At 39.0% G+C, this 269071-nt stretch overlaps 4 protein-coding genes and 1 long non-coding RNA gene across 7 annotated transcripts; 1 reads left to right on the top strand and 4 right to left on the bottom strand.

Annotated features, from left to right (window-relative positions):
- Positions 1-30519: 30519 nt before the first annotated feature.
- LOC125377441 lies at positions 30520-44169 on the bottom strand. 2 transcript variants are annotated; one of them, XM_048390896.1, is made up of 7 exons: positions 44031-44169; positions 36149-37200; positions 35915-35970; positions 35096-35200; positions 34779-34839; positions 34551-34619; positions 30520-32129 (listed from the first exon to the last, which is right to left on the bottom strand). In XM_048390896.1, the coding sequence occupies exons 2-7, from the start codon at positions 37182-37184 to the stop codon at positions 31462-31464; spliced, it is 1995 nt and encodes a 664-aa protein (XP_048246853.1). In that variant the 5' UTR covers positions 37185-37200; positions 44031-44169; the 3' UTR covers positions 30520-31461. The 2 variants fall into 2 exon arrangements, with proteins under 2 accessions (XP_048246853.1, XP_048246852.1); XM_048390895.1 differs by lacking the exon at positions 44031-44169 and having other exon boundaries at positions 36149-39373.
- A 1412-nt stretch (positions 44170-45581) lies between these two features.
- LOC125377445 lies at positions 45582-68364 on the bottom strand. Of its 2 annotated transcripts, none has more exons than XM_048390905.1 (5): positions 68329-68364; positions 48105-48215; positions 46365-47546; positions 46117-46200; positions 45582-45634 (listed from the first exon to the last, which is right to left on the bottom strand). In XM_048390905.1, exons 2-3 carry the CDS (start codon positions 48142-48144, stop codon positions 46456-46458), a joined length of 1131 nt encoding a protein of 376 aa, XP_048246862.1. In that variant the 5' UTR covers positions 48145-48215; positions 68329-68364; the 3' UTR covers positions 45582-45634; positions 46117-46200; positions 46365-46455. The 2 variants fall into 2 exon arrangements, with proteins under 2 accessions (XP_048246862.1, XP_048246861.1); XM_048390904.1 differs by lacking the exon at positions 68329-68364 and adding an exon at positions 56829-56979.
- Positions 68365-86300: 17936 nt separating this feature from the next.
- On the bottom strand, positions 86301-203976 carry LOC125377440. Its single transcript, XM_048390893.1, has 15 exons — positions 203866-203976; positions 202923-202999; positions 105837-105955; positions 103999-105256; positions 103828-103911; positions 102834-103360; positions 102460-102483; positions 101724-101919; positions 95856-95895; positions 92200-93251; positions 91994-92049; positions 91169-91273; positions 90798-90858; positions 90569-90637; positions 86301-87572 (listed from the first exon to the last, which is right to left on the bottom strand). The coding sequence occupies exons 4-15, from the start codon at positions 104147-104149 to the stop codon at positions 86917-86919; spliced, it is 3021 nt and encodes a 1006-aa protein (XP_048246850.1). The 5' UTR covers positions 104150-105256; positions 105837-105955; positions 202923-202999; positions 203866-203976; the 3' UTR covers positions 86301-86916.
- Positions 203977-242199: 38223 nt separating this feature from the next.
- Positions 242200-257071, bottom strand: LOC125377446. Its single transcript, XR_007219643.1, has 3 exons — positions 256993-257071; positions 243177-243231; positions 242200-242989 (listed from the first exon to the last, which is right to left on the bottom strand). It is a non-coding gene; the product is annotated as an uncharacterized LOC125377446 (long non-coding RNA).
- A 3875-nt stretch (positions 257072-260946) lies between these two features.
- LOC124118087 (5'-nucleotidase domain-containing protein 2-like) lies at positions 260947-266470 on the top strand. Its single transcript, XM_048391094.1, has 3 exons — positions 260947-261057; positions 265791-265855; positions 266248-266470. Exons 1-3 carry the CDS (start codon positions 260947-260949, stop codon positions 266453-266455), a joined length of 384 nt encoding a protein of 127 aa, XP_048247051.1. The 3' UTR covers positions 266456-266470.
- The last annotated feature ends 2601 nt before the right edge of the window (positions 266471-269071 follow it).

The following is a 269071-nucleotide window of genomic DNA, read 5'->3' as shown; positions in this document are numbered from 1 at the left end:
AACACACCTGTGCTGGACATACACGCCTGGCGGGGGCACGGGTGGCCCAGTCGCCTGAGGCGCGGCGATTCGCTGTGCAGAGTTGCATTACTTAGGCACGCGAGAAACCTATGATTGTGGGTTCGAATGCCGGTTCGCCATAATTATGTTTCTAGGCTTGTCAACACCATACCCGTTCTCGTTGGTTTCACCGAAGTGGTAAATATCTGAGACCTGCATCACTTCGGGCTTTCCTCCCTCATTACGCTGTTACGTCGCAATATAACTGGAATACTGTTAAATGCGGCGTTAAACCCAACTCATTCACTACACGCTTGGCAATATGTTCAGCACCAGTTACAATGTGTCACCATTAAAAAATAGTAATTTTAAAAATTATTCTCTGCATGAATTCTCCTTGAAACACATTTGTTTTTACATAAAAAGTAAGACTTATATGTTGAAAGCCAGAGAAAAGTATATCGAATATTTCTAGATACACGTTTTCTAACTATTCAAAGGTAATAGTTGTTTGAGCATCCTCTCCCATTGAATTGTTTCTTATGCTTTTCGCATCATATGATATGACAGAATACCGACCAGAAACCTACAATATTCGTTTTAGTGGGTACGGATTTACGGATTGTATGTTAGTTGTTTGACACAATGCGTTAAATATAGAATTTAAAAAAAAAGATAAAGCGTCTGTCAGGGTATATAAAAACAAAGGACGGCAGGTGTTTAAGTTTCTTCGAAGTGTGTTTATGGCGCATTTGCCTGGTTAGGTCCCACGTTTTCATGAAGATAAATCGACTGATCTAACGCCTGTGATCTGACTATAACCATCCGAGGCCTAAAAAACATAGTAGGAGATATTAAATATATAACGTCAACGCCAGATAATAACAAGCCTCTGTTATCCGACGAAAATGTTTCCAGTTAAAATGTTACATGAATTGATTACTGAAAATGAGTTCGCGAAAACGGTCGTCATGTCCCACACTACTGATAGCACACACCACATACACAACATACATATGTGTGTTGCCTGAAGCCGCACAGTAGTATACCTGTTATGCGACGGTGGCATGTAAAGAGAGTCCAAAAAGAAAATGTTGTTGTTGGGAAATGCGTCCACAGCAATGAATAGACACACGATCAAGGTTAAAGCAAATAGTAGGCGTTCTCGAATCGGAACTGTAAGGGTTTGCAGTCCCCGTTGAAGGAGCATTGTGTTGGTCTTTACATGGCCTATAATGTTTGAATGCGTGTTCCACTGTTTATTAGGATTCTACCAACGCCTCATTTTAATCATTGCCAAAAGTCTTTAGTTAGTTATTCTGACACTATACATTCTTCACAATACCTGTCACATAAAAGCGGTAACTTTCGAGAATAAAGCCTTTTCATGACATTGTTGTCTCTGTGTTAATGTACTGGGAGTCTTGCTATACATGAAGTTATGCTACAGTCCAGCTTGTTTTACATGATTGCGTTAACATTCCGTATTTTCTGTGAGCTTGTAATATTCGAGAACTGATCAACTGTGATAATGTTCACCTGTTTGACGGTTCATTTACTGTTTTTTAATATATATCTGTGCATCATTAACGCTTTCTGTTTGCAGTTTCCTTTCAGACAGGATAGACATATAGCAATGAAGATGTATTCTGATCTCAAAATGTAAGCACTGGAAACAACAACAACTGCACATGTCCATGCAAATCGACATGTGGACACTACACAAGTTGTTATAACTTTACTTCGTATCAAGAGAACCAATGATGAACGCCGTCGTTTCAGTTTGGCATGGTGAAGGTATGCAGTGTAAACAGGTTGTTGACGACACTGTACGCGTCATGTGACCTGGATATATTAGGCGAACCAGTTGAGGTGTATTTGTTTAAGATCTCTATATAGCTACCTTATTATTCAAATATTGGCCATGATCTACGCTTTGTTAGATCAGATTGCTGTGTATGTCTGACTGTATGGGTCGATGGGGTATGTTGGATGTAGTTGTAAAGGTGCCTGTTCGCCGAGAAAAAAAGTCCGGGTTCATTTCCCCCTATTGGTTACATGGTGTCCGGAAGCCATGACATTATTTTGATTATAATAAAATCAGCGTCAAACTATAATCACTCACTCACTCTGTTTGATTTCTATGTATGAGATTGTTTCTTGAGCTCAAATATTATTGATGTTAATTGTTATATCTGACTGTATTCTCAAAGTATCTGCTGTCTGACTGTATATAATATGGTGGTTATGCAAAACTAGTAGTTGTACACCACTGCCTAGAAGTTCATTCCCCTTACACGCATGGGCAACGCGTTACGCAACCCGTGTGCACCCCATTGTGCACCCCGTTCGTCACTCGCGTGCAACGCGTGACACACTCATTACGGGGGAAACAAACTTTTGACCAAAGGAGGACCCATGTTAAGCCGAACTTGGAGTTAGTAACATGGAGAGAAATGTTTGATATCCTGACAGTAAATGGCAAAACACATGTTTTTTTATATGTACTTGCTGATATCTCACAGATAGAGGGTTCAACTAATTACCGTTCCACAGGAAGAGACCTGGATGTTTTTACGGGCTTGTTGAATAAATTCCCAGCGCTACTGTCAATATATCTTCTACCTGATTTTTGATACATCATTTTGGCATTTACAAGATATATTTTTATTGTACATTGATAGTTTACTAGTCATATATTTTAGAGTATTTGTCAATTGTGTTGAAGTGACAGGCAATAAATGTAATATAATTGTAATTATGATAGACTTGACTTGGAAGAGATCATTGAGATATACAGGTGAAATACCGATTTTCATGTTGTAAACAGTAATCAATCTGAAGCGGTGTCGTCGTCTTTTTAACAATTGAAAATTTGTTTCGTCATAAATTAACATGACTGGTACCACGAACCGCCCCTCAAATAGTTCTCAATGCGTCAAAAATGTAAATTCTCGAGAAACAATGATTGTTCGTGTGTACAGTTGTCCCAAATATGACATAAGTAGTCGAGGTTAGGTAGGATAAAAAATTGTTACATAATTTCACGCGTATTTCTTGTTATTCTGTATTTAAAACTCCTTAAGCAGTTGATCATTGGACTAACTTTTCTAATGATTTCGTTGATATGTATTTTCAATGAATAATCAGATTAAAGTGTAATTCCTAAATGTTAATAACTTTGTTCTTCCTCAATAAGAGTACTCTCCATATATAAATTTGGTCTAAAACCAGAATCGCCTTTGCGACTGAATGTTATAGTTTTGGTCTTATCGGGATTGAATCATACTTGCCATTTTCGGGCCCAGTTTGAGATTTTTCCAAAAACATTATTGATACAATTTGCTTCAGAGATTTGATCATCAATGAGGACATATATGGACGTATAGACTGCGAAGAGGCGTATATTACTCTCGATACCTTCAACAATGTTGTTTATATAAACAATAAACAGCAGTGGTCAAAGGAGTGATCCTTGGGGGACCCCAGCTTGGACAAATTTTGATTCTCAGGTATAACCATGAATGGCTACTTTTTGGACTCTATTTGCTAAGTAACTTTCAAACCATTTCAAAAGATCAACTTGGATGCCGTAAGCATTCAGTTTATGAATGATTCCTTTATGCCATACTCTATCAAAGGCTTTGCTGACATTGCAAAAACAGCTCTGATTTCTCTACTTTCGTCTAATGCCCTAGAAACAAAATTGTATAAGTAAGTGAGTTGATAAGATGTGGACTCACCTCGCATGAATCCCGACTGTAAATTAGTCAACAATTCGTTTTCCCTGAAAAAAGTTAAACACATACTTGAATGTACACTTTTCAAAATTTTTGTCTGAGCAATTTGTGAGTGATACAGGTCTATAGTTTGAGCATTCATCTACATCGCCTTTCTGTGATTTGGTGTTACTGATGCTTGTTGCGAAACTAACGGGAAGGTTTTGTTTTTAAGCGACAAGTTAAATAATTTGTATGCGTTTCTGAAATATAGCTACTTAAAATTCAAGTCAAATTTCAAAAGGGCCAAAGTCACTTTGTTAGATTTTGGCCCTTTTAGCTCTCATATCCGTATGTGTTCGAGACTGGTTGTCTGAGAGAGATTTTAAAAGTTTGGAACCTCATCATCATATTTCAACTATTTCCACAAAGTTGGCATTAGTTTAAATCATTTAAAAGTACTTTAATAGCATGTGTTTGTACTTTTAGTAGTAGTTTATCAATCTCACATGGTAAATCTCATGCAAATGCCTGAGAGTAAATAAGGGTCAATATTCAGACACTGGCCCTCTCCACCCTCACACAAATTAAAAACATAAGATTATTTCCTTATTTGAATGTTTTTTTATAACAACATTTATATCTCTGCTGTCAGAATGCGTTAATGTCTAGAAATTTATCGGTGAAAAGAAAGTTCATTAACATGCATAATATTATGTGTTTTCATCACTTTTCTTAAAACAGACTCCACATGACATTGGCCCTTATGGCTCTAAGCTCTTCATTTTCAATTCATGGGCTCTTTTGTCTATTTTGACTGATGATATTACTTTATTCCTTCATAGCCTAAGTTTAACCCAATCTGACGGTCGATTTCTATTTTTAGTAATTTTGTGAATACGATTACGTTTCCCAATAAGAGAGCGTATCGCTTTGTTTATCCATAGAGGACCCTTTGTTCTTATTGTGACAGTCTTAGTTGGAATGTATTTATCAAATATGTCTTTAAGTCTACAAGTCAGATCTTCCGTGATAATGTTAATATTATCAGATGAGAAGTTCTAAATTTCCCATTATTTTAGCGTATAGATTATTTTTAACATAAGCCGCAACCCCACCACGACGCTTCTTTCTGTCTTTAGACCGCCTCCGTCTAATGGTAGAGCGTCCGCCCGGAGAGCGGAAGGTCCAGGGTTTCGATCCCCAGCCGCGTCATACCAAAAGACGTTAAAAGGTGGTACTTGTTGTTACCCTGTCTGGCGCTCGGCATTAAGGGGCTAGTCTGGGACTGGTCGGCTCGTAGTCAGTATTCTGTGTCTGAGTGGGGTATTCATGTTAAACTGCGGCATGGTATCTAAATGTTATAGCACTATAAATCGGCATCAGTCAGGACTAGTACAATCAGCCACACACACACATAAACATGCATGCACGTCGCTATATACGTGCAATAATTTTGGACGCGATGTTAAACCCCATTTCACCTCACCTCACCTCTTTCTGTCATTTCTAAATAAGGATTGAAAACCAGGGATCTGTAAATCATTGTTTCGAATATCTTCACTTAACCATGTTTCAGTGAAACATATTACATCGTATGACCCAAATTCTGCACTTAAAATATTTAAGTCGCAGATTATACAAACATCCAAATCTAGAAATGTGTACAACAATCAAAAACTTATATGAGTATTTAATATGAAGTTTAACAGTAAATGTACCCACTGTTTGTCTATATTGTGATATGTCAACCGACATCGAACGTTAGTATGATAAACAAAGACATAGTGGGTCTCAAATGAAATTAACAATCATACAGACACACACAAGCTACATATATGGTTCGGTACAAGATACATAATTTTGATATTCATATTATTATTATAATCTTTCAATTTGTACATAACTTATGTCAAATCATAAATATTCAAAGGGACTGCTCCCTACACCCATCAATATCTTAATGAATGAACATAAGTTTATTGTATGGATTATATAAAGATCTCACTAAGTATATGTTTTACATTTTGCGTGCATGAAAGATAGGATTAAGGGAGAAGGGAAATAGTTTCCAATAACTAGTGGAGGAAATTGGAAATGGCTGAACCTGTAGATAGCATCAAATCCATGGTAGATGTGACAGATCTCACAGGGTAACATTCAACAGGCTCATTACCTTAACAGTTTAAAGAGAAGAAATTTGAAGTGAACAATTTTTTAAAATGAGAGAAAAAAATAATAGTCAATGGCCGTTGGGGGTCACTAGGTGCCGTGAGTCGATTTGCTCGCTAACGCAACTTGAGCGTGACAAGAGACATGGCTATCGTCTCTAAAGACAGCGTAAATAAACTTTTAAGTAAACATTATTTGTTTTACGCATTTTTGAACACTCCCAGGTAAAACATAACATTTTCAGAACATTTTTAAAAGGTTTCATTGTAGTTTTTCAAAAACATTTTCGTCAAAACATTGTATTATCGTTTCAAAAATGTTTTACAATTATTCAAAATGTTATTAAAATGTTTTCAAAATGTAATTCAAGGACATCATGCTATAACATAGGCGAAACCATTTCATAACATGTTATTACAATGTTTTCAACACATTGCAGAAATGTTTTGCCAGAAAATGTTTGATGAAATGTTATCATCATGTCTTAAATACATTTATCATCCAAAACTGGCTCCCACAGGAGATATCGCTTGGATGAGATCAAGCGATATCTACACTGTAGATACTGTAGATATCGCTGCAATGATATTACATCACAATGCTTTGCAGACCATTGTGACGTCACTGGTTACCATGACGTCACAATCAAATGACATCACTAATGGCTCTGCTACTGAAGCTGTTTGCAGTACTTTTTACACTGAAGACACTGCTAATTACTGTCTATAAATTGAAAAAGTTGAAAGAATGATGTTAGATGATAAATAAAATCTCACCCTCGTGTCTTTTGATATCAAATATATCAACACTCGTTCATAAAAGTGGCAAAAATCCTCGGCAAGCCTCTGAATTTTTCCACTTTTATCAACTCGTGTTGACAAAATTGATATCAAAAGACACTCGGGTGAGATTCTCTCTATGTAAATCATCCGAATAAGGTGTAAATGTTTTATTATTATTCAAAATGTTATTGAAATGTTTGTAAAATGTTTTTCAAGAACATCATTCCATAACATAGGCGAAACTATTTCATAACATATTATTACAATGTTTTCAACACGTTGCAGAAATCTTATGCCAGAAACTATTTCATGAAATGTGATTGAAATGTATTTACAATGTTATTCAAGAACATCATACTGTAACATAGGCGATACTGTTTCATAACATGTTATTGCAATGTTTTCAACAGATTGCAGAAATGATATGCCAGAATATATTTTCATGAAATGTTATCGCCATGTATTAAAGTGAGTACCGATTACGACCCCAAAAGCCTATAGTTGAACACAAGTTCCCCAGCTAGCACACTCCGTTTTCATAATGATGTGGATTGGTAAGGCAGTAATAGAACATGTTCACAACAGTTACAGTTTAATCTGTAGACTAAATGTCTAAAGAAAATATAGCAGATATGAGTAAGACTAAACTTCACATGATTTATTTGTAGCTGATCACAGATAGTGTCACAGGCAATTAAATTCAGTCGCGCATATTTTGCGTGAGCGTGAGAAAGACCATTGAGAAGTGAATTAATATAGATCTATGGTAAAAGAAATGGTCTTTCACATTCAATTATTTTTCATGACTAGTTATTAAAATGACTTAAAACGGTTTTAAAAATTTATCACAAACGCCCCAAACCTCAAACGCCACGTGCACCCCCGCCCAAACCCAACCAACCCTTTCACCTGCACCACGAACACCTCCCCCCCCCCCCCCCCCCCCACCATCCCAACAACAAAACAAAAAAAACCCCGCAAAATGAACACCTCCCCACAATCCACTCAATCACCCCTAAACTTCATAACTACATACGCCCTCTTCGTCTTTTCAACTGTCCCAGCCAAAATCCTCTCCACAGCATACACAGAATGTCTTCTTGAAAACAAAACAAAAACATAACCATAAAACACCAAACTCAAACCTCAACCTCAAAATGTTACTAGCATATATACTAAAGCAAAACACACTCAGCGCCAACATTAAGTCCTTTCACACAGTGGCTTCCAAACTAAATCTAATTATTCTCTCCTTTGAAAACTTCAATAACACATTAAAAGAAATCTCAAAATAGAAACCACAACAACCTACGCCTTAACAAAACTTAATCCCCAAACTCGAAGCTCTCTAGATAATTGAAGGACTACACATATAACAGTGGAATGCCAATAGACTGGCCGACCACAGCCACGAATTAAAAGTTATGTCTCGAAAAAACCTAGGTCCTCATATCATAGGCGTTAAGGTAACCCACTTCTCCCCAAAATCTAAATTCACCCTTCCTAATTATAACTCGGTAAGACTCGACAGAGTTAAATCTCGCCCAGGTAGGGCAGGCGGTGGCCTAATGCTATATATGAGGGAGGACATAAACCATAAAGAAATACCAATTAAAACCCCAAATATAGAAGCTAATTGTATACAAATAACCCATCACAACCAAAAAATAAACATTGTGAACATGTACAACTGGACAGTGAAACAAATTAAACCTGAAGTCTTAGAAACCCTAAATCAGCTAAGCCACAAATCCGCCATCTTTTTAGGGGACTTCAACGCCCACCACCCCTTCTGGGGAGTTAAAGATAAAACAGAGCAAAACGGCAAACTCATCGTCCAATGGATAGAACACAAAAACAACTAATACTACTAAATAACAACCAACCAACTAGATATGATAAATTTAATCAAAATATGTAACGTATAGACCTAACAATCTGAACCCCTGATCTCACCCAAAGCACTTTGTGGGAAGTGCATGAGGAGCAACTCGGCAGCGACTACTTTCCAATCCACATTACTATAGGAAACATAAATATCCAAATCCCAAATGAACCCCAAGAACCAACCTTCAATTACAACAAGTCAGACTGGGACAAATTCAAAGCACTATGCAAACAGATCAACCCAGCGGATTTCGAGAATAAAGACCCCGAACAATACTGCCAAAACTTAACAGAATGCATTATCAACATAGCAAAAACAGCTACGCCAAAATCTTCTGGAATAACAACTACAACTATACAATCTCATCTACCAAAACGGCCAGGTTCCTACTTCATAGAAAGAGGCATTGGTCATCCCAATACCAAAGCCGAACAAACCAGCAAACGAAGCAAACTCCTACAGACTAATCTCTCTAACCTCAAACTTATGTAAAATCATGGAGGCAATGGTCAAAAATAGATTCCAACACTATCTAGACCAAAATAATATAATAAATCAAGATCAAAGTGGATTCACCCCAGGCCGATCAACCTTAGACAACCTCGCCCTATTAGAACAAGACATCAAAACGGGTCAACTAAACCGTCAATACACAGTAGGCATATAGGCATATATGCACTCAGCATGGCACGCCGCGCATATCGCTACAGGAACTAACAGGCAAAATACCCCTGGATCTACGCCGAGAACATCTAACAATAAATTACTGGGCCTCAACCCAACAAAACCAACAAATATAACAGCATAAAAACTTAAAACTAGCATAAGCCGCAGACTCCAAGCTCTAGCTTGCGAAAACCCTCAATTAACACCAATATCTCAACGCATAATAAATTACCTAAATACACACAACCTTAATAATTTACAGTTAAACAAGAGCCCCAAATAACATCTTCACACCCAAACTCCAAACCCCCAAAATCTACATATCTCTCTCAACCAGTCTAAATAAAGAAACCAATCCAAATACCGCTAAATCCATCACACTAGCATACATTCACGAAAAATGGACAAATTCGTGTCACATGTAAACAGAAGGGTCCTTTGACCCGGGCTCAAATCGCACAGGATTCGGCATCCATATCAACAAACCCCCAAAAGAAACACCATCATATAGGCTCCAAGATAATCAATCAATTTTCACAGCCGAATTAATGGAGATAGTAACAGCCCTGCAAAGCGATCAAATAAATATACACCAAAAAACCCTAATTCTTTCACTCAGTAAGTGGGCTGCAGGCCATAAAAAAACAAAAACACACAAAAACGCCCAAAACTAATACAACAGATAATTAAAAGCACCAACAATCTACGTAAATTAGGTAAAGACATAGAACTAGTTTGGATCCCTTCCCACGTTGGAGTGTTTGGCAACGAACTCGCAGACAAAGCAGCCAAATTAGCACTAAAATTAGAAGAAGTAAGCATCAACCTACCAATATCAAAAAACGAAATTTAAAGTATCACAAAGATGAAAATCTTCCAAAAGTGGACAAATAACTATCAGAAATCTGAATGCAAACTAAAACACCTAAACCGAATAACTAAACTACAAACAGGCCACACTAAGTTTAACTCCCACCTACACCAAATGAAAAAAACGCCAACCGGTAAATGCCCCCGCTGCAATTTAAAAGAAACGCCTGAACACGTACTACTATAGTACAACACTCCAACGGGACTAAACCCCCTAAATGACTTACAAACCTCTAAAGCACTAGGCGTATATCTAAAACAGGCCTACTTGGCCGAATTTAAAAATAAAAGTACAACAAACAAGCTGCCAATAAACCCTAAAATTCTAAACCTGTAAAAACACACACACAAACTCAAACACAAACAACGTAGGTTGTGTAACTTTTTCGTCATACCATTCGATCAAACATCAAATGACCCGGCGGGCCCGTGCGCGAAATACGCATATGTCGGAAAGCGCACGTTAAATTCCTAATTTTAGTGAGTACATGTAAGTAGGTAAGTGAAATCTGATTTCTTAGGGGGTAAGTTCATTTTCAAAAGCAGTATCCGCTTATCTTAGCAGTATCCAAATGGCATTGTGTAAATAAAACATTTGTTACATTTGACGACTTTCTAAATGGCATTGTGTATTCATAGCTTTCGGCCATGGGAGCCGTGCCAATTTACACTTGTCAGAGGGGTTCACAAAGTACATGATTTGTAAAGCGCGAATCACTTGCAAGCGATGTACAGCGATTCGCCTTACAACAGTGCGCTAACTTTCAGCCGCTTGCAAGTAAACAATCACTGGCTTATGTCGCTTCGTTCTCAAATCAAAATGGCGTCTGACTTTGACAGGGTAACATGAAATTCTTGAGTGGATCAACGAGGAAATGAGCAAAGGTAGCTAACACCCCATCATGCTCAGTCTGCTCCCCGTTTTGAAAGTAGTCATAAATTTCATCAGCTCGGCATCGAGCCTCTTTTATTACGTTCTTCTACGTTGAGACAACGAAGCGGTAACTGGAAGTGCGTATGCGCTCCGAACTGTTGCAGCGATTAATTTGCTTTCTCTAAGCGATTCGTGGCTTGCAACGCGCCCCTAGACTACCAGTTGTCGGATTTTCATATTTGTGTAAGCCTCGGTGGCTGAGGGGTTAGACATTAACATTCCTGAAAGCCTAACAACTGCACCAGACACCAACCTATACAATTATTTTACATAATGATCGAAGGGTAAACTTCAATGTGCATATGTGGAAAATATATTCCCTTATGTACTTGAACAACCATCAAATTCACATCGGCAATAAATGACTTTTACCTGTGTTGAATGCAGAGTGTAACGTGTATGTATAGCCTATTCCAGAGATCAGCTTGTGGCAGATCATATTGTTTAGAAATACAGAGGGACACTGTTATACTTAAGCTGGCGAATACAACCGGGTGTTTCTCACGGCCTCGTAATGTTAATATCATGGTTTGCTTGGTACCAAGTTCTTTTCAAACATGATCAGTCGTTGCAATCCATTGTTAGTAATAGGCGCATTATTAAATGTGGCATTGAAATGAAGTGCACAATGCATAAAGGCTCTGGTGTAAACAACTATGAAAAAACATGTAGCTGTGCATGGACTTGCGCACCACTTGATATTTGAATACTGTACAGAACATTTGTATGTCGTACCAACTGTACCTGTCATCCACACGCACAATTAAAGATTGATGTGACGGGACTAAAGAAAGAATGTGATCATACGACGAATGGTTTCTCGTAATTAAATTCATATCATCAATGAAGTCCTTCAAACATTCACAAAGGACGTTTGCAAGCGAACACTTTAGTATTCATAGCACTTGTCAGCCTGTATGTGTATGGGCAGGTCCATAGGTGACGTCATTTAAATTTTATGTTTACGAAACATTATTTTTTCATTTTTTCTCCCTTAGTATGTACCCATGAAAACAAAAATGTTGGATTTTGGAAATACCTTTGACCGAGCCTGTCTACAGAATGGAGCGTCTCTGGACAAATAGGTTTCCAGTATTAAAATACTGTTATAAACCTATATAATATATTTCTATTTTGGATTGGGGCGGTCGGGTAGCCTAGTGGTTAAAGTGTTCGCTCGGCACGCCAAAGACCCGGGTTCGAATCCTGACATGGGTACAATGTGTGAAGCCCATTTCTGGTGTCCCCCGCCATGGTATTGCTGGAATATGGCCTCAAGCGGCCTAAAACCAAACTCACTCACTCACTCATCGTTGGATTAACAATATAATGCTTATTGAATATATTGTTGTTGTCGCTTCAGCCAGGGGCAAAAGAAGACAACAGCATTCGAGGAGTTACACACGGAAATGTTGGGTGTGTTGAGGAACACACAAAATACACCAGGGGCTGTGAATGATGCAAACGTAAGTGCATGCGCAAAAACTGTTGTTAAATACCATGAGCTACTAGATCATGTATATTTTGATGATTGTGTGGCTTTAAATGAATGCTAAGAATTGGATTTGTATCTGCACTCAGCTGACCGTTACGTGGGTTGGGGTGTTCCTGCTGCACCACTTTTTGAATTCAATGTGATGCATGATACTGTTATACTATTATAGTTACCACAAGAATTTATGTGTCTCTGAATGATTATTAAAATATGTTTCCACCAAAACCCTACAAATATATTATTGTTAGATTACTGATAAAACGTTATCTTAAATGGAATATTGTCTCTTCAGTTGGATGTATCTATACTATATATTTTAAAATCTGCTTTAGATTAATTCAGAATTTGTTTTATGTTTCAGAAAAGTGGATCAAGGCAAAACCAAAAGAAGAAGATTCTGACAATCAATAATTTCGAAAGGTGTAAAAGTTTCCTAAAAATATTTAAATCTCCACAGAACTGAGTCTTGAAGTTCATTGTTGACTGAATGTTGAAGAAACGGCATGGATTACCATGTCGTCATTGGTATTTTCTTTTCTGCAGTACGTGCCTGAAGGGTGTACAGTCCCTGACTATTTGTCCTAATCATTTGTATCTTGTTAACAGTGAGTGGGTGTTGTACGTTTTGAACATTGGCAACACTATCAAAAACTGAGCTTTTCCAACACCCTGGTTCGTTTTCAAAACATTTTGGAAACGTTATAACCAAATGTTCACAGAAAACGTTCCATAAACGTTTCCGGAACCGTTCAAATTCACGTGAATAAAACGTTTCCAAAAGCATTTCTGGAATATTTTACAGAAACATTTTAGAAACGTTATTATCAAATGTTCACAGAAAATGTTTCTAAAACGTTTCTTGAACCATATAATCACATGAAGAAAACATTTTTTAAACATTTCCGGAACGTTTCGTTAAATGTTTTAGGGATGTTTTTATACATGCTGGGCTGATTGGTCACCCGTGATCAATAAAGATTTCGACCAAGGGCGCATGTTAATTAATTTCTTCAGCCAAAACAAAAAGACAAAAAGAACGGTGGAAGCTCATCAGATGTCGTCATTTGGAAATATCCCTGATGGTTATATAGTTTAATGATATAAAAGAAGTATCCCTGCACTGAAAACATTTTCGGATTTCGGCTTGCGTTGATAATACGATTGCTACTCCCTTGTTGTCATCCACGTTTTCTGGTATACTCTACACTTGTGTATTTGTCGTCATTCACTTGATGCTCAGTTAATGAATTAAATACAGGTATAGTTAGTGGTAAAGGTTCCCATTTGGCATTTCTCGTGTCTTGTGTAATTTTTCAATCTAAATCCAGGTTTGAAGTGAAGTGAAAAGTGTGTTATGAAATATGCCCGTGGCAACCCATCAAGAGATGAATGATCAGGTGATTTACTTTTTTTGGTATGAACAGAAAATACGTTGATTGATTAATCATTGTTATTATGCACAGTGGATAAGTAAGTGTTTACATGTGTAGGTTTACTAAAGCAAAGGGAATACACTCATATCATGGCGTGAAGTGCCGATGTAAAACTAACATACTTTGTTCAAAGGGTTAACAGATAATACGTTGATTGATTGCTCATTGTTATCTATCTTAATTGACTTTTTTTAAGAAAAAAGAAAAATATAAACACGATAAAATAAGCAACCATATGTGACGCCCTTATACTATCAATAAAAGTGACAAATGCGCTTATGAATGGCGCAGCACAGGTCGCGAACTAGTCTAGATTTCTGCTATATCATCCGGGTACTCACGTTGAAAAAACAATAAAAAAAGTCAGCAACAAGTCCCGGCGAACTGCTTTAGATCAGTGCCCCTTTGAAACGAATATGTCAGCAATCCACAAACATTCACTTCATTAATGGCGAGCATTTACCAACCCGCGACAATCGTGTTTACTCGGGGGTTCTCCTAGCAATAAGGGCCGGTCGGGTAGCCTAGGGGTTACAGCGTTCGCTCGTCACGCCGAAGACCCGGGTTCGATTCCCGACATGGGTACAATGCGTGAAGCCCATTTCTGGTGTCCCCCGCCGTGATATTGCTGGAATATTGCTAAAAGCGGCGTAAAACCATTCTCACTCACTCCTAGCAATAAACTCGCATCTAAATTCACTACTGTTCTACTGTCGGCTAGCCACAATGGCTAGACAGGACCCTCGTTTAATGGTTCATGCCATAAAAGTCTAGCAACTGAACACTAATTAAGACGGGCCGACCTTGTGTTCAGGTCTGGTGAACACAGGTCAATGGCCGCTCATACTCAAGATTAACATCTCACTGTTTTGGTTTTTCTCACTATTCATTTGATATATTTGTCAAATTCAACTGAAACCCGGTCTGTGTTACACGCATGGTAGACGCTTGTGCAACGAGTGACCCACGCGTGCTCAACGGGTTGCATACGCGCTGCACACTCGTTGCACACGCGTGTTCAACGGGTGCCTAACCCGTGTTCAACCCGTTGAGCACCCGTGTCACATGCGTGTTACACGCATCCTTTACGCGTGTTAGGGGAATGAACTTCTAGGCAGTAGTGTACCTGACGCACTTAGTTGCCAGAATGTGCACATGTAGAAGAACACATGGACATACAGATCAAACCGAGACAGGCCGAGAGTGGTAAACCAGCATCAAGCTGAACATTCAATGCGGCAAGTTTCGGAGTAAACCAGTTATTGACACTGAGAATACAATTTATGTCATGTTGTTTGCTGGGTCTTAATACGTGTTATTTGGACTATTTGTTTATCTGATTGTTTGTTGTGTTCTAAAGTGCGCTACAGCACAGTATAGTAGCTATGGTGTGTCAGCTTGATGTTGGAAGAAAGCCCGAATTGATACAGCGCCCTGTTCCACAAAGCGATCTTAGCGCTACGACTACCGTAAGCCTATGCTATAGTATGGGAGTTACGACCATCTTAGCGCTAAGACGTATTTGTGGAACCGGGCCCTGGTCTTGTTTCCCGTTTTGTTGAAACTCACGACAGAGGTAGATAACAACATCCACAGACTTTTGGCAAATGTTTTGTTTTATATAAACAATATGTATCTAGGGTAAATGCCATCGATGCACGACGTTATCAAGCATCACTGGTCTGTGGGGTGAGGAGAAATGGGATTTGACGTTCAAGATTACTGCACATGAATAGCAACGTGCATGCACTGTGTGTTTCTACTTGTACTAATTCGGACATGTGTCAGCCAGTCGACTGAGATACCATGCATGCAGCACATTTACATGGATATCCCACTGAAACACAGTGTACGGACTCACGGTTCCTTGAGAGATTCCTTTATGCCGAGCGCCAGGCAGGGCAAAAACAAGTACTATCTTTTAACGACTTTTCGTATGCCGCAGCCAGTGGCGGACGCACTATCCACTTGACCACAGAGGAGGTAAACATTGGTCAGTCTTTACTGGTGGCGTGTTGTGTACAGAGTTAGAAGACTAATACATTTGTAAAGCTGTGCAGTACATATCTCCATAGTTAGTAAGCATTTTCAGTTATCAATGTGAACACAGTAACTTGTGTTGTGCATTATACACAAACATGCAGTTTATTAGCATATGTGGCCACAAGAACAACAGTACTTCAACAATAATAGGGACCATTGTTGCAGCGCAACTGTGACATTGAAAACGTGTTGTTTGACAACAGATTAACAATATAGCATTTCATCATATTTTCATTTGAACGCACTTAGCCCTCATGTGACATACATGGAATAACAATACTGCTTAAACAACATATCCACATTAGCAGTTTGGAGTAGAACATTAAACTTTTGACTGGATCGTTCATTGGAAATGTGTTTCAGTCATATTTTCATTTCTTAGACCATTATATGACATTTTAATAATACTTGATATTCATCTTCATTACAGTGTTTACTGTGTAAGGGGATTGTATTTTAAAATCAGGTTTCTTGGAACGTTTTGCTGCTCGAATGTTGAGATCATGTACATAACATCAAACATCAGTTAACATTCGGCATAGGTGTACGTAAGATAAGAAGTAGGTGCACTAAAACATTTGAATTCAAAATAATAATGTTCATGTCATGTCTTTTGTATTTCATTGAATGTTTTTTTTTGAATAAAGTCTTTACATCTATGTTTAATTTTTTGCAAAATATGTTTCTATGTTATCTTACATATCCAAAATCCTATTGAAGTAATACGTTGCTTACACAAACGACGGCCAGTTTACGTCCCCCGAAACGTTTATTATTTTAAATTCAACGTTAGCATGAAACCATTGCTCCTTTGTCTTTGACTATGCGTTAATGAACTGAATTGTTAGTTATACACCACATTGCATTGGTGGAACTTCTTTTGTTCCATTTTGTTTACTTTGTTGACAGAACAATTTTATCAAAAACGTGTGTCACCTGCGGAATTTGAACCCACCATGTCTGTCCCGAAGCTTAACGAATGTTGTCTTCTGCACAAGCGACAATGGGAATTAAGTGTGACCTATTTACTAACACCCAGAGTAATAGTTACTCCGTTTATGAACGGGAATATTTGGTAACGTTTCGTTAGAATTACTCAATTCGGGGCTATGACTGCTCATAACAGATCCATCAACAACTGGGAAATACTATTTACGTGTTTGACAAATGTGCTCGAGTTGGTCCAACATGAAGTGCATACTTGCCCCGATAACCTGAGTTGGCAAAGAGAGAACAGTCTCATGGTATATATTTCACGTGTATCAAACAAGGGCAACTCACAGAGTCTTCTCACAGTCAAGCATAGACGCGCTTCGGCAGCATCTCGTAACCAGGTCCTCGTACTCTCACCATCTGTAATGACACTATCTGCATTCCGGAGCTGGTATGCGATTTTTATTTTACGTACGCTTCAGCCTTTCATTCTAATAAAATAACGTCACCTGATGAGCACGGCCGTCAGACTGAAAGTTCGTGTCTGGGAAATATTTCCTTTGTAGCCTTGAATATTCACAATTATCAGCGATAATTGATTTTACTTGTTGCACGTTTTATCTAATCTCGATACCCCTGACGTTTCACAACCTATACAATACTGTACTACATCTTATGGATGACGCAATGACAATCACTGAATGCCCCAGTTCTACAAGTTTAGATACAGGGTCTACATATGAAATACACGAGGATCCCTTACACTGTTAGATCATACTGGAAGCTTTCTGTCATAGATCAGACATTTGTCATGTATTTGTTGGTAAGTAGTATATTCACACAAGTCTATGTTTGTTCATAATCATCTTCGTTGCCACCTCTCCAAGGCCACATCACGATAGCGCCTTGGCAAGCATTGCTGTTTTCTCCTCTGGCATGGTTATTTTGCTGCCCACTACAAGTGTCATGGTGACAACGAGAAGAGAAGGGTTATACATCCCGAACATCGGCCACAGTTGGTGACTAGCGTCTACATTGTTTAACGTCGACATCACTTTATTCTCCTTCACATCAATGAAGACAATCTTCTTCCTCGCGTCACCATAGTCAACATCGTAATGTAGTGTGTTGATGACCCTGTTGTGTTGGAGAGAGTGTTACTCACATGCAGCACATGCTTCCCCTCCTTACATGTCTTCTTGCATATCCCAGTGGCCGACCTCCAAACTGAAGGAGTTAGGATACAAATCTAAACAATGATGCCCGTCCCGCTGCTTCTTCCTACATAATCCAATCTCAAGGATCAGTTTGTTCCTTGTGAGTGATTTGTCCAGACTGACCATAGATTCCATCTCCCAGTACTGGGGACAGCCAGCCCGGGGGAGCGGAGCAGTGCTACATGTGCCCCAGTAGTTTTTCAGTTTCCCCTCCCCTGCAGGTCTCCTGTCCGACTTCCTGTTGACCAGGTCTCCTTCTGTGTTGATGTGGACTTTGTCGAGATTGACTCTCATACTTTAAATGAATCCCTTCAAAATATCAATGAGACAAATAATGGCATTTAATTGTACAGTGATAATCTTTTCATCCCCATTTGTAATTATGTGAGTGCAGAGGGCGAACACAGGGACTCTGATGTGTCAGCAATATTATATTTGAAAAGTCAATTCTGTGAAGCACATATCAAAATAACAAAGTAAAATCTGTTGCACTTATTCATCCCAGGTATTGTCGCCAGTGGATGATTGGGTGTAAAGCGTCATTGCCTGACCAGACACATACTGAGAATCACGTGAACACATATAATGTGCACAACATTACTTTGACATCTGGATTGATGCCTCATTCATTATGAATGTCACAGAATTATCTAATTTAGTATATTGTTTTCTGTTGAAACCATGTCCGATGATTAGTAGATAGAGCGTCGTCCCGGAGAATGAAAGTTGTGTGGTTCTACCCTGGTCTTGTTGCACCAGAAGACGTTAAAAGATAGTACTTATTATTACACTGCCTGACGTTCTGCATGAAAGAGGACAAATCACATTCTGGCCTCGGTGTCAGCATAATCAAGTAGCACTGTACAGTCCGGACAAGTACAACCAGCCATACTCACGCGCATGCACGAGTCTGCATGAGAGAAATAATATTCAACGTCGGGCGGCTATTTATAAAGCCATTTATAACATAATTCTCAGAACTAACTTTATCAGTTATTGCCGTCGTCTGAACGGCACGTACCTCGTGATCACGTGCACCTCTACCAACACGTCTTTAATATCCAATTTAGTCATTTCATTTTTGATTATATGAAATATATTTTTTAAAGATTTGTCATCTTCCATCGGACACAAACTACGATTCGCAATTCCTTCGTGATGCACGTGAATCCTCTCGCTCTTCGAAAGCATGGGTTATACAATGAATATTCCTGGACAAGCATACGATTCATTTTAGATCAACTAGAGCATTCTGTCACACACTTATGTAATTCTTGCCTACAATGATTGGTCTGTTTTTTCCCAAACATATCCCCGCTAAAGAAAACGTAATGTTTATGTACTCTGTTGTTTCATTGAAAAATTATCATACCCGCTTTCACTTTATATAAATAGTTATATGATTCAAACTTGTATTTTGTAGAATCGATTTCAAAGGCCAATATTTGTTTGTTATTGTACACATAATAGTTTCATCAAATCATTTGTGGCCACAGGCAAGTACAGCTTTGAGGTCCATTCACTAGATTATCTACAGACAAAATTGAACTCTTTGTGCATGGCTGATGCATTAATGAGATAAGACAACTTCCCGGTTCCATCCTTGCTGAAATAGACTGGAATTTCCGGAGTTACATTTTGCCTGGATCAACGAGTCTTTGCATAGTCCAGTCAAAATCGCGCAACGAACTAGACATCTGGTTCGTAAACAAAGTGGGTTTCAATGTGCAGATTTCGGTCGACTGCAGGATTTGCAAAGCATGTGTTCTGTCAACTGGGCCTTCGACAGCAATTTTGCAAATCTGTTTTTGACAAAGGTGTTATCGTGATTTGATGCTCGTCGCGGGGTAAAACCCGTTTTATTTCATCAAAGATCTTGACTATCAATCAGATCGTCTTGACTGGGCCCCGCCATTTTGTTTCAAGCAAATGCAAGTGATATTAGAGATGGAATCTGGTTCATCAATAGGAGGAACAAAACTCGTTATAGCCACTGACAGCGCTACGATCTAGCTCACAAGTTCCAGCCTAGTTCGGCAAGGGTGGAAACTGGACATTTATATATAGATAGTTAACGGGAAGATGAAGATGCAGAAAGGTTTTATGTTTTATTTTGTACATTAACCTCATTCTCAGCAATATCATAGCTGTATTATGGCGGCAGTTCATAATCGTTTCTAAATCAGACAAACCAGTGATTGATGTAATGAGCAACGTTCAAAGCTGCGAGAGTACCACATTTCAGGCAACCAACATCCAGATCCATTCAGTCAACTTGTAGGATAAGCATAGGAATTTCTTCTAACCCAGAAGAAACGAATACCAACGTGGATGATCATATATTCTTGGTAGTTGGCCGGTTATGGAAGGTTGAGACTCAGCTCCATATAATTCACTCTGCCACCAATATGAATATAAATTTATATACTGGTATATTTACAGTAATGTCCGCTAAGTTCAACAGTCACTGACAGTACACCTGTGAAAACATATGCATACATGTGAAACTGATTAACTAGGCATTCTTAAAAAACGCATTCAAACAGGACTTTTCAAATTCAAGGATGTTTCTTCCCATTATTTGTGTGGTGCACGGGAATGCATGATTACTGCAACTCGAATCTTGTGCAGTTTCGTTGTGTTTATATATGTATGGGAAATTTCTGATATGTGGTTTACCTATTCAACTTCCTTTCCGTGGTACAGAGTGTTTTGTTTTGTTTTGTTGCTTTTGAAGGTGTTTGAAATGTTGACCATCATCTTTCTAAGTGCTTGTAAATATTGTAAAAGCACCTCGTGTTTTCCTATTCATATTGACAAATCTTCTGACACAGGCATATTAGTGCCTGGCATTGATATTGCTTGAAGGGGCCGTTACATCAAATTTTATCTCACGCAATCACTTATGGAAGGTTGGATGTATATTTGATTGTATGCTATGTTTTGCATATGGGCCCCATGCCAATTAATTGATAGCAATGTTTATAGTTTTATGGTTGACGTATCTAAGACAGTGATATGGAGGGGTAAAATAATCGTCCAGCAACACTCACATAAAGTGGACAAACATATACCAGTTAAGTATCAATATTGCTTGATTCTCCAGGTAATGAACCATGGGCCAGATAAAACTAGTGGTTGAACATATGAGCAGTGATTCATTGTATACGAATACACAAAACTACCCAGTGCCTGACCTGTATTAGCTGACGCTAAAGACGAACAAGGACTTCTTTACTCTTGTTTCCCGCAATTGTAGAGGGTGGCTAAAATTATGTAAACTGCTTTTGCCTGTATGTTGTAACCTTTAAGTTACATCAGATCTACATTAAATGTTCCTAAGTTCAGCGTATGAACTGTTAATCAGTGACCAAACCTGCCGCATCAAATATGTACATCAGATTCCATCAAGTCTTTGATAGGCATTTGGAAGTGATGCACAATATTTCGGAGTATATGCTTACTCCTTCATCATTTCACCCGATGAAGGAGTACACATATACTCCGAAACGTTGTGTTCCTAATAATAAAGAAGCTGACATTCTCTTCCTTATCAGTGTTCATGTATTGCCAATTATGTTACACCCGCAACATTAGTTTTGGAAACAAAAAAGAGACATGGTTGGTACATGTTGACCACATCGATGAAACTCACTAACATGTAGATGCAGCAGCCATGTTAAGCCGTGAAATACATTTTAGATATGTGATTAGGGAGGTCAAGGAATAAGGGTAATAAGAATTTACCAAGCAAGAAATGCATGGGTTATTTTGAGGCTCTCGTATCCGGTCCATGTCTTCCTTCTTGTCAATGTGCTGAAATTACATTATTATAATATTCCAATATATTTGTTTATGTGTGCGCATAATATACTACACTAATGAACGGATACAATGCCTAAAGATTAGTCATGTACTGTATTCAGAGACAGACTCACTCACTCACACACTTGAGTGTCAGTTGGTCAGTTACAAACTGAATCTTTAAAACGAAGGGACAATGAGTCAGCATGTTAACAATTGAGCATCTCCAATGAAATGTTTTGCGCATATTTCTACGGAGGGGACTGGACCTTTCAGGATAAACTGCTGCTGACAGACAGAACACTTCGGGAAGTGTCCATTCTGAAAGACAGAAACATTGAGCATAGACTGTAAGTCTGACAGATTTGCGAGCAGGAAAGTGCCACTGAGTGGTCCAAGCGGACGCCAGACAGTCTAAACTGTTACATAAACACGCCACATGTCAATTACAACAAGATACGCATCCTTAGTTTAGAAATCACTGACTGACACTGAATTGGTATTTCATCACGCCACGTCGTCCTAATTAAAGATAACACCTGCAAAGTAACTTTGATCTTCGAAAATCTCCTCAACAGATTGTCTCAAAACTTCCGAGACACAGTCACATCTTTTGTTTGCCACTCGCACTAATGTATCAATCTATCAAAGCTCTCTACAGCAGTTTACATGAATATATTTAAACATTTACAATATCTAAAAATTTGTCAGTATTGTATCGAACAAAACTATGGATTGTGTAACCCTATCACATCAATGACACACCACACCCTCACTAAACCAGTGACAGTTTGGCTACTGTGACGTCATCATGGCTTGACGTGCTTTCCTCGACGTACTCGAACCTTTGTGAAAATCTAAGTAATACGATAAAAACCGAAGGGATTAAAAGACCACTATGACACATATGTATGCATACTACTTTGCAATTATACTTATTTTATGTGCAAATGAACTTTGCAGATGTTGCAAATGTGAAATGATGATGTAAAATCGTAAACTTTACTGGCCAATCTCTTATTTCACAACGTAATGGGAGATATGTCACGAAGCGCATCCTTAAGGTAAATACCCCATCTCAACTAAACGTGAGTGAGTGATGAAGTGTTCGTCTCTCCTGACTTGGACAACGACCATAAAAGACAATTGACAACAAACGCGAGTCAGTCGGACTCTGAGTATTGTGACAGCCACTGCGACACGTCAGTTTCAGTCATGGGTCACCTGGACAATGGCGATGACAAAGCCTACATCAATGAGGACCTCACAACAATGCACAACTAACCATCTTGTAGTTCAGGCATGTATTATTACTTGTCTTGTCTGAATTAATCATTTCCCGAATTATTCGGGTCCCGAAAATACATTATAGAGTTTGTTGATCTATTCTGATAGCCACAATGTACCTACATTGTAACATCCAAAAGTCTACAGACTTTCAACACATACAATATTGTTTTCATTCAATTATGTTTTGTTCAGAAATAAGAGCATGCTGCGATTCCCTTTTGTGAAACGTAGTTGTCTGTGTTATGACCCCGGAATTGACACAGGCTTCGAAGAAAAGGATTAGACGGGAGGGTTCTTTGCGTTTTTCAGTTAAGTTCACTCATGTATTTTTACAAACCATGATCGTAAACAATACTCCGAGTAATAAGAATATGGTCATAATCACTTAGACGTTATCGTGTGTTATCTGTGGTTTGTGGAGCACCTTGGACACCGGTCCGCTTCAGTTTTCACGTCGTAGCGGCTTTCCTGATGGTGTCTTATGTGCTCATCAAGGAATTCTGTATGTGCAGTGGAGTTAGCTGGTTTGGGTATAGAGATGAACATAGACGTTGCCTGGCTGCCGTGTTATTAATTATTGTATGCAACGGCTGCCTATTGACCTTTTTTGACACTTTCATCATATTGGATAAAAACGAGGTTTAGCGTGAGTAGCTCCACTCGGAGTGACTAAGTTGTTCGGGAACTTAGTAATGCGTTTCACTGATTGAAACTTCATCCATAGCATTGAATCCTGTATATTGAATACAACTGTCCAATGAAAATGTTCTTGTAATACACTAAAATCAAATGGTTTCGACATATGTGTTTCCGATTCGTATTATAGACTCGTTTAAGAATTCTAGAACAAATAAACTGAAAAAATATAGATATAGATAGAGACAAAATTGGCATGACAACTATTGTGCCATGTCTATCATTTCCTACTTGAGTTATTTGGTATGTGGTTATCTGCGATTTTATTCAATGTGTGTACTTATAATGTTTGTTTTGAATGAACAACGACTGCTGAGGATGTCTTCTAATATCCCTTATTGATGTAAGTTGACAACTACACAATGTGGGTGCTAGCTCTGGGAAGGTAGTATGCTGCAACTTAACAACATGCAGAATAGATATTTCAAAAGTGCATTTGTTATCTATTGCATTTTACATTACCTCAGGAAGTTAAAAACATTCTCTCACATGGACCTAAATGTTAATTAGGTGGTCTGCTGCGATTTGATTACATTTATGTAAGTTATAATATCTCCTGTGTCTTAATGATATAATGATGAATTGACAGTAATCCATGTTAGAGATTGTCTGATAAATACACAACAAGAAAACTAAAGTTACCGGTCAACCCATAATAATATTTTACTACTTTACAAGATATGGGAATACATGTTATGCACGTACAAATACATTCTAAGTTCACAAGCAATGAAGACATGTCCTGGGATTGTAATCTTACATTTTTTTGGAAAAAAACAAATCATATTTGTTAATACCACATGATTAAATCATTAACTAATGTGTCCACACATCCACAGTAGATAGTCATTTACCACGATTTATCTTACAAGATCCTTACATTGAAGTACTAGTACATTTACTTAAAGTTTATAAGAAAATCGCTTATCACAACATGCTCATTCAGGTACATGATCCTGGAGAGTGAACCGTTTGATAGCTCATAGTCACAATGACTGCATGCAGTTTACATGTACCTTATCACCCAGTAGATGTTGGGATTTGGCTCAGTTGTATAAGGATGTTTTTCATACACTTCCTGTAAGTGCGATTTTGTTGCTACTTTCATGAGCTTTCCGCCTTTAGTTTAACTTGGATGACCTCTCAAGTCACCCTGGTTGATTCCATCTTATTATCCTTGACCAGACAGGAATGCTCTTGTTTTTTGTGTTATTTTTAGGCGAATTGATTTTCTTTGTCACATTCACACAGAAAACTTCATCGTACACCTTTAACAGCAGAACAGACACCCATCACTCATGACTCCATGTACCGCCTATGTGATTATTAACAAACAAATATCTTAAGGCAATACGAAATAAGCGCAATATCGTAACACAAGTCAGGCCCATTCTATTATCAACTAATATGGAAATCAGCATCACGGTAGTGGACGCGGTTTAAATACTTGCTGTTTATGAAAACGCAAAAAAACCCGATTGCTTGGCGAACCAATCAGAAGATATGATGCAATTTATTCATTTTGCTATAAACTTTGTATAAACATTCAGATAAATCACTTCTGTGCAAACAAACGTCAGTTTGTAGTATATTACATACCATATGGTTTTCCTGATGTGCATCATGTATGACCGCATGGAGTGCAAGACTTGCTGTACCAGAGAGAGTTGAATAAACTTAGTTTGTCAAAACTGACTGGGAACGATTTGAATAATATTTTTCTTGTACAGATTATATATCTGAAAAATGAACCTAGAGTATCAAAACAGATCAAACAACTGATTTTGTTTGAATATCTGTGGACTTATATTAATTAAATTCTGCCTTGGTACTCTTGTGAATATGACACGATGAATGTCTGCATAAGATCTTTAAGAGGGGAAATTATAGTTTTTGACGAAATAACACATATATACTGAACCGCAAAAGAATCGTCACACCAAGTAATATTGCATGCACAGTTGTCATTTAAATATCTAAGTGTTTTTTGTCAAAGTTTCTAAAATTTAACAATACCTTGTCCGGATAATGAAATTTGATGATAAAAAAACAAAGCAGATGACAATAAACCGATCGCCCAAACGCATCACGGCAACGGCCATGGGAACCCGATGCACCTGAGTTCCGTGCAAATTGAAATACACATGCGTTCCCCCATTTCTTGCCCCCCAAAAAACAGTCAGATCGGATAACAGTCATCGTTATTAGATTGCTACCACATGCTAAGAATCTTGGTGAAGAAATCATCGACACCAAGCCCTTGGACGATTGCAAGCTGGACAAACCCCCGACAAGTAGCAAGAGCATTTCAAGTCCACGTAAGGACCATATACATGGTCCAGCAACGGAACCAGACCACCAACGCTACAGATGATCATCCGACGTCAGGATCGTCAGATTGTGCGACAGCATCTTCAAGATCGCTTTGTTACTGCTGCGGAAACTGCTCGACAGACCATGGGGACACACAAGCGACACATTAGTGCGAACACCGTGCGTCGACGATTGACGAGCAGACACCTCCACTGTCTGGCGACGTTATTCGGTTGCTTGTGTTGTTGGGAGAGACTCGTGTGGTGGTACGAGCATCATGGTGTGGGGTGGATTAGCTCTTGCACAGAGGGTCGGCCCTGTGGTCCTACAGAACGTCGGTCCAGGGAGAGGAAATGGTGTCACAGCAGCTCGGTACATTGATCAAGTCTTGAGACCACACGCCATACCTCATTTGGCATGTCGCCGCAACCACGAATTTTAAGCATGATAACGCACGTGCCCACACTGCGAGAGCAACAAGAGACTTCCTCCAGCAGTATGGCATTAGAACCATGCAGTGGCCTGACCGATTTAAATCTCATTGAGCACCTGTGGGACGAAATTCAAAGACGGCTGAATGACGACCGACCAAGGTCAACAATTGCAGCGGGACTGTGTCAGGCGTTCCTCAGAGTGCGGTCTCAAGTGCCTATGGCCTTCATCAACCGCCTCATCCATTACATGTATCGACACTGCACGGCAGTCATCAATGCACATGGCGGTAGATACTGACTTCTGATGCCATTTCCTCAGAGACTAGTGTTTCACTTTAAGAACATTTGACACTTTAATTTCAAACTTGATGATCAGGAGTAGGAAGAGAGTTGGTATTTTTGTATGTCAGATTTGGTTATATGAAGTAGCCGTTGACATGAGGGTTACCTTGGAGCTCTTGGAGCCTTCCTCAAAGCGGGGTAGGAAGAGGATTGGTATTTTTGTATGTCAGATTTTGTTATATGAAGTGGTCATTGACATGAGGGTTACCTCGGAACTAATGGGGCCTTCCTTAAAGCAGAGGGATGTAAACCAGTGGTATGCACTGAACATACAACCTAGCATGGGAGAGGAAAACTAGTGGTTGATACTGAACATACTGCCCAGCATGTGTGGGAGGTAAACCAGTAGTTAGTACTGGACATACAACCCAGCATGTGGGAGGTAAAGCAGTGATTGATACAGAACATACAACCCAAAATATGGGAGGTAAAGCAGTGATTGATACTGGACATACAACCAAGCATGTGGTAAGTAGACTGGTGGTTGATACTGAACAGACAACCCAACATGTGGGAGGGAACCAGTGGTTGATACTGAACATACAACCTAGCATGTGTGAGGTAAACCAGTGATTGATACTGAACATACAACCCAGTATGTTGCAGGTAAACCAGTGGCTGATACTGAACATATAACCTAGTTTGTGGCAGGTAAACCAGTGGTTGATACTGAACATATAACCTTGTATGTGTTTCAGTGGTTGATACTGAACATATAACCTAGCATGTGTGAGGTAAACCAGTGGTTGATAATGAACATACAACCCAGCATGTGGTAAGTGAACCAGTGATTGATACTGAACATATAACCTAGTATGTGTTCCAGTGGTTGATACTGAACATATAACCAAGTATGTGTGAGGTAAACCAGTGGTTGATACTGAACATATAACCTAGCATGTGTGAGGTAAACCAGTGGTTGATACTGAACATACAATCCAGCATGAGTTATTCGTTGGATATAGATAATGAACATGCTATGCGACCTGGATCAGGCAAATCAGCGAAACTAACTGTCTGCATGTTATGAGAGACTGTTGATGCATGTTGTTTGTATATCTCCATGTACTCCTGTTGGTTAAGTGAGAATATATGTTGTTATTTGGGAATATTCGTTCTAAGGTTTATGAAATCAATTGGTAGTCTGCCTCTGGATTGTTTGTATGATACAAACATATGTGGTACTGCCCAACTCTCTGGTGTGCCCTAACATGGCTACCTGAACTGCTTGTCATATCCGACTGTTTTTTGTGTGTCTGAATATGTGTTATTTGATCTGTTTGTACATCCGACGTTTGGTGTGTCATAATATGGTGATTTGGACTGTTTGTTATGTCCGACTGTTGATCTTTTAGTTAACCTTATGGATTATCTGTAATTATATGTTAGGACAAGAGTCTCGTCATGGGCCTCTCACAGATATTGAAATGTAGGTGCAGGTTTGAAGATATCATGCACGTTAACCCATCATGTTGAAAGATCATTACTAAGTGAGTTTGGTTAAGGGTCACTTCAGCATTTCAGTTATATCACAGTGTGTCAGATTCGTGTTGACTGCAATCAAGTGATGCGGGTCTTAGATGTTTACCACTCTGTTGAAACCCACGAGCAGAGATAAAATGATTAATAAATATTTCAAACAACATTCAGGGCCATCAACATTTTGGGAAATCATTTTAATCATATGACAAAATATATATTTAGACAACATGACAGCAATAATACAAGTGCATGTGAGATAACGGTACATGTGATTTTGATGCTTCATCAACATCAGGTCCCATATCTTCCACAACATAAAACTGCAAAAGCTGCTCAGGGTACAAGAAGTTAAGCCATCTTTTCAGCTTATTTTACCGTATGTCATATTTTAAGAAGTGTGTAACTACGACATAACTACAAGTAGACATTCTTCAAGCCAGTCACTTCTAACATAACACAATGCATGAAACAAAATGCAAAATAATAATACATAACGTGAAAATTCATATGTACTTCACCCAGCAAAAGATCACTGTGATCATATCCTCATCAATCACATTAACTCACACAATCAAATCAAGAGTTCATTCAGACAATAGGGTTCTCTCAGATTTTTTATTTTGTTTGATTTCTGCCTCTCCATTCTGTGTTTTTCACAGTGGATAAGGTGACTTGTCTATATATTTTCAAATAATGATTACACTTGTGTGGCTGTTTATACTAGTCTATACTGATATTATGTCGATTTTATCGTGTAAGCCTACTGAGTTACAATGCCGCAGTTTAACATGGACACCCCACGCAGTCACAGTATAGACTCCGAGCCGACCATTCCTTATTTTGTCCATTCTGGCCTGAACATCCTAGTGCTGAAGGTTTTGACTCGTGTGACGATAGGTAAATTGAGTTATTGAAAAAAAACATGGTAAGATTGGGGCGAGATCAAGATTGTTGCATATACATGTGTGTCTGTCTGCTTGTTATTTGTGTGGATGCGCTGATTTTACAGTACTTGCCCACTTTATGTTGATAACTAGGCAGGGTAACAAAAAATACCATCATTCTACGCCTCTTGATATGACGTGGTCAGGGGCTCGAACCAATGACCTCCCTCTCTTGCTACTAGACCCCTGAGGCGGCACTAGTCTGTCTTATCAGGTGGCTTTTTGTGTGCAACGTTTGGAGACTAAGCAGTTTGTAAATCCACACAGCCCATCTCATCACAGTTAGTAAACATATTCACTTGTCAGTAACTGATAGCATCACATTAATCTTTGTTGTATATTATATATATCTTATTAGTATCTGAGGCCAATAGGAGAAAAGTACAACATATATACATTAACAGTGGACATACATGTAGTTGACAGTGAACCTTGACAATGAAAATGAAGACGGGTTTACAAAACAGTATTTCATGCGAAATATGTGGTACAACAGAACCGCTAACATTAACAATACGTTTTGAAAGGGAAGGTGGCCATGGTCGCAGTTTGTGGAACCACCACGGCAACATTGGTCCGTGTATTACTAGTCATGTCAAGGGGTGGCATGGGAAACTAAGTCCCATCCCATCTGAAAACTAAATTGTGATGCAGAGGAGGTGAACAGGTGCGCAAGGAGAAATATGCAGAATTGGACAATGCCCTGGCCGTATACAAGAGACAAATTGATAATGAACAGAAATGTGCTATCGGGTATGCTGTTGCTCTATATCAGACCCGATAGGTTCGAAATAGTGAAAACTGTGTATAAAAAGTTTATGTATTTACTGGACAATTAAAACTGACACAATCATTTCGAATTGCTTTTGCATTGAAAACTAGCATACAGACTAGAGTCGGCAACTCTTTAATATCGAAGCAACATGTGGAAAAACCTTTCCCCCGGCACCTTAATGAAAGGATGCCGGACGAGCAGGACGACCCTGAAACAATATATCCACATCAGTATGGCGGGCGAACAGGACCACCCTGAAACAATATATCCACATCAATACGGCGGGCGAGCAGGACGATCCTGAAACAATATATCCACATCAGTATGGAGTAGAACATGCACATTTCATGAGATGGTTCTGTTTTGAGGTATATATTCTTTTCTTGGAAACAATATATCCACATCAGTATGGCGAGCGGGCAGGATGATCCTGAAACAAAATATCCACATCAGTATTGAGTAGAACATGCACCTTTCATGAGATGGTTCTGTATTGAGGTATATATTCTTTTCTTGGATATTTAGGGCATATTGACAATACGTGACATCCATGTTCATTATGGTGTTTACAATATACATGTAAACAGGCTGTATTATTAATCTTTTAGAAATGTACATAATCAAGAAGACAACATTCGGTGCATTCGACTTATATGTTTATAGTAAATTAAAACATGTTGTATACATATATGAATCCACTATCTGCCTCTCAAAACTGTTAATGGATGTGCATTGTACGAACGCTTCAGCGATTTCATTCTTGTGCAGTAACACTGGATGTGTGCTGCCTTCAAATTGACAGTCGGTAACTGGAAAAATAACATCGGTTTCATCGTGAATGTTCACAATTCTCAATGGCAATGCCAGTATTCCACATGATCACTACATGGATACACGAGCATCTCTTATACCTCATACTGCTCATACTGAAAGACTTCCGTCACATATAAGTCATTTGATTGCCACGTAGTTGTTTCTGAGTAGAAACTATCTACAAGTCTTTGTTTGGTTATTGTCCCTATCATGACCACCTCTCTCACGCCACGACATCTCGACAGTGCCTTGAGAATCGTTGTCACCATCACGACAGCGCCTTGACAATCATTGTCACCATCACAACAGCGCCCTGACAATCATTTTCACCATCACGACAGCGCCTTGACAATCATTGCCACATTCACAACAGCGCCTTGGCAATCATTGTCACCATCACGACAGCGCCTTGACAATCATTGCCACCCTCCCAACAGCGCCTTGACAATCATTGCTTTCTTTTCTTCTGTCATGTTGATGTCGCTGACCACTACAAGTGTCATGCTGACAGTGAGGAGACGTGGGTTATACACCCCGAACATCGGCCACAGTGGCTGACTAGAGTCTACATTGTCTAACGTCGAGATCACTTTATTCTCCTTCACATCAATGAAGACAATCTTCTTCCTGGTGTCATCATAGACAACACCGTAATGTAGTGTGTGTGAGGCCCCTGCTGTGTTGGGGAGAGGGTCAGGCAGACACAGCACATTCTCCTGCTCCTGCCCTGTCTGCCTGCATACCCCGCCGTGTGTAGTACAGCGGGCGACTGTCATGCACCAGGAGCTGGGTTGGGCAGCTATACAATGATGCACGTCCCTCTGCTCCTCCCAGCACACACCAGACTCTAGGATGAGGTTGTTCCCTGTGAGTGGTTTGTTCAGACTGACCCTGTTCGTCACCTCCCAGTACTGGGGAGAGCCAGCCCGAGGGAGGGGGGCAGTGCTACATGTGCCCCTGTACTTCTTCAGTCTCCCCTCCCCTGCAGGTCTGGTGTCCGACTTCCTGTTGACCAGGTCTCCTTCTGTGTTGATGTGGACGTAGTCGAGATTAACTCTGTCTTTGTCATACTTCAGATGTATACCTACAACATATGAATGTAGTTTACATGTACATAAACAAACAGTGACTCATAGTAAGAATAGCTTTATCAATTAAGCCTGAAAATAATTGGGAGTGAGCAAGACACAGCATGATATGTGGCTTCTACGATTGTTTTCAGTTGAATGCAACTATTAAATAAACAGATTACGTTAAGATGAGATGTTACACAAACGTCCATGTATAATGACACCAACACATGCCATGCAAATATCACATATCACTTTAACCCATGGTGTTCATACTCCAAGGGTAAACTATGCAGGACTGGATTTTACGTGTATTCTGCGCGGTGCACATCACCTGGGGGGCTTCGGAGGCAGAATACTAGTACATCCCCTTCACAAACCTTTATGTCGAAACAGGCGACAATATAGACTGAGTGAGTGAGTTTTTAATGCCGCCTTTAGAATATTCCAGCATTATGTCGGCGAGGAACACCGGAAATGCGCTTCATGTATTGTAACCATGTGGGGAATCGAAGCTGGGACTTTGACGTGCGACTAGAAAATGTTGGGTTCAATGATTGATCTGGCTGATTGTGTGTCATCGTACCCCGACAGCGTTGATCGTTGCTGAGACCATCAAATACTGATGTATTCTGCCCAGACTCGATTACCACCGTGAATCGGGTAAAATATTGCTGCATGAAACCTAAATCAACATTCACTCACTCACACAGGCGACACCTCTCAACTTCTCTGGCTGACTGACATAAAATGACAGACATCTGTCAACCAACAATAATAGATTATAAAAGCTAGGTAGTTGGATAAGGGAACGTTGTGTTTCAAACCCATATAACTCCTTGTGTTACTCGTAGTAAATAGGAACTCATCAACGTATATCTCTGCAGCCGTTGAAATATGCTGCTCGTCTCGCATCAAAACACCGGCTGTATCCTCGTGAGCAGATGGCCACGGAGTACGCTGATCACCGTGTCGGATTAACGAGACTGATTAATATTGATTTCAGCAATTCGTTGAAAATTAGGTGTGTCGGAGTCGGAGTGCGAGACTTTCGGATTAACAGGTCCAAAAAGCACTGATTTAATCGGTTCCCATCATTAGTGTCGGATAAAGCTGATTGTCGGATTAACAGGTGTCGGATTAACGAGTCTTGACTGTATTATTTGCCACAGTTTTGACAGTAAACAAAATCCGCTAAGTTAAGCGGCCAATGCCAACGCATTCGAATCTGATAACCGCACGAGCAACTATGCACAGTAAAACAGACTGAGTTACATACAGGCCTTGTGCAAGTCGAAGATGTTATTCCTTTGTTGATTCGTTTTATGTTGTCCAAGTGAAACAAAGCAAATATGCCATTAGTCCTGGAACTCACATTGCGTAAATATTTTCTTGTATTTATGTGCCGCGCGCTCATTAACAATCTATAATGATACGTTGTCAACCAATACACTTTATCAATATAATTTCCATGTCGCAGGTTCTTTGTTTTTGATCTACTTACCCTCACCTTTCCACATCCTGTAATTCTTTACATGACCCCAGACACAGGTCTATTTATATACAGGCATGTAAAGTGTTCAGAGGGTCTTTTAACATCAATGTTTCACACGTTTCATTCTTGGAAAATTAAGCCTCACCCGCAACAGTAAAGACTGTTCCTGACGTTAAAATCACCTTGTTATATTCTCACCTGATAACAATACCATTGACGTTTTAAGGGAACAACCGATCCAGTGTTGAATTTGGGAATTTCTGCCAATCCCCTCACCTTCCAAAACTAAAAACGTATTGCTGACGCAGTTGAAATCACTTTGTATTCTTTAAACGATACCTTTGACATTTTTAGAACATTTCTATGTCATCTTTTCTGTGTTTTGCTGCTGGTTTCAAGTGTCAAATGCATCAACCTTTCATTATACTTTGCAGATTTTAACTTACAAGTAAGGAATCGTGCTTGTTGTTATTGCAGAAAGGTTTGCTTATTTATGCGTATTCTCTTGGTGGCAAAAGGGGACAGGTCTAAATGAAAGTAGGTAAAAACTTGAAACAAATTTTGTATACAGTCTCAAACAGTCTCACACAGTATGATTAAATATGTAATGATACAAGTGTTCACAAGATTGGTCAAGTTTCAAATCTGTCGTTATCCAAATTAGACTGCAACGAGCGTCATGCTGGCTCCTGGTTTCCAATCTGGTGCAACCTGCATGTTAATATATCGTGCCAAACAGCCATTAATATTGCATCTATATCACATCTTGCTGTAAGTAATGACTATGGATCATTTTGACACAATGATACACACTCTCTTATGGCCAACACCCGGTCTTCATTGCTTAAGACAAGTATGGACTACACTAATATTCTGTTTTCTACTCAATCAAATGTGTCATTCGTTATATTGTAAAAGGGTAAATGATAAATGTACTCACATTTCAGCAGCATGGATGTGTCTACAGCTCCTTGATTCAGCAGATGAACACTGTATTCACTGGCTAAATCTGCAACATCAATGTACAGTTTCTTGCTTGACATGTCAGTTATGTAAGGATATCATTCGTACATGTTTACCATATTAATACAATTGTTATGCTAACTCGTCAGATTAATTTTGGATGCATGATTATTGGAGGTCAAGGAAGAAGGGAAATGTTAATTACCACGCAAGAAATCCATGGTTTGGGTTGCTCTCTTCTCGACGTTTTCCTTCTCGTCAATGCGCTGAAAATATAACAAATATTAGATTGTCATGGTCTGCCTTCAATAATGTGTGCGTTCAATAATTCGCTAATGAACGTTTACTATCTATGTCAAGAATAAGCCATTTATATAGAGACCACTCACTAACACTGCATTAACTAAGCATCTCCTCTAAAATGTTTTAAGTAATGTAATTACATTTTGTGATTTCATCTTTATAACACAATTCTGAATATAAGGGTAGAAAGTATCAATACGTGTGGGTTAATAAACAAACCGATTTCAAGCTTTTGATTTCAGCATTCAGCTGGTCTGTAAGCAGGTTAAGATTTTCAATATGTTTCTCATCTGCATCAATTTTCGTCTTCAGTTCTGTAATGTCCTGCAATAAAAATCTTCAACATGATGTAACCTGACAGTAGAGTTTACTTCTAGTGAATGTCTGAAGTGTAAATGATTATGTCGGTCGGAAAATATCGTGCACTGAAGTGGCCAATCTGTACCCGAAGTTTAAGTTAGAGTTACCTCCCTTATTTGTTGTTAACATGAGGAGAGGTTGGTGGTCAAGAAGTTCTGTGACTTGCTCTTAAAGGCTGCCTGTACCGTAATACGAGCAATACTATGGTGATACGTGGTCTTGAACGACCTGACTGGTGTCTTATCTACTTGCATAGTGCGGATGGGATACCTATCTGAAAACATCAAAAGCTCTGCAGCATCCAACAACACTAGTGATTGAAGTACGGAGCCCATGAGTCCATCAAAATATGTAATAGGGCCTGTTACTCATTATTACTGCCACTTTATTGACCCATTCTATTTCCTGCATTTTGTGCTTGTTGAACCCGAGCTACAATTTATTAATTACTCATTTATCTTGTGTAGTAATTTACTGATTTCACAAATTAGTTTTGTTTGAACTGATTTCTTGGTTAATCACCTCATACCAAGGTTATATAATAAACACAAAAAGTTAATGAACTGATGCTATCTCTCAAATTGATAAAACCAAATCATGACTGATCATATAAATTTCCAGTCTGTTGGTCAATTTGCAGACACGAATTCATTATGTATTACCACTTACTATACTCACCATTTTGTGTTTCATTTCCAAGTCTGCAATAAAGTCGTATGTCTGCGTATCCTTGTCTGGCAGAAAAACGGATAGGACATGATCAAAGATTTACATGACTGGTATTACAACTGGAAAATTGTCAAACCGGGTCTCACATTTTAGAACCATTTTGAAAGAGGTTGAAAAAGAATGCAGTATAAAACATCACATACCATGATCGAATGACCAACACATATTTTCACATATGAATACCTTTAACAGATTCTCCACCCATTTCACACGTCAAAATGGTACCAAATTCTGATATTCTTGATTTCAGCTTTGACAGGCTGCTGGTGTTGTAGACAGCTGTAGGTATGTCATGTGTTTGTGGCATAACAGTGTCCAGGCATACCTGAGTCATCTTCCCTACACAACTCTCCAGATCCATGAGGGCTGACTTTGAGGCATAGAGGAGGGCTTTGGCGATGTAGTCTAAAACCCCAGTGCATGTCTTCCAATCTTCTTGACATGTGTTTAGACGAGCATGTAGAGTTGCCTGGGTCTCCTTTGTATGACTTTCAAGATCGACCAGAAGTTCCTTCTCTCTTTGATCAAGTTGTGATCTCAGAGTCTGGAATGTGTGGCCAATACTTTCTTTCAAAGTGTTGTATGTTCTGTCGGTTGCTTCGCTTCCTTGCCTGATGCTCTGCATGTGTGATTGCTGGCGAGCCTGTAATTTTGACAGCTCATTCTTATGATGGTCTAACTGTTTTGTTATAGTATCAGCAACCACATCAATCTTCTTAACTTCGTGGTCAGAATGGTCTTCAATCCAACATCTCGCACAGATTAACTTCCTGCAGCTTTTATCAAACAGATAAAGGGAGTCATGTTTATGGATACTGCAACATGTTGGAATATTCGAGGATGTCGGTTCCATGTCAGTGAGGTTTTGAAGTACATGTGTCCTGGTAAGTTTGAAGTTGCTGTGCATGTTCTGGCAGTATTCACAGAGGAACTCGTCACACTCCTGACACCAACACACAGCCTGGTTCCCGTTATCTTCATGTGTACAGATGAGGTCTGTGGATCGATGTTTGACTGTCAGGTGGTATATTTCCTTCTGTCTCACTGCATCCTTCTGGAGACTTGTGTCTGTGAGGTTGACCTTCCTATGACATGTAGAGCATGATATCACACCGCCAGCTGCAGATGTCACACACGTCTCACACACAGCGTGTAGACAGGGCAGTAAGTAGGGCAGTGGACCTTTCAGGGTAAACTGCAGCTGACAGACTGAACACATCGGAAATATTTCTATTCTGAAAGGCACAAAACGTATATCAGCGGCTAAGATCTGTTTAATGTTGTGACACGTACCAATCCACACCAACATTCAAATTAAGTGTACACTGCGTTACAATATTACAGAGTTATCCGTGGATGTTTTGCATGAAAATAATTTAAACATGCCCAACATCTAAAATGTTTGTAAACTCAAAGTTGTCACTAACAAATATATGGAAGGTGCTGCTGCCTAGTGGCTAAAGTGATAGCTTGCCACGCCAAAGAGCCATGTTCGATTCATTACATGGATATAATTTGTTGTGCCCGTTCACTGTGTCTTGCCATTTTATTTTTTTTAAAAATAATTTACGCTTTATATCTACGATCAACTGTTTAAAACTAACTAATTGCAGCACACAATGTCGTTTATTGCAGACATCCAGTAATCGTCTCACAACATTAAAACACATCCACACGATACATTCAGATACACCATACATTTACTCAATAGAGGCAGGTCCAATTCCTTCACTCTGCATTAAGGATCACAAACACAAATATCATAGTAACAAAAATCGTGCTTTTTTTCCATATAATCAATATGGGTGCAGTGTTAAAATGAACATGGCTCAACCCATCCCGCTTCTATGGTTATCCTACACGGCGGAGGTTTATCTGTACATAACATATCAGTGGCTAATGTGGATTATGGTTTGTATGAATAACGACTGGACTGGTAGAAAAGTAGGAGTGTGTGACGGTCAGCGATTATATAATGTTGACACTGGCGTTGAATTCTTGTTAGTCAGACAGTACACACTTACAAACCTGGAAACAAAGGTGAATTTTTCACTTATCACAAATGCCCCGAGTTCTGTTTGCGTACTCACGCATACAATTGCGTTAACACGAAACACGGGACACTATTTGGCCAGATTTTTTTTATATCATTTGATTTAATCTGCAATAAAGTGAGAACATTATCAAGATCTGGATCAAATCAGTTTTATTATGATTATTTTCTCAAGGTTCACTAATATTACAAATAATACTGATGTGATTTACTTCCTCAACACTTAAACATATCCATCAAAAAGGAATTATTCGAGTTCCTGTACTCGGCAAACTTCAAGAAGTAAGTATTTGTTGATTAGTCTTAGATATGCGGGCGGTTACAAACAAGTTAATGCCAGCATATATATTTGTTGATAATTAGAAATAATATTGTTAACAAAACTGCCGAAAGGTACAGAGTCTAAAATATTGACAGAAAATGGTTTCACCTTACCATTACACAAATCTTTTAAATATAGACATTTGTGTCGTGGTTATGTTTAACGCTCTGCGTTAATAATCCCGAAAGAGAAATAATTCATTTTATTACAACACTATGAGCATTTTAGGTCACCAGCCCTTTCAGGTCGTGACATATCCTTTAACATTGGCCAAGGTGGAATTCTGCAAACACAACACTACCACAGTAGTGAAATATATATATTTGATTTGACATGATCGTATCAAAGTGAGTGAGTGAGTTGGGGTTAACGCCGCATTAAACAGTATTCCAGTTATATCACGGCGTGTCAGCTTAAGCGAACTGGGATTCGAACCCACAAGCATAGGTTTCTGGCGTCCCCAAGGGACGGAACTCTTCACAGCAAATCGCGGCGCTTTAGACGACTAGGTCACCCGTGCCCCTACTCTCCTCTCCCCCTCATCTCAAAAACCATATAATAGAGTAAGTAAGTGAGTCAATGGGTGAGTGAGTATATTGTGTGCAAACGATATCCTAGTTATGCATAACACGATAAAGGACAACCAGTTTTCGTTATATTCAGGTGATTTCTGGTCATTGTCAAATATGACCCTAACTATAACAGTGAGGACATTTCGATCTCACACAAGTATCATCAGGCAACAAACAGTAAGTGGTTGTTTTTTTCACAGCACAACAGAGTTCGAAACAATAATCAACAGATTGAAATAAAATAGTCAAAGTTCCACGTGTATCCGCTGTTGCGAATCTTTGGAATGGTGATAGCATGGGTAAAGTTACAAACATTCTACATTCCAAAGAGTGAAATTTCAAAAGAACTGCAACATGGTCGCCGAGTGTGGGACACGACAAATCATCTCGGAATACGTATGTATGTATGTATGTATGTATGTATGTATGTATGTATGTATGTATGTATGTATGTATGTATGTATGTATGTATGTATGTATGTATGTATGTATGTATGTATGTTATGCTTGCTTTGTACAATGTGTGACAATGTTAAGAGTTTCTTCTTCTTCTTCTCGGGCCGATGGGGTAGTATAGTGGTTAAATCGTTTGCTCTTCACGTCAAAGGCCCGGTTAAGGGTTATGTATATAATGTACTATTTGCATTGGAGACAACCCCCTGTTAATCCGGATTTCACGAATAAATCGCACGTTTTTAATTAAAAAATCAGCAGGTCACTGCGAATGAAACACGAGGTACATAGTATAGATGTGGTGATTAGGGACTTATATCCTTCAAGCTGAGACGTTGTCTGTGTGTGATTAAAGTTCTGGATAAATACTCCTCACACATTAAGGTTTACAGACAAATGAAAGAGTGTTATGAATGACCTGATTTATCCAATTTCTGATATTGTGTCACTTATTATTAATCTCACTTTATTGAATTGTACTAACTCCACTGCAATGGCCCACGGCTGTTCTGTTTGTTTACTTAAATGTAGTAAAGCTTACCAGTAAACGTTGTCCCCTGTAAGTGAAATATTCACTTGTGTACCGTTATCAGAAATATGATTCGCAGAATCGTCTTTGGGACAAGTCTATTTATGACTGAACAACAAAATTTCGACGTTCTGGACCGCACCAATGTAACTGTATTAAAGAATAGTCCGTCGTCCAATGACCATATGCTGAAAAAATGACTTTCTTACAGGGTAACGGGAAGCAGGGGAGGCTCATCATTTTGAATCTCCATTGATGGAAGTTGAGAAAAACACCACTAATGATCGTTGTGATGAGATTACACAATGCAATGCGAAAGTGAAAACAACCGTCAGCGATATGAATGTTTGAATCCAGTACCTCGCAGCATGATGTCGCACGGCATATAGCACGTTGGAGTTAGAAAATAAAAGAGACTGTCAGGGCTGTGGACTCCCACAGGTGACAATTCTTCGCCAAAATGTATGTCTGGGATGAAATCATAGAATCGCGTTTGTGATGCCTTCCAAATCTCCGAGCAACGCTGTAGGAATTCCGATCTGTGAACACATTTGCTACTGGCTGTGAGAACTTGCCTATGTGACTTGACTCATTTGCATATGACTGGAGCGCTCATCACATGGACTGTTAGTAGTTAGTTTACCGTCAGACATTTAGGAGAAAAACATACGGTGTTTTCAGTGTAGAAATAGGTTACGCTAGCTTGAATTTAAAACCGAACGTGCCTTACGAGGTTTCAAATGTTAAATTTGGCGTGGTTACATATAGAGGTAACCCAGCTCTACTTTGAAAACACAGTATGTTTATCTCCATTCTACCATGACTAAATACAACGCGAACTCATTGATGTTAAAATACATTGAATGGACAGGTATGGGCTGAGTCCAGTGTTTTGAGTGGGTTGTCAGTCAGAATTTACAGAATTCCCGACAACAGTCTTAAATCACCGACAGGCACTGAAAGCATGTAGTACGGCACTTTGTGAGCTAAAATGAGGAGGACAACCAATACAAAAAATATTCAAGCCTTGCAATGATTTTGTTCTACACCACATGCCATTATTATGACGTCATATCGCTCATTGTGACGCACAATATATGACGTCACAATCGTATATAGAAAAGCGCCAAATAGCAAGATATCTGTTGACCTCGAAATTTGAAATACATTCTCTTTGCATTTTTCTATCGTTTATTCTGAACGAAAGGTATTGTCACATAACGTTTGAATATTGTATCAACCGCAACTTTGCGTTTTGTAGCCTATAATTTTAGATATCATTTTGGAATATGCGTACAGACAATGACTGTGAAAGAAGTACTGATTATATAATATGGGCTTTCGTGGTGATGCGGCAGTCAAATCGTCTGTTTCAGTCAGAGGAGGTTTTCGTAATTCAATAGCTCTGATAAACAATCAAAATCGGGTATTTTCAAAATGCATGGCAAATGTTCTTTCCATGTGGTAGAAATCCATCGTAGCAGCTTATAATGTGTTTTCGTAATTACTGACACAAAATGAAAATGTTTGATCATAACTTGAATAAATGAAAATAAGTTTAGCAGTTAAAATAATACTCGCATGACAAAGAATGACGGTTGCATAACAAAATGAGTGCACATGATATTCTGGTAGGCATTGGTTCCAGCAGCAACATAGGGGATTACAGCACCACACCAAGACCAAGAAGACACAATTTAGTGTGAACAGTAGGTGTTGGTCGCATACATAATCCGACCTAATCCCACATGTGATCTATCGCGTTCAGATCTGGGGGAAATCAGAGCAATTCCTTGACAATACTGACTGTTGAAAGGAATTGCTGTTTGATCTTTGCAGAGTTGGGTCGGACGTTATGCTGCTGGAAAAACAACTGACGCTGAAAACGTCTCAGCAAAGGCTGCAGAGCAGACAGCAGGACATTGTCCATAAAGGATTGAGCCGTGAAACTATCGTTAATGCCAATAAGGTCACTCCTAAAGACTTAGGACAAGATGGTGACGAGACATGGTTACACGACGTCGCACTGGTCGGGGTCTGTTATGAGCGCTAGCTACCTATTTGTTAAAAACGTATCGGTTAATGGTTGTTTGGTTAGAGTGGAACTTGTTTACGACAGCCTATAACAATTCAAGAGCTGGATGCCTCTCTGCTAACCACAAGCGTGTAATGTTGAAGAGATGTGATACTCATAGATAGCAACAATATCCTTTTTTATAATTCTAAGAATGTTTTCCTCAGAACAGAGTCTATTGTACGATTCCGACTAAAGAATAAGTTTATAGTTATGAATCACTATCAAATAGTGATGGTACGTACCAAGGTGAGCGTAACTTTCCTAATGGTAGCACGTCTAATGCAACGACAAGTCAATAGTTCAAACACGTATGACACATGTCAAAATAGGGACCTGCATCCAACCAACAGCTCCTTGGTCACTGATAACAAATTGGAAATGTCCTGGTGATGCCAGTTTGTTAGAAACAAAGAGGCGTTACTGTGTCTAGGGGAACACCGGAAGGTTTCACCACAACATTTATTGACATTCAACCGCCATGCAAATGTCAGGAAAATGGTATTTTTCAGGTAAAGTTGTTGAAAATAAAACCATGTTAGCCACGAAATATTTTCAGATGTTACAGTATGACGCGTAACTCGGTTTACATGAATTGCTTGTAAAGCGTACGTTCTGCAATTCACACACATGCCAGATATACTAAAAAACAGAAATCAGGTACTCTTTAAGTGTAATTTTAATTATCATTTTTGAAATTGGTAATGTTTTACAAGGTATGCGCCCGTTAGTATATTTACCCGGCAGACTGTAAGATAGTTTCGAATATTATTTGGGAGAAATAGGTTAGCGAAGATATTATGGTGATTCCATTTCAAATTAGAGCTTAGTAGTATGATACTGTGAGTGTCTTCATCTCCTTCATTTCATTTGACACGGTTCGGTGTCTATTAACACGTTTAAACACACCCTTCTTCTCACAGCAATAAAATCTTCCAAACTGCAAACTTTAATAGAAACTGATACACTTGCTACTGTAGACATAATATACAGTCTCATATATGCCAATCTCCTTCCATCAGAATCCAATACATTCGCTCAAATATTAAACTGAAATATTAAATCTTTATTTCATTGAAAATAACCTGAGGTGAAGGCTTGTCTAGGTTTTGCTGCTCGACTAAATACAGATTGATAATACACTTGGTGAAATCATCTGACCAACAACTGTTCCTGCTGTTATTATTACGTCCCAAAGTGTTGTAACAACAAATTCAAAATGAGTTATTAAATATCCTTGCGCCACTAATCTAGATTCCCGCAGGACTAATAGAATCACATGTCTGATTTATCATGTGTTTTGTTATATGAGGTAAGAGAATGGCTAACTTACACATCAACTGTTTAGAGTGAAGTCAGCTTGTCCAATATTTATAAGGTATTGTTAATGTTAATCCTTTTTAAAATATTTTTGCCGCTGAGAATGTAACCGTTTCTACGCAAATTTACCGCGGAATTATAAAGTACTATCTGAACCTAGACACCGAGATGTACCAGTATGCATCGAAACTCGACTTTAACAGTTCATTGTCTCTATTGTGAAAGTGCATCCGAGAACCCACACTTTTCGTCTCGTGGCATCGGTTTTCTCACTAGGGAAGAAAGTGGAGCTTCAACTCTTTGTAAGGTGAACTTCTACATCCCAACGCTACTCATTTCTTTCGTCGTGACGCAAGAACGTTCAGTTCATCCAGGACACCGTTTTCTGACAAAATGGCTGGTCTTAGTCATCTGTGTAAAATTAAGAACTCCGGGATCCAGAGTCCACATACGACATAAAAAGTTTAACTTGCTTTTACAAATTGTATATAATGACTTTTATCGTATCCAGGCATTGTCAGGTTCTATGTTTCACTGGGTTTGGTATCAAGTGATTAACCAACGAGTTGTATTATATTGATACAGTAGGTATACATGTATTAGCATCAATTAAGGAGTCAACAAGGAAAAACACAGAGACATATAAATACATCAGGTGCTAAAGTGTTTCAAAACCTTAGACTGAAACCTTATACAATGTTTTACATATGTCAAATGTGTTTTATATTTTCCAGATTTTTACCTTGTCTATCATGCGAAAGCTGCAGAAGTAATTCTTTGATTTCGCTCTCCAGTTTCTTCTTTTGCTGTTCATGCAGATAATTCAGTTGTGATACTTCCTCTTTGTAGTGTTGATTAACGCTGTTGATTTTACAGTCGTGATCGGTCTCCGCTGTATGTAATTGTTGTCGCAATTCATCAAGCGCCTTGAAAAATAAAATAAACATGTATGAAGGAAAACTAATATTTGATTCGAAAGCCTTGGGCGATGAGGAACAAACTATAATTTCAATTTAATGATTTATCATATCATGGGTATGTTTCACGGCTGAATAAAGCTAACAGACAGAAAACTATACACATAAAAAGACCGGTAGGCAGTACTTGCAGTATTTACAAATTAAACATAAATATCGAAACAGACGTAACAGTCAGGGAGTAACAGGAACTGTGATTATGAAAATAAATGTCTCAGATATTGGAAATCAGCGTCTAACTGGGGATAAGGTCTTTTAGAACTATACAAGTAATTTACCATTGGAGATATTTTGGAAATTAGCGAGATCGCTAATCATAATTTTCAATACCTGTGCCTGAAGCTTACTTACTAATTGTTGGATTTGGTCAAAATAAATAAATTTGGGATATTTGACACTCTTTTCTAAAGTGTCTCGTAGTTTCACACACTAAAGAAGCTTTCATTTGCCAAAAGAAAGGTTGCTTACTCTCACGGGCGGACCACTGGCGTCCTGCGAAGAATTACAAAGTTATTTTGTACTTTAAAAATATATTTAAAAAAATTATGAACATTGCATATATGGTAGTTAAATCATTGTCAGTCGGAATCGTATTACATACATCACGATCCGAATCACTGATATTACTACTGAATAAATACCATGTTTAAGCCTGATTAAGTATATTTACCATATCAACTCACACTCTCGTAATAACCCCATTTATCCACACCCTTGTTTTCCCTTATTTTCCCTATTTCTACCCCTGGTAATTTTAAGTCTACACCTAACCCTCCCTGCCCGCCTGAAGATTAGGTAATTCATCTGGTTTATTTGACCTATGAAATGAAATGTATACTTACATCTTGTTTGGATGTCTCTGACTCAGTGTCTCTCGGCAGATATGTCAGGAAGGACTTTATAATGGCTGTACACTTGTCTCTATTCATGTGCAGGTCGGCAGGGAAGCAGGTGCATTCTGCTGCATTCTCACGTTGGTCGATCCTTGCCAGAAAACTTTGTTTCTTCTGACATAAAAAGTTGTCTACAGCGGCGTGTACAACATTGAAATCAAATTTCGTATCCTCCTTCACATGTCTTACGATCAATCTCGCCAACTGAGTGTTGTATTGAATGCTCTTCTGGTTGACCCCATCCCTAGCTGTGAAAGTCAGCACCAAGACAGGCCGTGTAGGGGAGAACACACATATATCACACAGGAGAGACGCGAGGGCCAGCCCCTCCCAAGATGGGTCTACTACCTTCAGTAAGCTGCCTGCTGAGATGATGACTGTACGACCTCTGTCTGGTAGCTCCCTCAGCCTGTGTACAATGTGGGCATATTTTGTGGTGAGAATGCCTTCAATAACGGCCGGGAAGATGCCAAAGACTGAAACAACCACCACAAAATTAGTATGATATAAGTTTTGAAATCAACTGAGCCACCCATGCTCATCTTGTGCTAATGGTCATCATCAGCTCGGAAGCTAGGAAAGTTTGTATACATAAAGTCAAACAAATGTCGGGGTACAAATTTATATAAAAGTTTCTAAAAATGCATATATATGTGTGACATCTGAAAGAGATGATCCTTATGATAAACATTGAATTGTTTTCCCTTATTTAACTTGGAGAAAACTAAAGAGATAGACGTGGCTTACGTGCGTTTAAACAATTGGAATGTCCAGGCATAAAACTATATGTATTTAGTTGTACATGGTATATAATACATATATAACATATCACAAGGCACAACAAGAAACAGTTCATATGACAAAATCATACGGGCAGCATTTGATCGGGCGCAGTACATGTCAGGTACACTTATTGCATGTTCTGATATCAATCAGGAAGTCTCTATCTTACACGTACATGATTGTCCCGATTCATCTGATAGAATTCTCACTATTTTCCTTTGGTCTGTTATAGAGACACTTCTTAAAGGGAGCATATCACCTGAAACAGGTAAAGCAAACGGTTTACTTTCAAACTGTGCAGAGATAAACATGATGTATCTATCACAGAACAGACAAAAAGCCTAACCAGAAATCAATACTGGATCATCCGAGTCAGAAAGGTCATCACAGGTCAGTAATGGAACTTCTCCTTCCGAGCTGTACCTGCTGGGCACACTGGAGTCATCACTCTCGTCACTGTCACTCGTCTTGCTGGGAAACTCCAACTGCTCTGCCATGTTGAACGTCCCTTAAATTATTTATTTCCGGCTTTAAAACGCCCTAACCAGGTCGCTTTGTCCATCCGATGTATAGCCTTGTCCTTCACTTCATATGCCCTTGGTCCGTCCTTGTCATTGAAGATAATCACATCATAATATCGCACAGCTATCTCTAGAACACGCCTCTCATTTCCAGGTAGTGGATATAACCGCACTTCAATCAAATCGTCAGGGACACAACGGAATGTGTCCTTCTGTAAGGCTATTGTGTCACTTTGAAGTTTAGCTTTAATGGCTCTGATGAACTCAGATTCTTCAAATGTCATGCAAAACCCATCAATGTTAAGAAGTTTGGTTCTGTAACTCTCAATTTCCAGAGTGTCCTCACTTATCCCAACATAGTATGACCCACCTCCCTCAACCTTGGACATAGAGGTCAGATTATCCTTAAGTTTGAGATCATGCCATATATAATCTACGAAATCCGACAGACTTCTAGAAATTTGCTTTGTTACTTGATTCTTCAGTTTGCTAATATGGAAACGCTTGATCTCAATATTTCTGCTTTCATGGAGATCCTGAATATTCTCAAATAAACCTTTTATCTTGGGTTTCTTGGTATGTGTGTTATTCTGTCTATCGATCATGCACAGAGCCAAACTGGCGGAAGTTACTGATACGTTTTCAATATCGTTCCTCACTTTCGTGTTAAAATCCACAGTAGCTATCCGATTCGTTTCCTTCACGCTCACTAAAACGTAGTCCGCATGACCTTGAAACTCATGTATATCAGAGAGCCAATGTCGCCTGTATGTGTCTACATATAACTCTCCGTCATCAATGAGATCAGACAGACTCCTGGTGATGAACTCATCAAACTGTTCCAGACACCTGTCCTCAGGTATTTGACCCTCTACGTGAATCAGAACATGACCCCCTCCGCTGTTCCTCAAAGCTGAGACTACCTTCCCTAGTCTGTCAAGAGTTTTCTTTTTCTTTTCTAAAAGTTGTCCAGATTTCTTTCCAGCACAAATGATACCCCGTTCGGTGTGAAGAAGGATGCATTTAGCACTGTTGTATTGAGACATGTATGATTGTCCTACCGCCTCACATTTTGTGCAACCATCTGTAAATATACATGTGACAGTAAAATATTTGAGAAACACTTACTAAAAAGTGTAATGCATTGCAGTATACCAAATAACAGTACATGTATAGGTTGCCTTTCTAAACTGTCGCTTCTGGGAATCAGGGTCAGAACGGTAAAATCTGTTGATCCTGCACTGCACTCCTATGGCGTGGAAGGTTTCTCATACTGTTAGTCAGAAATTTGGTCCAAATTTGATAATTTACAGGTAACCATAGCTTAGTTGGAAAATTGCAGTGGCATTCAACTGCAGAGACTCACTACTTATTACACCCGATACATTACATATAGTACCCCAACACGTAACTTGATCTTTTCCTTTTTGTTAAAGCTTGACAGACATGTAAAAACAAACATCTGACCTGAAACAATTATTTCCAATCCATCAACGTGTATGACAAATTCGCATTATATGAGACCAAATAGTATGTGTCCAATAATTTTGAATCATCAGAACCTACTGTTGTAACAATTATTAAAATATTCTTAACATTTATAAACTGCAGGCAATCTTACAATAGCAATTAATATTGTTACCTATATACTTCTTAGCGGTTTCTGAACCCAGTGATGACATGTCATCAGCATCCTAGCATTAACAAAGCTGAATGCGCCTTCTTTGCAAGCCCCCGTCAATCACTCTGTAACCTGAAAACGTGTAATATTTGAATTAGATTACAAAGAAGAAATATTCAGATGGATGGACCGATGGAAGTATCTTATTTTTAAAGACTAAAGTAGACGTGAACTGTGATGTGAGGCGGTGTGTGTGTGTGTGTGTGTGTGTGTGTGTGTGTGTGTGTGTGTGTGTGTGTGTGTGTGTGTGTGTGTGTGTGGTTTGGGCAGAGGGTGTGTGTGTATTTGGAGAACCCTGGCAAAGTCAACCCGTTACCACTCCTACCCACAGTCCAGGAAGAAAAGGAGACTCCCCAACGCGGTATTCACCTGTATACTGTCCTGACAGGCATAATGATAGCATTTATACAGCTTCCACATTTTGAGAAAATTGTTTTATAACTGCGAAAAACACTTGAAAATTAGTCCAATATTATCTATTATACAGCGACGTGCATGCACGCGAATTTGTGTGTGGTTGCTTGTACTAGTCCAGCCTAATGCTGATTTTATAGTGATAGCCTACTGAGATACCAGTTTAAAATGAACACCTCTCTCAGACTTAGTGTACTCCGTACTCTGTGTGAATTCTGCATCCGTCGCGTTATCACATAAATATCATCTGGAAATATTCATGATAAATAAGTCGGAAGTATTGCCTGAGAACCTAAACCATGATAGAAGAAAACATGTTATACTTCCAACATATAACTCTTATAATTTCCCAGTACAGAATGAATGTGTCTTATACCAGGGGACCGCATAAACTGATCGACTATTCCATAATGTACAACCACAATACTAACCTGATGGCAAATTTCCTCTCTGATATCTTGGACATAAAAGTGTTGTTTAAAACATTTGGCTGTGACATAGAACACAATGAAACACAGGGCTCAACTGTACTGGAACGACTTTCCTCAGACACTAATACATATGCACTGTATCTGTCGTACAACCTCTATTTTCAGCCGATATTGCTGAAGCGCTTACAAGGTCTCTACCAAGTTACACCAAACGATTCATGTCCCACATATAAATAAATTCAAGGCAAGGAGCCAGATAGTTAACTCGAACAGAGTCAACGCAACACATGAGTAGTATACGATTTCACTTTTTCAGGCTTGAATTTCACAATGTACGTTTTTGTTATTACATAACTGTACACAAGTAAGTCATTGCATGCCAATGTCAAATTTTGTCGGTTTCAATTTCTCAATTAACTATTGAAAGAAACTCAATTTGAAATTCACATTCCCGTACATGCAATGACTCAGAAAATATTTCTGTCAACACAATGGCATTGCCACAACAGGTTTTGTAGGGTAAATATTGAAAACTAGGGATTGGCTGAATAAGGTCGCTGGAGGGTTATGATCTCAAAGGGCGAGGAAAGCGATAAAAGTAGGTGAGAGAATGTTTGTTCACCATGATGACAGTAAAGACAAGGAAAGCTAAACTATTGTTTAAAAAGTTGATTCCCATGAACAATAAACATCAACCCCATGATAAAGTTAAACAATAAGAGCGAAAGCTCACGGTGAAGCAATATGTAGTAATGCAAACACTCTGTCCAAACATGTACCTGTAACTCGCGATAACGCATTTCATGCTAGTGTTTCGAACATTATTTGGTAGTAAACTATGTTTGGTGACCAACACACTATCACTGGAAAACAACATCTAATACACACTAATTACTGCTAACATACAGCTACTATACTGCTGAGTGCGGCGTTAGTTTTGTCATATGTAACAGTTGGTTTAACCTTTTGATATGTAAAGAAAGCAGTATAAGTTAATATTTTTAGACATTTTGTTATAGCACTGCAATCAACATAAGTAAATAAGAGTGATATATCAAATAGGCACTGCAGTGCCAAATGAAAAACACTGATGTTTATATAGCATTACAATTCCATACATCACAAAAAATCATCACATCTAAAAATGTTCAATAATTTAACCCCCAATCTGCCAGTCTTATTAATATATATCTTTGTCAAATAGTGCCACTTTCATATCCTACATAGCCTGGCAAATCTGGACAAGACAGGTCTTCAGTTGTAATGGTCCTCTGTGAATTTACGTTCAGGTACGTATTATGTATTTCTCCAATAACCAATATAACGTGTCTATCAGAGTAAAGTATAAATCAGCATTTACCACTAACTATGAAATGGACGCCCAAATCAGCTTAGCCAATGGATTTGATACATGTATTACTCACTGTGTGGGGTATAATGCATACACATTCCTTGTTATAGGCATTAACATACCGGAAACAAAATCCAGGAGCATCATATCACAATAATCTGCTCATAAATCTGAAAGAGTAAAGATCCAAAACGTCTGGTAGTAATATTGATCACATATTATCAATGAGCTTGCTTGAGTTTTTTATTATCTTATTCAAACTAAGACTTCTTTATCTTTGCAGCCTGCACCTGTGTTAATGCTATAATTGCATCGCATACATCGTGTAGTTTATATGCCTCTCATAACGTAATTCATGCACGTTTTATTACCCTCTACATTTTACGATTTTGTTTTATCTCAAGAAGCTTACTGGTCTGAGATTAAACAATGTTGTCACATACTTTTGGGAAAGATTTAAACATCAAACCATAGAGTTTCATATCTTACAACAGTTGACAAAGAATACACTTTAATGAGCAGGATTAAAAGTTGGAGATTCAACAATAGACAATATTTTCATTTTACAAGGTTAAATAACGCAATACTAGTATCTCTCTAAAAAGGGAAGTAAAATGTATTCATGTTTTGTCGGTACCTTTAAGGCCTTTGACTCTGCTTAACTTTGGCACTCACTTTCTTAACATTGGTGGGGATCAAAGATGGAAAATCAGTTAGAGCTTCAATACGCACTTATGGTAAAAACCTTTCAAGTATGTTTGGCTGCCCGTTAGGAGTGCGTCAGGGTTGTGTATTAGGCTCATTCTTTTTGTTGATGGACTTGAAATTAGCCCCAACATCTAATAATGACATACAGCTAATTCCAGAGCTGATAGAATTATTCATTCTATTATTTCGGAGTGAGTGAGTATGGTTTAACGCCGCTTTTAGCAATATTCCAGCAATATCTTGGCGGGCTATTATTTCGGAGGATGCTCTCCTTTTTTCTCTGACATAGACATATTGGATTTTTTATTTAAGTAAAACTAAAGTTGTGTTTTTAAAACCATGGGGAATTTATCACAATTAGAGCAAGATCCTTATATAGAGATAGAGTCATCTTATACCTACCTTGGAATATTGTTTACCAGCATTTTGAGTTAGGATAAATATCCTGAATCTACAACTGTTGAAGCTTTTAAAGTGTCAATGTAAATCATGCAAAGTGTGGTGAAATATGAAAAATGTGCCGGTAAGTGCCAAGTAAAACTTTAAATAATATATACAAAGATAATACCAGCTGTATTTTATGGATCAGAAATGTGGGTTTATGGGAATACGTTTGCATAGAAAGTTCATGTTTATGCACGTAAACACATATTTGGGGATCGATCCTCAAACCGAAATAGTATTGCACTTGGAAAATGTGGCAGATACCCATTTTATATCCATGATACATAGTGCACACAAAAGGGCGAGCGTATCCTGTCCCGCCGGTGGCACCCGTCACAAATACATGCAAAGGCAAGTTAACTGTTCAACTGAACAAACACGTGAACGTTTGGTACAATCTTGCCCTCAATGCTGAATGTGTGGGGATCAAGAAAAATTCAAATGTTTCACATTATTATGTGTGGCTGTGTGCAGGGTCCGTTATCAAATACCTTGTAGTTGTATTAAAACTTTTGAGAAAATGCGCACATAGTCTTGTTTTGAAAACATATATGATATATAACCTTATTGTAATGAAAATGATGTTTTATTCCTTGGCTCTATATCAAACTGTTCAGGGGTACCATGTCATTAGAGGGTGCATTGCATTGGCCTGCTGTTTCATGGATGGAGTTCAAATAGGAATTCACCTTGCAATATGTAATGCTTGCTAAGTGAAATCTTAACTGCATACGTGTTGTACAAACATTTCAGGCTGCCTTTGTGGAATTGAAAAATATAATCGACGTTAATCCAAAGTTGTACCAACGTTGACCCAACGCAAGGCTATCGGTATTTAATCAATGTTTGCTCAACGTCTGACATCTAGCTGGGCTAGGTGTCCTACAACCTTGTTAACGCTTTACCGAGACCTTGAATGTTGTAACCCTGATCAAACAGATTTCTAGCACGAGCCGTATGACGTTAGAAAAAGCATGTACCGAAAAATTGAAAAGACACCTGGAGGTTGGAGCTGCTGTGATATTTCTCGAAATGTACACTCTTGGAAGTCATCGCTCTTGTAGAAAGAAATGTGTCATTCTGAATCTTATGCATTGATTTAAATATGGAATATATTCAACACCAAAACATTTTAGTGTATTTTTCAAACAAATAAAAGTTTGGTTTTCAATATCGTAGTACATGTATGGAATCAAATCACAAAAAAGCAAATGCTACAAAAAAAGCATGCATTCCATGCAAAAGTTGACTTTTATGCAAGACCCATGCATTTCACTACCCAAGAATGGGTATAAAAACATGTGCGTTAACAGGATTCCACATGCACTGTTTAGCATCGTGCTGACAACAACAACTCAGAAAAACAACAAAATTACGCAATTATTCAACATTACGAAATGCCACGCCTGTCCGAAAATGAGCGTCTGCGAGCCATTGGTATGCTTGAGGCAGGATCGAGTCAACGTGATGTTGCAAGACCATTTAACGTCCACAGAAACACCATTTGGTGCTTATGGCAACGTTGGCAACAGACGAATGCAGTCAGAGACCAACCACAGGGCGGCAGGCCACGCGTAACCAATAATCGACAAGACAACTGGATTCGAACAACACACCTATGAAATCGATTCCAGCCAACAACAGTGACTGCAAGAAGCATCCCTGGCCTTCGACGAATATCTGACGAATATGTGGGATGAGATGGATCGGCGCCTTCGACGTCAACCACGTGTTCCACAGACACTCCAGGAACTTCGAAACATACACCAGCAGATATGGACAGATATTTCACAGGACTTTGTGCGGCGCCTGGTCCATTCCATGAGACGAAGATGTGTTGCTTGCGTCCAGAGGTGGACACACACGCTATTGATTTGTAAATTGACATTTTGGCATGTTCATGTTTTTTTATGAAATCACGCATTTTCAGAAGTCAGTATAACAAATTAAACCTTTCAAACACTTAGAGGAGTCTTTTATCTGTGGCAAACCGAAATTGTTTCAGATTTGGTAAAAAACATAACTTTGCATTAAATCTTATTCAATGTCACAGGAACTTTTGTTGTTCAGTATAGATGAGGTTTCACCGGTCACTTGTATTTCTTCTTCAGATGGATGAATCAGTGAAAGGGAATTGGATCTTTAAGAATTCTTGAACGATATCACATCTTCAGAATATCTGAAGCTGACGGTAAACTTCTTGGTTTTTGCAGAAATTGCGATTCAAAAGCATAAACTTAAAGATGAAAAAAGGAACGCACAGTAAATATGATGATGTCAGCTTCTTGCCTAAATGTAATGTTCCCTTGTTTCACATACATGTTATCAATAAGGAAGTTCAGCATTTCACAAACTGTTTTCACAGTGAACTACTGATGAAATTTAAAGTCATATTTAACAGAATGTCTCAAACGTTTTAAGATAGAGAAGTAAGTACATCCACATTTTCCCTAATTGTTTTATGTGTGGGATAGTGGTGTACAAAGTTGAATAAAAAGTGTTTTGAAACAATATCACTTTGTTCTGAGGCTTCAGCATTTCGAGCAAATCCTATGACTTAAAATACACAAACTTGATTTTATTCCAGTTGTCTCAAAGAAGCAACGGCAACAGACACAACTTGTACAATATAGACGTCCGACCACACACACCACACGCTAGTTGTAGGTGGTCCTCAGTATCCAGGTAACTACCATCCTCTGTTTAGAGTTGCTGTGCATTGCAGTGAATGTTGTGGGAACTAGCCATCCGACAACAGACCATAACAAACTTAAAATATAATGAGTTATCCATCTTCAAAAACATGGTAACTCAAAACACAAATAAATATTGTTGAAACGCCCCGAAGTTTTGCAAAACGCAAATTAATCCAAGGGCTGGTATGAAAAAGAAGAAGTTTTGTGTCCTATATCGAGTTAAATATTTTTAATATTAACATGTACATGTGAAGCTTATATTTATGTATTTTATTAATCGCAAGTCAGATGACATACGATGGCATGTATGTCAAATGCAGGTGTGATTTATTAAGAAATAAAAAAGGGTACATTTGTGACAGAAATAACATGCACATGCGTTAAACTTTACATAGCTGCTTGTAGCATTAAAAGGTTTTAAGTTTCGTAACATATATGTTTTGCAGTATTTATGAAAATACAGGCTTCATTTTTTTACCGAGAAATGAGCACCTAAAGTAGGCAAAAACCCGTAACTTCTTTTCATCACGGTTGTGCAAAAGAGAAATCGTATAAACGAGTTGAAACGCGTTATATTAGTATTGTGTCATAAACGCATTACCTGAAATTAAAATTAATGCACTCAGTTCCAGTCCTTAACCACACATATGAATACATTGTACATGCGTTGTGATTGTCTGCAGATAAGCTAACCTGGACTGAATGTGACAGCATCGACAGCCGTCATCAGGGTACGATGACACGCTATAACACAAGTGTCTGACCAGCCGACACCCATTGAGTGAGCTCTTACTACAAACGAGAATTACTTTATACCTTTTCTGACCGGATTCACCATATATTAAAGCGGATATCTCTACACAAATGGATTTAAAAAAGTAAAGGAAATAATTATATTGTTTTTTAAAAGAATAACTATCTTCAATATATTTTTATTTCACTGTGATATTGTGTGATAATAACCTAGTTTCTCTCATTGTGAGGTCACCCTGCCACTGCGCTATCAGCTAAATTTGAACCACATAAACGCTCAGGGACTGTTTGCATAAGTGGCAGCTCAGTTTTATGGGACATGACGAATGAGAGTAACGCTAACCTTAGGCTTAAAAGGTGAAGAAATTGAGGACTGTAGATAACCTTTGTGAACGACTCCTGTGTTGTATTTTCTGCGCACCTTTTGGATTTGTTTCATGATTCAGTGTTTATTTTAACCTTATATTTTGTGAAACTTATCATCTAGCTCCAACAAATAACAAGCGTTCAACGAAACATACGAAGCAGAAACATCGACTCAGTTCAAGTAACTATAACATGTCAGCGTCAGGGAACAAACAGCCTCGATCATTCGATAAAACAGACGCACTGACGCAAAAGGCTAAACAGCAGTTAAAATTATATGACGGCCCAAAAGTCCACCTACATGACAGTGCATCCACTGTATTAGCCAGACATGCATACTGCTATGTATGTAGTACTGACTACCTTTTGTTAGAAACGGCGGTAACAGGTAACATCTATACACACAACAGTGAGTGAGTGTGAGTGAGTGTGAGTGAGTTGGTTTTAACGCCGCTTTTAACAGTATTACAGTTATATCGCGGCGTGTCAACTTAATGTGTGAGGAAAGCCCGAAATGATGCAGGTCTCAGACGTTTACCACTTCGGCGAAACCCACGAGCACGGGTAAGGTGCCGTATGGTGCGGCACCTTAGACGACTTGGCCACCCGTGCCCCCATGCACACAACAGCATTGACAACAGGCAACATAATCACACAATGTTAAACTATGCAACTGATACAAAAGGGTGTACATGTTGTTGGGGTTTACATTTACAATACCGTTACATCTGATCACAACATCTAATCACAATGCAATTTCACATCATACATGAACAACACGGGATGTACGTACACACAGAACCATGTGCGTAAGCCTATAGGGGAACTCACTTTCACTAATGTAATGGAGCTTAGCACATGCTCAAAAATGCCTCCGAGTGAAGTATCTCACTTAACAGATAAAATGGAGAATTGTTGGTAGGGTAGATGGGGAAACGTTAATATCCCAAGCTGCCCGAATCATTGGCGAATCAAAAAGTCTAATTTATTTTACTGTGGGAGAAGTACTGTCAAACGGATGGGGTTGCGATGAGACCTGGGCATGGCAGGCCCAGACGAGCGACACCTAGATAAGATCGTCTGATTAATTAAAAGCACTTCGCAATAGATTCGTATCTGTTCCACTTTGTTCAAGATCTACCGTTCAACATCGGCTCTATGGAGGCCGCATGAACACAAGGCCTGTGACATTGTTGGCTGAGTAAATAAGAAAACCTACAACTTCATGGATTCATGGATATCAACTTCTTGCGTATTGAATTTAGGGACGTTTCGATGCAGATTCTTACACTGTAGATTCATTCCACTTCACCTTGATAACGATGTTAGGAGCTAAATCGAAACGTTGCTGAATGCAATAAACAAGAATTGCTATCGATAAGGATGTACGTTTTCTAAAAATACAGGGACAGATATTCTTGAAATCACGTTTACAACATGTTGACTACCTAAGACTTACACAAATACACCTTAACCAAAATAGAATAGTATTAAGTGATGAACGATTTGGAAATCTACTCACCATTGCAACATGAAGCCGACAGTGGGTGTACATGTTTTATGTTATCATGTCGCCACGGCGGTGTCTCTATAAACTATTTCAAGAACACTAGCGGGAAAACATGTCACAACTGGTGAACAAATGTTGGATCAAAACAACCACAGACCAGGTAACATAATCTATTTGCCGACGTGCAATATGTGGGCTGATACTGGACACTTTGCAACTACTGTTGGTGTGTCTGTACAAGCATTAACTCTACATGTACCTGTACTGCTATTCGTCGATATGTATGTTCCTTCCGGGTCATTTAATAATAGTTTCTTCGTTATTAATAATATTATTAACATGTTTTATGTTAATTTTGAGAGTTAATCATAAAGTCTTCTTTAAGGAATGATTTAATATTTTCCCCATGTGTTTTCGGGAGGTTAATTACAATTGAAAAGAGGGAATAATGCATTTGAAACAAATAAGAAACCACACTTTTTATGCAAATTGTGTAAATAGGAGAGAATTGTATGCTCATTTTCGCTAATACCTGTTCTCATCACTGATTTTCAGTAATTCATCCATACAATTTTCACCACTATTTGCCATTTATGCCAAATGGAATAATGTTTAAGTGCCAAGTGCCAAGTTTATTTGTATTGCAAACCTCATTGCCAGAAATACTGCATATACAAAACATTTAGTTGGTCTGATTGTTGTTTAACGCCGCACTCAGCAATATCCCAGCTATATGGCGGCGGTCTGTCAAAAGTCGAGTCTGGGCCAGACAGTCAAGTGATTGACATCAAGCGCATCGATCCAAGCAATTGGGATACGATGACATGTATCAACCAAGTCAGCGAGCAGAGACCATTCACAAAACATTTACAGTGCGCTGATATACATAACGATACAACAAAAACACAAGTCCATGGCCAATTTCCATGTAATTACACTTCCCAATAACTATATTGGTAACTTCCATTTTAGGTATAAGGACACACTTTTGAAGTGACAAGAATTTGATAATGACACAAGCCACAACAAATATCTCTACTAAGGTAGTTTTAATAATAAAGTGTTATTCTGTTTCTCTGCTTGATTTATAATGCAGACATACAGGGAGGAAATGGAACACTTCTTCAAAACAATTTGTGTGCATAACAACATTTTCGGGATCAACTTGAATCTTAAATCTTTGACGTTGCATTTTCAACTTACAAACAAAATATACAATATAGTCGCAATAAATCCATACAATTAAATAATTCAGTTAAATATTGTTCAACTTCTATGACAAACTGTGGTATCTTCTTTCAGGATTTCATAATTACCAGTCAGCTCTCGACACACAGAGTCAAAGAATTGTTAAGCGATGTTAGTTCTGACTTCATAAGTATTAGCACTTGAGACATGCTTTCGCCATTTTGATAAAGTTCATAATTATTCAAATTTAGCACTGTCTGTTTACTTGACCTGCCTCTACTTCCCACATAGCCCCTGCTCCGCCCTGATTCTCGGGCCGGGTTCAACTCAGTGCCTCAACTCAATGTCTCCACTCACTTCCTGAGACCGTGGAGTGAACACCAACTTCCTTCGACTGACAGTGCTGTATTCCGTTGACCGAGTGACAACAGTGATCACTTCCGACGTCAAAGGCATTAGTCCCAAAGAACAGGAACAGACTAACAATAAGATAATCATATTCAGCAGATAGTCGAGACTGTTTATTCTTTATTATGTTTTCTTTATTGTTGATTATGTTTTCTATCAAGTGATGATATGAATTGCATCTTCAGTTGAGCGTCTACTACATTAGAGGTAGATGTCGAGTGCTCATTTCAGCAAGTGGCTAACGTTATCACGTTACATTAAGCATCTCATCGTTTTTGTCTGACAAGGTTACAAACGTTTATCAAACAAATCGAATACAAAAGAAATAATGTTTCAGTGTTGGGTGTTTGTGACGTGAAAATATGATAACGTACGAGGGCTTGTAAGAAAGTTCTAAGTCTGACAATCTTTCAACTGTGGGCCATAACAAAGTGAACCAGTCAATGTAGTACATTGTTTGGGTGGTTCGTTGCAAGTGTATTTGGTCTGTTGAGGCCGTTTGTTTATTAGTGACAGCAAGTTGAACGTGATAGGGGTCCAAATGGACACAGACAAGGGAAACAACAAGTATCGAGCTGTCATCCAAATTTTGACTTCAGAGAAAAGTACTCAACACGAAATTCATTACCGCATGTCACAGGTGTACTCGCCTAAGCTGATCCACTGTCAAACGCTGGGCAATGGGTCTTGACATCGAATCAATGAAGATTCAATCAAGGAGAGTGAAAAACGTATACTGCCAGAAAGACATATTACCATTGCTGATAATGAGGAAGACACAGGTCTACGCCATGGATCCATTGAAACTTATTGAATAAGACACCTGCTGACTTCGTGCCAACATTTCTAAATTCTGATCCTTAGGGAATAGAAACTGACATTGCCAGAGAAAAGTTTAAGCTAATTGAGGAGTATTTCGTCCCATTCTAAATGAGATAAGTAACGGGTGATGAAACATGGGTCTACCACTATATGATCCCGAGTCAAAACGTAAATCCATGGAATGGCACCGTTCTACTTCTCCGGCACCAAAGAAATTTAAGTCTTTAAGATCAGTTAATGGAGACATGGCCACTGTAGTCTGTGATGAAAGAGTTTTTGTTGTTGATTACTTAGACGATTACCGGTGCTACTAAATTGATTTGTTTCATCACCTGAGAGATTCTATCCAAGATATGCGGCGAGCTAAGGCTCTTGTGCGTCAATGTGGGCTCAAAGAGTATCCTCACCCTCCATACCAGCAAGACCTGGCACCAAGTGATTTCAAAAGGTTGCCTAAACTGACACCTTCGTGGAAAGCGTTGTGATGACAACGATGACCTCAAAGCTCCCACGAATGGGTATTTCTTCCTAACTGGAATTGAAAAGCTTCACTATCGATATGAAAATGGTATTGAAGTGCCGGTAGGTTATGTTGAAAAATAAAAGTGAGAACACTTATACACTTGTTAGTTTTGATTGTTTGGCTTGGAGCTTCATGACCAACCCTCGTATCAAATACATTCGGATATATTGATTGCAAATATGTACCTTTCTCTCAACATTACCCATTGCAGCATGTTAAACATTTGTAGTTTAGAATATACAAAATATGTAGATTATAAACAGATAAGAAGGGTCTATGTACAGTATACAACATATGTTTATAAATTTCAAGATGTACTCTATCTTTAAAATCGTAATAAAAAATCTACCAGAAAACTCTCGACATTTAACCCAACGTCGGTATCCAGCTTTCCGGACAGCGCTGTAGGGGACATGGTTTAAACGCTATACAGTTTATTACGTGCGGGATTATTAGTAAGTTGACAACTGATTTTATGTGATATCTTGAACGAGGGTAAGGCTGTTTTTCAAGATCGAGATAAGGCTAAGAAGGTGACAAACAAATGTTAAATTCAACAGTTGCTAAGTTTTGTCAGCTCTGGGTGGGTCTTGGTGGCTTGACTTAATCGTATAAAAAAACTATGATATTGATTTACACAATCTTCTGTCAGTAGTTATAACGTTTATACCGGCATGTGCGTTTCTGACGTCAAGTAGACATATCATATGAACACCGAACAGCTATACAAAGTACAAAATACACAGCCGGACGATCATAAATGTTTAAAAGCTACCATTAGAGTTACCTTCAATTTGAAACCAAAACCTAGAAGCATCTAGGGGGATGGACTGCAATATAATAATATTATTCTTGTCAATAACGGATTTGTACTAAATAAAGTTAGAATGAACGCTGGTTTGAGTCCTTACTTCGTCCTTGGTATGATTCTTGTTTTGCTGGCGTCGTACCGTGCTTGTGGATTTCACCGATGTGCTAAACATCTACTTTTATATGTATTTTATATTTCCATTAATATTTAGCTATTGAACTGTAATATACTGAAATATTGTTCTGAGTGGCACCAAACTCAACTCACTTGCTCACTGCCTGTTATTTCTTGTCTGGACGATATTTAGATCACAGGAACATGACGTTGTGCATGGTCTGACATGCACAGTGTCATGTCCCTGTGATCTAAATAATAATATAAAGTCAAACTAAAACCTTCACATTTTTAGAAGTAATATCATATATGATATACAACAGACAAATGTATCAGAGAAGGTAATTTTTAATCAATAATGTCCAAAGGAGGATTTTAATTAAGGGTGGTAACCATAATTTGTTCCAAGCACCTACAGTATTCGGTAATAACATCAACAGTGTAAATCATAAGTCCTAAGCACGAGAATCTGATGGCACACAAGTTCAGTAGCGTGTATGGCCACCATGTGCATTGACAACTGCCACACAACGCCTCCGCATGGACCTTGTGATGCTTGTGAACACGTGACTGGGAAGACGACGCCATTGTTGCTGCAAAATGGTGCCAAGATCCTGAAAACATTGTGGTTGGTTCTGGAGTGTGCACAGAGCATCCCAGACGTGTTCGATGGGATTAAAGTCAGGAGACCTTGACGGCCAGTCCATGACGTTGACTCCCGCATTCTGAAGGAAATTCCTTGTCAAAATTGTTGTGTGGGGTCTGGCATTGTCGTGTTGGAAGATCAAACCGGGTCCATGTGCTGTCATAAAAGGCAGAAGTTCTGGTGCCAGTACCTGGTCGCGGTAGGCAGCAGCGTTGAGGTTGCCACGGATGACAAGAAGCCTGGAATTTGCATTGCCACAGAAAGCACCCCACACCATGACACTTCCGCCTCGAAATCTGTCAACTTCCTGTACACAACACTGGGCGTAACGTTCATGACGACGCCTCCACACCCTCGCCCTACCATCAGCAAATCAAAGATTAAATCGGGATTCATCACTGAAGTCGACTTGATTCCAATTCCTCTGAGTGCTTCGTGCACTTAATTTTATCTGAAATTTCAAATTGGTATTGACCAAGTTTGTTATCACCTGTTTGTTTACCCGAATTCGCTGATGGGAAACGATGAAATATTTTCTTAGTGCATTATACTCGAAAGATTTTGGTGTTTTAAAAAAAAAAATGAATCCCCTAGAGGGGCCCTGTACACTATTCTCAAGACAATATGACACTGTCTTGCTGACTGCGATGATGACTTAATGATCTGGAGATATCTTCTGATTATGTCCCGGTGAACTAAACCAAACCAGGAATGGCTGAACAAGGTTGGATCGTAAAGGCGGAATGGCCTGAAAGAACATGTGTGAAGTTGCCCATCAACTACTGTCCAAGGCCGCCAACACTGATGCCGAAATTATATGCTGACTTCTGATTGGCTCAAAATATAGGGCCCCTACACCAAAGACATGAGTACACAATCGGGGGAGAAAATACACATGTGTTGCTGATATGGACCAGAAGTAGTCCAGTGTCTGGATGCATTTTGATTGAGCACCACATATGTTGTCCTACGTGCACCATACATTTCATGCTTCATTTTGCAATCTGAAAACGTTATCAGGTATCAATAGTAGTCAGTCTGCTGTATAATTTGGGAGAACAAACAGTAATGAATGTGATACATGACCTGTCAGAACAGGCAGGATTTAAGATAATATATGTACAAGTGCATAGTGTATTCAACCAAAACGTGACAACCCTACACATACTATCTGTTCTCGCAAATGCAACAGTAATAAGACTTAGTATAAAAATTTGAATTGTGAAAACGCCAGCTTATTCAGGGTCAAGAGATAAAACAACGATGGGTTATTAATCTTATGGAATTATCGGGTCTGGTACTCGCATCTGGACTGGTTTTTGGAACAGAGGTCCCCGTGTCCAGTTTCTTCTACCCTTCAGAGAGATACTAAAACCGCCATGAAGCCTTCATTTAGATTGGCCGGTGACCTTAGCGTTCACCTCTCTTGACTACAGAGGGTTTGTCAGATTTTGATGAATAGAGGTAATGAAGCAACACGGAAAGTCTGATTTTAATGAGAATAAATAATAATAATACCATGTACATTTGTCTAGCTCTAATTCAACACAGTGAATGCTTATAGCACGTGTAGTAATAACACCAATCAATGGATGTGTACATATTCAAATCACATTTCGTTATCTCCCTGGGGAGTACACAAACCGATAGACACTAGATTCTTCTGCTCTCACGCACCTAGTTCAAATCCTCTCATTTTAAGGAGCAGCAATGACAACAACTATTCACTTACCGTGAAACTTCGTTGATAAACGTTTGCTTTCTAGCATTGTTTAATGTTGTAACTTAACGAAGTATAGAGTCTGACCCAATTTCCGGCGTGTCCAAAGGTGGGCAACTCTTCATAACGAATTGTGGCGCCTTCGCCGACAAGCCAACCCGTGCCCCAGTGGTAGTTTGAATGATTAAAAAACATTAAGAATATGAAGAGTCTTCAGTCAGTGAGACCATCTGAATTGTTCCACCTTAACTGTGATTCTTATCTTACTGCTTTTCCCGATGCGATGGAAAATGTAAACTCACTCACTCACTCTTCTTTCGCTATCTGATTCAACATCTACAGGATGCAGCTTTGCTAACGTTAGTAATTCTACATAATATATATAAAATGGATAACGTGAAACTGTTGCTATTTGTATTTACTTCTGACTGTATATGGATGTTAGAATGCCAGAATGTGAATAACCAGCAAGTCATGTTTCGAACCTAGTGGTGCTTAAATTGAGTTTTAAAATATCCAAGTGATATAGCGCCGTAGGAAGCCAAAGGATTTAATGTGTTATCTTGTGAGGAATCGAATCCGGGTCTTCATTATGGCCAATGATCGACGTCAACACCAGGCAACTCGAGCGCCCTCATGGACATATTTGAGCAGGATGAAAATGCAGCTGTGGTATAAGTACCTTTGTATCATCATCATAGAGACAATATTTGAGACGGCGAAGCCATGATATTTTAATTTCCTTTTAACTGATTTACTCATTAAAGATAGATAAATTATCCAACTTATTTTGAATGTGAAGCATGCATCACTTTATCTGACCCTTGTCTTCAAATTTCACAAGTAAAAATGTCCAGTTAGAAATGAAATACAATGAAACAAGGAGTGATGGTAATTCAGTATATCTTTAATGTGTACAACACTTTTTATCATCACGATGTGTTCTTTGTATTTGGTCCTTTGATCTGTATCATATACTCTTGGGTGTATTTTGGAACACTTTATTTCGGTGTACATAATTGAACTGTCTGCAGTCTGAAGGCACACGCCGGTTAACACACAATAACTACAAACAGAAGATTATGGAAATCAATATCATGGTTTTATTTAAGGTAAAGACACCCTGACCCACCCGGGGCTGACCCACCCGGAGCTGCAATGTCGTGTTCCGAGGTACAAACATTTATCAACTGTTTAATCAACAGTCTTTTTGCCCTCTTCACCGTCTTCCGAATATTAACAGCACTACCCACGTTTGTCAGATGTCAACTGTACAATCAATCCCTCACGTGATAACCAACATAGTGCTGAATGTATGTCCCATACAGTGCGTGCTGTCACAGAACCCTGAAGTGGCCAGTGTTGTCGGGGAGTTATGGAGTTATTTTATTTCTTAAAGCAACAATTCAACTTTTTACTAAGCAGCATATGTTCATCAGTGTACACAAACATAACGTCACATTGTAAACAGTTTACATGATCTGCACGGTTTTGTGCTAATTTTCATATCCTAATGAGGTTTTATTTGATGCACCAGAAAGATTTGCGTAACGTAGTAGAGAGTAGTGGCAAGTTTCCATATAGGTTGCCAACGAAACAGGTGAACGTGTATCGTTGCTAATCGCTAAACTTATACTACTTGTAGCCCACTCACACAAAATTGCATGACAAAGGAACACTTATCATTTATTGATCATAAATGAATGATTCCCTCATTTCATTCGAAATCAACTTCCCGAAAATGCACGTGCAAATCTTTTGTATATTTTAATATTTTCCTCCAGGAAAACTGTCAACATTTATAAACATCACTGTTCCTTTTATAACTAGCTATGGCCCGCATATGGGCTTCCTCACATAACTGTCCCCAACACAAAGTTAAGTTTTCGCTAGTGTCTGAAGTCTGATGATTGGCGTTAACAGGTTAAAGATAGGAAATTATATATAAACTAATGTCCATGTCCATAAAGACAATTGCAGACTGAACCAGCTAAACACTTATAAAGGTTGTCCAATGTCAAACCCTAAAATGCTGTCATTATGCCTTTTAAATAGTTAAAGTAGCCCTTTCCGACTAGCATACGTTTCTGTTTAATCGACCAAAGTCATGCACACAAATAAACAAACATTAAAGTGTGTATGCATTTGTCATTGATAAGCATTTATGGAAAGCTGCATATGTTTGATATACATTATCAGCATGAAGTCTGCAAGGATTCAAGAAACATTCAACCTTAAACCATGCATGTATTCAATTCAAACCAACTAGCTTTACCGAATGGTTCTGTCTACAACCCAAAACGTTCAGTTTTATGAAATTATGTAGGAACGAATTCTGATTCGTACTACCATCATCTTTACTCTGCCTAAATTTCAGCGTCACAGACGCAAAGTAATTTTTAATTCATTGTTGTACTAATGTACATGAATAAATATATGAATGAATAACGGCGATATATATATATATCGCCGTTATTCATTTAATGCCGCTGAAACGAACTATTTCGCATTCACGTGATCTTGACTCCGAAACTGAAATAGATTACACAGTTGCCGCGTGGAATCTATCCGGCATGAGAGCTTAACAGGAGAGCTGTTTAGTAGTTAAGTTTGTAGAATTCGCTCGAATGATTTATCAGTACAGATTGGGGCACGGGTGGCCCTGTCATCTAAGGCGCCGCGATTCGCTGTGCAGAGTTGCGTCCCTTGGGTACGCCAGAAACCTATGATTGTGGGTTCGAATCCCGGTTCGCCCCGATTATGTTTCTAGGTTTGTCAACACCATACCCGTGCTCGTGGGTTTCACCGAAGTGGTGAACGTCTGAGACCTGCATCACTTCGGGCTTTCCTCCCACATTGAGCTGATTCGCCGTGATATAACTGGAATAATGTTAAAAGCGGCGTTAAACCCAACTCACTCACTCACTCACTCACTGTGAAAACAGTTTGTGAAATGCTGAACTTCCTTATTGATAACATGTTTGTGAAACTCACTCAGTGCAGATTATAACCTGGTGTTTGACTAGATTGAGAGTGGCACAGTGGTGTATTTAGGTGTTGCCTGTCTACCTGGATAACACCTGTCAAGTGTTTTACACATGGGCTATTTGTTTTAAGAAGGGAACATTGGGATATACAGGTATTGCATATATTTCGTAGATAGGGGTTGTCTGTTGTCACAGGAATGTGTTATGGTTCTTTATGTATGCAGTTGTGTAAACAGTGGTTGCCTTTTTTAGTATAATTGTGTTTCCTTTTGTCAGTACACTATTGCTTGTGGTTGCATGTCTTCAGTGGTGTACATAGGTGCATGGAGGTGTTATATGCATTTAAAATAGCGGGGTAAAAGTAACTGTGCTTAATACTGAATTCAATAAAAGTATCATTAATTCAAAATGAATTCAGAAATTAAATAATATATCTTTCAATCCATGAAGTCATCTCAACGACTTTATGGCACTGATTCACAATTTGCACGTGCGTGTTAATGCACGTCGTACAATTTGGATGTTTGAGATATTGTTGGGAGCATTATATTCACACACATGAATTGTTTTTCATTTGAACAGCACAACATGATTGTTTTACTATCAGGCTCTCATATAAAGCACTCTTTTTGTTTTTAACTGTAAAAATCGCTTACGCATGTCTACTGTTTGCTGAAAATCAACGTCTCAGCACCGTAGGTATGCTTCAAACAGGAATGGCCGCCCCGAGGTTCCCAAACACTTTAATGTCCATCGAAGCACAATATTATCTCTTGGGAGGGGTTATCAAAGCAGGTCAACACGCATCATTTGCCAGGGGCTTGACGTTCATGTGTGACGTCTCGCCAACATTACCGGTGTACATGTAACCGAGATTTTGGCGAGGTACCGATCACCTTAATTCACTAGGGACAGCTGATCCGTAATTCCGAGTTTTAAGTAAGTTTATATATATATTACCCATTCACATTTTTAGAGAGAAAAGGTACGAAATTTTAACCATGCAGATAAAATTCACTGAAGATAGCCGCCTTTTCTTCAGAAGACGTCATGAGATAAATTGATGACATCACATACTATTTTCTCAACATTATAGCACTGTGAGGAATGATGGCTTCAATGGACCACTCGATAATCAGAATCTCTAAAATACACACGTGCAGATACCGGACAATCGTTACACGCGATCATTTTGTCCTTTGGGTAATAATGTGTAATGGTGTTCCATGCCATTTACTGTCTTCAGTGTAGTGTTATACTACTAGCATGCGACGAATATAATGAAGTTCACTTACACACCATCAGAGGAAAATTAAGTGTAAAGGACGTAATTATAACAAATATGTTAGGTTCTTTACAGTGCCAAGGTAATCATAATTACATATTCCACACGGGTGGTCAGGCTCGCTGACTTGGTTGGTGCATGTCATCGATCCCATTTTCGTGGATCGATGCTCTTGATATCGATCACTGGATTGTCTGGTCCAGACTCGATTATTTACAGACTGTCGTCATACAGTTGGAATATTGCTGAGTGCGGCGTAAGACAACAAACCAACCAAACAACCTTTTGATCTACCTCTTAAAAACTGCACTGATCATCACCCCATCGGAGAAAACCATTAATGGTCGAATGACGTTAAACGTTTCTTTCTTACGACCTCAGGGTACAATATTATTCGAATGATTTTCAACAATGCCGTCCGGATGACGTGAGAAATACACCGGTGCACAGTGCACATACGTTTTTTGTATGAACTTGGTAATTTCTAACCCTTTGACTTCTACATGTAAATGCGGTTATTTCAGAAATAACAATATCGTCATTGTCAAAGTTGTTTTATCTTATGTTGTGGCACGGTGCGGTGCGGTGCGGTGCGGTGCGGTAATATTAATGCGGGAAGTAATGAACGCCATGTACCCAGTTACGAAACACGTCTATCAGGCAGATATAAAATTCACATGTTCAAAGACGTTTGAGGATAATAATAGTGAAATACGAAACCCATATAGCCATGTCTTACTGAAAAGTATCAGTGGCTAAGTTGGATCTTAATTAACTTGGAACTTAATAGAAACTTTCCTGGGTCTTATCTCACTATGCATTATATTATTAATAAATGTCGACATAAACACATCCTCACTGTATACAATTAGAATATTGAGCAGTTTAGCACAAATACTTAAAGTATCGTAAACTGCAATTAAAATCACCTCAAAATTTCAATTTGATTATAAAACAAAAATAGTTATATTGCATTGTTGAAAGTCAAACAAATATTTGTATGCGTACCGCAACTTGAGGCAAATCCGCACACTTCGATAAACACTTCATATTTGCTGGAGCTCAAAATGACGAATCTAAAAACATATAAAGATAAGAAAACGCTGAGTCACGGGAGAGGTCGACAGGTTGTGTGGATATTGTAACACAGCAGACGCTTACTCATGGTCGAGGGCCCCGGAATTACCCTCATTCGTCATATCCCACAAGACTCAACCCCCACTTGTGCGTGTCTGTTGTTCAAAACATGCTATTTAAAGCGCCTTGTCAGCGTGACCTTATCCTCACATACTCAGCTCTTATCGCCCAATATCTCTATGAACTGAAAACATATGTATACTCATCCTTTTAAATATTTAATAAATTATTGGCTTTACTGTGAAGTTAATTGAATGGGATAATCCACCTTTCTTCATAATTATTGGACCGCCTCCATGGTCTAGTGGTAGAGCGTCCGCCCGGAGAAGGTCCGGGGTTCGATGCCCGGCCGCGTCAAACCAAAAGACGTTAAAAGATTGTACTTTTTGTAACCCTGTCTGGCGCTTGGCATTAAGGGGCTAAAACAAGGACTTGTCAGCTCGGAGTCAGTATACTTTGTCTGAGTGGGTTATTCATGTTAAACTGCGGCATGGCATCTCAGCGAGCTAGCACTACAAATCGGCATCAGTCCGGACTAGTACAAGCAGCCACACACAACACACACACGTGCATGCACGTCGCTTTATAAGAATGATATCATTTGAAATTAATAATCATTATTTTACATCTGTGGCCAAAACTACCCAAAAGGGGTGTTCAATCCACGGTTTGGCAGTCTGTTTCGGACATACCACAATCCAACTTACTTCACTCAACGCCTTGCCCGGTTTGCTGACATGTACATGTCGAGTCTGACAAACCTGCTCCACTACTCAGTGGACCACTCCTTCTACCCACACCGAGTGTTGCTGCCACACGAACCAGGCCCCTTCTCCAAATACTGAGTGGAAACAGTACACTGAAATAAGCATGTACAATCATGGATCGGACACATTGGTAATTCAGCATTAAAGTCCTCTTGGAAGTAATGACCAAGTAAAAGAGCACATTGACCTTATTAGTGACGTGGAAGCATTGATGGTCTACTCCGTTAATACCTGACCCTGATACTGACATTGAAGCATTGATGGTCTACTGCATTAGTCATTGAAACATTTCACTAGACGCACCTGGGGACAATACGTACATTAAAGCATTTATAGGCTACTTAACTAGTACTTGGACCTAACATTGACATTGAAGTATTCAATGGACTATTACCTGGACCTGGGTCTGACATTGAAGTATTGATGGTCAATTGCACTGGTACCTGGCCCTAGTACTGACATTGAAGCATTGATGGTATACTCCATTAGTACATGGCCCTAATACTGACATTGAAGCACTGATGGTATACTCCGTTAGTACCTGGCCCTAATACTGACATTGAAGCATTGATGGTGTACTGCGTTAGTATCACAATATTTGAACGAATCCTCTGAAAGGCTGCCCTTTTTTCTCCGCAAAAGATGCAATACTTTTGCCAAGATATGTACTTCTATGACAATATGTGTAATATATTTTACCTATCCTAATCAGCGGTGGATCATAAGTGTTGACCAGTTAACCATCAGTTGTATGAATCTCATTATTACATGGCAAATGTGATATCTTGCACCCTGTTCATTATGGTAGCTTGTAGAACATTTAGGTAAAAAAGGACTCGTGGTTGTTTATCGTACAATAAAACACTGCCAATCATGGTTTATGAGATATCAACATTATGTACGGCCTGTTTAAGAATGATGATAAAATGTACGAGCTTTAAAAAATATTTACCTGTATTCAAATAATTATGACTCCCGTAATAGAAGGTTCATTTTATGGGTATTTCCAACATATTCTCACTAACCTCACGTCGATTATCTGTACCTTTTCTCAAAATAACAATTACTATATCTCTCCCGTTTTGCGATATGATCGTTGGGTCATCGCGTTAATCTGTGTTGCCAAGCTACATCTTTGGGAAACAACTTACTAGACACTCCCCTCTCAAACATAGCGTTGTCAGATATACGATGTCTTCAAGTTGTGAGCGCATGCTCGAAACTCGAGATATGAGATCATGATAGAACAATGTTTTATCGTGATATAAGCAAGGCTTCATTCTTCACTATTCTTTGCAGTTATCGCGTAGCTATCTTATATTTGCCAATAAATCTCTGACAGGGCATATTCATATTGACCCTCATAGCAAACATTATCAACCTTCATGAACAAATTGATTTCCTAAAGTTCATGGTTTCCGCTTATGCATAAATGTCTATTACTGACTGTGGCTAGAAGACTGTTGCCGGCACATTGTGCCAGTGATGTTTGGGAGACGTCACACAGCATTGTTTACCAAGGCACAGGTTGCTCTCCGCCCTATCCTTACCTTTAAGGTGGCATGGGTGGCCCAGTCATATTATTATAAGGCGCCGCGATTCGCTGTGCAGAGCTGCATCCCTTAGGCACACCAGAAACCTATGATTATGGGTTCGAATCCTGGTTTCCCCGATTATGTTTCTGGGTTTGTCAGCACCATACCCATGCTCGTGGGTTTCACCGAAGTGGTAAACGTCTGAGACCTGTATCACCTCGGGCTTTCCTCCCACATTAATCTGACACACTGCGATAGTGCTGTTGAAAGCGGCAGTAAATCCAACTCACCCACTCACTTACCTTTTGGTAATATGTGTTGAAAATAGAAGATTAAGTAAAAATAACAATATTGTATGTATGTTAATATCAAATTCTGATTTTGACTACATTTGATATCAGAATCTGTCTTACAAATGGTATCTTCTATGTATTCTCCTTGGGAGAAGTTGGCACTATGTTTGTATCCTTGATGTATATCATATGGGGCTCTATGACTTGAAAGTATAATACTCCACATACTGTTACTTAAGGGGAATGTTAGTTGCAAGATAATGTTCTGATGACAGAATTAGTGTTATTTAGTGTTGTTTGTTAAACAATAACAGTCATGATCTTCGTCGTTTTTAACGAAGATGTTAGTCATTAAATCAATCTGATGTGTTAGATAATACATGTGATACTAAAACAGATACGTTTCGAACACTGTGTGTGGTAGCACGTGTTGATAATACACTGGATGTGCTCATCAGCAAAGGATGCAGAGTGCATCACAGTATCATGATTCAGAGTCAGTATCCTCGGCATCAGTTAATACAAAGTTGAGTTGAGGTATTATGAGTTGTTTTCTTTTAAGAGCAGACATCCCCATTGTTCTACTGTTAAAATGATGACCAGTCCACGTGTAGGTATTGAGACTGTTATATAGATCCCTAACCTACTCAACATTCATGTATATATGCATTAGCCCTTCGAGTAAACCACTGCCATTTCACACGTGGAGCACCTTAATCACATCAATAACATTTTGAATCTTGTATATTTTTTTTTTCTTCAGAAATGCATTTTATTTTATGAGATCATCAGAAATCAAATGCAATAATATGACTCAACACAACTTTATATTTGTGAGATTACTTGGTTTACGGATGACAAAACAATTAAAAAAACATTAATTGAAAATCGAAAGTTTTACCACTTTACACTATTTGCCTACTTTGATGCTTCCTTTGCTCATTCCTGCCCCTGTTAAAATCGGGTAATAAGCAATATATTGCCTGTACCTCACGCTTATCCTAACAAACAGCTAAAATGGTGATGAGTCTCGTTGACTTAGTGCCTGACTGGTTTGGATCCTTGAACATACTTTGGTCTCTGGTTTGCATGGCCGAAACTAGATAATAATAACCCACAACTTAAGGCCTGTTTATTTCTTGCTGTGGAGGTAAACAAGATTTACTCACTCACATTCAGTACTGGAAGTAGTTGGCAAATAAATCAGTAAGGAAAACGACCTGAGAAGATCTCGTTTAGAAATGGTCTTCAGGAACTTAGCGACTTAGAGATTCAGGTGGTCATGCTCACTGACTTGGTTGATGCATGTCATCATATCCCAATTGCGTAGATCAATGCTCATGACGTCAGTACCTCGATTGTCTGGTCCATACCTGATTATTTACAGCTGGGATATTGCTGAGTGCGGCGTGAAACAAACAAACAAACAGAAATAAAAATAGCTGTTATTTCAGATTATTATTTATTTCTTTGTGAAGCCCAGCCATTAAAAATACCATTTTGCTCTAACAAACTATGAATTGTATTAAGTCTGTGATATGTTTTAGAAATTTGTTATTTATGTGTGATTGTTTGAAGACTGTCGAGCTGATTTTTAAATTGGTTTGGATAAGTTAAGTTGTAGTTTAGCCTTCTTTTTAAGTAACGTTTTTGTTGCCATTTGATATTATGTCAGCAAAATATTATTTATGCATATGCTGGTACTTCATGCATTGCAGTTTGTTTTATTGTAGGATGATTGTTGTGGTTAATCTAGATCTATTGTTGACTCCAAGGTCCAGAGTGATCCTATGGCAATACATATAGAAGGAAACAAGACATATAGATCATCTGAACTAATGACAAACTACAAGATCCAGAGTGCTCCTATGTCAATCCACATAGAAGGAAACAAGACATATAGATCACGGATGACAAACTCCAAGGTACAGAATGGTCTTACATTCCCCCATACAGATGGAAACATTAAGATACTGATCATCTAAACTAATGATGAAATCGAAGCAAAAATAAGCCACTGACATCTTCCATGTTTATATATGTCAGTATGAGTTTAAAAGGGAGGAAAGCCTAAAGTCTTATCACGTTTATCACAAGAGTATGCATGGGTCAAACAAACGTATGATCACACGCTAACCTGGGATTCGAATATAAAGTCTTATCCCGAAAAATCAATTCTACGAGTGACTTGCAGTACCCGTGACGACCGGGTCACTGTCACCTCTACCTAACATACAACCCAGCATGTGAGAGGTAAACCAGTGGTTGATACTGAAAATACAACCAAACATGTTGGAGGTAAATCAGTGGTTGATACTGAACATACAACCCAGCATGTGGGATGTAAACCAGTGGTAGGCACTGAACATACAACCCAGCATATGGGAGGTAAACCAGTGGTTGATACAGAACATACAGCCCATCATGTGGGATGTAAATCAGTGGTTGATACTGAACATACAACCCAGCATGGGTTATTCGTTGGATATAGACAATGAACATATCATGCGACCTGGATCAGGCAAATCAGCAAAACTGTCTGTCTGCATCTGTGCGAGACTGTTGATGCATGTTGTTTGTATATCTCCATGTACTCCTGTTGGTTATGTGGGAATATTTATTCGTTCTAAGGTTTATGAAATCCAGGTGTGTCCCAGGTGTGTACCTGAACTGTGTGTCATATCCGACTGTTTTTGGGTGTCTGAATATGCGTTATTTGGTCAGTTTGTACATCCGACGTTTGTTGTGTCATAATATAGTGATTTGGATGCCCGATTGTTGATGTTTTAGTTAACCATATGGGCTATCTGTAAGTATATGTTAGGACAAGAGCAACCACGTCTCTCGTCATGGGCCCGTCACAGATATTGAAATGTAGGTGCATGTTTGAAGATAGTGTACACGTTAACCCATCATGTTGATAGATCATTACTAAGTGAGTGGGGTTAAGGGTCACTTGAGTAATTCAGTTATATCATGGTGTGTCAGCTTCATGTTGATTACAATCAAGTGATGCTGGTCTCAGATGTTTACCACTTTGTTGAAACCCACGAGCAGAGGTAGAATGAATAAATATTTCAAACAACATTCAGGGCCATCAACATTTTGGGAAATCATTTTAATCATATGATAAAATATATATTTAGACTATATGACATCAATAATACAAGTGTATGTGAGATAACGGTACATGTGATTGTGATGCTTCATCAACATCAAGTCCTATATCTCCCACAACATAAAACTGCAAACGATGGTCAGTGTGCAAGAAGTCTTTTCAGCTGATTTTACTGTACGTCATATTTGTAAAAGTGTGTAACTACCATATTACTACACATAGACATTCGTCAAGCCAGTCACTATAGTCTTCTAACATAACATTCTGCATGAAACAAAATGCAAAATAATAATACATGACGTGAAAACTATGGAATACTGTAAGGGACATTCTCGCGATCTCGCATTCTCGCGATCTCGACCTTTGGAAACGAGGTAAATATGCCAAAAACACGAGAATGCGAGATCGCGAGAACGCGAGATTTTGGCCAAATCTCGCGTTCTCGCGATCTCGCATTCTCGTGTTTTTGGTACATAGCACTTTATGTCAAAAGTCGACAACGCGAGAATGCGACATTTGGACATGATGCAAAATCTCGCAATCTCGCAATCTCGACTTGTCAAATTAGGCCACAAAATAACGAAATCGCGAGAACGCGAGAATGCGACATTTCATTTTCTCGCGATCTCGCGTTCTCGTGTTCTCGCGTTTTAGACGCTGTCCGTGCGCATGCGTAATATCATAAGGTCAAGCGCATGCGCACGTTAGTAGTCCTTTGGTCATGCTTCTTTCATGCTCTTCATTCTCCAAGTAGCATTTAGCAAATTTATCACTTGAGCTTGAAAATGCTATGTAATTTACATACACAAAGTCTGAGTCATCTCCCGTTGTTACAGCTTCCTATGTACTTTATAATAAAACCCTCAACATGCTCAATATAATTTAACAAAAGAAATTGTGTACATGAATGTCCAATGATAGTGAAAACATTAATGTGTCCGAAAGCTGGAAACAAAACTATCACCGTCAGTGAGTGAGTGAGTAATATTGCTTAAAGCCGCATCAGCAGTATTTCAGCTATTCGCGGCTACACTGTCAGTTACAGATATAATCACAAGCCAGTGAGTTTCTCAATGAGGCAAATTTATACACGGCTAGAATATTCATTAAAATAAAATTCTCACAGACCAATTTGTAGCATTCGGATAAAATGATATTGTCCGATGTTGTTGTTGGTTATTTTATACGATACCATATTCGCTACTTTAATTAATAGATTTTCATCCGCTCCCGCCTGACAACAAAACATCCTGTCTTACATTATTCTAATGCCCTTAAATTCCTAGAAATAGAAGTATCGTTAATATGAGTGTTCCTACTTTCTTAATCTGATAAAATACTCCGTACACGTAGCCCTACTGAACACACATGATGCATGCGAATCGCATCCGTCGACAGCAATTGTACACAAATGCCTAAAGGAGGTCTATAAGAACAAAATAAAACGTAAAAAATAAAATGCCTCCTGTCTCCCATGATTTTAAAAAATCAATCAAACTGTAACTATAAATTTATTGCGGCCTTAACATCCAAATGACAGGCATGCTTATACTGGAAAAGTACCCCCAATATCCATCCTGGGGGACCGGCATGGCTCTGAATAAGTGAGTGAGTTTGGCTTAACACTGCTTTGCACAGTATTTATATTTCAGTTATATCCCGGCTTGTCGGTTTAAAGGGGCACTAATCTTCTTCTCGGCTGTCTAACACTGCCAGCTGGGGCTCACAATCTGCCGATTTGCTCGCTGACGCAACTGAGCGTGACAAGAGACTGGACTACCGTGTTCAAGAACACTGATTGGTTACCTGTAATCTCTGAATCAAAGGGCGCATGTTAATTAATTTCTTCAGCCTAAACAAACGGACAAAAAGAACGATGGAAGCTCATCGGATGTCGTTATTTGGAAATACCCCAGATGGTTATAAGCTGAGGGCCAAAAGAAACGTTACCAACATTAACTGATTTGCCACTTTGAAACAAAGATGCCAACCTGTTCAAAAACAGTAAAGAACACATTTCACGAATACAGCCTTCATGTTCTCTGTCGTTCTTTGCACGTGCTTTACGGATTTAGGGAAATATTGGTGTTTTTACATTCTTTCCCAAATTATCGTGCAATTTCCGGGTATAAATAACGCACGGATCTGTTCCCTATCAATGGTTGCGATGATTAACACCAACGAACATGCCAAGACTGGCCGCTGTCCAGAGGGAGAGAGCCATAGGTATGCTGCAGATGGGAGCGACACAGAGAGCGGTTGCCATTAACATGAACTGCTCCAAGATGACCATTACCAGACTGGTCGCACGTCTCCGACAGACTGGCAGAACCGCAGACAGACCACGGAGTGGCAGACCAAAGGTCACGACCCCGCAGGATGACCGCTTTTTACGGGCACTTCATCTGAGGAACAGATTTCTCACTGTGACGTCATCAGCGAACCAACAGCTAAGGACATCCGGTCAGCAGACAAACAGTGACCAGACGACTACGACATTATGGTCTCCGGGCTTATCGCCCTTTCATGACCTTGACCCGTCAACATCGACGTGCCAGATTGACGTGGTGCAGGCAAACTCAGCGATGGCAACAAAGGGAATGGCGGCGAGTGCTGTTTAGTGACGAGAGCAGGTTCCAACTCTTCAAACCTGATGGGCGGACGCGAGATTATCGACGACGTGGTGAACGTAGGGCTCCTTGTTGTGTCCAGGAGGTGGAACCTTACGGGGGCGGAAGTGTGATGGTCTGGGGCGGCATTTGCGGGGACGAGAAGACGGAACTTGTCATCATCGAAGGCAATCTGACAGCACAACGTTAAATTGACAATATCTTACGGCCAGTGGTTCTTCCTTTCATCCAGCGTCAACAACTGACGGTGTTCAAACAGGATAACGCCACACCCCATTAAGCCCGTATTACTAGAGACTTCCTCAACGCCAACAGCGTGACTGCCCTGCCGTGGCCAGCTCGATCACCAGATCTGTCACCCACAGAACATCTCTGGGACCAGCTGGGCTGTCGTCTTCGGAAACGTCAACATCCTCCCTTCACAAGACAAGCGTTGATCGTTGCCCTCCGTGAGGAATGGAATCGGATACCTGCAGTCCATGTGAGGACGTCTGTCTACTCAGTTCGACGCCGCATTCGAAGAGGCATTGCCGCTCATGGAGGTCATATCCCGTATTGAACGGTCTGGGCCGTCGTCACCTTAAAGTTGTAACCAATGTTGTTGATCGAATACTGGACGAATGACCCCTTGTCAAGAAATGTCCCTGTTGGAGGTCAAGGACTTTGTTGTTGAATTAGTAAATTCGCATTTTACTGTTCTGAATTATGAATTTCTACAATACAATTGTTATTGCTGCTTCAATTTGTGTTGGTCATATTTTATCCTAGAAATATCGTTGATAACGTTTCTTTTGGCCGTCAGTTTATTTTTATAGTTAAAACAAATGGTATCCTAGCAGTGAAAGCATTTTCGGATTTTGGATTGCGCGGATAATACGATTGCTATCACTTGTCATCCACGTTTTCTGGCATGACCCTACACCTGTGTCTTTGTTGCCATTCACTAGAAGCTCAGTTAATGAACCTATTACAGGTATAGTTAGTGGTAGCACTACTCAGATTACCTGACAACGGTTCCATTTGGCATGTCTTGTGGCTGGGGTAATTATTTCATCTGAATCCAGGTTTTAAGTGAGGTGAAATGTATGTTATGTAATATTCACGTCGCAGCCCAGCAAGAGGAGTGATCAGTTCATTTACTTTTTTGTAAACGGATCATTCCTCGCCATCAAAAGTTCCACAGAAAATACGTTCATTGATTAATCACTGTTATCCTGCACAGTGGATTTGTAAGTGTTTACATGTGTAGGTTTACTTAAGCAGACGGAATACACTCATATCATGGCGTGAAGTGCCGATGTAAAAACAACATACTTGGTTCAAAGGATTAGCCGATAATACGTTTATTGATTGTTCATTGCTTTCTAACTCCATGGATATTTTTAAAGCACCATGGACATCATGAACATAATTGTCACACGTGCTATCTTAGCTGACCTTTGTGAAACATCAGAAACAAACTTAGTGATCAGTTGAGAAACGAACACGGGTTATAATATCCAGAAAGGCTATATGTATATATTTTAAAATATTTGAATGTAACGGAGCCATGTGACGTTGAATAAGTTTATTTGTACAGTTGCAGACGTATGGGATATTGTTCCTGTATGTGAATATTCACGGATACATTCCTCGAACAAGGAAGCTGCCCAAATGTATACATAAAACTTCGGTGGGTCGTAATTATTATATTTGCATTTTGTTTTCATTCATTTGCTGTTGCATTGGATAGAATCATTTTTGTTCCTCTTGTACCTGTAGGCGTGTATATGTTACACTCAATGTGTAAAATGTGATTCACTCAGGCAATTTATAAAATGTCTAAATATTTCAGTAATATACAAATTGACTGAATCCAAGTCCAGATTGATTAACAATTTTTAAGAGGTTCAAAAGGGCTTAAAAATAGACTATTTATCCTAGTATTAGAGTGAGTGAGTGTGTTTGATTCTACCCCGCTTTTAGCACTATTCCAGCAATAACCACAAGGCTACCACGACCGCCCCGCTAGTATTAGAAGCCAAAACTATAGAAACGTACTTTGGTTTCGTTTTCTTTTAATCCTATCATTTTCAGTCACTGGGTGATGAAATTAAAAGATAAAAATGTTTGGAATTCGTAATAACAATAACCGATTTTCAGTCAATTTGTAAAATAACTGAATATTTAGGCGTTGCAAAAATTGCCTTCGTGAAACTTTATACATTTTGGCTAAACAATATACCCACAATGAAATACTATCAATAAAAGCGATACATGCGCTTACGAATGGCGCAGCACAGGTCGCGAACTAGTCTTGATATCTGCTATATCATCCGGATACTTACGGGGGAAAAACAATAACAAAGGCAACAACCAGTCTCGGACCAGTGATCTTGCTGAAGATCAGTGCCCCTTTAAAATGGGGGGAAACCTACCATTGTAGGTTTCTGGCACATCCAAGGGACGCAACTCTACACAACGAATTGCGACAACTCGGACGACTGAGACACAAGATGACTGTATAGGCAATCAGCACAAAAACACGAGAACGCGAGATCGCGACACTTGACCAATGTCGCAATCTCGCGTTCTCGTGTTCTCGTGTTTTTGAAAATAGTTACATATAACTGTATAGGCAATCAGCACAAAAACACGAGAACGCGAGATCGCGACACTTGACCAATGTCGCAATCTCGCGTTCTCGTGTTCTCGTGTTTTTGAAAATAGTTACATATAACTGTATAGGCAATTAGTACAAAAACACGAGAACGCGAGAACGCGACACTTGACCAATGTCGCAATCTCGCGTTCTCGCGTTCTCGTGTTTTTGAAAATAGTTACATATAACTGTATAGGCAATTAGTACAAAAACACGAGAACGCGAGAACGCGACACTTGACCAATGTCGCAATCTCGCGTTCTCGCGTTCTCGTGTTTTTGAAAATAGTTACATATAACTGTATAGGCAATTAGTACAAAAACACGAGAACACGAGAACGCGAGAACGCGAGAACGCGAGAACGCGACACTTGACCAATGTCGCAATCTCGCGTTCTCGCGTTCTAGTGTTTTTGAAAATAGTTACATATAACTGTATAGGCAATTAGTACAAAAACACGAGAACGCGAGAACGCGAGAACGCGAGAACGCGAGAACGCGACACTTGACCAATGTCGCAATCTCGCGTTCTCGCGTTCTCGTGTTTTTGAAAATAGTTACATATAACTGTATAGGCAATTAGTACAAAAACACGAGAACGCGAGAACGCGAGAACGCGACACTTGACCAATGTCGCAATCTCGCGTTCTCGCGTTCTCGTGTTTTCGAAAATAGTTACATATAACTGTATAGGCAATTAGTACAAAAACACGAGATCGCGAGAACGCGAGATTGCGACATTGGTCAAGTGTCGCGATCTCGCGTTCTCGCGTTCTCGTGTTTTTGAAAATAGTTACATATAACTGTATAGGCAATTAGCACAAAAACACGAGATCGCGAGAACGCGAGATTGCGATACTTGTCAAGTGTCGCGATCTCGCGTTCTCGTGTTTTTGTTCTAATTGCCTATACAGTTATATGTAACTATTTTGTAACTTAAAGGTAATTCGTCACGGTAAACTCGCGTGCAACGGCGTGAACTGAGATGCGCACGAACCATTGTATCAAACATCTTTAAGACACTGCTTATTACTGTCTACAAACTGAAAAAGTTGGAAGAATGATGTTGGATGATGAATATAATCTCACGCTCTTGTCTTTTGAAATCAAAACGACGAGATGAACCACAACGTTCATAGAAATTTCTGCTTTGCAAATTAATGCAGTTTATTTCAAAATGGCTGCTCAAAATCACGTGACTCTTGACAATGTCAGAATGCAAATTTTCCAAGTCTTTTGAATATACAGTAATATATATGTAGACTGTTAACATAATAAAATCAAGAACACGCTCCGTTTCTTGCCTGTGAACTGACTGAATTTGACAAATATTGTCTGACAACTAACAGTCAAATAACCAACATGGATACCTAATGGTACTTTTCAGAAAGATTTTGTTTGTTTGTTTGTTTGTTGTTAACGCCGCACTCAGCAATATTCCAGCTATATGTGACGGCGGTCTGACATCAAATATATCAACCCTCGTTAGGGTGGCCCAGTCGTCTAAGGCGCCGCGATTCTCTGCAGAGTTGCGTCAGTTGGGCACGCCCGAAACCTATGATTGTGGGTTCGAATCCCGGTTCGCCCTGATTATGTTTCTTGTTTCACCATACCCGTTCTCGTGGGCTTCATCGAAGAGGAAAACGTCTGATACCTGCATCACTTCGGGCTTTCCTCTCATATTAAGCTGACACGCTGTGATATAACTGGAATACTGTTAAAAGCGGTGTTAAACCCAACTCTCTCACATACTCTATAGATGACTACGCGTTTAATCGCTAAGATCATTGTAGAACGAAGCGGGGTGTATTATACCATTAATCATGACCTCAATTCTGATTATTCGAATGTGATCTTGTAACATTATAACGCAGTGAGTTTGACGAAATTAATTGTGAGAGGGAAGTGACCGTCAGGTTGCTCTCCATAGATGTTGAGGCATTTCATTCGTTTAGACGGCTGCATGAAGACGATAAACATCCAAATGTCACCCACATGGTACGGGTAATTTACATGTTTGTTGTGTCTCGAAATATGAATTGTAAATAGTGTATCGTGCCAAATATATGGTGAGTTACTGAATAAATACAGCAGTTTCAAGAAAGTGGTAATTGTATTTATAATGTTAAGTGTATTTTACAACATGGACCAGGTTTATATTGTATCTTATGAGTGATGTCCGGATCGAGTTATCGCCCTTGATGAATTTTTTGTTTATTATAGGGTTAAGATAATGATTTTGTATATCATTGATTATTAAGTTCATGTTCATGTACAGAATATAGACGTATGTTTATATGAAATGAATGAAGGTGTGAATATGTATGTGTATGAAACCTATGCACTATTGGTTTTGTAATGTTATTGTTTTGTACATTATTGGATGTCATTATCTACTCTGGCAATAAACACTCACACCCGTAGCCTGTTTGAAATTGTAATTTCCATCACAATTCCCGGTTACAATATGAGAATCGGTTTTGTGAGAAAAGGTACGTGTAATCGACCTGAGGATTGTGTGAGCATATGCGGGAAATACCCACCTTAAATAGGGGTAAATATTTTTAAACCTCGTACATTTTATCAACATCCTTAAAGAGGCTGTACATAATGTTGATATCTTATATAATCATTAAACGACCCGTGGTTGTTGTTTATTGTACAATAAAAAACTCGCCCCTCATGGTTTATCTCCCTGCAGTGTTGTATTGTACCCCCACTCGTCGTTTATTTCTTTAACAGTGGCCCGCTCATTTATGATAACAGGCGGGCGGTTTAATGATAATTTTATCCATTTTAACTATAAAATAATGTAAAGAGGGATGTTTTGTAGTCAGGTTGGAGCGGATGAAAATATGATATTTAATTTTGTATTTCAAATTGGTCTATGAGAATTTTGCCTTTCATGAATATGCCAGTCGTGTATAAAATTGCCTCATGGAGAACCTCACTGGCCTGTGATTATTTCTGTAACTGTAGTACTGATGATGCGCCTTTCAGCAATATTACTCACTCACTCACTGACGGTGATAGTTTTGTTTCCAGCTTTCGGACACATTAATGTTTTCACTATCATTGGACATTCATGTACACAATTTCTTTTGTTAAATTATATTGAGCATGTTGAGGGTTTTATTATAAAGTACATAGGAAACTGTAACAACGGGAGATGACTCAGACTTTGTGTATGTAAATTACATAGCATTTTCAAGCTCAAGTGATAAGTTTGCTAAATGCTACTTGGAGAACGAAGAGCATGAAAGAAGCATGACCAAAGGACTACTAACGTGCGCATGCGCTTGACCTTATGATATTACGCATGCGCACGGACAGCGTCTAAAACGCGAGAACACGAGAACGCGAGATCGCGAGAAAATGAAATGTCGCATTCTCGCGTTCTCGCGATTTCGTGTTTTTGTGGCCTAATTTGACAAGTCGAGATTGCGAGATTGCGAGATTTTGGATCATGTCCAAATGTCGCATTCTCGCGTTGTCGACTTTTGACAAAAAGTGCTATGTACCAAAAACACGAGAATGCGAGATCGCGAGAATGCGAGATTTTGGCCAAATCTCGCGTTCTCGCGATCTCGCATTCTCGTGTTTTGGGCATATTTACCTCGTTTCCAAAGGTCGAGATCGCGAGAATGCGAGATCGCGAGAATGTCCCTTACAGTATTCCATAGAAAACGCATGTGTACTTCACCAAACAAAAGATTACTGTGATCATATCCTCATCCATCACATGTTGATGGCAAGAAGCATTCAACTTACACAATCGAGTCAAATGTTCATTCGGGCAATAGGCTTCACTCAGATTTTAGATTGAGTTTGATTTCTAATTAACATTATGCCTCTCCATTCTGTGTTTTTCACAGGAGTAAAGGGGACTTGATTATTTATTACCAAATAAGGATTACACATGTGTGGCTGTTTGTACCAGTCCATACTTATATCATGTCAGTTTTATAGTGTTAGCCTACTGAGATACCATGCCGCAGTTTAACATGGACACCCCACCCAGACACAGTATAGACCCCGAGCCGACCAGTCCTTGGTTTGTCCATTCTGGCCTGTACATCCTAGCGCTAAAAGTTTTGACTCATGTAACGATAGGTTAATTGAGTGATTGAAACACAACATGGTAAGGTGAGAATGAGATCATGATTGTTGCATGCACGTGTCTGGCTGCTTGTATGTGTGCGGATTCGCTGTTTTTGTAGTGCTAGCACACTTAATGTCGCGCTCCAGGAAGGGTAACTAGAATACCATCATGTAATGTCTTTTGGTGTGACGTGGTCAGGGGATCGAAACACTGCCCCCCTCTCTATCCACCACAACATGGACGCGGCTTTTTGTGTGCAAAGTTAGGAGACTTAGCAGTTATATCATATAAAGATATACACTGATCAGTAACTGATAGGATCAAAGTAATTTTTGTTGTGTATGCACATAAGGAAGAGAATATATGGATATCAACTTCTTTTTATGAGGAACACAACTATATATATATATATATAGAGAGAGAGAGAGAGAGAAAGAGAGAGAGAGAGAGAGAGAGAGAGAGAGAGAGAGAGAGAGAGAGAGAGAGAGAGAGAGAGAGAGAGAATAATGTTTATTATAGTGTGACATGTTATATACACTTCATACTAAAACACGTACACGAACAATAAAATATAACATCCGACCAGGTATGGCCTACGAGACACTTAGACATAAAAGCAAATTATAACGTCATGATCTGGATAAGGTAAAATAAGACATAAACTACCACAATGTTTAAAATGAAGGTTTGGTTATGAACACGCACGCTCGCACGCACACGCACACGCCAAATTACTTATAAAGTCACGCACGCAACCATACACAAACACGTAGATACCCACCCACCCCACACCATACCAGCACACACGCACACACACACGCACAAGTACACGCACACACAAACACACGCACGCACACACACATACCATACGTACATTATACCACACACACGCCCACACACACCATACGTACATTATACCCGTCTTAAGCAATCTATAGGTCCTCGGCTTATTACCATTAGGGTTATTAGCATCATTCCACAACTCTGAAAACCAAGCAGTTTCATCCACTTGAATTTTTTTTTGCATAATTAGAGTGAACTGACCACGTGTCATCGAATGGACGTCGATCAAGTCGACGACGTTTAAGTTTCTAGCTAGCTTGTAAACCTCCTTTTCCAATGAGCGCCCTCTTTTACTTGACCAAGCATGAATGACACGGGGCAATCGTGTAATTTCCATACTGTTAAGGTGGAAGAATAAACGAAATACTTCTATTCGTTGCTTAGTGACACATGATTTCCAACCCATGTCTCCCCTGGCGGCGACATTTGACGCATTACGTCTAAGGACGAGAAAAAAATTACATGCTTTGTTTTGCTTTAACTTTTAATGTTCATACAACCCCCAGATGGAAGCACCATATTGCATAAAAGGCTGAACCAAGGATTCATACAATTTAGTGTAAATTGCATAAGTAAAACCACCAGCATCAAAATATTTTGTACATAAAACACCAAAAGCTCGGCTTGCCGATTTAGCCAGTTCATTAATTGTGAACTTAAAGTCCATGTGTTCGTTGAGCCACAAACCAATATATTTATAATTGTTACTACACTTCAAAAGAGTTTCTCCAATTGAAAAGTTGGTTGTGGAGCAATTTGTATTGGTGGGCCTAAACTGAACAATCTTAGTTTTTGTAGGATTAACTGTAAGTCTCCACTTTTGACGCCATTCATTAACCACGTTTAACAAATTTTGCAGTTTGTCCTCCGTGGGCGCCAATAATAAAATAGCATCATCATATAACATAATACCAATATTTAAATCATTTACGTTAACACCACAGTTCATGCTTTTTATATTGTCCGCCAGGTCGTTAATGTAAATAGAGAACAATAATGGAGAGACAAGGCACCCTTGCTTTAGTCCCTGTGGGGCCTTAAACCAGGGTGAAAACAAACCATTTACTCTCACATCGCACTTCACATTGCTGTATAAACTTGTAACAGCTTCAAACATTTTTCCATTTATGCCATTTTTTAATATTTTAAACCATGAACAATCTATGTTTAACAGCAAAATGTTGATAATTTTGATTGTTTTCTATTTTTGATTATTGTACAAATGCTGTAGAGGTGATCCAAACAGCGCTTTTTTCTGAAGCCGTTTCCCTTCTCAGCTAAAATATTATTTCCACATTAATAAGGAGTAGATCATACCTTTCATGAGATGATTCATTACCAAAGTATTGATATATATGTTCAATTCAGAGCATATTGATAATACGTGAATTACATAAACAGGCTGTGTATCAATCTCAGGGGAATTTTAGAAAGTCTTGCTGCTCAAGTGTAGCGATCACGTACATTACATCTTTAAGAGATCAACATTCGATGTAGCTGTATTGATTTAATTCATACAATATATATCACGGGTGCAAAAATACATTGAATCATTGAATAATAATGTAAACATTTTGAATGTTCCAAATACATGTCTTTGTCACCTTTGAAATCTTGTAAGATACATTGTCGCTTGTACTAAACAAGCAAAAAGTGTCAACATTATTATTCAAAGCGCGACCATGCCAAATAATATTAATAAATGCGTACAAGGGATATCAAATTTGGATCCCCCGATCGTCTTTTATTTATAGGGGGCACGGGTGGCCCAGTCGTCTAAGGCGCCGCGATTCGCTGTGCAGAGTTGCGTCCCTTGGGTGCGCCCGAAACCTATGATTGTGGGTTCGAATCCCGGTTCGCCCCGATTATGTTTCTAGGTTTGTCAGCACCATACCCGTGCTCGTGGGTTTAACCGAAGTGGTAAACATCTGAGACCTGCATCACTTCGGGCTTTCCTCCCACATTAAGCTGACACGACGCGATATAACTGGGATTTTGTTAAAAGCGGCGTTAAACTCAACTCACTCACTCACTTTTATTTATAGTAAGTCACAATATATTGTTTTCATCTTTGTTGTCACTATCTGCCTCTCAAAATTGTTGATCTCGTGCATTTTACGAACGCTTCAGTTATTTCATTCTTGTGTGGTAACATTGGATGTGTGTCGCCTTCAGATTGACTGTCGGTAACTGGAAAATAATATCTGTTTCATCTTAACTATTCATAATTCTCAATGACAGTTGTTTTTAACTGTGAATAGAATACATGACCACTACATGGATACACGAGGATATATTGTACCGTCAGCTCATACTGAAATCCTTCCGTCATATATAACTTATTTGTTTGTCATATAGTTGTTTCTGAGTAGTAAATATCTGTGTCTTTGTTTGTTCAATATCCCCATCATGGCCACCTCACTCACGCCACGACATCACGACAACGGCTTAACAACCATTGTCACCATCACGACAACGCCTTGACAATCACTGTCACCATCACGACAGCGCCTTGACAATCACTGTCACCATCACGACAACGCCTTGACAATCATTGCTTTCTTCTCCTCTGTCATGTTGATGTCGCTGCCCACTACAAGTGTCATGCTGACACTGAGGAGATGTGGGTTATGCACCCCGAACATCGGCCACAGTGGCTGACTGGAGTCTACATTGTCTAACGTCGACATCACTTTGTTCTCCTTTACATCAATGAAGACGATCTTGTTCCTGGCGTCATCAAAGACAACACCGTAATGTAGTGTGTGTGATGCCCCTGCTGTGTTGGGGAGAGTGTCAGGCAGACACAGCACACGCTTCCCCTCCTTCCATGTCTTCCTGCATATCCCGCCGTGTATAGTACAGTGGGTGACGGCCATGCTGCAGGAGCTGGGTTGTGTATCTATACAATGATGCACGTCCCTCTGCTCCTCCCTGCACATACCCACCTCCAGGATGAGGTTCCTCCCTGTGAGTGGTTCGTCCAGACTGACCCTGTTCACCACCTCCCAGTACTGGGGACAGCCAGCCCGGGGGAGGGGGGCAGTGCTACATGTGCCATCATACTTCTTCAGTCTCCTCTCCCCTGCAGGTCTGGTGCCCGACTTCCTGTTGACTAGGTCTCCTTCTGTGTTGATGTGTACACTGACAAGATTGACTCTGCCTTTGTCATACTTCAGATGTATACCTACAACATATGAATGTAGTTTACATGTACATAAACAAACAGTGATGATTAAGGTGCATCGTGATATTTAGATGGTTTCGTGATTTATAAATAACTACAATCTACTCAACTACAATTAATGTAACATAAAAACAGTCACATCACAGAAGTGAAGAATGATTTACATATATAACATATAAAAATATCAACATTAGAAAATGATACTACACCATCAGATATATTTGCGGATGCTATTTGGATTTACTCACGTTTAAACGGAGCGTGATAATAAAACTGAAGGCGATGACAGGGAGTTACTGCTCCCTCGCGTCGTCTTATAACAGAAACACGGTATAGCGAGCAACATGTACATTGCTTGGCAAACAAATAGCACTATGTCACGTGACCAGGTGGCCTCATCCGGCAGCTGTGTGAAGTGTTCTAGGCGCATGCTTTGAAGATCATTCAAACATTTTCCGGAATTGTCATTGTTGTGATAATGTTCTTCTGTTTTTTACATGATAATATACTGATATGGGCATACAGCACCTGACTTATTTGGTATTATACCAGCTTGGAGATTGTTGATAAAATTGATTACGCGTCTTGTTGTGACAAGAGACTTATTGCTGCACGTGCGAAATAGATTACGACTGGAAAACCATGGTGAAACTGCTCTTGCTGAGGCGCGTACGATTTGAATGTTCTCGTTTTTTAAAACAGCAGCCGATCACTTGGCGCCATCGTTAACATTTTAGAGCAGGATTATTCTGACTTCAAAGTTAAATGTACTGCCGATCTGTTACACAGCGACTAGTGGGAACGTAAACAATGGAAACATAAAATACTGTACAGTTCCCGTTATCGCAATCGTTTTCATCGTATCTGTCACGTGATCACGCGCACGTCATTAGGTATACCAAAACATTGATTTATCTTTTTGATTCATAATAAATAAAAATATAATGACAACTTAATAACTACGAAAACCTCTGAGAGACAGATGCATGGGGGTATCTTCTGGATGTGCTGGCCACAAGAACTAGGATACATACAGGTTGAATGATAATAGTGTTCCATAAGGGGTTGGGGATGATTGAGTAACTGCATACTGATGATTTGCTGTAACTCATAGTTAAGATTAGCTTAATCACGGAAGCCTGAAATAATTGAGAGTGAGCAAGACACAGCATGACATGTGGCTTCTACGAGTGTTTTCAGTTGAATGCAACTATTAGATAAACAGATTACGTTTAGATGAGATGTAACACAAACGTCCATGTATAATGACACCAACACTTGCCATGAAAACTTCGCATATCACTTTATCCCATAGTGCTCCAAGGGTATACTATGCAGCACTGGATTTTACGTGTATTCTGCACGATGCACATCACCTGGGGGACTTCGGAGGCAGAATACATCCCCTTCACATACATGTTTGTTGTAACAGGGGACAATATAGATTGAGTGAGTGAGTTAAATGCCGCCTTAAGCAATATTCCAGCAATATCTCGGCGGGGAACACCAGAATGCGCTTCATGTATTGTACCCATGTGGGGAATCGAAGCTGGGACTTTGACGCGCGACTAGAAAGTGTTGGGTTCAATGAGTGACCTGGCTGATTGTGTGTCATCGTACCCCGACAGCGTTGATCGTTGCTGAGACCTTCAAATACCGATGTATCCTGCCCAGACTCGATTACCACCGTGAATCGGGTAAAGTATTGCTGCATGAAACATAAATTAACATTCACTCACTCACACAGGCGACACCTCTCAACTTCTCCGCCTGATGGACATAAAATGACAGACATCTGTCAACAACAAGAACGGATTATTAGTGCTTTAAAGTTGGATAAGGGAAGGTTGTGTTTCAAACCCATATAATTCCCTGTCTTACTCGTAGTAAATAGGAACTCATAAACGTTCTGGCGTGACCTGTAATGGGATGTCCTCAGTGGTAGCGAGAACTTGTATCCGATTTTAATGAGATTGAGGTAGTCGAAGCATATGATCAATCCTGTTTGTTTTTGTTTTTTAAATAATTATTTATTGGGTAGCCAGTATATCTCTGCAGCCGTTGAAATATGCAGCTAATCCTCGACTCGTCTCGCATCAAAACACCGGCTATATACTCGTGAGCAGATGGCCACGGAGTACGCTGATCACCTTTGGATTAACGAGACTGATTAATAAGTCATTTCAGCAATTCATTGCAAATTAGGTGTGTTGGAGTCGTAGTGCGAGACTTTCGGATTAACAGGTCCAAAAAGCACTGATTAAATCGGTTCCCATCGATCATTAGTGTTGGATAAAGCCGATTGTCGGATTAACAGGTGTTGGATTAACGAGTTTTGACTCTAAATTTGCCACAGGTTTGACAGACAAAATCCGCTAAGCTAATCGGTCAATGACACTGCATACGATCCTGTTAAACGCACGAGCAACTATGCACAGTAAAAAAGACTGAGTCGCAAACAGGCCTTGCGCAAGTAAAGGATGTTATTCCTTTGTTGATTCGTTTTATGTTGTCCAAGTGAAACAAAGTAAATATGCATTTAATCTCAGAACTCACATTGCGTAAACATTTTCTTGTATTTATGTGTCTGTGAGCTCATAAACAATCTAACATCATACGTTGTCAACCAATACACTTTATCAATATAATTTCCATGTCGCAGGTTCTTTGTTATTGATTTACTGACCCTCACCTTTCCAATTCCTGTAATTCTTTACATGTCCCCAGACACAGGGCTATTTATATACAGGCATGTAAAGTTTTCAGATGGTCTTTTAACATCAATGTTTCAGACGTTTCGTTATCGGAAATTTCAGCCTCACCCCAACAGTAAAGACCTGTTGCTGACGTTGTTAAGGGAACAAGCGATCCAGTGTTGAATTTAGGGATTTCATTGCTCAAGACGAGTATGGACTACACAAATATTCTGTTTTTACTTAGTTAAATGTGTACATCATTCGTTATATCGTAAAAGGGTAAATGAAAAATGTACTCACATTTCAGCAGCATGGATGTGTCTACAGCTCCTGGATTCAGCAGATGAATACTGTATTCACTGGCTAAATCTGCAACATCAATGTACAGTTTCTTGCTTGATATGTCAGTTATGTAAGGATATCGTTCGTACATGTTTACCATATTAATACAATTGTAATGTAAACTCGTCAGATTAATTTTAGATGCATGATTATTGGAGGTCAAGGAAGAAGGGAAATGCTAATTTACCACGCAAGAAATCCATGATTTGGGGGGCTCTCTTCTCGACGTTTTCCTTCTCGTCAATGCGCTGAAAATATAACAAATATTTGCTTGTCATGGTCTGCCTTCCATAATGTGTGCGTTCAATAACTCGCTAATGAACGTTTACTATCAATGTCAAGAATAAGCCATTTATATAGAGACCACTCACTAACTCACTCCTCACTCACTCACTCACTCACTCACTCACTCACTCAAAACGAAGGAAAGGAGGTCATTGCATTAACTAAGCATCTCTTGTAAAATGTTTTAAGTAATGTGATAACATTTTGTGATTTCATCTTTATAACACAATTCTGAATATAAGGGTATCAATACGTGTGGGTTAATACACAAACCGATTTCAAGCTTTTGATTTCAGCATTCAGCTGGTCTGTAAGCAGTTTAAGGCTTTCAATATGTTTCTCATCTGCATCAATTTTCGTCTTCAGTTCTGTAATGTCCTGCAACAAAAATCTTCAACATGATGTAACCTGACAGTTTATAAGAGTTTATTTCTAGTGAATGTCTGAAGCAGTAAATGATTATGTCGTTCGGAAAATATCGAGCACTGAAGTGGCAAATCTGCACCCTAAGTTTGAGTTAGAGTTACCTCCCTTGTTTGTTGTTGACATGAGGAGAGGTTGGCGGTCAAGAAGTTCTGTGACTTGCTCCAAAAGGCTGGCTGCCCCGTAATACGAGCAATACTATGGTGATACGTGGTCTTGAGCGACCTGAGTTGTGTCTTATCTACTTGCATAGTGCGGATGGGATACCTATCTGAAAACGTCAAAAGCTCTGCAGCTTCCAACAACACTATTGATTGAAGTACGGAGCCCATGAGTCCATCGAAATATGTAATAGGGCCTGTTACTCATTATTACTGCCACTGTATTCACCCATTCTATTACCTGCATTTCGTGCTTGCTAAACTAGAGCTACAATGTATTAATTACTCATTTATCTTGTGTAGTAATTTACTGATTTCACAAATTAGTTTTGTATGATCTGATTTCTTGGTTAATCACCTTATACCATGATAATATAGTAAAAACAAAATAGTTAATAAACTGATGCTATCTCTCAAACTGATAAAACCAAATCATGACTGATCATATTAATTCCAGTCTGTTGGTCAATTTGCAGACACAAATTCATTATGTTTCACCACTGACTATACTCACCATTTTGTGTTTCATTTCCAAGTCTGCAATAAAGTCGTATGTCTGAGTATCCTTGTCTGAAAGAAAAACGGATATGACATGATCAAAGGTTTACATGACTAGTCTAACAAGTGGAAAATTGACAAACAATTTGAAAGAGATTGTAAAATAATTAAACATCACATTCCATGATCGAATGACCAACAGATATTTTCACATATGAATACCTTTAACAGATTCTCCATCCATTTCACACGTCAAAATTGCACCAAATTCTGCTATTCTTGATTTCAGATTTGACAGGCTGCTGGTGTTGTAGACAGCTGTAGGTACGTCATGTGTTTGTGGCATAACAGTGTCCAGGCATATCTGAGTCATCTTCCCTACACAACTCCCAAGATCCAGGATGTCAAAGTTTGAGGCATAGAGGAGGGATTTGGCGATATAGTCTAAAACCCCAGTGCATGTCTTCCAACCTTCTTCACATGTGTTTAGACGAGCATGTAGAGTTGCCTTGGTCTCCTTTGTCTGACTTTCAAGGGCTATCAGAAGTGACTTCTCTCTTTGATCAAGTTGTGATCTCAGAGTCTGGAATGTGTGGCAAATACTTTCTTTCAAAGTGTAGTATGTTCTGTCGGTTGCTTCGCTTCCTTGCCTGATGCTCTGCATGTGTGATTGCTGGCGAGCCTGTAACTTTGACAGCTCATTCTTATGATGGTCCAACTGTTTTGTTATAGTATCAGCAACCACATCAATCTTCTCAACTTCGTGGTCAGCATGGTCTTCAAACCAACATCTCGCACAGATGAACTTCTTGCAGCTTTTATCAAACAGATAAAGGGAGTCATGTTTATGGATACCGCAAAATGTTGGAATGTTCGAGGCTGTCGGTTCCATGTCAGTGAAGTTTTGAACTACATGGTTCTTGGTAAGTTTGAAGTTGCTGTGCATGTTCTGGCAGTATTCACAGAGGAACTCTTCACATTCCTGACACCAACACGCAGCCTGGTTCCCGTTATCTTCATGTGTACAGAGGAGTTCTGTGGGGCGATGTTTGACTGTCAGGTGGAATATTTCCTTCTGTCTGACTGCATCCTTTTGGAGACGAGTGTCTGTGAGGTTGACCTTCCTATGACATGTAGAGCATGATATCACATCACCCGCTGCAGATGTCACACATGTCTCACACACAGCGTGTAGACAGGGCAGTAAGTAGGGCACTGGACCTTTCAGGGTAAAGTGCTGCTGACAGACTGAACGTCTCGGAAATATCTCTATTCTGAAAGGCAGAAAACGTATATCAGCGGCTAAGATCTGTTCAATGTTGTGACACGTACCAATCCACACCAACATTCAAATGAAGTGTTTTGGTTGTTTTGCATGAAAATAATTTAAACATGCCCAACATCTAAAATGTTTGTAAACTCAAAGTTGTCACTAACAGTTCCATCAAACAAATATGTGGAAGGTCCTGCTGCCTAGTGGCTAAAGTGATAGCTTGCCACGCCAAAGAGCAATGTTCGATTCATTACATGGATATCATTTGTTGTGCCCGTTCACTGTGTCTTTCTATTTTTAATTTTTTAAAAATAATTTATGCTTTATATCTATGAGCAACTGTTTAAAACTAACTAATTGCAGCACACAATGTCGTTTATTGCAGACATCCAGTAATCATCTCACAACAGTGAAACACATCCACACGATACATTCAGATACACCATACATTTACTCAAGAGAGGCAGGTCCAATTCCTTCACAAACACAAATATCATAGTAACAAAAATCGTGCTTTTATTTTTCCATATAATCAATATCGGTGCAGTTTTAAAATGAACATGGCTCCACACATCACGCTTCTAAGGTTAGCCTACACGGCGGAGGTTTATCTCTACATAACATATCAGTGGCTTATGTGGATTATGGTTTGTATGAATAACGACTGGAGTGGTAGAAAAGTAGGATTGTGTGACGATCAGCAATTATATAATGTTGACACTGGCGTTGAATGCTTGTTAGTCAGACAGCACACACTTACAAACCTGGAAACAAAGGTGAATTTTTCACTTATCACAAAATCCTCGAGTTCTGTTTACGTTCTCAAGCATACAATTGCGTTACCACGAAACACGGGACACTATTTTGACCAAAAAAAATTATATGATTTGATTTAATCCGCAATAAAGTGAGAACATTATCAAGAACAGGATCAAATCAGTTTTATTATGATTATTTTTTCAAGGTTCACTAATATTACAGATAATACTGATAATATTTACTTCCTCAACACTTAAACATATCCATCAAAAAGGAATTATTCGAGTTCCTGTACTGGGCAAACTTCAAGAAGGAAGTATTTGTTGATTAGTCTTAGATATGAGGGCGGTTACAAACAAGATGACAATTATGGTTAATGCCAGCATATATATTTTTTGATAATTTGAAATAATATTGTTAACAAAACTGCCGAAAGGTACAGAGTATAAAATATTGACAGAAAAAGGTTTCACCTTACCATTACAAAATCTTATAAATATAGACATTTGTGTCGGGTTATGTTTAAGCTCTGCGTTAATAATCCCGAAAGAGAAGTAATTCATTTTATTACACCACTATTAGCATTATAGGTCACTAGCCCTTCAGGTCGTGACATATCCTTTAACATTGGCCAAGGTGGAATTCTGCAAACACAACACTACCACTGTAGTGAAATATATATATTTGGCTAGACATGATCATATCAAAGTGAGTGAGTGAGTGAGTTGGGGTTAACGCCGCTTTAAACAGTATTCCAGTTATATTACGGCGTGTCAGCTTAAGCGAACCGGGATTCGAACCCACAAGCATAGTTTTCTGGCGTGCCCAAGGGACGGAACTCTTCACAGCAAATCGCGGTGCTTTAGACGACTGGGTCACTTATTATTAATCTCACTTTATTGAATTGTACTAACTCCACTGCAACGGCCCGCGGCTGTTCTGTTTGTTTCCTTAAATGTAGTAAAGCTTACCAGTAAACGTTGTCCCCTGTAAGTGAAAGATTCACTTGTGTACCGTTATGAGAAATATGATTCGCAGAATCGCCTTTGAGACAAGTCTATTTATGACTGAACAACAAAATTTCGACGTTCTGGACCGCACCAATGTAACCGTATTAAAGAATAGTCCGTCGTCAAATGACCATATGCTGAAAAAATGACTTTCTTACAGGGTAACGGGAAGCAGGGGAGGCTCATCATTTAGAAGATGACCGTACTGTGTTTTCATTGTTGAGCTCGGTTAACTGTAGATTGACTTGTGCTAAAATGAGTTTATCTCCATTCTATTGTGGCAACATTAAATATGTTGCATTGCGTGTAGCACGACTCAAGTGCATTGTTTTGAATGGTTTGTCGATCTGAATAGGGAAAATAACGAAAACAAACTCAAAACAAAAAAAAGGTAAACTAGATTTATAACGAACACGCTCATCACGAACTGACGGATATAGCAAAATGTGTTTTGATCCCGACAGTGTGCTGTATATTTGCTGCATGTGTGCTGAATATATGCTTATAACGAATTACGGTTAGAACGAACTAAAAGTGTTGGTACCTTTGAGTTCGTTATAACCGTATTTCTTGTATGCTACTGCGTCTGAACGAGGTTTAGTTCTTCAATGGACGTCACACCATCTGTTTTGTTATGAAATGGTTATTGTGGTGTAAACCAACTGATCAAACAGAATCGCGAATTTCCAAATTCATATCAGAAGGCAGTCTGTGTCAAATAGATAATTCCAGTGAGACAATGAGGTGTAAATGTACATTTATTAGGCCTTGCTCCTTAATTAGGTAAATATATATGAATGTGAATAACAAATAGGAAGATTGATAATGTGCCTTACTTGCTCGATGTTCTGGTACCGGAGTTCAAGTCTTGCAGATCTGTGAATGGGATAACATAACACCATCACTTTTAACAAATAACATGAGTATTTAACCGTAAAGTCGTATTATTGTACACTACATGAATGCGTTAAAACAAACGCACTTACTCAAAGATTCAGACACATCCACGAAGGACATAAAGCCATTTTACTCCATTTGAAAGGTTTAATATCAGCTAGTGAATACCTAACGCTCCTTGTTTAAAAATAGCAATTGCATTGATATATTGATATTAATATGTCATCTCAAAAACTCCTTGGACACTGCTGGTGAACCGAGACGTATGAGGTATAATTTCAACGGTGTTCGAAGATATCACACGTTTGTCAAGCTGTTTTATTTGTTAAACAGCCTTCTTTATTCGACTGAGAATCTCTAATGAAATTGTGAGACAAGTCTACGTATCAACGTCTGAAAACCAAAGGGAGCTTCAATAAACGAGGGCTGGTCAATGCTCTAAGCCTAACAAATCCTGCTGGGGTATCATGCAGGAGGCAGATGTACTGTAAGTCCCCATGGTTACCCAGCGAGGTGGCCCAGTTTTGCTTGCTGGTGGCCTATAGCCCGTGTTTAAAAACTGTATACATGATATTATTAAGCACAAAATATTTCATAAATTGTTTTTAGATATTACTTTTCATCAAAGACTGAATTGTAAACAGATTAACTTGGTCTCGTCTCTATATGGGTGAAATAATGCCGATGCGACGTTAAATTTTAACTCACTAACTCTTACCCAAACAAACAAAACAAACAATATGTGAAAGTGTTTTTTTAAGTTTATTTGTCAGTATAATCTCGCTGCTTTTCAATACCTTTCTTATCTCGATAGTGAAGCTTTTCATTTCCAGTCAGGAAGGAGTTTTCTGAAGCCACCCTTAAAAACCCATTCACGACAGCTTTGAAGTCATCTTTGTCGTCATGGCTCTTTCCACGAAAGCGTTCCTTTAGTTTAGGAAACAGGTGGAAATACCTTAGTTGGAGGGTCAGGAAGCTCTTCGAACACACATTATCGCAAAGCAGCCTATGCAAGCTGAGATGTGTGAGAAGAGGCACTGTCATGAAGTAGTAGAACTCAAGCAGACACCATTCATTGCCGCTTTTCTGTGATATAATCTCACAGGCGATGACAAATCAACAAAGTAGGCACCGTTTATCGTCTTTTGCTTTTCTAAGTCACCAACAAGGCTCACATGCGTTACAACCCAGAATACAGTGGCCATAACTTACTTCTCTTATCTTGAAGACCTGTAAGTCTTTGATGACGGATAAGTTGAATGGTGCCATTATATGGATTGCCGTCTTGACTCGGGATCAGAGTGGTAGAACCAAGTTTCATCACCTGTTACTTATCTCTGTTTAAACTTGACGAAATCCTCCTCAATTAGCTCCAAATGTTCTCTTCAATGTGTCTTCCTCAAGTTCAGAAATGGTAACACATCTATCTCTTTTTCTCTATATCCCTGATTGAATCTCCATTGATGGAAGTTGAGAAAAACACCACTAATGATCGTTGTGATGAGATTACACAATGCAATGCGAAAGTGAAAACAACCGTGAGCGATTTGAATGTTTGAATCCAGTACCTCGCAGCATGATGTCGCACGGCATATAGCACGTTGGAGTTAGAAAATAAAAGTACGTCAGAGACTGTCAGGGTTGTGGCCTCCCACGGCGTATGTCTGGGATGAAATCATGGAATCGCGTTTGTGATGCCTTCCAAATCTCCGAGCAACGTTGTAGGAATTCCGATCTGTGAACACATTCGCTACTGGCTGTGAGAACTTGCCTATGTGACTTGACTCATTTGCATATGACTGGAGCGCTCATCACATGGACTGTTAGTAGGTACTTTACCGTCAGACATTTAGGAGAAAAACATACGGTGTTTTCAGAATAGAAATAGGTTACGCTAGCTTGAATGTAAAACCGAACGTGCCTTACGAGGTTTCAAATGTTACATTTGGCGTGGTTACATCTAGAGGTAACCCAGCTCTACTTTGAGAACACAGTATGTTTATCTCCATTCTACCATGACTAAATACAACGCGAACTCTTTGGTGTTAAAATACATTGAATGGACAGGTATGGGCTGAGTCCAGTGTTTTGAGTGGGTTATCAATCAGAATTTACAGAATTCCCGACAACAGTCTTAAATCCCCGACAGGCACTGAAAGCATGTAGTACGGCACTTTGTGAGCTAAAATGAGGAGGACACACATACAAAAAATATTCAAGCCTTGCAATGATTTTGTTCTACACCACATGCCATTATTATGACGTCATATCGCTCATTGTGACACACAATATATGACGTCACAATCGTATATAGAAAAGCGCCAAATAGCAAGATTTCTGTTTACCTCGAAATTTGAAATACATTCTCTTTGCATTTTTCTATCGTTTTTTCTGAACGAAAGGTATTGTCACATATCGTTTGAATATTGTATCAACCGCAACTTTGCGTTTTGTAGCCTATAATTTTAGATATGATTTTGGAATATGCGTACAGACAATGACTGTGAAAGTACTGATTTTATAATATAAGCTTTTGTGGTGATGCGGCAGTCAAATCGTCTGTTTCAGTCAGAGGAGGTTTTCGTAATTCAATACCTCTGATAAACAATCAAAATCGGGTATTTTCAAAATTCATGGCAAATGTTCTTTCCATGTGGTAGAAATCCATCGTAGCAGCTTATGATGTGTTTTCGTAATTACTGACATAAAATGAAAATGATTGATCATAACTTTAATAACCTGAAAATGAGTTTCGCAGTAAAAATAATACTCGCATGACAAAGAATGACGGTTGCATAACAAAATGAGTGCACAGGATATTCTGGTAGGCATTGGTTCCAGCAGCAACATAGGGGATTACAGCATCACACCAAGATCAAGAAGACACTATTCAGAGTGAGCAGTGGGTGGTGGTCGCATTCATAATCCGTAATGCTGCTGGAAAAACAACTGGCGCCGAAAACGTCTCAGCAAAGGCTGCAGGGCAGACAGCAGGACATTGTCCTGTGAAACTACCGTTAATGCCAATAAGGTCACTCCTAAAGACTTAGTGTGCGTTAGCTCTCCTCACAAGATGGTGATGAGGCATGGTTACGCGACGTCGCACTGGTCGGGGTCTGTTATGAACGCTAGCTACCCATTTGTTAATAACGTATCGGTTAATGGTTGTTTGGTTAGAGTGGAACTTGTTTACGACAGCCTATAACAATTCAAGAGCTGGATGTCTCTCTGCTAACCTCAAGCGTGTAATGTTGAAGAAATGTGATACTCATAGAAAAGCAACAATATCCTTTTTTATAATTATAAGATTTTTTTTCTCAGAACAGAGTCTACTGTACGATTCCGACTAAAGAATAAGTTTATAGTTATGAATCACTATCAAATAGTGACGGTACGTACCAAGGTGAGCGTAACTTTCCCAATGGTAGCACGTCTAATGCAACGACAAGTCAATAGTTCAAACACGTATGACACATGTCAAAATAGGGACCTGCATCCAACCAACAGCTCCTTGGTCACTGATAAAAAATTGGGAATGTCCTGGTGATGCCAGTTTGTTAGAAACAAAGAGGCGTTACTGTGTTTCGGGGAACACCGGAAGGTTTCACCACAACATTTATTGACATTCAACCGCCATGCAAATGTCAGGAAAATGGTATTTTTCAGGTAAAGTTGTTGAAAATAAAACCATGTTAGCTACGAAATATTTTCAGATGTTACAGTATGACGCGTAACTCGGTTTACATGAATTGCTTGTAGAACGTACGTTCTGCAATTCACACACATGCCAGATATACTAGAAAACAGAAATCAGGTCCTCTTTAAGTGTAATTTTAATTATCATTTTTGAAATTGGTAATGTTTTACAAGGTATGCGCCCGTTAGTATATTTAGCCGGCAGAGTGTAAGATAGTTTCGAGTATTATTTGGGAGAAATAGGTTAGCGAAGATATTATGCTGATTCCATTTCAAATTAGAGCATAGTAGTATGATACTGTGGTGCTGACACACAATGACAGAGTGTCTTTCATCTCCTTCATTTCATTAGACACGGTTCAGTGTCTATTAACACGTTTAAACACACCCTTCTTCTCACAGCAATAAAATCATCCAAACTGCAAACTTTAATAGAAACTGATACACTTGCTACTGTAGACATAATATACAGCCACATATATGCCAATCCTTCCATCAGAATCCAATACATTCACTCAAATATTAAACTGAAATATTAAATCTTTATTTCATTGAAAATTACCTGAGGTGAAGGCTTGTCTAGGTTTTGCTGCTCGACTATATACAGATTGATAACACACTTGGTGAAATCATCTGACCAACACATGTTCCTGCTGTTATTATTACGTCCCAAAGTGTTGTAACAACAAATTCAAAATGAGTTATTAAATATCCTTGCGCCACTAATCTAGATTCCCGCAGGTCTAATAGAATCACATGTCTGGTTTATCATGTGTTTTGTTATATGAGGTAAGAGAATGGATAACTTACACATCAACTGTTTAGAGTGAAGTCAGCTTGTCCAATATTTATAAGGTATTGTTAATGTTAATCCTTTTTAAAATAGTTTTGCCGCTGTGAATGTAACCGTTTCTACGCAAATTTACCGCGGAATTATAAAGTACTATGTGAACCTAGACACCGAGATGTACCAGTATGCATCGAAACTCGACTTCAACAGTTCATTGTCTCCATTGTAAAAGTGCATCCGAGAACCCACACTTTTGGTCTCGTGGCATCGGTTTTCTCATGAGGGAAGAAAGTGGAGCTTGAACTCTTTGTAAGGTGAACTTCTACATCCAAACTCTACTCATTTCTTTCGTCGTGACGCGAGAACGTTCAGTTCATCCAGGACACCGTTTTCTGACAAAATGGCTGGTCATAGTCATCTGTGTAAAATTATGAACTCCAGAATAAGTCCACATACGACATAAAACTTTTGACTTGCTTTTACAAATTGTATATAATGACTTTTATCATTTAACTAAAGCATTTATCCATGACATAAGCTTATGACATAAAAACATGTATGTCATACCCCAATGACAAAAGTATGCAAATTATATATGCAAATTAGCTAACCGGAAGAGAGACCGGTTTGATTTGAAACTATATATTATAAGTGAAGTTACACCAGAGATATAATCAGATTACACAGAATCGTTGTTGTTACCGTTATTAAAGTTTCAATTATTCTGCCAAAGTCTGTTCAAGTATTTTGTTTAAAATAATCCGAGGAACTTTTTTTCTCAGCGAATTGTTTATTTTGGTTTACATGGCTATGGAAAGCATGTATCACTACGCACGAGTGAGAATACGCACGTAAGATTTCGACAAGTTGCTGATGTTAATGTTTAATGCAATTATTCCTTAATTTGGAAGCAAAAATGTGAAAATGATAAATAGAATTCACCACTCGTGTTTTTTAATATGGGAAATATCAACCTCGTCCCGTTAATCGGTATTTGCCTCGCCAAAGGCTCGGCAAATACCGATTAACTAAGACTCGGTTGATATTTCCCATATTAAAAAACACTCGTGATGAATCCTTTATTTATCGTATCCAGGCATTGTCACATTCTATGTTTCACTGGGTTTGGTATCAAGTGATTAACCAACGAGTTGTATTATATTGATACAGTAGGTATACATGTATTAGCATCAATTAAGGAGTCAACAAGGAAAAACACAGAGACATATAAATACATTAATCAGGTGCTAAAGGGTTTCAAAACCTTAGACTGAAAACCTTATATAATGTTTTACATATGTCAAATGTTTTTTTTATTTACCAGCTGTTTTGCCTTGTCTATCATGCGGAAGCTGCAGAAGTAATTCTTTGATTTCGCTCTCCAGTTTCTCCTTTTGCTGTTCATGCAGATAATTCAGTTGTGATACTTCCTCTTTGTAGTGTTGATTAACGCTGTTGATTTTACGGTCGTGATCGGTCTCCCTTGTATGTAATTGTTGTCGCAATTCATCAAGTGCCTTGAAAAATAAAATAAACATATATGTAGGAAAACTAATATTTGATTAGGAAGCGTGGGGCGATGAGGAACAAACTATAATTTCAATTTAATGATTTATCATATCATGGGTATGTTTCATGGCTGAATAAAGCTAACAGACAGAAAACTGTACACATAAAAAGACCGGTAGGCAGTACTTGCAGTATTTACAAATTAAACATAAATATCGAAACAGAAGTAACAGTCAGGGAGTTACAGGAACTGTGATTATGAAAATAGATGTCTCAGATATCGAAAATCAACGTCTAACTGGGGATAAAGTCTTTTAGAACTATACAAGTAATTTACCATTGGAAATATTATCGAAGGATATTAGAGAGCATGCTAATCATTATTTTCAATACCTGCGCCTGGAGCTTAATTCCTAATTGTTGGATTTCGTAAAAATAAATAAATGTGAGATATCTGACACTCTTTCCTAACATTATGACTTTAAACAAATGTCTCGTAGTACCACACACTGAAGAAGCTTTCATTTGCCAAAGGAAAGGACGCTTACTCTCACGGGCGGACCTCGGGCATTCTGCGAAGAATTACAAAGTTATTTTGTACTTTAAAAATATATTTTTAAAAATTATGAACTTTGCATATATGGTAGTTAAATCATTGTCAGTCGGAATCGTATTACCTATATCACTGTCCGAATCACTGATATTACTTGTGAATAAATACAATGTTTAAGCCTGATTAAGTATATTTACCATATCAACTCACACTCTCGTAATAACTCTATTTATCCACAGCCTTGTTTTCCCTTATTTTCCCTATTTCTACCCCTGGTAATTTTAAGTCTACGTCTAACCCTCCCTGCCTGCCTGAAGATTAGGTTATTCAACTGGTTTATTTGACCTATGAAATGGAATGTATACTTACATCTTCTTTGGATGTCTCTGACTCAGTGTCCCCCGGCAGATATTTCAGGAAGGACTTTATAATGGCTGTACACTTGTCTCTATTCATGTGCAGGTCGGCAGGGAAGCAGATGCATTCTGCGGCATTCTCACGTTGGTCGATCCTTGCCAGAAAACTTTGCTTCTCCTGACATACAAAGTTGTCTACAGCAGCGTTTACAACATTGAAATCAAATTTCGTATCCTCCTTCACATGTCTTACGATCAATCTCGCCAACTGGGTGTTGTATTGAATGCTCTTCTGGTTGACCCCATCCATGGCTGTGAAAGTCAGCACCAAGACAGGCCGTGTAGGGGAGAACACACACACATCACACAGGAGAGACGCGGGGACCCGCCCCTCCCAGGATCGGTCCACTATCTTTAGTAAGCTGCTCGCTGAGATTGTGACTGTACGATCTCTGTCTGGTAGCTCCCTCAGCCTCTGTACAATGTGGGCATATTTTGTGGTGAGAAAGCCTTCAATAACGTCCGGGAAGATGCCAAAGACTGAAACAGCCATCACAAAATTAGTATGATATAAGTTTTGAAATCAACTGAGTCACACATGCTCATCTTGCACTAATGGTCATCAGCAGCTCGGAAGCTACGAAAGTTTGTATACATAAAGTCCAACAAATGTCGGGGTACAAATTTATATAAACGTTTCTTAAAATGCATATATATGTGTGACATCTGAATGTAAACATTGAAGTGTCATGCCTTTTATAACTTGGAGATAACAAAAGAGATGGACGTGGCTTATGTACGTTCAAACAATTGGAATGTCCAGGCATAAAACTATATGTATATAGTTGTACAGTGTATATAATACATATATGACATATCATAAGGCACAAGAAGAAACAGTGCATATGACAAAATCATACGGGCAGCATTTAATCGGGCGCAGCACATGTCAGATACAATTATTGCATGTTCTGATATCAATCAGGAAGTCTCTATCTTACACGTACATGGTTGTCCCGATTCATCTGATAGAATCCTCGCTATTTTCATTTGGTCTGTTATGGAGACACTTCTTAAAGGAAGCATATCACCTGAAACAGGTAAAGCAAACGATTAACTTTCACATTATACAGCAATGAACACGATGTATCTATAATTGAACAGACAAAAAGCCTCACCAGAAGTCAATACTGGATCATCCGAGTCAGAAAGGTCATCAAAGGTCAGTAATGGAACTTCTCCCTCCGAGCTGTACCTGCTGGACACACTGGAGTCATCACTCTCGTCACTGTCACTCATGTTGCTGGGAAACTCCAAGTGCTCTGCCATGTTGAAAGTCCCTTATATAATTTATTTGTGGTTTTAGTCGCTCAAGCCAGGTCGCTTTGTCCATCCGATGTATAGTGTTGTCCTTGACTTCATAAGCCCTTGGTCCGTCCTTGTCACTGAAGACAATGCCATCATAATAGCGCACAGCTACCTCTAGAACACGTCTCTCATTTCCTGGTAGTGGATGTAACCGCACTTCAATCAAATCGTCAGGGACACTACAGAATGTGCTCCGCTCTAAGGCTATTGTGTCACTTTGAAGTTTAGCTTTAATGGCTCTGATGATCTCAGATTCTTCAAATGTCATGCAAAACCCATCAATGTTAAGAAGTTTGGTTCTGTAACTCTCAATGTCCAGAATATCCTCACTTATCCCAAGATAGTATGACCCACCTCCCTCAACCTTGGACATAGAGGTCAGATTGTCTTTAAGTTTGAGATCATGCCATATATAATCTACGAAATGTGACAGACTTCTCGAAATTTGCTTTGTTATTTGATTCTTCAATTTGCCAATATGGAAACGTTTGATCTCAATATTCCTGCTTTCATGGAGTTCTTGAATATTCTCACATATACCTTTTGTCTTGGGTTTCTTGGTATCTGTGTTATTCTGTCTACTGATCATGCACACAGCCAAACTGGCAGAAGTTACTGATACGTTTTCAATATCGTTCCTCACTTTCGTGTTAAAATCCACAGTAGCTGTCCCATTCGTTTCCTTCACACTCACTAAGACGTAGTCCGTATGACCTTGAAACTCATATATATCAGAGAGCCAATGTCGCTTGTATGTGTCTACATATAACTCTCCGTCATCAATGAGATCCGACAGACTCCTGGTGATGAACTCATCAAAAGGCTCGAGACACCTGTCCTCGGGTATTTGACCTTCTACGTGGATCAGAACTTGACCCCCTCCGCTGTTCCTCCAAGCTGAGACTACCTTCCCTATTCTGTCAAGAGTTTTCCTTTTCTTTTCTAAAAGTTGTCCAGATTTCTTTCCAGCACAAATGATACACCGAGTTGTGTGAAGAAGGATGCAATTAGTACTGTTGTATTGAGACTTGTATGATTTTCCTATCGCCTCACATTTTGTGCACCCATCTGTAAATATACATGTGACAATAAAATATTTGAGAAACACTTACTAAAAAACATGCATTGCAGTATACCAAATAACAGTACATGTATAGGTTACCTTTCTAAACTGTCGCTTCTGGAAATCTGGGTGAGATCGGTAAAATCTGTTGATCCTGCACTGCAACTTTGCTGGTGACAAAGTGACGTACTCCTATGGCTTGGAAGGTTTCTCATACTGTTAGTGAGAAATTTGTTTGGTCCAAACGTGATAATTTACAGGTCACCATAGCTTAGTTGGAAAATTGCAGTGGCATTCAACTGCAGAGACTCACTACTTATTACACCTCAGACATTACATATGGTACCCCAACACTTATCTTGATCTTTTCCTTTTTGTTGAAGCTTGACTGACAAGTAAAAACATCTGACCTGAAACCATTATTTCGAATCCGTCAACGTGAATGACAAATTCGCATTATATGAGACAAAATAGTATGTGTCCAATAATTTTGAATCATCAGAACCTACTGTTGTTACAATTATTAAAATATTCTTAAGATATTTAAACTGCAGGCAATATAACAATAGCAATTAATATGGTTACCTATATACTTCTTAGCAGTTTCTGAACCCAGTGATGACATGTCATCAGCATCATAGCATTAACAAAGCTGGATGCGCCTTCTCTGCAAGCCCCAGTCTATCGCTCTACAACCTGAAAACCTGTAATGTTTGAATTAGATTACAAAGAAGAAATATACTGATTGATGAATGGATGGATTGATGTCTAATTTTTACAGACTAAAGTAGACGTGAACTGTGATGTGAGGCGGAGTGTGTGTGTATGTGTGTGTATGTGTGGCTGGCTGGGCAGAGAGTGTGTGTGTATTTGTGGCGAGCCCTGGCAAAGCCAACCCGTTGCCACTACTACCCACAGTCCAGGCAGAAAAGGAGACTCCCCAACACGGTATTCACCTGTATACTGTCCTGATCTGATGCCATGTCATACCAAACAGAGGGCACCAGAGAATAATGGGAAGTCGAATGTATGATATGGATGCAACCAAGACATGATATATCTCCTTTATACCCCTGGAGAAAACTTCTGACATGACAGTGTAAGATCACGTTTTAAAAGAAATCCATTAGAATCATTTTCCAATGATTTACGATTGACCCTAAAAAGTTAACGCAGTGCCGGGCATAATGCTATGTCAAATGTCAAGGTCAGTTTGAAGGTAAGAGACTCATGAAATGACTAGTAAATATTATCTTTCAGAAATGATTGAAAATGTGATAAGCAGCTTTAATGTTTGTAACACCACTTAAGTTTGCCAAAAGTGATGTTCTCGCATGTGATTGGATGACTTTGACGGTCAAGATCACTCAGTGTTAGATGGACTTATAAAATGCTTGTGTTCAAGAAAGGTCCAGGTCAACAGTTTTTGCAATCGGTATCTTCCAAATGTCAAGGTCGCGTTGAAGGTCATTCATTAAAAAAAGGACGTGTGAACAGTTTCATTCAGTAAGTATTGTTAGTATAGTATGGAGACTTCATAATATTCTCGCATGAGATGGGATGACTGTGAAGGTCAAGGTCACTCTGTAGAATGTAGATCTCCCGAAAAGCGTGAATAAAGTACACATTTCTGAAATTTGACTACACTTTATACACATATATCTGAACAGTTCATGGCTGATATTAAATTAAAGGTCAATGCCATTGAACCGGAAGAACTTACAAATGCTTTATTAATGTAGCTACAGGTATAGGACTTCAGGTTTCAAAATTGTCCAGCATTGGACCTGTGTGAGATCCCTCGTCCACAAAACTGCTTCTTTTCTTTAAACCAACTTTTGATACGAATTGTTGCTCGGGAAAGGTTGATTTATTGGTAAAAGTACACGAAAGGGAATTAGTTAAACATCATATCTTAACGGTTGATCATCGCAGAGGACTTACTGTACACATCATTAGGAATTTGAATTAATTATTTACGTTTGAATCAGCATACTAACGCAATTTTAAGGTAAAAGTAGACAGGCATAATGATATACTTTCTTACAGTAATATAGCGTCAAATGAGAAACATTGATACAGCTTCCAAATTTTCAGACAATTGTTTTATAAACTGTGAAAAACACTTGATAAATTAGTCCAATATTATCTATCATATAGCGACGTGCATGCACGCGAAGTTGTGTGTGGCTACTTGTACTAGTCCGGACTAATGCCGATTTTATAGTGACAGCCCACTGAGATACCAGTTCAAAATGAATACCCAACTCAGACACAGTATACTCCGTACTCTGTATGCATTCTGCATCCATCGTGTTATCACATGAATATCATCTGGAAATATACATGATAAATTAGTCGGAAGTATTGCCTGAGAACCTAATCCTGGACAGAAGAAAATATTTTATGCTGCCAACATGTAATTCTTATAATTTCCCTGTACGGAATGAATATGTTTTATACCAGGGGACGGGATAAACTGATGGATTATTTCATTACTAACAACCACAATACTAATCTGATGGCTAATCTCCCCTCTGATATCTTGGACATAAAAGTGTTGTTTAAAACATTTGGCTGTGACATAGAACACAATGCATATGTAACACAGGGCTCAACTGTACTGGAGCAACTTGTCTCAGAAACTAATGCATATGCACTGAATCTGTCGTCCAACCTCTATTTTCAGCCGATATATTGCTGAAGCGTTTACGAGGTCTCTACCAAGTTACACCAAACGATTCATGTCCCGCATATAAATAAATTCAAGGCAAGGAGCCAGATAGTTAACGCGAACAGTGTCAACGCAACAAATGCGTAGTACACGATTTCACCTTTTCATGCTTGAATTGCACAATATACGTTTTTGTATATTACATAACTGTACACAAGTAAGTCATTGCATGCCAATGTAAAATATTTTCGGTTTCAATTTCTTGAAGAACTATTGAAAGAAACCCGATTTGAAATTCACGTGTGGATGACAACACACTGCCGTACATGCAATGACTCAGATAATATTTCTCTTAACACAATGACATTGCCACACCAGGTTTTGTAGGGTAAATATTGAAAACTAGGGATTGGCCGATTCGACTGAAAACGACTCAAAACTCCTTATCTATCATCCATGATCCTCAAAAACACAAGGAAATACAATTTTAAATGTATGTTTGATACTTCGGAATAAGATTATGGTGTCAGCAAATGACCACAACAAGGCTAATGATAATATCCACCATCAGTTTTTAAAACATCAGGCCACGCGTAACCAATAATCAATAAGATAACTGGATTCGAACAACACACCTACGAATTCGATTCCAGCCAGCAACAGTGACTGCAAGAAGCGTCCCTGGCCTTCGACGAATATCTTCACAAACTGTACGTCGCCGCCTCAGATGTGCAGGGATTGTCGCCAGAAGACCCGCCAGACGTCCCATTTTGACAGGAAACCACCGTCAAGCACGTCTACAGTGGCGCTGACAGCGTCTACGCTGGACGGCCATGCAGTGGGGACAAGTTCTTTTCACTGACGGGTTTCGTTTTCACCTCAGCCACAGCGATGGACGGATTCGAGTCTACCGACGTCGAGGTGAACGTTACGTCAATCAATGTGTCATGGAAGAGGATCGGTTCGGGGGCGGCAGCGTTATGGTATGGGGTGGGATAACAGCAAGATAGAGGACACGTTTGATAGTGGTAGAGGGAAATCTCAATGGACAGCGCTACCGCGACGAGATCATCGGCCCGGTTGTTCTACTGTTTCTGCGTAGTCATGGCCATGGCATTACCTTTCAACATGACAACGCCCGGCCTCATATTGCTCGACTTGATCAGGATTCTCTCCAACAAAACAACGTGAATGACATCCCCTGGCCGTCTCGCTTCCCTGATCTCTCACCAATCGAGCACATGTGGGATGAGATGGATCGGCGCATTCGACGTCATTCACTCCAGGAACTTCGAAACATGCTCCAGCAGAAATGGACAGATATTCCACAGGAACTTGTGCGACGCCTGGTCCATTCCATGAGACGAAGATGTGTTGCTTGCATCGTAACCAGCTGGGACACACACGCTATTGATTTGTAAATTGACATTTTGGCATGTTCATGTATTTTTTATGAAATAGCGCATTTTCTGAAGTCAGTATGGCAAATCAAACCATTTGAACACTTACATGAGTCTTTTACCTGTTGCAAACCGAAATTGTTTTAGTTAGATTTGGTAAAAAAACATAACTTTGCATTAAATCGTATTCAATGTCACAGGAACTTTTGTTGTTCAGTATAGTTAATAACAAGTTGGTAAATATAGAAGTATTGCAATTCAGATGTATTATATTGGCGTTCGACTTCGTTAACTTATTCCTATGTAATGTGCCGTAGGGACAGGAACTATCTGAACACTATCGGCTATTTCGGGTGAAATTAGGCTTCTGAGGTCACTAGTAGCCACTGGCAGCCGGGACTATGTTTGACCAGTCGACTCCTCACACACATGTTCACAAGATCTTAAAAATGAACCTTGTGCGAGAATTGCGCTCCGCGGCACAGGGGCTAGCCCCGACTTTAAAATTACGTGGAAATCTAGATGTAGAATAGTAAATGTCCTATCTGCTGTAAATTTAACTGCAATTATTATACTGGTGTGAAAAACAGACACTGCAAAGTGTTTTACGAAATTTAAAAAAAACAGCAATGTTCTCCGATTTATATCGTACACCAATGAAAATACTCTGCGACGAAATGGCTCAATTTAACAGCTTTAGGGACACAGTGAGCGAAAGAAAAACTGCCTAACATCTGAACGACATAAATATACATCAAATGGATGTGTATGTTTATATATAGCGGTATAAGATCGATTCGAAAAACAGCTTGCCACAAATGAAGGAAATCAATTTTCCTCTATGACGTCAAAAGACGATAGTGGGGTGTGCACATGCACAATGAATGAGGTGCATAACCCTGCTACGCTTAGAACTAATCCATTGTAATTCGGGTCACGTGGTCGGAATTTGCTGTGGATAAGGACAATGTATTTTCGTATGGTTTTATTGTTTTATTAACTATTCGATCACAAATATGGATAGTGAAACTGTATACGCTGTAGTATTGCCACAAGTCATAAGAAATCGTGCTGCATGAAAATTAAAGGAATAGCGAAATGGATGGACCTATCGAACATGTAAATTAGTCCCGTATTCATCGGACTGTGTAGTGTATGTTGACTTCTCTTGCACCATTATCAAAGGTGTACTAGCCTTATCGTCAAATGTAATTAATTAAATTATTGAAAATATGACATCTTTGTGTTTAACGTCATTCCTTGTTTTATGTCCTTGTCGACATCGAAGAAAGACAACATTTTTATGTTGATTAACATATCATCGCACCAAAATTCCGTATTTGTTTTGAAAATCTCGATAGTAAAATATGTAAATAATGTCTTGAATATATACCGAAATTAGATTGTGTGATATTTCTTTGAGGAGACATGCACACAGATTTTTACATAAATCCAGTACGCAAAAAAAATGTTTGAAACATTTAACATGTACTTGTTCATTATGATATAGCTATTTATCTTCATATCGTCTCATAATTTTACAATGAAATATCGAAAAGGTTGCTTTTGTATGGAATTATCAGGATAAACATATAAGGTTCATGGCACATTTGTTTCTTATATTGTTACACTTTCCTATAGAAATAATGCAAACAGTGTAATAACATTATTGCATGTAACCACAATGATTCTAAAAAAAGTTTGACACAATTGATAATATTATACAAAACGATAGGAGCTAACCGTTTTTGACAAACACGCACCAGGTGGGGGCTTCAAAGCATGAATAAAACCTTATAAAACATCATTGTACACGAGTACAGCAGCCAGTGAGTGGCATTGTTAACAGCAGTGTTATTACTTATGAGATGAAAAATAAAATACCATGTAGAATGTGATTAAAGAACGCTTTGTCTGCATATATGCTAACTAGGCAAGCATCATCATGATTGTTAAGTAATCTTAACATAGCGACAAGGCTGCCTGAGAAGAGCTTTAAGGCTGAACACTGCGACTGAGCAGCTTCATTCCCTGTCACTGCGCCCTGTAGTACATCAACTACACCCTCTGATCTGAACTGTGCGCTGACAGAAGGTGACTGCTTCTTTAATTGGTTAAAACCTCGTATCCAGGCTACCATTGATAACTCGATACTAAATGCAATACAATGAGTCATACATCGTTAAAGTAGAACGACTTTCAAAACCAACTATGCAAACACTCTGTGCAAACATGTACATATAGGGGCGGTCGGATAGCCTAGTGGTAAAAGCGTTCGCTCGCCACGCCGAAGACCCGGGTTCGATTCCCGACATGGGTACAATGTGTGAAGATCATTTCTGGTGTCCCCCGCCGTGATATTGCTGGAATATTGCTAAAAGCGGCGTAAAACCATACTCACTCACTCACTCACTAACATGTACATATAACTCGCGATAACGCATTTCATACTAGTATTTCGAACATTATTTGGTATTAAACTATGTTTGATGACCAACACACTTTCATTGGAAAACAACATCTAATACACATTAATTACCGCTAACATACAACTATGATACTGCTGAGTGCGGCGTAGGTTTGTCATATGTAACAGTTGGTTTAACCTTTTAATATATAAATAAAGCAGAAATATTAAATATTTCTTAGACATGTTGTCATGGCACTGTAATCAACCTAAGTAAATATGCGTGATATATCAAATAGGCACTGCAGTGCCAAATGAAAAACAGTGATGTTTATATAGCATTGCAATCCCATACATCACATCTAAAAATGTTCAATAAGTAAATCCCCAATCTGCAAATGTTATAGTTATTTATCTTTATCAAATAGTGCCACTGTCATATCCTACATAGCCTGGCAAATCTGGACAAGACAGGTCTTCAGCTGGAATGGTCCTCTGTGATTTTACATTCAGATACGTATTATGTATTTCTCCAATAACCAATATACCGTGTCCATCAGAGTTCAGTATAAATCAGCATTAACCACTAACTATGAAATGGACGCCCAATTCAGTTTAGCCAATGGCTTTGATACACGTATTACACACTGTGTGGGCTGTAATGCATACACATTCCTTGTTATTGGCATTTACATACCGCAAACAAAATCCAGAAGCATCATATCACGATAATCTGATCACAAATCTCAAAGAGTAAAGATCCAAAACGTCTGGTAGTAATATTGATCACATATTATCAATGAGCTTGCTTGAGTTTTTTTTATATTTCATTCAAACTAAGACTTCTTTATCTTTGCAACCCGCACCTGTGTTAATGCTATAATTACATAGCATACATCGTGTAGTTTTTTATGTCTTTCATAGAGTAATTCATGCACGTTTTATTACCCTCAACATTTTGCGATTTTGTTTTATCTCAAGAAGATTACTCGTCTGAGATAAAAACAATGTTGTCACATACATTCGGGAAAGATTAAACCATCAAAGCACAGAGTTGCATATGATAGAAAAGTTGACAAAGAATACGCTTTAATGAGCATGATTTAAAGCTGGATATTCAACAATGGACAATATTTTCATTTTACAAGGTTAAATAACACAATACTATTACTCTCTAAAAGGGAAGTAAATTGTATTCATGTTTTGTCGGTAACTTTAAGGCCTAATGGCACTTATTTTGTTTAACATTGGTGATGATCAAAGTTGGAAAATCAGTTAGAGCTTGAATGCGCACTTATGGTACCTTTCAAGTATGTTTGGTTGCCCGTTAGGAGTGCGTCAGGGTTGTGTATTAGGCTCATTCATTTTGTTGATGGACTTGAAATTAGCACCAAAATCTAATAATGACAAAAATTAATTCCAGAGCTAATATAATTATTCATTTTATTTTTTTCAGAGGATGCTCTCCTGTTTTCTCTGACCCTAGATACAATTCGTCTTCAACGTCAAATAGACATATAGGAATATTTAATAAAGTGAAACTAAAGTTGTGTTTTTAAAACCGTTGGGATTGTATCACAATTAGAGGAAGATCCGTATTTAGAGATAGAGTCATCTAATACCTACCTTAATATATTGTTTTCCAGCATTTTGAGTTACGATAGATGTCCTGAATCTACAACTGTTGAAGCTTTTAAAATATGGATGTAAATCATGCAAAGTATGGTGAAATATGAGTAAAATTTTAAATAATGTATACAAAGATAACACAAGCTGTATTTTATGGATCAGAAATATGGGTTTATGGGAATACGATCGTATAGAAATTTCATGTTTATATATGCATGGAAACACATAATTGGGGATCGATCCTCAAACCGAAATAGTATTGCACTTGGAGAATGTGGCAGATACCCATATTATATCCATGATACATAGTGTTCGCAAAAGGGCGAGTGTATCCTGCCCCACCGGTGGCACCTGTCACAAATACATGCACAGGCAAGTTAACTGTTCAACTGAACACACACGTGAACGCATGGTACAATCTTGCCCTCAATGCTGAATGTATGGGGATCATGAAAAATTCAAATGTTTCCCATTAATATGTGTGGTTTTGTGCATGGTCCATTATCAAATACCTTTTAATTGTATTAAAACATTTGAGAAAAATGCACACATAGTCTTGAAAATAGTTTTGAAAACATATATGATATATAACCTTCTTGTAATAAAAAAATGATGTTTTATTCCTTGGCTCTGTATCAAACTGTCCAGGGGTACCATGTCATGAGAGTGTGCATTGCATTGGCCTGCTGTTTCATGGATAGAGTTCAAATAGGAATTCACCTTGCAATATGTACTTCTTGCTTAGTGATATCTTAACTGGATACGTGCCGTACAAACATTTCAGGCTGCCTTAGTGGACTTGAAAAATATAATCGACGTTAATCCAACGTTGTACCAACGTTGACCCAACGCAAGGCTATCGATATTTAGTCAATGTTTGCTCAACGCCTGACATCTAGCTGGGCTAGGTGCCCTACATTCTTGTGAACGCTTTACCGAGACTTTAAATGTTGTAACCCTGATCAAACAGATTTCTAGCACGAGCCGTATGACGCTATAAAAAGCATGTTCATGAGTGTACTGAAAAGTTGTATAGACACCTGGAGGTTGGAGCTGCCGGGATATCTCTCGACATAAAAGGAATGTTCACTCTTGGAAGTTATCGCTCTTGTAGATAGAAATGTGTCATTCTGAATCTTATGCATAGATTTAAATATGAAATAGATAAGGTTTCCCCAGTCACTTGTATTTCTAGTTCAGGTGGATGAATCAGTGGAAGGGAATTGGATGTTTGAGCATTCTTGAACGATATCACATCTTCAAAATATCTGAAGCTAAAGGTAAACTTCTTGGTTTTTGCAGAAAATGCGATTCATAAATTAAAGATGAGAAAACAAAAGGAAGCACAGTAAACATGTCAGCTTCTTGCTTCTTGCCTTAATGTAATATTTCCAAGTTTCACATACATGTTATTAATAAGGAAGTTCAGCATTTCACAAACTGTTCTCACAGTGAACTGCCGATGAAATTTGAAGTCATTTTTAACAGAATTCTTCAAACGTTTTAAGATAGAGATGTAAGTACATCTATGGCCACCGTGTTCAGTGACCAATGCACCATAGATTTTCCCTAATTGTTTTATGTGTGGGATAGTGGTGTACAAAGTTGGAAAATAAAAAACAAAGTTTTGAAACAATGTAACTTTGTTCTGAGGCTTCAGCATTTCGAGCAAATCCTTTGACACAAGCTTGATTTTATTCCAGTTGTCTCAAAGAAGCAACGACAACAGACAAAACTATTACAATAAAGACGTCCGATCACAAACACCACACGATAGTTGTAAGTGGTTCTTAGTCTCCAGGTAGCTACCATCCTCTGTTTTGAGTTGCTGTGCATTTCAGTTAATGTTATGGAACACTACTAGCCACCCCGACGCTATAATAAAATACACCACAATAAACTTAAAATATCATGAGTTATCCAACTTCAAAAACATGGTAACTTAAAACACAAACAAATATTGTTGAAACGCCCCGAAGTTTAGCAAAACGCAAATTAATTCAAAGGCTTGCATGGAAAATATACCGCTTTGTGTCCTATATCGATATTAACCTCTGTAGCTTATACTTTTGGTTTATATTTATCGCAAGTCAGATTACATACGACTGTCATGCAGGACAGTCGGTAATACGTGACAGGTGTACATTCGTGCCAGAAATAACACCCACACGTGTTAAACTGTACATAGCTGCTTGGAGCATTATAAGGTTTAAAGTTTTGTAACATATAGGTTTTCAGTATTTATGAAATGCAGGTTTCAAATTTTTACCGTGGAAATCAGCACCTAAAGTAGGCTTAAATTCGCAACTTCTTTTCTTCACGGTTTTGCAAAAGAGAAATCGTATAAACGAGTTGAAACGCGTTTCATTAGTATCGTGTCATAAACGCATTACCTGAAATCAAAATTAATATCCTCATTTACAGTTCTTAACCCACCATATGAATACATTATATATGCGTTGTGAGGGTCTGTAGATAATTTAACCTGGACTGAAAGTGACAACGACGATAACCCTCATCACGGTACGATGACACGATACAACACAAGTGTCTGACCAGCTGACACGAGAATTACTATAAACCTTTTCTGATTCGTATTCACGATATAATTCAAAGTGGATATCTCTACCCAAATGAATTTAAAAAAGTAAAGGGAATAATGATATTGTGTTTTGAAAACAATAACTATCTTCAATACATTTTTATTTCACTGTGTTATTCTGTGATAAAAGTGAGTGAGTGAGTGAGTATGGTTCTACGCCGCTTTTAGCAATATTCCAGCAATATCACGGCGGGGGACACCAGAAATGGGCTTTACACACTGTACCCATGTCGGGAATCGAACCCGAGTCATCGGCGTGGCGAGCGAACGCTTTAACCACTAGGCTACCTGACCGCCTCCTGGGATAAAAGATTAGTTTATCTCATTGTAGGGTCACCCTGCCATAGCGCTATCAGCGTAATGTGAACCTCGTAAACGCTCAGGGACTGTTTGCATAAGTGTCAGCTCAGTTTTATGGGACATGGCGAATGAGAGTAACACTAACCTTAGGCTTAAAAGGTGAAGAAATTTAGTATAGAGTGGAACTGTACATAACCTTTGCAGCTCAGATGTCCTCGATCATGTTCAAACGCGTCCTGTGGTGTATTCTCTGCAGAACTTTCTGATTTGTTACATGACTCATGATCAGTGTTTATTAAATTATATATATTTTAAGACTTTTCATCGAGCACATATCAAATGTTCAACGAAACATACGAAGCAGAAACATCGACCCAGTTAAAGTAAATATAACATGTCAGCGACTGGGAACAAACAGCCTCGATCATTCGATAAAACAGAATGCACTGACGCAAAAGGCTAAACAAACAATTATATGACGGCACAATAACCCACCGACATGAGAGGGCATGCGCTGTATTAGCCAGACATGCATACTGCTATGTATGTAGTACTGACTACCTTTTGTTAGAAACGGCAGGGGGAACCAAACCATTGTTTACGTCCTTTGGGGCTGTGATATATTTTTAAACAAAAGCCACTGGAAAGCCCTTTGCAGTGTACCTTTATATAATTAAGTCATGTTAGATAACATTGTACCAGTAACAACAAATTAATTATATTACATCTACGATAGCTATACAGCAATGAAGACAGACAACCACTTCACACAACACTGAACTCGACACCTTAGCTACATGTATGCACATGTATCTCTCCGAAGACAGGCAACACTTTTATATAACACTACACAGAAGGCAGGCAACCACAAGAAACATTTCACTGAAGACACGAACGCCTTTACAAACAATTGCACCGACGACAGGCTACCATTTAATACATCACTACTCGGACAAATAGGTAAGACCTGCACAATCATACAATATTAAACTAATATGCAGCTTACAAAAAAATAAAAGAAAGTAGTGATTTGAATGTAAGATGTACATGCTCTTGGGGTGTACATTTACAATAAAGTGGCGTTACTGATCACAACATCTAAACACAGAGCAATTTCACATCATACATGAACAACACGGGATGTATGTGTACACAAAACCATGTGTGTAAGCCTATAGGGCAACTCACATTCACTCATGTAATGGAGCTAATGCCTCCGAGTGAAGTATCTCTCTAAACCGATAAAATCGGGAATTGTTGGAACGGTAGATGGGGGAACGTTAATAATTGACCGAATGTTTGGCAAATCAGAAAGTGTAACTTTGCGACCGTACCCTAAAACGGATGTGGCATGTGGCATGGCATGCCTAAACAAGCGACACCTAGATTAGATCGTTTCATAACATTAATTGCACTTACTTACTTAATTGCAGATACATAGGTTCGTATCTGATCTATTAATAGAAAATTCCGTAAATAACATAAAGGTGAATTTCAAGATCAACCGGTAAACATCGGCTCTATAGATCCCACATGAACGCAAGGCGTCCTGTGAAAGGTGTGACCCTAACAGGTTACCATACATGGCAAAGATTTGGATGTGACAGGCAAAACCAGGGACGGACTGTGAGCCAATGGCGCTACACCATCTTTACAGACGAATCAAGGTCTTGATCCCGATTTACAGATGGCAGAAATTCTTGTTGGCGACGTAGCGGCGAGTGGTATGCCAGGGCAACAATTCATGATCATGATCAGTATGGGGGCGGTAGTGTTATTTAGTGGTGCGGAATTATGTGCTTGTGGATGGACATTTGACCGGACAGCGATTTGTTGAAGACACTTTCCGTTCTGTCGTTGTTCCATATGCTAGAACTATATGCAGAATTATTGAACTGCAAGATGACAATGCCAGACCACACTGTACCAAGGTCGTCACCGATTATCTCCTGTGAGAACGCATATGGACATTTGAATGGTCCAATAAGTCCCCTGACATGTGAGTGAGTGAGTGAGTTAAATTTTACATCGCATCGGCAATATTTCAGCCATATAGCGATGTGAACTAGGTTGAACAAGTTAGGCATTTATATTATATATTAAAAGCTGTCATCGAAGGACAGTACAACCACCAGCAATATATCACAGATTATAATTATAAAACTAGTTTTAGAGCAATAAAATAATCAGATACAATATAAACGATACAATATAAAAACGGGCTGTAGATCGCCAGCAACCAAAGTTAGGCCACCATACTAGGGATCATGGGGACTTACGGTACTTCTGCTACCTACATGGTACCCCAGCAGGATTTACACCATCCCTCTGGCCACTGGCAATTATCAGACAGATTAGCCAAAGAGTTAAAATCAACAAAAATACTACGATTAAAAGCACCGAGAAAGGAAACGATACGTTGAATGATACTGGACTTACGTACCTTCCCAGGGGGACAATTGTTTTATCTGTGAAGATACAGCCACCCCTGACATGTCCCAAAGAGAGTATCTGTGGGATGTTCATAGACGGAGAGTGTACACAAGAGACCCAGCCTCCGCCAACGTGGCCCAGATTTGGGGTAGCTATTCAGGTGCAACCATACGCAAGTTAATCAACAGTGTGTCATCAAGTTGTCGCGCATGTATCTCCCACCATGGTGGACACACCAGATATTGATCTACACCTCCGAAATAATTTTATAGACACCTTCACTATCATATCATCGGTTCCCTTTTGTCAGAAGTATATATGGCAATCTCTATAGCCAAAACTGCAAAGGTAAAGCAAGCGACAAGACTTCACTCCACTGCGTGAAGGCATCACTGCACTCCACTAAAGACAGGCAACCGTATTTTTCAACAGCACTGACTGTAGACAATCCCTGTTTACAGCAAATAGCAACCCATATATACAAGACTGTTTTCCACTGAAGCCACGCAACACCTATAAACAACACTGTATTCCACTAGAGCTAGACAAGCCATCAGTAAATGCAACACCGAATATAGGCAGTTCCTGCACACAACGCTGTTCTCTACCGAAGAGTCAAATATCATATTAAATACATGTTTAACATAGGTACACATAATACTCATATACATTACTGTACTCCTCTGAAGGCAAGCAGTCACAAACAACACTGCACTGCCAGGCAGCGCATTTTTCAAGGCAACCACTTTGTACACCGAATATAGGCACTTATGAACTACAACACACTTAACTGAATATAGGCAACTCCAACTTCGATATATAGTCGATCACTGTAAACAGCAATGCTCTCAACGGAAGACAGGCAACCCCTGTAAACAGGAATCTTCACAGCTGAAGACAGACAACCCCTGTGTATATGTGGGCTGGTCAAATACGTTCTAAGCCTGATTAATCTTCAACTATGGGCCACAACAAAATGAACTAGTCATTGTAGTTCATTACGAGTGTATTTGGCCTGTTGAAGCCGTTTGTATATTAGTGGCAGCCAGTTGAACGTGATAGGGGTCCACATGGACACATTTTAATTTTAAAGAAAAGTACTCCCCAAGAATTCATGACAGCATGTAACAGGTATATGGGGATAAGTGCCTTAGCTGTTCCACTGTTAAATGTTGGGCAGTTATGTTTAAGCCTGGGTGAACAAGCCTTTATGGTGAAGATTCAATAAATGAGATAGAAAAAACTTATACAGTCAGAAAGACGTAAAGACTATTGCTGAACTTGAGGAAGACACAGGTCTGAGCCATGGATTCATGAACATTTATAAATCGATAATAAATCTGCTAATTGGGGAGGATTTCGTCAAATTCGAGAAAATATTAGTAACTGTTGTTGAAACATGGGTATACCACTATGATCCCGAGACAAAACGTCAATCCATTGAATGGCACTATTTCACTTTTCCAGCACCAAAGAAAATTCAACTCTTCAAGATCTGTAAAGAAAGTTATGGCCACTGTATTCAGGGATGTAAAGGGTGTGATCCTTGTTGATTAACTAGAAAGTCAAAAGACGATTACTGGTACCTACAATGCTGATTTGCGTCATCGCCTAGGAGATTTTGTCCAATAAAGGGCAGAGGAATGCTGGAGTTCTACTACTTCATGACAATGCCTCTTCTCACACCTCTCGATCGCGACTTACAAAGGATACTGTGCGACAATGTTGGTTCGAAGAACTTCCTTACCCTCCATACTCGCCAGACCTGACACCAAGTCATTCCCACCTGAACTGTAAGAACACGACGACAACGATGACCTCAAAGCTGCCGTGAATGGGTGTTTCAAGGTGGCTCCATAAAACTTCTTCCTGACTGGCATTGAAAAGCTTCACTATCGATATTAGAGATTATGTTAAAAAATAAACTTAAAATCATTTTCACAATTGTTGGTTTTCTTTGTTAGGCTTAGAACTTTTTGACCAGCCTTCACTCCACTGAAGACAACACCCTACTCAGCTGAAGACAGTCAACCGTTGAAGGCAGACACCCCAATGTAGCCCCTTTCCTGCACAAAACGCCCATGGGAGGAGCCCTAGATATCGTTTCAATATTTTGTTACAAACTTGTGTGAAGTTAACACTCTTACTTTTCTTTCTGAACATGGTATATTAAGGTATCACAAATGTGTTATGAATATGCTGTCAATTTAAAATTATTTATTTTAAATGTATTGTGTACACAATTGTCCTGGATTGTTTCATTAATAGGTTCATCAATAATCACTATAAAAAAACAGTGGTTGTCCACAGGTTACTTTGGTTGAGCTTGTTTGATTTACATGAATGCATACATTGTACAAGGGCGAATGTAACTTGGAGTGAGTGAGTGTGTGAGTGTGTGAGTGAGTGAGTGAGGTTTTACGCCGCTTTTAGCAATATTACAGAAATATCACGGCGGGGTCCACCAGAATTTGGCTTCACACATTGCGCCCTTGTCGGGAATCGAACCCTGGTCTTCAGCGTTAGGAGCGAACGCTTTAACCACAAGACTACCCGACTGCCCCGAATGTAACTTGGAACACTAGGAAACTAGAACCTGATCATATTGTATAACATTTATATGCATCTGTCTACAACAAGAGCTTTCCAAACAAAGCCAATCAATGGTAAAGTGAACGAAAATGTAGTGGTTGTTTATTTGTGGGTATATAAGAATGTCTAAACTAACGCTGATCGGACAGGGCACATATCAATGTTTTCAGGGTTTAATTATAACATTTTAGGATTATGAATTGAGTAACAATTATACAGGTGTTATAGCTAGTTCAGCGTATAATTAAATTAATTTTGTATTTTCAAGATGTCAACGCCAACAATCAGACCTTTGCTGTGAGTGTCTGCAGATTGTAGAATTAACTGTTGTTGTAAACCTTTAACCTACATTTAAATCAATGCAGAACTTAAATGTATGAAAACTGAAACCGATTAACAGCTTGATTGTCATTGCTGGTTGAGTAACTTTATAGATATCAACTTCTTGTGTATTGCATTTTTTTAAAATACAGGGACAGAGAGCCTTGAAATGTGAGTAGTACATGTCAAGTTTACAACACGTTAACTATCTTAGACTTACATAAATACACCTTAACCAATATAGAATATATTAAGTGATTAACAATTAGGAAAGCTACTCACCATTGCATGCACTATAGCCCCAAATTCACTACGCTAGCAACCGTTCCCTCTGTAAACAACCTGACGCCTTCATTTCAACATGAAGCCGACGGTGGGTGTCTCTATAAACTATGTCAAGGACACTAGCGGGAAAACCTGTCAAAACTGGTGAACGAATGTGGGATCATTACAACCACCGACCAGGTAACATAATTTATATGACGAAGTCTACCTGTAATGCTTTTCGTAGATATGGGTTTTACCTCCGGGTCATTTAATAATAGTTCCTACGTTAATTATGATATCAACAACATGAGAAATTATATGTTAATTTTTACAGTTAATCATATAGTTTTATTGAAGAAAAAAGTTAGGATACACTATTTTTCCCGTGTATTTTCGGGAGGTTAATTAAAGTGAGTAAGTGAGTTGGGTTTAACGCCGCTTTTAACAGTATTCCAGTTATTTCACGGTGTGCCAGCTAAATGTGGAAAGAAAGACCGAAGTGATGCAGATCTCAAACCAGCGAGCACGGATATGGCGCTGACAAACCTAGAGGTTTCCGGCGTGCACAAACACAAACAAAAAATACAAAATACTCGCAAAAAGTCCTTACAATTAAATAATTAAGTTAAATATTTTTCAACTTCTTGGACAGACTAAATATCACTATAGAAATTCAAAAAGCACGATCTTGAAATCTTATCATGCCAATTCTGAAACTCTATATCTTTACATCTGATTGAACATGCGTTTCATCATGCCGTAACATGACTTTGTGCATCTATGCTTTTCCATAAGTAATAGTCTACACACATATCTCAGGGAACGACTGTAATAATGGACATTCCTTTTCTAAGGCTTCCCTAAAAGAGAATCCCCAGATGTCTGCATCATACACTAAACAATTTAAATATCGTCGTATCAAATATTGTTTGAATATCATGAAAAGGTAAATCTGGATAACTTCTTAATAGTCTACGAATAGGAATGCTAGCCTTTCTGGCTTGAATAGAAAATGTTTCACAAGCCGTTGACCACACTAATTTGGAGGAGAAAATAGTACCTAGATAATTATTATTAGATTAGAGATTTCATTTCAACTCCTGAATAAAACCTCTTTTCTACAGTGCGTAAGTAACCACAGTTTCTATAACAATTATGTTAGACTTATTCATATTCATCTCTAAACCCATGTTCACATTTAATTTAACAACTGCTTTGCGAGAGTCCAGTTCATCTTTACCACAATACACTAAAACCGTAAGAGCGGGGATTTCTCGAATGATATGTTAGCAGGCTGTCGATCACTATGCATGATTTCATAGTATCATATAACATCAAAAGCGAGAATAAACGAATGATCATTAATGACAGAATGGATTCCTTGAATATCCAACTTCATATATAATGTTCCAATCCAATCCATTGTTACTTACATTGCATGGTAAAGTGTTTTCGTTCAGGCTGTTCGAACACTTCGATGCAATGTTTCAAACCAGGCCATGGCCACGCCCCTAGATTGTCGACATCTCGCCGTCCGGGTCCTGGGTCCTCTTGCACAAAGCGATCTTAGCGCTAATACTATCGTAAGCCTATGTAAAAGTATGGGAGTTACGATCATCTTAGCGCTAAGATCGCTTTGTGCAAGTGGGCTTTGGTCTGTATCCGATGTTAATCCTGTACTCCTTTTGTTTCCGATCACTTCAATGTCAATGTTCTCAAGTCTCTATGCCTTGTCCTTGATCACCAACTTATTGTAAGTAAATACAAATAAGTTGTCTTCACACTCTACCTTCCTGGTATCATGTAGGGTATCAGCTCACGAACTCTCTGGGTATAATCCTTAGCAACACGTGGTCCTTCTCTATTCTTCAGTTTCGATGTAGAAAGTAAACACGACAATTTTAGGTTTGACTGGATTATTCGATTTCAGGCGATGGGCGCGTACAATCTGTATAGATTGCGAGTTTTGATGTTTCAAAGTATTCTCTGGAAAGTTCTACAAACCCGTTTCTGTGTCCTTCCACCTTTCGCCCTTTTGCCTTCAATATAATGAATAATCACATAACTTCGACTAACATGGGCCTCTTTATTGTCCAATTTTTTTTCCAGTTTATCCACACAAGATTTCAGCTCTGTTGTTTCTTCTTTCAGGATTTCATAATTACCAGTCAGCTCTCGAAACACAGAGTCGAAGAATTGTTAAGCGATGCTAGTTCTGACTTTATAAGCATTAGCGCTTGAGACATACTTTCGCCATTTTGATCGAGTTCATAATTATGCAAAACCCCTGTGAAGTTTAGCACTGTCTGTTTACTTGACCTGCCTCTACTTCCAACATGGCCCCTGCTCCCGTCTTGGTTTTCGAGCCGGGGTTCAGCTCAATGTCACCACTCACTTCCAGAATCCGGGGAGTGAACACCAACTTCCATGTACGACAACCGTCTTCCTTTGACTGACAGTGCTGTGTTCCGTTGACCGAGTGACAACAGTAATCACTTCCGACGTCATAGGCATTAGCCCCCAAGTGCAGGAACAGACTAACAATTAGATAGTTATATTTAGGAGATAGTGGAGACTGATTATTCTTTAGTGTTGATTATATTTTCTATCAAGTGATGATATGAATTGCATCTTCAGTTGAGCGTCTTCTACATTAGAGGTAGATGTCGAGAGCTCATTTCAGCAAGAGGCTAACGTTATCACGTTACATTAATCATCGCATTGTTTTTGTCTGACAAGATTCAAACGTTTATCAAACAAATCGAATACAAAAGAAATAATGTTTCAGTGTTGTCTATCAGCTGCAAAGGCTGAAACGAAATACATCGGAGGTGGAGACTATATATAGAGGTTCTACACATGGTCTGTGCTGTACAGGTAGGTGATATCCTCCAAAATTACATGCTTCAAAGCACAATCACCTCTTCCTCCTCCTTTCGAGGTCATAGTCGGCTGAACACGTTCCGCGGCAAGTAAATTCAACATAGCAACTTTACACATATTAAAACTTTAGGACATACTTAATCACAAATTCTTGACCTAAGCTACATTTGAAAAATACCAGAAATATCGCAAAAGAGACTATACTAAAAAGCAGGTGAAATCGTTACCCACAGGAAAAACCCGCCACTGGGGTGAAAGTAGGTGTACAATGTTTGATATGCTGCGCATTTTCAACGACCGGGCCTGCATATTGTCTGCCTGCTACCGCCTCGGATTATATGCCGTTTTCCTGGCTCACCGATTATAACAGACCGAGTTGTGTGAAAACAAAAATGATGTCAAGACCGTTGTTATCACATGTGTTATATGTTCTACTGTCTCACATTTTATACATCCGTCTGTAAATGCATGTATGAGAGTAAAATATTTGAAAACACTCGTATGTTTTATGCTTGTATGTTTTGCAAATATCAAGTTGTGCAGACATGCTGCCTTTCTAAACTGTCCATGCCAGGAATCTGTGGCAGAACTGAAAAGTTGGAATATGTTGATCATGTTGTCGTACCCTGATGAACGTTTCTCTTACTGTTAGTCAGTGATTTGGTTGGTCCAGACATGATTATTTACAGGTAACATACATTCACATCCTACTAAATATTACGCCTCAAACATAAGGTATGACACATAGTGTAGCCCAACACTGGTTGTGATCTTGTCCTTTCTGTGAAAGATGGACTGACATGTAAAAACAAACACTTGACATGAAACCAGTATTACTCATCCATCACTGTGTATGACAAATTGCATTCATATGAAACCCAAGTGAATGTGACAAAAGTTAATTTTGAATCTTCTTTACCTCGTGTTGTACAAGAACTCAAATACTCTTAAACTGTATAAATCATAGGCAATATAACGATAACAATTAATATTATTATCTATATTTGTATTAGCGATTTCTGAACCAGAGATGACATATCGTCAGCATCATGACGATTACGAACCTAGATGCACCTTTTCTGCAGCCACTAGTTAATCACTGTAATACCTGGAACACGTAATTAAATTATGATATAGTCAGCTCAATTTATTGCCTTCTCTACATACAGTCATGACGGAATGAGACTTTTTCGAGAAAGCGTTGCCTAGTCAGTATCACCTAAAATATGGAGTGAGTTGGGTTTAACGCCGCTTTTAACAGTATTCCAGTTATATTACGGCGTGTCAGCTTAATGTTGGAGGAAAGCTCGAAGTGATGCAGGTTTCAGATGTTTACCCACGAGCACGGTTATGGTGCGCTGACAAACCTAGAAACATAATCAGGGCGAACCGGGATTCGAACCCACAATCATAGGTTTCTGGCGTGACAAAGGGACGCAACTCTGCACAGCGAATTGCGGTGCCTTAAAGGACACCTAAAATATGGAGACTCCCAAACACCTCAGCCAAGCGAATCCCCATTTAGTCAGACTACAAACGGGAATTACTGTGCATCTCTTCTGAACGTGAATCACACTATTTATGAAGAAAGGTGGATAACACCATACAATTAACCTCGATAAAGTAAAGTCAATAATTTAATTTATATTTAAAAGAATGTTCATACCAATGTTTTAATTGAGATTATGTGCGATAAGAGCTGAGTTTGTGAGGATAAGGTTACGCCGCAAAGGCGCTTTAAATAGGATGTTTTGAACAACAGGCACACACAAGTGGCAGACAGGCAGACAGACAGACAGATAATATATTTAAGTCTCACCTCACAAGTACAAGGTAAAAATATGCTATACAAAATACAATAAAAAGTGAGCCACCCGTTAAGGGTTACGAGAGACTATATATGAACTAAAAATACACAAAACATAAAACTATATACACATAAAAGGTTATCACTACAAAACTAAGAACATAGAAAATATACCATTGAAATATCATAAAATATACACGAAATAAACCATTACCGATTATAGTATAAAACTTGTTTCCGCTTCTGTATTAAAAGTTTGCAGGTTTTGGCGGAATAAAAAACAACATCAGAATGGACTAAGATGAAACTAACTTTCTGTACATCTGTAAAATCATTAAAAGTACAACATTTATCCACACATTTACTTAAGAGGGTAAAACGTATATCATTATAAAGGGGACAGTGTAATAAAACATGGATTTCATCCTCAACTTCATTCTCACAGTAAAAACACGTTCTCTCCTCCACCGGTGTATTTGTGTATCGTCCAGTCTCTATGTTTATTGGGGCTACTCCGCTTTTGAATTTGGCTAAGGCATTTGAGTTTAGTGGGACATGACGAATGAGGGTAATGACAGCTCCGGGGCACTCGACCATGAGCAAGCCTCTGCTGTGTTACATTATGCACACAACCTGTCGACCTCTTTCGTGACTCAAGGAATTTTCTCAGCTCCAGCAAATATCAAGTATTCAACGAAATGTACGGATTTGCCTATGCAGTGAGCCCAACATAGACGCATACAAATCTGGGTACCCGCTGAAACATGTTTGTTTGACTTATCGCCCGCCATATTAATGCAATCGGATTATAATCAAAATTAAAATTTTGAATTTGAGGTGATTTGTATTGCAGTTTAAGATACTTAAAGTAGTATGCTGAACTAATATTCTAATTGTATACAGTGAGGGTGTGGTAATGTCAACATTTATTAATAATTAATGCATAGTAAGATGAAACCCTGGATAGTTCCATGCTAACTAAAACCCAATATAGCCAGTGATATACTTCAGTACAAACATGTCAATATGGGTTTATTATTATTATTATTATTATCATTATTATTATGATGCTGAAACGTCGAATCACCAGATGCCTCAACATGAGATAAAATAAACTTGTCAATGACGATATTGTTATTAAGAAATTTCCGAGTTCATAAAAAAAACTTGTATGTGCACTAGTGCAAATATCACTTCACGCGCATCGGTGTAATTCCCGGCCAGACGCCATTGTTGAAAATCATTCGAAAAATATTGTACCATGAAGTCGTAATGACGTCACACTAGAAAAGAAGTCATAGCTGAAGATTGTGATGCCATTGGAAAATTAGTGGTTTTCTACGACGGCGGTTTTCCTAGAGGCGGTTTTCGTCGGGAGATCGAAAGGATTACGAAAATAAAGGGTAATAAACAAATTATTACACTTGCATGTGTGTCATATTGATTTTAGGAAACTCCTGCAAGAATTCATGTACGTCCTTCGCTCTCGCTCGGAAACATTTATGATTCTCTTTTCGAAACTTCAGTATGATACACATGCTCGTATAATAATCCCTGTTTATTAGCTAACCATGGACAGTTTGATCCCTGCCATACCAAAATACGTCAAAAGATGATACTTGTTGTTACGTCTGGCGCTCGGCATTAAGGGGCTAAAACAAGGATTGGTCGGCCCGGAGTCAGTATACTGTGTCTGAGTTGGGTATTTATGTTAAACTGCGGCATGGCATCTCAGTGTGCTAGCACTATAAACCGACATCAGTCCGGACTAGTACAAGCAGCCACACAAACACACACACACGTGCATGCACGTCGCTTTTTAACTGCAATAATCTTGGACGCGAAGTTAAACCCTATTTCACCTCACCTGTGACGGTGTGTAAGTTACATGTCGCATTCAAGTTGTTATCTCCTTGCTGACGTTTTACATATTTATTCATCCGTGACATTCTTTGAGTATCATCTTGTTATATCACATAGGATATTGGGGTTACTACTAAAACAAGTTAAGGATTATCTTTTGTAACATGAAAGAATTTTTAAGTCAGCTAGAAACGAATTGATACACTCACTATTGTTGATTGTGAAAGATACTTGTGATGTAAATATTGACCTGATGCCAGTTGGCAATGCAGTCTTACCTAATCCTGTGAACGGAAACGTTTTGCGAAATGTACATAAATATATAAAGAAAACAAAAAGGTTTGAGCGAGCAATGTTAATATACAATCATGTCACTATTTCTATTATTTTCTTTCTGTCATATCATTTATTGATTGTAAATATGTAAACATGTAAATCTATGGGAGAAGTTGTGATGTCTGCACGTGTGGATGTTAAAGATTCTGATTGCTGATTGGTCCATTCAAGCCATAATACCTCACATGTCTTCAATGTTGAGAAAAAAATAATTTCACGACGTCTTCTGAAGAAGAGGCGGCTACCTTCAGTGAGTTTTATCTGCATGCTTAACATTTCATACATTTTCTCTCTTGAAATTGTGTACAAGTAATATATGGAATAACCTAATCGAAACTTGGAATAACGGATTATCTGTCCCTAGTGAATGAAGTGGCTACTACGTAAATGGTAAACTCTACATCGACGAGCTCTATATACTACTTTCATAACACGCACATAGGCACACGTAACATGCATTCAAAACAGTAATTTTATAGATTATTCTGTTCATTGCGAAAAAGGCACATCCAATCAGTAGCATATAGCTTGAATGCTGAGAAGTAATTATTTTACTTACATTTCTGTGAAAATGACTAGTTGATAAAAATTATTTCACAAACATTAACGTCAGTGACATTAAGTATCAGACGATAACACTAGAGTACTTCGAACTTTATTTTTTGTATTTTGCTCTAAATGACACTGTATTTAGTACTAGTATCAGAATGTATAGTAGCATACGTTGCCGTTGTAGTGAAAAGTATTTTGGTTGAAATATAATATTAAACACACCCAATGCCGTTCGAACTGTGAAATGCGTTATCTTGGGTTACATGTCTAGACAAAGTATTTGCATAGATGGTTCTGAACGGCTGTTTTAATGTATAGCTCTGGGATTCATTGTACACAGTAGAATGTATTATTAACGGCAGCCTGGATACGGGGTCGTAGCCCTGTAAGGAAGGAGTTATAGAGGTTATCACGCGAGTGTGTTTGGGGATGGTAAATATCCTGCATTAGGAATAAACATTGTATTTAGCGAGCCTTGGCGAGCTAAATACATAGTGTTTATTCCTAATACAGGATATTTACCATCCCCAAACACACAAGCGTGATAACCTCTTTATCATATAATGTCATTCTTTAATTCTGTGCTTTAAAATCGCTTTCCCTCTCTCACAAACATTACCGAAACATTGCGAATTTTCCTGGAATGCGCGCATTAATATTTATTACGTCACAGGGTAAGTGATTAGTCAGTCGGACAGTGACAGTAGCCAATATAGTTCCAACTGAAATCTGTTTCTTATACAGTGGCGAAGCAACTTATAGGCAAAACAACAGTTGTTTTTAATTGCCTTTCGCGGCAATCCATCGGTCTGTCCGCTAGAGTAACTACCCTTTGTCAAAGGGAAGCTACTCTTACTCTAGTCTATGAGACATCACGGCCACGGTCAGACGTTGTTGACAGTCGGTCTGTCCTTTCATAACGTTAAGAAGTGTAGTCAGATGTACACACAGCGACAAAACGAAACAAGGTAACAGTTCAAACATATTTCGGCCGAATCCAACCGTTTTAATTTGTGGAGAAAGTTTCAAGCCACAGAGGTCTACAAGCACAGATATGGCTACTGATCCCGCTTGGCTAGGCCTCGTGCCCTCGCAAAATTGTTTCGAAATTTATATCTCGAAAGTTGCTAAAACTTATAAAATTCCTTAGCTACGTCACAGTTAGACACTGATTTTCAGTATATTAGACTGTTCGTTTGATAATGATAGCAATTATCCCTGTAGTTTATCCAGATTCACGATGGTTAATTCTGACTCGATCGCCGAATGACGAGGGCGACGCCATGCTTGTTTATAAACAGAGAAAGTAGTCCTACTTGACCTTTGATATTTGCATCTCTATCCGCATATGACCCCAACGGATATCGTTTTTTATCCGTTGGCTTTATCCTGCCGAGAAACCTACCCATTATATGATAAACCCTAATATCTGCGCGCGATACAGATCAGAGAGTACATGGAGGTTTGTCGCAGTGTTGCGCCTGAATGCTCTTCTCATGTTGCCCTAGTCGCTATGTTACGGTGACCTAAGAACTGTGGTGATATTTTCCAAGTTTATACATATGCAAACTTGTGAATGTCGCATTGTTTGCAATGTGTTGATGCGTTATGGAAAATATCTTTCAACACAGAAGATAAGACAGTTGTCCCCACTAAAGTGTCTTTCAGTGAATAGGGATCATTAGATGATTACTTTCAAGGATTGATTTTTACCTTTATGTCGGTTGATTAAATGGAGAAATTATTTTTTTACTCCGGGAGTAAAATCAACGAACACGAGTTGATTCGACGTTTTGAATTAACAGATTCGAGGGATTCTCTGACTGAAACTATGTTATGTTTGATACATACTTTTTCTATGATTTAGTTCAAACATATTTTATTCAACTTAACGTGAAAGGGTTTTCGTAAACAGGCCCAACTGGCTCATGTAAATACCGCTCCCTCTTACATAATTACACAAGTGTTGACATCCAAACTTTAAGGTCAAGAAACAATACATTGTATTTTGTAAGAAGACCTCGCATAGGCGAGGACATAGGTTGAACATTTCTTGAATATTTGATATCCAGAAGATGTATATCATTCGAACGCTCAGGGTATGCTGAATACGATTATGCCTGATATGGAAGTGTTTGGATGGACAGTTTTCCCTAAAATACCTCTAAAGTCTATACCCCTCTTGATAACATTTTCTCATATATTCTAAATATATTCCTGAAGCTCGTCAACATCACCAGCGGGAAAGAGTTATCTATATATGCTTAACATGGAACAAAAATATCATTTATTGATTATGAATTCTGAATCCATGAAAACATCTCCACTCCACTTTATGGTCCTGATTCACAATTCGCACGTGCATGTTAATGCACGGCGCACAATTATGATGTTTGCGAGATTGTTGGGAGCATTGTATTCACACACATGTATTTTTTTTTCATTTGAACAGAACAAAATAATTATTTAACCATCAGGAGCTCATAAAAACAACACTACTTTACAGTTTCATTACAAATAACGCTAACGCCTGTTCACGGTTTGCTGAAAATCAACGACAACGCGCCGTGGGTGGGCTGCAAACAGGAATGGCGCTAAACAAGGTTACAAAACACTTTAATGTTCATCGAAGCACAATATCATCTCTTCGGAGAGGTTATCAAAGCAAGTCAACACGCATCATTTGCTACGAGCAGGACGTTCACGTGTGCCGTCACGCCAACAAGACAACCATATTCGGTTTGTACTTGTAACCGGAGCCGAGCTAAGTTATATGTACTTACAACAATCAATCAATCTTTTATTTGTACTTGATGACTCAGGCCCATATACAAAGTATACAAAAATACAAATTATACATCAAGGTGATGCCGGTTTATTATACTTATATATTCAGTGATAACAGAGTGTACAGTAATTAATGATAACATGGTCTCCTCATAAGTGAAGCTTTTCAGAATTTTATCAAGTTTTCTACTATAGGTGGATAATAATCATTCATTAAATTAAAAAAAACATTTGGATGTGCATTTCCCTAAATATTTCTTTGGTACAAAAAGATTTCTCAAATCATTAAAACATGGGCATTTCATTATTATGTGGAATTCATCCTCTTACTCATTTAGATTACAATTCTGACAGATTCTTTTTACTTTTTAAAACTTTTTTCCATCTTCCAACATTCATGTAAATGTTTGCACCTCCAGTTCTTAAAAGAGCTAAGTATCTTCTATGCATTAAATATTTTTTTGCAATACACATATTGTTCAGCATTTAATGAAAATTTGTATTTACTGTAACTACCGAATCTTATACTTTCTCTTAATTTTGCTTGCCACTCTTGAAAATCTAAGTTTAATCATACTAATTAAATAATCAATATTACCAAGACCTTGAGAGAACAAGACTTCTCCAAGACCTATCAAACATAAAGATTCTCTAACATGTGTTACCCAATTTCTCCTGTCACATTCATCTAAGTGTTTTAACATATTAAACAATGTTTTTGGTATTCTCTCATCTGACATGTGTATTAATCTAAGCCCATATTTTATACATTGCACAAATGAATCAACATATAACGGATATCTACCACATTCTCCCACAGCCATAGCAGTTGGAGTTTGTGACGGTAAACCAAGAAATCCTTTACATGCATAATTCTGAATTTTCTCAAGTGGATCAAATGTATTGGTGCCCCAAATATCTGCACCGTAAAATAAAATAGGCTTAATCTTTACATCAAATATTCTACAGAATATGTCATAAGACAAGCACCCAAGTTCATTTAATGATCTTAAGATTTCTTAAAGTGCTAATTTACCGTTTTGGCATGTTTATTTCACTGTTTTTATAACACCCAAATATCTATAGTGTTTTACTATTTCGACATTTTGGTTATTAAAAGTCTATCGTTCGTGTTTTCCTAAATACAACTATTTATTGTTTTGTCTAAATTAACTGTCAATTTCAATTTGTTACAATACTCATTGAGTGTATTTAATTGGTTTTGTAAACCTGAAATCGTATTTGAAAATAATGCAATATCATCTGCAAATAAAAGTATCAACAATTCTATATATTCAGGAATAAGTTGTTCACCTCTCATGTTTTCGTATGAACGAGTTCGTATATATATACAGAGAAAAAAATAAAGGGCTTAAAACACACCCTTGTTTTAAACCTATGTGAGATTCAAATATATCTGACAATTTTCAATTAGACTTTACAGTATTTCTAACCTTTTAATTTATTAGCATTAAACATATTTCCTTTCAGACCTATATGTTGCAAGAGATATAATAAATATTTTGTATCTACGGAATCAAACGCTTTTTTAAATCTACGAAAGTGACGTAGAATCTAACTTTACGCTTAGACAAATGCTTGTCGATTAGAGCATTCAAAACACAAATATTATCAGAAGTAGAGTAACCTTCGCGAAAGCCAGCTTGTTCATCCGATATTTTCCTAGAGCTATTTGCCCAAATTGTTAATCTATTATTAATGATTGATGTATAGAGTTTGCTAAATACATTCATTAAAGTGATGGCCCTATAGTTATCTGGCTTTGTTTTGTCACCACTCTTATGCAGAGAAAGAATTATACCTATGTTCCACGGATCCGGGAAAAGGACCATTTTTAAAGAGATAATTAAATAAATCAAGGAGATAAGGAATAAAATAACATTGTCCTACTTTCACATTATTCTCCTAATATTTGATCTAAACCTGGAGCTTTCCTATTTTTTAAGATTGCTGATAGCTTTTACAAGTTCATCGTTGCTTATTTCCCTGTTATAATCATCATCAAAATCCATTACATATTTGTTTGACATACAAAATTTAATATCACAATCAGTCTCTTTATGGTCACTATGCATTGTTGAAAAATGATCAAACCAATCTGTTATCTTTATATTACATGGAGTATGTTGATACCGACGACTTCTAATTTTTCGCCAAAAAGTTTTTCCGTCTTGTTTTACTAAATTATCTAGATAACTTACAGTCTCTTTTATAAATGTGATCTGATTTTCTCTCCGCATAGCCTTATGCTTATTTCTTACTGATCTATATTTTCTAAAGTTAGCAGTTGTTCTTTGGCAACGTAGTTTTCTAAGCGCACGTCTGTCTTCTTTTCTTCCCTTTCTGCACTCGTTATCAAACCACGATTTTCGGATTATATCAGTTGGACATTTAACAGTTTTACGGAAACTACTTGCTTTACTAATTACATTAGTAAACATTTCAATTGATTCGTTAACATTATGTTGTATGATAGATTTAGCTTATTATATTTAGTTGAGAGATTCGTCAGAAGATATATTCAAAGCAAACTCCCCTGCTTTATCATCACTCCATATTCTTTTCCATATAACTGGTCGAATTCTCATCAAATGATCCTATTGTTTTCATAACTAATGATATTGGTTGATGACTAGATTCGGTCCTATTTTCAACATTACATTCTTTTACATAATAATTATTTTCTATAGACGTTAAACAATAATCAACTAAACTACTCCCGCAACTCCCATTAAATGTCAAACTACTAGTCTTAGACTCAGTGCCATGTATCCCATTGAGAATATAAATACTTAGGGATACGCAAAGATCAATTCAAGATTTTCCGAAAATATCTATGACGTTATCCTCAGATATCCTTTAGATCTATCCTATCAACATCATCTCGCTCTGTACTATCTGATATAGTAGGAAACACCTCCTGTACATTACCTGTTCTAGCATTCAGATCACCTCCCATCAATAATATAAGATCATATCTAAACTTAATAGCTTGATCTAAAAGTGTCTCTTCTAATTCAATAATACCATTTTTCTCAAGTTTGTTGTCATAATATTGTGGTGGTTTATATGTACATCCATACAACACGTCACGATTATGACAAAATAAAAAATAAGTTAACTTCAGGAATATACCCAAATGACAAGAATGTAAATGTGAAACAAAACTACTTATTTCCTTTCTAACTAGAACAATAATTCCTCCGGCATATCTGCCCGTAATAACTTGTCTGCGAATCTTAATGCTGGCTGCATATACACAACAAAGTTTTCAAAATAATGAGTCATGTCAAAGTCATGTAACCATGTTTCAATCAAACCAATCACATCGTATGACTTAACATATTGCATAAAGGAAGAATAATCTAAGAGTGACACGAGTCGTTCAACATTCCAAAATCCATACTTAATGTGCGTTTTTGATTGTTTATTTACAGGAGTGATATATTCACGCTCACTTGAGGCCCGGGAGAGACCCTATCTACGTGGAGCGCCACTAGCGCCCCGCGATATCATTGAACCCCGTATAGACTTGCTCCTAGTCCCCATACCACTATGGAGACTCCCCATCTTCAAATGTGTTTACATCTATAGATTAGTGTTATATCTACCTATGTACCACTTTATAATGTCACAGTTTATCGCATTTAAAGAAAACAAGGTGCTCAAAGTGAAGCCCTTTTCCCTCTACATTCTCAACATAGTCTCTATCAGAAGTGTTTGGCTTGTGTTGGATCCGACTTGGCCCGGGCTGTCAAAATCAACTTTAAACACACAGACGTATCTTCAAATGTGTTTACATCTATAGATTAGTGTTATATCTACCTATATACCACTTTATAATGTCATGGTACATCGTATTTTAAAGAAAACAAGGGGCTCAAAGTGAAGCATTTTTACTGTATTTTCTTAAGAAAATCTATGTTAGAAGTGTTCGGTCCGACTTGGCCTGTGCTGTCTAAATCAACTTAGACCTCACAGATTTATCATCGAATAGATTCACATCTATAGATTAGTATTATATCCATCTAAATACCACTTTATAGTGTCTAAGATCGCTGTAATTAAAGAAAACAAGGTGCTCAAAGTGAAGCCCTTTTCCCTCTACATTCTCAACATAGTCTCTATCAGAAGTGTTTGGCTTGTGTTGGATCCGACTTGGCCCGGGCTGTCAAAATCAACTTTAAACACACAGACGTATCTTCAAATGTGTTTACATCTATAGATTAGTGTTATATCTACCTATATACCACTTTATAATGTCACGGTACATCGTATTTTAAAGAAAACAAGGGGCTCAAAGTGAAGCATTTTTACTGTATTTTCTTAAGAAAATCTATGTTAGAAGTGTTCGGTCCGACTTGGCCTGTGCTGTCTAAATCAACTTAGACCTCACAGATTTATCATCGAATAGATTCACATCTATAGATTAGTATTATATCCATCTAAATACCACTTTATAGTGTCTAAGATCGCTGTAATTAAAGAAAACAAGGTGCTCAAAGTGAAGCCCTTTTCACTCTACATTCTCAACATAGTCTCTGTCAGAAGTGTTTGGCTTGTGTTGGATCCGACTTGGCCCGGGCTGTCAATATCAACTTTAAACACATATGTATCTTCAAATGTGTTTACATCTATATATTAGTGTTATATCTACCTATATGCCACTTTATAATGTCACGGTACATCGTATTTAAAGAAAACAAGGGGCTCAAAGGGAAGTATTCTTTCTGTATTTTCTTAAGAAAATCTATGTCAGAAGTGTTCGGTCCGACTTGGCCCCGGCTCTCAAATTCAACTTAAACCTCACAGATGTATCATCAAATGGATTTACATCTATAGATTAGTGTTGTATCTACCTATATACCACTTTATAATGTCACGGTACATCGTATTTAAAGAAAACAAGGGGCTCAAAGTGAAGCATTTGTACTGTATTTTCTTACGAAATGTATGTCAGAAGTGTTCGGTCCGACTTGGCCCGGGCTCTCAAAAGCAACTTAAACCTCACAGATGTATCATCAAATGGATTCACATCTATAGATTAGTATTATATCCACCGAACTACCACTTTATAGTGTCTCAGATCGCTGTTATTAAAGAAAACAAGGTGCTCAAAGTGAAGCCCTTTTCACTCTACATTCTCAACATAGTCTCTATCAGAAGTGTTTGGCTTGTGTTGGATCCGACTTGGCCCGGGCGGTCAAAATCAACTTTAAACACACATATGTATCTTCAAATGTGTTTACATCTATAGATTAGTGTTATATCTACCTATGTACCACTTTATAATGTCACAGTTTATCGCATTTAAAGAAAACAAGGTGCTCAAAGTGAAGCCCTTTTCCCTCTACATTCTCAACATAGTCTCTATCAGAAGTGTTTGGCTTGTGTTGGATCCGACTTGGCCCGGGCTGTCAAAATCAACTTTAAACACACAGACGTATCTTCAAATGTGTTTACATCTATAGATTAGTGTTATATCTACCTATATACCACTTTATAATGTCACGGTACATCGTATTTTAAAGAAAACAAGGGGCTCAAAGTGAAGCATTTTTACTGTATTTTCTTAAGAAAATCTATGTTAGAAGTGTTCGGTCCGACTTGGCCTGTGCTGTCTAAATCAACTTAGACCTCACAGATTTATCATCGAATAGATTCACATCTATAGATTAGTATTATATCCATCTAAATACCACTTTATAGTGTCTAAGATCGCTGTAATTAAAGAAAACAAGGTGCTCAAAGTGAAGCCCTTTTCACTCTACATTCTCAACATAGTCTCTGTCAGAAGTGTTTGGCTTGTGTTGGATCCGACTTGGCCCGGGCTGTCAATATCAACTTTAAACACATATGTATCTTCAAATGTGTTTACATCTATAGATTAGTGTTATATCTACCTATATGCCACTTTATAATGTCACGGTACATCGTATTTAAAGAAAACAAGGGGCCCAAAGGGAAGTATTCTTTCTGTATTTTCTTAAGAAAATCTATGTCAGAAGTGTTCGGTCCGACTTGGCCCCGGCTCTCAAATTCAACTTAAACCTCACAGATGTATCATCAAATGGATTTACATCTATAGATTAGTGTTGTATCTACCTATATACCACTTTATAATGTCATGGTACATCGTATTTAAAGAAAACAAGGGGCTCAAAGTGAAGCATTTGTACTGTATTTTCTTAAGAAATGTATGTCAGAAGTGTTCGGTCCGACTTGGCCCGGGCTCTCAAAAGCAACTTAAACCTCACAGATGTATCATCAAATGGATTCACATCTATAGATTAGTATTATATCCACCGAACTACCACTTTATAGTGTCTCAGATCGCTGTTATTAAAGAAAACAAGGTGCTGAAAGTGAAGCCCTTTTCACTCTACATTCTCAACATAGTCTCTATCAGAAGTGTTTGGCTTGTGTTGGATCCGACTTGGCCCGGGCGGTCAAAATCAACTTTAAACACACATATGTATCTTCAAATGTGTTTACATCTATAGATTAGTGTTATATCTACCTATGTACCACTTTATAATGTCACAGTTTATCGCATTTAAAGAAAACAAGGTGCTCAAAGTGAAGCCCTTTTCCCTCTACATTCTCAACATAGTCTCTATCAGAAGTGTTTGGCTTGTGTTGGATCCGACTTGGCCCGGGCTGTCAAAATCAACTTTAAACACACAGACGTATCTTCAAATGTGTTTACATCTATAGATTAGTGTTATATCTACCTATATATCACTTTATAATGTCACGGTACATCGTATTTAAAGAAAACAAGGGGCTGAAAGTGAAGTATTTTTTCTGTATTTTCTTAAGAAAATCTATGTTAGAAGTGTTCGGTCCGACTTGGCCCCGGCTCTCAAAATCAACTTAAACCTCACAGATGTATCATCAAATGGATTCACATATATAGATTAGTGTTGTATCTACCTATATACCACTTTATAATGTCACGGTACATCGTATTTAAAGAAAACAAGGGGCTCAAAGTGAAGCATTTATACTGTATTTTCTTAAGAAATGTATGTCAGAAGTGTTCGGTCCGACTTGGCCCGGGCTCTCAAAAGCAACTTAAACCTCACAGATGTATCATCAAATGGGTTCACATCTATAGATTAGTATTATATCCACCTAACTACCACTTTATAGTGTCTAAGATCGCTATAATTAAAGAAAACAAGGTGCTGAAAGTGAAGCCCTTTTCACTCTACATTCTCAACATAGTCTCTATCAGATGTGTTTGGCTTGTGTTGGGTCCGACTTGGCCCGGGCTGTCAAAATCAACTTTAAACACACATATGTACCTTTAAATGTGTTTACATCTATAGATGAGTGTCATATCTACCTATGTACCACTTTATAATGTCACAGTTTATCGCATTTAAAGAAAACAAGGGGCTCAAAGTGAAGCATTTCTACTGTATTTTCTTAAGAAAATCTATGTTAGAAGTGTTTGGTCCGACTTGGCCCGGGCTCTCAAAAGCAACTTAAACCTCACAGATGTATCATCAAATGGATTCACATCTATAGATTAGTATTATATCCACCTAACTACCACTTTATAGTGTCTCAGATCGCTGTTATTAAAGAAAACAAGGTGCTCAAAGTGAAGCCCTTTTCACTCTACATTCTCAACATAGTCTCTATCAGAAGTGTTTGGCTTGTGTTGGGTCCGACTTGGCCCGGGCGGTCAAAATCAACTTTAAACACACAGATGTATCTTCAAATGTGTTTACATCTATATATTAGTGTTATATCTACCTATGTACCACTTTATAATGTCACAGTTTATCGCATTTAAAGAAAACAAGGGGCTCAAAGTGAAGCCCTTTTCCCTCTACATTCTCAACATGACTAGTATTATATGTACCTATATAACACTTAATAATGTCGCACGCTAACTCAAAGAAAACTGGTCTGTTAAAGTCGAGCACTTTCACTGTATCTTCTCAAGAAAATTTCACCAAATGTGTTGGAGTGAAGTATACTCTTTAAAGTGAAGCCTTTTTTTCATGGTATGTGTCTGGTCGGAAAATCCCTTGATTTTACCTAATCCGTCGGGTTTTTTTTCAAGGATCATACTCACAGGGTAACACTTGGAGAAGGTAAGGTGAGACACTTTGCATTTCAGGATAAACCTCTCCCTCAACCCTGCTTAATGCTTCTATTATCTATGAGTGTGTTTAGGAAAACAGGATTATCTGAGACAGTTGTAATCTGCCATACCGCGAGAATACCTGCTGCATCTCCGAGCAGCTCGTTCTGTGAAAACACACTTCTCCTGAACCTGACTTGGACCACTCAGTATTATTGTCGTGATGGTTAAAAGACGCCATAAATTAAAGTTCTCTATATATCAAGTAAGTAAGTAAGTAAGTAAGTAAGTAAGTAAGTAAGTAAGTAAGTAAGTAAGTAATAATAATAATAATAATAAGCAATGTATTATGATCAGGGTCCATTGGTATCCCTTCAGCAAGTGCGAATCAGGTCCTAACACATCTGTTTTGTCATGTATCAAGCGTTATACAGTCGAACCTCGCTTATCCGGACAATTGATTTTTCTAAAATGTTGTCCGGATAAACGAGTTTCTGGATATCTGAATACCGTGTTATCTGACCAGAAGTCATTCCCCTACCGCAATCCTACCGAGGCATATGTGAAACGAATGGCAAAAATATGAATTATGAAGGATCGACCAATTACTAATAAAATACATTGTGCTGTACAGACCTACGCAGCATGCTGTGACAGCGCACTGCATTATTGAAACGGCTGAAGAAATGCATATGTAGCCTAGTTTAGACTATGCATTGTTTTTTTTGTACAGATACGACGGCGAGGTTGGGGCAACATGACACACATGAGCATTAATAGCCGTGTTTACCTGTACTAGTTGAGAGACAAGGTTGAAGTCATTCATGTGTGAAAAATGTTGTCGAGGCATCTGTACATGTAAACGGCTAAAGAAATGCAAATGTAGCCTAGTTTAGGCTATGCACTTGCTTTGTGTACAGATGTGGCGGCGAGGTAAGGGCAACCTGACACACATGAGCATTAAAAGCCATGTTTACCTGTACTTGTAGTTGACTGCAAAAAATGCTGTCGAGGCATCTGTACATCTTCTTTGTCGAATTACATTATTAAAGTACATCAAGATGAGACATCATGTACATTCATATATATTAGTTGAGCACGAAACCTTGAAGTGTAGCCAGGACATTTCCTCGAAACTATGGGCGGCCATGTAGCTTCAATATTTTATAAATTATATCACTGAACATAGGTCAAGGTGTATTCAGTAAACACAGATCTGAAGGGCTGTATTTCCTTCATCGAACACACTATGCGTTCATCACAGTTTGTGACGGATTACGGATACGAACGAACTAGCACTTGTTTGGCAGGTGGGCTTTGTTAAGATTTGTTATCTTGTTCTCTCTCTACCCTCTACTTCCTTAATCACAATTTAAATCCTAAATAGACTTTCGGGCCTAACACTGTGGCAATTTTAGACCCTCTGTTTCTGTATTTACTTGAGCTCATTTCCCCTAAGGTTTACACATCTCATAAGACTAAGTCATCAATGATGTCAAAGCTTTCTGACATGTTTCTTATAAACAGTTTATGAAGCTAAACAATTTCCACGTGACTTAAGTTCAAAAATACGCGAACACTTCTGACATAGATTTTCTTAAGAAAATACAGTAGAAATGCTTCACTTTGAGCACCTTGTTTTCTTTAAATACGATGTACCGTGACATTATAAAGTGGTATATAGGTAAATTTAACACTAATCTATAGATGTAAACACATTTGAAGATACATCTGTGTGTTTAAATGTGATTTTGACAGCCCGGGCCAAGTCGGACCCAACACAAGACAAACACTTCTGATAGAGACTATGTTGAGAATGTAAAGGGAAAAGGGCTTCACTTTGAGCACCTTGTTTTCTTTAAATACGATGTACCGTGACATTATAAAGTACACTACTGCCTAGAAGTTCATTCCCCTTACACGCATGGGCAACGCGTTACGCAACCAGTGTGCATCGGGTTGGTCACGCGTGTGAGACCCGTGTGCAACGCGTTGCACACGGGTGTGCACCCCGTCCGCCACTCGTGTGCAACGCGTGACACACTCATTAGAGGGGGAACAAACTTTTGACCAAAGGAGGACCCGTGTTAAGCAAAACCTGGAGGTGGTAACAAAGAGAGAAAATTGTGTTATACTGACGAAAAATGATAATACACATGTATTTGCTAATGTCTCCTTTCTTTATGTGATTTTGTGGGAATAACATGAAAACTGTTGTGATTAAATAGATCTGTCTTGTTTTATACGACCATTGCTTCTAAATCCGATGGTGTTAAGAGAATACATGGTCCTGGAACATGTTATTGCAATTGAAATGCTTTTATTGTGATTTGACATGAACCGTCTGTAGAACGACTTTCAGTGATAATATGTATGAGGTTTGGCGGCGCATTGTTTTTATTGGACCCTAATTACTTTATGATGACTTGGACTCTATATCTCAGCTCCATAGCCGTGAGGCTTGAAAAGAGCAGCATGTAATTAATGAGGGTGGGTTATATCATTGAGGATACACTTGAGGGAGAGAATACTAATTACCGTACTACAGGATGAGACCTGTAGACGTAAGCGCAGGGGTTGTGTTTTAGCTGGCCGTTCGATAATGGCCGCCAGGAGAAGTGAGCTTTGACTGCGTCATCTAAAATAAATAATAATAATAATAATAATAATAATAATAATATAGTTTATTAATGTGTCATGTGTACATAATACACCTGGCCATTACTGGCCTAAAAGACACCTAAAATTATACAATCAATAAAATACATAAATAAATTATTATAACTAACAATATCTTCATATGTATACAGAAACCCCATCCACCCACCACCCCTCCCCATGCCCCACTCCCCAGACACACGGACATATACTATCATGTAGGATCAACCTAGTCACCAGTTCACACACCTTAGCACCCCCCCTCCCTCCCCCCCCCCCCCCCCCCCGCCTCCCCCAACCCCCACCCCTTAACCCCCATTATACATGTCCCAGATCAGCGAGTTACAGTAATCCAACTCGGTCACTCAATTACACACATTATTGAATAAGACCCCCACACATTCAATCATGCATAAGTTCAACCGTGTCAATCAACCATTCTGTATTCAATCTGCTCACCCTTCCTAGCACACACCCATATACGCCCCAAGTCACACTATGTCACACAGTCATGCATATACTTTAATCCAGTCATTCTGTTTATCCCCAATCCTCTGACTGTCTGTCGTATTTCAAAATTTCTACTTAGTCACCTTCTCTCACAAATAATATACAACATATGAACACAGAATTATACATAAGGATATTGTTCACTAAAAACAGGTATTTTTATATTATAATAAGACACAGCAGTGTTATTTTCACGGGTCTGTTGAATAAACTCCCAGCGCTACGGTCAATGTATCTTCTACTTGATCCTTGATACATCATTTTAGTTCAACGTACAAAGGAGCACTGATCTAAAGCAATTCCGCGGGAGTAGTTGTTACCTGTGCATTACTGTATTTTCCCAGTGAGTACCCGGATGATATAGCAGAAATCTAGACTTGTTCGCGACCTGTGCTCGCCATTCGTAAGCGCATTTTTATTGATAGTAGAAGGACGTATGGTCACATTGATCAACAAAAATGAAATACAGTTTTGGAAATGTAGGTATATTAGTGGGGAGCATCGGTAATGGTGATGCAGTTTTGATAAGTCACGTGCTTGGTAATTGTGCGATCTTCGCGTACACTATTTTGACTTGCAACACAAAGTAAATATTTCATCTGAACATTGCTTATTCTACCGTGTGTATATGTTTACATTCAAAATGTAAACAGATTTCACTAAGGAAATTTATTAAACGCCTAAATATTCAGTTTATTTTACAAATTAACTGAAAAATATGTCCATCTTTATTAATATGATAATGAATTCCAAATATTTGTTTATGTTTAATATCATCACCAAGTACAGTTCTGTATTGTTTGGCTTCTTTTCTTAGCATAATTAATATATTGTGATGTGTTTAAGCTCTTTTGATCGTCTTGATCATTTTTAGTCAGTCGGTTAAATAAATGAATAGATTATTCAGTCAATTTGTAAAATGACTGAAATATTTAGATATTTAATAAATTGCCTGAGTGAATCATATTTTACACATGACTGTAACATATACACGCTTACAAAAGAAAATACTTGTGAAAACAACGTCTATCGCGCATCGAAAAACTTCCCAACCAAACGGAAAGGAACAAGAATGATTCTGTTCAAAGCTGCAGCGAATGAATGAAAACAAAATGCAAATATCATTATTACAACCTACCAAAGTTATAATGTATCCGGGAATATCAACATAAAGGAACAATATCCATTGCGTCTGCAGCCGTACAAAAATACTTATTCGATGTCAAATGTCTATGTGAGAATCAAAAACTTTAATAATAATTATTTGGGAACAATATTTGGAATATATATGAAATATATTAAAATATTTAAATATATCGTTTTTAAACATTATTTAAATGTATCGAATATTATAACCCGTGTTTGTTTCTTAACTGATCACTTAGTTTGTTTCAACTGTTTCTCATAGGTGCCAAGTTAGCTGAGAAAGCCCACGTGACAACTATTTTTATAATGTCCACGGTTCTTAAAAACATACATTGAGTTAGATAACAATGAACAACCAGTCAATGTATTATCGGTTACCCTTTGAACAAAGTATGTTGTTTTTACATCTGTACTTCACGCCATGATATGAGTGTATTCCCTAGGTTTATTAAACCTACCTTCACATGTAAACACTTACTTTTGACATATCCACTGTGCAAGATAACAGTAATTAATCAATCAGCGTATTTCCAGTTGATCCTTTGATGTCTGGGAATGATCAGTTGATTTACAAAAAAAGTAAAGCAACTGATCATACATCTCTTGCTGGGCTGCCACGTGCATATCACATAACTCACATTTCACCTCACTTCAAACCTGGATTTAGATTGAATAATTACCCCAGGTACAAGAAAGACCAAATTTGAACCTTTATCGGGTAATCTGAGGTGTGCTACAACTAAGTATACATGTTATAAATTCATTAACTGAGCAGCAAGTTAATTACGACAAATACACAAGTGTAGGGTTATACCAGAAAATGTGGATGACAACAAGGGAGTAGTAATTGTATCATCCACGCAATCCGAAATCCGCAAATGCTTTCGCTCAGGGATACTTTTTATTATTAAACTGTAACCATCAGGGGTATTTCCAAATAACGACATCCGATGAGCTTTCGCCGTTATTTGTCTGTTTGTTTAGGCTGAAGAAATTAATCACCATGCGCCCTTTGTCGAAGTCGTCATAGATCACGGGTAACCAATCAGTTTTCAAAAATGCATAAGCTTATTTAGCTGTCCTTGCAGACTGGTAGCCCAGTCTCTTGTCACGCTCGGTTGCGTTAACGAGCAAATTGACTCACGGCAGCTAGTAAGCCCAAGCGGAAATCTAAAAGGTCGTATTACCTGAAGAATCAACCTTCATTTGAGAAATATCTACTGCTCTCAAAATCAATATTTCTCCCAATACTAAAAGTCAGAACTTTCTAACCAAGGATTACCAGTTGAAACTGGTCGACTGCTGAACATTCCCAGTGTCCACTCTGTGATTCTATCGCTGTGGGAAATGAATTGCATTATTTATTCCGATGTGAAGCTTTTCACCAACGGCGATATGAACTCTTAAATAAGCAATATCTTAAGTTTCCAAACATTTAAGAAAATTATTACCACTAACAGTGTAAGAAATCTAAAAGGCCTATCTAAATTCCTTACCAATGTGTACAATACAATTGGTAATTTGTATTAGTATCCACGTATCCTATTTTTATTATTTTTGTTAAATTGTACAAAATTGTAGATAATTGTATGTCATGTTATTCTAAGAATAAATGAGTTTGTGTCCGACACCCGAGAAGAAGCCAGAGATTAGTGCCCCTTTTTGAATAGTTTACAATCATGTGTTTTAGGGTTAGCTGTATTGGCTTAAACGTATTTTTATTTCAAAAGCAATCTGGATCGGTAAACAAGCAAAACTTGCTTATGTAATACCTCTCCAGGTAACAACTTAACAACAGCTGGATATATATAAGAGAGTGATGAACATAAACATACAAAATGCACAAATGAAATACACGAAGCCAATACACTGAAGCAAGTGGTGTCTGTGAAATAAGGTAATGCAGTTTTCCTTTACTACATGCATAAAATTAAGCTACTCAAACCTTTTGCTTTTGACAATAATGTCGTGAACTGGTTTAAGAAGAGTCATGTTCGTAGAACTGCTTAACCACTGCAATGTAATATCATTTTTAGACCATACCCATGTGTGTAGAAATACACAGTGTTTCTGATATTATCGTATTTTTTGACAGTTATAGAAAAAGTGAAATGCATCTTCAAGGTGATATCCATAAGTGCAGTATGGTATGTCTGATGCATGTCGTCTAAACTTATCAGCGTTTAAGTCACTGCAGCCGAGCCTAAGGCGACAGTGGACAATTTGGCATGATCTATGAAAATATTTGAAGTCAAAATTATTAATAATTGCATCAGAACGATTAATTAAGGATTTGATTTCTTTTAATGAGCGAGCATTAGTTACTTCATCGGATAGAGGGCTCCGCAGGTTGATCATATCAAGAAGAAATGTTTAAGCATAGGTCTGTGTTCTACATTTGATTGTTTGTATGTTGAATCTATTTCTAAGGTTATATTTGCTGTTATCAGAGAATTGAATATACACTTTTCAAATATTTTGGCTAAGCAACTTGTGAGTGCTACAGGTCTATAATTTGAGCATTCATGTTCATCGCTGACACTGACGCCGCATCAGCCCGGCAGTGGACTTTACACAGTTATTTGCGCACCGATTATATAACTCCTACAGAGAGGGTGGGGTGGTTGTTCAAAGCGAAACGGACGACCCCTTCTGTTATCTAATAAATGCTGTGCGGCGCCTTTGATCTTGCCTCCAACCATACACCATATAGTAGTAAACGACGATCAGGATGGCCTGGAAATAAACACAATTCTGTCTGCCCAGTGTATCCACAATTAACTAGAATGCTTCATATCCACAAATGTATATAGAAAATAGATATTTGCCCACAGCAAATATTCATTTGCTTAATTGCATCAGTGTGGTTTATCAGAACATGTACAATGCTTTCTTACGCTTGGTGAGGCAGACTGAAATTGAACATTAGGATAACGTCAGCAGGGATAAAAGAGGTCATACCAAAGAACTTTATTTACAAGTGGAAAAGTCAGACATTCCGATCAACCACTACCAGGCCCGGCCGGATCTCAAGGTTGACCAGATCAACACCCCAAAGGAACATCTCTACGTCAAACAAGGAGTCCCTTTCGTCATGGTGCACAAGAAGGGGGGAAAGGACATCGAGTACGACATCACAAACTACACAGACTTGTACCACTTCTTCCAGAGTAGTGGCGTAAGGACCTCAAACCACTTCGTCGCCAATACCGCCGCCCACCTTGCCAAGAGTCTCTATCCGAATCCCGACCCCCAGGATGAGAAGCTGACCAAGAGACTACTACAAGGATACCGCCGCTAGACTTCTAGCCACACACGCTCGCCAGCCGACGCCGTGCCTTCCCACGCCCCCCCCCCCCCCCCACACACACACACTTCTTTTTACGCTTTTTTTACCCTAACAGTATAAGTACTTCCCCGTGTGCGAGATAGGCTTAAGTCGGAAAGCGCACGTTAAATCTCCGAGATACCTATCTACCAGAACTTTATTTGCTGTTCTGGTCATATATAAATATATGTAAGTTACGTACATGGGGAGGCTAGATTACTTACAGCTTACAGCAATATAGTGCAAATATTATGTTCAATAAAAGAAAACGTTGATAGATCTATAACACACTTTTTTACTATTAAACAAACTGTGGACTTTTAAGACATTTTCGCTTATTGTAATAACATCTAGCTAACAAATCTGAAATCCACAAGCATAGTTGCTGTCAAACCTAAAAAAACATATTCAGAGAGGTCAGTTTTGAGTTGCCAAGCACCTGAAGGTGAGTTTATTTTTAAACTGTCAAAAGCGATTGTCCCTTCAATACTAGTATATGGCTGGAAGCTGTCTCTCGGACTGTTATGAGTTATGATGTATTTTATGATATTACTGGGGAATGTTCAAATTAGTTACTGTCATTTAATCCAACGTTCTAACTGTCAACTGTCTCAACAGGACCATAGGTTTGGTTATATATCTCCTCCCTGTCTCTATGTCTTAAGTTGTTAATCGGTAACTGCAGTCCAAATGTATCAACTTATTCATTCAACATATCTAATTGATCATGAACTACTCAGTCAGTCAAGCACCTGTATCAGAAATGTAAAACCAGCCATGTTTCATGTAGTCCCAATATCACTGAAAAATGACGATGTAACGTGACATATAAATTTACTCACTGACAATATATTTCTTGATAGTGAAGAACAATTTTATTAAGTTTTATTAACAATTTCATAAACTATAATACTATTAATATTAAAATTCATCATCACTTGCCAAGTTTATTAACATGTCCCCATTTGGGAGATGTCACATATAAACAAGGATTCGAACTAAGTTTGATCGTCTTTGACACTGAGGTTTATCCCCACTTTGCCAGGAAACTGCAGAAGATTAACAGTGAGTGAGTGAGCATCGTTTCTATGTTTATACAAGAAAGTCATGCCAAAAACGCTCACGCTTAGTGAGTAAACGCACGACCTGTCATGACCTGGTTGAGTGACTTCCTCCAATCAACGTGAAAGGATTACTCACAGAGAAAGAAAGGATTAAAGTCACCCATAAATCTTATCCTAACCTAGTACTCCAACTTCTTAATGCCTCTCAAAGAAGGATTACAATCCTAAAGATATCCTATCTACGTGGTATAGGTACTCACAACCTCTAATAATAAACTGTTACGTTTGGTATCCCCAGCAATACTCACTATGGTCATTGGGCAAATGTAAAAATCACAAACCCTAACGAGATTCTGTCTACATGGTCACACCCGGTGATTGTTAAGATCTCAAATTCTATCAACAGTCAGACAGCATGGCTGTTCATATTCATTTACAACATCCTCTTATAATTAGTATAAAAGTGTCCCACACAAAACCTTCTTTTATTTATTCTTTTAAAATACAAAACAGAAAGTGGGGTGTGGGGAAATGGGACATATTCCTTAATGGCGAACATTTACCAACCCGCGACAATCGTGTCAACACCGGGGTTCCCCTAGCAATAAACTCGCATCTAAATTCACTACGATTCTACTGTCGGCTAGCCACAATGGCTAGACTGGACCCTAGTGGAATGGTTCATGCCATAAAAGTCTAGCAACCGAGCACTAATTAAGACGGGCCGACCTTGTTGGACGGTCTGGTGAACACAGCTCAATGGCCGCTCATTAACTCAAATTTCACATCTCACTGTTTTGTTTTATCTCACTAATCATTTGATAAATTTGTCAACTTCAACTGGAACTCGGTCCCGTGTTACACGCGTGGCACACGCGTGTGCATCGGGTTGCACACGCGCTACACACCCGTTGCACACCCGTGTCCAACGGGTGTGCACCCCGTGTGCAACCCGTTGAGCACCCGTGTCACATGCGTGTTACACGCGTTCTGAACGCGTGTTAGGGGAATGAACTTTTAGGCAGTAGTGTAGTATATAGGTAAATATAACACTAATCTATAGATGTAAACACATTTGAAGATACATGTGTGTGTTTAAATGTGATTTTGACCGCCCGGGCCAAGTCGGACCAAACATAAGCCAAACACTTCTGATAGAGACTATGTTGAGAATGTAGAGTGAAAAGGGCTCACTTTGAGCCCCTTGTTTTCTTTAAGTACATCGATCTGAGACACTTTAAAGTGGTATTTAGGTAGATGTAATACTAATCTAGAGATGTGAATCCATTTGATGATACATCTGTGAGGTTTAAGTTGATTTTGAGAGCCCGGGCCAAGTCGGACCGAACGCTTCTGACAGAGATTTTCTTAAAAAAATACAGTACAAATGCTTCACTTTGAGCACATTGTTTTCTTTAAATACGATGTACTGTGACATAATAAAGTGGTATTTAGGTAGATATAATACTAATCTAAACATATGAATCCATTTGATGATACATCTGTGATGTTTAAGATGATTTTGACAGCCCGGGCCAAGTCGGACCGAACACTTCTGACATAGATTTTCTTAAGAAAATACAGTAAAAATGATTCACTTTGAGCATCTTGTTTTCTTTAAGTACAGCTATCTGAGACACTATAAAGTGGTATTTAGGTAGATATTATACTAGTTTTTAGATGTGAATCCATTTGATGATACATATGTGAGTTAAAAATTGATTTTGACAGCCCGGGCCAAGTCGGACCGAACACCTGTGTGACTGTTGAGAGTGTAGGGAGAAGAGGTCTACTTTAACCAACGTCTGCTTTAAATACGACGATCAGTGACATTATAAAGTGGTATTTACTGATATATAGAACGTTCCTATAAATATAAACACTATTCGCACAGATGGAACGTTGTATCACGATGGCTAGAAGTATTTGATACGTTTCAAATCTTATTTCGTTTAACGATTGCTCTTTTACATGTTACCAAGATCAGCGACGCTTACACACTGCTGCACTTTCTGCGACCACTTACTTACTTACTTACTTACTTACTTGATATATAGAGAACTTTAATTTATGGCGTCTTTAAACCATCACGACAATAATACTGAGTGGTCCAAGTCAGGTTCAGGAGAAGTGTGTTTTCACAGAACGAGCTGCTCGGAGATGCAGCAGGTATTCTCGCGGTATGGCAGATTACAACTGTCTCAGATAATCCTGTTTTCCTAAACACACTCATAGATAATAGAAGCATTAAGCAGGGTTGAGGGAGAGGTTTATCCTGAAATGCAAAGTGTCTCACCTTACCTTCTCCAAGTGTTACCCTGTGAGTATGATCCTTGAAAAAAAACCCGACGGATTAGGTAAAATCAAGGGATTTTCCGACCAGACACATACCATGAAAAAAAGGCTTCACTTTAAAGAGTATACTTCACTCCAACACATTTGGTGAAATTTTCTTGAGAAGATACAGTGAAAGTGCTCGACTTTAACAGACCAGTTTTCTTTGAGTTAGCGTGCAACATTATTAAGTGTTATATAGGTACATATAATACTAGTCATGTTGAGAATGTAGAGGAAAAAGGGCTTCACTTTGAACTCAGGGTTTTCTTTATATGCGATAAACTGTGACATTATAAAGTGGTACATAGGTAGATATAACACTAATCTATAGATGTAAACACATTTGAAGATACATATGTGTGTTTAAAGTTGATTTTGACCGCCCGGGCCAAGTCGGACCCAACACAAGCCAAACGCTTCTGATAGAGACTATGTTGAGAATGTAGAGTGAAAAGGGCTTCACTTTAAGCACCTTGTTTTCTTTAATAACAGCGATCTGAGACACTATAAAGTGGTAGTTAGGTGGATATAATACTCGCGGATGATGGAGCCATCTGGATCCGCACTAAAAGCATGAACATGGTCCAAATTTACTCCAAAAATCTCTTAACAAAATACAACAATGGGCTGACAAATGGGGCTTCTCCCTTAACTCAGAAAAAACAACAGGAATAGTATTCAAACATAAAAACATGAAACCCGCCTCCACAATCCTCCAGCTAAACAATCAAACAATCAAATTTCAAAAACAAACCAAATTCTTAGGACTTATTTTCGATGAACATCTCACCTGGGATGCTCACATCCAAAACCTAACAACTAAATGCAGTAAAGACCTAAACACCCTAAGATGCCTAACTGGCTCTAACTGGGGAACATCCAAAGATACCCTCCTCTCTCTCTACATATCACTAATTAGATCAAAACTAGACTATGGCTGCGCCATATACAACACCCTAAACAACTCTCTGTCTGAAAAAACTTGACTCAATACAATATCAGGCTCTCAAACTAATTACACGCACCCAACATGGCACCTCCTACACCTCACTTCAGGCCTTAACAGGAGAAATGCCACTAAGTCTACGCAGGGAACATCTAAGCTTAAATTTCTGGGCTGCGTCCCAATCAAACCCTCTCATCCAAAACTTAATAAACCAAAACATCAGTCCCAAAAACCAAGCTCTAGCTCGTAAACACCCCTTACTTACCCTAATATCCCAAAGAATAACAAACTACCTAAATGAACACCAAATTAAAAATCTTAAACAAAACTGCAAACAATCAAATATCTTCACCCCTAAACTTAAAATACCCAAAATAGACACAACACTAGCTAGCCAAATAAATAAACAAACCGACCCAAACATAGCTGAAACTACCACACTAGCATACATACACGAAAATTGGCCAAATTGGTGTCACATTTACACGGACGGATCCTTAGATCCGACCTCCAAACACTAAGGTTTCGGAGTCGTACCACACAACCAACTAAAACCACACAATCCTTCCGACTCCCAAACAACCAATCAATATTCACGGCAGAACTAATGGGCATGGCCTTAGCCCTCCATAATCAAGAATCCAAAAAACACAAACAATCCTAATACTTACCGACTCCCTAAGTGGACTGCAAGCCCTCCAAAACAAAAATACCAAAAACCGACCTAAATTAATAAATCAAATACTTAAAAGCTCCAACGACCTAGCTAAGGCAGGCAAACAAATAACCTTCTTTTGGATACCCGCCCACGTAGGAATATACGGTAATGAAAACGCCGATAAAGCAGCTAAACTATCCCTCAAAATCCCAGAAATAAGCTTAAACTTACCCATCTCAAAATCAGAAATTAAAAGTGTAAACAAGCAAAAAATCACAAAAAAATGGTATAACCTATATCTAAACTCAAATAGCCAAATCAAAAAAGTGCTCAGCAAACCACTAACCAAACCAAAAACTCTCCATCCATCCAAAAAAATCGACAGAGTAATAACTAAACTCCAAACAGGACACACCAACCTAAATAACCACCTAAAAAAAATTAAAAAACACACTACAGGTAACTGCCCACAAACAAATAACCTTCTTGTGGATACCCGCCCACGTAGGAATATACGGTAATGAAAACGCCGATAAAGCAGCTAAACTATCCCTCAAAATCCCAGAAATAAGCTTAAACTTACCCATCTCAAAATCAGAAATTAAAAGTGTAAACAAGCAAAAAATCACAAAAAATGGTATAACCTATATCTAAACTCAAATAGCCAAATCAAAAAAGTGCTCAGCAAACCACTAACCAAACCAAAAACTCTCCATCCATCCAAAAAAATCGACAGAGTAATCACTAAACTCCAAACAGGACACACCAACCTAAATAACCACCTAAAAAAAATTAAAAAACACACTACAGGTAACTGCCCACACTGCAAACAACCAGAAACCCGAGAACACGCACTCATCCACTGCACACACTACCTAACACATCGAACCGCATTACAAACCACCCTCAATCTAAACAAGGCTCTAACTATAGAAGCAATACTAAACCCAAAAAATAAACTAGAAAACTTCAAGGCCTTAGGCATATTCTTAATAAAAACGGAACTAATAAAACGCATCTAAAAACACAATAACCTACCAAATCAAAATCACATAAACAAACAAACATCCACCATACCCAGCTCCCTTAGTTCTCCTCCCCAATCCCATCGGCATCTATTCCAAATCTCAAAATTCCCAAATTCTATATAAGCAACCCCTAAAACCCCCCTCTTGGTTTGCACAGACCACTTTCGCCCCTTTCGGAAACACATTAAATGGCCTGGCCGGGCCCGTGTGCGAAATACGCATCAGTCGGAAAGCGCACGTTAAATCTCCAAAGTAAGTAAGTAAGTAAGTAAGATATAATACTAATCTATAGATGTGAATCCATTTGATGATACATCTGTGAGGTTTAAGTTGCTTTTGAGAGCCCGGGCCAAGTCGGACCAAACACTTCTAACATAGATTTTCTTAAGAAAATACAGTAGAAATGCTTCACTTTGAGCCCCTTGTTTTCTTTAAATGCGATAAACTGTGACATTATAAAGTGGTACATAGGTAGATATAACACTAATATATAGATGTAAATACATTTGAAGATACATCTGTGTGTTTAAAGTTGATTTTGACCGCCCGGGCCAAGTCGGACCCAACACAAGCCAAACACTTCTGATAGAGACTATGTTGAGAATGTAGAGTGAAAAGGGCTTCACTTTGAGCACCTTGTTTTCTTTAATAACAGCGATCTGAGACACTATAAAGTGGTATTTAGGTGGATAGAATACTAATCTATAGATGTGAATCTATTTGATGATACACCTGTGAGGTTTAAGTTGCTTTTGAGAGCCCGGGCCAAGTCGGACCGAACACTTCTGACATAGATTTTCTTAAGAAAATACAGTAGAAATGCTTCACTTTGAGCCCCTTGTTTTCTTTAAATACGATGTACCGTGACATTATAAAGTGGCATATAGGTAGATATAGCACTAATCGATAGATGTAAACACATTTGAAGATACATATGTGTGTTTAAAGTTGATTTTGACAGCCCGGGCCAAGTCGGACCCAACACAAGCCAAACACTTCTGATAGAGACTATGTTGAGAATGTAGAGGGAAAAGGGCTTCAGTTTGAGCCCCTTGTTTTCTTTAAATACGATGTACCGTGACATTATAAAGTAGTATATAGGTAGATATAACACTAATATATAGATGTAAACACATTTGAAGAAACCTCTGTGTGTTTAAAGTTGATTTTGACCGCCCGGGCCAAGTCGGACCGAACACAAGCAAAAGACTTCTGATAGAGACTATGTTGAGAATGAAGAGTGAAAAGGGCTTCACTTTGAGCACCTTGTTTTCTTTAATAACAGCGATCTGAGACACTATAAAGTGGTATTTAGGTGGATAGAATACTAATCTATAGATGTGAATCTATTTGATGATACACCTGTGAGGATTAAGTTGCTTTTGAGAGCCCGGGCCAAGTCGGACCGAACACTTCTGACATAGATTTTCTTAAGAAAATACAGTAGAACTGCTTCACTTTGAGCCCCTTGTTTTCTTTAAATACGATGTACCGTGACATTATAAAGTGGCATTTGGTAGATATAGCACTAATCGATAGATGTAAACACATTTGAAGATACATCTGTGTGTTTAAAGTTGATTTTGACCGCCCGGGCCAAGTCGGATCCAACACAAGCCAAACACTTCTGATAGAGACTATGTTGAGAATGTAGAGGGAAAAGGGCTTCAGTTTGAGCCCCTTGTTTTCTTTAAATACGATGTACCGTGACATTATAAAGTAGTATATAGGTAGATATAACACTAATATATAGATGTAAACACATTTGAAGAAACCTCTGTGTGTTTAAAGTTGATTTTGACAGCCCGGGCCAAGTCGGACCGAACACAAGCAAAAGACTTCTGATAGAGACTATGTTGAGAATGAAGAGGAAAAAGGGCTTCACTTTGAGCACCTTGTTATCTTTAAGTACATCGATCTGAGACACTATAAAGTGGTAGTTAGGCGGATATAATACTAATCTAGAGATGTGAATCCATTTGATGATACATCAGTGAGGTTAAAGTTGATTTTGAGAGCCCGGGCCAAGTCGGACCGAACACTTCTGACATAGATTTTCTTAAGAAAATACAGTAAAAATGCTTCACTTTGAGCCCCTTGTTTTCTTTAAATACGATGTACCGTGACATTATAAAGTGGTATATAGGTAGATATAACACTAATCTATAGATGTAAACACATTTGAAGATACATATGTGTGTTTAAAGTTGATATTAACCGCCCGGGCCAATTCGGACCCAACACAAGCCAAACACTTCTGATAGAGACTATGTTGAGAATGAAGAGGAAAAAGGGCTTCACTTTGAGCACCTTGTTATCTTTAAGTACATTGATCTGAGACACTATAAAGTGGTAGTTAGGCGGATATAATACTAATCTATAGATGTGAATCCATTTGATGATACATCAGTGAGGTTAAAGTTGATTTTGAGAGCCCGGGCCAAGTCGGACCGAACACTTCTGACATAGATTTTCTTAAGAAAATACAGTAAAAATGCTTCACTTTGAGCCCCTTGTTTTCTTTAAATACGATGTACCGTGACATTATAAAGTGGCATATAGGTAGATATAGCACTAATCGATAGATGTAAACACATTTGAAGATACATATGTGTGTTTAAAGTTGATTTTGACCGCCCGGGCCAAGTCGGACCGAACACTTCTGACATAGATTTTCTTAAGAAAATACAGTAAAAATGCTTCACTTTGAGCCCCTTGTTTTCTTTAAATACGATGTACCGTGACCTTATAAAGTGGTATATAGGTAGATATAACACTAATCTATAGATGTAAACACATTTGAAGATACATATGTGTGTTTAAAGTTGATATTGACCGCCCGGGCCAAGTCGGACCCAACACAAGCAAAATACTTCTGATAGAGAGAATGTAGAGGGAAAAGGGCTTCACTTTTGAGCACCGTGTTTGTTACTGCTATATGAGACACTAAAGTGTTATATAGGTAGATATGATATTATAATAAGTCTATAGATGTAAAGTAAGTGGTGTATTTTTAGAAGCGCTTTGACAGTTATTAACACCTGTCGTGTCAGTCCTATGACATTCGCGAATATCCACTTGCAAAAAACATCCTGTGTTGGTTTAACATCAATTAGTAAAGGTTATTTAGGGATGCCAAACACGTTAATTAATGAAAGAAGAGTAGTCAAAACACTGTCATTTCGAATCCCTGCCCAGGAGATCACACCCCTGCACGCTAAGGTCGGTGAGAAACCTTCTCATCAAAGTATAGACACAGTCAAGACACTGACTTTTCGGTATGAACTCTCGGTATGTAGCTATAATTATACATTGCTACAAGTAAGTAAGTAAAGTATTGCTGAAGATACATTTTTATTCAAACTCAATTAATGAGCAAAACTATCCGTTTCTGGACATCTGAGATCTGCCTAGATATGCACGTTTCGTTTTATTATTCTGCAATTCATTTTTAGTATTACCCGCTGGCCCGGCCCGGCTCGACTTTTAGGCAATCCCGATGTAAAGTGTGAGCAAAGTTCGGTGTCTTACCTGTGTTGGAATACACCAGGAACGTATGTATGTTTTTCCCCGTCATGTGTCTGTACTATTCTGGCTTGTGATCCATTTCCCAGGAGCAGTAAACGAAATATATGTAAGAAAATTTCCCTTGCAAAAAATTGCAACCGTAATGAACTGTTTGAGTAAACTGCAAATCTTTACAATAATTAAAGAAGTACAAACAATATATTCCATGGTAATTAAGTAACCGTTCTTGCAAAGATATAATAAAACACAAGTTTTTGCAGTTTATGCCAACAACCAAAAGAGAATATATGTTCAACAGACCCTCAATTTGTAAACTTTGGATTTATTCCTTTATGCCCATTAATAACATAACAAATAAGTATATAATAATTGCCATTGTTGAGCATATCTATAGGTATTTCACCACGATAACATTCTCCGCAAATATAACGATATATGCCTGCCAACAGGTCTTGGCCAGAAACAGTAGTAGCTATTATGAGAGCAATACAATTTCATACATTGTCGGGGCGATCGGGTAGCCTAGTGGTTAAAGCGTTCGCTCGTCACGCCGAAGACCCAGGTTCGATTCCCGACATGGGTACAATGTGTGAAGCTCATTTCTGGTGTCCCCCGCCGTGATATTGCTGGAATATTGCTAAAAGCGGCGTAAAATCATACTCACCCACTCACTCACTCATACATTGTCGCATCTAAAAATGCTCAACGGGTTCACTGTACTACCCCCGTTCTGCAAACGGTATAAATGTTTATCTTTGTCACATTATTGTCACTGTCATAACCTACACAAGATGCAAGAATGATCTTCACCTGAAATCGCCTCTGTGATTTTAGATTCAGAAGCACACTCTTTATCTCTCCCGTTACCTATATGCAGGTGTATATTATTACAAAGCATACAGTGTACATGGGTTTAATCACAAACAACCAAAGTAATGGAATATTAGTGCATAAACGTAAAACAAGCCACGTTTTATAATCATAAGAAATCGTTCTATGAAATCGTACAGAGATGAGAAGATGTGTTCGCGGAAAGGTCACCGTATCCTGCCCTACTGGTGGCACCCGTATCAATTGCATGCCTGTCAATTGTTAAACTGAACTTATACGGGAAATTTATGTTACAAGTCAAAATAGGATTACGGATTATTGCGGTCACTCATGCGTTAAAGGTGGAAACATCTTCAACAAGCCCGTAAAAGCCGTAAGAAGCCGTGCAACCGGATAAATCAGTGGAAGGGAATTGGCTATCTGACTATCATTGAAGGATATCACATCAGCAAAACAAAATAACAGAAGTTGAAGTTAAATTCCGATTCATGAGCATAAAGCAACAAAGAAGCAGAGCACAGTTAAATGTCCGTGGGGATGCATACTTCTTGCCTAAATGTCATATTCCCCAGATTGCACATCCATGTGCATGTAGCTGTTATCGTTGAGGAAGTCAATATCATTACATATCGTTCCATATGCACTGAACTTCATATTATATTGGCATACATTTTTATGACTACATAAAAAGAAGCTGATAGAACTACTGGAGCATGTGCTAAGTTAAGATGAATCATAGATACATTGGACTGCAAACATCCTGCCTTTAAATATGGCGTTCCAGTGGAGTGTGCGCTTGTGAATTGTGGTCTTACATAAATCCAACTGAGCTACATGAGGTGGAAGTATCAAAACCTTAATTCGCCAGATGTGAGTCAGTGAATATTGCTGAATGCCGGAAATAAATAAAAGTGACATGGAAAATCACTAAAATGTTAGTAAAATTACATATTCAAAGGTATAAAACTGATTGCTAAAATTATGACTTTTATTTTATCATAGACATTGATTTCTTTTAAATATGCTGAAATCAAATGGTTAGAAACTAGTTCAGACAAGGTATGAACGTTATCATAAAACCGTTGTCTGAGAAGCGCGAAATCCACACTTTCAAGCAAAATGTGCTGTAAAGTAATTGGACTATGACAAGGGATGCAAGAAGGTACAACTTCAACTTCCAATAAAAAAATAATGTGTATAATGACGGTGTCCAATGCGGCACCGCTTAAACAGACGATGTAGGCCAGAATGGGTCTGACCTCCAATCAGTGGCTTAATGACACGGAGTTTATTCAAAACCTTTGTATTCCAACTTCGTTGCAAATGATCATTCACATAATTTTAAATAGAAGGCTTTAGATCTGAATACAGGAAGTTTGTGTTTGAAGTTACGGTATTAAGATATACAATATGTATAAAAGACCAATATATGCTATATTTAATGGTGAATTGTCCCTGTTACATCTGGTGTCTGTCTCACAAAGGGCAGTTACTCTAGCGGACAGACCGATCGATTGCCGCGAAAGGCAAGTAAAACAATTGTTGTTTTGCGTATATGTTCTTCGCCACCGTATAAGAAACAGATTTCAGTTGGAACTATATTGGCCACTGTCACTGTCCGACTGACACATCACTTACCCCGTGACGTAATAAATATTAATGCGCGCATTCCAGTAAAACTCGCAATGTTTCGGTAATGTTTGTGAGAGAGGGAAAACGATTTTCAATCAAAGAATTAAGGAATGACATTATAGGATAAAGAGGTTATCACGCTTGTGTGTTTGGGGATGGTAAAATCATGTATTAGGAATAAACACAATGTATTCAGCTCGCCAAGGCTGCTCAATACAATGTTTATTCCTAATGCAGGATATTTACCATCCCCAAACACATTCGCGTGATAACCTCTATTCATGCGCAACCAGATTTTCAACTAGTTTCAGTTTGGTCTGTCAACGAACGAAAGTTGTTATGCATTGACACTTAAATATATATATTACGTGGGTAATAAATAAAATACCATACTCATTCTCGTTACATACCATTTTTACGAAACTCGTGAACTTTCCATAGTAGTTGACCTCGCTTTCGCTCGGTCAGATACTATAAAAAGTCCACTCGTTTCGTAAAAATGGTATCTAACGAGAAAGAGTGCAGTATTCTATATATACCTTGGTTTAAGGAAACTGAATTCAGGTTGAAAACGATTGTCCAAACACAATCACCATCATCTGTAGTTTGTTAACTTTGTGTAATGTGTGTTTTTATGATGACGCGTGATGAAAATGCAGATTTGGTATGAAAAGCAAGCTGTTGAACCCAAAATATCACAGCTCATAGAAACGTGCCAACAAGATTGCCAGTGTTACACAACAGTCTACTCAACTGAAGATAGAGATCACTTAAATACAATTATCTACTCCGCTTAAGGGAGACTACCCTATATACGCATAGGTTAGACTACGAGGATCTTTTGTCTTATCGTTGAAATGGTTAATTAAACCACGAGGCGCGAACATACTTAAACCATGCCCAACATTTATAGCATCGAAAATGTTTTAAAAACATTGTTTTTCTAAAGGTATTTTGAAAGATTTTTCGCACGTGCACCTCGCACTTTGCCGATTTGCGTTATAAAATGCATATCCCGGGGCAAGTGTACCATTCACTTTGGACCAACTCGAGCACTTTTATCAATCACCTTGATATAACTTGCCCAGTTTGATGGGCCTATTATGAGCAAACATACCCCTGATCAAGTAAATATTTAGTTGTTAATTTCGCACAATTTTTCCCATGTCACAGTGGCAGAAGACTACATTCGTTAGCCTTCCGTGCGGACTTCGTGGGTTCGAATCCCGCTGGCGACAAGCGTTTTTCATGAAATTGTTCTATCATCAAGATAACGTATAGGGAAAAAAGGAAGTTCCGTCATTGCCAATTGGTGTTTAACTAACAATTCAGTTAGTTAGACCACGATCAAAGACAAAGGAGTCATAGTTTAAAACGCACTACTCAACTGAGGACAAACGACCCCTTTACACAATACACCAGTCTTCTCCATTGAAGGCAGACAACCATATACACAAAAGTCTATTTCACAGAAGGCAGCCGACCCTGCATGCAAACACTTTACTCCATAGAATGCAGACAACCTTATCCATAATGCTCTACTCCACTTAAGGGAGACAATACTTTTTACAACTTTCTACCCAAATAAAGACAAACAACCCTGTTCACAACACTCTGCTCCATAGACGAAAAACAATTCTATATGCATCGCTTAACTCCATTGAAGACAAAGAACCAATATATACAGCACTATGCTCCATTGAAAGCAGACAACCCTACATACAACTCTGCATGAACTCTGAAGGCAGACACCCTTGCAGTTGTAAACAACACTCTGCTCTAATGAATGCAGATACTCCTATATACACCATTTAACTTCACTAAAGGCAGACAACACTTATATACTTCACTCTGCACAGACAGACAACCCTGCATACAGCACTGTACTCCACTGAATAAGACAACCCTGTATAACACTTTACTCACCTTAGGTAAGACAACCAATTTGCACAACACTCTACTCAACATAAGACAGGCAACCCCACACACAACACTGCTCCACTGAAGACAAACATCCCTTATATACAATGGTCCATTGAATGCAGATAATCCTTATATACAACACTCTGTTACTCTAGCTTTATGAACTGCTGTAAATGCTCTGTGAATGCGTTTTCAGTTTAGCGTTTACTAAGATAAAGGTGCCATCGAGAGCTCACTTTGGTAAGAGGCTAACTTTTTCGTACTACCTTAACTCAAACAGTGTTCTGATCATCACCTCTTTGTGAATGTTAATTTCTTTGCTTAGAGTTTGGTTTATCATAGTCAGTATATTGCAACATGTGATCTTTTCAATGAGTTGAATGTTATGAATATTTCACATTTCCATAATATCAGTTGAATTAAATAATCATTATTTTACTTCTGTGGCAGAAACTACACAAAAGGCGTGTTCAATCCACGGTTTGGCAGTCTGTTTCGGACATACCACAATCCAACTTACTTCACTCGACGCCTGGCCCGGTTTGCTGACATGTACATGTCGAGTCTAACAAACCTGCTCCACTACTCAGTGGACCACTCCTTCTACCCACACCGAGCTTTGCTGCCACACGAACCCGGCCCCTTCTCCAAGTACTGAGTGGAAACAGTACACTGAAATAAGCATGTACTATCATGGATCGGATACATTGGTAATTCAGTATTAAAGTCCTCTTGGAAGTAATGGCCAAGTAAAAGAGCACATTGACCTTTTTAGTGACGTGGAAGCATTGGTGGTCTACTGCATTAGTATATAGGCCTGCTTGTGTCATTGAAACATTTCAGTAGACGCACCTGGGGACAATACTGGCATTCAAGCATTTATTCTTAACTAGTGCTCGGACCCAATATTGACATTGAAGTATTCAATGGACTATTGCCTGGACCTGGTACTGACAGTGACGTATTGATGGTCTATTGCACTGGTACCTGGACCTAATACTGACATTGAAGCATTGATGGTCTACTCCGTTAGTACCTGGCCCTAATACTGACATTGAAGCATTGATGGTCTACGCCGTTAGTACCTGGCCCTATTACTGACATTGAAGCATTGATGGTCTACTCCGTTAGTACCTGGCCCTGATACTGACATTGAAGCATTGATGGTCTACTCCGTTAGTACCTGGCCCTAATACTGACATTGAAGCATTGATGGTCTACGCCGTTAGTACCTGGCCCTGATACTGACATTGAGGCATTGATGGTGTACTGCGTTAGTACCTGGCCCTGATACTGACATTGAAGTATTGATGGTCTACTCCGTTAGTACCTGGCCCTAATTCTGACATTGAAGCATTGATGGTGTACTGCGTTAGTATCACAATATTTCAACGAATCCTCTGAAAGGCTGCCCTCTTTTCTCCGCAAAAGATGCAATACTTTTGCCAAGATATGTACTTCTCTGACAATATATGTAATATATTTTACCTATCCTAATCCGTGGCGGATCATAAGTGTTGATCAATTAACCCTCAGTTGTATAAATCTCATTATTACATGACAAATGTGATATGTTGCACCCTGTTCATTATGGTAGCTTGAAGTAGAACATTTCAGTATTAAATAGGACTCGTGGTTGTTGTTTATCGTACAATAAAGCACTGGCCCTCATGGTTTATTTTCCCTGCAGTGTTTTATTGAATGATAAACAATGACCACGACTCATTTATTTCTTATATGAGATATCAACATTAGGTACGGCCTGTTTAAGAATGATGATAAAATGTAATAGCTTTAAAAATATTTACCCGTATTTAAATAATGATGACGCCCTCAATAGAATGTCCATTTTAATAGTCATGGTCATCGTCGTTTTTTAAAGAAGATGTTAGTCATTAAATCAATCTGATGTGTTAGATAATACATGTGATACTAAAACAGATACGTTTAGCACACTGTGTGTGATAGCACGTGTTGATAATACACTGGATGTGCTCATCAGCAAAGGATGCAGAGTGCATCACAGTATCATGGTTCACAGTCTGTCCTCGGCGTCAGTTAATTCAAGGTATAAGTTGGGTGTATTATGAGTTGTTTCCTTATAACAGAAGATATCCCCATTGTTTTTTTCTGTTAAAATGATGATGAGTCCATGTGTAGGTATTAAGACTGTTATATACATCCCTAACTTACTCAACATTCATGTATATATGCATTAGCCCTTCATGTAAACCACTGCCATTTGACACATGGAGCACCTTAATCGCACTAATAACATTTTGAATCTTGTATATTGTTTTTTTTTCCGAAATGCAATGTATTTTATGAGATCAGCAGAAATCAAATGCAATAATATGAGTCAACACAACTTTATCTTTGTTAGATTACTTGGTTTATGGATGACAAAACAATTCAACTGTCCTTAAAAACATTCATTGAAAATCGAAAGTTTTACCACTTTACACTATTGGCCTACTTTGATGTTTCCTTTGCTCATCCCTGCCCCTGTTAAAATCGGGTAATAAGTAGTAAATTAGCCGTACCTCGAGCTTATCCTAACAAACAGCTAAAATGGTGATAAGTCTCTGTGACTTTGTGCCCGACTGGTTTGGATCCTTGCTCATACTTCAGTCACTGGTTTGCATGGTCGAAACTAGACAATAATAACCCACAACTGTATGTCTGTTTACCTCATGCTGTGGAGATAAAGAAGATTTACTTACTCACATTCAGTTTTGGAAGTAGTTGGCAAATAAATCAGTAAGGAAAACGACCTGAGAAGACCTTGTTTGGAAATGGTTTTCAGCAACTTGTGCTTCTCGTCAGGTGTGTCAGTGATTGTCCTCGAGGTGACATACAGATGCCATGCTCACTGACTTGGTTTATGCATGTCATCATATCCCAATTGCGTAGATCAATGCTCATGACGTCAATACCTCGATTGTCTGGTCCATACTTGATTATTTACAGCTGGGATATTGCTGAGTGTGGCGTGAAACAAACAAACAGTAATAAAAACAGCTGTTATTTTAGATTATTATTTCTTTGTCAAAGCCAAGCAATTAAAAATACCATTTTGCTATAACAAACTATAAATTATATTAAGTCTGTGATATATTTTAGAAAAGTGTGATTTGTGTGTGATTGTTTGAAGACTGTCGAGCTGATTTTTAAATTGGTTTGGATAAGTTAAATTGTAGTTTAGGCTTCTTTTTAAGCAACGTTTTTGTTGCCATTTGTTATTATTTCACCAAAAAATTACTTATGCATATGCTGGTACTTCATGCATTGCAGTTTGTTTTATTGTAGGATGATCGTTGTGGTTAATCTAGATCTATTGTTAATTATAAGTATTTAAGTATGAAAAAAAAACATGATGGTAAATGACTGCACTGACTCAGATTTATGTGTACGTTTGTTTCTTTAGTCTGCTTTATGAATGTCTTTCATGGACATACACTACTGCCTAAAAGTTCATTCCCCTAACACGCGTTGAGAACGCGTGTAACACGCATGTGACACGGGTGCTCAACGGGTTGCACACGGGGTGAGCACCCGTTGCACACGGGTGTGCAACGGGTGTGCAGCGCGTGTGCAACCCGTTGCACACGCGTGTGCCACGCGTGTAACACGGGACCGGGTTCCAGTTGAAGTTGACAAAATTATCAAATGAATAGTGAGATAAAACAAAACAGTGAGATGTGAAATTTGAGTTAATGAGCGGCCATTGAGCTGTGTTCACCAGACCGTAAATACAAGGTCGGCCCGTCTTAATTAGTGTTCGGTTGTTAGACTTTTATGGCATGAACCATTCCACTAGGGTCAAGTCTAGCCATTTTGGCTAGCCGACAGTAGAACAGTAGTGAATTTAGATGCGAGTTTATTGCTAGGGGAACCCCCGTGTTGACACGATTGTCGCGGGTTGGTAAATGTTCGCCATTAATAAAATGATTGTTTGTGGATTTGCGAACATATTCATTTGCCCACACGAGTCATTCCATTTGATTGCAAATATAACGTTTTTCGTTCGGCAAATTTATGCTTTAGACAGTACAATTATGATATAGCCGTCACCACTACTAATGTCTCATTATTTCACGTAGGAATATGTCCCATTTCCCCACACCCCACTTTCTGTTTTGTATTTTGAAAGAATAAATAAAAGAAGGTTTTGTGTGGGACACTTTTATACTAATTATAAGAGGATGTTGTAAATGAATATGAACAGCCATGCTGTCTGACTGTTGATAGAATTTGAGATCTTCACAATCACCGGGTGTGACCATGTAGACAGAATCTCGTTAGGGTTTGTGATTTTTACATTTGCCCAATGACCATAGTGAGTATTGCTGGGGATACCAAACGTAACAGTTTATTATTAGAGGTTGTGAGTACCTATACCACGTAGATAGGATATATTTAGGATTTTAATCCTTCTTTGAGAGGCATTTAGAAGTTGGAGTACTACGTTAGGATAAGATTTATGGGTGACTTTAATCCTTTCTTTCTCTGTGGGTAATCCTTTCACGTTGATTGGAGGAAGTCACTCAACCAGGTCATGACAGGTCGTGAGTTTACTCACTAACTACTGTGAGCGTTTTTGGCATAACATCTTTTCTTGTATAAACAGAGAAACGATGCTCACTCACTGTTAATCTTCTGCAGTTTGCTGGCAAAGTGGGGATAAACCTCAGTGTCAAAGACGATCAAACTTAGTTTGAATCCTTGTTTATATGTGACATCTCCCAAATGGGGACATGTTCATAAACTTGGCAAGTGATGATGAATTTTAATATTAATATTATTATAGTTTATGAAATTGTTAATAAAACTTTAATAAAATTGTGCTTCACTCTCACGAAAAATATATTGTCTGTGAGTAAATTTATATGTCACGTTTCATCGGCATTTTTCAGTGATATTGGGACTACATGAAACATGGCTGGTTTTACATTTCTGATACAGGTGCTTGACTGACTGAGTAGTTCATGATCAATTAGATATGTTTAAATCAGTCAAGTTTGCAACAATAGATGAATAAGTTGATACATTTGGACCGCAGTTACCGATTAACAACTTAAGACATAGAGACAGGGAGGAGATATATAACCAAACCTATGGTCCTGTTGAGACAGTTGACAGTTAGAACGTTGGATTAAATGACAGTAACTAATTTGAACATTCCCCAGTAATATCATAAAATACATCATAACTCATAACTCATAACAGTCCGAGAAACAGCAAGCGTGGGAAGGCACGGCGTCGGCTGGCGTGCATGTGTGGCTAGAAGTCTAGCGGCGGTATCCTTCTAGTAGTCTCTTGGTCAGCTTCTCATCCTTGGGGTTGGGATTCTGGTAGAGACTCTTGGCAAGGAGGGCGGCGGTATTGGCGACGAAGTGGTTTGAGGTCGGTACGCCACTACTCTGGAAGAAGTGGTACAAGTCTGTGTAGTTTGTGATGTCGTACTCGATGTCCTGTCCCCCCTTCTTGTGCACCATGACGAAAGGAACTCCTTGTTTGGCGTAGAGATGTTCCTTTGGGGTGTTGATCTGGTCAACCTTGAGATCCGGCCGGGCCTGGTAGTGGTTGATCGGAATGTCTGACTTTTCCACTAGTAATTAAAGTTCTTTGGTATGACCTCTTTTATCCCTGCTGACGTTATCCTAATGTTCAATTTCAGTCTGCCTCACCAAGCGTAAGAAAGCATTGTACATGTTCTGATAAACCATACTGGTGCAATTAAGCAAATGAATATTTGCTGTGGGCAAATATCTATTTTCTATATATATATTTGTGGATATGAAGCATTCTAGTTAATTGTGGATACACTGGGCAGACAGAATTGTGTTTATTTCCAGGCCATCCTGATCGTCGTTTACTACTATAAGGTGTATGTTTTGAGGTAAGATCAAAGGCGCCGCACAGCATTTATTAGATAACAGACGGGGTCGTCCGTTTCGCTTTAAACAACCACCCCACCCTGTCTGTAGGAGTTATATAATCGGTGCGCAAATAACTGTGTCAAGTCCACTGCCGGGCTGATGCGGTGTCAGTGTCAGCGATGAACATGAATGCTCAAATTATAGACTTGTAGTACTCACAAGTTGCTCAGCCAAAATATTTGAAAAGTGTATATTCAATTCTCTGATAACAGCAAATATAACCTTAGAAATAGATTCAACATACAAACAATCAAATGTAGAACACAGACCTATGCTTAATAATAATTTCTTCTGGATATGATCAACCTGCGGAACCCTCTATCCGATGAAGTAACTAATGCTCGCTCATTAAAAGAAATCAAATCCTTAATTAATCGTTCTGATGCAATTACTAATAATTTTGACTTCAAATATTTTCATAGATCATGCAAAATTGTCCACTGTCGCCTTAGGCTCGGCTGCAGTGACTTAAACGCTGATAAGTTTAGACGACATGTATCAGACATACCAGACTGCACTTGTGGATATCACCTTGAAGATGCAATTCACTTTTTCTATAACTGTCAAAAAATACGATTATATCAGAAACACTGTGTATTTCTACACACATGGGTATGGTCTAAAAATGATATTACGTGGCAGTAGTTAAGCAGTTCTACAAACATGACTCTTCTTAAATCAGTTCACGACATCATTGTCAAAAGCAAAAGGTTTGAGTAGCTTAATTTTATGCATGTAGTAAAGGAAAACTGCATTACCTTATTTCACAGACACCACTTGCTTCAGTGTATTGGCTTCGTGTATTTCATTTGTGCATTTTGTATATTTATGTTCATCACTCTCTTATATATATCCAGCTGTTGTTAAGTTGTTACCTGGAGTGGTATTACATAAGCAAGTTTTGCTTGTTTACCGATCCAGATTTCTTTTGAAATAAAAATACGTTTAAGCCAACACAGCTAACCCTAAAACACATGATTGTAAACTATTCAAAAAGGGGCACTAATCTCTGGCTTCTTCTCGGGATGTCGGACTCAAACTCAAACTAATTTATTCTTAGAAAAACATGACATACAATTATCTACAATTTTTATTATGTACAATTTAACAAAAATAATAAAAATAGGATACGTGGATACTAATACAATTTACCAATTGTATTGTACACATTGTTAAGGAATTTAGATAGGCCTTTTAGATTTCTTACACTGTTAGTGGTCATAATTTTCTTAAATGTTTGGATACTTAAGATATTGCTTATTTAAGAGTTCATATCGCCGTTGGTGAAAAGCTTCACATTGGAATAAATAATGCAATTCATCTCCCATAGCGATAGATTCACAGAGTGGACACTGGCTGTCTTCCCTGGGAATGTTCAGCCATCGACCTGTTTCAACTGGTAATCCTTGGTTAGAAAGTTCTGACTTTAATTTTGAGAGCAGTAGATATTTCGCAAATGAAGGTTGATTCTTCAGGTAATACGACCTTTGGATTTCCGCTTGGGCTTTCTAGCTGCCGTGAGTCAATTTGCTCGTTAACGCAACCGAGCGTGACAAGAGACTGGGCTACCAGTCTGCAAGGACAGCTAAATAAGCTTACACATTTTTGAAAACTGATTGGTTACCCGTGATCTATGAAGATTTCAAACAAAGGGCGCATGGTAATTAATTTCTTCAGCCTAAACAAACAGACAAATAACGGCGAAAGCTCATCGGATGTCGTTATTTGGAAATACCCCTGATGGTTACAGTTTAATAATAAAAAAGTATCCCTGAGTGAAAGCATTTGCGGATTTCGGATTGCGTGGATGATACAATTACTACTCCCTTGTTGTCATCCACATTTTATGGTATAACCCTACACTTGTGTATTTGTCGTAATTCACTTGCTGCTCAGTTAATGAATTTATAACATGTATACTTAGTTGTAGCACCACTCAGATTATAAAGGTTCAAATTTGGTCTTTCTTGTACGTGGGGTAATTATTCAATCTAAATCCAGGTTTGAAGTGAGGTGGAATGTGAGTTATGTGATACGCACGTGGCAGCCCAGCAAGAGATGTATGGTCAGTTGCTTTACTTTTTTTGTAAATCAACTGATCATTCCCAGACATCAAAGGATCAACAGGAAATACGTTGATTGATTAATTACTGTTATCTTGCACAGTGGATATGTCAAAAGTAAATGTTTACATGTGAAGGTAGGTTTACTAAACCTAGGCAATACACTCATATCATGGCGTGAAGTACAGATGTAAAAACAACATACTTTGTTCAAAGGGTAACCGATAATACACTGACTGGTTGTTCATTGTTATCTAACTCAATGTATGTTTTTAAGAACCGAGGACATTATAAAAATAGTTGTCACGTGGGCTTTCTCAGCTAACTTGGCAGCTATGTGAAACAATTGAAACAAACTAAGTGATCAGTTAAGAAACAAACACGGGTTATAATATTCGATACATTTAAATAACGTTTAAAACGATATATTTAAATATTTTAATATATTTCATATATATTCCAAATATTGTTTCCAAATAATTATTATTAAAGTATTTGATTCTCACATATACATTTGACATCGAATCAGTATTTTTGTACAGCTGCAGACGCAATGGATATTGTTCCTTTATGTTGATATTCCCGGATACATTATAACTTTGGTAGGTTGTAATAATTATATTTGCATTTTGTTTTCATTCATTCGCTGCAGCTTTGAACAGAATCATTCTTGTTCCTTTCCGTTTGGTTGGGAAGTTTTTCGATGCGCGATAGACGTTGTTTTCACAAGTATTTTCTTTTGTAAGCGTGTATATGTTACAGTCAATGTGTTAAATATGATTCACTCAGGCAATTTATTAAATATCTAAATATTTCAGTCATTTTACAAATTGACTGAATAATCCATTCATTTATTTAACCGACAGACTAAAATTGATAAAGACGATCAAAAGAGCTTAAACACATCACAATATATTAATTATGCTAAGAAAAGAAGCCCAACAATACAGAACTGTACTTGGTGATGATATTAAACATAAACAAATATTTGGAATTCGTTATCATATTAATAAAGATGGACATATTTTTCAGTTAATTTGTAAAATAAACTGAATATTTAGGCGTTTAATAAATTTCCTTAGTGAAATATGTTTACATTTTGGATGTAAACATATACACACGGTAAAATAAGCAATGTTCAGATGAAATATTTACTTTGTGTTGCAAGTCAAAATAGTGTACACAAAGATCGCACAATTACCAAGCAAGTGACATACCAAAACTGCATCACCATTACCGATGCTCCCCACAAATATACCTACATTTCCAAAACTGTATTTCATTTTTGTTGATCAATGTGACCATACGTCCTTCTACTTTCAATAAAAATGCGCTTACGAATGGCGCGCACAGGTCGCGAACAAGTCTAGATTTCTGCTATATCATCCGGGTACTCACTGGGAAAATACAGTAATGCACAGGTAACAACTACTCCCGCGGAATTGCTTTAGATCAGTGCTCCTTTGTACGTTGAATTACTATATATTGTGAATGCCAAAATGATGTATCAAGGATCAAGTAGAAGGTACATTGACCGTAGCGCTGGGAGTTTATTCAACAGACCCGTGAAAATAACACTGCTGTTTCTTACTATTTATTTTAGATGACGCAGTCAAAGCTCACTTCTCATGGCGGCCATTGTCGAACGGCCAGCTAAAACACAACCCCGCGCTTACGTCTACAGGTCTCTTCCTGTAGTACGGTAATTAGTATTCTCTCCCTCAAGTGTATCCTCAATGATATAACCCACCCTCATTAATTACATGCTGCTCTTTCCCAGCCTCACGGTAATGGAGCTGAGATAAAGAGTCCAAGTCATCATAAAGTAATCAGGGTCCAATAAAACAATGCGCCGCCAAACCTCATACATATTATCACTGAAAGTCGTACTACAGACGGTTAATGTCAAATCACAATAAAAGCATTTCAATTGCAATAACATGTTCTAGGACCATGTATTCTCTTAACACCATCGGATTTAGAAGCAATGGTCGTATAAAACAAGACATCTATTTAAACACAACAGTATTCATGTTATTCCCACAAAATCACATAAAGAAAGGAGACATTAGTAAATACATGTGTTTTATCATTTTTCGTCAGGATAACAAAATTTTCCCTTGTTACCACCTCCAGGTTCAGCTTAAGACGGGTCCTCCTTTGGTCAAAAGTTTGTTCCCCCTCTAATGAGTGTGTCACGCGTTGCACACGAGTGGCGGACGGGGTGCACACCCGTGTGCAACGCGTTGCACACGGGTATCACACGCGTGACCAACCCGATGCACACTGGTTGCGTAACGCGTTGCCCATGCGTGTAAGGGGAATGAACTTCTGGGCAGTAGTGTACTTATCATAAAGACAACCCAGTGTGTTCGAATGTCCACCCATTAAGAAGGAAACAAGACATATAGATCATCTAAACTAATGACAAACTCCAAGGTCCAGAGTGCTCTTATATCCATCCATATAGAAGGAAACAAGACATATAGATCATCTAAACTAATGACAAACACAAAGGTCCAGAGTGTTCCTATGGCAATTCATATAGAAGGAAACAAGACATATAGATCATCTAAACTTATGACAAACACAAAGGTCCAGAGTGTTCCTATGTCCATCCATATAGAAGGAAACAAGACCTATAGATCATCTGAACTAATGACAAACACAAAGGCCTAGAGTGCTCCTGTGTCCATCCATATAGAAGGAAACAAGACATATAGATCATCTAAACAAATGACAAACTCCAAGGTCCAGAGTGTTCCTATGGCCATCCAAACAGGAGGTGAGGTGAAATTGGGTTTAACATCACGTTCAAGATTATTGCACTTGTAAAGCATCCTGTATGCACGTGTGTGTCAGTGTGTGACTGCTTGTACTGCTCCGGATTTATGACGATTTTATGGTGCTATTCCACTGAGATACCATGTACAGTATACTGACTCCGAGCCAACAAGTCCTTGCTTTAGCCCCTTAATGTCGAGCGTCAGGCAATAACAAGTACCACCTTTCAAACTCTTTGGTTGTGATGCGCCTTGGGTTTGAACACACGACCTTCCACTCTCCGGGCAGACGCTCTACCACTAAAACACGGAGGTGGTCCCATATGGATGGAAACATGGACATACAGATCATCAAAACTAATGACATACTCCAAGGTACAGAATGGTCTTACGTTCCCACATACAGACGGAAACATTAACATACTGATCATCTAAACTAATGATGAAATCCAAGCAATAGTAAGGCACTGACATTTTCCATGTTTATACATGTCAGCCTCAGGCTTTCTCCGGCTAAGCTTATAAGTTTAAAAGGGAGGTCAGCCTAAAGTCTGATCACGTTTATCACAAGAGTATGCATGGATTAAACAAACGAATGATCACACATTAACCTGGGATATGAATGTATAATCTTATCCCGGAAATTCAATTCTACTATTGATATGTCGTCACCGTGACGACCGGGTCACCGTCACCTCTACCTAACATACACCCAAGCATGTGAGAGGTTAACCAGTGGTTGATACTGAACATAAAACCCAGCATGGGAGAGGTAAACCAGTGGTTGATACTGAACATACAACCAAGCATTGGGTGAGTGAACCAGTGGTTGATACTGAACATACAACCCAGCATGGAAAAGGTAAACTAGTGGTTGATACTGAACATACAACCCAACATGTGAGAGGTAAGCCAATAGTTGAAACTGAACATACAACCAATCATATGGGAAATAAACCAGTGGTTGATACTGAACAGACAACCCAGCATGTAAGAGGTAAACTAGTGGTTGAAACTGAACATACAACCCAGCAAGGGAGAGGGAAACTAGTGATTGGAACTGAACATACAAACCAGCACGGGAGAGGTAAACCAGTGGTTGATACTGAACAGACAACCCAGGGAGGGAGAGGGAAACTAGTGGTTGAAACTGAACATACAAACCAGCAGGGGAGAGGGGAACTAGTGGTTGATACTGAACATGCAACCCAGCACGGGAAAGGGAAACTACTGGTTGATGCTGAACATACAACCTAGCACAGGAGAGGGAAACTAGTGGTTGATGCTGAACATACAACCCAGCATGGGAGAGGGAAACTAGTGGTTGATACTGAACATACAACCCAGCACGGAAGAGGGAAACTAGTGGTTGATGCTGAACATACAACCCAGAACGGGAGAGGGAAACTAGTGGTTGATGCTGAACATACAACCCAGGGAGGGAGAGGGAAACTAGTGGTTGATACTGAACATACAACCCAGCACGGGAGAGGGAAACTAGTGGTTGATACTGAATATGCAACCCAGCAGGGGAGAGGGAAACTAGTGGTTGATTCTGAACATACAACCCAGCAGGTGAGAGGATAACTAGTGGTTGATACTGAACATACAACTCAGCACGGGAGAGGGAAACTAGTGGTTGATACTGAACATAGAACCAAGCACGGGAGAGGGAAACTAGTGGTTGATACTGAATATGCAACCCCGCACGGGAGAGGGAAACTAGTGGTTGATACTGAACATACAACCCAGCACGGAAGAGGGAAACTAGTGGTTGATGCTGAACATACAACCCAGCACGGGAGAGGGAAAACTAGTGGTTGATACTGAACATACAACCCAGCACGGGAGAGGGAAACTAGTGGTTGATGCTGAACATACAACCCAGCACGGGAGAGGGAAACTTGTGTTTGATGCCGAACATACAACCCAACATATGGGAGGTAAACCATTTGTAGGCACTGAGCATACAACCCAGCACGGGAGAGGGAAACTAGTGGTTGATACTGAACTTGCAACCCAGCACGGTAGAGGGAAAGTGGTGGTTGATCCTGAACATACAACCCAAAATATCGGAGGTAAACCAATGGTAGGCACTGAACATGCAACCCAGCATGGGAGAGGGAAACTAGTGGTTGATACTGAACATACAACCCAGCACGGGAGAGGGAAACTAGTGGTTGATACTGAACATACAACCCAGCATGGGAGAGGGAAACTAGTGGTTGATGCTGAACATACAACCCAACATATGGAAGGTAAACCATTTATAGGCAGGGAACATGCAACCCAGCACCGAAGAGGGAAACTAGTGGTTGATACTGAACATACAACCCAGCACGGGAGAGGGAAACCAGTGTTTGATACTGAACCAACAACCCAAGATATGGGAGGTAAACCATTGGTAGGCACTGAACATGCAAGCCAGCACGGGAGTGGGAAACTAGTGATTGACACTGAACATGCAACCCAAGATATGGGAGGTAAACCATTGGTAGGCACTGAACATGCAACCCAGCACCGAAGAGGGAAACTAGTGGTTGATACTCAACATGCAACCCAGCACGGGAGAGGGAAACTAGTGGTTGATGCTGAACATACAACCCAGCACGGGAGAGGGAAACTAGCGGTTGATGATGAACATACAACCCAACATACGGGAGGTAAACCATTGGTAGGCACTGAACATGCATCCCAGCCCGGCAGAGGGAAACTAGTGGTTGATACTGATAATACAACCCAGCACGGGAGAGGGAAACTAGTGGTTGATGCTGAACATACAACCCCGCACGGGAGAGGGAAACTAGTGGTTGATGCTGAACATACAACCCAGCACGGGAGAGGGAAAATAGTGGTTGATACTGAACACACAACCCAGCACGGGAGAGGGAAACTAGTGGTTGATACTGAACATACAACCCAGCACGGGAGAGGGAAACTAGTGGTTGATACTGAACATACAACGCAGCACTGGAGAGGGAAACTAGTGGTTGATACTGAACATGCAACCCAGCACGGGAGAGGGAAACTAGTGGTTGATGCTGAACATACAACCCAGCACGGGAGAGGGAAACTAGTGGTTGATACTGAACATACAACCCAGGGAGGGAGAGGGAAACTAGTGGTTGATACTGAAGATACAACCCCGCACGGGAGAGGGAAACTAGTGGTTGATACTGAACATGCAACCCAGCACGGGAGAGGGAAACTAGTGGTTGATACTGAACATGCAACCCAGCACGGGAGAGGGAAACTAGTGGTTGATGCTGAACATACAACCTAGCACGGGAGAGGGAAACTAGTGGTTGATACTGAACATACAACCCAGCACGGGAGAGGGAAACTAGTGGTTGATACTGAACATGCAACCCAGCACGGGAGAGGGAAACTAGTGGTTGAAGCTGAACATACAACCTAGCACGGGAGAGGGAAACTAGTGGTTGATACTGAACATACAACCCAGGGAGGGAGAGGGAAACTAGTGGTTGATACTGAACATACAACCCAGCACTGGAGAGGGAAACTAGTGGTTGATACTGAACATGCAACCCAGCACGGGAGAGGGAAACCAGTGTTTGATACTGAACCAACAACCCAAGATATGGGAGGTAAACCATTGGTAGGCACTGAACATGCAAGCCAGCACGGGAGTGGGAAACTAGTGATTGACACTGAACATGCAACCCAAGATATGGGAGGTAAACCATTGGTAGGCACTGAACATGCAACCCAGCACCGAAGAGGGAAACTAGTGGTTGATACTCAACATGCAACCCAGCACGGGAGAGGGAAACTAGTGGTTGATGCTGAACATACAACCCAGCACGGGAGAGGGAAACTAGCGGTTGATGATGAACATACAACCCAACATACGGGAGGTAAACCATTGGTAGGCACTGAACATGCATCCCAGCCCGGCAGAGGGAAACTAGTGGTTGATACTGATAATACAACCCAGCACGGGAGAGGGAAACTAGTGGTTGATGCTGAACATACAACCCCGCACGGGAGAGGGAAACTAGTGGTTGATGCTGAACATACAACCCAGCACGGGAGAGGGAAACTAGTGGTTGATACTGAACATACAACCCAGCACGGGAGAGGGAAACTAGTGGTTGATACTGAACATACAACGCAGCACTGGAGAGGGAAACTAGTGGTTGATACTGAACATGCAACCCAGCACGGGAGAGGGAAACTAGTGGTTGATGCTGAACATACAACCCAGCACGGGAGAGGGAAACTAGTGGTTGATACTGAACATACAACCCAGGGAGGGAGAGGGAAACTAGTGGTTGATACTGAAGATACAACCCCGCACGGGAGAGGGAAACTAGTGGTTGATACTGAACATGCAACCCAGCACTGGAGAGGGAAACTAGTGGTTGATACTGAACATGCAACCCAGCACGGGAGAGGGAAACTAGTGGTTGATGCTGAACATACAACCTAGCACGGGAGAGGGAAACTAGTGGTTGATACTGAACATACAACCCAGCACGGGAGAGGGAAACTAGTGGTTGATACTGAACATGCAACCCAGCACGGGAGAGGGAAACTAGTGGTTGAAGCTGAACATACAACCTAGCACGGGAGAGGGAAACTAGTGGTTGATACTGAACATACAACCCAGGGAGGGAGAGGGAAACTAGTGGTTGATACTGAACATACAACCCAGCACTGGAGAGGGAAACTAGTGGTTGATACTGAACATGCAACCCAGCACGGGAGAGGGAAACTAGTGGTTGATGCTGAACATACAACCTAGCACGGGAGAGGGAGACTAGTGGTTGATACTGAACATACATCCCAGGGAGGGAGAGGGAACTAGTGGTTGATACTGAACATACATCCCAGGGAGGGAGAGGAAACTAGTGGTTGATGCTGAACATACAACCTAGCACGGGAGAGGGAAACTAGTGGTTGATACTGAACATACAACCCAGGGAGGGAGAGGGAAACTAGTGGTTGATACTGAACATACAACCCAGCACGGGAGAGGGAAACTAGTGGTTGATACTGAATATGCAACCCAGCAGGGGAGAGGGAAACTAGTGGTGGAAACTGAACATATAACCCAGCAGGGGAGAGGGAAACTAGTGGTTGATACTGAACATACAACCCAGCACGGGAGAGGGAAACCAGTGGTTGATGCTGAACATACAACCCAGCACGGGAGAGGGAAACTAGTGGTTGATGCTGAACATACAACCAAACATATGGGAGGTAAACCATTTGTAGGCACTGAACATGCAACCCAGCACGGGAGAGGGAAACTAGTTGTTGATACTGAACTTGCAACCCAGCACAGGAGAGGGAAAGTTGTGGTTGATGCTGAACATACAACCCAACCTATGGGAGGTAAACCAATGATAAGCACTGAACATTCAACCCAGCATGGGAGAGGGAAACTAGTGGTTGATACTGAACATACAACCAAGCATGGGAGAGGGAAACTAGTGGTTGATACTTAAGATGCAACCCAGCATGGGAGAGGGAAACTGGTGGTTGATACTGAACATACTACCCAGCACGGGAGAGGGAAACTAGTGGTTGATACTGAACATGCAACCCACCACGGGAAAGGGAAAGTTGTGGTTGATGCTGAACATAAAAGACAACATATGGGAGGTAAACCATTTATAGGCAGTGAACATGCAACCCAGCACGGGAGAAGGAAACCAGTGTTTGATACTGAACCAACAACCCAACATATGGGAGGTAAACCATTGGTAGGCACTAAACATGGAACCCAGCACGGGAGAGGGAAAGTAGTGATTGATACTGAACATGCAACCCAGCACGGGAGAGGGAAACTAGTGGTTGATACTGAACAAGCAACCAAACACGGTAGAGGGAAACTAATGGTTGATACTGAACATGGAACCCAGCACCGAAGAGGGAAACTAGTGGTTGATACTATACACACAACCCAGTACGGGAAAGGGAAACTAGTGGTTGATGCTGAACATACAACTCAACATATGGGAGGTAAACCATTGGTAGGCACTGAACATGCATCCCAGCCCGGCAGAGGGAAACTAGTGGTTGATACTGATAATACAACCCAGCACGGGAGAGGGAAACTAGTGGTTGATACTGAACATACAACCCAGCACGGGAGAGGGAAACTAGTGGTTGATACTGAACATACAACCCAGCACGGTAGAGGAAAACTAGTGGTTGATACTGAACATGCAACCCAGCACGGGAGAGGGAAACTAGTGGTTGATACTGAACATACAACCCAACATATGGGAGGTAAACCATTTGTAGGCACTGAGTATGCAACCCAGCACGGGAGAGGTAAACCAGTGGTTGATACTGAACATACAACCCAAGGAGGGAGAGGGAAACTAGTGGTTGATACTTAACATGCAACCCACCACGGGAGAGGCAAACTAGTGGTTGATACTGAACATACCACCCAGCACGGGAGAGGGAAACTAGTGGTTGATACTGAACATGCAACCCACCACGGGAGAGGGAAACTAGTGGTTGATACTGAACATACAACCCCGCACGGTAGAGGAAAACTAGTGGTTGATACTGAACATGCAACCCAACACGGGAGAGGGAAACTAGTGGTTGATACTGAACATACAACCCCGCACGGTAGAGGAAAACTAGTGGTTGATACTGAACATGCAACCCAACACGGGAGAGGGAAACTAGTGGTTCATACTGGACATACAACCCAACATATGGGAGGTAAACCATTTGTAGGCACTGAACATGTAACCCAGCACGGGAGAGGTAAACCAGTGGTTGATACTGAACATACAACCCACCACGGGAGAGGGAAAGTGGTGGTTGATGCTGAACATACAACCCAGGGAGGGAGAGGGAAACTAGTGGTTGATACTGAATGTGCAACCCAGCACGGGAGATGGAAACTAGTGGTTGATACTGAACATACAACCCAGCACGGAAGAGGGAATCTAGTGGTTGATGCTGAACATACAACCCAGCACGGGAGAGGGAAACTAGTGGTTGATGCTGAACATGCAACCCAGCACGGGAGAGGGAAACTAGTGGTTGATGCTGAACATACAACCAAGCACGGATGAGGGAAACTAGTGGTTGATGCTGAACATACAACCAAGCACGGGAGAGGGAAACTGGTGGTTGATGCCGAACATACAACCCAACATATGGGAGGCAAACCATTTGTAGGCACTGAACATGCAACCCAGCACGGAGAGGGAAACTAGTGGTTGATACTGAACTTGCAACCCAGCACGGGAGAGGGAAAGTTGTGGTTGATGCTGAACATACAACCCAACATATGGGAGGTAAACCAATGATAAGCACTGAACATGGAACCCAGCATGGGATAGGGAAACTAGTGGTTGATACTGAACATACAACCCAGCACGGGAGAGGGAAACTAGTGGTTGATACTTAACATGCAACCCAGCACGGGAGAGGGAAACTAGTGGTTGATACTGAACATACTACCCAGCACGGGAGAGGGAAACTAGTGGTTGATACTGAAGATGCAACCCACCACGGGAGAGGGAAAGTTGTGGTAGATGCTGAACATAAAACCCAGCATGGGAGAGGGAAACTAGTGGTTGATACTTAACATACCACCCAGCACGGGAGAGGGAATCTAGTGGTTGATGCTGAACATACAACCCAGCACGGGAGAGGGAAACTAGTGGTTGATGCTGAACATACAACCCAGCATGGGACAGTGAAACTAGTGGATGATACTGAACATACAACCCAGCACGGAAGAGGGAAACTAGTGGTTGATGCTGAACATACAACCCAGCACGGGAGAGGGAAACTAGTGGTTGATACTGAACATACAACCCAGCACGGGAGAGGGAAACTAGTGGTTGATACTGAACATGCAACCACACACGGTAGGAGGAAACTAGTGGTTGATACTGAACATACAATCCAGAACCGAAGAGGGAAACTGGTGGTTGATACTGAACACACAACCCAGTATGGGAGAGAGAAACTAGTGGTTGATGCTGAACATACAACCCAGCATGGGAGAGGGAAACTGGTGGTTGATGCCGAACATACAACCCAACATATGGGAGGTAAACCATTCGTAGGCACTGAACATGCAACCCAGCACGGGAGAGGGAAACTAGTGGTTGATATTGAACATGCAACCCAGTATGGGAGATTGAAACTAGTGGTTGATACTGAACATACAACCCAGCATGGGAGAGGGAAACTAGTGGTTGATACTTAACATGCAACCCAGAATGGGAGGGAAACTAGTGGTTGATACTGAACATACTACCCAGCACAGAAGAGAGGGAAACTAGTGGTTGATACTTAACATGCAACCCAGCATGGGAGAGGGAAACTAGTGGTTGATACTTAACATACAACCCAGCACGGGAGATGGAAACTAGTGGTTGATACTAAACATGCAACCCACCACGGGAGAGGGAAAGTTGTGGTTGATGCTGAACATAAAACCCAGCATGGGAGGGGGAAACTAGTGGTTGATACTTAACATACAACCCAGCACGGGAGAGGGAATCTAGTGGTTGATGCTGATAATACAACCCAGCACGGGAGAGGGAAATTAGTGGTTGATGCTGAACATACCACCCAACATATGGGAGGTAAACCATTTGTAGGCGCTGAACATGCAACCCAGCACGGGAGAGGGAAACTAGTGGTTGATACTGAACTTGCAACCCAGCACGGGAGAGAGAAAGTAGTGGTTGATGCTGAACATACCACCCAACATATGGGAGGTAAACCATTTGTAAGCACTGAACATGCAACCCACCACGGGAGAGGGAAACTAGTGGTTGATACTGAACTTGCAACCCAGCACGGGAGAGGGAAACTAGTGATTGATACTGAACATGCAACCCACCACGGTAGAGGGAAACTAGTGGTTGATGCTGAACATAGAACCCAGCACGGGAGAGGGAAACTAGTGGTTGATACTGAACATACAACCCAACATATGGGAGGTAAACCATCTGTAGGCACTGAACATGCAACCCAGCACGGGAGTGGTAAACCAGTGGTTGATACTGAACATACAACCCAACATATGGGAGGTAAACCATTGTTAGGCACTAAACATGCAACCCAGAACGGAATGGAAACTAGTGGTTGATACTGAACTCACTCACTCACTCTAACTATAGTCAACTTTACCACAGATGAGATACCATCCCAAGTACATGTGTCTGGTGTCTTATTGCTATAGTCAGCTACACCGCCAGATGAGGTACCATCATAACACCATGTGTCTGTGTGCCTTCTAACTATGCTCAGTTACGCTACAGGTGAGACACCATCATAACGTCATGTGTCCGTTTGCCGTCTAACTAGTCAGCTACACCACAGGTGAGATGTCATCATAACATCATGTCTCTGCTTGTCGTATTGCTATATATAGTCAGCTACACCGGGCTGACACCCATAACCCTCTCTCTCTTAAACGCAACCTTCAAGCTGTTGCAGTTCGACTTTCTTATCACATAACCTTCACACATAGCTCCTTGTACATTTTCACGTCTTCCTAACTTCAGCAGCCTGATCTTCCAAATTTGTTTAACCATCTCCCAACACCCTGCGTCATCATGGGTGATCTAAATGGGCATTACCCTATATGGGGAAGTACCGAAGCCAATTCTAAAGGGAACATTCCTAAGACCTAATTTCAAATAATAATTTATTCCTATGTAGTGAGGGATCCGCCACATATTTACATCCCGCTCAGGGAACTTATTCTGCACTTGATTTTTCACTCACAGATTCAAACATTTATAACGATTTTGGATGGTCAGTCCACGATGACCTATGTGTAAGAGACCATTTCTCCACAATAACCTATTTGCCCTACTACTGAATTTTGATAAGGCTAACTGACCATTATTTCAAATTGAATTCTGACGTTTTTTTCAATGTCTCTGATCCTTTTCAGTTGTTCTCGGATAAACTGAATAATATAGCTGATGTAACTATTTCTAAATCCTCTGCTTACTCACATATTCGTAAACCAAGGTTTGTTGATAATTCCAAACAGGTTAGGAAGTGTAGGAAGAAGGCAGAAAAATATTTTCGCCGTCATCCTACATTTCATAATTTAAATACTCTAAAAAAAACTAGTGCCAAGGTTCGACGCACATTAAAACAATATTGGTGACAGTCTTGGAGGAACTATCAAAGATTAATTCGCCTACACCTATGACTAAGGTGTGGAACATGATACACAAAATCAAAGGCAATGGTACAAATTCTGGTGTTAATCATCTTAAAGATGGCAATGATATATTAACTGATAAATATGACATGGCAAATAAGTTAGGCAAAGCTTTAGTTGAACATTCTTCATCGTCCAATTATAATCCCAAATTTCAGAAATATAAAGATTAGCAAGAAAAGAAGACGATTAATTTTAATTTGTACAATGGGGAAGACTACAATGAAGAATTTTCATGACATGAGCTCAATGCTGCCCTAGCGCAAGCCCAGGGCACTGCATCAGGAGCAGATAATATCCACTATCAGCTCCTAAAACATTTACCAAATTCATGTCTTGAAACGCTTCTAAGAATGCGTGATGATATTTGGACAAGAGGGCACTTTCCTCCTTCGTTGCGCAATGACCTATTTCGGTAACGAGCTGCGTTTGTAAAGGCATGGCACACATGGTCAATAATCGATAAGTATGGTATTTAGAGACCAATGATCTAATTACTAATACTATTACTAGTGGCTATTCGGTTCGTTTAGAATCATTTATAAAAAATCCATTCTAAAGAACAAGCATGCTGCATCGATCTTTTTCGACCATGAAAAACTATGACACAATACGTAAGCATGGCATTTTAAAAGATTTACATGACTTTGGTTTGAGGCGCTATTTGACTCATTTTCTAGGTTTTAACAGACAGACATATCATTATAACCAGGATCAGGGGGTCCACATTTCGCTCATCAAATACCAGAACTATTCACTCATTTCATAAAATTGGTATTACACGGGAGCTCGTGTAGTATTCTATATGTTTTATTTCTGTATAACTTGATTCAGTCACGATATGGCTGAATTATTGTCGATGTGACTATAGATATTAACTCACTCACTCACTCACTCAAAGCGAACTAAATGATCCATGGTAGTTCTGTTTTACCACGTTGTATATTGCAGATAAGAGTGTTGGTTCCTCAGTACCAAACTGGTCGATTATTTATCATCGGCCAGTTCTATGATTCTAAAAAGAAAATGAAGACAAGTTACAAGAACTTGAATGAAATAAGGGTAAAACAATGTCAAATGAAAAGTTCTCCTTGTGAGAACAGCTTCAGACAACATGTGAAGCGTGCCACCTGGTAGACCAGGATTTGGACCCGGGATGTATTGACCTGTGCTAATAGACAATAGCAATGAGGAGCATGACAGTGACAATGACAGTGAAGCATGAAGCATGTGCATTTGGCAATACCAGCCATTCTGGGATGGATGTGATGCATTGTCAATCAACGGACCTGAATTTTCCCAGAGTCCCTGTACTATACAGTCATGTACAGGATTATAATTCGAATATGTGGATATATGTAGTTTTTCAAAATGCACAACAAGATGCATGGCCCTTTCAAATGAGTTTTAATGATACTATTACAACTGAGGCGATGTTGGCGACCTTCAGGAATATATTTAAAATATATGAGAAAAGTATATATGACCTAAAAGTTTTGATGTCAACACAGGTGTAATTATGTAACAGGGAGCAGTATTTACATGAGCCAGTTGGGCCTCTTTACCAATCCCTTTCACGTTAAGTTGAATAGAATATGTTTGAACAACATCATACAGAAATAACACTGCAAACCCGAAAACGTCGTTTTATTCCGTCCATGGTCATTGGACGGAAAAACGACAAAAAAATAACTAAAATTGATAAATTGGTGAGCGTACAGAAAGTGTTCGGAAAAACGTAGAGGTTTTTCAAGCGTAAATAGACGGGAAAACGATGCTTTTTGCTCCGCCTTGTACAACTGTTAACGGCCAATCAGATGGCGCTGGTCGCCTGACGCACGTGATGCCAAAGGCTTCCTTTAAGGAGCATTAGTAGGTTTCTCTAGTACTTGCTCTAGTATCTGTCGCGCGCAGTGCAGCGATATTTACTGGTAAGTCAGTTTCAGGATATGTTAATGGAATTCAGACCAAACCAAACCATGTTACCGAGTTTATTGAGATAACATATCCATCAGCTACGCACAGTCATCTCTATCGGACAATAGGTTGTGTTTTTTTTAATTATAACTGTAAATCCTTTTTTTTAATGTGAAGTTAACACGATATACGGCTTTTCCTTTGGACGAGAGGTCAGTCATATGACCGCAAAACTGAAGTTCAGCAGTGTATGAACGTCACATCTTGACCTTCATGCGTTTTCACGAGACTGTATTCTTGAACTGACGTAAACACTGACTGACTACTTGCATATTCCTTTGGGAAATCCCTGGGAATTCCCTAGGACGAATTACATAGTATTACAGAAGCGTCGTTTCTCATCATTTGGACCCTTTTATGTTGAACTGAGCGTTTTAGCATACATTGTGATACGAGAGTTTGATTGCGTGACCGTTCAAGGATATCCTCAGTACAACCCGTCCTAGAGAAAAAAACACACGAAGAACTATCACTGTGACAGTCGATAGCAATCTATGAATGTACTTTGAAATGGCCACATGTTCATTAATGACTTCGGAAATCTCTCCCGCCACGTTTATCGTGTCGGCAATTTTGACGACGTGTACCTGATGTAAATGTATTACCACACTCTGCCGTAGTGACTGACTCACTGAGGTAGTTCTTAACAGACCTTTCTCATCTAATTGGGGATATTATTGGAATACATTTCTTGAAAAGAAACTAAAACAGATGTTCCTGAAAAGCAAGGTGAGCATACACACACTCTAATGTGACCTCTCTTTTGGGGATTATATTTTATTCCGCCATACAACTAGTACTTCTTGTTGTATGGCTGTCGGTGTAAACAGGAGGTCACACGTATAGATCTAGCGCTGCATCCCGATAGGTATAAAATAGCGATAAAAAATAATAAGAATTGACTTTCACTTTGTGAACGCTCTGACGTTCATACGGTTTGGCTCTCACTCCATGAAGGTTTAACTCCAATGAACTCACACAAAGTGAAAGTCAATTCTTACATGAAACGCCAAATGCGGCATTGGTCATTCGTTCCAGACCTTGAAGTGTGGAATTAAAAAAAGCTTCATTTCCCGCCTGTGAAACCATACAGAGGGCGTCATCTATAGCTACAACAGTGCAGATCGCCTATGCACCAGTGCGTCATCTACATTCGCCTACAGTGTATTTTGCCTCCAACTTTACCAAAAACAACATTATGCGCCGAAGTTTTATGTTATTTCAAGTTTACCCCCTTCAGTTACATTGTGGACTCCCCCAGGCAGCCGGTAGAAATAGAGTACAATACAATATCCCGAAAAAGTACCATCAAACCGAGAGGGTTATGAGAGACATAATGTCAGCATGAAATATACAAAGAAATGTTAGTGTAAATATCGGAATATGAAGACACAAATACATTCCTACAGACACATTTCAGTCTTCCCCTTCACCCCCCCCCCCCCCTTCAGATACAATGGGCGAAGGCATAGTACAATTTTAATACATAATACATGACTTATGGTTTGTAAGACAATTTTCTATGGATAAACATTTTAAAACAAACGGTAGCTGAAATGAAATGTTCATATCAGTAGTATAGTTTTGGCTAAATATGGCGGAATTTTCTGCAGAGTGGATGTCATCTAAAAAAGCATAGTTGTTACGAGTGGATCAACTGCACAGTCTCAATAACAAAGATAAATCTCATGATAATTTAATAAAAAAAGAAACACTGGCTGTGAATAAATTTTACAAGGTCTTAATTCTTGCTCAAATGTTGTCCCATGTTCGAACAAACTCCAATGGAGTTCACATTGCACATAAAACCATCAAAATCCAGTCGATACATTGTGGTACCAGTACAACCTGTTTTCACACATTGACTTAACGCTTATTTTCCTCTTAGGTTATCTTGAATGAAGAAAGACTGTCAAGTAACTAACTTGATTGTTTAGCAATTCTAGTGGTTGGTGTGATCGGTAGTCTAGTGTTACTGAACAACAGTTGGAATCCACTCAGGAGGCCGTGTAGTTTCTATATTGACTATTTGTTGTTTTAGATCAGTTGCATTTTTAATATTTTGATATTAATAACTGTGTCTAACTTATCCTCCTCACAATATTATTAAACATATTTTATCGTTGACTTTCTATCACATGGCACACCACATTAATAAACTAGTGTCCAAAAGAAACGATACAAACTTATTTTCGAAATTGTTTTTTACTAAGTGAATTGTCAAGTATGAAAACATGCCAATTCGTATTGCACATCCCAAACACAGCATAGTCGATAAAAAATACCGGGAACACGTGATCACTTCCGGGAAAAAACGAAAATTTCGTGAAAGTGACATTTCCCTCTCTAGCATGTTCTGCACGTGCAGAAAAACTGTATAAAACGGCTGATCAAACACGTTGATATCACAGCAACAAAAAGAACACAAGATATGCCACGTTTGACAGCCATCGAGAGAGAGAGAGAGCCGTTGGAATGGTCCAACAAGGAGCGTCACACGTCGACGTCGCCAGAAGGTTGGGCTGCGCACGCATCACTATCACCAGGTTGATGCAGCGGTTACGTCAGACAGGTCAGACGTCAGACAGGCTCAGGAGTGGAAGACCACGAGTAACCACGCCCCGTGAAGATCGTTACATCCGGGTATTACACCTGAGGAACCGCACCGTAACAGCGACGTCCACGGCGGCTACAGCACTGGGACACAGGATCAGTCGACAGACCGTTTACAGGAGACTACGGCAGTATGGTATCCGGCCACGTCATCCCTACCGCGGACCGCTCCTGACGCCTCGACACCGGAACAACAGACTGATCTGGGCCAGGCGAGTTCGACGTTGGCAACGGCGGGACTGGGCACGTGTTATGTTCTCTCATGAGAGCAGATTCCTCATCTTCAGAAACGATGGACGGCAGCTTGTAAACCGACGATTTGGTGAACGTTTGGCGCCTAACTGTATCCAACAGGTCCGGCCGTTTGGAGGTGGAGGGTTAATGGTTTGGGGTGGCATATGTGGTGACGTCAAAACGATGCTTGTCGTAATTCGTGGAAACCTGAATGCACAGCGTTATCTTGATGACATCCTACGGCCTGTTGTGGTGCCCTTTATTCGGCAACAGCCTCGTGGACTCCTTTTCCAACATGACAATGCAAGGCCACACACAGCAAGATTGACACAGAACTTCCTTGCCAACGCCAACGTACAGGTTTTGCCATGGCCCGCATGTTCACCGGACATGAATCCCATCGAGCACTTATGGGACCACCTCGATCGGCAAATCCGACGTCGCCGTGTGTCTCCAGTCAACGTCCAGGACTTGGAACGATGTCTCCTCGAGGAATGGCAACGCATCACTCTCAACGTCATCAAACGTTTGACGTCATCAGTCCGTAGGCGTGTTCTGGCATGTATTGATGCTCACGGTGGACATACCCGCTACTGACTTGACTTTGAGACGTGTGGTGTGACATTTCCCGTTGTTTCTGTGATCAGTGCTCTAACGAAATGTTCATTTTTCGACCCCACCCATCCTTAAAGGCTTGTCATATTGGTTGTACAGATTTTATTGAAATGAAAGTTTTGTACAGATGATGTGAAAGGATTTCTCAAAAGCATAACACCAATCCTTAACTTCTGCATTGTTTAGTTTTTCTTTTATGTCGTTGCAAACAGGTGGTATCGTTTCTTTTGGACACTAGTTTATTTCTCAAAAGTGACTGAGGCGAGCATAGACCGAATCAAACTTAGCTGCAAAGACATGCTTTTGTTTTGTAATAAATACATTGTAGATATGATCGAAGCAAGAAAGATAAATGTTTAAATGCAATTACATTTCAGGAACATAATAGGCTCGATTACAGTTTGGTATCTTGAAACTCTTATAACTGCTAGTCATACAGGACCCCTCACTATAATTTAAGTTGGGAAATATTGCATTACAAACAATGGCAAATTAATCTCTAATGCAGTGAAAACATTTTGAATTCATCATAATTTCTGCAATAAAAAACATAATAAGAGATAGTGATATAAACGGATGTGATTTATACTGTGATAAGCGAATTATTACATATTGCTTCTTATTATGAATTAAATAAACTCAAACAAGAAAAGATAGTACAAAGAAGATGTTATTCTGTGTGTGTGAGTAGGTTACCATAGATCGAGGCAACTCACAAAAGAAATGTTTGTGAAAAAAAAAGTATTTACTTCGGGGCAAAATGTAGCGATACCGTCAAAATCAGGTAATATGATACCCCCTGCCTTATCATCTGCACTGCATAGCTGGACCATGTAGAGCACCAGTACCTGTAAGCCTCCATTAGACCACATGGTGTTAATTTATGCTGATAGTCAGCACAGTGTAAGAGGCTCATTGAGTTGAGTTTGCTCTTTTTTAAACGAAGTGAGGAGACGAAAGAATGGTAGTTATAGGATATATTCACAAAGTGAATTACACATATGAAAATGTCTATTAACAGTACGATCATAATATTTATATGTTCTATTCTGCATTAAGTGTTTTGAATATATGTTGTCAGATAATTGACATATTCTGTTTCATAAGGCCACAAATGTAACCGTTACTAAATACACGGATAGAAGACGCTGGTATTCCAACGTATGCGTTGAACATGCTACTTCTAGCTTAAATATTGAAACTGTAATAAACGATTTTTCTTAACTTCCTTCCTCTAAGATAGTTTTGAATGTGAAGCACTTGTTGGTCCCTTCTCTGATATTTTACAAACCGTCAACAAATTTGAAACAAAGTCTTGCAAAAATAGATCAAATGTACAAAAACTACAATGGTATGATGTTGAATGTTAAGAGGCAAAACGTAATATGGAAGAAGATATCATGAGTTCAATAAGAAAACAACATAACCATTGAAAATAGGGGTCTTTTTGCAAAAAGAAAAGAATACAAAGGTTACTCAGAAGAAAACAACATGTATATAAACAAACTCAGATGGCACAACACTAAAACAAAGAGATATGCATTTATGTGACAAACAAATAACAACTAATAAAATTAGCAGTTTAACGAAGCAATTCAAGTCCAGGCGAAGATAACATAAAGAATTAACATTTAAAATCAATATATTGTACATTGATAGACCAGTTGGTTAAACTGTTTAATGTCACTTCCCAACAGAGTTTAGTCATGCACCATAACTGTGGAATATATTTATTTTCTGGAAAAAGACACACACCAAAAAACACATAAAAATCTAGTTATGCATACAAAAGCAAGTCTAGCCGGCCCCAGCTAGCTTTATTCCAATGAATTCTTACATGAGAAGCGTGATAAGAATGACCCAAACAACTACAGGCGGTTTGCACTAAGCAGCTGATTAGGTAAACTATTTTGCAACTTCATAAATGAAATAATAATGGAGCACATGGAACACATTGAAACAACTCTATCAAAAGACCACTGTCATTTAGAAGGTGATAACGAACATCAGATATTGTATTTGTTCTTTAAACATTAATATACTCTACAAAAAGTAAAGGGAAAAGAATATACGGTTTTGTAGACTTTCAAAAGACCTTTGATTCAGTTGACAGATCACTACTCCTAACAAAGATATTATCAAATAAAATCTGAGGAAATGTATTAAAAATAATATCATCACTATATCTCTTATGAAGTGAAAACTGACAAGGGCGTGTCATAATCCTTTAACTCCAACATCGGGGTAAGACAAGGATGCATTAGTTACGGATAGATATAATTACATAGGAATTACATTTGAAGCATTATGGTTAACTGTAAAATTGTAATAAACCTCTCCTATAAATGGTCCTAAGGCCTACCACAAGTTTCAGTCTCCATTCTTAACCAAGCTATACCTACAGCTCTTACTTGCAAATTATGCATAACATTAAAGGAGCCAGTAATCCTAAATAATCGTGAAATCTGGGGTATAGAATCAATCCTACAGAACAACTCTGATTTATTCATTCATTCATTCATTCATTCATTCATTCATTCATTCATTCATTCATTCATTCATTCTAGAGAAACTGCAGTTCAGATTCTGTAAATCCATGAAGGATTTGAAAAGCATGTTTACCGGCAACTGGGCGTCGACAGATATTTTGCAAATCTTTTCATGATTTTAATTAAAGTGCTCAAGTGACTTGATGCACTTCGCTAGGTAAGGCCCATACACCCATACATGTACAATAACAGCAGTCGTAGTGAATAAGTGACACTGCTCATAAACTGACATGCATGGTTTGCTCCCTATTGCGCCGGTATGTCGCTGACAGGTTCCTTTTCAATGTTTCGTAGTGCATCCCGCATCTCCAATACAATAAACCTCTCCTACATTTAGATTGCCAATTGTATACATGAAACCGCCATCAGGGCGTGTGAAGAAATCTCGAATGTGATGCATATAACTTCAACAACTTATATATTTTAGATTAAAATATAGCTGTAAGCAGCAATGGTAGGCTATATGTGTCGCGCGTACAAACGTTCGCAAAAATATTCGGCCATATTCAAATCCTCAAATGGCTTGCTCGTCGTACTAACGCCGTCAATAGTGAGGCACTGCTTGCAGTATATCTCTCCTGTAAAATTCGCGTGTGCCGGAGTGTCCCAGGGTGCTCTATATCCATTTTCGAACTCTTCCTTATTTGAATTCTCAAATGGTTTGCTTGTACCAGAGTCCATATATGCTTGTACGATCGCCGTCAAAAGTTAGGCACCGCTTGCGTTTACATCGCCGCTGCGACATTGTCGTGTGCAAGATCATCCTTGGGTTGTTCTTAACCCATTTCAGACCTCTACCTCGCATCGCGATTCGCCTTCATGCGAATACTTAACTATATACTTAACAACAAAAGTTCCTGTGACACCAATATCTTAGTGTATTTTTCAAACAAGTAAAGTTTGGTTTTCAATATTGTAGTACATGTATGGAATCAAGTCACAAAAACGCAACTGCTACAGATAAGCATGCATTCCATGCAAAAGTTTACTTTTATGCAAGCCCCATGCAATTCACTACCCAAGAATGGGTATAAAAACATATGCGTTAACGGGATTCCATATGCATTGTTTAGCATCGTGCTGACAACAACACACTTATGCAATTATTCAACATTACGAAATGCCACGCCTGTCCGAAAATGAACGTCTGCGAGCCATTGATATGCTTGAAGCAGGATCGAGTCAACGTGATGTTGCAAGACAATTTAACGTCCACAGGAACACCATTAGGTGTTTATGGCAACGTTGGCAATAGGAGGAATGCAGTCAGAGACCATCCTCAGAGTGGCAGGCCACGCGTAACCAATAATCGACAAGACAACTGGATTCGAACAACATACCTTCGAAATCGATTCCAGCCAGCAACAGTGACTGCAAGAAGCATCCCTGGTCTTCGACGAATATCTTCACAAACCGTACGTCGCCGGACCTGCCAGACGTCCCATTTTGACAGGAAACCATGGAAAAGCATGTCTACAGTGGTGCAGACAGCGTCTACGCTGGACGGCCATGCAGTGGGGACAAGTTCTATTCACTGAGGAGTTTTCACCTCAGCCATGTGTCATGGAAGAAGATCGGTTCGTGGGTGGCAGCGTAATGGTATGGGGTGGGGTTACAGCAAGACAGAGGATCCGTTTGATAGTGGTAGATGGAAATCTCAATGGACAGCGCTACCGCGACGACATCATGGACCCTTTTGCTCTACCGTTTTTGCGTCGTCATGGCCAAAGCATTACCTTTCAACTTGACAACGCCCGGCCCCATATTGCTCAACTTGCTCAGGACTCTCTTCAACAAAACAACGTGAATGTCACCCCCTGGCCGGCTCGATCCCCTGATCTCTCACCAATCGAGCACGTGTGGGATGAGATGGATCGGCGCCTTCGACGTCAACCACGTGTTCCACAGACACTCCAGGAACTTCCAAACATGCTCCAGCAGATATGGACAGATATCCCACAGGACTTTGTGCGACGCCTGCTCCATTCAATGAGACGAAGATGTGTTGCTTGCATCGCAACCAGAGGTTGGACACACACGCTTTTGATTTGTAAATTGACATTCTGGCACGTCCATGTTTATGAAATAGCGCATTTTCTGAAGTCAGTATGGCAAATTAAACCATTTGAACACTTACAGGAGTCTTTTATCTGTTGCAAACCGAAATTGTTTCAGATTTGGTAAAAAAACATAACTTTGCATTAAATTGTATTCAATGTATTCAGGAACGTTTGTTGTTCATGTATCAAAAAGTCGCCTTTGTGCCAAAAAAACAATACAACACGTGGCTGCATAGAGAACAAGATGGTTGAATGGCTCCCGGACGGTTCTTTGATTTATCAATCAGATCGTCTTGACATGGCGCGCCATTTTGTTTGATACAATTGCAAATAATATGAAAGGTGGAATCTGATTGGTCAATATGAGGGACATAGAATGGACATAACTCGTAAAAAACATTGGTGGCAAACGATCGAGTCCGGAAATTCCAGCAAAGTTTGGCAAGGGTGGAAACTAGACTTTTAAAGTCATTTAACGCCCTTGCCTCGGGAAAATGTAAACAAACAACAACTTTGGTGTATAAACGAATAGGATGGGTATACAAACTCTACGTTGCCCAGCTGCATCTGTTGGGAACAACTCACCAGACACTTCCCTCTCAAAAATAACGTTGTCAAATTTACGACGTCATCAAGTTGCGAGCGCATGTTCGAAACTCCAGAAATGACGTCATGATAGAACACTGTCGTGAAATAAATCGCGCGTCGTTCTTCTTTGTTCTTTGCGATTTATCGCGTAGCTATCTTACTTCATCAAATATATGTCAAATTACCATTGCTTTATCATAATGTATCCATGCCCAACCAACAGCATACACAAATATCGTTTTCTTCGATGTACAATGGAGTCATGATATATATTTATCCGTTAGTGTGTACTATTTCTGGTAGATAAATCTGGTTGTATGCTTACTTGTAAGCATAGGGACTATTCGTTTTATTATCACTTCGTCAAGTCTCTGTAACAATTACAAAATAATACAAATTGAATAATACAACTGACGTTAATTTTGTATATCTTGTAATACCCTTAGGTTGCTGAGTGCGGCATTAAACAAAAACCAAACAAAATATAATATCCGTAAGAATTAAGAATTATGTTGATAATGCCAATGTTAAAAAGTAATCACCAAAATGTTCATACCTCTTTCCATGTTTAATATGAAAACAAAATAACTTTTGTTTGTAATAATCTGAAGGAATAATAATGGCAATATTATCATAATTATTTTAAAATATGTTACTAACCCTTAACTGAAGTAGTCCTCCACACATTACATTGAGTGAAGAAGCCCATAAACATATAAACTATTTTGCATCCATTCATGGAAATTAGACGAATAACATCATTCGCTATCAGGCAATGCTACATGATTGAATTGTGTATCTACAGTGATTTTTGCAAGGATACTCTCATAAATTTCAGGACGCAATATAGGCCAGGCTTCTGTACTCGCATTGACGTGGTGACTCATTATTGTGTTAATTTCATGATTTACAGTATTCGTTAAGACCATTTCATGTGGGACCAATAGAGAGAATTATGAGCATAGACTTGCTAATTATTTTATGATGTTTATGCTAGTAGCGTAGGCAGTCTGTCAGGGTATAGGTTTTAACGTGGAGTTGATATATGTCTTATATATTCCCTGAGTTATGTAAGTTAAATATACGTATCTAAATATTCACAGTGCTGCCCAATACAAATAACAGCAGTTGGGCTATGATTACCATGACTTGCAGCATAGAGTCATGTGCGTGTCAGCGGTTTGTAATTAATGCTAGGGAATGGCCGATTGGCGACTGAAACCTATCTTTGTGGATGAGGTGCGGGATACTACAGGCTGACCATACATGTAACGTAACACGATACATGGCAGTCTGACAGTGTTTGTTTGTTTGTTTGTTTGTTGTTTTACGCCGCACACAGCAATATTCAAGCTATATGACGGCGGTCTGTAAATAATCGAATCTGGCCTAGACAATCCAGTGATTGAATCATGAGCATCGATCCACGCAATTGCGGTACGATAACATGCATCAACCAAATCAGCGAGCCTGACCACCCGGTCCCGTTAGTCGCCTCTTACTAAAGGCATAATCGCCTCTAAAGGCAAGCATGGAGTGGTGAATACCTACTCTTACCCGGATCTTTACAGGTCAAGAAGGATTCAACTGATAAAGATGACATAAAACTGAAATATATTTGCTGTTTACTTATCAAAGCTTGCTAAATTGTTACAAAATGTTTGGCCACAGCAAGGCTACTCATTCACAATACATTGTGCTTGGCGAAGTACATAACTGGACTGTGGGAGGGCAGGCGACCCTTCCCCTCGCTCACCAGCAACTATGTGGCTCCTTGGGGGTGACCTGCTTGGCAATATGGTACGGAAAACTGCAGGGGGTGAGGACATTTTGTTGTTGGTACAAACAGATAAGAGACATCATTTTACAGCTGTTAAACCTTATCCCACAAAGGAAGAGACGAAAGATATGTGTGCGCGTGTGTGTGTGGGAGCCTGTGTGTGCGTTTGCGTGTGCGTGTGTGTGTGTGTGTGTGTGTTAGTGTGTGTGTGTTAGTGTGTTAGTGTGTGTGTGTGTTTGTGCGTGTGTGTGTGTGTGTGAGTGAAAAGAAGAAAAAGAAGAGGTGGAATAATAATAATAATTGTACAGCATAACACATGCTACGTACAATGTAGTTGGGGAAGATATGTAAAATACTAAAAATAATTAAAATTCACAAAACATTAATAGAGTAAAATAAAACACTATAAGTGAGTGGAAAAAAAGACATCAGTATTGGCACACCCAGTCCGCCAACTGCAAGTCTGCATGTATCCATACTCATACCTGCAAAGATGCATCCTCAACCACTTAACTTACTCATACAAGCATCTCACTACATCTTCGCCAACCCTCGTATCCCCACGCATGCAGGCACGCACGCATCGTATTCATCTTTCCTCACCATATCCCTACAACCGTCTCAGCCATCATGGACACATGCACATGCTTACATACATACTCCATCCTCCCACCATTACCAAACATCCATCGAACTATAACTATATCCGCCCTTATGTATCCTTATTCGTGGTTACATACATACACCCTCTTATCATTCCCTACATCCATCGCGCTCAAACTATAACCGCCCTCATGTATCATTATTCGTGGTTAGACCGCCTCCGTTGTCTTGTGGTAGAGCGTCCGCCTGGAGAGCGGAAGGTCTGGGGTTTGATCCCTGACCGCGTCATACCAATAGACGTCAAAAGATGATACTTGTTGTGACCCTGTCTGGCGCTCGGCATTAAGGAGCTAAAACAAGGACTGGTCGACTCGGAGTCAGTATACTGTGTCTGTGTGGGGTATTCATGTTAAACTGCGGCATGGTATCTCAGTGAGCTAGCACTATAAATCGGCATCAGTCCCGACTAGTACAAGCAGCCACACAAACACACACGAGTACATGCACGTCACTATATAAGTGCAATAATCTTGGACGCGACGTTAAACCCCATTTCACCTCACCTCACCTTATTCGTGGTTATATACATACACCCTCCTATCGTTCACCTACATCCATCGCACTCTAACTATAACCGCCTTTATGCATCCGAAATCATACTCACGTAGCATTACGTGCTTCCAAGTACAGGTTTAAAATATCGTAAATATTTTACAATATGTAGATATCAAATAGAGATTGTCATAACACTTTATTATAACATTATTAAATTTAAGTCTAAATGATCATGTAACGGTGTGTGTGAGCTGTGTGTGGGTGTGGGTGTAGGTGTGGTGGGGGCGGGGGCTAGGGTGTGGGGGGGTACATAGATGATGGGTTCAACATAAAGAAAAGTCATCTTCAGCGGGGCGGTATTTGGAGATGGATAAGCAACTATGATTCTCCTCAGGTAACCAATGCCGCGTACGGTTATATTGACAAGATTCCCAGGTACATGGGGGCCTTTGCGTCACCAGGAATATCCACAGAGCGTATTAAATGAGGATCCACAATGTTCGACCTGGTAGAAGAGTGTCAACAAACCGCACAGCATTAAAACATACTCATTCATTTACTTGTATGGGGAACTGAATGTCCATTTTAATTGTTATGGAATATCACAGAGCTGTGATCCAGTGAACAGGTTACCATTCCAAAAGAATTTAGTTATAACAGGATGACTAGAAATACAGGGTTTAACACCCCAGCCAATAAGCTTCCCCCCAGTAACACCAGAGTAAGTCAGTACAAGACTGAAAGCTGCCCCATAGTTACCAGTCGGGTAGTGCTACATGTATATTGTGAAAACAGTGACTGAGTGAGTGAGTTTGGTTTTACGCCGCTTTTGGCAATATTCCAGCAATATCACGGCGGGGGACACCAGAAATGGGCTTCACACATTGTACCCATGTCGGGAATCGAACCCGGGTCTTCGGCGTGACTTGTGAAAACAGGGTTATTAAATGAAGATCATAACTGTTTAAAGTTACTAAAAAACGTGTATTCATAAGTGTTATATCTTCACTGAACAAATAATGAGATATGCTTGTCTTTAGTGTTAACAGTCAAATACGACGAGATATCTGTATCAGCGATATTGTGTACGTTCGACCGGCGAGCAAAGGTTAGCCTTACTATCCTGTAGTATATATATCTGCAAGATAATGTTTTTCTTAAGACATCACGATACAATTTTTATGAAGCGTCACGTTTGCACTAGCGCTTGATAACAGCCGTGTGTTTGGGTGGTTCATGATCAGTAGTTTAAATTGCCGCTATTGATATTGTTGATTAAAATTTGATACAATGAACAATCAAAGGTTATATGAGAGGATGACAACATAACAGTAACAGGCGTTAATGTATATCTGATATATATATATGTATATATATATAAAGAGAGAGAGAGAGAGAGAGAGAGAGAGAGAGAGAGAGAGAGAGAGAGAGAGAGAGAGAGAGAGAGGGAGGGAGAGAGAGAGATGACATAAGTAGAACAATGAGTAGTACTTCCAGTATCTGACCACATAACGGTAACAGGCGTTAATGTATATCTGACATATATATATATATATATATATATATATATATATATATATATATATATATATAAACAGAGAGAGAGAGAGAGAGATAGAGATAGAGATAGATAGAGAGAGAGAGAGAGAGAGAGAGAGAGAGAGATGACATAAGTAGAACAATGAGTAGTACTTCCAGTATCTGATATGTGAAGGAAACATTTTATAAGTAAATTCTCTTTTTAAGTCATTTTTCCTGACTTGAAAGTAAATGTACGAACACAGTCGTGCGCAACACAATGTATAATTCTGGTCAATATGACCATATAGAATACGATAAGCTTCCGGATCACGTATGGATCGGTTTGGATGGCAGCCTAGATATCCATAGAATAGACACTAGTCTGTTTCAAAGTCCCTGAACCATATCATTTTCCCTTTCGCTCAGCCCTTTCTATTATGCAAAGGCTCTGTAGGAAGCAAGTCTAGATTTTCCTCAGGTTCTTCTCTGAACCTCCAATCTCACTGGGGGCTCCTCTTCAATTCAATTTTGGAGTTATTTGTTTTGATTAAAATTATATATTGTTAGATGGACATGACCAGTTTGGAATTTGACACTAATTTGTTTGCAGTAACACAACATTGTCGACTACATGATAATATTAAGAAGATCACCGCTCAAGTGTCATGTGCAAATGAAAACGTAGACGAACCTTAAAATTATGAATAAGCATAGTTTCCTCAGTTTCAAGCAATATCGGAAAAAAATATAGGCATATATTAGGTATACATCAAGGTCACCTTCTACCAAAACTTTTTGAAAGTCGTCAAATTTTTTAAGTTGATATTAGTTTGCGTATTTGACGATTATATAACTTGTGACTATAAATCTTTATCATTGTGTTCGTTAATGGGAAATGCGTGCCGATCAAGTACGTGCCATAAATGTAAGCGACATTGTACGATTTCGACCTTATCGCGAGAATTCGTTCATGAATCACTGTCAAATAGCGGTGACATAAAACCTAAGAAACAACTTGCAATTTGGACAAGACATTAAACAATCCGTACGCGCAGATCGAATGAATTCAGCACTTCCGCTAAGCGCTACGATTACAGCTTCAAACTCCGGCCTGTAATCTAACACGCGAGAACTGACCAATGAAATCTAAGAAGTAGAAATACCGGTAGAGGCTGTTGCTTGATTGACAATGTCAATCAAGAAAAGGAGGAGCTTGATGATATCGTTCTCTCCCAGTAAATTCGGATATCAAATGACGACGTTATTTAGATGGAAAAACGATGGTTTGAAAGCGTCCCAAAAACGTCGTTTTCCTGTCCAATAACCCTATACGGAAAATTGTTATGTGTTATGTATCGAACATAACATAGTTTAAGTGAGAGAATCCCTAGAATCTGTTAATTAGTGTTCGTTGATTTTACTCCCGGAATCAATAGATTATCATGATTTCTCCAAGTACTCAACCGAAATAAAGGTACTAATAATTCTTTGTGAGTAATCATCTAACGATCGCTGTACACCGAAGCACACTTTAGAGAGGACAACTGAAAGATATATTCTATAACGCACCAACACATTGCAAACAATGCAACATTCACGAGATGGTTTGCATATTATAAACATGGATATCATCACAATTCTTAGGTCACCGTAACATAGCGACTAGTGTACATGAGAAGAGCATTCAGGCGGAACACTGCGACAAACCAGTTGCATTCCTTGTCACAGCTCTCTCCATATCCAGTGTACCCACTGATCTGTATCGCGCGCAGATATGAGGTAACTCCTTCCTTACAGGGTTACGACCCCGTATCCAGGCTGCCATTTATGATACATTCTACTGTGTACTGTGAGTCACAGAGCTATACATTAGCACAGCCGTTCAGAACCATCTATGCAAATACTTTGTCTAGACATGTAACCCAAGATAACGCATTTCACAGTTCAAAAGTCATTGGGTGTGTTTAATATTATATGTCAACCAAAATACTTTTCACTAAAACTGCAACGTATGCTACAATACATTCTGATACAGTGTCATTTACAGCAAAATACAAGAATTAAAGTTCGATGTAGTCTAGAGTTATCGTCTGATACTTAATGTCACTGATGTTATTGTTTGTGAAGTAATTTGTATCAATTAGTCATTTTCACAGAAATATAAGTCAAAAAGTTTACTTCTCAACAGTCAAGCTATAGGCTACTGATGGGATGTGGGTTTTTCGCAATGAACAGAATAATCTATATAATTACTGTTTTGAATGCATGTTACGTGTGCCTATGTGCGTGTTATGAAAGCAGTATATTTAATATGGCATGTATGAAACCTATCATTTCAATTGCTAATTATGTATACAATGTACATGTAAATGTTGACCATTGAAAAGTCAACTTTATTGACATGTAAAGTGTGAGCACTGTTCAGTGTCTAACCTGTATCAGAATACCACAAGAACATTTGCATGTGTCTTCAGTCATGCATCTGTATTATTCTGGCCTGTGGTCCATTTTTCCGGAGTAGTAAACAAAAGATCTGTGTGTCAGACAACTAAAGAACGTTTTGTTCAGAACAGTATATAACACAACCAAGTTGACCTGTATGATTGAGATGCAAATCTTCCTATGCAATGGACTAATTCAAGAAGCAAAAACAATAATTCTGCATTAATAAGGAACGGCTATAGCAAATACATAATACACCCCTAGCATTTGCAAGAGCAGTTTTGTGTATGCCAACAATGCAAAAGAGAATATATACTATCCCCCCCCCCCCTACAAACACACACCCATTTGAAAACTTTTCCTTTATGACATCTTGGTGGCCCGTTAATAACAAAATTATTGTCAATCAATAGCTTATGATTATATGTCATTGCTGAGCATACCCATGGGTATTTCCCTCCTATACCACATTAAATCAATGATATATGCCCGTGAGCGGTGTCTGGTCTAAACGACATAATATTTCGAATAGGCACCGCAAAGCGAGTTAGAGTAATTTAAATGAATTTTAATCACAAATAGCCAAAGAATTGACGCCCCGATCAGATTAGTCGATCGATTTAATCCACGTTTTTAATACTGTGTATGCTGTAATACATACACATGTATTTAGGACCTGTGAAGATCCGGGATAGAATAGGTCTTCAGCAACCCATGCTTGCCCTAATAGGCGACTATGCTTGTCGTAAGAGGCGACTAATGGGATCGGGAAGTCAGGTTCGCTGACTTGGTTGTTGCATCTCATAGTATCCTAATTGCGGGAATCGATGCTCATGACGTCAATCACCGGATTGTCTGGTCCAGACTCGATAAATTACAGACCGCCGTCATAAAGCTGTAATATTGCTGACTGCGGCGTCAAACAACAAACAAACATATATTGTGACATTCATTATATGTAGAACCTTCGCGACCAAAGACAAATCCGAGAGAATCATATGAACATGATAAGATAGTACATTTGGAACAGTAAAGATAGAAATAACCTCTAGTTCAAATAATGATCATAGATTATCAATGAGAGAAGAGGATATATCTGTTTTAAATGTCACTTAGTCTTTGCAACCTACATCTGTGTTGATACTAGCCTGACATTGCATGCATCGTCCAGCCTAAGACATTCATAGGTGTTCTATTTCAACATTGTACGATTGTATTTATCGTAACAGGAACACTAGTTCGAGAACAAAAGTATTGTAGTCACATACCTTCACATTGTTGCATAATAATAGAGTTGAATAATAAATCACCTTAATGATTGTTTCACCCTGAATTTGGAAAATAGCAAATTCTGATTGGTCAATCAATGGTTTCAAATTACAACACAATCTCATTGAAACAGCTGATCAATATTTTGAAAGTAGCCGATTCTGATTGGTCAATCAATTTACAACAACCAACAGTGATTGAAACATATGACAGCCGTATCAACAAGTATTAAAACTATTTGTTGTAATAAACGTTGGAAAATAAACCAGACAGGCATTGACGGAGACCATTGAATCTGGTGCCTTTCTCTATTTGTCTTTCCGTCCACGAAAGGGACACGCTATATGCGCTTATTTCGGAACAAAATATGATTGAGTGAAAAGTCTAAATAATAAGAGCATTTAGCCTGTTGAAAACGTATTTAAGTTACAGACACCCCCTTTGAATCACATTGTTAACAACACGGTCAGTACAAATATCAACAGCATGTGGAGTTTGATTTTACCAGTGTTATTTTCGAAACATTTATGATATGCTATTTGATATGAACTTAATGGACCCCACTGCAAGCCAGGATGATCAACTGTTACTTATTCAATTTATATAAAATGCGGGAACACATATGGTGTAAAGTGTTTGTCTTCAAATAACCCCTTTCAATGGGATAAGTGAAAGACAAAAAGATAAAAAGTAAAGCATTATAAAACAGTTGACTGATAATAGATTCCCTTTGCCTAACTTATTGACAATTTTGATTTGATAAATCAATTTCTATGAAATTACGAGGTGAGGTACTTGGAAGCACGCAATGCTACGTGAGCATGAGTTCGGATGCATGAAGGCGGTTATAGTTAGAGTGCGATGGATGTAGGGGAATGATAGGAGGGTGTATGTAAATGTAACCACGAATAAGGTGAGGTGAGGTGAGGTGAAATGGGGGTTAACGTTGCGTCCAAGATTATTGCACTTATTTTGCGACGTGCATGTACGTGTGTGTGTTTGTGTGGCTGCATGTACTAGTCCGGACTGATGCCGACTTATAGTGCTAGCTCACTGAGATATCATACCGCAGTTTAACATGAATACCCCACTCAGACACAGTATACTGACTCCTAGCCTACCAGTCCTTGTTTTAGCCCCTAAGTGACCAGCGCCAGACAGGGTTACAACAAGTACCATCTTATAACGTCTTTTTGTATGACGCGGCTCTCCGGGCGGACACTCAATCACTAAACCACGGAGGCGGTCTATGAAATTAGGAACAGTTATCATGATGTGCATCCCGTATGACTGTTTAGAAGGAACTACTCACTGCACTTGTGTGTGGTAAATAATCTTGTTTCTCAAAGCTGACTCTGTAGGATATATTTTCTCAGGCAGCATGTGCGTCTGAAGAAAAAGTATTTTATGTATTAAAACACGATAAATACTCTAATTACTTTGATTACAAGTAGACTTTCACGAGGGAGCTAGAGATAGGGGCAAATTAAATTTAGTGGAAGTTTGGTTCGGAAAAATAAGAAATTATTTCTTTACAAATCTATAATCTGCACCATATGAAGCCAGAATAACAATGACATGTACGACAATGTCGTCATGGTGAACAATCTCTGAAATATTTTTAATTTGTCAAGCATTGTATTACTCCGACATAATGATCATGTGTTCTCATATCACAATGTGCGTATACAATATAATACCATATACCTATATTTACTGCTTTAAAAGACCCTACTCGTATGAACCACTAATGCACTTTAGGACGCGCTTTATATATCTCCTGTAACCCAACACCAACAACGATAGATCCCTCACACTGTACATGTAGATTCAGCTGCAACAAATTGTCAATACATGCACTCAAGATGAGAAGCTCCAAATTATATCACTCTGCATTAAGGACCACAATAATCAAGGCGTTGTAACAGATACAGTTCTTTCACTCAGTATTTTTCCTCTGTATATAGAGGGTTTTGGTATTTAGTGTTTCCGGGTATGTGTCACAATCTAACAACGTAAAAGGGTGTCATGCTGTGCAAGTATGAAGCCCAGCCTAGTTGTAAAGCGAGAGCAGGAATGTCTGGTTGTGAGCTAACACCAATATTCAGGCTACACGCTGTATAAATAAAGGTATAAGTACCACGTTCAACACCCTGATAGTGTCTTGGCATATACATGTAAGTTATGACACTGAATATCGAACAGGTATCTGTGTGTAGGGGGACAAATTGAGAGACGAGACACAACACACCTACCTGGACAAGTAACTTCCTTCACTGTTGACACGCAGTTCACCTCCATACAATATGTATGTGATGACTATGCATGCTTTGAAGTATTAACACATGTGAGGGTTCACTGAGACGTTCTAAGTCTCGCACATAAGGAAATGCGTTGCAGTGAAATTTGTTGTGGTGGACATTACATGATGTCATAGAGGTATATCCACAAGAAAACATTAGCCTACTTAGCAAAGTGTTTCACTGTGGTAAGTCAGTAACATATGTAGGGCTCTGTTAAAAAGGGCAAATTTAAAGAACGTGCAATCATCAAGTACTTGCAGAAAAAGGGCTTAAGACTCTAAACCTCCCACATGAATGACAATTTGACATGGAAATCGTTATTCCTCGTAAGATATTTGGGTGTCTCAAGAAGTATTGACTTCAATACTGTTTGCGTTTTTAGAGATGAAAACGAGTGCACACGGGGATTTTTACGTTTACATATCCACAAACGTACACCAATATATTGATGACAATTTATATAAATCAATACGTCAATATTAACAACTTCACTGACTGCTTAATTAATCATCAACAAAGAACGAAATTATTGATACAACATCGTACCAACCAGCGGTTGATACCGAACATACAACCAAGCATGTGGGAAGTAAACCAGTGGTTGTTACTGAACATACAACCCATCTCTTCGGAAGTAAACCTGTGGTTGATACTGAACATGCAACCCAAAATGTTGGAAGTAAACCAATGATTGATACTGAATATACAACGCAGCATAAGGGAAGCAAACCAATAGTCGATAATGAACATACCGTCAAGCATGTGGGAAGTAAAGCAATGGTTGATACTGAACATACAACCGTACATGTGGGAAGTAAACCAATGGTTGATACTGAAATATAACCCAGCATGTGGGATGTAAACCATTGGTTGATACTGCACATACAACCCAGCATATGGGAAGTAAACCAATGGTTGATACTGAACATACAACCCAGCATCCGGGAAGTCAATCAGTTGTTGATACTGAGAATACAACCCAGCATGTGAGACCTAAACCCATGGTTGATACTGAACATACAACCCAGCAAGTGGAAAGTAAACCAATGGTTCATACTGAACATAAAACACAGCATATGGTTAGTCAATCAGTGGTTGATACTGAACATACAACCCAATATGTGGGAAGTAAACCTATAGATGATACTGAATATACCGCCAAGCATGCGGGAACTAAACCATTGGTTGATATTGAACATACAACCCAGCATGTAGGAAGTGAATCAGAGGTTGATACAGAACATACAACCGAATATGTTGGAAGTAAACCAGTGGTTGACACTGAACATACACCCTGACATGTGGGAAGTAAACCAGTGGTTGATATTGAACATTAAACCCAGCATGTGGAAAAAAGTTAACGAATGGTTGATACTGAACATTAAACCAAGCATGTGCGAAGTAAACTAGTGGTTGATATTGAACATTAAAACCAGCAAGTGGGAAGTCAACCAGTGGTTGATACTGAACCTACAACCCAGCATGTGGGAATTAAGCCAATAGTTTATACTGAACATACAACCCAATATGTGGGAAGTAAGCCAGTGGTTGATGCTGAACATAGAACCCAGCATATGGTTGGTCAATCAGTGGTTGATACTGAACATACAACCCAATATGTGGGATGTCAACCAGTGGTTGATACCGAACATTAAACCCAGCATGTGGAAAGTAAACCAATGGTTGATACTGAACATACAACCCAGCATGTGGGAATTAAGCCAATAGTTTATACTGAACATACAACCCAATATGTGGGAAGTAAGCCAGTGGTTGATAATGAATATACAACCCAGCATGTGGGAAGTAAACCAATGGTTGATACTGAACATAAAACCCAGCATGTGGGAAGTAAACCACTGGTTGATACTGAACTTACAACCTGGCATGTGGGAAGTAAACCAGTGGTTGGCACTGAACATTAAACCCAGCATGTGGAAAGTAAACCAGTGGTTGGTAATTAACATACAACCCAGCATATGGGAAGTCATCCAGTGTTTGATACAAAACAAACCGCCAAGCATGTGGAAAGTAAACCAGTGGTTGGTAATTAACATACAACCTAGCATATGGGAAGTCATCCAGTGTTTGATACAAAACAAACCGCCAAGCTTGTGGGAAGTAAATCAGTGGTTCATACTGAACATACAACCCAGCATGTGGGAAGCAAACAAATGGTTGGTACTGAACATACAACCCAGCATGTGGGAAGTAAACCAGTGGTTGATACTGAACATAGAACCCAATATGTGGGAAGTAAACCAATGGTTGACACTGAACATACAACCTGGCATTTGGGAAGAAACCCAGTGGTTGGTACTGAACATACAACCCAGCATGTGGATAGCAAACAAATGGTTGGTACTGAACATGCAACACAGTACGTGGGAAGTAATGCAGTGTTTGAAACTGAACATAGAGCCCAATATGTGGGAAGTAAACCAGTGGTTGACACTGAACATACAACCTGGCATGTGGGAAGTAAACCAGTGGTTGATACTGAATATTAAACCCAGCATGTGGAAAGTAAACCAGTGGTTGATACTGAACATACAACCTAGCAGGTGGGAAGTAAGCCCATAGTTGATACTGAACATACAACCCAGCATGTGGGAAGTCAGCCCAAAGTTGATACTGAACATACAACCCAGCATGTGGGAAGCAAACAAATGGTTGTTACTGAATATACAACCCAGCATGTGGGAAGTAAACCAATGGTTGATACTGAACATAAAACCCAGCATGTGGGAAGTAAACCAGTGGTTCATACTGAACATACAACCCAGCAAGTGGAAAGTAAACCAATGGTTCATACTGAACATAAAACACAGCCTATGGTTAGTCAATCAGTGGTTGAAACTGAACATACAACCTAATATGTGGGAAGTAAACCAATAGATGATACTGAACTTACCGCCAAGCATGTGGGAAGTAAACCATTGGTTGATATTGAACATACAACCCAGCATGTAGGAAGTGAATCAGAGGTTGATACAGAACATACAACAGAATATGTTGGAAGTAAACCATTGGTTGATATGGAATATATAACCCAGCATGTAGGAAGTCAATCAGTGGTTGATACTGAACATACAACCGAATATGTTGGAAGTAAACCCATGGTTGATGCTGAACATAAAACCCAGCATGTGGGATGTCAACCAGTGGTTGATACCGAACATTAAACCCAGCATGTGGAAAGTAAACCAGTGGTTGACACTGAACGTACAACCTGGCATGTGGGAAGTAAACCAGTGGTTGGCACTGAATATTAAACCCAGCATGTGGAAAGTAAACCAGTGGTTGATACTGAACATACAACTAAGCAGTTGGGAAGTAAGCCCATAGTTGATACTGAACATACAACCCAGCATGTGGGAAGTCAGCCCAAAGTTGATACTGAACATACAAACCAATATGTGGGAAGCAAACAAATGGCTGGTACTGAACATACAACACAGCACATGGGAAGTAATGCAGTGTTTGAAACTAAACATAGAGCCCAATATGTGGGAAGTAAACCAATGGTTGAAACTGAACATACAACCTGGCATGTGGGAAGTAAACCAGTGGTTGGTACTGAACATACAACCCAGCATGTGGGAAGCAAACAAATGGCTGGTACTGAACATACAACACAGCACATGGGAAGTAATGCACAGTTTGAAACTAAACATAGAGCCCAATATGTGGGAAGTAAACCAGTGGTTGATACTGAACATACAACCTGGCATGTGGAAAGTAAACCAGTGGTTGATACTGAACATACAACCCAGCAGGTGGGAAGTAAGCCCATAGTTGATCCTGAACATACAACCTGGCATGTGGGAAGTCAGCCCAAAGTTGATACTGAATATACAAACCAATATGTGGGAAGTAAGCCACTGGTTGATACTGAACATACAGCCCAGCACGTGGGAAGTAAACCAATGGTTGATACTGAACATAAAACCCAGCATGTGGGAAGTAAAGCAGTGGTTCATACTGAACATACAACCCAGCAAGTGGAAAGTAAACCAATGGTTGATACTGAACATAAAACCCAGCCTATGGTTAGTCAATCAGTGGTTGAAACTGAACATACAACCCAATATGTTGGAAGTAAACCAATAGATGATACTGAACTTACCGCCAAGCATGTGGGAAGTAAACCATTGGTTGATATTGAACATAGAACCCAGCATGTAGGAAGTGAATCAGAGGTTGATACAGAAGATACAACAGAATATGTTGGAAGTAAACCATTGGTTGATATGGAATATACAACCCAGCATGTAGGAAGTCAATCAGTGGTTGATACTGAACATACAACCGAATATGTTGGAAGTAAACCCATGGTTGATGCTGAACATAAAACCCAGCATATGGTTAGTCAATCAGTGGTTGATACTGAGCATACAACCCAATATGTGGGAGGTCAACCAGGTGGTTGATACCGAACATTAAACCCAGCATGTGGAAAGTAAACCAATGGTTGATACTGAACATACAACCCAACATGTGGGAATTAAGCCCATAGTTGATACTGAACATACAACCCAATATGTGGGAAGTAAGCCAGTGGTTGATAATGAATATACAACCCAGCATGTGGGAAGTAAACCAATGGTTGATACTGAACATAAAACCCAGGATGTGGAAAGTAAACCAGTGGTTGGTAATGAACATGCAACCAAGCATGTGGGAAGTAAACCAATGGTTGACACTGAACATACAACCTGGCATGTGGGAAGTAAACCAGTGGCTGATATTGAACATACAACCCAATATGTGGGATGTCAAACAGAGGTTAACCTGAACATACAACCGAATATATTGAAAGGAAACCAATGGTTGGTACTGCAAATAAAAATCAGCATGTGGGAAGTAAACTAGTGGTTGATATTGAACTTTAAACCCAGCCTGTTGGAAGTCAACCAGTGGTTGATACTGCACATTAAACCCAGCATGTGGAAACTAAACAAGTGGTTGATAATTAACATACAACCCAGCATGTTGGAAGTCATCCAGTATTTGATACAAAACAAACCGCCATGCTTGTGGGAAGTAAATCAGTGGTTGATACTGAACATACAACCTAGCATGTGGGAAGCAAACAAATGGTTGGTACTGAACATACAACCAAGCATGTGGGAAGAAAACAAATGGCTGGTACTGAACATACAACACAGCACATGGGAAGTAATGCAGTGTTTGAAACTAAACATAGAGCCCAATATGTGGGAAGTAAACCAGTGGTTGACACTGAACATACAACCTGGCATGTGGGAAGTAAACCATTGGTTGGTACTGAACATACAACCCAGCATGTGGGAAGGAAACAAATGGCTGGTACTGAACATACAACACAGCACATGGGAAGTAATGCACTGTTTGAAACTAAACATAGAGCCCAATATGTGGGAAGTAAACCAGTGGTTGATACTGAACATACAACCTGACATGTGGAAAGTAAACCAGTGGTTGATACTGAATATACAACCCAGCAGGTGGGAAGTAAGCCCATAGGTGATACTGAACATACAAAACCCAGCATGTGGGAAGTCAGCCCAAAGTTGATACTGAACATAGAAACAAATATGTGGGAAGTAAACCAATGGTTGATACTGAACATAAAACCCAGCATGTGGGAAGTAAAGCAGTGGTTCATACTGAACATACAACCCAGCAAGTGGAAAGTAAACCAATGGTTCATACTGAACATAAAACACAGCCTATGGTTAGTCAATCAGTGGTTGAAACTGAACATACAACCCAATATGTGGGAAGTAAACCAATAGATGATACTGAACCTACCAACAAGCATGTGGGAAATAAACCATTGGTTGATATTGAACATACAACCCAGCATGTAGGAAGTGAATCAGAGGTGGATACAGAAGATACAACAGAATATGTTGGAAGTAAACCATTGGTTGATATGGAATATACAACCCAGCATGTTACGAAGTCAATCAGTGGTTGATACTGAACATACAACCGAATATGTTGGAAGTAAACCCATGGTTGATGCTGAACATAAAACCCAGCATATGGTTAGTCAATCAGTGGTTGATACTGAACATACAACCCAATATATGGGATGTCAACCAGTGGTTGATACCGAACATTAAACCCAGCATGTGGAAAGTAAACCAATGGTTGATACTGAACATACAACCCAACATGTGGGAATTAAACACATAGTTGATACTGAACATACAACCCAATATGTGGGAAGTCAACCAGTGGTTGATACTGAACATACAACCCAGCATGTGGGAATTTAACCCATAGTTGATACTGAACATACAACCCAATATGTGGGAAGTAAGCCAGTGGTTGATAATGAATATACAACACAGCATGTGGGAAGTATACCAATGGTTGATACTGAACATAAAACCCAGGATGTGGAAAGTAAACCAGTGGTTGGTAATGAACATGCAACCAAGCATGTGGGAAGTAAACGAATGGTTGACACTGAACATACAACCTGGCATGTGGAAAGTAAACCAATGGTTGATACTGAACATACAACCCAACATGTGGGAATTAAACCCATAGTTGATACTGAACATACAACCCAATATGTGGGAAGTCAACCAGTGGTTGATACTGAACATACAACCCAGCATGTGGGAATTAAACCCATAGTTGATACTGAACATACAACCCAATATGTGGGAAGTAAGCCAGTGGTTGATAATGAATATACAACCCAGCATGTGGGAAGTATACCAATGGTTGATACTGAACATAAAACCCAGGATGTGGAAAGTAAACCAGTGGTTGGTAATGAACATGCAACCAAGCATGTGGGAAGTAAACGAATGGTTGACACTGAACATACAACCTGGCATGTGGGAAGTAAACCAGTGGTTGATATTGAACATACAACCCAATATGTGGGATGTCAATCAGAGGTTGATACTGAACATACAACCGAATATGTAGGAAGGAAACCAATGGTTGATACTGCAAATAAAAATCAGCATGTGGGAAGTAAACTAGTGGTTGATATTGAACTTTAAACCCAGCCTGTTGGAAGTCAACCAGTGGTTGATACTGCACATTAAACCTAGCATGTGGAACCTAAACAAGTGGTTGGTAATTAACATACAACCCAGCATGTTGGAAGTCATCCAGTGTTTGATACAAAACAAACCGCCATGCTTGTGGGAAGTAAATCAGTGGTTCATACTGAACATACAACCCAGCATGTGGGAAGCAAACAAATGGTTGGTACTGAACATACAACCCAGCATGTGGGAAGCAAACAAAGGGCTGGTACTGAACATACAACACAGCACATGGGAAGTAATGCAGTGTTTGAAACTAAACATAGAGCCCAATATGTGGGAAGTAAACCAATGGTTGATACTGAACATACAACCTGGCATGTGGGAAGTAAATCATTGGTTGGTACTGAACATACAACCCAACAGGTGGGAAGCAAACAAAGGGCTGGTACTGAACATACAACACAGCACATGGGAAGTAATGCACTGTTTGAAACTAAACATAGAGCCCAATATGTGGGAAGTAAACCAGTGGTTGACACTGAACATACAACCTGGCATGTGGGAAGTAAACCAGTGGTTGGCACTGAACATTAAACCCAGCTTGTGGAAAGTAAATCAATGTTTGATACTGAAAAAAAAACCCAGCCTATGGTTAGTCAATCAGTGGTTGACACTGAACATACAACCTGGCATGTGGGAAGTAAACCAGTGGTTGGTACTGAACATATAACCCAGCATGTGGGAAGCAAACAAATGGCTGGTACTGAACATACAACACAGCACATGGGAAGTAATGCACTGTTTGATACTGAACATACAACCTGGCATGTGGGAAGTAAGTGAGTGGTTCATACTGAACATACAACCCAACAGGTGGGAAGCAAACAAAGGGCTGGTACTGAACATACAACACAGCACATGGGAAGTAATGCACTGTTTGAAACTAAACATAGAGCCCAATATGTGGGAAGTAAACCAGTTGTTGACACTGAACATACAACCTGGCATGTGGGAAGTAAACCAGTGGTTGGCACTGAACATTAAACCCAGCTTGTGGAAAGTAAACCAATGTTTGATACTGAAAATAAAACCCAGCCTATGGTTAGTCAATCAGTGGTTGACACTGAACATACAACCTGGCATGTGGGATGTAAACCATTGGTTGGTACTGAACATATAACCCAGCATGTGGGAAGCAAACAAATGGCTGGGACTGAACATACAACACAGCACATGGGAAGTAATGCACTGTTTGATACTGAACATAGAACCCAACATGTGGGAAGTAAGCGAGTGGTTCATACTGAACATACAACCCAGCAAGTGGAAAGTAAACCAATGTTTGATACTGAACATAAAACCCAGCTTATGGTTAGTCCACTAGTGGTTGATACTGAACATACAACCCAATATGTGGGAAGTAAACCAATAGATGATACTGAACATACCAACAAGCATGTGGGAAGTAAACCATTGGTTGATATTGAACATACAACCCAGCATGTAGGAAGTGAATCAGAGGTTGATACAGAACATACAACCCAATATGTTGCAAGTAAACCAGTGGTTGACAGTGAACATACAACCTGGCATGTAGGAAGTAAACCAGTGGTTGGCACGGAACATTAAACCCATTGGTTGATATGGAATATACAACCCAGCATGTATGAAGTCAATCAGTGGTTGATATTGAACATACAACCGAATATGTTGGAAGTAAACCCATGGTTGATGCTGAACATAAAACCAAGCATATGGTTAGTCAATAAGTGGTTGATACTGAACATTAAACCCAGTATGTGGAAAGTAAACCAATGGTTGATACTGAACATACAACCCAGCATGTGGGAATTAAACCCATAGTTGATACTGAACATACAACCCAATATGTGGGAAGTAAGCCAATGGTTGATAATGAATATACAACACAGCATGTGGGAAGTATACCAATGGTTGATACTGAACATAAAACCCAGGATGTGGAAAGTAAACCAGTGGTTGGTAATGAACATGCAACCAAACATGTGGGAAGTAAACGAATGGTTGACACTGAACATACAACCTGGCATGTGGGAAGTAAACCAGTGGTTGATATTGAACATACAACCCAGTATGTGGGACGTCAATCAGAGGTTGATACTGAACATACAACCGAATATGTTGGAAGGGAACCAATAGTTGATACTGCAAAAACAAAATCAGCATGTGGGAAGTAAACTAGTGGTTGATATTGAACTTTAAACCCAGCCTGTTGGAAGTCAACCAGTGGTTGATACTGAACATTAAACCTAACATGTGGAAACTAAACAAGTGGTTGGTAATTAACATAGAACCCAGCATGTTGGAAGTCATCCAGTGTTTGATACAAAACAAACCGCCATGCTTGTGGGAAGTAAATCAGTGGTTCATACTGAACATACAACCCAGCATGTGGGAAGCAAACAAATGGTTGGTACTGAACATACAACCCAGCATGTGGGAAGCAAACAAAGGGCTGGTACTGAACATACAACACAGCACATGGGAAGTAATGCAGTGTTTGAAACTAAACATAGAGCCCAATATGTGGGAAGTAAACCAATGGTTGATACTGAACATACAACCTGGCATGTGGGAAGTAAATCATTGGTTGGTACTGAACATACAACCCAACAGGTGGGAAGCAAACAAAGGGCTGGTACTGAACATACAACACAGCACATGGGAAGTAATGCACTGTTTGAAACTAAATATAGAGCCCAATATGTGGGAAGTAAACCAGTGGTTGACACTGAACATACAACCTGGCATGTGGGAAGTAAACCAGTGGTTGGCACTGAACATTAAACCCAGCTTGTGGAAAGTAAACCAATGTTTGATACTGAAAATAAAACCCAGCCTATGGTTAGTCAATCAGTGGTTGACACTGAACATACAACCTGGCATGTGGGAAGTAAACCATTGGTTGGTACTGAACATATAACCCAGCATGTGGGAAGCAAACAAATGGCTGGTACTGAACATACAACACAGCACATGGGAAGTAATGCACTGTTTGATACTGAACATACAACCCAACATGTGGGAAGTAAGCGAGTGGTTCATACTGAACATACAACCCAGCAAGTGGAAAGTAAACCAATGTTTGATACTGAACATAAAACCCAGCTTATGGTTAGTCAATCAGTGGTTGATACTTAAGATACAACCCAATATGTGGGAAGTAAACCAATAGATGATACCGAACATACCAACAAGCATGTGGGAAGTAAACCATTGGTTGATATTGAACATACAACCCAGCATGTAGGAAGTGAATCAGAGGTTGATACAGAACATACAACCGAATATGTTGCAAGTAAACCAGTGGTTGACACTGAACATACAACCTGACATGTGGGAAGTAAACCAGTGGTTGGCACGGAACATTAAACCCATTGGTTGATATGGAATATACAACCCAGCATGTATGAAGTCAATCAGTGGTTGATACTGAACATACAACCGAATATGTTGGAAGTAAACCCATGGTTGATGCCGAACATAAAACCCAGCATATGGTTAGTCAATAAGTGGTTGATACTGAGCATACAACCCAGCATGTGGGAATTAAGCCCATAGTTGATACTGAACATACAACCCAATATGTGGGAAGTAAGCCAGTGGTTGATAATTAATATGCAACCCATAATGTGGGAAATAAACCAATGGTTGATATTGAACATAAAACCCAATATGTGGAAAGTAAACCAGTGGTTGGTAATGAACATACAACCCAGCATGTGGGAAGTAAACCAATGGTTGACACTGAACATACAACCCAGCATGTGGGAAGTAAACCAATGGTTGATACTGAACATTAAACCAAGCATGTGGGAAATAAACCAATGGTTGACACTGAACATACAACCCAGCATGTGGGAAGTAAACCAGTGGTTGGCACTGAACATTAAACCCAGCATGTGGAAAGTAAACCAGTGGTTGGTAATTAACATACAACCCAGCATGTGGGAAGTCATCCAGTGTTTGATTCCAAACAAACCGCCAAGCTTGTGGGAAGTAAATCAGTGGTTCATACTGAACATACAACCCAGCATGTGGGAAGAAAAGAAATGGTTGGTACTGAACATACAACCCAGCATGTGGGAAGTAATCCAGTGTTTGAAACTGAACATAAAGCCCAATATGTTGGAAGTAAACCAATGGTTGACACTGAACATACAACCTGGCATATGGGAATTAAACCAGTGGCTGGTACTGAACATACAACCCAGCATGTTGGAAGCAAACAAATGGTTGGTACTGAACATACAACCCAGCATGTGGGAAGTAATCCAGTGTTTGAAACTGAACATAGAGCCCAACATGTTGGAAGTAAACCTATGGTTGATACTGAACATATAACCCAGCAATTGTGAAGTGAACCAGTGCTTGATGGTGAACAACCAAATGAATGGAATAGGAAGTAAACCAATGGTTGATACTGAACATATAACCCAACTTTTGGGAAGTAAACCAATAGATGATTCTGAACATACAACCAAATATGTGTGAAGTAAACCATTGGTTGATGTTGAACATAGAACCCAGCATGTAGGACGTGAATCAGAGGTTGATACAGAACATACAACCGAATATGTTGCAAGTAAACCAGTGGTTGACACTGAACATACAACCTGACATGTGGGAAGTAAACCAGTGGTTGGCACGGAACATTTAACCCATTGGTTGATATGGAATATACAACCCAGCATGTATGAAGTCAATCAGTGGTTGATACTGAACATACAACCGAATATGTTGGAAGTAAACCCATGGTTGATGCTGAACATAAAACCCAGCATATGGTTAGTCAATAAGTGGTTGATACTGAGCATACAACCCAACATTTGGGAATTAAGCCCATAGTTGATACTGAACATACAACCCAATATGTCTTAATTAAGCCAGTGGTTGATAATTAATATACAACCCATAATGTGGGAAATAAACCAATGGTTGATATTGAACATGAAACCCAATATGTGGAAAGTAAACCAGTGGTTGGTAATGAACATACAACCCAGCATGTGGGAAGTAAACCAATGGTTGACACTGAACATACAACCCAGCATGTGGGAAGTAAACCAATGGTTGATACTGAACATTAAACCAAGCATGTGGGAAATAAACCAATGGTTGACACTGAACATACAACCCAGCATGTGGGAAGTAAACCAGTGGTTGATACTGAACTTACAACCTGGCATGTGGGAAGTAAACCAGTGGTTGGCACTGAACATTAAACCCAGCATGTGGAAAGTAAACCAGTGGTTGGTAATTAACATACAACCCAGCAAGTGGGAAGTCATCCAGTGTTTGATTCCAAACAAACCGCCAAGCTTGTGGGAAGTAAATCAGTGGTTCATACTGAACATACAACCCAGCATGTGGGAAGAAAAGAAATGGTTGGTACTGAACATACAACCCAGCATGTGGGAAGTAATCCAGTGTTTGAAACTGAACATAAAGCCCAATATGTTGGAAGTAAACCAATGTTTGTTACTGAACATACAACCTGGCATATGGGAATTAAACCAGTGGCTGGTACTGAACATACAACCCAGCATGTTGGAAGCAAACAAATGGTTGGTACTGAACATACAACCCAGCATGTGGGAAGTAATCCAGTGTTTGAAACTGAACATAGAGCCCAACATGTTGGAAGTAAACCTATGGTTGATACTGAACATATAACCCAGCAATTGTGAAGTGAACCAGTGCTTGATGGTGAACAACCAAATGAATGGAATAGGAAGTAAACCAATGGTTGATACTGAACATATAACCCAACTTTTGGGAAGTAAACCAATAGATGATTCTGAACATACAACCAAATATGTGTGAAGTAAACCATTGGTTGATACTGAACATGCATCACAGCATGTGGGAAGTAAACCAATGATTGATGCTGAACATATAACTCAGCATGTGGGAAGTAAACTAATGGTTGATACTGAACATACAGCCGAGAATGTTAAAAGTAAACCAAAAGTTGCTACTGTACGTACATATCAGTATGTTGGAAGTAAATCAATGGTTGATGCTTAACATACAGCCAAGCTTGTGGGAAGGAAAACCTGTGGTTTATACTGAACATACAACCCAGCATGTGGAAGGTAAACCATTGGTAGGCACTGAACATAGAACCCAGCACGGGAGAGGGAAATCAGTGGTTGATGCTGAACATACAACCCAACATGTTGGAAGTAAACCAATGGTTGATGCTGAAATAAAACCCAGCATGTGGAAGGTAAACCATTGGTAGGCACTGAACATAGAACCCAGCACGGGAGAGGGAAACCAGTGGTTGATGCTGAACATACAACACAGCATGTAGGAAGTAAACCAATGGTTGATGCTGAAATAAAACCAAGCATGTGGAAGGTAAACCATTGGTAGGCACTGAACATACAACCTAGCATGTAGGAAGTAAACCAATGGTTGATGCTGAACATACAACACAGCATGTAGGAAGTAAACCAATGGTTGATGCTGAAATAAAACCCAGCATGTTGAAGGTAAACCATTGGTAGGCACTGAACATACAACCTGGCATGTAGGAAGTAAACCCATGGTTGATGCTGAAATAAAACCCAGCATGTGGGATGTAAACCAGTGGTTGATACTGAACATACAACCCAACATGTTGGAGGTAAACCATTGGTAGGCACTGACCATACACCCCAGTATGGGAGAGGGAAACCAGTCGTTGATGCTGAACATACAACACAGCCGGAACCAGTGGTTGATACTGAACATACAATCCAGCATTTGGGAAGTAAACCCATGGTTGATACTTAACACACAACCCAGTATCGGAGTGGTAAGGCAATGGATGATGCTGAACATGCAGCCAAGCATGTGGGAGGTAAACCAGTGGTCGAAGCTGAACATACAACCCAGCATGAGTTATTCGTTTGATATAAATAATGAACATGTCATGCGACCTGGATCAGGCAAATCAGCGAAACTGTCTGTCTGCATGTTATGCGAGACTGTTGAAGCATGTTGTTTGTACATCTCCCTGTACTCCAGTTGGTTATGTGTAAATATTCGTTCTAAGGTTAATGAAATCCATCTGTCTCTGGCTTGTTTGTTCGATACAAATATATATGGTACTGTCCCACTGTCTGGTGTGTCCTCACACGGCTACCTGAACTTCTTGTCTTATCTGACTGTGTTTCTGAATATGTGTTCTTTGGTTTGTTTGTACATCCGACGTTTGATGTGTCATAATATAGTGATTTGGACTGTTTGTTATGCCCGACTGTTGATGTTTTAGTTAACCATATGGACTATCTGTAAGTATATGTTAGGACAAGAGTAACCACGTCTCTCGTCATGGGCCTGTCACAGATATTGAAATGTAGGTGCATGTTTGAAGATATTGTACGGTTAACCCATCATGTTGAAAGATCATTACTAAGTGAGCGTGGTTAAGGTTTTCAGTTATATCATGGTGTTTCAGCTTCATGTTGGCAGCAATGAAGTGATGCAGGTCTTAGATGTTTACCACTTTGTTGAAACCCACGAGCAGAAGTAGAATGATTAATACATATTTCAAACAACATTAACATTTTGGTAAATCATTTTAATCATTTGATAAAATACATATGTAGACACTATGCTATCAATGATACAAGTGTTTATGAGATAATGGTACATGTGATTGTGATACTCCATCAACATCAAGTCCTATATCTCCCACAACATAAAACTGCAAACAATGGTCAGTGTACAAGAAGTCTTTTCAGCTGATTTTACTGTTTGTCATATTTATAGAAGTGTGTAACTACAATATTACTACACGTAGACATTCGTCAAGCCAGTCACTTTTAACATAACATTCTGCATGAAACAAAATGCAAAATAATAATTCAAGACGTGAAAACTCATGTGTACTTCACCCAACAAAAGATTACTGTGATCATATCCTCATCCATCATACGTATTTTGATGGTAAGAAGCATTTAACTCAAACAATCGAATCAAGTGTTAATTCGGGCAATAGGGTTCACTCAGATTTTAGATTTTGTTTGATTTCAAATTCAAATTCTGCCTCTCCATTCTGTATTTTTCACAGAAGTAAAGGTGACTTGTCTATTTATCAACAAATAAAGATTACACTTCTGTGGCTGCTAGTCCAGACTTATATTATGCCAGTTTTTGTAGTGTTAGCCTACTGAGTTACCATGCCGCAGTTTAATATGTTCACCCGACACAGTATACTCCGAACCGACCAGTCCTTGTTTTGTCCACTCTGGCCTGTACATCCTAGTGCTGAATGTTTTGACTCGTGGAACGATAGGTAAATTGAGTAATTAAAAGAACATGGTAGGATTGGGTCGAGATCAAGATTGTCGCATGTACATGTGTGTCTGTCTGCTTGTATTTGTGTGGTTACGCTGATTTTACAGTACTTGCCCACTTTATGTTGACAACCAGGCAGGGTAACAAACAATACCATCATTCTACGTCTCTTGATATGACCAGGTCAGGGGTTCGAACCATTGACCTCCCTCTCTAGCTACAAGACCCCGGAGGCGGCACTAGTTAGCAACGTTTGGAGACTTAGCAGTTTGTAAATCCACACAGCCCATCTCATCACAGTTAGTAAACATATTCACTAGTCAGTAACTGATGTGATCACTGTATTTTTGCTGTGTATTATATATATATAGACATCTTTTTAGTATATGAGGCCATAAGGACAAAAGTACAACATATATACATTAACAGTGGACATATATGTAGTTGACAGTGGACATTGACATTGAGAATGGGGACGGGTTTACAATAAAGTATTTCATGCGAAATATATGGTACAACAGTACCGCTAACAGAGACAATGCGTTTTGGAAGGGAAGGTGGTCATGGTCGCAGTTTGAGGAACCACTACGGCACCATTGGTCCGTGTATTACTAGTCATGTCAAGGGATGGCATGGGAAACTAAGTCTTCAGAGTGCCGGCTCCCATCCCATCTGAAAAAACTGAACTGTGATGCAGCTGAGCGGTGGTGGCAACAGACAGGTGCGCAAGGAGAAATATACAGAATTGGACAATGCCCTGGCCGTATGCAAGGGACAAATTGATAAAGGACAGAAATGTGCTATCGGGTATTTTGTTGATTTATATCACATCCGACTGGTTCGTAATATTGAAAACTGTGTATAAAAAGTTAATGTATTTACTGGACAATTAAAACTGACGCAATCATTTCGAATTGCTTTTGCATAGAAAACAAGTATACAGACTAGAGTCGGCCACTCTTTAATATTAAAGCAACATGCGGGCAAACCTATCGCCCGGCACCTTAATGAAAGGGTAACGGGCGAGCAGGACGACCCTGAGACAATATATCCACATCAGTATGGCGGGCGAGCAGGACGACCCTGAAACAATATATCCAAATCAATACGGCGGGCGAGCAGCACGACCCTGAAACAATATATCCAAATCGGTATTGCGGGTGAGCAGTACGATCCTGAACCAATATATCCACATCAGTATGGAGTAGAACATGCACCTGTCCTGAGATGGTTCTGTATTGAGGTATATATTCATTTCTCACATATCAGGTCATGTTGATAATACGTGACATCCATGTCCATTATGGTGTTTATAATATACGAGTAAACAGGCTGTATTATCAATCTCAGGGGCCTTTTAGAAATGTACATAATCAAGTAGTCAACATTCGGTGAAGCTGTACTGATATAATGGATCTAATATATGTCTCATGTGCAAAACAACACAACTGAATAATACTGTAAATATTTTGACAGTATTCCACTGAATCATTCTTGTTGATTTAATGTCTTAACATTTCGGTGTAAATTATTGCAAAAACCTGTCTCTGGACACATGTACCTGTGGATTGTTAGAAGGGGAGTTGTCGCGCTGTGTCTCAAGAAAAGGGTGTGACAAGTATTATTCAAAGCGTGAACAAGCCATTAAACTGCTACTGCTACTACTACTACTACTACTACTACTACTACTACTACTACTACTACTACTATGCGTTCAAAAGATACCCAATTTACACACCCCAGTCGACTTATGTTTATAGTAAATTAAAACATATTTTATACATATATGAATCCACTATCTGCCTCTCAAACCTGTTAATGGATGTGCATTGTACGAACGCTTCAGCGATTTCATTCTTGTGCAGTAACATTGGATGTGTGCTGCCTTCAAATTGACTGTCGGACAGCGGAAAATACCATCGGTTTCATCGTGAATATTCACAATTCTCAATGACAATGCCACTATTCCACATGATCACTACATGGATACACGACGATCTCTTATACCGTCTGCTCATACTGAAAGACTTCCGTCACATATAAGTCATCTGTTTGCCACGTAGTTGTTTCTGAGTAGTAAATATCTAAAAGGCTATGTTAATTCATTATCCCTATCATGACCACCACTCTCACGCCACGACATCACGACAGTGCCTTGACAATCATTGTCACCATCACGACAGCCCTTGACAATCATTGTCACCATCACAACAGTGCCTTGAGAAGCATTGTCACCATCACAACAGTGCCTTGAAATCGTTGTCACCATCACCATAGCGTCTTGACAATCGTTGTCACCATCACGACAGTGCCTTTAGAATCATTGTCACCATCACAACAGTTCCTTGAAATCGTTGTCACCATCACGAGAGCGCCTTGACAATAATTGCTTTCTTCTCCTCTGTCATGTTGATGTCGCTGCCAACTACAAGTGTTATGCTGACAGTGAGGAGATATGGGTTATACACCCCGAACATCGGCCACAGTGGCTGACTAGAGTCTACATTGTCTAACGTCGACATCACTTTATTCTCCTTCACATCAATGAAGACAATCTTCTTCCTGGTGTCATCATAGACAATACCGTAATGAAGTGTGTGTGATGTCCCTGCTGTGTCGGGGAGAGTGTCAGGTAGACACAGCACATCCTTCCCCTCCTTACATGTCTTCCTGCATATCCCGCCGTGTGTAGTACAGTGGACGACCTGCATGCAGCAGGAGCTGGCTTCTCCACCTATACAATGACACACGTCCCTCTGCTCCTCCCCACACACACCCAACTCCAGGATGAGGTTGGTCTCTGTGAGTGGTTTGTCCAGACTGACCCTAGACACCATCTCCCAGTACTGGGGACAGCCAGCCCGGGGGAGGGGGGCAGTGCCCTTGTACTTCGTCAGTCTCCCCTCCCCTGCAAGTCTGGTGTCCGACTTCCTGTTGACCAGGTCTCCTTCTGTGTTGATGTGGACCCAGTCGAGATTGACTCTGTCTTTGTCATACTTCAGATGTGTACCTATAACATATGAATGTAGTTTACATGTACATAAACAAACATTGATGATTAAGGTGTATCATGATATTTAGATGGTTTCCTGATTGATAAATAACTACAATCCACTCATATATATAACATATCAACATATCAACATTACAAAATGATACTACACCGTCAGATATATTTGCGGATGCTCTTTCGATATACTAAGGTTTAAACGGAGCGTGATAATCACACTGAAGCAGGGGGTTGCTGCTCCCACACGCCGTCTTTTAACAGAAACACGGTATAACGAGCAACATGTACATGGCTTGGCATACCAATAGCACTATGTCACGTGGCCAGGTGGGCTCATCCGGCAGCTGTGTTAAGTGTTCTAGGCGCACGTTTTGAAGATCATTCAAACATTTTCCTGAATTGTCATTATTGTGATAATGTTCTTCTGTTTTAATATACTGATATGGGCATACAACACCTGATTTATTTGGTATTATACCAGCTTGGAGATTGTTGATAAAATTGATTTCCCGTCTTGTTGTGACAAGAAACTTCGAGCTGCACGTGCGAAATAGATTACGACTGGAAAACCATGGTGACACCGCTCTTGCTGAGGCGCGTTCGATTTGAATGTTCTCGTTTTTGAAAACAGCAGACGATCACTTGGCGCTGTCGTCACCACTTTAGTTCAGGATTATTCTAACTTCTAAGTTAAATGTACTGCCGACATTGAATTTTGTGAAACTAGGAGGAAAGGCGCTTTTATCTTGGTTCAAGGAGAAAGGTTTGAGAGGATCTGTTACACAGTGACAAGTGGGAACGAAAACAATGGAACAAACTGTACAGTACCCGTTATCGCAATCATCTTCACCGTATCCGCACATTATTAGGGGATATCCTCTGGATGTGCTGGCCACAAGAACTAGGATACATCCAGGTTGAATGATAATAGTATGTTTCATGCGGGACTGGGGTGATTGAGTAACTGCATTTTGTTGTAACTCATAGTTAAGACAAGCTATATCACGGAACCTGAGTGAGCAAGACACAGCATGATATACTGTTTTCAGTTGAATGCAACTATTAAATAAACAGATTACGTTTAGATGAGATGTAACACAAACGCCCATGTATAATGACACCAACACTTGCCATGTAAATATCACATATCACGTTAACCCATGGTGCTCATACTCCAAGGGAAAACTATGCAGCAATAGATTTTACGTGTATTCTGCGCGGTGCACATCACCTGGGAGGCAGAATACTAGTACATCCCCTTCACAAACATGTTTGTTGTAACAGGGGACAATATAGATTGAGTGAATGAGTTTTATGCCGCCTTAAGAAATATTCCAGCATTATGTCGGCGGGGAACACCAGAATGCGCTTCATGTATTGTACTCATGTGGGGAATCGAAGCTGGGACTTTGACGTGCGACTAGAAAATGTTGGGTTCAATGATTGACCTGACTGATTGTATGTCATCGTACCCGACAGCGTTGATCGTTGCTGAGACCATCAAATGCCGATGTATCCTGCCTAGACTCGATTACCACCGTGAATCGGGTAAAATATTGCTGCATGAAACCTAAATTAACATTCACTCACTCACACAGGCGACACCTCTCAAGTTCTCCGCCTGATAGACATAAAATGACAGACATCTGTCAACAACAAGAACGGATTATTAGTGCTTTTAAGTTGGATAAGGGAACGTTGTGTTTCAAACCCATATAATTCCCTGTGTTACTCGTAGTAAATAGGAACTCATAAACGTTCTGGCGTGACCTGTAATGGGATGTCCTCAGTGGTAGGGATGTCCCATCGATCATTAGTGTCAGATAAAGCCGATTGTCGGATTAACAGGTGTCGGATTAACAAGTCTTGACTCTAAATTTGCCACAGTTTTGACAGTAAACAAAATCCGCTAAGCTAATCGGTCAATGGCACTGCACACGATCCTGTTAAACGCACGAGCAACTATGCGCAGTAAAAAAGACTGAGTCGCAAACAGGCCTTGCGCAAGTAAAGGATGTTATTCCTTTGTTGATTTGTTTTATGCTGTCCAAGTGAAACAAAGTAAATATGCAATTAGTCTTAGAACTCACATTGCATAAACATGTTCTTGTATTTATGTGTCTGTGAGCTCATAAACAATCTAACATGATACGTTGTCAACCAATACACTTTATCAATTATAATTTCCATGTCGCAGGTTCTTTGTTATTGATCTACTGACCCTCACCTTTCCAATTCCTGTAATTCTTTACATGTCCCCAGACACAGGGCTATTTATATACAGGCATGTAAAGTTTTCAGATGGTCTTTTAACATCAATGTTTCAGACGTTTCGTTATCGGAAATTTCAGCCTCAACCCAACAGTAAAGACCTGTTGCCGACGTTGTTAAAATCACCTTGTTATATTCTCACCTGATAACAATACAATTGACGTTTTAAGGGAACAAGCGATCCAGTGTTGAATTTAGGGATTTCTGCCAATCCCCGCACCTTTCAAAACTAATACGTATTGCTGACGCAGTTGAAATCACTTTGTATTCTTTAAACGATACGTTAGACATTTTCAGAAGATTTCTATGCCATCTTTTCTGTGTTTTCCTGCAGGCAAGTTAAAATGGTTTCCAGTGCCAAATGCATCAACCTTTCATTCAACTTCCGGAAGGTTTGGCAGATTTTATCTTACAAGTAAGGAATCGTGCTTGTTGTTATTGCAGAAAGGTTAGATTATTTATGTGTATTCTCTTGGTGGCAAAAGGGGACAGGTCTAAATGAAAAGGGGTAAAAAATTGAGTCAACATTTATACCCAGTCTCACACGGTATGATTAAATATACAATATACTTGTATACAAATGTACAAGTGTTCATTAGATGCTTAAGTTTCAAATCTGTCGTTATCTAAATTAGACTGCAACGAGCCTCATGCTGGTTCCCGATTTCCAATCTGGTGCAACTTGTATGTTAATATCTCGTGCTAAACTGCCACCAATATTGTGTCTATATCACATTTTGCTGTAAGTAATGAATATGGGTCATTTTGACACAACGATACACACTCACCCATGGCCACTTCCCAGCCTTCATTGCTCAAGACAAGTATGGACTACACTAATATTCTGTTTTTATCACATAACGGGCAGGTTTCTCGGCAGGATAAAGCCAACGGATAAAAACGATATCCGTTGGGGTCCTATGTGGATAGAGATGCAAATATCAAAGGTCAAGTAGGGACTACTTTCACTGTTTATAAACAAACATGGCGTCGCTCTTGTCATTCGGCGATCGAGTCAGAATTAACCATCGGGAATAAGGATAAACGACAGGGATAATTGCTATCATTATCAAAAGAACAGTCTAATATACTGAAAATCTGTGTTTAACTGTGGCGTAGCTAAGGCATTTTATAAGTTTTGGCAACTTTGGAGATATAAATTTCGAAACAATTTGGCGAGGGCACGAGGCCTAGCCAAGCGGGATCAGTAGCCATATGTGTGCTTGTAGACCTCTGCGGCTTGAAACCTCCTCCACAAATTAAAATAGTTGGATTTGGCGGAAATATGTTTGAATTGTTACCTTGTTTCGTTGTTTTGCTGTGTGTACATCTGACGACACTTCTTATCATTATGACAGGACAGTCCGACTGTCAACAACGTCTGACCGTGGCCGTGACGTCTCATAGACTAGGGTTAGAGTAGCTTCCCTTTGACAAAGGGCAGTTACTCTAGCGGACAGACCGATGGATTGCCGCGAAAGGCAATTAAAAACAATTGTTGTTTTGCGTATATGATGCTTCGCCACTGTATAAGAAACAGATTTCAGTTGGAACTATATTGGCTACTATCACTGTCCGACTGACACATCACTTATCCTGTGACGTAATAAATATTACTGCGCGCATTCCAGGGAAACTCGCAATGTTTCGGTACTGTTTGTGAGAGAGGGAAAGCGATTTTGAAGCACAGAATTAAAGAATGACTTATGATAAAGAGGTTATCACGCTTGTGTGTTTGGGGATGGTACATATCCTGTGTTAGGAATAAAAACTATCTATTTAGCTCGCCAAGGCTCGCTAAATACAATGTTTATTCCTAACGCAGGATATTTACCATCCCAAAACACACTCGCGTGATAACCTCTATTTACTAAGTCAAATGTGTACATCATTCGTTATATCGTAAAAAGGTAAATGATAAATGTACTCACATTTCAGCAGCATGGATGTGTCTACAGCTCCTGGATTCAGCAGATGAACACCGCATTCACTGGCTAAATCTGCAACATCAATGTACAGTTTCTTGCTTGATATATCAGATGATATCGTCCGTACATGTTTACCATATTAATACAATTAACACGTCCCATTTTAATTCTGGAAACCCAAAAGTCCAGAAACTCTACGCTCTTTGCCCAGTCTCGGTTAAAGGTATTTACAAAATTAAACATGCCGTTTTCATGGGAACATACCAAGGAAGAAAAAATGAAAAAAAAATTGTTTAAAAACTCAATATTTAGACTATGTCGCCCATGGGCCTGCCCATGGGCGAAGTGTGGCCCATGGGCCTGCCCATGGGCGAAGTCTGGCCCATGGGTAGGCCCATGGGCAGGCCCATGGGCGAGAACATGTTCCTTTACTTAAAACTCATGATTTTGTTTCGCAAATACATTAAATGTATTTATTGAAGTATCATGACACAAAATTTAACTCATTTTAACTTAATTCAACGATTTTATAGCGATATTGAAATATTTCGCCCATGGGCGAGAAAAAGGTTTGGCCCATGGGCAGGCCCATGGGCAGGCCCATGGGCGAGAATATGTTCCTTTACTTAAAACTCATGTTTTTGTTTCGCAAATACATTTAATGTATTCATTCAAGTATCATGACACAAAATTAAACTCATTTTAACTTAATTCAACGATTTTATAGCGATATTGAAATATTTCGCCCATGGGCGAGAAAAAGGTTTGGCCCATGGGCGAGAACATGTTTCTTTACTCAAAACTCATGTTTTTCTTTCGCAAATACATTAAATGTATTTATTCAAGTATCATGACACAAAATTTAACTAATTTTTACTTAATTCAACTATTTTACGGCGTTATTAAAATATTTCGCCCATGTTTTCGTCAGTCCCTTTCAAGCATCAACTAACTGTTTGCAAAGTATATTGTATCATGTGAAATATACTTTATATTATATCATTACATTACTATTTAAAAAGGGCTTCTTGGTTGGATGTTTCCTTTAGTTCTACAAATTTCACCTGTTTTACATATTGTAGCGATCTTTAATGAACCCGGCCTTACCTCTCAAAACGTTTTGCCAGTTTATCATACGAATTCATGTGCGTGTACTCAAATTCATTGGAGTTATTTTCCACAACATTAAATTTTAGTTAGTTTCTATTTCATTTCCCATTTTATGTCCCGTTGATACATCACACTGGGCAATTACGTGACACTAGGTATGCAATATACAGGTACGCGTGCGCGTACTTAAATGAAAAAAACTATTCGTCTTTTATTGCATAACGTTTGGCTGAATATCTTACATTCTAACGAAATCTCGAAATAATTATTTAATTACATGCGGTTTCGAACTGACCAGTAGGAATTATGTTTCAATGCGATTGAGGAAAACGTGAGTGAATATTGTGACACTAAAGCAACTTTTAACTGCATTGTCACTTTTGGTATGAAAATGGTAATAGTTAAGAAAAACGTAACAGCCTTCTTATGATAATTCTCATTTTCTCATTAGTACGTTGTGTCTAATTACAGTGTCGGCCTTATTTACAGGTGATTCTACAGTACTTGTTGTCGGTCAATTACAATCTGCCACATCACGCGTGAATAAACACTTATACAGGTGTTGCTGTGGGCAAATACCTAGCCTGTACATGTATATTTTTGTGGATACATGTATTACATATTTTCGTTGATGTGTGGATATATTAAGCACCATGACACAAAAAGTTTATGAAAGATGAATTTGTGCCTTGATATATATATTCAATGCGAACGAAGCTTGTATTTTCTCCGCGATCCTGATGAGTATCATCGTTTAATTGGTCATTCATTAAAAGTATGTTGTGAGGCGATATCAAAGGAGCCGCTCAATATACACAGTGTCGTCCGTTTCGCGTGAACTACCACCCTACCCTGTCAGTAAGAGTTATGTAACCGGTACACAAATATATTTGGTGCAATGTCAGTGTGGAAGGAGTTTGAATTAAGTCCGCCAGTGGCCACAGAAAGTATGGTACCAATCAACAAGGCCAATGCCGTACTAATAACCTAGTGACTCGCGTAACAACGGCTGTCAATATGTCTGCTACATCTACCATACCATCATCCCTGTCACAACTGGCGTATTAACGGCTTATTCAAAATATTAATTGTAGAAATGTCGTTACCAGACTAACGTACGTCGTATTCAGTCCTCAACTGGATGTTACATTCCTTATATCAGTTAACAGCCCTGTTTGTGAAAATATTTACTAGACATAAGATTTAATGACTAATAAAATCAATTGTAAGACCGCATAGACCATAAAACCGAATAAAATATGTCTTGGTATCATCACTTGTGTATTAGATGATGGCAATGACCGGAAATGTTATAACGTTAGATTAAGAAGGAGAAACATTAAAGTGTTTTACAATACTTGGAAACATGAGCAATAAGATGTAGCAACATAAACATGCATGGAATAGGGAAAAAGGATGAAAACAAATTGAAAAGGATTTTAATACAAAATTATCGAACTAAATAACTTGCCTGAACAGAAGGGGTACCCAAACTTGTTTGACAGTTATTCGTGTGTTGTAGACTGTCGAATGGGACTCATGTGTGTACGTAGGGTACGCATATCTATTGCAAGTTTTAGTACTCATACACTTTCTCTTTTTGTGTTTTGTTTGTTTGTTAGTTGTATAACGCCACACTTAGCAATATTTCAGCTGTATGACGGCGGTCTGTAAATAATCGAGTCTAGACCAGACAATCCAGTGATTGACATCATGTGCATCGATCCACGCAATTGGGATACGATGACATGCATGAACCAAGTCAGCGAGTCTGACCACCCGATCCCGGTAGTCGCTTCTTACGACAAGCGCTGTCGCCCTTTTACGCCAAGAATGGTTTGTTGAAGATCTTCACGGGTCTATTGAATGCAGGGATTTGTGTAAAGTCATTCAGACAGCATACAATGCCAACTAAAAAATTATACTCAGTGTCTCCGCAAAGTAATATAGTACGGTACTTAGAGTACATGTGAGATAATACTCAGATTAGGGAGATGTTTAATCCATATAACGTGTTATTATTCTACCTAACAATGTATTTAATGAAATGAATGCAAAACAAACTCAAAAGGTTTCATTGAAAAAACTACCCCTAGTCTTGACTTACAAAACAACTGCAACCCGACACAGATTAAACGCAACTTACAAACACAATCATAATCTGGTTAGTCTGTATCACTCAACGAGGCCGCTTACTCTGCCCACAGTATGACAGTATTGGGCAGTTCAGTAATTAGGAGCCAAATCCAGGCAGGTACGCTGGTCACACTTGACTGGTCTGACTGATGATTAGGTCGTCTGACAATTGGGAGTGAACCATAGCAAGAAGTATCTGCGAAACTATTTGCTCCTTTTATGGGACCGATTAGTTTTATTACCATGGGCCTCGGCACAAGCGTGGTGTTGGAAGACAAGTTGTACATGTACATCCGATATGGTGACTGTTTTTCGCTATTCATATTCTAAATACATTCATAATACCACAACATTTTAGTACTCCTTGAAACTTTACAATCACTTCAATATGTACAATAGATTGAACGAGAACACTTGATATATTGCAGATTATTAAATCATTGTCTCTATTATCAGCCGCTACGTTTGTATCGTTTGCATTGTACAAAGAAATATTTTATCTGTCCTTTTTCAGATTTAGCCTCAGAATGTGCTCATTCGAATTAGGAACGAAAATAATTGCTTATCATGAGTATATATGATACAGTTAAAAGTTACTTGTACACTGTAGACGTATTCACTTTAAAGTCGCATACGACCTTCGCGAGCGAGTTGAATGATCCAGGTTAATTGGAACGAAGTCTAGAAAGGGTTATAAAGTTTTGTATTTGGTAATGTGTAGGTTTGTTAAATATAATTTTTTAAATTCCTTTTATTTCAATGTGTAAAAACATAACTATGCTCTTAAAAACAGAGCTGACTTGATGGGAGATAGCCACCTCAGATTGTCTGTTGGACACGGTTTAACCTTACTGTGTCCTCACCCTGGTTGTTGTTACCGTTGTTATAAGCGATTAAGAGCTACGGCTCATTGCATTTTTGGTTACAGTCTGTATCACTAAAGTGGACATGTGCAGGTGAACTCTGTTCAATTAGTATATGAAATGCCCCAAAATGTGAACTCCAGACAATAATAACCTGAGGGTAAATCCACGTGCGTCTGCCTTTCCCCTCGTTCACCTTCGAAATCCTTGATTATTATATCATGCCAGAGTTCTGAAATTCAGTGACAATGTTGCTGAACAGTAGAATCTGATGGACGTTTTGTGCAGAACCTGTTTCACACTATGGGTTCCAGGACCACTAACACTCTGAGCTGAAAAAGTTTGGTCCTAACCGCACCCAACATCTACAAGTTTGTAAGCTTGTAGACATCATTAAGAAGTAATTAACAGTCCCATGCTGAGACCTTTCTCAAAATTCAGACCGGTGGCAGGCTGCCAACAAAGAGAAGAAAATATCGCAACCCCGACACGAGTGTGCTCAGTCAAACAATGAACTTACTACCGGCAGAAAACAACTCCAGTTGAGTATGCCGATGCTGTATCTCAGCCGTGTTGGACTGAAAATTTAAATATGCTAATTAAATCCAAAATCGTATAAATATTTTTAATAGAAACCGTATCTTAATTTGTTCTTGCACTGCATCATATCGTGTATTTCATCTGTATATGTGTAATGTGTATATGTATCCATGACTACACTTATACCGCATATTCTGCAACAGACTATTATTAATCACCTTATTATTGTCTCTCCATTTACCATGGCTGACTGCACTAATACCCTTTTAACAGTGGACACCGATATCAGTATACATGTAGGCTTTTTGTTCCAGAAGGAATATGCAGGAAATTATATGTAACAATTAACTGTGTACTAATTACATGTTTGTATGTTATCAGTTTTACGTTCTGAGATACAGTGATGTAAGCATCTTCTAAAATCTTCTAAAAATATAATAAAATACATAACTCTCTGCCTTAATTTTTTGTGGAAATCATTCGATCAAGTATAAATGACTGCGTGACAAGACGAATCAACTATTTATACCCGATAAAAGAAACTGCCGTATTTTAGGAACAGTGCTATAACAAGACATTTGAAATTTCTAACAAGCAGATACATTAGATACAGTGACTAGACTACAGGTACGTAATCCGTATCAATCAAAGGAGTAAAAAAAATGAAAATCATATCTGTCGGAGACCTACCAAATTACCAAGTTTTATCATTACTATATTTATTACAATGCAAATACTTTAGTGATACATTTTTTAGAGGAGAGGGCATACACACAAGTATATTGCTTCCGTGTGTGAATGCAGGTTGTACTTGGTATCTAAGTTCTCAGTTTCATACCGGTTGTATAACTGAATTTGTATATGGAACCATGCGTACAGCATGACAATTACTTGCTATTCGTCAGTTTACAACACACATAACACGGTCAAACAATTTTAGGCACCGCTTTTGCGAGTTATTTAGTACAATAATGTTTTATTAAAATCTATTTCAATTTGTTTTCACCATTTTCCCTATTGACAGTCGTTGTTGCGTGCGTCACTAGGTAATTAGTACGGATTGACCTTGTTTATTGTTTCTATACTTTGAGGATTTCTGTGGCAAGTGGCGGACGTAATTCAAACTCCTTCCGCACTGACACCGCATCAAATATATTTGTGTACCAATTACATAACTCTAATGGACAGGGTGGGGTGGTAGTTCACCGGACGACACTGTGTATATTGGGCGGCTCCTTTGATACGTTTATTGAATGACCCCATTAAACGATGATACACATCTCGATGAATATATCAAGGCACTAATTTATCTTTCATAAACATTTTTTTGTCTTTGTGCTTAATATATCCACATATCAACGAACATTTATAAAACATGTATCCTAAAAAAAATAAACATTTTCAGACTAGGTATTTGCCCACAGCAACACCTGCATAACTGTTTATTCACGCGTGGTGTGGTAGATCGTAACTGACCGACAACAAGTACTGTAGAATCACCTGTAAATAAGGCCGACACTGTAATTAGATACAACGTACTAATGAGAATTATCATAAGAAGGCTGTTGTTTTTTCTGAACTGTTACCATTTTCATACCAAAAGTGACAATGCAGTTAAAAGTTGCTTTAGTGTCACAATATTCACTCACGTTTTCCTCAATCGCATTGAAACATAATTCCTACTGGTCAGTTCGAAACCGCATGTAATTAAATATTTATTACGAGATTTCGTTAGAATGTAAGATATTCAGCCAAACGTTATGCAATAAAAGACGAATAGTTTTTTTCATTAAAGTACGCGCACGCGTACCTGTATATTGCATACTTAGTGTCACGTAATTGCCCAGTGTGATGTATCAACGGGACATAAAATGGGAAATGAAATAGAAACTAACTAAAATTTAATGTTGTGGAAAATAACTCCAATGAATTTGAGTACACGCACATGAATTCGTATGATAAACTGGCAAAACGTTTTGAGAGGTAAGGCCGGGTTCATTAAAGATCGCTACAATATGTAAAACAGGTGAAATTTGTAGATCTAAAGGAAACATCCAACCAAAAGCCCTTTTAAAAAAGTAATGTAATGATATAATATAAAGTATATTTCACATGATACAATATACTTTGCAAAGAGTAAGTTGATGCTTGAAAGGGACTGACGAAAACATGGGCGAAATATTTTAAAAACGCCGTAAAATAGTTGAATTAAGTAAAAATTAGTTAAATTTTGTGTCATGATACTTGAATAAATACATTTAATGTATTTGCGAAAGAAAAACATGAGTTTTGAGTAAAGAAACATGTTCTCGCCCATGGGCCAAACCTTTTTCTCGCCCATGGGCGAAATATTTCAATATCGCTATAAAATCGTTGAATTAAGTTAAAATGAGTTAAATTTTGTGTCATGATACTTCAATAAATACATTAAATGTATTTGCGAAACAAAAACATGAGTTTTAAGTAAAGGAACATATTCTCGCCCATGGGCCTGCCCATGGGCCAAACCTTTTTCTCGCCCATGGGCGAAATATTTCAATATCGCTATAAAATCGTTGAATTAAGTTAAAATGAGTTAAATTTTGTGTCATGATACTTCAATAAATACATTTAATGTATTTGCGAAACAAAATCATGAGTTTTAAGTAAAGGAACATGTTCTCGCCCATGGGCCTGCCCATGGGCCTACCCATGGGCCAGACTTCGCCCATGGGCAGGCCCATGGGCCACACTTCGCCCATGGGCAGGCCCATGGTCGACATAGTCTAAATATTGAGTTTTTAAACAATTTTTTTTTCATTTTTTCTTCCTTGGTATGTTCCCATGAAAACGGCATGTTTAATTTTGTAAATACCTTTAACCGAGACTGGGCAAAGAGCGTAGAGTTTCTGGACTTTTGGGTTTCCAGAATTAAAATGGGACGTGTTAATTGTAATGTTAACCCGTCAGATTAATTTTAGATGCGTGATTATTGGAGGTCAAGGAAGAAGGGAAATTCTGATTTACCAAGCAAGAAATCCATGGTTTTGGCGGCTCTCTTCTCGACGTTTTCCTTCTCGTAAATGCGCTGAAAATATAACAAATATTTGCTTGTCATGGTCTGCCTTCATTAATGTGTGTGTTCAATAATTCGCTGATGAACGTTTACTTTCTATGTTGAGAATAAGCCATTTATATAGAGACCACTCACTAACTCACTCTTCACTCACTCACTCACTCACTGACTCAAAACGAAGGAAAGGAGGTCATTGCATTAACTAAGCATCTCCTGTAAAATGTTTTAAGTAATTAATGTGATGACATCTTGTGATTTCATCTTTATAACACAATTCTGAATATAAGGGTAGAAGGTATCGATACGCGTAGGTTAATAAACAAACCGATTTCAAGCTTTTGATTTCAGCATTCAGCTGGTCTGTAATCAGTTTAAGGCTTTCAATATGTTTCTCATCTGCATCAATTTTCGTCTTCAGTTCTGCAATGTCCTGCAACAAAAATCTTCAACATGATGTAACCTGACAGTAGAGTGAATTCTAGTGAATGTCTGAAGCAGTAAATGATTATGTCGTTCGGAAAATATCGAGCACTGTAGTGGCCAATCTGCACCCGAAGTTTGAGTTAGAGTTACCTCCCTTGTTTGTTGTTGACATGAGAAGAGGTTGGTGGTCAAGAATTTCTGTGACTTGCTGTAAAAGGCTGGCTGTACCGTAATACGAGCAATACTATGATGATACGAGGTCTTGAACGACCTGACTTGTGTCTTATCTACTTGCATATTGCAGATGGGATACCTATCTGAAAACGTCAAAAGCTCTGCAGCTTCCAACAACACTAGTGATTGAAGTACGGAGCCCATGAGTCCATCGAAATATGTCATAGGGCCAGTTACTCATTATATCTGCCACTGTATTGACTCATTCTATTACCTGCATTTTGTGCTTGTTAAACTAGAGCTACAATTTATTAATTACTTTTTTATCTTGTGCAGTTATTTACTGATTTCACAAATTAGTATTATATGAACCGATTTCTTGGCTAATCACCTCATACTAAGATAATATGACAAAAAAAAGAAGTTAATGAACTGTTGCTCTCTCTCTCTCTCTAATTGATAAACCAAATCATGACTGTTCAGATAAATTTCCAGCCATTATGTATCACCACTGACTATACTCACCATTCTGTGTTTCATTTCCAAGTCGGCAATAAAGTCATATGTCTGCGTATCCTTGTCTGAAACAAAGACAAACGGATATGACATGATCCAAAGGTTAACATGGCTGGTCTAAGAACTGGAAAATTGACAATTTTACAACAATGCATTACTTATCATCAAACAAACCTGATCTCAAATTGTATAACCATGTGAAAGAGGTTGTAAGAGAATGCGCCACGATCGAATGACCAACAGATATTTTCACATATGAATACCTTTAACACATTCTCCATCCATTTCACACGTCAAAATGGTACCAAATCCTGATATACATGATTTAAGTTTTGACAGGCTGCTGGTGTTGTAGATAGCTGTAGGTACGTCATGCGTTTGTGGTATACCGGTGTCCAGGCATATCTGCGTCATCGTCCCTACACAACTCTCGAGATCCAGGATGTCTGACTTTGAGGCATAGAGGAGGACTTTGGCGATATAGTCTAAAACCCCAGTGCTTGTCTTCCAATCTTCTGCACAGGTAGTTAGACGATCATGTAGAGCTTCTTTGGTCCCCGTCGTATGACTTTCAAGATCGACCAGAAGTTCCTTCTCTCTTTGGTCAAGTTGTGATCTCAGTGCTTGGAATGTGTGGCCGATACTTTCTTTCAAAGTGTAGTGTGTTCTGTCGGTGGATTCGCTTCCTTGCTTGATGCTCTCCATGTGTGATTGCTGGCGAGCCTGTAACTTTGAAAGAGCATTCTTATGATCATACAAATATTTTGTTACAGTATCAGCAACAGAATCAATCGTCTCAACGTGGTGGTCAGCATGGTCTTCAATCCTACACCTTGCACACAGTAACTTCTTGCAGCTTTTATCAAACAGATAAATTGGATGGCATTTATGAATACTGCACAAGGTCGGAATGTTCGAGAGAGTCGGTTCCATGTCACTGAAGTTTTGAAGTACATGTTTCCTGGTAAGTTTGACGCTGCTGTGCATGTTCTGGCAGGATTCACAGAGGAAGTCTTCGCACTCCTGACACCAACACACAGCCTGGTTGCCGTCATCGTTATTTGTACAGAGGAGCTCACTGGGGCGATGCTTGACTGTCAGATGGAATATTTGTTTCTGTCTGACTGCATCCTTCTGGAGACGCGTGTCTGTGAAGTTGACCCCCCTCTGACATGCAGAGCATGATATCACACCACCAGCTGCAGATGTCAAGCATGTCTCACACACTGCGTGTAGACAGGGCAGTAAGTAAGGAACTGGTCCTTTCAGGGTAAACTGCTGCTTACACACAGAACACTTCGGGAAGATGTCCATTCTGAAAGACAGAAGCCTTAAAACATAGACTGTTTTCAATCAATGTAGTGATATGTATACCATCTTGACATCTAACCATCATGTATATTACAATATTACAAAGTTATCCTTGGTTGTTTACATAAATGTGACAACTTGTAAACTTAAATTTATCTCAAAACCATTATATCAACCAAATTATGGGACGTAGAACAGCCTACTGATACCACATGCATTATTTGTGAAGCCCCTTTTAATTAATTGTGTCTTGATATTGTTCAATTGTGCTTTTCTTGTGCCCCCCCCCCCCCCCCCCCCCCAACACACACATAGAGCTGTACCTACTTATCTCAAACCAAACATGACTGCATACATTAAAATGATTGAATCCTCGACATTCAGCTATGCAGGTAGTGAGATCAAACAATACCTTTTCAATAATACCCTCACCGTACTACTCCATGTGTACACATACCAACTGAGTGAAATGAATAAAGATGGCCGTCAAGGTTCACAGCATACTGGGAATGATGTACCACATGACTACATGTTGTCTTCAAACAGTAATCAGACAAAGCCATATAAAACATGGAAACCATTTACCAAAAAGAAAGTAGGACTGCGCTTCAGTCGCATGAGACCACTATCCAGGCGACAATCATCATTACATCCAATGACATGTGCGTGTTTATAACGTTAGTCAACTCGGTGATATCTGTCAAGCTACTATATTACACCGGCACATAGGTGGACGTGGCTATTTAACTAATTAGTTAGTTATTTGATCACCCATGTGAACCAAAGTGTATATCGATGTCAACAATGTTCATGTTAGTTACCAACGTCCGTAACGGAATCTATGTATATATGTTGGAGCGGCTATTCTGTAAATGTGTAAACGTGTAAAATATGTCTTACTGGCTTGATATTCCGGTCCAACCGTTCCAACCTTGCTGTTCTGGCAACATCAATATTAGCAAATAACTTATTCTGAATGAAAATAATATTATGATAAAGTATGGCTATTTTATGCTCCATGTATGTGTTACACCAAAGGCAACTCCGCAGACACTGCTTGTGAACCGAAACGCATGAGGTAAAATCAATTGTTTTGGGAGATTTGTCAGTAGTCATTGTGCTGAAGCCTCTTGTGCTCGTTAATCTATCAAAAAGTACCTTCTATCACCCGCATTGTTTATATCCACCTGTGTGTCCAATTTTGGTATGCATGGAACCTACTCACTCGCATTTATCAGTCTAACATTTACAGGTTCTGTGTCATGGTGTGGGGGAACCGACTATGTATATGTTTATGTAATTGTACAATACACAAATCAGGGTAGTATTAACTTCTGTTAACAACATATGAAAATCGAAAATATATTTAAATACAGATATAATTTTATGCCAACAGATAACAATCTTATGAAATATGAGATATCGACATATTTTTCTATTATATTTTTTTAGGAAACATATTTTTGAAATATACTCAAAAGCAAACGTTTTGTGATGTGAATATTTATTTCACTTTACAAATATTATTTTTCAACCAGAAGTATTTAAGCAATTCGACAATAAAAGGCAAGAAATGGATTTCCGTACCATGGTCACTGTAAGCAATCTTCGGAATAACAGAGTTATACCTCTTTTGAGCGATCTGAAGAAATTTCACTATGCCGAACCTAAATGCAAATGACAGAGGGCGTGCCGTTTGTTTGGTTATATTCAGTGCATTGAAGTCATAAAAAATAAACACCCCAGAGACACGTGTCAACGTGCGTGTCACCAATTGAACATGTCTGAGGTGTTCTTGGGAAGCCTTCCAAATAAGGCACCAATATTGAAGGAATTCGACCAATCTTGCCTCAGATGCGGAATGCGATTCCCTGGAGCTTTTTTCAACAATTAGTGACTTCAGTGTAGTGGCCTGTAATGTTGGCACACTAAACAACTGACAGTGTGAACTTGCCTGAGACCACCCAAGTATGACATGACTCAAGTGATAGTTTGGCCATAGTTTCTAGTGGCCGATGCGTGATTGAATTACGGAGTTGTCTTTCTCTGCTTTTCACACGCTGTTACTGCCGATTTCTTGTGACGCTCGAGCTTCCTTAGTATCCTTGGATTCTTACATTCTGTGTTGTGCATGTATATCGATTCTATATGATTGTAATGCAATTTGGTGACGTATTAGAGCAATTGTACAGAATATGCATCCTGTGTTCCTGGTATGTTTTCCACAAGTATGACAGGAGCGATCGTTTTAAGGATTGTTTCTCATTTACAGTTCGTGTGAGAACATAAAGACATTCGTGTCAAAAGTTTATTCCTGCTACAAAATCACGTGGATACATGAAATTGTGTCTGTGTTACTTAATGCGTCTCATATAGCACGCCTTACATGTGTTTAACCTTCTACCGAGTTTCTTCATGTTTCCAACTGTGTTGGACCACAGGTAAAACCAAAGGGGGATAATTCTCTAAAGTTACCGAAAAAACATAAAATTGCTATTCAGTGGCAGCTTAAATTAAAACGGAACATGATTCCAGGTATTATCAACGTTTCGGGTACCACAGATATTTTTTTTTCACGTAATATAGTTCCATCCATGGCTGTCATGTTTCACCCATTCTCTTTAAGTTTTTGTATGTGACAATAAATTTTGTTTTTGTTTACATGTTTTTTTTAATACTGATATGAAAGGAAAAATGCTTGATCACTTTTGACTCGGAATGAATGACATGAAAACGAATTGAAAATTTTCTCGCATGATAAAGAATGATGGACGAGTGAGTTAGTGAAAATGAGTGTACAAATGATAGTGGCAGTTCCAGCAGCAACTTCGGGGATTACAGCACTACCCAAAAATGAAGAGGTCAGTGTATGATGTGACCACCATTTGCACGAAGACATGCGTAAATCGGCGAGACACTGAATCTCAAGACCACTCATGGAGGCATCTGTAATGTTTCTTCATTCCTCTTTCTAAGGTCAAGGAGGGTTGGTTGGTTGGTTTGTTGTTTTACGCCGCACTCAGCAGTATTCCAGCGCTATGACGGCGGTCTGTTAATAATCGAATCTGGACCAGACAATCATGTGATTGATATCATGAGCATCTTACGACAAGCATAGTCGCCTTTTACGGCAAGCATGGGTTGCTGAAGACCTATTCTTCCCCCGATCTTCACAGAGTTCAAGGAGGGAACGTCTGTGGCTGATACGTGGGCACGGGTGGCCCAGTCGTCTAAGGCGCCGCGATTCGCTGTGCAGAGTTGCGTCCCCTTGACACACCAGAAACCCATGATTGTGGGTTCGAATCCTGGTTCACCACGATTATGTTTCTAGGTTTGTCAGCACCATACCCGTGCCCGTGGGTTTCACCGAAGTGGTAAACGTCTGAGACCTGCATCACTTCGGGCTTTCCTCCCACATTAAACTGACATGACGTGATATAACTGGAATAATGTTAAAAGCGGGGTTAAACCCAACTCACTCACTCACTCACTGTGGCTGATAGGTTGTCCGAGGCAATCCGACATGTTTCCTGCCTGGTTCATATCAGGGGAAACTGCAAGCCATTCCAAAACAATAATGATGGTCTGTGAACTTTACCTGTATGATTTATGCAGTGTGTGGGCAGGCGTTATTATGCTAAAATCCTCCCAGGTGTGGCGGCAGTAGAGGCCACATATCATTGACCACATGACGTTGAGCATTCAAGTTACCATTAATGACGATGATGACACTCCTAAAATGTACATTAATCAACACACTGCCTTCTCAAAAAAACTCATGAACACCCTCATGAACACAAGCGTCAGCAAATTTGTTGTGTCGTCTTCTCTTCCATCCACAATATACGCAGAAACAGGACTCGCTACTTATGGGTTTATTTTGTATGAAGTGGATTCATCGAAAGAAATTACTAAAGTCTTCTCCAATGCTGTCGGCCCGAAACGATCATTGGGTACGAACGAGGCGGGCTGTTTGTCAAAAAGGTTGTCAAGAGTTGGGCAATAGTCGTTTTGTGCACACGAAAACGGCTTGCGACAGCTGTCTGGCTCAAAACAGCCAGTAACGTTCCAAGAACTTGGTTCCTCTTCCCTTCCTCTCCTCATGTGCTGGATGCCTACGAGGTGTCATTACATTTGACATGGCCTTTTATGCTTAAACATTCAGGGAATACATGAAATACCATAGTGTTTTTAAACATCATTAAACGTTAGTTTTTTGATGGTCAAGTCCATCTTGAATGACTGACGACATAGCTGTATTTTATTATCTCATGCTTAAATACCCCAAACAACTTAATTTCATTTTGATTTGTTATTAAGACAAATATGTAAAAAAATCGAATATGCCTTTTCAAAGTGAGTCAGACATGTACCTCTCCGCCTATAACATGAGGATGCAGTTATGATCTCCATCAATGTGCTGATCAACTAAGGGGACGCGAAAAGGTCACTGTATCTTGCCCTTCCAATGTAACCAACCCCAAAGATTTAAAACTGAACAAACCCGTGATACAAGTTAAAATAGGAATTGTAACGAACATCATTTTGGTCACAGATGTGTCAAATTTGGAAATGCCATCTATCTGTATCTGCCATATACGTTTTGAAAGCTGATCTATAGCCTAGAATATTGTAATCCCGATTAAAAGTTTCAGAAGACCTTATTTGCCAATGGCACAAGATGAGATTTAAGTCGGTTCAAGATTCGTTTCCTCTCACTCTACTGGAGATCTGGCCAGAAATGTATGAGAATATTCTGTTGTGTCATGAAGTCACGTGACTAAACGTACGACAGGAGGCTGCATGACCTCCTGTTGAATGTGACGTGGTGCCCATTCACCTCCAACAGGATTATGTGATAACAGAAATAGAGAATATTCTCTGAACGAACTAATCCCTGTCTGATTGGTATTGATTACCACCAACTGGCTCCTGTGGTCTGTGGTGTAACGTCCGATACCATTGCACATCTGAACGTTGCAAAACACAAATGTTATCGTCGCGCACACAACCATCACTGTAACAATGGAACCATGAATCACATTAAGAACATTGCATGCCAATCTTGCCCAGCGGGAATCAGATATCGAGTACATCTCTATGAAATGATCACACCAAAAGTGGTCGGATGTAATGTTTAAGGAAAAAAACCTCATCACAGTCCTTGTCATAAATGAGGGATGTTTGAGCTGTCAAACTTGCTCGCTGAGACCAATTCCTAACATGCATCAACCGGATATGAATATCCTTTTGACCTGACGTTGATGTGAAGGTGGACGGTTTGAGATCCTGCCATTTTCTTGAATGTCTAATCACAACATTTCTTCACACTCCCGTTTACACTAATGTCATGAAGAAGGTCATTTTGTAACAGGCGTGGAACATTCATATACACGTTAAGATGTTGAAAAAAAAAAATTGTCATCTGGAAATGTGTTCATATTACAGTACAACGTGTCATCTGATTCCTTTACTTCAAATGCTGAAGTGACTTCATTACCCAGACGTCCTAGTTGAAGTGGAGATCGCAAATCAATGTACCATCTCATAAATCGTTTTGTACATGTAATGTTGCTCGAGCAATGTGTAATTATACTTACAACATGTAATGTAAGATGGATTCAAACATTATTCTAGAGAAGTAGGTTTAACCAAGACAATATGGCTATTCCATTTTAAATCCTAGTTTAGTGGTAGGATACCATAGACAACACACCATGACAATGAAGTTTCTTACTTTTATCTTCTCTTTCTCTTTTTAAGCACAAATCAGTGTGTATTAACACTGCAAACTGCAAACTATCGCTTCCTTTGCAATATTCAGTGCTCAGGCTGTAACAACGTCTGATATAATTACGATGTGCGATTCTACTTGCTGATGTGGACAACCCCATATATTCTCCTCTTGTTCCATAAAGCTATCATAAACCAGTACATTCTTCCACTGGTTTTATTCATCTTGTTATGTTTTTTTACTGTATATAAAGTATACGAGGTTCACTGTCTTAAAGATTAAACTAGCAATGGCTGATTTGTATAGTATAATCGAATACCAGTTTAATGAAAATTACGAATGGCTCGTCCAGGTTTCACTACTTGAACTCATGTAGATTGATGGTACACTTGCTGACATCATAATAGCTATATAAAATATAGAGTTTCGTTAGAGGTTCGTAAGTTATTTTCCTGCTGAGAATGAGCATTTGCAAATTTGCAGCGGAATAATAAAGTATTGTCTTAACCTATCTTATGTATGTATCAACACTTGACTGATCTGTGAGATCTCACAGTTAATTGCCTCTATCTTGAAAGTGTACTGCTGAACCCACACTTTTCGTCACGGGGCATCTTGATGTGATGAATATTGTATATCTGGTACAGGAGGCCCAGTGCTCTTGCACAGTCTACAATGCAAACACGAAAACGTCGTTTTTCCGTATATAGGCAATGGTTAGAACAAGCAATAAATTTCATTACAATTGATTAAATGGTGCCCGTTCAGAATGTGTCCGGAAACTCCAACAACGTTTAATAGCAAACTTTGTAATGTATATACATTCAAGAAACATATCAGTGGTATTCTCCACTCACCTTCAATGGCGAAGTAATCTGATCGTCACCAATAGCACTTGGGTGGTAGGCATATCTGTGAACAATTACACCGCTGTAAATAAGGGCAACCTTTGACTCGCCAACAGATAACATGTCTGTTATTAGTACTCGTTGCATCAACGTGCAAGCATATTTGAAGCACTCGGCATCAGTCAATCTTGAAATATTTATTTTTTCCCAAACTTATTTGAGTAAGCAAAACCATTTCTTAACAAATAAAAACAGGATTACATATATTTCTAAGTGCAGCTAGAATAATATATTGTTCACACACATACGATACGTATACGCACACGCACACGCACACACAAAATCATGTCAGGTCATCATAAATGATAACAGATTAGGAGAGAGAAACATGGATGATGTTGGTGGAAAGTGTGATGTCTCAAGATACATTGTAAACATGAAACGTCCTTAACTTCAAATAAAAAAACTGCCAAAAACGTTCACCATCAACGCCCCGAGTATCGTGATTGTCGGAGTGTGCTGCTGGTACCTGTGACGACACTTTCGGCCATGAATATTCTGGTCTTGGGTTGGAACTGGGCTAGTTACATTGGCGTCGTGCCCAGAGTGACAAGATAAATGCATCTCAATGCATAAAGTCATAGCAGAGCGCTGCAAAGTTGGTAAACTCTCGCTGTGGATATTGTGGTATTGCGTGTACTGTGCCAGTATGTGGGAATATGTGGTTAGCATGCTCGTTGCAAGGGTGCTCGACACCAGTTGTGTTAGGATATGTGTGGGTAATGCAAGAAACACGTCCCATTTTAATTCTGGAAACCCAAAAGTCCAGAAACTCTACGCTCTTTGCCCAGTCTCGGTTAAAGGTATTTACAAAATTAAACATGCCGTTTTCTACGGAACATACCAAGGAAGAAAAAATGAAAAAAAAATTGTTTAAAAACTCAATATTTAGACTATGTCGCCCATGGGCCTGCCCATGGGCGAAGTGTGGCCCATGGGTAGGCCCATGGGCAGGCCCATGGGCGAGAATATGTTCCTCTACTTAAAACTCATGTTTTTGTTTCGCAAATACATTTAATGTATTCATTCAAGTATCATGACACAAAATTTAACTCATTTTAACTTAATTCAACGATTTTATAGCGATATTGAAATATTTCGCCCATGGGCGAGAAAAAGGTTTGGCCCATGGGCGAGAATATGTTACTTTACTTAAAACTCATGATTTTGTTTCGCAAATACATTAAATGTATTTATTGAAGTATCATGACACAAAATTTAACTCATTTTAACTTAATTCAACGATTTTATAGCGATATTGAAATATTTCGCCCATGGGCGAGAAAAAGGTTTGGCCGATGGGCAGGCCCATGGGCGAGAATATGTTCCTTTACTTAAAACTCATGTTTTTGTTTCGCAAATACATTTAATGTATTCATTCAAGTATCATGACACAAAATTTAACTCATTTTAAATGTACATCACGTGACAAATGTTAATATCCAATCCGTCTGTCTGTCTTTTCAGCTAGTTTATTAGCTATTTTATTTATTACTTATCAGCTAGTACCTCCGATGAAATAGTTCTTTACAAACATTGGTACCAAACATCCACATCCTCCAATTAGTATATACTAGTTTCTCATGCATGAACTTTTATTAAAATAGTTTAATAAGATATGTTGTACTTCATGATAAGTTACTTGTACAAACAGAAGATGGTTATGCCTGATATCCGCATCCTTGTGGAGATTATCCTAACACGTCCCATTTTAATTCTGGAAACCCAAAAGTCCAGAAACTCTACGCTCTTTGCCCAGTCTCGGTTAAAGGTATTTACAAAATTAAACATGCCGTTTTCATGGGAACATACCAAGGAAGAAAAAATGAAAAAAAAATTGTTTAAAAACTCAATATTTAGACTATGTCGTCCATGGGCCTGCCCATGGGCGACGTGTGGCCCATGGGCGAGAATATGTTCCTCTACTTAAAACTCATGTTTTTGTTTCGCAAATACATTTAATGTATTCATTCAAGTATCATGACACAAAATTAAACTCATTTTAACTTAATTCAACGATTTTATAGCGATATTGAAATATTTCGCCCATGGGCGAGAAAAAGGTTTGGCCCATGGGCGAGAATATGTTCCTTTACTTAAAACTCATGATTTTGTTTCGCAAATACATTAAATGTATTTATTGAAGTATCATGACACAAAATTTAACTCATTTTAACTTAATTCAACGATTTTATAGCGATATTGAAATATTTCGCCCATGGGCGAGAAAAAGGTTTGGCCCCTGGGCAGGCCCATGGGCGAGAATATGTTCCTTTACTTAAAACTCATGTTTTTGTTTCGCAAATACATTTAATGTATTCATTCAAGTATCATGACACAAAATTTAACTCATTTTAACTTAATTCAACGATTTTATAGCGATATTGAAATATTTCGCCCATGGGCGAGAAAAAGGTTTGGCCCATGGGTAGGCCCATGGGCAGGCCCATGGGCGAGAATATGTTCCTTTACTTAAAACTCATGTTTTTGTTTCGCAAATACATTTAATGTATTTATTCAAGTATCATGACACAAACTTTAACTAATTGTTACTTAATTCAACTATTTTACGGAGTTATTAAAATATTTCGCCCATGTTTTCGTCAGTCCCTTTCAAGCATCAACTAATTATAACTGTTTGCAAAATATATTGTATCATGTGAAATATACTTTATATTATATCATTACATTACTATTTAAAAAGGGCTTTTGGTTGGATGTTTCCTTTAGTTCTACAAATTTCACCTGTTTTACATATTGTAGCGATCTTTAATGAACCCGGCCTTACCTCTCAAAACGTTTTGACAGTTTATCATACGAATTCATGAGCGTGTACTTAAATTCATTGGAGTTATTTTCCACAACATTAAATTTTAGTTAGTTTCTATTTCATTTCCCATTTTATGTCCCGTTGATACATCACACTGGGCAATTACGTGACACTAGGTATGTAATATACAGGTACGCGTGCGCGTATTTTAATGAAAAAAACTATTCGTCTTTTATTGCATAACGTTTGGCTGAATATCTTACATTCTAACGAAATCTCGAAATAATTATTTAATTACATGCGGTTTCGAACTGACCAGTAGGAATTATGTTTCAATGCGATTGAAGAAAACGTGAGTGAATATTGTGACACTAAAGCAACTTTTAACTGCATTGTCACTTTTGGTATGAAAATGGTAACAGTTGAGAAAAAACAACAGCCTTCTTATGATAATTCTCATTAGTACGTTGTATCTAATTACAGTGTCGGCCTTATTTACAGGTGATTCTACAATACCTGCTCTCGGTCAATTACGATCTACCACACCACGCGTGAATAAACAGTTATGCAGGTGTTGGTGTGGGCAACTACCTAGCCTGAAAATGTTTATTTTTTTTAGGATACATGTTTTACAAATGTTCGTTGATATGTGGATATATTAAGCACAAAGACAAAAAAATGTTTATGAAAGATGAATTAGTGCTTTGATATATTTATCGAGATGTGTATCATCGTTTAATAGGGTCATTCAATAAACGTATGTTTGGAGGAGATATCAAAGGAGCCGCCCAATATACACAGTGTCGTCCGGTGAACTACCCCCCCCCCCCCCCCCCGTCCATTAGAGTTATGTAATCGGTACACAAATATATTTGATGCGGTGTCAGTGCGGAAGGAGTTTGAATTACGTCCGCCACTTGCCACAGAAATCCTGAAAGTGTAGAAACAATAAACAAGGTCAATCCGTACTAATTACCGAGTGACTCACGCAACAACGACTGTCAATAGGGAAAATGGTGAAAACAAATTGAAATAGATTTTAATAAAACATTATTGTACTAAATAACTCGCAAAAGCGGTGCCTAAAATTGTTTGACCGTGTTATGTGTGTTGTAAACTGACGAATAGCAAGTAATTGTCATGCTGTACGCATGGTTCCATATACAAATTCAGTTATACAACCGGTATGAAACTGAGAACTTAGATACCAAGTACAACCTGCATTCACACACGGAAGCAATATACTTGTGTGTATGCCCTCGTCTCTAACAAATGTATCACTAAAGTATTTGCATTGTAATAAATATAGTAATGATAAAACTTGGTAATTTGGTAGGTCTCCGACAGATATGATTTTCAGTTTTTTTACACCTTTGATTGATACGGATTACGTACATGTAGTCTAGTCACTGTCTCTAATGTATCTGCTTGTTAGAAATTTCAAATGTCTTGTTATAGCACTGTTCCTAAAATACGGCAGTTTCTTTTATCGGGTATAAATAGTTGATTCGTCTTGTCACGCAGTCATTTTTACTTGATCGAATGATTTCCACAAAAAAATTACGGCAGAGAGTTTTGTATTTTATTATATTTTTAGAAGATTTTAGAAGATGCTTACATCACTGTATCTCAGAACGTAAAACTGATAACATTCAAACATGTTATTAGTACACAGTTAATTGTTACATATAATTTCCTGCATATTCCTTTTTGAACAAAAAGCCTACATGTATACTGATATCGGTGTCCACTGTTAAAAGGGTATTAGTGCAGTCAGCCATGGTAAATGGAGAGACAATAATAAGGTGATTAATTATAGTCTGTTGCAGAATATGCGGTATAAGTGTAGTCATGGATACATATACACATTACACATATACAGATGAAATACACGATATGATGCAGTGCAAGAACAAATTAAGATACGGTTTCTATTAAAAATATTTATACGATTTTGGATTTAATTAGCATGTTTAAATTTTCATGCCAACACGGCTGAGATACAGCATCGGCATACTCAACTGAAGTTGTTTTCTGCCGGTCGTAAGTTCATTGTTTGACTGAGCACACTCGTGTCGGGGTTGCGATATTTTCTTCTCTTTGTTGGCAGCCTGCCACCGGTCTGAATTTTGAGAAAGGTCTCAGCATGGGACTGTTAATTACTTCTTAATGATGTCTACAAGCTTACAAACTTGTAGATGTTGGGTGCGGTTAGGACCAAACTTTTTCAGCTCAGAGTGTTAGTGGTCCTGGAACCCATAGTGTCAAACAGGTTCTGCACAAAACGTCCATCAGATTCTACTGTTCAGCAACATTGTCACTGAATTTCAGAACTCTGGCATGATATAATAATCAAGGATTTCGAAGGTGAACGAGGGGAAAGGCAGACGCACGTGGATTTACCCTCAGGTTATTATTGTCTTGAGTTCACATTTTGGGGCATTTCATATACTAATTGAACAGAGTTCACCTGCACATGTCCACTTTAGTGATACAGACTGTAACCAAAAATGCAATGAGCCGTAGCTCTTAATCCCTTATAACAACGGTAACAACAACCAGGGTGAGGACACAGTAAGGTTAAACCGTGTCCAACAGACAATCTGAGGTGGCTATCTCCCATCAAGTCAGCTCTGTTTTTAAGCGCATAGTTATGATTTTACATATTGAAATAAAAGGAATTTAAAAAATTATATTTAACAAACCTACACATTGCCAAATACAAAACTTTATAACCCTTTCTAGACTTCGTTCCAATTAACCTGGATCATTCAACTCGCTCGCGAAGGTCGTATGCGACTTTAAAGTGAATACGTCTACAGTGTACAAGTAACTTTTAACTGTATCATATATACTCGTGATAAGCAATTATTTTCGTTCCTAATTCGAATGAGCACATTCTGAGGCTAAATCTGAAAAAGGACAGATAAAATATTTCTTTGTACAATGCAAACGATACAAACGTAGCGGCTGATAATAGAGACAATGATTTAATAATCTGAAATATATCAAGTGTTCTCGTTCAATCTATTGTACATATTGAAGTGATTGTAAAGTTTCAAGGAGTACTAAAATGTTGTGGTATTATGAATGTATTTAGAATATGAATAGCGAAAAACAGTCACCATATCGGATGTACATGTATAACTTGTCTTCCAACACCACGGTTGTGCCGAGGCCCATGGTAATAAAACTAATCGGTCCCATAAAAGGAGCAAATAGTTTCGCAGATACTTCTTGCTATGGTTCACTCCCAATTGTCAGACGACCTAATCATCAGTCAGACCAGTCAGGTGTGACCAACGTACCTGCCTGGTTTTGGCTCCTAATTACTGAACTGCCCAATACGGCCATACTGTGGGCAGAGTAAGCGGCCTCGTTGAGTGATACAGACTAACCAGATTATGATTGTGTTTGTAAGTTGCGTTTAATCTGTGTCGGGTTGCAGTTGTTTTGTAAGTCAAGACTAGGGGTAGTTTTTTAAATGAAACCTTTTGAGTTTGTTTTGCATTCATTTCATTAAATACATTGTTAGGTAGAATAATAACACGTTATATGGATTAAACATCTCCCTAATCTGAGTATAATCTCACATGTACTCTAAGTACCGTACTATATTACTTTGCGGAGACACTGAGTATAATTTTTTAGTTGGCATTGTATGCTGTCTGAATGACTTTACACAAATCCCTGCATTCAATAGACCCGTGAAGATCTTCAACAAACCATTCTTGGCGTAAAAGGGCGACAGCGCTTGTCGTAAGAAGCGACTACCGGGATCGGGTGGTCAGACTCGCTGACTTGGTTCATGCATGTCATCGTATCCCAATTGCGTGGATCGATGCACATGATGTCAATCACTGGATTGTCTGGTCCAGACTCGATTATTTACAGACCGCCGTCATACAGCTGAAATATTGCTAAGTGTGGCGTTATACAACTAACAAACAAACAAAACACAAAAAGAGAAAGTGTATGAGTACTAAAACTTGCAATAGATATGCGTACCCTACGTACACACATGAGTCCCATTCGACAGTCTACAACACACGAATAACTGTCAAACAAGTTTGGGTACCCCTTCTGTTCAGGCAAGTTATTTAGTTCGATAATTTTGTATTAAAATCCTTTTCAATTTGTTTTCATCCTTTTTCCTTATTCCATGCATGTTTATGTTGCTACATCTTATTGCTCATGTTTCCAAGTATTGTAAAACACTTTAATGTTTCTCCTTCTTAATCTAACGTTATAACATTTCCGGTCATTGCCATCATCTAATGCACAAGAGATGATACCAAGACATATTTTATTCGGTTTTATGGTCTATGCGGTCTTACAATTGATTTTATTAGTCATTAAATCTTATGTCTAGTAAATATTTTCACAAACAGGGCTGTTAACTGATATAAGGAATGTAACATCCAGTTGAGGACTGAATACGACGTACGTTAGTCTGGTAACGACATTTCTACAATTAATATTTTGAATAAGCCGTTAATACGCCAGTTGTGACAGGGATGATGGTATGGTAGATGTAGCAGACATATTGACAGCCGTTGTTACGCGAGTCACTAGGTTATTAGTACGGCATTGGCCTTGTTGATTGGTACTATACTTTCTGTGGCCACTGGCGGACGTAATTCAAACTCCTTCCACACTGACATCGCACCAAATATATTTGTGTACCGATTACATAACTCTTACTGACAGGGTAGGGTGGTAGTTCACGCGAAACGGACGACACTGTGTATATTGAGCGGCTCCTTTGATATCGCCTCACAACATACTTTTAATGAATGACCAATTAAACGATGATACACATCAGGATCGTGGAGAAAATACAAGCTTCGTTCGCGTTGAATATATATATCAAGGCACAAATTCATCTTTCATAAACCTTTTGTGTCTTGGTGCTTAATATATCCACATATCAACGAAAATATGTAATACATGTATCCACAAAAATATACATGTACAGGCTAGGTATTTGCCCACAGCAACACCTGCATAACTGTTTATTCACGCGTGGTGTGGCAGATTGTAATTGACCGACAACAAGTACTGTAGATTCACCTGTAAATAAGGCCGACACTGTAATTAGACACAACGTACTAATGAGAATATGAGAATTATCATAAGAAGGCTGTTACGTTTTTCTTAACTATTACCATTTTCATACCAAAAGTGACAATGCAGTTAAAAGTTGCTTTAGTGTCACAATATTCACTCACGTTTTCCTCAATCGCATTGAAACATAATTCCTACTGGTCTGTTCGACACTGCTTGTAATTAAATAATTATTTCGAGATTTCGTTAGAATGTAAGATATTCAGCCAAACGTTATGCAATAAAAGACGAATAGTTTTTTTCATTAAAATACGCGCACGCGTACCTGTATATTACATACCTAGTGTCACGTAATTGCCCAGTGTGATGTATCAACGGGACATAAAATGGTAAATAACTAAAAAATAATGTTGTGGAAAATAACTCCAATGAATTTGAGTACACGCACATGAATTCGTATGATAAACTGTCAAAACGTTTTGAGAGGTAAGGCCGGGTTCATTAAAGATCGCTACAATATGTAAAACAGGTGAAATTTGAAGAACTAAAGGAAACATCCAACCAAAAGCCCTTTTTAAATAGTAATGTAATGATATAATATAAAGTATATTTCACATGATACAATATACTTTGCAAACAGTTAGTTGATGCTTGAAAGGGACTGACGAAAACATGGGCGAAATATTTTAATAACGCCCTAAAATAGTTGAATTAAGTAAAAATTAGTTAAATTTTGTGTCATGATACTTGATTAAATACATTTAATGTATTTGCGAAACAAAAACATGAGTTTTGAGTAAAGAAACATGTTCTCGCCCATGGGCCTGCCCATGGGCCAAACCTTTTTCTCGCCCATGGGCGAAATATTTCAATATCGCTATAAAATCGTTGAATTAAGTTAAAATGAGTTAAATTTTGTGTCATGATACTTGAATGAATACATTAAATGTATTTGCGAAACAAAAACATGAGTTTTAAGTAAAGGAACATATTCTCGCCCATGGGCCTACCCATGGGCCAAACCTTTTTCTTGCCCTGGGCGAAATATTTCAATATCGCTATAAAATCGTTGAATTAAGTTTAAATGAGTTAAATTTTGTGTCATGATACTTCAATAAATACATTTAATGTATTTGCGAAACAAAATCATGAGTTTTAAGTAAAGGAACATATTCTCGCCCATGGGCCTGCCCATGGGCCAAACCTTTTTCTCGCCCATGGGCGAAATATTTAAATATCGCTATAAAATCGTTGAATTAAGTTAAAATGAGTTAAATTTTGTGTCATGATACTTGAATGAATACATTAAATGTATTTGCGAAACAAAAACATGAGTTTTAAGTAGAGGAACATATTCTCGCCCATGGGCCTGCCCATGGGCCTACCCATGGGCCAGACTTCGCCCATGGGCAGGCCCATGGGCGACATAGTCTAAATATTGAGTTTTTAAACAATTTTTTTTAAATTTTTTCTTCCTTGGTATGTTCCCATGAAAACGGCATGTTTAATTTTGTAAATACCTTTAACCGAGACTGGGCAAAGAGTGTAGAGTTTCTGGACTTTTGGGTTTCCAGAATTAAAATGGGACATGTTAAGAGTACTCGGAACGCCGTCAAGTGATGGTGGCTGATGCGCTGGGGTCATTTAAACCATTAGCCCCCGTGCACTGACGACACACAACAATAACTTTCTCTGATACTGGTTGTAAATGCCATGGCTAGTTGGCTAAAGCAGAGGCTGGCTGGACAGAGTGTTAATTAATTATTCTTGAGTTAATATTAATTACCTTTTACATATTTAATAAAGGTTCTGCATTTTGAAGGATATAAAACCCCCAGGGAGATATCCCAATTCTCCTTAATGTGCGCCATTATAAGCAATCTATTGAAAGAACCCCATGATGTATTTTTACCACAGATAAAAAACTCGGAGTGACTCTGTGGTCACGTGGTTCAGTTCGATTTATTTTATAAATATAACAAGTTCTTACTATGAAGTTCAAAGCTGCGCATGGAAAGACGGAGATGTAGTTACTGCTAGCAGTGTTCCAAGACAAACATATTACACACGACCCCTATATATCAAGGACTTGAGGCGTAATCGCCAATATAGTTCAGTGATAACAGCTGTCTTCACGTGGACAAGGGGCCATGACACTGATGCGCCAGTTTTGTCCAATCATAGTGAGGTGTATATGATCACCTCACGTTAAGGCATGCGTCTGATAATACAACACGATAACTATGTCTGCATGCACGTTAATTTCGCATAAGAAATAATCTAGTTCATAGGGTACTTTTTTGTTGAATGTATGCTATACATTTAAAATGTGTATTCATGTCATGTAATTATAAGGTGGATCTAAATGCAAAAGAGGAATTAGACGTTAAACCAAGGGCTCCCCATATTATTATTCATCTTGAATCAACCTTCCTTCACTGAATGTGACAAAAGTGTTCAGCACTCTCAAACTAGGATTATAGGATTGATTATCCTTCAAAACGTAATACCAGGCCATGGTATATCTGTTTTATTGTTTAACGTTACATTCGAGAAAATTACACCTACATGATGGTAAAAAAATAATGTAAATAATCAAATCTGTACCAGGACATTCAGTGGTTGACATCATTAGCATCGATCTATGCAATTGGGATGTGATGATATTAATCAACCAAGTCAACCAAAAGATCCTGTAAGGCGCCTTATGCTACAGAGCACGAATGATCACGGGGGAGATCATAATAAGGCTGATCATGTGCGAGCGACTTGCAAAAGTATAAAAGTTATGTCAAGAACAGATTATTTTGACACTAGTAATAGATGGGTAACCTATTGATATACGAATGATCTTTATCAAGATTTCGAACGAATGAGTAGCAGAGCCTGAACATCAATTGTGATAATGTGTGATACAAGCAACTTAAACATGATTTTCTTGATATAAATGTGTTGCAGATAACTATAAAGTATACAACTGCACAGGCTGATGAGCAGAGAAACATCTTTTAATACGAGAAAACATTGACTCGCTATTAGATCACCTGGAAGGTCTGCAGATGTATCGAAGTAAAATATGAGATACGTACAAAAGAGTTCAACGTACACAAAATCAATCGATATTGAATCCAAACTGAAGTACAAAAGAAACGTTACACCTATTTCGCAGCAAAAATCAAATTAAAACCATGCTGAGTTTCAGCATTAAAGAAATATTCTGAGCAAACATGACATTAACGTGTCGCAAAAAATAACCCGATCCCCGTGTACTTCGATTTTGGTGATAGTCATGAAAAAAGGCATGTATAGCCGTTTACATGTGTCGTTTGTGCTATAAAAACTGATAGATCGAGGTTAATAGTATTATTGTAGTGAAAGAACACCAAATAATGCCGAAATTAATTGCAGCGCAACGAGGGTGAGCCATTGGTATGTCACAGTTGTGGGCAACAAACAGTCCCGTCGCTCAAACCTTCAAACCACAGCAGCATCACATCAATCGACAACGTTGCTATAAAAACTGATAGATCGAGGTTAATAGTATTATTGTAGTGAAGGGACACCAAAAAAAATGCCGAAATTAATTGCAGCGCAACGAGTGTGAGCCATTGGTATGTCACAGTTGTGGGCAACAAACAGTTCCGTCGCTCAAACCACAGCAGCATCACATCAATCGACAACGTCGATCGAGAACTGTGCAACTTCGGCACCGACGTGGCTGGGTTCGGCTTATGTTTGGTGATGAGAGTAGATGAAAATTGTTTAATGCCGATGGTAGAGTCAGGGTAGATGGAAGGAAGGATGAACGGCAAGCCCAAGCATGTGTCCAGGAACTTCATCCGTTTGGAGGCGGTGGCATAATGGTATAGGGAGGCATGTGTGGCCAGCAAGAGACTCTGTTATTCAACATTCAATGTTATTTGAATGCCAGCATTCAGGGGTGCATTTCTTCTTTTTGTTTACTAGGATGGGTGGTAGCGGGAATATTCGTGCATTCAAACACTTTGTCTTTACCCAATGTATGCCAAAATGCAGGGTTCAAGATCTAAGTTATTAGAGACAGCAATGTTTTCGTGCTTGGGAAATACCAGGCTTTTGATGAAATACATCTCACCCCAGAAATGTGAAGGATAGACGCATTCAACAAAGGAATGCTGCTTAAATGTTGAAAACCAAGAATGTCAAAACCATCTGAACCATTAGTATTGTTGATAATTATTATCTACCTTAATGCATAAACTCTCCACTTTTGATTTAATGCAGTATTCATGATAACATTGGGAATGTGTCGTCTTAACCGTGAAGCACGCCAAAAGGCTACTGGCATGCTTCAAAACTATTAGAGCTCAGCGAGAGGTAGCCAATATGTTTGTTATTTGTAGACACACGATGCTAGTGATCGGCCCAGAACAGGGCACCCGGTTCGACTAATTAATAAAACACCAAGTTTTAAGAAATCGAACTCAACAGCCAAAATCAAATTAATGTTTACTTGCGCCAGGCCACCAGCTTACAAGCTTCTGACCAGACGAATCATTTCCACACTTGGCTACCACGCGTTGTACCAGCTTTATACGCCACATTCTGGCTAGACCCAATGGTATTTAGATCGTAGAAACTGGGGAACCTCCGATGGTCCCATGAAATTATTTTAGATGAGTCAAGATTCACTTTCGACTTTCTGGATAGGCGTGGACGTGTCTTGGGGCGTCCAAATGCCAGAACTGTGCTGCATATTGTGCATTGAAGGTTCACAGGACAATAATACCGGGACAACCGGAAGCCAATGGGTGTGCTCTTTTGAGCTCCATGCTGGTCCACGTTTTTCTCTTCAAGTCGATAACACTCACCGTACACCTATCGTAACTGTCTAACCCCAGCAGCTAAACGTCACCAGAATGCAATAAGCAGCAATGAGTCTTGACCTTTTCCCGGTTAGCGAACGTTTAGGACATGATCGGGAGACGTCAAAGACCACCCACTACGATAGTTGTACTGTTCAAGGCGATGCAAGGAGAGTGGAGCAGGAAGACTCCCTGAAAGTGTCATTAGGAAATTGACTCAGACCATAACACGGCGTCTGTAGGAATGGTTGACCAATCTTGTCGGCTTGATCAATTATTGATCAAGTCATCTCAAACGTACATTGGGCGGTCGGGTAGCCTAAGTTAAAGGGTTCGCTCGTCACGCCGAAGAACCGGGTTCGATTCCCGACATGGGTACATTGTGTGACGACCATTGTTGGTGTCCCCCGCCGTGATATTGCTGGAATATTGCTAAAAGCGGCGTAAAAACATACTCACTCAATCACTCACTCACTCAAACGTACATTTGTTGTCGTCTTTCTTGATTGTTTTCACCGTTACAATATGCACCCCCGTCACCCCTATCAACATGTTCTGCTGGGTGTCACGGTATGCCTTCCGATACCCATTGCCATCCATCGGTGCCTCTTTGTATTTCTTAAATCATTTTTTATTGACGAATGTACCCTGCTTTTTACAATATACAAAGAGTATGTTTCAGGTATATAAAGTCGTGTATGAAGTAAGTATATTTCGGGTATATCAGTTTGTGTCAACTTGATATAGGAGCCAAAAAGCCTGAACTGTTTTAGAGAGAAAATAACAGTTTTCAATAGGTACCTACCGTCGATATGAAGCCATTAATAACGCTGGGTCAGCATCAAAGTTCTAATGTAATTCAGTGCGAGTGAGTGTTATCTGTATCTAGGATAAGAACATTAAAGTGTGTAACTGTATGAGTGGCTTGCCTATCTAAGTTGCAAAGCGAAAGTAGGAATGCTCTGAAGCTACGTAGCACGGATATTCTACCTCTGCAGTACATTAACATTAACAATTGTACCACGTTTGACTATCTGATATTATATTGATACACACATTTCAGTTCTGAATATCGAAGAGTTACCTGTGCAAAGGGGGCGAGGCTGGAGACGAGACTCAACGCACCTACCTGGACAGGTAACGTTCTTCACAGTGATATGCAGGTCACCTCAGGGTGATAACGCGGAGGCGCTATCTCACTACAACTGTGTTAAAACTGAAGTATATTTATATTTATAACTATGTTGCCGCCATCAGTTACCTTTTTTCTGATGCCCGTAGATGCATTATGCATTTACACGTAGACAATAAAGTGACATGATTATGTTTATAAATCATTATTAAGTTTGTAAGCGTTGGTGTTCGTGGTTATTCCATTAATAACATAAACCATACATATTTAAAGGACTGATATGCCAATGTTTTAGGTTCGGTTAAAGATAACACTGACCATTGTTTGATAAACACCATTTCCTACCCCAGCCGACATTTCGACTGCAAACGATCATCTAGTTACGAACCTTTACCTACCACATAAGACCTCCAGATAGCACTCAAGATAAACTTGAATGTTGAGAATGATCTTATGTCCACCAATATAGAAGCAGGGACGTACAGAGCATCTAAACTAATGACAAGCGCCTAGGTCCAGAATGGTCTTATGTCCAACCACAAAGAAGGAATCATGAACAGACAAGTCATCTAACCTGTTGACGAATCCCAAGATCCAGGGTGTCCCTATGTTAATCCCCACAGAAGTAAATATGGACATATAGACAATCTAAAACAGTTCACATGTATCAGTATAGACCATAAATGAATATATTGGTACATGTGCACACGCAGGCTGTCAGTATATGACACCGATGTATATACTGGTATGGACACGTTGTGTCAGTATAGAACACTGATGTAGAACTACACGGAGTGTCAGCACTGTATATAAAATTGATGTATGTATTAGGACAAGTATACAGAGGGTGGAAGTATAAAATAGTGGTGTATTGGTACATGGGGATGTAGGTGTACATGGAGTGTCAATATAGAAAATTGATGCAATAATTAGGACGAGTACACCCAGGCAGGAAGTATGGAATAGGGATGTGTGTATTGGTACATACATAACATTGATGTACACATTGGTACATGTACACACAGGGTGTCAGTATAAAGAAGAAATTTATGTATCCCTACACGTACTACCATGGGTTGTAAGTATAGAACATTCATGAATGTATTGGAACATACAGAACATTAATGTATCTACACACAGGGTGCAGTGTAGAACATTGATGTATATTATGATGCATGTACACACAGGGTCCAGTGTAGAACATTGATGTATATATTGGCATATGCACACACAGAGTGACGCATTACGTCAAGCAACTTGTCTGTATAACGTGAACAATTGACGTCGCGTTGCGCCAACATGTATCTCGTATGAATTAATATCAACTCGCTGATTTCGAACAAGAAAGCTGTTTTCGGGGATTGGAACAATTGTTCATTGCGAACTGGCGATGATCAAACACCTAGAAGACAATAACGGTAATTTCTCACCACCGACGCCCGAATAAAACAAACAAGTAATTATGACTTTAAATATTATTATCTATTATGTGAATGAATCAGCGCGAAGCATGATGTACTCATTATAAGTTTAATATACATTCATGAAACGTAAAGGTTCTTCTCCACCAGTGGTGTAGTTATCACGTCATCACCAATATCTACGCGTTGCTGCACAGTCGTGACTGTAAATGTCAGAACCGTGAACAGAAACACGGCAGCATGTAACATGATTCTTGCAAATAATGCTTGCAATGTAATGTCTGGTTATTCCTCTGAACTATCGCTGCACCTCGATATGATACGCTTCATAAAAGTACTTACAACCCTGTTTTTTGCCGGGTAATTAAGCATCACCTGAAACAAAGAGTATCATTCTTTTAATCCTTCCATCAGCTATTGATGGACAGGTGAATCGCAAGTGGAATTATTACAGAGACGCAAAACTTATTTAACTTGACCCCTGTGAAAAACGATTGCATTAGTTTTGAATTCCTTAATTTAAACACATGCTGTAAGTTTTGATATTCTTTTGTGTCTCCAATGTTATATATCAGTTATGACCAATTCTCAAAGTAATTAAATTCATGTCATATACTGCTTGTAGGTTACTGGTACACTATACAATACCCGGACGTAGTTTATCTAACAGTGAAAATGTAACAGACAAACATATTTACGAGTCTAGTTACGAGATGTAGGCGAAGGACGTGAGGTGTTATCACCAATATAGTTCAATGATAACAGTTACCGTCACATGGACAAGAGATGATGCGACTGATGTACCAGTCGAATCGCAACATAGGGAGGCGTCTATCTGTCACCCCAGATAACACTACACTAGAAATATCCATAATTGGAGTAGGAACTTCAACTTACGACCAAAACACGACCGCGTTTATAACGTAGCTTATTGCTGCTTGAATGTTATATAATGTGTTTGATGCATTAAAAATGTACTGTTCCAAAAATGCATATTTTTAATTTGCTTAGCAGCATCCGAAGACAAAAATGGATGCGTGTTTTACGTTTTTTTGTTCTTTAAGTTCTTCGAACTTAAGAAAATAAATAGAATTAACTGAAATGTGACTTCGCGAGCTTAAATGTCATTTCCCTGCTGATGATACGAATACACTAAGGTATACTACAACTGTGATGATGTATTCTTATCTTGTTCAACTGTGTTCGTGAGGGTGATTGTGTATCCTTGTGATTACAGCGTTAATTTGTATATTAGACATAATGAAACCCGGTTTTGATTCATATGAAGTCAGTTCTATGGCTTTCCTTCGGCCAAAACGCGGCGGGGTAGCCTCGTTGTTAAAGCGTTCGCTCGTCACGTTGAAGGCGCGTGTTCGTATCCCCACATGGGTCACATGTGTGAAGCCCATTTCTGGTGTATCCAGCTATGATATTGCTTGAATATTGCTGAAAGGGGCGTAAAGCATACTAACTCTCTCACTGACTGACGATGTTACTTGAATATTTATAAACATCAAAATACACCCCACTTAATCTCAGTTAGGGTCGCAACATGGCACGGTGGTTATTTCCGAAGCGATTCTTACATACACTTTCATGAACATGAAACGACACATAACAAAGCTATGATGTTATTTATTCTAAATATTATGCAGAATTGTTAACATATCAAAGTTACATGTTGGCTTTAATAGCTAAAGAAGAAGTAGGAGTTAATTGATTCTTGCTTTTTAAGGGTTTCCTCTAACATCTTATAAACATTTACGGCCAATTATGGGAAATAATCATAATAAACGCCCGTCCTGCAAGATATGCATACTTTCTTATTCACCAGCCGGTCCTCATGATCTCTGTTGTGATTGCCCTGGACTTAGGCTCACCGCTACCCGCAAACTTCCCATTTGACAGAAGAAGCCTTTCGCAAATGCCATAAATGCAATATCGATAGACAGTTTACATCTAGGACGTGGAACTTGGGTTTTTATCGTCTAAAAATTCTACGGTGTGACAAAGCCAACCATTTCCTCTGTTGTGGCAGTCGTAATACAACCTCATGTGTCCACCCTGACTTCATTATAAGTTGACGATGATTGTTGACTGTCACCTGGACACCTGTTACTGAACCAATATTTGCTCAACTACAGACATATGTACAGTTTTGGCAAAAGACAGTTCCTTCACGACAAGCATAACAAGCGCGACAACTACTGCTACCAACCCTACCAGGATTCCCCAACCCTCAGCTGAGAGTTGTGTGTCATCTCTCGCTCCCCCATGAGATGATTTAGTGCTCCCCAGACTCCTCCTGCAGTATGGACCCCAGCATACCTCGTCCTTGTCTTCACCCTTCACAGAAAGGAAGAGTTTAGATAAATTACACCTCTCTGACCAGGATCGACATGTGAGGGTTCTACATTCGAGGGATCGATGTTAGAGGGATCAACATTCTAGAGATCTACATCGATACAGACTGATAAGACACAGAATGCCATACATCAAGATCAACATGGTCTACACTGTACTGACGAAGACTGTTGCGCTGACCAAGAACCACAACGACATGCCTATCAACATTCAGCAGGGGATCGACATTGACGTAAGGTTTATAGGGATCGCCATCACAGCTGGGATCAATACCCCTCACTCACTGAATCAATACCTTCTCATGCCTGACCGTTACCCGTTGGCCATTACGATCGATACCCATCATATCCGGATTACAAATCTATGTCTTATTACTATCGTTATACACCACCCCAAGAGTGCCATCAATTTCGACAATGATATGCAAATGGGCCCCCACCTGGCTGATTAATAGATCGACATTGATACCAATCTTCTAAGGATCGACATTGATACTTATTTTCTACGGATCAACATCAGGATTGACATGATTCCCTCCTCTCGTGGATCGACATCTGAGCGACAATGACAACCCCTTCCTGAGGGTCGACATCAAAATCGATATCAGGGGCATATTTTCTATCTCTAAAGAATGTCAGCAGTACTTTTAGCTCCTGAGATTGAAATATAATCTGCCTTCGCAATTGTCAAGCATTCAATGGTTCGGTATTTCAAGGCTTCGTTGAAGAATTCTGTACATGTACCATCGTCAACCATGAAACCTAAGCAATCAGACCCTTATTGTGTTTTTTTCAAAACCTCATCATTGACCATCACTTCACTATCAATGGAAGAGCATGTGTTATCCGTTTCATTCTTAACAGCTGAATGTTTCCCACCTGTTTGACGACCACGGCCACGGTGCATGATGCAGAATAGCCTTGTACAGTTGTCCTACATCCTAACGTACTGTATCAGCAAGACGGGTTACTCTATTGCATTTACATATATATATGAATCAAGGATCAAATTTAACTATGTTGGTTTGGAAACATGACAGTCTAGATTGGCATAGCCCTCCCTTATCTACTTCACGGAATCACGGCTCCTCTAGCCTGTGGTAGGGGTAGTCAGGTGATCAAGTCGTGTGAGGTGACTTTAGGTGACACAATGGGAATTACAGTGATGTGTTTTGGCAAAATGGTTTTAAATGCTTAAAACTTCAAGCACAATCCCAATTAAGTATAGAAAGGAGAAGGAATAAATGCATAGTGTGAGATGGGATAAGGATATATTCTGATATACATATACAATTTGATGTAAAATTTACAATGCTATTAATATTGTAATATCCTTTATATGCATCAGTATGTGAGAAATCATATTGTGTCAGGGTGACCGTCTCCCTACAGTCTGATATACAATATGTAGAGACATTCTTGTCATACGAGTATAGCTATATTCTTTCACACCATGAGGTGAGAAATCATATTGTGTCGGAGTGACAATCTCCCTGCAGTCTGATATACAATCAGTTGAGACATTCTTGTCATAAAAATATAGTTATATTCTTATGCACCACAAGGAGAGAAATCATACTGTGTCAGAGTGACAATCTCCCTGCAGTCTGATATACAATAAGTTGAGATATTCTTGTCATATGAGTATTGTTATATTCTTTCACACCATGAGGTGAGAAATCATATTGTGTTGGAGTGATAACCTTGTCATATGAGTATTGTTATATTCTTATGCACCGCAAGGTGATAAATCATACTGTGTCAGGGTGACAATCTCCCTGCAGTCTGATATACAATATGTTGAGACATTCTTGTCATACGAGTATAGCTATATTCTTTCACACCATGAGGTGAGAAATCATATTGTGTCGGAGTGACAATCTCCCTGCAGTCTGATATACAATCAGTTGAGACATTCTTGTCATAAAAATATAGTTATATTCTTATGCACCACTAGGTGAGAAATCATACTGTGTCAGGGTGACAATCTCCCTGCAGTCTGATATACAATAAGTTAAGATATTCTGGTCATATGAGAATTGCTATATTCTTTCACACCATGAGGTGAGAAATCATATTGTGTTGGAGTGATAACCTTGTCATATGAGTATTGTTATATTCTTATGCACCACAAGGTGAGAAATCATACTGTGTCAGAGTGGCAATCTCCCTGCAGTCTGATATACAATAAGTTGAGATATTCTTGTCATATGAGTATTGCTATATTCTTTCACACCATGAGGTGAAAAATCATATTGTGTTGGAGTGATAACCTTGTCATATGAGTATTGTTATATTCTTATGCACCACAAGGTGATAAATCATACTGTGTCAGGGTGACAATCTCCCTGCAGTCTGATATACCATATGTTGAGACATTCTTGTCATACGAGTATAGATATATTCTTTCACACCATGAGGTGAGAAATCATATTGTGTCGGAGTGACGATCTCCCTGCAGTCTGATATACAATAAGTTGGGGTATTCTTGTCATATGAGTATTGCTATATTCTTATGTACCACAAGGTGAGAAATCATACTGTGTCAGGGTGACAATCTCCCTGCAGTCTGATGTACAAAAAGTTGAGATATTCCTGTCATATGAGTATAGTTATATTCTTATGCGACACAAAGTGAGAAATCATATTGTGTCAGAGTGACAATCTCCCTGCAGTCTGATATACAATAAGTTGAGATATTCTTGTCATATGAGTATTGCTATATTCTTTCACACCATAAGGTGACAAATCATATTGTGTTGGAGTGTTAATCTTGTCATATGATTATTGTTATATTCTTATGTACCACAAGGTGAGAAATCATACTGTGTCAGGGTGACAATCTCCCTACAGTCTGATGTACAAAAAGTTGAGATATTCCTGTCATATGAGTATTGTTATATTCTTATGCGACACAAGGTGAGAAATCATATTGTGTCAGGGTGACAATCTCCCTGCAGTCTGATATACAATAAGTTGAGATATTCTTGTCATACGGGTATAGTTATATTCTTTCACACCATGAGGTGAGAAATCATCTTGTGTCTGAGTGACAATCTCCCTGCAGTCTGATATACAAGATGTTGAGACATTCTTGTCACACGAGTATAGTTATATTCTCTCACACCATGAGGTGAGAAATCATATTGTGTCGGAGTGAAAATCTCCCTGCAGTCTGGCATACAAACAGTTGAGATATTCTTGTCATATGAGTATACATGTAGTTATATTCTTATGCACCACAAGGTGAGAAATCATACTGTGTCAGGGTGACAATCTCCCTGCAGTCTGATATACAATAAGTTGAGATATTCTGGTCATATGATCATAGTTTTATTCTTATGCACCACAAGGTGAGCAATGATGCAGTGTTGGAGTGACAATCTCCCTGCAGTCTGATATACAATCAGTTGAGATATTCTTGTCATATGAGTATAGTTATATTCTTATGCACCACAAGGTGAGAAATCCTATTGTGTCAGGGTGACAATCTCCCTGCAGTCTGATATACAATATGTTGAGACATTCTTGTCATACGAGTATAGTCATTTTCTTTTACACCATGAGGTGAGAAATCATATTGTGTCGGAGTCACAATGTCCATGCAGTCTAACATACAATCAGTTGAGATATTCCTATCGTATGAGTATTGTTATATTCTTATGTACCACAAGGTGAGCAATGATACAGTGTTGGAGTGACAATCTCCCTGCAGTCTGATATACAATCAGTTGAGATATTCTTGTCATATGAGTATAGTTATATTCTTATGCACCACAAGGTGAGAAATCCTATTGTGTCAGGGTGACAATCTCCCTGCAGTCTGATATACAATATGTTGAGACATTCTTGTCATACGAGTATAGTCATTTTCTTTTACACCATGAGGTGAGAAATCATATTGTGTCGGAGTCACAATGTCCATGCAGTCTAACATACAATCAGTTGAGATATTCCTATCGTATGAGTATTGTTATATTCTTATGTACCACAAGGTGAGAAATGATACTGTGTGAGATATAGATGATGTGTAATGGTGGTTGGTAAAAGCATTGTTTATCTCATTGAGTTGACAATCTCCATGCAGTCTGATATACAATCAGTTGAGATATTCTTGTCATATGGGTATAGTTATATTCTTATGCACCACAAGGTGAGATGTAGAGGATGTGTAATTGTGGTAGTGGTAGTGGTAAATGCACTGTTTATCTCAATGAGTTGAATCATTGACGGTATTGATATTAAGGAATATTGAAGTTAAGGTCATCCTGAAAGAGCATGTATTCACAATATTTGGAGTATTTAAAAGTTGGCATTTGAGGAAAGTTAGGACTCATGACCTCTTTGTTGAGGCCTGGATTGCATCATTGTTGATGTGACCTCCATATAAAGCCAATGGCACCATAGCTCAAAATAGAAACATGTTGAAAACCTTAAATATGTGTCTTTATTCTTGATAATACAAAGCATTTTGTAATCTGTGAAGAAGAATCTTTAAATAACTAAATCACCAGCTGTTTGAAAAAGTCATGGCTGAGTGAAATGTCAATGACACTTTTTAAGGTCACTCAAAGAAATAATTTGATGTAGTTTTTCTTTTGTGGCCACAGTCAGCAATATTACAGCTTTGTCACATTTGCCTGTAAATAATCGAGTTGGACCAGGCAAACAGTCAACGTTGTTACATGGTTTTGACCTTATATTCTCAGGAAACAATTCTATCCAGGAAGTATTGGTAGTATGGTTTGGAGAGTTGATATTTTAGAAAATTTGTCTTTTGGAATGTCACCAGAAAGCAAATGAGATATTACGAATATGAGATACTAAGTTGATGTGAAAGCATATTTATGTGGTACTTCACATGTGAAATCATTTTGAAGTAGAGACTAACATTATGATGATTTTGAATGGTTGATGGTGGTGTGGATCTTGAGAAACCCAACTGACAGTATTGTTTATTTCCCAGTGTCAGGACAGCCCTGAACAGAGAGAAGTGATACGGGCATGGCTGAAGGAGAGAGATGATCTCAGGTGAGGCTGTCTGAAACCATCTGGGGCCAGGCTTGGAATAGATTGTAATGTAATGTCGGGAATGAAGAATGCAGCAAAGTTTCACTTCATCATTCCATTGGGCTACCTTCTACCCATTGCAAATTAAATAAAATACTTGTTCCATATATTTAGCAAGACTGTTTGACTTCCTTTCCTCTTTCTTGATGGTTTGCAGTAAACATGAAGATGTCTTTCAAACAGTGTTCTGATAATCACCTCTTTGTGAATGTTAATTTCTATGCTTAGAGTTTGGTTTATCATAGTCAGTATATAGCAACATGTGATCTGTTCAATGAGTTCAATGTTACGAATATTTCACATTTCCATAATATCAGTTGAATTTAATAATCATTATTTTACTTCTGTGGCAGAAACTACACAAAAGGCGTGTTCAATCCACGGTTTGGCAGTCTGTTTCGGACATACCACAATCCAACTTACTTCACTCGACGCCTGGCCCGGTTTGCTGACATGTACATGTCGAGTCTGACAAACCTGCTCCACTACTCAGTAGACCACTCCTTCTACCCACACCGAGTGTTGCTGCCACACGAACCAGGCCCCTTCTCCAAGTACTGAGTGGAAACAGTACACTGAAATAAACATGTACTATCATGGATTGGACACATTGGTAATTCAGTATTGAAGTCTTCTTGGAAATAATGGCCAAGTTAAAGAGCACATTGACCTTATTAGTGATGTGGAAGCATTGATGGTCTACTGCATGAGTATATAGGCCTACTTATGTCATTGAAACATTTCACTAGATGCACCCGGGGACAATACTGGCATCAAAGCATTTATACTTAACTAGTGATCGGACCTAATATTGACATTGAAGTATTCAATGGACTATTACCTGGACCTGGTACTGACATTGAAGTATTGATGGTCTATTGCACTGGTACCTCGACCTAATACTGACATTGAAGCATTGATGGTCTACTCCGTTAGTACCTGGCCCTGATAGTGACTTTGAAGCATTGATGGCCTACTCCGTTAGTACCTGGCCCTTATACCGACATTGAAGTATTAATGGTCTACTGCGTTAGTACCTGGCCCTAATACTGACATTGAAGCATTGATGGTCTACTCTGTTAGTACCTGGCCCTTATACTGACATTGACGCACTGATGGTGTACTCCGTTAGTACCTGGCCCTAATACTGACATTGAATCATTGATGGTCTACTCCGTTAGTACCTGGCCCTTATACTGACATTGACGCACTGATGGTGTACTCAGTTAGTACCTGGCCCTAATACTGACATTGAATCATTGATGGTCTACTCCGTTAGTACCTGGCCCTTATACTAACATTGAATCATTGATGGTGTACTGCGTTAGTATCACAATATTTCAACGAGTCCTCTGAAAGGCTGCCCTTTTTTCTCCTCAAAAGATGCAATACTTTGCCAAGATATGTACTTCTCTGACAATATATGTAATATATTTTACCTATCCTAATTAGTGGAGGATCATAAGTGTTGATCAATTAATGCTCAGTTGTATGAATCTCATTATTACATCACAAATGGGATATGTTGCACCCTGTTCATTATGGTAGCTTGAAGTAGAACATTTAAGTAAAAAAGGACTCGTGGTTGTTGTTTATCGTACAATAAAGCACTGCCCCTCATGGTTTATTCTCCCTGCAGTGTTTTATTGAATGATAAACAATGACCACGACTCATTTATTTCTTATATGGGATATCAACATTATGTACGGTCTGTTTAAGAATGATGATAAAAGCTTTAAACATATTTACCCGTATTTAAATAATGATGACGCCCTCAATAGAATGTCCATTTTAATAGTCATGATCATCGTCGTTTTTCAAGATGTTAGTTATTAAATCAATCTGATGTTTTAGATAATACATGTGATACTAAAACAGATACGTTTAGAACACTGTGTGTGGTAGCACGTGTTGATAATACACTGGATGTGCTCATCAGCAAAGGATGCAGAGTGCATCACAGTATTATGGTTCACAGTCTGTCCTCGGCATCAGTTAATTCAAGGTATAAGTTGGGTGTAACATTAGTTGTTTCCTTATAACAGAAGATATCCCCATTGTGTTTTTCTGTTAAAATGATGATGGGTCCATGTGTAGGTATTAAGACTGTTATATAGATCCCTAACTTACTCAACATTCATGTATATATGCATTAGCCCTTCATGTAAACCACTGCCATTTGACACATGGAGCACCTTAATCGCACCAATAACATTTTGAATCTTGTATATTGATTTTTTTTCAGAAATGAATTTTATTTGATGAGATCAGCAGAAATCAAATGCAATAAAAGTAGTCAACACAACTTTATCTTTGTTAGATTACTTGGTTTATGGATGACGAAACAATTCAACTGTTCTCAAAAACATTAATTGAAAATCGAAAGTTTTACCACTTTACACTATTGACCTACTTTGATGCTTCCTTTGCTCATCCCTGCCCCTGTTAAAATTGGGTAATAAGGAGTAAATTAGCTGTACCTCGAGCTTATCCTAACAAACAGCTACAATGGTGATAAGTCTCTGTGACTTTGTGCCCGACTGGTTTGGATCCTTGCTCATACTTCAGTCACTGGTTTGCATGGTCGAAACTGGAAATAATAACCCATAACTGGACGTCTGTTTACCTCATGCTGTGGAGATAAAGATTTACTTACTCACAATCAGTTCTGGAAGTAGTTGGCAAATAAATCAGTAAGGAAAACGACCTGAGAAGATCGTGTTTGGAAATATTTTTCAGCAACTTGTGCTTCTCGTCAGAGGTGTCAGTGATTGTCCTCGAGGTGACATGCAGATGTCATGCTCACTGACTTGGTTTATGCATGTCATCATATCCGAATTGCGTAGATCAATGCTCATGACGTCAATACCTCGATTGTCTGGTCCATACTTGATTATTTACAGCTGGGATATTGCTGAGTGTGGCGTGAAACAAACAAACAGTAATAAAAACTGCTGTTATTTAAGATTATTATTTCTTTGTGAAAACCAAGCAATTAAAAATACCATTTTGCTCTAACAAACTATGATTTGTATTAAGTCTGTGATATATTTTAGAAAAGTGTGATTTATGTGTGATTGTTTGAAGACTGTCGAGCTGATTTTTATAAATTGGTTTCGATAAGTTAAATTGTAGGTTAGGCTTCTTTTTAAGCAACATTTTTGTTGCCATTTGTA

The sequence above is a fragment of the Haliotis rufescens genome, unplaced genomic scaffold, assembly GCF_023055435.1.
Source record: "Haliotis rufescens isolate VD_foot unplaced genomic scaffold, xgHalRufe1.0.p SCAF_9, whole genome shotgun sequence".
Taxonomy (NCBI): domain Eukaryota; kingdom Metazoa; phylum Mollusca; class Gastropoda; order Lepetellida; family Haliotidae; genus Haliotis; species Haliotis rufescens.
Note: the sequence above shows the minus strand (reverse complement) of the source record. Positions and strands in the feature narration are given on the sequence as shown.

What these genes read in the sequence shown, in the direction of transcription:
- LOC125377441 (XM_048390895.1), bottom strand. Translation starts at nt 37,274, where the DNA reads ATGTTGGTGTGGATTGGTACGTGTCACAACATTAAACAGATCTTAGCC. An exon ending in TGGAAATGAAACACAAAATG is followed by an intron (nt 35,201 to 35,914) that starts GTGAGTATAGTA and finishes TTTTTATTGCAG; the next exon opens with GACATTACAGAACTGAAGAC. An exon ending in CACATCCATGCTGCTGAAAT is followed by an intron (nt 32,130 to 34,550) that starts GTGAGTACATTT and finishes CATATGTTGTAG; the next exon opens with GTATACATCTGAAGTATGAC.
- LOC125377445 (XM_048390905.1), bottom strand. Translation starts at nt 48,144, where the DNA reads ATGTCATCACTGGGTTCAGAAACCGCTAAGAAGTATATAG. An exon ending in AACCGCTAAGAAGTATATAG is followed by an intron (nt 47,547 to 48,104) that starts GTAACAATATTA and finishes GTATATTTACAG; the next exon opens with ATGGTTGCACAAAATGTGAG.
- LOC125377440 (XM_048390893.1), bottom strand. Translation starts at nt 104,149, where the DNA reads ATGGCAGAGCACTTGGAGTTTCCCAGCAACATGAGTGACAGTGACGAG. An exon ending in CCCGAGGTCCGCCCGTGAGA is followed by an intron (nt 101,920 to 102,459) that starts GTAAGCGTCCTT and finishes TTATTTTTCAAG; the next exon opens with GCACTTGATGAATTGCGACA. An exon ending in AATCATGGATTTCTTGCGTG is followed by an intron (nt 90,638 to 90,797) that starts GTAAATTAGCAT and finishes TTGATGTTGCAG; the next exon opens with ATTTAGCCAGTGAATACAGT.
- LOC124118087 (XM_048391094.1), top strand. Translation starts at nt 260,947, where the DNA reads ATGCCATACATCAAGATCAACATGGTCTACACTGTACTGACGAAGACT. An exon ending in AGCAGGGGATCGACATTGAC is followed by an intron (nt 261,058 to 265,790) that starts GTAAGGTTTATA and finishes TTTATTTCCCAG; the next exon opens with TGTCAGGACAGCCCTGAACA. An exon ending in AAGGAGAGAGATGATCTCAG is followed by an intron (nt 265,856 to 266,247) that starts GTGAGGCTGTCT and finishes CTTCTGTGGCAG; the next exon opens with AAACTACACAAAAGGCGTGT.